This window comes from Carassius auratus, chromosome 1 (genome assembly GCF_003368295.1).
Source record: "Carassius auratus strain Wakin chromosome 1, ASM336829v1, whole genome shotgun sequence".
Classification (NCBI taxonomy): Eukaryota; Metazoa; Chordata; class Actinopteri; order Cypriniformes; family Cyprinidae; genus Carassius; species Carassius auratus.
In genome coordinates, this window is record NC_039243.1 from 5,144,089 (window position 1) to 5,402,905 (window position 258,817).

At 36.0% G+C, this 258,817-nt stretch overlaps 1 protein-coding gene across 1 annotated transcript; it reads left to right on the top strand.

Annotated features, from left to right (window-relative positions):
* Positions 1-10,085: 10,085 nt before the first annotated feature.
* On the top strand, positions 10,086-203,562 carry sorcs3a (sortilin related VPS10 domain containing receptor 3a). Its single transcript, XM_026201873.1, has 27 exons — positions 10,086-10,925; positions 85,327-85,394; positions 103,526-103,625; positions 109,513-109,671; positions 142,592-142,665; positions 144,025-144,089; positions 145,852-145,970; positions 150,365-150,454; positions 151,522-151,701; positions 154,811-154,957; positions 158,405-158,507; positions 160,234-160,310; positions 160,711-160,802; positions 165,553-165,660; positions 166,422-166,539; positions 166,620-166,753; positions 173,875-173,988; positions 175,078-175,249; positions 179,639-179,825; positions 187,911-188,044; positions 188,383-188,506; positions 189,598-189,710; positions 195,864-195,998; positions 197,034-197,133; positions 200,368-200,473; positions 201,613-201,767; positions 202,335-203,562. The coding sequence occupies exons 1-27, from the start codon at positions 10,233-10,235 to the stop codon at positions 202,391-202,393; spliced, it is 3,726 nt and encodes a 1,241-aa protein (XP_026057658.1). The 5' UTR covers positions 10,086-10,232; the 3' UTR covers positions 202,394-203,562.
* Positions 203,563-258,817: the final 55,255 nt, after the last annotated feature.

The window sequence follows — 258,817 nt, forward strand, 5'->3', positions numbered from 1 at the left end:
AAAAGCGTCTTCTAAATGATTAAATGTAAATGTAAATTTAAATATGAGATTTAGGTTGAGATGTGAACAACTTCTCAGCCTCATTCAAATGCATGACATTTTATCATGAAATGCCTTTTTGTTTTGTGAAATACTTTCTATACACTTTCAGTAGCCATGTTAGGCACATTGCCTTTAGCAAACTGAAAACTGATCGATGTTTAATTAAGACATCAGGAAAGGCTGAATTAATGTACCCTACGCTCAGTAAAAACTAAACTTTTCTCTGAATACATACTTAATCAATGAAATCTGTAACTTTGCTGTACATTGAGGTGCATCTTGGGTTCTGTGAAGTGTGTCTCCTCCCCATGATAAATATAATGGGTGCTGTTTTCCCCCTCTGCGGGTTTATTTCCGCAGTTTCTGTTTATTAAGTGAGCGGTTTGCATGAAGTTTAAATGCTGGTACAGAATAGCTCATCCAGATTCAGAGAGGTTGATCAAATAAGTTCCACATTACATTGAGAGGGCCCGAGGGGGAAGTTAGGGGATATCCTTTTCTCAGTGTGTATTCCCCAGATTGCTACTAGCAAATAAGTCTGTTAGCATCACAGTAATGCTGAGTCACACAGCAAAGAATCCAGCCAGAATTAGGAAATAACATTTTCCCCTTTTCATGTTGCTGCGTAATCATAATGCCAATCTGATTTTTTTTTTATGAGATTTTAATGAGCACTGGCATTGAATCGCAGCTGTAGTGCGACTATTACTGTTATCACTTACACTGATGTTATACAGTATGTTGACCTCAGATGTGTTCGCAAACACTACCACAAGGGCTAGAAAGGCAAACTCATGTTAAAACAAACAAAGCCATTAAATGAAATGACAAAACACCTCTGTGACATTGATGGAAATTGCTTTTCAGTGCAAATCTATTTAATTCATGAGCTGCTGATTCTGAGAACCCAGGAAATCATGACCTTCTTTTAAGAGCTTAAGGGGAAAAAAATCTTAATATGTACAACATCACTCTACCAGTCAATGCAATCGGTGGGTATTCCATCAGATAATATTATTTTCGCCTCAAGGATTTTGTAATAAAGGCGTACTATCTTTCTAACTAGTGAATCACCCCTTCGGTTAAGTAAGGTGTACTTGGTTTCCAGTGCAAAATGCCCTACAGACACCCTAAAGATTGCCTCAAAATATTATTTTCCTAAATTCTGGTTTTCCTCATACTGCGAATGTGAGAAAAAGGGCATTTTATAAGCAACAGAAGAAACTCACGAGAGAGTCGGATATGTCAGGACCGAAACTCTTCTTTCAAACGCATAGGGAAATTAAGACAGGGACTCAAAACAACCCACACAACCTCGCCAGAGGGGAAAAAGCATCCTCCGAATCCACAAAGTAATGAAATAACTTTCCAAACAGAGGAAAGAAGCTTGGGACAAAGCTGTGGTTAGGAGTTATATTGCTGATTTAAGAATGGTTACATGGTTACCTTGTGATCATTAAAGTTGGGATTGTGTTAGAAAGACGTCTGGTCGAAGATTAGAGCAAAGTGACTTCTGCCTGGGCTTTTAAAGCGCATTTGGACATTTAGACCCTTTCCCCATTTAAAGCCTACTTAACTGAAAATGAGAGACGTTCTCTGTCAAGGTTGGTCTGGCAGTGCTCAATAATGCCTTGATTGAACTGTCGATTCCATTAACAAGCAATTGGGCAGTTGTAGATTTGTATTGATGGCTCAACTCTATAAGTGAGGAAGGTTTCAGAAATGCATTAGATTGAAGGATAACGTTGCAACAAATCAGGTCTTTTTTAATATTTTATAATCTAAGATTTATTTTGATAAGCAGACGTCAGAAAGGTAGCATCAGAAAACTAACAATGTAAGGAAATGTTGATTATAAAAATAATGTGCAATGATGACTCATAGGTAAATAAGAACACAGAACAATATTTGCAAAATAATTGTGTTAAAAGTGATTTTATGGACTGTAAAATTTTACTAAGACCCTTATATTAATACATAAATACATCAGGTATATTGAATGTATCAAAGTTTTCATAAAAATATTAAGCAGTACAACAGTAACAAAATATCCCTTGAACATAAATCTGAATATTATAATTAATTCTGAAGGATCATGTTACCCTGATGACTGGAGTAATGGCTGCTGAAAATTTAAATAAATTACAATGTACAGTATATTTAAATAGAAAAATGAAGTTCTTAATGCATCCATAACATCAAAATGTCAGTCATGTTTGTTGCTATCCCTTATTCTCTTTCTAGAAATCCTCCACAAGTCTAAGCTTTTATTTAGGTCTTGTTTACTCCTTTTTGTAATTTTCCCCCTCTTGGTTGGGATGTTTTTTTTTTAAGAACAGTCTCCAATTTGTTATTATTTTTCTTCAGCTGTGTTCTGATCAGAGCTCAATCAGCATGTTTTCTAACTGAATTAAAATGGTGCTTCTTTTGAAAAATGTTGTAGAGAGGGTCAAAATATGTAATGTCAAAATAATAATAATAATAAAACAATAAAAAAAAACAAAAAAACAGTTAGTTGGTAATTATAGAAAAGTCTGTTGCAGTAAGTCAAAACTTAATTTATACAATGAGTTATGATTTTGTATCAAAACTTTATTTGTTTTCTTTTGTTTGTACTAAAATAAGTAAAATGGCAAACACTGATTATTATATTATTATTATTTTTTTTATTTTTTTGGAGGATGAGGGTACATCATGCAACCTGTTCATTTTGGCAACTACCACATTCTGCTGGCACTGCGAGGGTGAATTTGTGCCAAAGTACCTTAGAGTTTGATGGACAAATGGCCTTGACAACAGAAGATATGTAAGGTGTTTCCCTGAGAATCCTATTATTTAGTAAAGTATCAGATGCATTTTATGTTTTACATTTAGCTTTTCTCCTTTTTTTGTATAGAGTTGTGATGCAGATAATGACTGGCCAGCTGGGTTAAAAAAAAAAGAAGAAGAAAAACAAAGTGAACCTAGCATCTCATCAGTTCAAAAAGGGCAGTTTCAACAAACCACTCATTAGTCCTTAAGATTTCAGTTTATACAACTGAGAATAATAACGGCATGCATATTTTATGTATTCAGCAGAACAGTGCCCTCTTATCTAATTGAAAATGTTCAATCCATAAACCACACCGTAAATGAAGTTGGCGCAAATCATTGGTAAAAAAAAATATCTGCGAAGAGCACGAGGAATCCATTGAGAATTTATTAGCAGCTTTTAAGCTTTGCCTTGTCTAGATGCAAGATGTTTTACAGTTAAATTGGGAAGGAATGAGTGAGATAAAAATGCATGAGCACGCATCATTTATGTAGAGGTTGTTTGGTTGTACGTGGTGCATGAATTTGTGAGATAGTGGGCAGTCTGGTAAAGCACAACATCTTTTCAGCCTTTGATGTACAACATGTTAAATATCTGTAAGAACGTAACAAACAGAACTCATATAAATATATACCAGAACATTCAACCTAGTCACTTGAGGAGAATCCATTAGCTTAGACCCATCCTATACAGTACAATGTGTAGTGGCATTAAATCTATGCACGACTTGGGACTATAAATGTAAAAAGTTTTGCATAAAATTAACCAAGGGCACAGAAGGTGGAAGAATGAGCTTCTCACATCACTGCTTAATAAAAATCTGAAGATTCGTGAAATAAATTAAGGAATCTAGGCTAAGAAGGACCAAGGTGTTTTATTCTTCTTTAGAGCATCTTGGCCTTTAAAGTTCTGATTAGATTGTCATACAAACCTCATGAAAACAACAGCTCCAAATGCCACAGTCCAATAAACTGAAGATAAATTCATCAGCGTTATAAGATGAGATCAGAAGCAATTCTACCTTATCTTAGAAATACTTGTAAAATTCTGTTAACCTGATGATCTAAAACTAACTTCCAGTGAATCTTTTAAGCTTTTGCTGCTCTAAGCATACAGTATAGCGTTCCTGTAAATCAAATATGTCAAAGCTGCCACTGCTAATACATAATGTGACTAAAAATGAGAACGACTAACAGTGCTAATGCACAATTATACAATGAGAATCCTACCTTAATGGATTTGTTACTACACTTAAATGAATCTTTAAAACAGCTTTAGGTGACATAATACACACTCTGCCTGCTTACTGAGTAGAAACAAGACCAGCTGAATGTCCTGAAGAAGCCTGGATTGTCGTTTGGAGTAGGGATGGGCATGATTAATCGACGATCGATAATTGATCGTTAAGAATTTCTTCGATCATGTTAATTTGTTATCGATTAATCTAAAGCATTTTTTATCTAATGCAGGTTGCGTTACGTAGTGCGAGTCTTGAAGCAAAAATATTTAAATATTTTACCACCAGGGTGCAATATTTGACACCCTACTTGGTTATCTGTGATCTTCCGTTTTTATTTCAAATGAATCATCATGAATATGTCACGGCGAAGTGTGGCGTGGCCGTGGGACCATTTTGATTTAAAAAGCGAACTAGTTAACTGCAAACATTGCGATGCCGTGTATAAGTACAACACGGCCACGACTCAAATGATGTACCTGTGCATCCCGGCAACGTCAGTTCCCTCAGAGCGGGTGTTTTCGGCGGCTGGACTGACGGTCACCATGGTTGCGGTCGCGTCTGACACCAGATCATGTCAACATGCTTATACGGTATTTCTCAACAAAAATCCGTAGGCTCGTGCAGGTTCCGCTGCTTTAGAGCACTGCATATGCACGCGGAGGATATATGTTAGGTTTGCCTGAACGTATAATTTAACTGTCTGCCACAAGTTATTCTTGTAATAAAGGTCTCACCGAGGAAAAACACGCTGTATTTTTGTATTTATTGCATTTTTTTTTATTATAAAAATGTAATAATTAATTATATTATAAAAATATTAATGATTAATCGATAGTCGATCGTTAATTCTCCCGACGATCGACTAAGAAAATTTATTCGAATGCCCATCCCTAGTTTGGAGACAGGTAAGGCATTATTTTCAGGGAATGATCCAACCTAGTGGAGGAAATTATTGATCAGTCTGAGCACAGTATATTTAAAAAATGGGACCTTTACAGCTTGTAATCATGATGAAAACTGTTGTGTTCAAAAACAATGATTTCTTGTGTGAGCTGCTATTTTACTGGAGGAATCAACCACATGTTCAAGCCATCAATAGCATGGGCTGTAAATCTTTTATATTGAGAACTCTAGATCACGCGAAAAGGTCAGTAGTGAGGGGTTTACAGATCTTGTGTTTAAGAAGAAACCTAGCAGTCAGCAAAAATAAATGTACCATTTCCTGATGAATGTACATTTGTTGCATTGCACATTTATTCCCTGAAATACATTGTTTGTCATTGTTTTTCCTACCTTTCAAATTTTGTACATTCAAAAAAAAAAAAAAAAAAAAAAAAGGAAAAGAAAATAGATTCGAAATATGCCCTCTTAATCCTTTTAGATTAAAATCTTATCTACTTAATTTTAAGATCTGTATTAATCAGCTTTCCAAAACCTGCCTGGAAGTACTCTGCTTCCTCAGTCCAGCTGTAATTTGCAGGATAATGTAACCAGTAGGGGTTAGTGCCGAGACAGTGGGAGAGGGCAAAAAAATCCATCTTCCTTATAATTTGAGCGCATGTGTATCATATGCTAAGCGCTTATCAATACAATTTCCTCTGGTCCACCCCAGGCTGCAGAAGAGCAGAGAAAAGTACTACAGTTTAGACTTTTTACAGACTGGCCATGCCAAATCATAGCAATTTATTGCATTTAATGGATTTTTAGAATAACAAAAATGCTTTGTTTATGAAATAATTCTTTTTTATTAATCAGTTTCACCCTTTAGAACACCCTATAAAGGGGAATTGAGTCCATTTTAGCAAACCTCTGGGGCCATTTTAGTAATTGTAAACTATGCACTTGCACATTTCTGGTTTTCTAACATAGATGAGACTTTTCATTTGATACTTTTAACTTCATCTAAATAACGTAACTCTCTTAAAAACTTTTTAGATTTGGTTTGCAGTTTCTATTATTCAGAAGAGTTTTCAGATCTCAACTGTGTGTGTAGGTGGTATCTGGTTCTACTATACTTGCAGTATTTAGTCTCCACAGTAAAGGCAAAACCTGACCCTAACACATCATTACCCTTGTGAAAAAGAAGTACACTTTTATAAAGTGTACTTATTGCAGAAATAATATGCTTTAAAATAACATTTTAAAATAATCACATACGGGCAAATTAAATGCTATTTTCGACGCTTGAATGTATTTAATTTGTAATTACCTTCAAATGTATCACATTTCAAAGACATATTAAATGCAATTAGTTGAACTTTTGAGTGATTTTTAACACTTAAGTGGGACTTTTTAGTACACCTTTATGTGTACTTTCAGAATTTCTTCTAGTGTCTTTAAAATATGGTTATAGTGCACTACTCATGCACTTTCAAGAAATTAATGTTAACTAAAATCTACTTTAATGTCAGTTAATAATACACTTAAACGTGAATTAAATGTAATGTTTTCGACCACCTGCATGTAATTTGTAATAGATTTCAAATATATTACAGTTTAAAATTACGTTAAATGCATTTAGCTGAACTTCTGAGTGATATTTTTGAATCACTTAAGTGGGACTTTGGTACATTTTATATATACTTTGAAATATGGTAAATGTTTACTTCTGAATAAGCAATTAATGTGAACTAAAATATGCTTCAATGTAATTTCAATGTATTAATTGCCTAGTTACAATCAACACAAACACAAAATGGAAAACCCTCTACATTTATTGACAAAACAATCTCTAAACAAATACATGAAAACACTTTTTTTTATGATGCACAAGAAAACCCCGACTATACACAGTTGCAGCTCTTTAATTCACTTATAAGAAAGAGTTTGGAGAACAATACAAAATCACTTTCATACAAAAGTACCTAATCTTGTCATTAATTCTGTATGATGTGTAAATCTGTTTCCTCATTGGGGATCGAACATATAGGATTACTAACACACACAAAATTAATAATAAAAATAATTAAATCAAAATTGTACAACAAATGAGACCTTATTGTAAAACATTACCAAACTGTGTTAATGGTACCCACAGTTTCACAGACAAGGCTTAAGACCAGCTCCAGACTAAAATGTAATTCTATAATAATGCTTTGGCAATACTGTGCAAGTCATGCCAATAAAGCTCATTTGAATTTAATTGAATGTGATTCTGAGCTGTTGCACTGACTGATCTTTAAAAATACCAGTACCTTTGTTTTATCTCAAGATGCACACCAGTAATGTTTTTTTCTAAGGCATTTTACTGAAAATTACTTAAATGTCCTAATTGAACTATGGCCTAATCTAGGCTTAGTCTAAGCCCTGTATATGAAACCATGCCATAAAGGTTTCTTCTAAAATCATGCACATAAGGTTTCTTCTAAAATCTTACTCCAGCATTAGAGAATGCAAGTTTGAATACTGGGAGAGGTTCCTGATCACACCATCTTCACTGACACATGGCTTAAAAATAGATAACATTTTAACAAACATTTTAACATTTTTATACATGTAACATTTAATATTTTAGCACTTTTACATTTAATAACTTAACAGCTCGCTATTCAAATGCAAAAAATAAATAAAATAATAATAATAATAAAAATAAATAAAAATAAATTTACATTACAAGATTGGATCTTTGAATTTTGTTCAATAGCATTATTTTGAAAATATTATATTTTCAACAGTCAAATTTCATGGTCCACGCACACGATACATTCCAATATCAGAATGCTGTGACGAGTGGGGCGGGCCAAGAGCCATGGGAACTGGGCGAGGCCGATGGAGTAATTGGAAATGAGCGACACCTGCTTGACCCACCGGTCTCGAGTCCCACGGAGGAGATGGAAGGATATAAAGCAGGAGCAATGACAGCTTTATTTACAAAATAAATACAAAACAGCGCGGCAGCCCCTCACGGACGACTCAAAACTCACAAACAAAATCAAAACTCAAAATAAAACCCAGGCCTGGTCCTCTCTCGTCCGTCACTGTCGTCATTCCTGATTTATATCCTTCCATCTCCTCCGTGTGAATCGAGACCAGTGGGTCGAGCATATGTAGCTCATTTCCAATTAATGCAATTAATTGTTTAAGTGACTTAGAACAAAATAATGATATTGAAAGTATTCTGTACACAGATGTACAGTACAATACTATTACATGCAAATACAGTATAAAAGACACTGTATGTCAAATAATATGTCAAAAATCAAACTTCATAGAATTTTTAGAGAGAAAGAGCTAGTGATGAAAATTTCAACAAAAATTTTATTGGAGTATAGCTACTGAATAAGAAAGTGTATTTAAGTTTAGAAGAAATATGCATTTCAAGTGCATTAATGCACATAGTATATATTATATTAAAAATTGATAGCCTGAATGCACTGTAAGTCGCTTTGGATAAAAGCGTCTGCTATATGCATAAACTTAAATTTATTTAAATTGTGCTTTAGTATACTGATAAATATATCAAAATAAGTGTACTTATTCAAAACAATAAAATCATAATTATGCCAAATGAATGTTTAAATAATACTTTATTAGACATTATTATAAAGTGCATTTAAAAAAAGTGCACTTAAGTATGTTAAGACCTATTGTCATTAAATTGTACTCTCTTTAAATACACTTAAGTGTCATTTAATTTAAATTATACTATATTATCTGTAAATGCACTTTTAAAAAAAAGTATACTTTTAATAATTGGATTGCACAAAAAGTACAATTTTACTGCAATTAAACACACTTCTTTTTCACAAGGGAAAGCAGCATGTGATCACCTAAAACTCCTCCCGTCTCTGCTAAAGAAAGGCCAGCCCATGTTCGCTGATGTGTGAGGATGTGCTTATCCTTGCTAGGCTCTTGCAGTTTTGTCCCTGTCAACATAGAGCGCCTTGTCTGCTCACAGCATCCTCGCACACGACAGGAGAATAAATGCCACTGCTGCGCGCGTGCACGTGCCAAACCTACAAGATCTGCCCCGTCTTACAAGAAGAAACAACACATTTTCTGGAATGACGTGCTTTTTCTTGTTATTGGGTAAAACAAAAATAAAATGGAGTACGATATGAAATTAGGCATCCAGTCAGTTTATGTAGTTTTGAGCAACTGAAGCACCATGAGCTGTTTAAACAGTCATCTTAAAGGAACAGTTCACCTTAAAAATTCTGATTCTGTCGTCATTTACCGTCATGTCGCTCCAAATCCTCATACGATGCAAACTCACCATAAAAGTAGCCTACAATAAAGGTAGTCTAAATGGATGTGGTGGGGCAGGCTAAGTGTCAAGTCTTCTGAAGTTAAACATTATTATTATAAGAGAATAATTGACTTACATCCTTTCACTTTAGTGAGGTGTTATCGGCTGCAACTGAATCACTGAATTAGAGAGACGAATTTGAGAACCGGATCAGTTGACATGAACTTCCGGTCGGTAAACTGCATCAACAGATTGAATTAAAAGGTCCACTTCAGGCAAACGGCTCGTGAGACATAATCGCTATATCTTCATACGTCGTTTGGAGTTTGCACTACATTAATGCTGCATTTATGTGTTTACCTTTCTTCGTTTTTGAGGATTGACATCTTCAATTACCATACATTGTAAATACATGGAGAGTTGATACATTCCCATAGGCTTTATGATATAACGTGTAGGCTACATTATTAGTATTATTGCAATTTGTGTTATAATAATATTTATGTATTTGTGTAGGCCTATGTATAAAATATGCATATTTAGGGATACATCAGAAATGAGAAGAGGTAATTTAGCCCTGGCGGATTTATTTGTGCATAAACAGTAAAATGGTTTTACAGCGTATATAGGAATTAATTTTAATGCAATATGTTACTGCTAAAAAAATTAAATACAAGACTTTCAACCGTAATACGCACGATGTCGTTATGCCCAACTCGCGCGCTCTTTCTCTCTCTCTCTCCCTCTCTCTCTCCCTAGACGCAGCAGCGGCTCAGATTAGATTCAGAACCTCCCCTATGTGCTGCCTTACTCCATCATCACATCCCTGAACGTGAGCAGTGTAGCTGAGGAGCACTTCTTTAAAACCCGACACTTCTGTGGAGTTGCTTCCCCTGCGCGTCTGAGAGTCGGAGGAAGGGGAGAAGCATTCCCCAGAATCTCTTTTAACGATGGAGACCCGTCTGGTTGTATTCCCTGGCGCTCACTTTACTCTTTCTACCTGGCTAATTCTTTCCTTCTTGTGTGTTTTTCCAAATATAAAGGCAGAAATAAGTTGCGCGCCATGTATGTCGCCAATGCAAATGAATTACGCAGGGGATGAGCATCTGCGTGACCCGCCTGATTCTGGGAAATATCCGAGACAGGATCAAAAGAAACCCAAGCTGATCACAGTTCTTTACCCGAATGTTGGAGTACCCACTGAATTAGAGGTGGATGGTTTTCCAGGGATCGCGCCGAAACTGATAAGAAACGCAGAGGGGATACACTCACGTGCGCCTTTGGAGAACTTCACAGAGTCCGCTTTAGATGAAGAATTGTTTTCGGATGAATATGTGAAAAGTGAATCCGAATTGGAATCCGAGGACGTCGCATTCGGGAGAGCCAAAAGAAGCGTGCCTGAGTTTCTGGAGAGCGCGCGGAGCGCTGATGCTCGCTCGGAGGAGCAGAGAAAATCCTCCGGTCTGCGGATGGATGGACAGAGTAAACGCGCCGAAGTTCGCTGGAACAAGGATGATGAGCATGATGGCAGAGAATCGGATTCCAGACCAGACGAACCCAAACTGACCAGCAGCACTTTTGCTCTGGCTGGAGACTCCGCACACAACCACGCAGTCGTGTACTGGACTGGAAAAAACAGCAGTGTAAGTCCGCAACATCCTCTGCTTCTTTGCAGTAATATAAAATATAATATTTAGCTATCTAGACCATGCTGAATTTGTTTAGTTTTCAGGTTTCTCGTCAATTTCAGTTGTTGTCACTATGAAGGCGTGCACATGTTTTGAATCCATAGGGTTTATAATGAGCATTTCAACCCAAGCTGTCCTGAAATGATGGCGCTTTAAACAACTCTGGTCAAAATACCATCTTAAACCATTCTAAGCTGGCTACCAGGCTGGTTTTACAGGGGTTTTGGCACTTTTCAGCTTGGGAAGAATCTCTTAAACCAGCTTAGACCAGCAAACCAGCTTAGTCTTTCGAGTAGAGATGATCTAAATGTTTACAGAAAACACCTGTTCAGAGTGATAAGCACCTGTTTGTCAAAGAGATCAAGCACAGGACCTCTAGCAGTGAGCTGGAATGTACTTCATAATGTTACTAAGATTACATTCAGTTAGCAATTCACATTTGGAAGTTTATTTCTGCTGCCTTAGTTAAATCGACTAGAGGCAAAGTCTCCAAATATGCTTTTAATGCAATATCTTTCTGCATTGTTTGTATATTTTTTTGATGAAATAATTTGCTTGTAGAGCAGGTTGTTGGGTAGAGCCTCATGGATCTGCAGTGCTGTCTGTGGTTTGGGATTGAAGATTTTTTGGATTGGCAAGATAGGAGACGTTATGATACGTAGCTTCTCAATAATTCAGGGATCCATCTAGTCGATTTGCACAGACCAGATCAGGCCAAAAAAAACTTAAATATATAACCTTGTTCTTACATGATAAAGTTAAACCTACTGAGGACTTGGGTTTAGGCAAGTCTGCAGAGGATTGCCTTGATGTTTGGATTTTGTTACAGACAGGTGGTGTTTGATGAGATATGTGTGTGTGAGTGAGATATGAGTGTGAGAGAGGAGAATGAAAGGCAAGAGTTTCAATCCATTTTTCATATTTAAGCAATTCTGTGTTGCTGTGTATGTCTGTGCTTATATATTATATTATATTGTATTATATTATATTATATTATATTATATTATATTATATTATATTATATTATATTATATTATATTTCAGATATTAGTCAGAGTGCTGTTAAAATGCAAGGCATGATGTTTAAGCAACCTAAGGTGTAAGCTGGCATTAAAACAGGACCATAGTAACAATAATCTGTTGTACAATAGCAGGTTGAATGTTTCATTCATACGATGAACAGTATGATGACTAAATGAAGGCAGGTCTTTCCATATGATTTTTGGGTTGGGTGTTATTATTAACATACAAGGTGTTAAAGGAGATGCCAAAAAGGAATCAGCATGAGGAGTCAGTCTTGAGGAATGTTTTCTTGACTTAATTTAAATGTAGGATTTGGATATAGCATATAGCATTATTAGAACTTAAAAAAAAAAAAAAAATCAATACCTTATATTTAAAAATGTATAATAATTTCATACAAGATAGTGTTTTCAGTAACATATGTATGAAGTCTGCAGCCACTGTTAGTTCACTCTTTGGAAAACTGATGGTAGACCAGGGGTTCTGGCAGAATTGTCCCAGAGCAGTGATTGGAAGCAACAGGCTGTGGGGCATGAGGTGAAGTTATATGATTAAACTCATCCTTATCTAATAATCCACCTCATAATCAATCAAAACAGATTGTCCAGTATTTTCAGGCCCTGTCTGGATGTATAACATCTAGCTTTATTAACATGTTTAGTAGCTGTCAGTGAAACAGCCACAGCAATTTTAGGCAAGGGTTACTGCCCACCAGGTCCCGCCCCTCATCCCTGCAGCTGTATATCTCCTATAATTGTCTTCCAGACCGAGGCAGCCATTTTGAAAGATTTTGTCCTGTTTCCCTGCTTGCATGCCTGCTGGAGAGCTTTGCCTTCATTGGCTGGAGGTTTTATGAGAGATGGATGAAGATTGCGAGGACAGAGTGTGCGATTTGATTTTTATTTTTTACCTAGCAATGTTTCCTAACAATGGAATTATGTATGCAAAACTTTTTGTGCAGTATTTGCCGCTGTCTGTTCTCAATCACTGCTGTCATGTAAGATATGCATTACCATGTTTCTCAGGAGGCACTGTGGTACATTTCCAGTAAAAAGTTTGGACATGCATGACTGAATTTGCTTGGCATTATAGTAAACTTTTGATCTATAGATTAATGCTTAGAAAATACTGAAATAAATAAATAAATAAATATATGTATAAATGTTAAATATGTATTCATTTATTATTATTATTATTATTTGTAAATATTTCTATATTCATGTATTTCTTCTTAGTATTTATTTTATTTTTTTAATTGTGACATTGAACTGTCCCCAGCATACATGCAAATTTCTGTTTCAGAAGTATCCAAAGATGCACTTCATGAAGTCGGCTGAGAGAATCCAAAAGCTAAAATATAAAATTTAACAACTTTTGGTTACACAATTATCATAGCTACTATGACTTTTAGTTCTAAAATTTGGGAAGTGGTAATAAAGAATAGAAGTTTGTCCAAATTGTTGATAATGTATGTTTATCACCATTTTGAGAGATATTTTAGCCTCAAAAGAAGTACTGACTCTAGGTGGAGAAGAAGATCCACTCCACTGGAGCTTATCACTGTTGTTTTGAGGTTTAAGATGAGTGTGATTTATTTATTGTATGATTCACGTATCCCATAATTCTTTTGATGTCATGCATTCAAAAGGAAAATAAAGCATCCGATTTGCATAAGATTCAAGTTGTAAGCCTGGCACGCATCAATGACTTCTGATGTAGTCCTGCTTCACTGAGATTGGGTCATTCTTATAGACCCAGTTGTCATATGCTCCAAGGATGTCTTAGAAACACCTCACTGAAGGTCTAAGTATAAAATACAAGCAGTAAATGAGCTCTGTCAAATCTGTTTCCATGAAGTGGTGTGCTGTTTCTTTTGCGCTTTCATGCGATTAATTTAACATGGTGGTCAACTGCATGACTTTTGGCATTGGTTAGCTGGTTTAAAACAGGACGTTTCAAACTGTTATCCAGTTTAGTGCTTAGCTATGTTTCTGCATTTATCACTATGTCTAGTCAGAATTTATTTAGGACCACCTGGTCATTTTTACATCCAAATGGCTTCATCAGTTTGAAGGACAGTGGAGGTTCTCTGATATGTAACCTTGGGGAATTGCTTCTCTCCTGGTGTGAATCTCGATTGCTGTGTGAATTGGGAAAACAGCGTTGTGAGTTGTTGATGACTGTTCTAGTTTCGCATCTAAGGCCTCCTTCACTCCTCTGTCAAACCATCTGTTCTCCTTGTCTTTATATAACAGAATATCTGCTCCAGAAGTCCTGCCTGGAAGTATTTGCCCTCCTGTGTTGAACGATATTGGCTCATAAAGGAGTTATTTACGTTATCGAGGTGCATCCTTCAAGTTTCTGTCTTAGTTTGTTGGGAGGCTTCAAATGTACTAGGGTTGTGTTTGCTAGCTGGGCTGTTTACAAAAGATTAAGTTTGTGATATGAAAGTTTACAAAGCACAGTAAATTTGATTTCTCAAACTGCACCTTCTTAAAAGTTGAAATGTCACCACTAGTGACAAAAGAGAAGTCATGTACCTCTTTGATGAAGACCTGACTAGGCCTTCCATAAAATTTGCTCAATCATTGGCATGAGTTTTGTTTGTTTAGAAGATTATATATTTTGAATTGAGTTGTCTTTTTTTTTCTTTACCTAAGAAATTAAATTAAAATAAAATGTATGCATTTAGCAGACGCTTTTATCCAAAGCGACTTACAGTGCATTCAGGCAAATTAATTTAGAAATGACTTTTAATGCATATTGTACAATTCAATTAAATTGTTTTAAGAGGTTTAAACTATATATATATAGTTGCATACGGTTAGAATGTGGCCCATACTTACTCTAAATTACCGTTTAAAAAATAAAGCAATTAATACTTCTATTCAGCAAGGATGCATTAAACTGATTAAAAGTGACTGTGAAGACATTTATAATACAAAAGATTTCTGTTTCACATAAATGCTGTTTTTTTTAACTTTCTATTCTTCAAAGGTGACAAAATATGAAGCAGCAAAACTGTTTTCAGCTTTGATAATAATAAAAAAAATTTTTTTTGAGTATCAAATCAGCATATCAGAATGATTTCTGAAGGATAATGTGACACTGAAGACTGAAGTAACGATGCCAAAAATGATGCTTTGCCAGTAAAAAAATTAAATACATTTTAAAATATATTAAAACAGAATACAATTCTTTTAAATGATAATAATATTTCACAATATTACAGTTTTTACTGTAATAAATTTAATAAAATGCAGCCTTGGAGAGAATAAGGTATTTCTTTCAAAAGCATAAAAATAACAACTTTTTAATGGTAGTGCATATATTTGTTTGTATTATGTAATATTAATACATATGTTGATAAAGATGTCTAGATGCTTTGCTACCATTTTTTTTTTTTTTTTTTTACTGTACATTAAACTTTTGAAAATAAAAAATAAAAACAAATAAAAAATAAAATGCAGCATTGGAGAGTATAAGATATTACTTTCAAAAGCGTAAAAAACAACAACAACTGAAAGGTTGTGTATATTGGATCGTATTTATAAAGACGCTTTTTAGTGGTTTGTTTCTGAGAAACTTGACACTTTTTAAGAATGCTTCAATATTTTAAGCACTCTAGCTAGCCAAACACATTTAGTCACCAATAACTCAAGAACAGCAAGATAAATCTTCTACAACCTTGCACACTCCTGAACATGATATAGTGCCACTAATGCACTGTAAAACTCTTCGTTTATTTAGTGTGGATGCTAATTACTATTAAAGGAGGCTATGTAACGTCATAAATAATTTAGCTATCCTAATGAAGTATGTCCCCCAGCCGCCAATTAGTGTTTACACATTTGTTTTCCGGCCCTTTTTTATGCAGCTGAGGTCTTCCTGGTGAGAGCCGGCGGTACAGTCAGGGGATTTATTTCTAGGACTGACTTTGGAGACCAAGTCTTGGCTGACTTTCCATGATTTATGAAAAAAATCATGCTCCACGACCTAAAAGTAGTAGACTAAAAGAAGTAAAAGTAGACTAATTTTGAGGATACACAATGAAAATACTGTTAGTGGGAAATGTAATGGTGAAGTGCACTGTTGATTTCACAAATTATAAAAAGTTTCTTCTTCACATTTAAATATACTCAAAGCTGTTAAAAATGGCTGATGCAACTGAAATGCATTATTATGTCCAAACTCTAAGTGTCACTTTCCTTTGTAATCTGAACTGCAAAAATTTCCTTTTATTTACCTCTCCATTTGTATGGCATTTATATCCCAAATATTCAGCACTTCAAGCTTTGTGTGTCACATACCACATCAACATATCAGACACATCCTCATTCATCACAAAAAGCATCATCAGCTGGATCAGAATCGCACAGAGACGGCTTACAAGTCACCTAAATGTAGCCATTATCTCCGTTGTTTGGGTGCAGTGGAGGCATAGTGGAAGGACTGGGCCCGCAAGAGACGAGAACATTCCGGCATAATCATACACTTGGCCGCTGAACCAGAGCAGGCAACAAGGGTGTCTTGGCATCTATCTGTCCCCCTATGTTAATTACCCTGATATAACAGAGTGTCAGATGTGATTTGGTTTCATCTCTGTTGCGTTAAACACTTTGTTCCCCAGCGGAGTTCTCAGTAGTCTCTCTCTCTCTCTCTCTCAAACAGACTGGCAGTGTGATAGTCTATGCTCCATGGTAGATAAAAAAAACGACTATGATATTAAATACATATCTCTTTGAAATCGCTTTAAAATGTGGTGCTATGAGATACATACAGTATAGAAGGAAATGGTGCTCTCTGGAAGATGTGTTATAATGCAAGGAGCTCTGTTACATTTTGATCTAAGCATCTAGGGGATAAATTAGGCTGCACAACCCAGAATAGTGTTTTGAAGTAACTATATTTTAATTATAATTATATATATATATATATATATATATATATATATATATATATATATATATATATATATATATATATATATATATGTATATATATATAATTTTATTTATAAGTATAAAGTTAGGAAAATACTGTATGTCTCTCTTTGTGTTTTATTATTTTATTACTATTAATTAATTATTTTTGTTTGAGCCTTTCTGTCATGTCTGCACATATACAGTATATATACATACTGTACATACGGTACATACACACACAGTATTTATAAATGTATTTTAATGTTGTTATGTATGTTATGTATTTAATATTTTATTCTGTGTGCATGTGATGTTTTCTTGTAGGCTATCGGTCGTGTCACAAAGATGGAAAAATCCCAGAATAAGACAAGATTTGGATAAAGTGTATAAATGCAGGTCAGATACATATCTCATTTAGAAACATTTGAAAGTTTAGCAAAAACATTCAATCTTACAATTGCATACTTTCAAATGGCATAACAACAAGATCTTATCAGCGTCAGATGCATGTTAAAGAAATAGGAATTGATTGAGAATGTAAATGTGGCCAAAGAGTTCGTCCAGACCGGGGTCGTGTGGCCGAGATCATGTGACCTCTCTCAGGGAGAGTATACTGTATGTGTGCCCTGAAAGTGTCTCTCCCAAATACTTTAATCAGGGGAAAAGATGGATGAATAAGACATGACCGTAGACTGTGTAATTCATAGTCAGCTCGAGAGAATCACTGTGAGTGTGTGTTTGTTTCATGTTCATTTGCAGCTTCTCTTGATGAAGACTAATGCTGACAGATTCCTCCCTAGAACCAGCGGTCTATCCGCACACTGTCTAATTAAAACTAATTTGCTAGCTTATCTTCACTGGCCAAAATCAAAATATGCTACATTAACATTATTACTGTTTTTGACAGCTTTGTTGACTCTCTGGCAAGTTTCATTCTTTGCTGGCCCAAAACACTGCACACAAAACATGTTGAGTGTACGGTTTCTCTTATTCAGAAGGATTATGTGTATCGTTTGCTGATGTGATAGTTTGTTGGACCTGGCCAATGTTTTCTTTGTATACATAGAGAGAAAAAAGGAGATGCTTTGCCAAGAAATATCGAATTCTGCCTTTAAATAAATTATAGTCAAACAAAGGTGCTTTAGCTAGTGCAACATTTATTGCACTGTATTTTACTCTCTACAAAACAAGTGCCATTTGTTGCCCATTACATATGTAAATATAATTTTTGATGGACAATGAATAGGCATTGCCTACTTTTACATTTGCATAACATTTCAGTGTTACAGTCAACTAAGTATTTCGCTTATTGCTCACCAAGGTTGTATTTATTTGAACAAAATTATCAGGTTGTTTAAAATGTATTTGTGTGATGACATTTCTCGATATCATTAATGTTGAAAACAGTTGTGCTGCTTCATATTCTTGTGGAACACATGATACTTTTTTCAGGACTCTTTGATGAATGGAAAGTAAAAAAAAAAAAAAAAAAAAAAAAACAAATATATATATATATATATATATATATATATATATATATATATATATATATATATATATATATATATATATATATAAAATATATAAAAACCTAATACCCAAACCTTTGATTGCGAGTGTAGAATATTTATAAAAATATATTTTATATATCTAAATTAGTCTTCACATATATAATTTAGCGTGAGATGCAAAAGTTTATCAAATTGTAAAAGGCTCTTGTTTAATAGAATGACTTGCTTGATCTTCGCAAAAAAACACGGCAAGGTTAAGTGTGAAGCATAAAAATGTTTTTCTGTCAATATTCCATCGGTTTGAACTGCGTTTTAACATTTAATGGTTTTGTAACGGATTTGGAAGTCCTAATGGAGACTGAATGAGGATCTGAATAGAAAATGTAAATTAATTTTTAAAGGCTCTTGTTCTTTAAAAGTCTCTGTATATGTGAGCTTAGGTTTCTGCAGATGCCAGTGGAAATAGGCTGAGTTTGAGAGTTCAGCAGAGCAGAATCTTGTGGCAGGTTCAGGCAGTTATCTGTGGCAGAGATCTGTGTACTGCAGTGTGGTCTTTCTGTATTTTGTGAAATGCATTTGGTAAAGATTCTAGAACTGTGTCAAAAGATTGCTGAGTGGTGCTATCACTATGGCAACACTGGCCTCAGCAGATTTTGCAACCAAAAATCAATATCTCTTAATTAATTTCATTGTCTTTGACCTATACTTTACACTCAATTAACTTGTCTATATGCTTATATTTAGTCTCTGTGTTTAGTCTTACTAATAAAGACCAGTAGATGTTACAGTACTCCCACAACTTTTATCCAACATTTTTATGCAGAATGTAAATATAAACCACATCTGCTTTGCTCTAGGTCTTCACTATGCAACAAAAAAATCCTCATGATAGCATCAACACGAAAATTAATATGCTGAATAACCTTTCATACCTATATTAAAGGGGTCATATGATGCAATTTAAAGTAGCAAAGACTAAAGTCACAAATCAAAAGAGATATTCTTATAAAATGTAAGACTTGTCCATGCCCTCCTAAAACGGCTCATTCTAACACGCCCCCACATATCTATGTCACAATGTGGGAAGATTTGCATAACACTGCCCAAATGTTCATACAAAGAAAGAAGGTGTAACTTTTATTCTCTCTGTTTCCGCCGCCACCATGTCGTGGAGACACTGTTTTTCGTTGTGAAAGCAAAGCAACTATGTTTGGCCTTCCAAAAGAGGACACAACTAGAAATCAGTGGTTAAGTTGTATTCACAACACTGTTGTATTCAACCCAAATATTCAGATGTGTGCAGCACATTTTACAGAGGACGAGGGCTGTTTCCTTTGAGAGTAGTCTACAATGCCAGTCTGTTTCTATAAAGTGTGGCAGTTGCAACTTTGGAAGGACAATCTAATGCTTCTGACTCTCATTCTGTAAGTACAAAGTACATTTATATATTTAAAGAATTTGCCACTAATGATTTAAACGCGAGTTTTGAGCAGTGTAGAGTAGCATTTGTTGTATGTCGGGTCTCTGATCACAAATGCAGACATGGTTTTATGTTTACGTGGTGTGATACACAACACAGAGTGTAAAAACACATAAGTCATTATAATCAGTAATTTTGTCCCCACTGGATGCAACAAATGCCTAGTTTATATTGGGTTGTACTGTTTATGTTTGTCACACTGGGATACAGCATCACAGTATGGTAAGGCAGCGTTTCCCAATCCCAGTCCTATTATCACATATGATGCTTGTTCTATTCGACCGTAAGTGCCTTGTGAAATGGACATCAACGCATATTCCACCATGATTCCAGTTCAAAACGAGAGTATATGTTCCATTCAAACTCTCCCCTCCCCCTCTCCCCCACACCTGCACCTCAAATCTGTGAAGTCGAGGTGTGCCAGGTCTTCAGGAAGCAGAAAAGAAAAAAAAGAAAATACCAGGCCCTATGCTGACCAGCTTGCCCCCATCTTCACACAGATCTTCAACAGATCACTGGAGCTGAGCGAAGTCCCTTCATGCTTCAAACGAAGAAACCCAAAATTACAGGACTAAATGACTACAGGCCTGTGGCTCTAATGTCTGTGGTCATGAAGTCTTGTGAAAAACTGGTGGTGGCCACCTGAAGGACATTACTGGACCCTTGCTGGATCCTCTTCAGTTTGCCTATGGAGCAAACAGGTCTGTGGACGATGCAGTAAACATGGGACTGCATTAAGTCTACTAACTCAGCTCTCCGTGCCCACCTCTGTCTGTCAGTGGATCAACAGCTTCCTGACAGACAGGCAGCAGCTAGTGAGGCTGAAAAAACTCACATCCAGCACTCGTACGATCAGCACTGGGGCTCCTCAGGGCAGTGTACCTAGAAGGGCATAATACCTCAAATTTAAAATCAACGGCAGGCGGCAGATCCTTTTCTTATTTGGCGCCTAAACTCTGGAATAACCTACCTAAAATTGTTTGGGTGGCAGAGACACTCTTGCAGTTTAAATCTAGATTAAAGACCAATCTCTTTAAACTGGCTTACACATAACACACTAATATGCTTCTAATTTACAAATCCGTTAAAGGATTTTTAGGCTGCAATAATTAGGTAAACTGGAACCGGGAACACTTCCCATAACTCCCGATGGATTTGCTACATCGTTAGAAGAATGGCATCTACACTAATATTAGTCTGTTTCTCTCTTATTCCTGAGGTCACCGTAGCCACCAGATCCAGTCTGAATGCAGTTCATGCACATAGCTCTCTTCTAACTTCTGGTTGTATGAATCAGTTGTATTAACAAAGAGAGACATACAAAATATATTAAATATATATGCGGGGATTGGGAACCGCTATTTTAAGAGGCGTTACATTTCCGTCACACGCTTGAGGCATTCAGCCAAAGACATCGCACTGGTTAGCTGGCTAATCAGAGCACATCTTTCTTTTCATGATGATGAGCCTTGTAAAAATCAACACGTTTCAGGAAGGCAGGGCATAGAGGAGAAATGATAATTTACATTATGTGGAAAATAATGTGTTTTTTTTTAACCTTAAACCACATACAGTAAACACATTGCATTACACCAAATACACCAAATAATGTTCTTTTTAGCTACGTCATATGACCCCTTTAATGTTGATCCTTTTGAAACAGGAAGTCGGGGTGAGATACTTAAAGGCTTTTTAACAAACTTTAGTTTATACCACAGCCTGGAAAAGCAACAACTGTAAACCTTTGGAGGCTTTGGATATTGGTCAGGGTGTGGATAACAGCAGGGTTCATCTGAATGATTTTGGCTTGAATAGAATAGCAACTGTACAGAATTTAATGATGTTGATACAGTATCTGTTATACAAGGGGTAGTTCACCTTAAGTTGATGGTGCCCATTGACTTGCATAGCATTTTTTGGAAGTCAATGGGGACCAGCAACTGAAGGTTAACTATTAATTCAAAGCCAAAGTGTCCATATTTTGCAGCGTAGAACTTGATAAGACTGAATACATCTGAGGTTAAGGTCACTGAAGCTTAGTGAATTAAACAGTTAGATAAGTGGCAGGTGGGAGTTAAAATTAAGGTTGGAGAGTGCATTGCAATTTTAGAGAACATTTAATTGGCCACAAAATCTACTAAAATTATCGAATCAGTATTTTCATTATTTTTTTCCAGGAAGAAAATAATATATATATATATATATATATATATATATATATATATATATATATATATATATATATATATATATATATATATATATATATATATATATATTTATTTTGGAGGACACTAGCATACTGATGGCCTCAAAGCTAACAGATCTGATCTAAAAGCAGTATATATTTAATGTCATGGGCTTCCAAAATGTTAACATGAAAGCTAAATTTTAACTTTAAATGACACATTTATTGGTAAACATCATTCTAAAGGAGAAACTAATGCTTATAATAATTTTTCACCAGAATATAACTTTCTCACCCCTTTCCCTCCAACAAGACAATTTTCACAATCCAAGCATTTAATGGTCTAAATATATATTGGCCAGTGTTCTGTAATTTTTTTTTGGTAAATTATCAGCATGATTTAATTTAAGATTTTATTTTTATTTTAGAATGTGTTAGAACTTGACTTTTAAAATCAACAGCAGTGAGAACACCAGCTTCCATTCTCCTCAATCTTCATTAGTTTATGGTCTCTGTTTAACAGTTCTGTCTAATAAATTATTAGAAAGAAATGTTAAATTGTTTTGAAAGAACTGTGTGTGAATTAAATGGTGCATAATGTCCTTTCGTGTTCATTGTCTGCTCATTTGGCTTATTTTTCTTTGCTTTGCGGGCATTATTTCAACATCCTGCCCAGTAACAGTACCAGCCAGGTCTTCATCTAAACTGTTTTTAAAAAATGTTTTGCATGCACACAGATGGATAAGTAAATCAGGTGCTTGTTCACAGTGTGAGCGTTTCTCCCGGTGAACAACGGCACCTCGCCGACACATTGTGTGACTCACAGATCCCAATCAACCTGATATAAATAATAAACAAGAGAGTCAGGGCTTACTATATGTAGTTATTGCCCATCTCTCAGAGTTCGATAAAGCAGGGAGGAAATTGCTTTCAGCCCTTATTACTTGTCTGACTGTCCATGTGCACCTGGAAGTTTCCAATCTCATTTAAACTCTCAAGACTCCAAATCCAAAGAAGAGAGACAGAAAGACAGCGATACAGCGAGAGAGTGTGGAAGAGGAATACATAGATGAATGAAAAAGGTGCCAAAACAAAGATGGAAGTGAAAGATAGCAAGAACAAGGGAGAAGAAATAACTTGTGTTTGCCTCGGCTCTCAAAGGGCCAAGGATAGCAACACACAAGCCTGTTTAGACACATGTGTAGCTGTGCTTGATTGTTCTGCCAGTTTAACACAGTCACTGAAAAGCACTATAATTGTGCACCATGGTTGTTGCTATGACGATCCCGAGCATGTTTGCCAAAGGGAATGCTGTGAAAGAGTGAATTAAAAGTGTCTGATTCTTATTTACTGTGCTCTGTCCAAAACACGTTGCATCTATCTATCTATCTATCTATCTATCTATCTATCTATCTATCTATCTATCTATCTATCTATCTATCTATCTATCTATCTATCTATCTATCTATCTATCTATCTATCTACATATATATCCAATCGATCCAAATGAATGTCTGTTTCTCGATGGCTGTCGTACGCTGTAATATTCCCTGGTTGGCTAACACACTTTTTGTCTCTTTAACATCACCCTGCTAGTCTCAGTTCTCTACACCCAGTCATTTGAGTTCAGTCGTTCTCAGAATGTCATTAAAAGTTCATAAAAAGCATTTAAAATACATTTGATATGTGCCCAATCCTTTGAATCCCTCCTGCCAGCTTCCATGGGTGTCATCTTGTCTAAATGAGACGGCTACTGTGGCCTGACGTGAGGTTCGCAGATCTTATAGTATCTAACAATCTCGCCACAGCAGGGCAGATCAATCTGAGGGAACTTGGCACTTCAGACATTGTTCAGTAGTGAACACGATTTCAAGTTAAAAGGTTGATGAAAAGTGGTTCATTAAAACACATACTGACCCATTTGCATTTCTGATGCATGCTTGGAACCGCCGCGATTTTAATTCTCTTAAGAGCATGTTTTATTTGAGCCTTACTTCACTGTTAGCCTGTCAAGGACAAGATTAATTATTATTATTAATTTTTTTTTGGGCTGTGACTAAATTATATGATACATTCTGTTTTATACTTTACTGATTTCTTATAACCCATGACATTTTTCTGTAAGTACAAAAGGAGATAGTGACAGCAGAAATCCAAGCTGACTTTTTTCTCCATTCAGTGGAAATCAATATTGATTTTTGTAGTCTTAATTTCAGTTCATTATTTCCTCAAAGAAATATACCACATGCCTCACAGTACCTAAGACAAATTGACTACTTGTATGTCCTCTTTGGAGCTTGACAGGTTCTGGTCTAGTTTTTGTTTATGGAAAAGAGCATCTCAAAATAATATATAATAATTATATGTGTTATACAGGTGTTACATCTGTCAGTATTTTGTTGAACCAGCTTTTAGACTGTCGGTTTATGTCTCTCTCCCATGTAAGCCACATTTCTTTCTTTTTTTTTTCAAACCTGTAAAACATTATTCTGTGGAAAACAGGACAATGTTTGTAACTAAGAGTTTTGGTTACTATTGACTTCCATTGAATTGTTACTACTTTTATGTTTCACAGAAGAAAATCATACAGATTTGGAACAACATAAGAGCAAGTTTGATGAATACATATTCACAAGTGTGTATTATCATGGTTAGAGGTCAATTAATATTTACTGCTTATGTGAGGGGTATAGCAGGATCTGACCTATTCTGGCTCAGATTTAATATATTTTAATATGAATACATAGATGGCCCATCTTATTAGCATACAATGGAAGAGTGCAAGTATGCAAATAGCCGGCTTTATGAATCTTTTAAAGTGCATAATTTTCCGCTTTTCTAGTTTAAAGTTCATTTTACCGCTTATTATTCAGTGCTGAGTATACTGCCTTTAATTCTGGAAACCATTAAATTAGTAATTTTTCACCCTCCCTTCTCATTCATTTTAATTTGAGCATATTACAGAACAATAGGCCATTTTTGCCGTTCGCAGTATAGGTGACTTCATTTAGGAAACATATGATACTGAGCATATTTACATAATATCTGCAGTCACAATGGTAACTGTACATAAACAACTGCTTGCTTTGCTAGTAATAGGTTGTACCTTCAATAGATTTTTACAATGAATTGTAAAAATGATTTACCCACCCTTGTATATACTTTTCTATATAGGAACATAAAAGGAACATAAAACTGCTTTTTTACATAAATTGTATATGTGTGTTGGTTATAGTTATGTCTAGGGAACTAAGTGAACCTGGACTTCCCTAGACCTTAATACCTTGCTTTGTGTGAGTGTAAAAATAAGTCTGTGGTTCACTTTTGAACAGGGGTTGAGTCTGAGTTGAGCAGAAACTAAGCTTCTCTGTATCTCCATCGGTGGAGAATTCATCTTATTTGAGCGTGACTGGCACAAGAGGTCAGATCTGTTTTTTTTTTTTCTGAATGGGCATTTGTGTGTGTCTCTGTGTTGTGTACACGCCAATGAGCCAAAAGATGACCTCTTGAGCTTTTGTGGCTCATTGTTGTGCACATAACATAGACACACAGATACACACAGGCGGTTCTTAATTTCCAACCTCTCACACATACACAACTTCATTTTATTTACAATTACATATATTTTTCTTCATTTTATTTACATATATATATATATATATATATATATATATATATATATATATATATATATATATATATATATATATATATATATTAAAGGGGTCATATGATGCGATTACAATTTTTTCCTTTCTATTTAGAGTGTAACAAGCTCTTGGTGCATAAAGAAGATCTGTACAGTCGCAGAGACTAAAGTCTCAAATCCAAAGATGTATTCTTTATAAAAGTTAACAGTCAACCACTCCCCCCTAAAACAGATCATTCGAACACATTCTAACGTTCTAACATCTCTACGTCACTATGTGGGAAGATTTGCATAAAGCCGCCAAAATTTTGTTGTTTGTTTGTATGTTAAGGGGCGTAACATTTCCATCACACGCTTGAGAGATTTGGCCAATCACAACACACTGGATAGCTGGCCAATCAGAGCACATCTTGCTTTTCATTATATGGAAAATAATGTGTTTTTTTTTTACCTTCAACCACATAAACACATTGCATTACACCAAATACACCAAATAATGTTATTTTTAGCAGCATCATATGACCCCTTTAGAGAAATTTATATTTGTATTCATTAATAATGCATTAAATTGATCAAAATTGACAGTGAACATATTTATAATGTTACAAAAGATTTCTGTTTAAAATAAATGCTGTTATGTTAAACTTTCTATTCATTAAATGATCAAGAAAAAAAAGTGCATTACTCTTTCCACACAAAAAAAATATGAAGCTGCAATTTTTTTCGACATTGATTAAGAAATGTTTCTTGAACAGCTTTGCCATCACAGAAATAGAAAACTGTTCTCGTAAAATGTAATAATGTTATATGATATTACTGTATTTTTTATCAAACAAATACAGATTTGGTATGCATAAGAGATTATTCAAAACAAATCGTATGGACCTCTAAAAAATTTTTTGGGTTTGTTTGCCGACAGTTCGACTAAAAGAAGCCAATACTTAATTTTGTAGAGTTAATTGAATATTTAAAATAAAAATGAATATAAGTTAATTCTGATGAGATGGTTTCTGTGTACAGTACTGTATATAAAAAAGCTCCTTTAGACAGAATCAAAATCAATATATATTCAGATCTATGATCTATGACATTCAGCTAAATTTCCTTGATTTTGTGACTTTTACTTATTCTCATATTATTTGCCTAACAGTCCTCACATTCGCATAGAGCGACATAACAAGTTGTTGCTCACAGTGCGCTTGTTAAAACTACGATGGGAAAGGGAGTTGTTATTATTTCTTGACCTATTCAGAATGCTTCCCGCGGCCTGTGCTCTCACAAACACACTCGTTTGGCCTTCCTGGGAGTATTTGTGTGTGTGTGTGTGGTAGCCACAGACACATCCTGAGGCATACGCTTACATGCTCGCTAGGGGGAGTGTGCAGCTTGGAGCTGAACAGGCAGACGCATTGTGCGGCGTCTGTGTTCTCATATCTCAATAAGAGTTGGGATGGTCTTTTTTTTTTTGCAGGTGTCCCATTTTCTACACCTGCTGAGCTGTTAAAATGGCTCCTTTTGTGATGGCGTCGCTCTGGCTGCTTTTCTCTTACATGCTCCTGAGACCAGTTTTCAAGTAAAAAGTCAGTCAGTGCTGGTGGAGTGAAAGTTTGAGTTCTGTGCTTTCAGAAGAAGAAAGACATTAAGCTGAGCTGAGCTCCCCATAATCACAAGGTTTATAGGAAATGGAAAGAGAAAGAAACAGCATGTGGTAAGACTCAGAATGCAGACAACTACTACAGATTTAGTCTGGTTCAAAGCTTTCACGTGTATCGCCACATGCACCAGAAACGGCAACAAAACAATAAGCACAGCATAGCATTCTGGGAGCGAATGGCAATTTTGGCTCTTTACAGGTGATGCTCATGGCTTGAGGTTCTTTTGTTGTCTTCAGTTGTTACATTTATAATATGCTTCATTAGAGTTTGTCGTACAAATTTTGACGTCACCACATTTTACCAAAGCAGCCATGTTTCATGTCAGCCAGTCAAGATGAGTGACTCAACAAAATATCCAACCTAGACGAGACAGCGAGACATTTGCTTCAGAATTGTCAGTTCTTCTGTGTCACTGTCAGCGTGGATGCAACAAATGCAATATTCATGAGCTTCCTCATCATTTGAAGAGTCCTGAGTTGTCAGCATGGGCTCAAAGGCCACTGGGCTGTTTGATCCCCTTCCCTCCCACGGCGTGGGATATGACAGACTTAAGGGCTGGAGAAAGGCAGGTTAACCAGTTCCTTACTTTCAGACTGGTATCACTCTGTTTTGAGAGGTCTATCCCAGCTGAAAAAAATTAGCTTAAAGTAAGGTTGAATTTCTATGGTCAGTACTGGGATACTGCACTAACCTGGGATACTATCCCATGTTGGGGCCTAGAAATTAAAACTAAAACACAACATGTGTTGGTGTCCAGTAAATTTGGTCTTTTGAACGGCAATTTACTGTAAAATAATTGTAATTTTAAAGACCCACTGTGGTGGAAAATTAAGTTTTTAAAGGGGTAGTTCACCCAAAAATGAAAATGTTTTGTTTATCTGCTTCCCCCAAGGGCATCCAAGATGTAGGTGACTTTTTTCCTTCTGTAGAACACAAACAAAGATTTTTAACTCAAATCGTCCTGAGAACATTCTCAACAGCCAGAACGTGACATGTCTTCTTCTTGAACGCCAGATCGCAGACTTACAGTATAAGTGCATTACCACCACCTATCTCTTAAATATAACATTGACACTATCTGCAATCTCAATAAGGAGTGTCAATGGCTCATTTTAGATATAGGTGGCAGTAATGCACTTATAAAATTTCACTGAATAGAGGTAAAAAAAAAACTATATAAATACTGTTCAATTACCTGTACACACCAATCATTTCGTGTCTTTACTCATCAATGTATCATCATCTTCGCAGGGTTTAATTTGATCTTGTGTATGTTTTTATTGACTCGTGATTCCCATTCACATCCATTATATTACTGATAGACTACAATGATTTGAGTTAAAAATCTTTGTTTGTGTTCTACTGAAGAAACAAAATCACCTGCATTTTGGATACCCTGGGGCATCGGTTCTCAATTCCAGTCCTCGCGCCCCACTGCTCTGCATATTTTGCACGGTTCTCTTTGTTAACACACCTGATTCAGATAATCAGCTCATTAGAAATTAACTCCGTGCATGAACTGTGTTCCAATTGTTCATTGCTCCCTGCTCCCTGAGCAGGGGAAATTTGTTGAAGTTTACCTCACGTCGAAGCATTAATTCACTTATTTGTGCTGTGCAGCATCTTTAAACATGGACGAGTGTGACATCATATACCTCTGTAAATCAATATAATTTAAATTCATGTCTTGCACACTTCAATGCACTTTGATTGGAACATATAGCTACGTTCGCTTCAAACTGGAATCATGGCTGAATATCCTGTGATGTCCACTTCGCAGGGTACTTATTTTCGAATAGAACAAATGTCTGAAGCGCTAAGAGAAACGTTCAGCATGTGCAGAGCAGTGGGGCGCGAGGACTGCAATTGAGAACCACTGCCCTGGGGGAAAGCATCATTTTTGGGTGAACTAACCCTTTAACATTATTTACATGTCTATCGTGTTTTTAATATGCTTAAATACAGACCATGAACAGATTCATCAGTCAACACCATTTCTGGAAAATGTACCATAGACAGTCTCAAATGTGGTTTGAAACAGCCCCATTTCCTACCATCACAAACATGTAAACAATCCTGTCAACTTGTGAGGTGGGGATTTTCATATTGTAAGCTAATGTTCAAAGTGTTTCTACCTAGAAACGTAGATTTTTATAAGGTAGCTGTCTGAAATGGCAAACAAGAACATGGATCGTGTAACCTTCGCTAAATATTAATTGATATTGTCAAAGCCAAGCCAAAGGCTAAAGGTTTCAATTGCTGTTACGTGTCCAGTCTTGTAGAGAGCAATGCATAACAGTTGACAACACTGTTTAATTTTCTCTAAAACTTCTGAATCGGTTTCTTGTTTAAACCTAAAGTATATGGCTGCACAAGTTCAATACTGACAATTGGGCAAGCATTCTTTTTCCCCAAGTGGGAAAATAACACTACGAAGACCACATCCTACCCGAAGGAGAGATAACATGTGGAGATACATCCTATATACTCAAAGGGAGTACTACATTGGGAGGGTTTCTGTGGTGGACTGCATAAAGGGAGAACTACCAAGCGCAGAAACAAGCGACAGACTGACTGTCTGTCTAGGGGAAACACTGAATCCTATTCGGAATAGAGCAGTAAACTAATACACATATGGGGCTGCCAAAGGGAGCCACAATATAAGGAGCACTAATATGTTATTAGAGTTCACTCGAGGTTAACTTACTCATAATGGATTCTTATAGCAAGTTCCTCTGCTAAACTCAGCCATGTAAGAGAGTGCTTGAGTGATGGACAGGGTTCATAAGAAGGAACTGAACTGGACTCATTAAGCGCACATTATCTTCTCAGACAGGGGAAAGTGCTAAATACAAGCTCTACACCCTACCAGCCAACTGAGTTCAAGATCTAGTGTTTAAAACTCTGGATGAAACTAGTTCCATTTGCAAAACGAAGCATCTGGCAGATGCATCAGGTGTAGCCCAACCTGCAGGTCTACAAATGTCCGTTAATGAGGCACGATTTGCAAAAGATGACAAAGCAGCAATGTGTGTGCCCTCACTCCCAGTGGGCATGGTAAGCCTCCACCCTGATAGGTTGTAAGGATCACATCCACAATCCAGTGGGAGATCCTTCGTTTGGAGACAGTATTTCCCTTTTGGTTTCACAAACTAGTCCTATAAAACAAAGGTTCTGAGTGAAAAATGTTGGAGGATTTCGATATGAGGAAAGAAGAGAATAAATTTTTTGCCCAGCCATACTTGTTTCTATACCGACTATGAACTCTGCGAGATGGATGAGGCTTCAGCGGCAGCAGCACAAACTATAAATGAAGTTCATGTAGTTTCCCTGTGCTGTAAACAAAACGTGGTTCTCGCGAGAATGCCTTTATTAACACCCCAGAGTCATGTGGTGTAGTTTTATGATGGATGGATGCTGTTTTTTAGGCTTCAAATACAGGGGCACCATTCACTGCCATTATACAGCTTGGAAAAGCCAGGACAATTTTAAATATAACTGCGATTGTGTTCGTCTGAAAGAGGAATGTCTAGGATGTAAATCATGGGCTAATTTAAATTTTTGGGAGAACAATCCCTTTAATTAATTTGTAATTTTTTACATTACAATAATGGGACAAATATTTATATTATGTATTATGTATACATATATTTTTTAGTTTAGATTACCGGTAGTTTACCTAAATCTAAATGAGTTTAGTTTAGTTTTCAGGGGTAAATATTACCTGGACATGTTTTAATGAGACTGACCTGGTATTGCTGATCAAACATCAAACTATTGACTGCAGCCTAAAAAAAGAAAAAGTGTTGTTAGCAATATTTGGTTGCAGCAACTCAAGGACAAACAGATATCTTCCAAAATCTCCTGTAACATCAGCCCAATGCACAGATCTGCTGGCTGATAATGTGATCTGTTTCTGAAAGGAAATGAGTAGCTGTGCCAGGCCCGATGAACATATGGAGATTTTGCAAATACACAGGAGCATTGGAGCTATCATTTCCAGCATCGATGCACACTGGTGGCATGGGAAAGCTAAATCAGCCAGCCAGAAACGCTCATATCTTGCATACTGTACTGCACTCGTGTGAGTCTGCATTTACATGTTAACGCATACCGATACAGTCAAAGTGTGTTCAGCATGCATGCAACTACAGAAGTGACCACTCACATAGACTTACCTCCCTCTCCTTCTGTCTCTCATGCTTCTGTGTTTGTTCCAGCATAGATAAGAAGTTTGTTTTTGCCTCTAGATGAAAATCAGGTGTAAAATCAATATTTTTATCCAGCTAATCTGTGTGGTGCCCCTCACCAACTTTTCCTTTGCACTATCTGCACATCCGATCTATCTACAATTTACACATACAAGGCATGACAGATTTTACAAATTCATTTTTTTTTCTCGTTAGTTGGAATACTTCACCCTTGTCCTATGGTGTATGCCAGGAAAGATAGTCTCCGTTCCTCTTTTCTGGCTGTCCAGGTCACATTTCATCCCATATATATATAAAATAAGAATAATTTGGAAAGACAAGAGAATAAAGCCCATTAGAAATGATTTCACCCAAATTCTCATTTTCATAATGCATAGAGACATTTTAAGAGTAAATTCTCCCCAAAAATGATGATTCACATTAGTTTCCTATTACTTTCCAATTACTTTTAATAGAATATAAATAAATAAAATCTGCATCAATGCAGCATTGATGCCAGTACAACAAACCATGACCAAATTTAAATAATATCATTATTTTGTGCTTTACTTCAAGGATTGTTAATGTCACATTGCAAAAAAATCATAGTGCTCCCGAAACATACTTCTTTTTCTTTAAGCAAAATATAATATCAAATTTCAGTTTTTTATTTTGTGGTGAAATATGACCCAGATATATTCTTTACAGGATTCATAAGGCTCCATAAGAGAGTAGAGTGTCATGTCTGAGGATTTGTGAAGGATATAGTGTAAGTTCTGAAATCTCAGCAATGCGGATCACTCAGATGGCACAATATAGACTATAAGGTCAGAGTGTTAAGTTGTGCTCTGCATGCTGATAAAGGGTCGGCTCTCCTAAACAAATCCTCTAGTCTGCCGTAATATCGCTGCCTGCTTTTCCCCTTTTTTTAATTATATATATATATATATATATATATATATATATATATATATATATATATATATATATATATATATATATATATAACTTTTTTGAATTGTATTCCCTTTTGGTTTTATAACTCACACCCTTGCACATAATTATATATATTCACTTCGCATTATGAGCCTGATTGCTAAGCAGAACAAATCTGACAAAGCCTTAGCACAAACCTTCACCATGAAAACGTCTCGGTTACGTCTGTAACCTCGGTTCCCCGAGAAGGGAACGAGACGATGCGTCGATAACGCTTTGGGAACGCATTCTGCGTGAGTGCGTCTGAAGCATCCATGTCAACTAGTCCAATGGCGAGAGTGAGCGTCAGGAGTGACGTCACGACCAGGAATTGATAAAAACCCCAACCGGAGCAACCGGTGTTAGCTTCGACAGTGCCGAAGCAAGTCGATCACAGGAACGAAGGAAGTATGGCAGGGAGACGCATCGTCTCGTTCCCTTCTCGGGGAACCGAGGTTACAGACGTAACCGAGACGTTCCCCATCGAGGGAGAGACGATGCGTCGATAACGCTTTGGGAACGAGAATACCCAAACCGCCATATTACAAGTGCCTGAGTGTCAGACAGAAAACCCAACGCCTCTAGAATTAAAAACCTGAGACCCGGGAGTAGCGTCCAGGTCTAGGCTATAAAACCTGACGAATGTGAGTGGCGAGGACCAGCCTGCCGCATCACAAACATCCTGAAGAGAGGCCCCAGATAATAAGGCTCTAGAGGCCACCATACTCCTAGTAGAATGAGCTCTGACCCCCAAAGGGCACGGTAGGTCAGAAGACTCATAGGCAAGAAGGATAGCCCCAACTATCCACTTACTAAGTGTCTGTTTAGTGGCAGGAAGACCTATCTTAGGTGACCCGAAACAAACAAACAGCTGATCGGATTTCCGAAAAGAAGAAGTCCGATGAACATAAGTGTCCAATGCTCGCACCGGGCACAAGAGGTTAGACTTTTCCTGGTCCGATGATGCAAACGGGGGAGGACAGAAAGCCTGCAGAACAATAGGTCTCGGAACAACGGTCGGTACCTTAGGGACGTATCCCTGCTTCGGGTAGAGAAATGCTTTGACCATCCCAGGTGCAAATTCAAGGCAGGTGGGAGAAACCGAGAGAGCCTGAAGGTCTCCGACTCTTTTAAGGGACGAAATAGCAAGGAGAAAAGTAGTCTTAAATGAAAGAAACTTCTCAGAGACCGAATCTAGGGGTTCAAACGGAGCCCTAGAAAGGCCTTCTAAAACTATAGCCAGGTCCCAGGCCGGCACTCTAGAACGAGTTGCAGGTCTCAGCCTCAAGGTGCCACGAAGGAAACGAGAGATAAGAGGGTCTCGACCCAGAGATGCACCACCCACTGGGGCATGGAAAGCCGAGATGGCCGCCACGTAAACTTTTAAGGTGGATGGACATAGACCAGAAGCGAAGCGGTCTTGTAAAAACTCAAGAACTGAGCCAACAGAGCAGTGGACGGGGTCACACTGATGTTGGTAACACCAAGAAGAAAAAAACATTCCATTTGAGTCTATAAAGTTTCCTCGTAGCTGGAGCTCTGGAGCTAAGAATGGTCTCCACAACCTCAGTTGAGAGACCACTCTCTAAGAGTTGCGCCCCCTCAGAGGCCACACCCAAAGCTTCCAAATCTCTGGCCGGGGGTGAAATATAGTGCCCCCGGCCTGAGATAGAAGGTCTCTTCTGATCGGGATCTCCAAGGGAGAACCGTCGAGGAGATGAATCAGGTCCGCAAACCAGATTCGACTCGGCCAGCGTGGAGCTACGAGAAGTAGACTTACTCCGTCCTGGCGGACTCTCTCCAGAACTCCTGGGAGCAGAGCAACAGGGGGAAAGGCGTACAGACGTAGCCTCGGCCACGTCTGTACCATAGCGTCCAACCCCAGGGGGGCTGGATGAGTAAGGGAGAACCATAGTGGACAGTGCGTCGTGTACTGAGAAGCAAGATATGGAAGTACGCATCTTTTAGGTCTATTGTGACGAACCAGTCCTCGGATCTGATTTGAGTCACGATCTGTTTGAGTGTCAGCATCTTGAATTTTAATTTCTGAACTGTACGATTCAACAGACGAAGATCTAAAATGGGACGCAGCCCTCCATCCTTTTTTGGAACAATGAAATAACGGCTGTAAAAACCCGATGCCCTGTCGGGAGGATACACCTGCTCTATAGCATTTTTCGCTAAAAGAGATTTCACTTCTTGCTCCATGACCAGAGCCTGCTCGGGATGCACTACTGTGAGCAACACCCCGTTGTAGCGTGGGGGACGAGAACCGAACTGGATTCTGTAACCCTTCTCTACTATCTGCAGGACCCATTCAGATATATTCGGCAGACTTTTCCATTCTGTCAGACATTCTACTAAGGGAACCAGCCTCTCGAGGCTGGCCTCTGGTGTAATTTGAACAGCTAGTTCGGGGACCTGAAGCCGAAGCGCAGGAACCACCCGAGCTAACTGCTCTTGGACCCCCTCTCAGAGGGAGCGAGCCTGACGCAGCGTCTGGGAGACACAGCGCCAGAGACCTGCTGGAGACCGCTGCGCCCCGAGGCACCAAGGGTGGCGGGGTTGGCAGGACGGCCCCGTGAGAGCACCGAGACCGGACGGGCACCGTATACTGAGGTGTACACTGCACCGTCTCGATTGGGGCTGCCCTCACAGGTCTGACCCATTTGGCGTCAGGACCTTTTCTTCTGAGCCGAAGCTTTCTTAGCGAGAAGAACGGTCCTCAGATCCGGCTTCTGCTTAGATTGCTTTGGCTGTGAGTGCTGGCTCGGTCCCCGTGATTTTTGAGGAGGAGCGCGAGACGCAACACTCTCTTTTTGAAAAACACGATATGAGGAGCATGATGGCTGGGGCTGCCTTGCACGCCCAGCAGCATCAGGATTAGAACGGCGAGGGAGAAAACTTTTAAAAGCTTCAGATTGCTTTTTATTTTCTTGAAATCTTTCAACCACTTCATTCACAGCATCACCAAACAGACCTTCATGAGAAATGGGAGCGTCTAAAAGAAAAGATCTATCTTTATCTTTAATATCTGAAAGATTAAGCCAAAGGTGTCTTTCTGTAGAAACCAAAGCAGCCATAGATCTACCAATAGCACGTGCTGTTTCTTTAGTCGCCCTGAGAGATAAATCCGTAGCCCGACGAAGTTCGCGAATTTCGTCACGGCTGACTCCCTCGCTGTTATCTAACTCCCCCAGCAGCTCAGCCTGATAAGCCTGAAGCAAAGCCATCGAGTGAAGGCAAGCTCCAGCCTGACCTGCTGCTGTGTAAGCTTTACCCACTAAATTAGATGTGATCTTTAAAGGCTTCGTGGGCAAAGTCGGGTTCTTAATAGATGACGCTGAACCAGGGGAAAGATAGCTCGCGAGCGTCTGCTCCGCCCGGGGCATCGCCTCATAACCATTTTCTTTCAGCCCTTTTATATCAGAATAAATGCGCACTTGAGGGCTGAAAAGACGTGATGAATATGGCTTATTCCACGATCTAGACAGCTCACTGTGAAGATCAGGGAAAAAAGGGAGACCCCGTGATGTAGGCGATGTTTTAGAAGACAGAAAACGCTCGTCTAATTTGCTTTTAGGACGAGCGCTCTGTTTATCAGATGGCCAAGATATATGTAATTTATCTACAGCTCGTGTTAATACATCAACCAACTCCTCATATGCTGGGGAAAGAGATGGGGAATCCTCTTCCCCCCTGATTGTGTCACCTTCACTGCCCGTTACATCTAACTCCTCGGAGCTAGAGCAACGAAGCAATGGGCTCTCCCCCCGGGCGGAAGAAGCTGCGGGGCGGGCTTCCGACACCGGAGTTTGAGCTATGGATCTCCCAGGTAAGGGAGGAGAAAGAGCCCTCGGACCCGTCTCCAACCCCGCTGAGAGATCCATTTGCGAACCCCAGGAATGCATTCTCCGATCTGCCTCGGCAGAAGCGGGTCCTGCACCCTGAGGAGCGCGAGGCTCGCCGCTCTTCTCATCAAAGAGTGACAAGCGGGAGCGGAGCATGCGAAGCGAAAGCTTCTCACAATGCGGGCAATCAGTCTCCTCAAAGGCTGATAACGCATGCTCCACTCCCAAACAAACTACACAAAGCTCGTGTGTATCCCCACCCATTAAATAACGCAGGCAGGGAGAAGCACACGGTTTGAATAGTTGCTTAGCCATAGTATATAAACTTTGCACAAGACAACAGTAAATATGACAGACAGGTTTGACACAGATCGCTTGCTGAGGCACAGAAAGCTAACACCGGTTGCTCCGGTTGGGGTTTTTATCAATTCCTGGTCGTGACGTCACTCCTGACGCTCACTCTCGCCATTGGACTAGTTGACATGGATGCTTCAGACGCACTCACGCAGAATGCGTTCCCAAAGCGTTATCGACGCATCGTCTCTCCCTCGATGGGGAACCAGGTTTTGTTTTATTGAATCGTAATTAGCCCTATTGTAAATCCATTTTCTGGTGTGCATATCACTTCAAAACTTAAGCTTTACTGAAGCCAAAATATAGACTCAGTGGGTTTCAAAGTGCAAAATGACATTTTGCAGAAATAGCATATTCAATTAGATCCAGTTTTAATTGACTGTATAGTCAAAAGTAGTTTCAACAGGTGGTTTGTGGGAAGGGAGTGGTTATGTCAGATGAACAGGAAAGTTGTTTCAGAGGCAGAATAAGTTAGATTATAAAAACATTTGTTCACACTTTATTTTAAGGTCCAGTTCTCACTATTAACAAATCATGAACTATGACTTTTGCCTGAGCAAACTCCTAATTTGCTGCTTCTCAATAGTTAGTATGGTAGTTGTTAAGTTTAGGTTTTGGGTAGCATTAGCAATGTACAATATGGTTATGCAGAATATGTATACTAATAAACAACCAAAAGGCCATAATAGACATTCTAATAAGCAACTAGTTAATAGTGAGAATTTGTCTCTATACTAAAGTGTTACCAAAATTTCTTTGGAATCGCATGCACCAATTATTAAGATAGGAAACGTCTATCAAGAAAGTAAAGGGCAACAATCTGGTTTTATGCTAACTTTAAATCTCTTGTTCAGAAAATTAGATTGTTCCACTTCTGTCTGTGACCTTGAGAAGGAACATCTTGTCTTCTGTCCTCCATCACTGAAAGGATCAAATGCTCATAGACCGCACTAAAGCGCTTGGCTACACTCGACAGGTTCTAGCGCTCAGATATGCAATGTCTCATCCTTCAATCATTTTTAGGATTTTTCCTGCTCAGTTTATAACCCCACCTGGAATACTTGGCACTCTTGCAAACTTTATCAAATATATTTTTTAATATTTTATGTCTCAATCAGGACTTTATGATTACAAGCATGATTCCGTCTTTTGCTTCATTTAAGTGAGCAAAGATGGTCCGATGAACCGTTTAAGCCTTTAGACATGTTTTCATTAAGACTAAAATGAGAATCCAAATAACTCATTTAATTCAGATTTTGGGCTTAAATTTAAAATTAGACCGACATTGTGAGTCAGCAGAATAATGTGAATACATTAAATTCTATTGCACATTTCAAAGTGCAGCCCTGTGGCAAAATTCTCTCTCTCTGTCTTTCTCTCCCGTCAATCCAGATCTGGTCCCTTAGAGAGATATGCACACATCGATTATAATGCTGCATTAAAAGTCAGTCATGCCATACGCACCCTCTTAGAGACCTGCCGGTCATTCCCAAATCCTCCTCAGGCACTGATCCAATCTGAATTAGGCAGAATGGGGAAAAAGTTCATTGAAATGGGTCATAGAAGGAAAGCTTTTCCTCATGAGTGAGAACAGAGCGCAGGGCGATAGGGAAGATTCTAGGAAATGTAGAATGGGCTGAAGACACACAAGAGAAAAAGCCAGGCTGGACAAGGAAGGTGAGGGGCATTAAATGGGAAAAGCAAAGAAGGTTACCTATATACAGTATACACGTTACCTATAAAAACCCTGGTTGGAAAGCATTTAATGTATTGTTGATCAACATCTCACTCCACATGAATGAGATGTTGATCAACAATACATTATATGCTTTCCAACCGGGGTTTTTATAGGTAAGGTGTATATATGTATATATATATATATATATATATATATATATAGCAAAAATATTTTTTTTGTGTGTGTAGGGCTGGGCAAGTTAACATGTTGTTATCGCGTTAACGCAGTAAGTGATTAATGCAGATAACTATTTTTATCGCGCATTAATGCCGTTTTTTATTATTATGGACGTCAGTTGCTCACTGGCTCTGAACACACATACAGACAAATCATGGGTCACAGGAGGGGATGCTCCCGATCAAATTATTTAGGCTAAGCATCAGCATTCACAAACCACAGAAAAGAATGAGCTTGTAATCACGACTTGTAATCGTGCCGGTCTCTAATAGGAAGGTGCCTGTTATAATGTTATGATCGAGGCTCTGTGCTCAGACTCAGAGCATACCTTGTTTTTCTATATCAAACTATAAAACATTTTTTATAAAAAACGTTAATGTCCTGGCAGTGACAAATAGCTTGTTTTATATTTAATTTAATTACAGTACATTAATGTTATAATTTAAGATTTACAATAAATATCTGCTACTATGTAGAAGGAATACTGTTGTAAAAAAGCATCTTATTTGTTTGAAGTGTTTAAAATGAAACCAGCGTTATTGCACTTTTGTTTTAGTACATTTAAATAAAAAAGTGCACAATACTCTACTTTTGAATGCATTATTAGTTTTGTGCATAACAATGTGATTTATTGCGATTAATCTAAGACAGTGTTGCGATTTATTGCAATTTAATCGTTGCCCAACACTAATATATACACACACAAATCTGGGACTTTTTGTCACAGGCTAGTTGCAATGATAAAACATACAAAGAGATGATTTTCAAGTGTACCAACAAGCACATTCTTAATAAATCAGAAATTCTTCAAATGCACTTTCATTGTTAAAATTGCGACTGCTTTGAAATGGAATCTTTGGTTTGTCTCTGTAGGTTGTATTCTCTTATCTGAAGTGTTCAGCTCTTTAACATGGTAGGTTTCTTTGCTCTGCTTCTGATAGCCCGGCATTAGCTCTGTGAACGTGATCAAGCAGATAGCTGCAAGATCCTCGCGGCTGGGCCGTGTTAGCAAGGCTTTGATGCAATGCTTATCTGTTGAGTCTTGGGGGTTATTGTGGGTGATATAAAGGCCAGGGTGTCCCTGGAGAGATGAGGAAGATGAAACTGTGAAGTATCTCCACCTCTCTAGCTGAAGGTCATGTGATTTTTCAAAAAGAGAGCACACAAATATCAAACCGAGTAAAGAAGCATAAATGGCTGTTGTTGCTGTTCAAGTGTCTGCGCTCGTGTTCATTTCTTCATTTTAAAGATCATTGATTAGTGAAAATCTCTTTAGTGAAATTGAATATAACGAGCCCTTGAGCTTGCTGATTTGTTCCACATGGATTTTAATTTAAACATCAGTAGACCTTCTAGCACTTTGAAATCCAAACATATGAGACTAAATCTAATTTAAAACTGGACGGCAAAGTTTTAGGAATTTTAAACATTTAAAAACAATACAAATGTGCAAAAAATAAAAATAAAAATAATAATAATTGTATATTTAATCAATAAAAATGTTTTATTACAGTGGAGGTCACAAGAACCATTGAAACAACACTGTTTATATGGTTCACAGCACTTTTCTTTTGAATAATCTTCCCTGGTGGCATTTCTCATAACAGCAAGTTTTAAACTCATTATGAAGAGATTTTGGGAGAAATTAACAATGAAAGTGTATTAGAAATGTGTGCTCATAAATGTGAGTTCTTGTTAATGGAGGACATATTGCTGGAGACAACTGTAATGACTCTGTTATGTCTTTTTGTGAAGTCATTGTTTTTCAAATTCCTTTAATCATTTTTGTTGTTTTAAGCTCTTAATTAAATGTAGACATACCAGACTATTTGAAGGCAAGAAAATGTGTCTTACATATTGCAATGTGAAGGATTGCCATTAGTTGTATACTTCAGATGCAATCTGATATATCAGTAAACTATGTTAGGCTTATTTAAATGCAGTTGCGTAGGCTTGAGAAAGGGATTCAACAACATTATTTCACAGTTGGACATCTGCACATGATTTCCCTTTTATACTTTGAAAAGCATAATGGATGTCATTGTTTTATAATGTATAATGTTGATTCAAACGGTTTTGGGTTTAAATAACAGTGATGCTGGGATGCTTCATCATCTCCTCTTAAAAAACATCTGGCCACTATAGAAGTGTTCAGTGACTTTCTAGTCGTAGCACTGACAACGTTTTATTTTAATTGGATTTTTTTTTTTCTGCTGTGGTTCTGAACATTGCTAATGGGGTAACATAATCAGAGATTATTTTTCTTTTCTTTTTCTTTTTTCTCTTATCTGAATATATTTAATCAGGATATAGTCTAAATGCTGAGAAAGAAACCACTAAATCTACTCAGTTCTGCATATATTTAAGTCGTAAAACAAGTAAATGCCAGTGTTGCAACAAAATGATTATGTTTTAGATGTTTACTGTTCAAAAGTTTGGGATCTGTAAGATTTTTAAAATGTTTTTGAAAGAAGTCTCTTTTAATTACCCAGGCTGCATTTATTCATTTTTAAAATACAGTTAAAGCAGTATTATTTTGAAAAAGTCTTGCTATTTAAAATGTATTCATTCATTCATTCCTGTCACGACAAAGCTGAATTTTCAGCAGCCATTTCTTCAAGTCTTCAGTGTCGCATGATCCTTCATAAATCTATTTAATTGGCTGATTTGGAATAGAAAGAAAAATTTCTTGAATTAATTTTTGTGGAAGCTGGAAAACTTTTTTTCAGGATCCTTTGATGAATAGAAAGTTGAAATGAACAACATTTATTGGAAATAGATGTTGTTACATTCTACTGTAAATGCTGTAGTGCAGTATTAATTCAGTATTAATCACTCTCTGTTTTGAATTTCACCCAAACAAACAAAGCATTCATTTAGCATGACATTCATTTAGATGCTTTAAAATTAATAATAATATAATCATGTTTTTTTATTTTTTATTTTATTTTTTTATACTGAATTTGATGAAACACGTTTAGCATTAAATCTGAAGCATAAGCTACACTGAAGATTAATTTCACTTTTAGTCCACATTGGTCCACTTCAGAGAATTTAACACCATTAAGCAAACCCTGTATTAAGTCAGCATGAACATAAAGCATAAGAATGCATGCGGGTCTGCAAAATTTTCATATATATATATATATATATATATATATATATATATATATATATTACAACTCATATTTTACAGAACGTTCTGAACACAGCACGCTTGGCACTCCGAGGGCATGTTGGTTATGCTTGATTTATCCTTTGTTATGTTGCCCAAACAAGATGTACTCTCCAGTGGGAGGGTTCTCAGAGACAGGATGTGCTCCTCAGGGGTTGGATTCTAATGAGACCTAAATAAATATATCAGCACATCATTAATTGCACCAGATACCCCACAGAGATGAATCCCGCCTCCGCGGCACCATCATCCTCTTTTCTCGCTGTGCTATGATTCATTTAGCTCGAGATTCACCAGTAGGGTATGCACTGCAGGTTCTGGAAATTGTGTTTTGTGTTTGATGATTTTTTTTTTTTCTTTCATAACAAAGGTGGCAATCAAATACTACTTTATTCCTGTGTGTGAGTGAGAGACAGGCATCAGTCAGCAAGATATGTTGATGTAATGCATTTCAAGTGTGACTATATAATATAAGAAGAAACATTCTAGCTAATATTTCTCTTAGGAATGGAGTGAGTAATGCATACGGAATGCAAAAATGAATAAGTGTAATAATTCACCATAATATCTGGATATGAACAATCGAGGTGTCAGATTTCATGAACATTATTGAACGCTGAAAATGATCTTCCAGAGTTGAATACAGATGGTTTCAGTGCGTATTATGTGTCAGTACCGTAGTTAAGTATTCATTGTGCATATTGTGAACTCCTCAAAAGTGGAAAGCGTAGGTATGAACAACATAAGACAAAGCGTGAAGCCCCAGGTCAAACTAATCAGTGATCTCGACGCCTAGACATTCCCTCTTTCTATTAGCGGGCAAAAGAGGCCAATTAGTATTCCTAGCTTGGCACAGGACAAGGCTGGGAACACTTGGCACTGGATCTGACCGAGTGTCTAAAGTCTTTCATTTTAGGCCCATCCTCAGACCAACTGTGGGAAGCTCAGTGGGAGGATCAATACACAGGCAGCATCAAGCATTTTCAATTTCGGCATATGTAACTTTCAACTCATGTATCAAAAGCAAAAGCTTCTTATGCACAAACTCTGATATTTAAATATATTTAGTATTCTTAAACATTGTGTCTTTGCGAGATACTGGGGAGGCCAAAGTTCGGCAAGGTGATAATTGTGTCCCCCTAGTTTGCGCTCATGGAGGATCAGGTTAAGGAGGCAGTAAAACTTGCTCGATGGTTTTGTTTTCACAGCTTTCCTGTGTTTACAGCGGCTGAGCTTGCACATAACACACCTCATAACCAAACATTATGTGATTGGCTTACGGGTAACCAATGATTTTAAACTTCAGACAAGCACCCCCCCCCCCCACCCGGGAAGGTACAAGTAGACAAACAAAGCAAAGTGGAAGATTTTGGTATTACCAGGCTAACTTTTCCTTATATTATGAACTGATTATATAGAAATCTTCAATTTTAAACCTTTGCTTTAAACATTCTTATTTGAAAAGCTTTCATTACTTATGTTTGGGGTCTCAGAAATCTCGGATAAAACATGAATAAATGCAATTCATTTTCATTTGCGATTTAATACAGGTGTGCTGCAAAGCCAGCAGCAACATTTTTTGTATCTACGGTGAATAAAATGGGAAAAAAGTACTCATGCATCCAATGTTTACTTTGATTTATTTTATGCTGCTGTTTTTAAAGTATGTATTTGCTATCCTGAATAATGACGGTTGTTTCTAAAAACACTAGGGACTGCAAACAAAATAATTCTCAACAAAACATGATTGTTTTTCAGTTTATTCACTGCATTTTTGTTCATGCTTTATGTAAATTCTCACGATTCAAATACGCCACTTCGCTTTTCACATATCCCTGTTAGCATATGCTGCGATTTTTGGAATCTCATACTCCTCTGGATGGAATTTAAAGAGAAAAGTTAATTTTTCAAGTTAATTAAAATGATAATTGTAAGGACATCCAATAGATGTCGAAGATGAGGGGGAAAAAGGATTAGGAAAAAAGTGTTTTGAGACTACCTGCAAGTTATTGGTCATTAACTTTGGCTCTCCAAAGACTGCTGGGCTGCATCGATATAGGTTAATATCGCTTATGGTTTCAACAGGACCTTATGTGCAGGGCCGCTAGCTGTGGCGCTAATGTATTGACTACATTATACTCACAGCCCACAGAAAGGAATGAGCGAGAGCTACAAAGTAAACGCAAGTGAAACTGAGCGCTTTTGAAGTTGTTGATGAAAGAAGGAAACACAGCGGACATAATGGTGAAAGAAAACCAGCATTTTTTCTCTTTCAAATCATCCACCCACATGCCATGTTTCTCATCTAGGCTGCTTACTCTCTACCCTGGATAGTATTGTACAGTTTAGTTTCATTTCTGTGTCATCTTATGTCATATATATATATACAGTATAAGGTGTGCCGTTTTATTAATGTCATTGGCTGCTAAATGACCAGATTTGCAGGTGTACTGAAATCATGTTAGCATCACTTTGGTTAGGGTTGCTAATAAAGCTTAAAGCATATGTGTGAGGGGTTATTCCATAAATGTGTGTCTGCTGGTCACTGAACCAGTCATAAAATTATTTAATAACATCATTTTATAATAAGGCAAACCATTTCTATTTTAATTACCTCATATAATTACCTCTGAGCCGAAGTATAGCAGAAAACCAGTCACAGTCTAAAGCAAATGTCTCGTTCATTTACGACATAGAGAGTTGACTCTGAGCATTTTATATTCATAGTTATTAGGAAATGGTTGTTGCCAAAGAAACTTTAAGGAGAAACTCATGAGAAAACAAAGCTATTGTAGGAGGTGTTGATTTTGTTCGAATTTGTGTAAAAACAAACTTTTTGGAAAAAAGTATTGAATGAATGTCCGAAACCTGAGTGTCAGTGGGGCATTAGTCTCACGTAGCCAGATCTTAAGACTGACGGCTAAAGGTCTGGAATCCATGGCTGCTGTCTTTGGCCAACGCCTGCCTATAAGGCCGTTTGACTGACATGTCATAAACCAATCACAGTTTGTTTCATTCAGCGGCATGTTTCAGGTCGCTACAATAATAGTCCGGTGTGAAAAACTCTTGTACATATTTTAAGGATTCTTTGCTGCGAACTTTAAATATTTTACATACTTTTGAGAATCCAGCATTTAGCTGATCCTGACAGTTGTAAATACGATGGTTTTCTTCTTTCGTGAGGGGGGTTTGATGACACATTAAAAAATGTGACACACACGTCTCCCGGAAATCCTGTTTAATTAAACCAATCCAGTGACGACTTTGAAACTCCAGAAGTGTTTCCTCTTTTGTGTGCCGTATGCATCAGACATTCAGCCAAATGTCTGTGGGCGTGACGTCTGAGGCTGAGACTAAGGTTGTGCATAAACAAATCATATGAATTAATTAAATTGTACAAACCATTTTGAACTATTTGCAAATAATATTTTAAAATATGCACAAATGCATGTAACAAAATGTTTCTTGTCTCATCACATTCAGTTAGGAATTACATGAATCATGTAAATGATGCCATTGTTTTCAATTCAAAATGGGCATATTTGCGGTTAGCATCAACGGATATTACTATCGGTCATTTACAATTATTATCGGTGTTATTATCAGTAATTTTGTCTATGCACTGGACATTGTATATGTATTGTATATGTTTATGCTTTTTAAGTCCTTTTTTTTTTTTTTTTACTTTTAAGTGTATTTTGCTAAATTTATTAGGTGACTGTATATTTTGCATAGGTAATAATCAAAATTTATCTTACCTGGTCCACCATTGTACATTTATCAATGAACTGAGCTTGTTGTAGTTCATTCCAGAATAGTGTGTGGAGGATATGTGAAGCTGCCTTTAAGCAGAGTGAGACATCTTTTACTAATTACATTTCTTACCTTTTGGAGCTAATTTTTGATGCTAGTCTGAATATAACTAGTGCTAGCTCTACTCACGGGTGTTCCTGTTGTTTCTACGGCTGAGAAGTAAACAGTGAGAGGTTGCTCAAGCTCTTCATTTGAAAACAAGGGGGGCAAGGTGTCCAGATGAGATTGATCGTCGAGGCCAGACGGGGGTGGACTTGTTTGATGAAGTATTGAATGTAATACGTGACTGGGGTGACCACAGGATTTTGATTCCAATGTAGAAGTCTGAGTTGAGATCAACCTAAGAAACATCATATTTGTTTATTTTCACCAAAGTACAAAGACGGATATAGTGGTTGACATTTTATTTTGATCTTCTACACACAGATTTGACCACCAGTTTGTATGGTTGGGTTATAGGAAATCCTAAAAGATGGGAAGATTGAATTGTGAAAATGTATCCAAAAGATGTAATGAAATGCTAAACTAGAGATCAACAGTTCTGCTACATGCTGATACCTTCTACAAGACCCCCAGAACACTCCTTAGACTTTAAAATGCAGCGTAAATAGATCTTCTTCCAATTCCACCTCATAAAAAATACATTTGCAACCATCCTGGCTTTCCTACATCAATTTCAGTATAAATGAATAAATATATGAGGTAGAAAAGTCTTTATTTGCACCATACACACAGTATTTAGGCAGTAAAGTGTTTTTTGCAGAGATTGGAGTGAACGTGTGCTACTCAGTTCTGCCTGGTGAACATAATTTTGCTCTTCATCTTCCTTGTCAGCCTCGTCCTCCTCCCAAGGCATGTCTGAGAGGACTTCCAGTAGCCTTTGCACAGCAATATTATCCTGAATGACAGTCACAATTTACAGTTACTCAGACATGGCAAACTGCAATCCATCAGATGATTTATTACGGTTCCTCAAACAAAACCTCTACCTTCCTCCACAGTGTCCCAGTGGCTGTCATTTTAGCCCGTCCGTGTTCCTTTCATGGCTCCGTTGAACATCTTTTTTCAGGGTAATAAAGCATAAAGAAGGACTCAGGGTCATGATAGGTTTAAATTAATAACTTAACGTTAAAGAAAGCTTGTTTTCGCTATGAGATATTTTGATTTATTTTTAAATGTAATTGTGACTGTGTATCTCATAAGTTAAGAATAAGATATAATTCCCCTTAACCCTCTTTCTAGCCTCTCTCTTATTAAAATGTGAATCATAGCTGCAGGATGTGCTGAATGCAGGTTAAAAGCATTCAGTAATCTCTTGAGTTTCCTTTTTCTTTGGCCCTCAACGAGTGTCAGATCATAGTCTGCTGGTAGCGTCAAAACTTTCAGAGCCTCGTCTCTCTGAAGTCCAAATGTTAGAGAAGCAGAATCAGTGGTGGCATTTAAATAGGCTAAACCTAAATATTTAACCAATCTGGAGCTTTGTAAGATCGCCTCTGACAAGACCCCTCATTAAATAACAAACTGAAACTTTGACAATGCCAAAGTAGGTCTTGTCTTACTCTGGATTTAAATTCTGCAGCTTGTTTCATTTAGTGTGTTTCAGAGCTAGTGGTTTCATGAGACCTCATCCCTTGAAAAGAAAACCTATTAGCAGTTGTGCTTACTGATTCTGAAGCACAGTGTTGATAAAAGACTATTGTTAAATGTGACTTTGCTCTAAGCAAGCTCTCCAGTGGGAACTGCAATGTTCATGCATTCCAATTACAGTTTTCTTGACACTAAAAGAAGCGTTGAGATTGAATGGGAGTATTTAGTCAACTTAAGTGGTTCTTTTCAAACTTTCCTCTGTCAGATCATTTATTTCTGGATTGTTTTAAGCTATCCATATACATTCACCGTTAGTAAACATTTTCCTCTTGCAAAACATCACTAAAGATGCAAGCTTGTACCTCAGCCCTTAAAATCTGGCACCTACATTGTCACAGAAAACTTTCAAAGACACTTTTTGCAGGCTGACTGCAGTCAAGAGAAACTGATCGCAAAGTCATGTTCCAACAACACCCATCAAATATAGACGAAAAGTGAGAGACAAGTGGGGGAGCTGGTTTTTGTGTTCTACCAATTCTCACATAAGACTTCGGATACACTCTGTCAAAAGTGTTGAGAGTTTCAGAGCTCTGCGTGCACAAATTTCTGAGCGCTGCTGGTTAATTGGTAGTTCAGATAAGGTCTACCCCACATAGCGAGTACCACTCAACAGCTGGAGCTTTCAGGGGATAGAGAGGGATTTGGGCTTTTGTTTTATCTTTTTTTACCAGCCTTAGTTTTGTGGGTCAATTTGAACTCTGTGATTGAGGGTGACTGATAGGCCATAATCAGTCAGCGGGGAGTAAAAACTACTTTATAAAATAGATTTTCAATTAGCGATCAGATGGACTTTTTCAAATGTCATTGTAAAAAAACGATATATATATATATATATATATATACATATAGTAGGAGTAGGACTCAAAATAGTGATTATGTGCTTAAACTCAAGAAAATGTTGTTTGTTTTTTGATAATTATAACTGACAACTAAAGAAAATCCCAAATTCAGTATCTCAGAAAATTTGAATATTGTGAAAAGATTCAATATTGAAGACACCTGGTGCCACAATCTAATCAGCTAATTAACTCAAAACACCTGCAAAGCCTTTAAATGGTCTCTCAGTCTAGTTCTGTAGGCTACACAATCATGGGGAAGACTGCTGACTTGACAGTTTTCTAAAAGACGACCATTGACACCTTGCACAAGGAGGGCAAGACACAAAAGTCATTGGAAAAGAGGCTAGCTGTTCACCGAGCTCTTTGTCCAAGTACATTAATAGGGAGACAAAGGGAAGGAAAAGATGTGGTAGAAAAAAAACAAAACCCATTCAAAAATGTGTGGGAGATTCACAAAGAGTGGATTGCAGCTGGAGTCAGTGCTTCAAGAACCACTACACACAGACGTATGCAAGACATGGGTTTCAGCTGTCGCATTCCTTGTGTCAAGCCACTCTTAAAAAACACACAGCGTCTAAAGACTAAAAGGACTGGACTGCTGCTGCTGACCAACTTTATGGAGATGCAGATTTCATTTTCCAACAGGACTTGGCACCTGCACACAGTGCCAAAGCTACCAGTACCTGGTTTAAGGACCATGTTATCACTGTTTTTAATTGACCAGCAAACTCGCCTGACCTTAACCCCATAGGAAATCGATGGGGTATTGTGAAGAGGAAGATGCGATATGCCAGACCCAACCAGAAGTCCACTATCAGAGCAACCTGGGCTCTCATAACACCTGAGCAGTGCCACAGACTGATCGACTCCATGCCACACCGCATTACTGCAGTAATTCAGGGAAAAGGAGCCCCAACTAAGTATTGAGTGCTGTACCTGCTCATACTTTTCATTTTTATACTTTTTATTTGGCCAAGATTACTAAAAATCCTTTCTTTGTATTGGTCTTAAGTTATATTATAATTTTCTGAAATACTGATTTTGGGATTTTCCTTAGTTGTCAGTTATAATCATCAAAATTGAAAGAAATGAACATTTGAAATATATCAGTCTGTGTGTAATGAATGAATATAATATACAAGTTTCACTTTTTGAATGGAAAGTGTGAAATAAATCAACTTTTTGATGACATTCTAATTATATGACCAGCACCTGTATATGCTTTTGAGATTCTTTTTTTTTTATTGATTTTGAGACTGATGTTGAAATTGAGATTTATACATCACATGAAAACTGAATAAATAAGCTTTCCATTGATGTGTAGTTTATTTATGATCAGAAAATATTTGGCTGAGAAACAACTATTTGAAAATCTGAAATCTGCAGGTGCAAAAAATCTAAATACTGAGAAAATCGCCTTTAAAGTTGTCCAAATGAATTCTTAGCAATGCATATTACTACTCAAAAATTAAGTTTTTATATATTTACAAAATATCTTCATGGAACATGGTCTTTACTTAATATCCTAATTTTGGCATAATCGAAAAATCTATAATTTTGACCCATGTGTTTTTGGCCATTGTTAAAAAATATACCCCAGCGACTTAAGACTGATTTTGTGGTCCAGGATCACTGGGGTATATATATCAGGAATCAGGTATCAGGTACAAGTTACATTTTATAATATATTCAAATAGATATACTTACTGAAAACAGTGCTAAAAAAGTATGAGATAGCAATTTGTGGAAAGTGCTACACACCTGTGAGCACACACCAGTTGAATTTAATTAATTTATTCAGTAAGAATTTTAATTTGTTGCTTATTGTATTTGTAATTTGATTGTGTAAGAATCTGTGGAACATCTTTGAGGTTTTACTGTCTCAAACTTTGTATCCTGTGTAGCTTGGCTTCAAAAGACATTCAAATCAAACTGTTTGTGGGTGGGTTGGTATTTTTAGCCATGTGTCATACCCAATTCTTTAGGCCTGATCTACTTCAGAGAAAGACACTAAGAAAGCAAAAACCATTACTTACTTTAACAGGTGATATGTGGATATAACGTAAATATAAGTATTGAAACAGATGAGTTCACTAGTCTTGTTAATGGTTAAAGGCTCTCCACCGTCAGACCAGTGCATCAGTCTCAATACAATACTGCTGCTGTTGCTGTATTAAAAATAGCTCATTTTGTGTAATTCATCTTTAAACTAAAATATGTGACTATTGAGGTCATTTGGTTGTGTCAGATATTGCATTTCTGTGTGCATTAAGTACTCTTATTTGTATGAACACCTGAGGGTGTATAAAGCAGCTCTAAGCCTGGGTTTCAGAACAGATTCTTTTATCCCCTTTAGCTATTACATGGATAATTTACCCCAAAACACGAGACCATGTGCCATGCTTCATTTTACTGACACTTGCCCTTGGAGTGAACCTACAAAAAATGTAAAAAAACTGATCAACTCACTGCACAGGAAGCCTCAGCGGTGCCGGTTGAGTGCTGGTGGTACCAATTTTTTCTGTGATTAACTGCTGTAATATATGTCTCAACCTAGAAGATTACTAAATCTATTTAGATTTAGATTTAAAGCTCCAGGTTTTTTTGTGTGTGTTGTTGTGGGAGGATAACTAAAGGTATTTTCATATAAGGTTTTGCCACCAAAATTTGTTTAAAAATAAAATACATTAATTAATAAAAAAATATGTTTATATAAGTAAATATAATTAAATATTGGAAAGAAGTCCCCTATACTAACCAATTCTGAATTTATTTTGATTAAAAAAAAAAAAAAAAAAAAAAAAAGTAAATACAGTAGTATTTATATATTTTTTAATTATTTAATTATTATGTTTCAAGTATGTAATCCCAATATTATAGTAATGTAACTCCAGTATTCAGTGTCACATGATCCTTTAGAAATCATTGTAATAGGCAGATTTTCTGCACAAGAAGCAATTCTTATTATTATCAGTGTTGAAAACAGTTGTGTTGCTTGTATGCATTTATGTGGAACTGTGCTCATTATTCAGAGAGTGACTATGTATTTAACGTAAATGTTTCGGTTTAATGCATTGTACCAGATTTAGACAATAGCTAAGATTCATCCACATTTCCTTGGCAGGTCGCCATTTAAAAATCTTAATGTTGCATTGAATTTGTATGTTTTACTTCTAAGTAAACATAATATACAAATATATTATTTTAATAATTGCTGTACCATTTCAATTTTGCATGCAAATTAGTGTTTTAGAATAAACAAAGACTGGTGACTTAAAAAGCACAGTCAGTGTTGACAATCATGGCCAAACTCTTAGCAAAAATGTGTAAAGTGCATTCTGGCTTAAATGACAGTTTATGTACCAATCTGTCATGGCTTTTACCCAAACACTTACTGGGGTCACTTCATACAATCTGACAAGGAACATTTCTGTCCAAAAAGGAAGCACAGTATGCACTCTGCCTTGGTTTCTGTCTCAAATGGCATTGCCACATAGTATCCACAGTCTGTTTACTCACCATCTGATTTTGCAACAAAAGAACATATGAAAATAGAAAACTGTTGACACTTTTGTAGCGTTTTATCATTCTTCTAAGACTAACACAATAACTATTAATTTACCTCATAAATGCTTGAGGAAGCAACTAATCTAAGATTTACTTTGCCAGGGTTGTGGCTTCAGCTTGCTAAGCATTACTTGACAGTATTTGCCCTTTCAAATCACCTGGGATTCATTCTTGTTTTTTAAAACTCTTTCAAAACCTTTTTCTCTTTTGAACTGCCCACAACCCTAATTGTAAAATCACAATAAATACAAATAAAAATAGGGAAGATTTGAAATCAGAAGGAACAAGTACTCATAGTGCTGTTCCACAAGGCTTATACTACTACCCATGTAGAGCAGTCTAATGGCGCTGTGACAAATTATGCTAATTATCATGGCGCTTCAACCCAATGCATTAAGATACTTGATTAGTGGTGAGTGAACTTTATGTTCCTTTTCCGCTTGCAATAATGCGCCAATCGAGTCAGGCGCCACAGTGAATCCACTGCATGTCCCTGCGATCATTAGTGGCTAGCAGCTCATGCTAATTGAGTTTACTTAAATGGGCTACCTTATCAAATATGTATTCACTGAAAGTAAGAACACAAGGTGCTTTGACACAATGATAGTGAAGGCTATCATTATGTATGCATATATATTTTCCATTGATATTAGATGAGTAATGAAAGGAGGTAGTTTATTTTCAATGTCCCTTGCCAGTCTATCATTTTTTTTATGGTTAGCATTACAAATGCAAAGTCACATTCATAATTCCATTTTGTTCTAATCATCATAACTTTAATTAGGAACTCTTTGAAAATGAATGGTTGTGAGTGTCAGTTGGCGTAGATAAGAGTTGTGTCAGCTGACATGGCAGTTTTCAGTGATCCAGAAATGTGAAAGTTATTAAAAAAGGCACTTTTAATAAGATTTAGTTTATTTTGAATTGTGACTCAACAGGGAACTCAATTATAAAGACGCATATAATGATCCTAAATGTAAATGTGCCACAGGAAAATGTCCTTATAAAACATCGGTATCCACAAAAAGGTTTCTAAATGCATTCCTCTTTATAAATCACAGTTCATCTTAAATTCAAGTACAATGTATACAAGCACATCAACCTAAAACAATGCATATAAATATCTCTTTATGTTTCAGAAGTAGTGCAACATTTCATCATCAATGAACAAAATACGCTCTCTGAAGAGAGGTAGTCATGGTTCGGTCTTGCGTCAGTAGCTAAATATTATTATTATTATTATTATTATTATTTTCAGGAAATCAGTCATATAAATGAATTATTTTAATTATGAAATTTTCACAAAGTACTTAAAATACTTTTTCAACTATCTGAACCTTCCTGGACAACATGGCGATACTGGTCTGCCGGCTACACCAGCACCAAACCAATAGTGACCTTTATAAACCAGTCTTCACCAGCATGAAAAATGAATGCTGTTGTTGTTTCATTCAAACACATGGAGGATAAAATGGCTAAATGCTTGTGCAAATATCTCATGTGAGATTTGTTTTATGGGTTGTTGTATGTTTTTATACACCATCTTTCTTAGCATTAGGGATATATACAGTTTTTAAAAACCACAATGTTCATGGCTGTTTGTTTTTAAGTACATCCATTTCTAAAGCCATCTGTGTTTTGTGTCAGTGGAAAACTCCCTGAGCGTTCTCTAATGAGCCAGGAATAATAAAAATGTTCCTGTAACATTTCCGTTTTTAAGTGGCCGGAATTTTTCCCTTTCAAAATATCCTCATTTTTATCTAGAATTTATTGCTAGTGGTGTATTTCTATTAAATAAGCTTTGACTTGTGTAAAAAAAAAGCTGTTTAATGCAGTGTTTAAAGGATAGATTTACTATTACTTTTTCAACAATGGCAAAGAAAACGTCTAAATGACATCTGCAATTGTTTGACTGTAAGATAACAGATGCTAATCGGAAATTAATCTGATTTGCAGTGGATGTTTTCAGATTATGCTGTGAAAAGGAGACATTTTCACGTTTTGATAATAAGTGATAATTTTATTTATCAGTATTTCAACATTCAACACACTCTCAAAGTCACATAAAGCATTCCTTAATGAGTTTTTCTAAATCGGATTTACATTTTAGCTGGTGTTAAATTTAATTTAAATGAGCCCTTGCACTAATTTTTTAGAATATAACAATTATGCATCATGTAGCAAGAAAGTGTTTCCATAGAAAACACCGTTTGTGGACTCCTTATCTACTTTGTACAAGCAGGACCTGAAGTGCATTTAAGCATGAAAAGGCATTAGGTTTCGTAGCACTGTGTAAAGTGTTCTTTTCATGTAATGGATTTATTACTTTTCTCTTCAGATCCAAGCCAGAGGCTGTGTTTAGTAACTTCATTAAAATAGGATACAAATGTATGCCTTTATAATTTCTGCTTCATTTAAGTCTGAGAATATGTTACTTGCACAACCTTAAGTGATCTGGCTTTATAACATGCAGTAAATACCAAATGTATTTCATGAAAAGAATGTGGAAAATCACCATGGATTTGTTCAGATGTTTGCCTAAAATTTGATTCGCCTCCTCAAAATTTCAACCTGTGTTTTATTCAGAGGTGGGACATTCAATCAAACCATATTTAATCTGCAGCTTTTAAATCAGAGCAGGAAGCAGTGTATAAAGTAGGCTATATATATACAATGAAAGTCAATGGGGTCCAAAACAATATTAAATCCCTCTGACTTTATTAGAATCCTTTTTCATAAAATCTTGTTTTCTGTTCCACAAGGTTTAGAACAACATGGGGGTGAGTAAATGAAGACAGAATTGGGGTTGAATATGGGATTTTCATTTTGCTATGTGTTATAATGAGTCAAGATTGGACACTGAAAAGTGTTGCTTTTATTGAGTGGTCACTGTGGCTGCCATGATTGGTAGAAACTGACATCAAAAATCAATGTGCTCCAGACATGCAATCTATTTTGTCAATAGCTTTTTGTTCCCCCGCTTCTGATATATTGCATGATATACACTGACATAATGTGTAGCTGGAATTTTGGTTTATTAAGAAATGAACAAACTAAAGAAGCAAACTCACAAATAAATTTTGTGTTCACTAATGACTTCTTTATTTTGGAGAGTTGAGGTTGAGTGACATTCTCAAACATTGGTAAGGTCTCCCACCATCAGTACCCGAATCCAGGTGCTTTACCTTTGAAGAAATGTACAGTGTAATGCTGACCCTTCCATCTGCTCAGAGTGGCAGTTTCCAAAGCTTTTCCTCACATTCCTGGCATGGAGTGGAGGAAACTGGTTACAGAAAGCCAGCTTGGAGCTCTAAATCCAAGGCATTGCAGTTTGCAGATGAACAGTTTCATGGATTTTCTCCCAGGAATACAAAATCAAAGGATATAGGAAAAACGTTTGGAATTACCTGGAATGCACACCATGCAATAGACTCTAATTCTGTTGATCTTGTTAAGTTTCAGAAAGCATAAATGTAGCTTCTGTTTTAATGCACATAAATCTTGATATGCTATGAATCAAATTAAAGCACATTAACATTGCATGATTTTTTAAGCTTGAGAGAGCATTGAGATGTTTAACTTTATGCACTTTGAAAAAGATTTACTAAAATTTAACTGTCTAGCTATGAACTACAGTGGCTTCAAAATGTATGTGAATACTTAAGTCATATTTTAAATGTATCAATGTTATGACAATATATTGAAGAATGTAAAAAAGTGAAAGCAAATTTACATACATATCCTGACATTTTTTGTTGAACCTGGGAGTCAAATGTTATTTCTAAGATAGCTTCTAGCTTTATTTGTTTGCAGATTCCACTTCTTTTGACATTTTTCTTAATTATGTATTTAAGTAAATGACACTGTACTGTACGTTGGAGTAAAACACAATTCAAACAATGTGGGTTGATGAGTAAAAACAAAAATGTTGGACAAACCACCATCAGGCTTAGAATGTTATAAAGCTATAAACTGTTAATTCGTTCAGTATACTAGTATACTGAGGCTCAGAGGAGGGAACAATGTCTGATTGACAGGCTAGAGTTAGGACCATCTGTGGCTAGCCTGTGGTAAGTAAAAGTCATATCGGTAGGTGGAGGAGAGATAGATGTGGAGATGTAACATTGAGTGTGTGTATTGAGTGAAAGATATAGGGTCCCAAACATAGCCCTGAGGTATGCCAGCACTGAGAGGTTAATGAGGATGGAAATCCTGCTCGTTTAGGCCCAGTGAAACTCATCAGTGGAAGAATAATTGTAGGGTTGGGGGTGGAATATAGAGGTGGGGGGTGGAGAGAGTTGAGGAAATGCACACTTGGGAGATTTACATAATCATTGCTATCCATCTAACAGTGTTTACATTTTCTGAATCTGCATTTTTAGCATAGGAAAGACTTGTAGCTTTAATTAATCTATGAAGAAAAAAAATCCTGTTCACCATGAAAGTATTAGAAACAATTATCAACATATTAGAAGCTCATTTACAGCCTATGGTCAGATGTTGTCTTCATCATCTCTCTCTGCAGGCTTTCTATAATGTGCTTTGCCAGAAAATATGCGACCAAATTAATCCGACGTCAAATGGTATTAATCTCCTTTTGGCCCATGCTCTGAAAAATTTCAATATTTCACATATACATACACACATACCCCTTCATGCCTTCACTGTACTGTGTGTGTTTATATAAGTATTTTTCTTGCTTTCCAGAAAATCTAAAAATTGTTCACTGTAAATCAAGTCCCTTTATGTTATTAAAATTGCATAGAATCATAAACACAAAAACAAAACACCAAGGTAACACTTCACTAAAGTAATGCAATGAACATTAACTAAATTACAAAAATTGTATCACAAACACCCTAATAAAAATTACTGATAAAAATTTGAAGAAACAGAATGATTTATATAAAATATAACCATATAAAGTTGTGGACACACACATGTCAGGAGATGGATAAATAAAAAAGTATTTATCAATGTCTAGAAGCACATTGAAGTCTATTATTAATAAATGAAGGTATTTGTTACAACACAGACACTCCATGGATCAGGACGGCGCTCCAAACTGGATGAAATAGCTAGGAAGAAACTGATCAAGGCAAGGCAAGGCAAAGCAAGTTTATTTATATAGCACATTTTGTACACAGTGGTCATTCAAACTGCTTAGCATTATAAGAAAGTAAAGTAATACAAAAATAAAAACAAGCAATTTTAAAACTTTGGAAATGATTTAAAAATGGACTTATTTAAAATTATTTTAAAACATAAAGGCTGCAATATAAATAAAAAATATTTTACATAAATTACAGTGAATACGTAAAATACATTGCAATCGGTTCGGACATCACACAGTTCTTATTCAATAAATGCACAGCTAAACAGATGAGTTTTGAGTCTAGATTTAAATGTGACTGATGTTTTAGCACATCTGATCTCTTCTGGAAGCTGATTCCAACTGCGTGCGGCATAGTAACTAAAGATGGACTCCCCTTGTTTTGTGTAAACCCTTGGTAGTGAATAAGAGAGGCGACCAAGAGGTCTACAGCGACTCTGAAGCAATTTATGATATTGTGCAGGAGTTTATGACAAGAGTGGTCATTGTGTGCATATGACAGTAATATCACTGGGCTGGAAGAAGAAAGCAAATCCTCTAGAAAGACATGCGGTCACAACTGAGCTTTGCCAAAACACATCTTGAAGTTTCTGAGGCAGATAAGACTAAAATGTAATTAATTGGCCTTAACACCAAACAATATGTCTGGCGGAAATCCAATACAACTCATCATCCAAATAACAGCATTCTTACAGTAAAAAAATGGAGGTATTGGGGGTGTTTCTCTTAAGCAGGGACCTGGAGCAATTGTCAGGATAGAAGGAAAAAATGGATGGGGCATGAGGAAAATCTGCTTCCCTCTGCCAGAAGGTTGTCAATGGGAAGAAGGTTTACCCTTCCAACATGAAAGTGACCCAAAGCACACAGCAAAACTGAGCACACAGTGATTGAAGGAGAAAAAGGTGAATGTCCTTGCATGTCCAAGTCAGAGCCAAGAGTGAAACCCCATTGAAAATCCGAGGAATGATTGAGCAGTTCTGCAAAGAGGAGTCAGCGAAGTCTAGATGTGCAAAGTTAGTAGAGACAGAGACATATCCTGACAGATTAAAGGATGTGATTAAACTAAAAGGTTGTTCAACAAAATACTGACACATGTAACGTGTGTAACACATGTATACCATGCTGGTGTTATATCTTTAAAAAGTAAATATTTGGATTAAAAAAAAAAAAAGCTTCATTTTAAGAATTTCCTGCACCATAGGAAAAAAACAAATATCAGAGACATGATCGCTTACACACAAAAAAGTCCTTCACTTCAGGCAGACCTTAGATGGTCCTTGTTTACGGTTGCCTAAATCTAGCTGTTAATGAGTGGCTGAAGTGAAGTATGATAATACAGGGCCAGTTCAGCCAAAGGAAACATTCAAACTTTGTCTTGAGTTTGTCTGCAACGGTTTACATTCAGTCATTTATGTTAGTCCAGAATATCTTGTTTTGAGTGCAGAACTCTGGAAGGAAGGTTTTCATGCCCTCTAAAGAGACTGAACTGCTCTGATATGAGACTTTTTTTTACTGGTGGATGGCAAAGGCAAGTTGCTCGCCCCTGTTTTAATGAAACATCCTTGTTTTAATGAGCTGCATAAGTACACATTGTTTATTTGTCCTTCATTTGACTTTAAGAGGAGTAAACTAGATTCCTTTCTTTCACATTAATGCTTTACATTAGTGGTTCTCAACTGGTGGGTCATGTTACAAATGAGTCATAGGTCTGTTTTGATAAGGCTGTGGACAACAGGCAAACACACAAATGCAAATGATAAAATGCACTATATTATAGTGTTTCAAAAACAAATTGAATTGGCTCATCATACCATTTGTTGTTAATGTCAAAACCTTATGTCCATGCACACATTTGATATGTCATCTATCACTTGATAGAATCTAAGCATATTAAGCTGATGATGATCCTTTTAAAACCATGAACAAAATTACTCAGGGACTTCATGAAATACACGTTCACTTAAAGTGACGTCTGTGCCAATATATATATATATATATATATATATATATATATATATATATATATATATATATATATATATATATATATATATATATATATATATATATATATATATATATATGTATATGTATATATATATATGTATATATATATATGTATATATATATATATATATATATATATATATATATATATGTATATATATATATTGGTAGGACAACATATATATATATATATATATATATATATATATATATATAGTGCACTAATTTATTGGCTGCCAGATGTATCTAAATTCAAGGAACATTCAGAAACCAAGTGCTCAAAGTATACAGAAGCAAATTCAGCTGAGTGCTACTGATTTACATAATCTTATCTACCTAAATGAAGGTGAAACAAAACAGTGCAAGGAATGAAATATGTGGGAGATATGTATTCTAGCTGCAAGTTTTATCAGAAACAGGTTCTACGGTTAGTGCCATCATTTAGTTTGTACAAGTAAAGACAATGCCAAAGTCAACACCGTTCGTGAATTAGGTGATCTGATGCAAATTACATTTTCTGGTCGAAACAAAGGCCTGTTTGCAACACAAAAGATCTGTGTTTGAATAAAACAAAAAAAACTATTATGGATTAACTGTAGCGTAACTAATCCCAGTTAGCTCCCGGGACTAGTGCACGGAGAGCATTGCAGCCGACTTTGGTGTGTTTCAATAGAGGTGAAACGATGCTTGTCTGCATGCGTGCCGTATCCCCCAGTTGGGACTTTGAATTAAGTGCCATTTAAAACTTTGTCCTACGACTTACAGTAATCTTTCTAGGCTTCAGTGCAGTTATGGAACGCAGGCCTTCTGAAATATCATGACAGTGCAAACAAAAATGTTCTCAGTGTGTCTGTTCATAATTTAATGGTCAGAACTCGCTGACATTTACAGCGTTGATGGTAAACAATTTATCAGAGATCCTTTCCTTTAATGTAGCTGTTTTTTGGTTATGTTCAACATGAAGTTAAATGTGAAATCATTATTCAATTTTTTTATCCCTTATAGTTAACTTATTGTGAATGATTTTTGACTTATATACTGTGTTGTATATAGTTTGCAGCCTGAAATGTAGACAGACACGTGTTTTATCCAGCTGTTTATTTTATTTATACAATATTTGTTTGTTTTGATAATCTTTAATCATTGCTTTTCTGTTGATGTAATTATGGCCACAATTAGAAGGGTCAGTGGTTATCTGAGTCTTAACCTAGACCTCTGTGAATGTAAATGGGCCATCATTTGATTAAATATGCATTATGATACACCTTAGAATACATACTGCATTCTTACATCTTTGGGGGATAATTTTTTTTAGCAAGAAAATCATTAAATGTTACTGGAAATAACATTAAAAAAGGTTCAACTGACATTATTCTCAGCCTCAGTCATGCCAAAGTTTATACAACTGTATATACTTTAAAACTACAGTAAGAAAGTATTTTTTTTCAGCTTTTTGTATTACATTTGCTAATTACAGTTTTATTTCTTTGATTCGCTGTTTTATTTTAAAAGTGTGTTTAGATGTAAGTAGGCTATTAAAATGCATACTCAGATTTTCCAAATAATGTGGTGTTCATGGGATTGTGTGTTAAGAAATTAATTTAGCAGGAACCGTTTAATCTCCAGAAGCCCCATCTGTAGTTGCAGCCACTCTTCCGGATTACCTGAATGTGAACCCATAAAATAATATTAACCAATAATACCATAGCCTACTTCTAAAATCCAATCAAATCCCAGTGGATGAAATCAAATCCTGGCCTACATTATTTTACTCAATATTCTAGTACATCAGGTTATGGAAGTTCACTTTTTATATCCAAGGAATGTGTTTGCATGGGAAAAAAATGTCTTTTTTTTAACCTTGTGAATTTGGGACAACCCTTTTTCTCAGTAGTGTATTCATGCAACAAAGACATCACTTTTCACAAATAAAGACACTGATAAACAAGTATTGGGAAAAAAAAAGTAGCTCAGGCGATCATTGCATTTGCTAAATAAATTGTTTTTGGGAGGGAGAGCGAAAGAGCCATCTTAATTCTTAATTTGTTGGTGCAAAATGCTGCTTTCACTGCATTGCCTGCTAGGAATCTGTGAAATGAAGACAAATGCAGATCTGTATTCATTTACTTGTCTGCGACATATGGTGTACCCTGCACAGGTGAGCAGAAAGCCAGGAAAGCCAACCGTGGATGATGGATTGGGTTAGGTTACGTAAAGCAAGAGAGCAAATAAACAAGGCACAAACAAACAAGCCAAACGTGGAGGAAGATATTTATTTTCTCATTAAATATGGAGCCCTATTGGAGAAGTGAAGGAGGTGTTGTGAAAATCAGGGTCAGGATTTCAGCTGAGGCAGCTTTGAATGATCTTTCCTGCAGGCTGGATTCCTTGGCTGGACGAAAGGTTAGAGTCAATGGTCCTGGCCTTGGTTCTGTTTTCCCTCGCTCATCTAGGTAAACTGAAGTCCAATGAAAAGTGCATGAGTGGAGGGAGATTGACTAAACATCCCTACGGTGATCTGATGGCACAAGCCAACTTAATACTTTGCTTTCTGTGAGCAGAAATTTCATTGCAGAGTCTTGTGAAGGTGAGAAAACTGCTTTAGTGGCGGAAGAAAAAAGAAAAACTGAAGAAAATCGATGTAGTATCACTTGTATTAGTGAATATAATTAAACATTTTTAAACAGTTTTTGTTTTGTGAACGAACAAAATCAATATCGCAACTTGTAAAAATTTCACACTTCAGTGCAAATGATATTTTAATGCCACTTTGCCATATCAATAAATAAATAATGATCATTTCTATTCAACCAAAGACATGAAGACAGAAGATTGAATTGCTGTAACACTGATTACATAATTGCATATTAGTTTGTAGATATCCAAGTGTGTGTGTGTGTGTTTGGAATAGCTATAAAGAATTCCTCCCTCTGGCAGACTATGGCATTAATAAAACATTAAGGAAATCTGCTGGAGTGCTGATGAGATGGTGTTGTTAATGAGAATCAATTCATAAACCCATACATGCCATACATTCCAGTATCGTTCATTCTTTCAGTTAATGAAGGATCACTCTAGTAAGCATGCATCGGAACGTGCCACTTTTGTTCCAAACTGCTCATGTTATCAATCAATTGTGTCTTCCTTTAAACATTTCAGTTGTGTGTGTGTGTGTGTGTGTGTGTGTGTGTGTGAGAGAGAGAGAGAGAGAGAGAGAGAGAGAAAGAGAGAGAGAGAGAGAGAGAGAGAGAGAGAGAAAGAGAGAGAGAGAGAGATTGGATGGAATGTATGAAAGAAATATCAATGAAGAAGTTTCAGCTTTATTTTTATTTTTATTTTTTAATGGTTTAATGACATTTTTCTTAATTTTTTTTTTCTATTTATTTAATGGTTGTCAGTTTTGTTTGGTTGTTTAATTTAAATTTTATTAGTTAATTATTATTATTTTTTTTAACATTTAAATAATCTTTACATTTTTAAATATTTTAAGCTTAATTATAAGATCACACATTTGAATGGTTTGACTGGGGCTCAGTGGTGAATCTTGCTTTCTCTCAAGAGCAATAATAGAGCAGTTTTTAATATTATTATTATTATTATTATTATTAGTAGTAGTAGTAGTAGTACAAATGTTCTTTGCTAACTGTGTGTACACAATGCCACATTAAATTACCTCTATCGACTGCAGGCCTCATGGTGTTTAGAAGATGAAGATTATAATGGTTAAATTGAGGATAAATAAAAGAATATGGATGGCCATGCTCTCTCTCTCTCTCTCTCTCTCTCTCTCTCTCTCTCTCTCTCTCTCTCTCTCACACATTGACTGAACCCTGACCAGGTAAAGAAATCCTGACTTCATCAATCTAAATAAGCAAGGCTCTCAGGACTGTTTTATTTATCATAACTTTCTGTGTACCTCCATGTAAGGCCAAAATCAAACGTTGACCTTTATATACACAGCGAATGCACAATGGAGGGTTCGAATGAGACCAGTTACCAAACACTGGGCTAATAATGAGGCTGCAAGCAGTTTATAGACTGATAGCTGATAAGAAAGAGAAAACCAATCACCAAAGGACATCATTTGACCGCTAAGGTTTGGAAATTCACACAGTAGGACACAAACCTCTATAGCCCAGGGACTTACAGTAATGAAGAGTTGGATTTGATTGGCACATATAAACTACAGGGGAATGTACAGAGCTATATGTACCACAGAGGTGAAATGTATGCCTGCTGTGCAGACAGATCTAAACCCAATGCCTGCAATATGTCTTGTTTTTCTGCCTGCTGTTACTCGGTCAAATGTTCTAGCCTTTCAACGTAAAGCTTCTTTGACCACTATGGACACAGTAGACATGGACATTAGGGCTGTTTTACAATATTATATATAACTTGAAGAAGAGCACATTTTAGTTAGGTTAGAATCTATTTAATTTAATTTTTTGTTAGGTACAAATACAAATAAATTCTGACTGCACCTCCCTTGTTTGTTTCATTGCTTGTTGTTTGTATTGACGTTTTCCGTGATCATCTTTGATTAGTTCTTAAACATGACAACCCAGTTATGATTTCTGGCACCTAATAAAAAAGGCTAGTTGTAGCCAAAACGTATTTCTCAAATTAATTTGAGTCATGAGTTTAGTTTAATATTATTTAAACAGGCCTTTCAGACCAGTGTTATTTTTTTACACAGGTTTGTGTAGTATAGTTTTGTCTTTTAAAGAAAGTATGTCACATTTTGGCAGTATTTTATCAAATAGTATTCATTCATTTGAGTCAGTCATTCAGAAATTTAATATATTGAAGCAGCTCAAGTGAGTTAATCCCCAAAAGGATTGACTATGATTGGATTATTTGAAACAATCTAGACTTTTCTTCTTCAGAAATAAGTACATTGGTAATCTCTCTCTCTCTCTGTATCTTAATTGACGCAAAAAAAAAAAAAAAAAAAAGTATTTATTTTGTTAGGATTAGCGCTGCCTTAGTGTTTTATTATAGTTATTTATATTTGGAGCTTGAAAGACATGGACAATGGTGGTGATTCAGTTTGTGATCCTACTGTGTATAAACAATTATGCATTTCATAACAAATACAGAGGCGACACACACGCTAAGTAGCAGTGTAGTTTCTTTTATACTTGCTTGCTATCAGCTGACGCAGAGAAGGGTAATGCAGAGTAAAACAGACGGGAATATCAAGAGCGGCTGGCAGCATGCCATGCGACATCAAATAAATTACACTCTTGTTTCCTTAAGTGAGCCAACACAGTGGGCCCCCGTGGAACAGGAACCCATTTGAACCTGACATAGTATGTGAAGTGGGCAGAAAACTGATATGATGCAGCTCCCACACTCATCCTCACTTAGCGCTTGTGCTCGGCTTCCCTGTCTTCTGATGATGTGGCTCACCACTCCGTAACGGCGGCCAGGACACACAAAGTGCTAAAAACAGACGTGCTTTAAGAGTGCCCCAGGCGCGAGCGTCCCAGATGTAGTCTGCATCTTTTATCAAAAATGAGCATCACAAAACTGCTGCATCTGCTCATTTGCGAAAAGCACACTGTCCACTTTTTAGTTTCTCTAATACTGCTGCGCTCTGCACATTAGCCCCGTAAACAATGTTTCACCCAACAAACTTGCACAGACATGACAAAGAGCGACTGAGGACAGAACAGGAGGTGTGCGGATGGATCCGAGGGGAGCTTTAGTACTGCACCACAACAGCTGGAACGGAATGGGCCTCCCTCACAAACAGAATGTCCTGAAAGACTCGCCCTGTTCAATTATGCAGGAGACCGGCCATGTGCAAACTGAGCTCCCAGTAACTAAAGGGAAAGTTAACTGAGCGAAATGGGAGAATGCAAGGAAAATAAGAGAATGCAGACAGTGGCTCTGTCCTAAACCTAGTGAGCTGTCTGCATAGGCAGTGTTTTAAAAAAGGCCATTCACACTACTGGAGAATTTCAGTGACCAATAGAAATCATTTTCTAGAAGAAGAAGAATTTTGCAATATACACCGAAAAGAAGTCAATTTCAGTGAATATTGTACATTTCCGGCAACATAAGCGCAATTTCATTAGTTTTTTAAGATTAGGCAAACGAGGCTGACATTTTGCAGAAATTGTTCAAAAGTATGGGTTTATTAAGATTTTTTATATAAGTAAATTTAAATAATCGTAATGCTTTTATTCAGCAATGACACATTTAATTGACCGAAAGTGATGGTTAAGAAAAAAAAGTAGCATGATTTCTACAAACATATTAAGCAACATCACTGTTTTCAACATTAACAATGAGAAAAAAAAAGTTATTAAGGAGCAAATCAGTATATTAGAATGATTTCTGAAGGAACATGTGACACTGAAGACTGGACTAATTATATAATTATACTAAAATGTCAATCAAATAAATGCAGCCTTGATAAGCATAAGAGACTAAACCCCAAAACTACTAAACCCAAATTTATATATGGTAGTAGCCTGTATTTTCCTCTATCATCATCGAAAAAAAAGAAAAAAAAGGAAGAATAAAAACATTCCAGAGAAAGAAGATAGATGTTTGCTTGCTACCTTTTCCATGCCTCCTAAAATGAAGCACTAATGATGTCTCACACTTTTGTTGACCTTCTCTTTCTCTACATAAACACGAAAAGACACAAAGAAAATTTGATTCTGTCTAATATTCTTAAATGTCACTGGTTCCCTCTAACTCCCACACTTTTTCACCTTTCCCAAAACGATGCAGCGCCGCTGGAGTCCCAGTGTGTCAATGACAACAACAACTCTGCCCCCGAATACACTTCTGGACTCCGCACTAAACCCAAACTTTTAAATGGAAGTGTATATTTTTCTCCATATAAATGTTAAATGCCATTTGACTTAATAGAGTAGTTTTTGATTGGGCAAAGAAATATTTTGTGGTGTGTGCCGCTAATAGTAGTGTGCAACCAAGATTCAAGATCATTGTGAACAAGCTTAAATGTATGCATTTGGCAGATATTATCCATAAATCAGCTAAATGTCACTGATTCCCTCTACCTCCCGCACTGTTTCAACCTTCCCCAAAAGGCTGCAGCGCCGCTGGAGTCACATTGTGCCAACGACAACAACAACTCTGCCCCTGAATTCCCTCGCAGCAACCGTCAGAGGCCGTTTGGAACTTCTCTTTGGAGTCTCAGGCTTGACTGAAAGAGAATTAGATGTAATTTGATGGGCTGGTGGGCTGTGAATATTCCCGAGGCGAGGACAGCTGTCTTGCCTAGAGAACAATTGTGATGGATGGCAGGAGTAACCACAGAGACATATGGAAATTCCAAAGCATGCAGAGATGTAACACTGTGGATGTAATCTCTATCCCACATGCGCACACACCGCTATGCTCTGTTTGGTTTTCATTCAGCCCAAAGCAGTGGGAAGGGAGACGAGGTAAAGACTCTTTCCCCCGAAAATCTTAACATGGCCAAGTTATCACAGATTATGAATGTAGACGAATTGGCTGACTGTATCCTTCACCGAGCGTGTGTGCGAGTGCAGATTTACTCCGAACAGACTGGAACATCCCACAATGACACAAATTACCTCCGACACTTGTCCCGGTTTGTGTTTATACAGGCTGTATCCTCGGAGCCATCACAGGGCGCTGACAGAGACTGCGGTTATGGGGAGATAGACGGTTGGACAGCTTCTTTGGAGCAGGGAGCAGTTTCTCCTGCACAGTTCACCATATTTCCCCACCTTTCTGACTCAGCGGAAGTGCTGGAGGCTAGCCATTCATGAACATTGATCTGGCGTCAGCCTCGGGGGAAACGGAGACAGGGAGAGACAGAGGAAATGACAAATAGATGCAGACCAACCCTGAGAGAAGCAGCAGGGAAAGATAAAGAAATGAAGGAGTGACGCTAGGAGTGTGTACGTGTCCGTTGTCATTTACTCATCCTTTTGTCGTTCCAAACCTGTGCCACTTTCTTCTGTGGAAGATAAAATGTTGTATTAATTTTAAATTGTCCATTCAATAAAGTGAATAGGGGTCCCCACTAAACATACAAGTAGATACAATTTCATTAGACAAAACAATAATATAGATTTTCTTCAAAATATATATATTGCACTGTTCCAAAGCTACCTTGCTACACCCTGCCTTGGCATCCTAACCAGAATGGATAATCTAGGTTTACTGGAAATACTTGCCTGTGGAGACTTCAAAATGAAATGTCCAGTGAGTGGCACAAAAAGTGCATTCAGTTTTATCAGTTTATCAGTTTAAAAAAATATTATTATTATGCTGGTTGTTGCACTTATCGTGGCAGTTTGGAAATGTAATTATGTTTGAAAATGTAGTACCACCTGCACTAAACCCTACCCTGAGCCTAACAGAATGTGTTAACAAAAGCTAACATCAGATAAAGCATTTGCTGATGCAACCATTCTATTATATCTTGCTTTTACAAGTTTTTAAGGTGTTTTTATTTTATTTATTTTTTTTACAGTGAATCGTTTTTCACAGTACACAACTGAGCAGTAAGTGCTGTACGAGGTCTGCTACAGAGCAAGTTTACTATGCCAGGGAAGTCTTATGTGTGGGTACTGGTTATGAAAAGAAAAGAGAAGAAAAGAAAAGATAATTCCAGGGATTCACATGAAAATACGTTTTCATTAACAGATGAACTGCTCTCTTAATCATAATAAGTTTGAAATTATTATTATTATTATTTTAAATAAATGTTTATATCAATGTTTGATTTGCATGGTTTTTTCACTGAGCTTGTTGCAGTGCATGGTGTGATTGTTTTCATATTGGGAACACTGCTATGATGGCTAACATTTTAGAGTATTTTTCAAAAACTTTTGTTTTTTTCAGTAAATTCTTCAGAATATTTTGATTTTACAGTGTAAATACAATTGTACATTTTAATGCATTTTTAAACACTCTGCTTATTAGAGGAGAAAATTCACATAACTATCACATAACTATAATATAACTATAAAAAAAAAAATCACATAACTATAATATAACTGGCTCAAAATGCAATAATCCGGGTCTCACATAAAGCCTGGACCCCCCCAGGGCTGCGGGGGTGTCCGTTATATCTAACTTGGAAATATTTTCTCAATACTTCTAAGTTAGGTGTTATTTAGGTCTGTTCAAGACTGCCTGAGGTCAAATGTAATTTTGCAGAGTGTGGTGATATAGAAAAATATTTAGTTTTACAGTGACTCTAAGGAGTTATGCCATCCTGTGTTTTTAGGACTCATGTTTTCTAAAGGCAAGCTGCAATTTTTTTTATTTTAATAAGTAGTCTAATAACATTTGAAAACAGCATCCAGTCTGGTCTTTAATAATTTAAATCAGTTCAGATCTAAGTGTTTGGCTACTAGTTTTAAGTATTTCATTACAGAAAAGGACAGAAATTGTTCACTTATTCTATTGTGTACTTTAACGCAGCACAAACGGTTAGAATTAAATAAAATATTTACTGCTGTACTATTTTAATATTTGTTTGTGATTTGCATTACCTGTAGCCTCAAGACATTTGCTTGTGTAATATTTCTTAAATGATTTTTTTTTTTTTCAGACATGGTCTTTAAATAAAGATAATCATTAAATGGGTGCATAAGAGGGCAGATGTGTTAAGGGAATGTTCAGAACATTAATTAGATTCCCGGAAACATTTCTTTGTAATATACACAAGAAAAATGGAAAACCTAGTCAAGTACAAGTAAACCAATTTTACATTTGGCATATTAATTGAGATGCATGGCCACTGCACACATCATCTGCTCATGTACCCATGGTCCCTCTCTCTGTCTCCATCATGTTTGCAATACGTCCACCCCACTATTTGTTTATTCCATGCTTCACTAGATAAATTTAATTGACTGATTTAATTTACATCCCCAGTTTTTTTTCTTCTTCTTCTTCTTACAACCGAAAGATGAATAGAAAAATCTAACTATGCAAAACTGGATTCTCAATGAGGATGGATCATGCAACATATTCTGTTTTTATTATAAGCAATGGTCAGTCAAGTGGCACTAACTGTTTTGCCCTCTTTTATGCCTAAAGCGGTGTCAAAAATGACTTCTTGGTCCTTCCACAGAGAAATCTGTGGCCATTATCATTTTCATCAGTAATGATCAACATGATCTCATTTGTATTTGCAGGTATTCATACCAAAAGTGTGAGGCTAATTCTAGCATTTTAATATATTTTGATAGATGCTGAACTGTGCAATAGCAATCTATTTACAGCAACTCCATAACACAACTATTTATGAGGTTCATAGAATATTTAACATTAATTAAATGTTTAATGCCACATTTATTGATGAGCACAACTGCAATGGATTTCACTGCTTTTAATATTCCAGAATCTCAATTCTGTTTATAAATATATTTTCCCTTAAAAAGTCTTTCATTGAATAAAGTTTCTCGATCATTTAAACATGAATGAGAATTCTGCTTTGAAATAGTGTCCCTAGTATTTTTAACTTTCTATGTCTCTTAAACTGTACATATGTATTTATATTTCAATCATTGTTAATAATTGATATTATTTTTTATTGTCTATACCTGTGAAGACAAATGATACCCAGACTGAAATGACAGATCAGGGCATAGTTTTCATGACCTGCCTGGAAAAAAATACCTAAAAATTACAGGAAGTAATTTGTATTCTGTCTTAATATGTGCAATATGCTCTTAGTCAGAGAGCACCATGAACAAAAAAAAAATCACTATTTAAACTCATCTTTTATTCACCGTATAACCAAGCGGCAGTTTGCAGACATTTCCTCCACAATAAAACAATAGGGGTTCAACACATCATCCAGGGATGTGCAGAGACTGTCACAAATCTGTGCCAAAGTTTTCCTATTATGCCATAGATATGGAAATTTACTTTGTACTCTTATTTCCTCCCATTAAGCGTGATGAAATGCTGATAAGAAAGAATCTCAACAGCTCCAAGCCACTTTCATAAATGACTGGGTTTATGGCATAAACTCAGTTTGTTTATGCTTTGTGTTTATACTTTTGGTCTGATATCGAATGGACAAAATCTACAGGCAGACATGAACAAAGAAACTCTGGGAGGATAGAAATAGAAAGAACATGTTGTTTACTTCTCTCTTGATAACAAGCTTTTGGGAGCCCATGATACATCTGCACATCTTATACATACTCTATATAATTCTCATCCTTCTTCACAATCCCTGATGGCGTTATTAATAAAAACAAATGCACACAGAACTAGAATTAGAACAGAACTGGAAGTGCAGAATGAGCACACACAAACATCCGACATAAGAGATTCTTGCGATAACATAAGAGCTTTAATGGGTGTTTTTGCTATTTTCAGAAGATTTCCACAAAATAGGCAATATCGTTCAAAGTTTTGGGGTCAATGAGGAACTATTTAGTTCAGAAAGAAATACCTTTATTGACAAACAAAAATAAATAAAAAAATAACTTTAAGGACATTTATGGTGTTGCAAAATAGTCTTCTATTCTTTTTTACTCGCTTTTCATCACATAATCCTTAAAAAATGTATCAGAGTTTCCTGAAAAATATTAAGCAGCACAACTGTTTTCAACATTGTTCATAATAAATGTTTTGTGAGCAGCAAATCATAGGGTGGCCATATGCGCCATTCATACGGGACACGTCACGGACAGGATTTTAATAATGGCTAAAATATAATATAATTTAATAGTTTTGGCTATTTGCAATGTGCAGGTTGATTGTTGTGTAACATTCTGGTGTTCTTGTTCTTTGCTGAAAAAAATAAATAATGAAACAATGCATTAAATCAAATAGATTATGGAAAAAAAAAGGATGGGAAGGTGAGTGCAGAATAAGAAAGAGAATTTGTACAAAACAGTTTACTTGAAGGCCTTTCTAAAAGCTTGTCGCTGTTCTGTGAAAAACGTGTCATTTGTGTTGCCTAAAGGCATTAGGAATTCATGAGATGCATTGACTGTGTTCAGGATATTGACAGACAAAATAAATGTGAAACATGATACCGATCTGGGAATTTGTGCATGCTTGTTTAGTGTCTGCTTAACTTCTTCAAAGTGAATACGGTATCAAGGAGAAACTTGATTAAGCTTAAGTTCTGGCTAATAAGTTTTAATGGTTGTAATATATTGATGTAATATAAACTGCTTTCTTTTTCATTTCCCCTCAAAACTTTAGAAATAAATTACTGCAAAGAATCCGAGAGTTCCAGAGAAGATGCTGTATTTTTTTTCCGACTAGTATTGGTACAAATTAGTATTTTAACACATGGTATGTCTGTGTGTGTGTGGATGTCTCTCCTGGTTTCTTTTGTATTTTAATTATATTGATTTTAATTCTTTAATAAATTATTCAGTTATATAATTCACAAAACTATAATTTTTTAGGCATCTATCCAACTTCTTTTCTTGAAATTAACTTTTGCCCACACTTGACAATGACAACAGAATTGAGAAAATGTAAATGTTTCTTACAGACTAAATTTCGACTATTAATTAACAAGAGGAATGGCTAGCCGCACACTGATCCACTCAAGACTGGAAGTCTACAAAAAATATTTTACTTTTCAAATTGCATCGTGCAAAAAAGTGCAAAGTGCATGTTGGTTAAAAAACAGAATGGACACCAGCAAAAGTTTCAGCGCATTGCTATTTTCAGTGCTTGATTACTATTTAATTAAGAAATAGTACGTTTTTTTTTTTTTTTTTTTTTTTTGTGTGTGTGTGTGTATAATGCCAAGTTAGAGTTCTGGAGTAACAACTATTAAAAGAAAAGTAAACTTTTGTCTTCCCACCTCAGCATAAAATTTTTCATTTTTTAACGTTTTATCCTCAGACTAACATTGGTTTTCTTTTTCTTCCCTATCTAGCACAACTTCGTTTAACTATTTAGATTTGTCTACAAAACTAATTTCAAGCCTTTGGATCAATAAATGTTTAGGTCAAATGGTGTTTTAATATGATAAGAAACATGTTGTGCCCCAACTTTTCACTAACAGTGAAATTTCACTAGTAGAGTCATTTTTTCTTGATTTATTCATATCTGAATCATTTTTGTATTTTATATTCCATTATATTATGATGTGATTCTTAAAAAAAAAAAAAAAATGTTTCTGGACAACTATCTAGACATGAACCTGCTTTTGCTCCTGTCACTGAACTGGTGACACAAAAGAATAAAAACCACTAACTTGAGAGGTAATGTCTTCCTACACCACATTACTGCCTTTCCTTTGGCACAAAGCACTTAACCCCATGACTCCAGGTGGACCGACCCTTCAATTACAGCATTGTAAGTCTCTTTAGATAAAAACACACCCTCTGATAGATGATTATGGTCATTTATGTATCTGCCAGATGGACCATGTTGAATGTTCAGTTAAAATATGCAGAGAGGTTGGTCTCCTGGATGATGGCTTTTGTTTTTCGCCACCCACACAAGCACATGAGTGTTCTTGTGGTAAACAGCCACCTGATAATGTGTGCACTTGAGAGCTACAGAAAAAAGGCCAGTGCCAAACTGCATCCCCACTGAACTCTCTCTCACTCTCTCTTGCCTCCCTGAACTCATTTCCACCTTCCTCTTAAATTCAAGTGTTCTTATTAACATGCACAATTGAATTGTAAAACATTAGCTCTGTTGGTCAAATTTAAACTAAGGACCAATCTACTTTGATGTTTTTTCCCCTTCTAAGCCTTTGACCTTTCCAGTTCTAATTGGTTTTAACAAAATCACCCAAAGGAACATTGTATTCTAAATGGATTAGTAGCCCTTTGCTAAGTTGTTTTATGTGAGCCTTGATTTTCACACTGATTTCTTTCTCTCTTTTTTTCCTCATCATTACTTTGCAGGGAGCTTTATCGCAATGTTTAATTTTTTAATGACAGCTATTTGAGCCTAGTCTCATGAACGTGCGTATAAATAGTACACCAAAGAAAAATGAATACTCATGGTATTGCTATTCAAAAATGGAGTTTGGCGTGAATATGATATGCATGTGTTTGGCGTGCATATAATACACAATTTTGGCATGCATATGATACGAAATTTGTTGGCATGCATATAATACGCAGGTTTTGTGTACATATGATACGCATCTACCCCACAACCCTAAACATACCCATGGTGCACGGCAAAGTACATTTTTGTGTATCAATACCACAAATGTTATTTTTATTTGGCGTACTGTTATACGCACTTTCATGAGATCCAGTTTTCTATTTGCTTGAACATGTTGCATATAGATTTTGTATGGATGGTCATAGAAATCAAATCTGATTTCACAGTATGAGTAAGATTAAATCAAGGGCATCACTATATATATATATATATATATATATATATATATATATATATATATATATATATATATATATATATATATATATATTGATGTATATGTATTCATAAATGCAATGAGATGCATAATTCTTTTATAAGATACTTATATAAATAGTTTCTCGGTCATCAACCCATAGTACCTATTGGATATGTTGTTCACCTTTCTTCTTATTTAATGTTCTCTGCTTCTGTGGTTGAGTATGAGGGGTAAATTTTAGTGCACTGGAGCTGACGCAGTGACTCATAAGTACGGATCTTGCAAGGGCTCTCTGTGCATGTCAGACTGAATAACTGTAGACCAGACATGGTGAACCTGTTTTTTGTACATTTGCTCTGAGGAGAGAGGAATTTTTAGGAAGACTAACATCATGTGAAGAGCTGAGTCATTGCGTTTTACATTTGTTCCTCCCACATGGACAATTTCAGTCTTTCTTTTTCCACTTTTACTTGTTTTTCTCTTTTTAGTAGAGGTTGATCTGTTATAATCCACTGAGGACTGTATTTTTTTCCTGAAAGATGTTCTATTAATTTTTTATAAATATTGTAGACTTAATAAAATTAGACAAAAATCTTATTTATGGTCTACATGGTCTACTGCCCCAGGAGCCTCTGGAAAAGTTTCTGAGGTGCCAGAGCACCAAATCACTGATTGGGATCCTGAGACTGTGCTAGTATAAGCCAATCGTCTAGATAGTGGATTAAAAACACACCTGTGGAGCTCTTTTAAAGAAATATGCTCTTTTAGTTCTGAGGCAATTCACTTGGCTCTGGAACGACCACCGCTGAAGTGCCGTCTCTCCAACACAGGAAGCTTCTGTGAGCATCCTGAACTCATAGTGGACACACAGTTGAGCAGAACGATACTGTCACTCGGCTCCGAATTGAAAAGCTGGTATGCACTGTACCTGCTGCCAGCTGAATTAAATAATTGCATGCCAGTGTGCATATTGGCTCCCTTAGTTTACACTCGAAGTATACTAGTCTATCGGAGTGATATCCCAATTTGTCGGTCAGCGACGTGACGTTGAGAGTGACCGACTGAAAGGGAACCATACATTTTATTCCATAAATGTTAATGATGTCTGCCATTTTATTTATTTACTTATTTGCTTACTGACTTACTAACTAGTGCTAACCGTCCAGAGTTTTTGCATTTAGATCAAGTAATACAAGTAAATGCAAGCATTAGTCATAGATTCTGGAAGAACATCGTCATTTAGCTCTCACATCACGCTGTCCTTGTCAGTTGGACCTTTGCTAACTTGCAGTGCATCGGCCATCAAGTAATATCCCATAATCCTCAAGGAATCACTGCCTGATGGATGACAACAAACAGTCTCTGTGGTAACACCTACTGGGCAGAAGTCATATCTCACAGCTGTAAAACAGACAACATATTCCCTTTCTAATTTCATCTTATTGATGTCTGGATGTATTAGTTACTTGTCTCCATTTCTCAAACGTCTAGATGTTTTTAACCCACTCTCTTCCACTAAGGTGAAAGTGTTTCCCATTAGCTCGATGTGAAAAAAGAGAGACATAATTAAGACAGGAGGAAGTATCAAGGCGTTAATCAAGAAGACATGCCGTGTGTGTGTGTGTGTGTGTGTGTGTGTGTGTGTGTGTGTTTTATTTGCGTGCAGACGTTTGTGTGTGTGATCTATGTATGCATGTGTGACTCAGAATAAAAACATATAAAAATCAATGACACATGGAAAACCTTAAGCGATGCCTTCTTTCTTTGGGGAAATGGAGATAATTGCTTGAAAGATAAGAAAGATGATAAGGTCATGTAAGAGTTAAACTAATTTGAGTTTAATAATCGTAGTGTTATCAATTCAAAGCTACTGTTTCCTCCACAACTATAGTCACAACATTTTTTTTCCAGCTGTCATTAAATTCATATTTCTTCAATCACAAACTTAAGTACCGTGTGCAATATTGTCACGGCAGTTGAGGAAGATGAGGCAAGTCAGATCTAAATGCAGCATTACACTTTATTTAATAATGAAAACAAAGAGAATAATACTGTGGCATGAATTTGTCAGCTTCGTTAACACAAAGATAACACTGAAAAAACAGGGCATTTAAACACATGATGATGATGATGATGAATGTACTGTAACTCTAAGTACACAGTGTAATCAGAATCCATAGAATGTGAGCAAAGGAAGCCAAAACAAAAGAAAACCAGATCCAACCAGCTAGAATTCCATAAAAACTAATGGTATGTTTACATGATAGCAATTTAATTAAAAACTGACAAATTTTACCTTTGTATTTTTGAAAGGTTTAACATACCTATGACGATGTTGTCGAAATGGTCCCCATTCACACAGATCCGTGAAAATGGATAAAAATGCTGTATCATGCATGCCAGTCCAGTGGATGCCGATGTGTACTTTGTGAAAAACTATCGTTCTTTTTTTTTTTTTACTTGTCTTTTGGAGCATCAGTAAGTGTTTGAACCTTTCAGCCGCATATAAACTTTTGAACGGTCACAAAAAAAGAAAAAAAAGAAAAAAGAAGCCAAATACACACATTTTGTATAACCCTTTGTGTATGATACTGCATATAATTTTAAATCTAGGAATTCTCAATGAATAAGTGATCAACCTAAGATAGCATTACTGAGTCTACAGCAAGAAAAAACTTATTTTAGAAAGAAAAATCACCTTTAAAATTACTTTGTTGCACAGCACATGTCCCTAGAAATGGACTCTTGGCTTCTGTTTTGATTTCTTGGCAGTGGCGATCCAGAGCTGGTGAGGAGAGAGAGAGAGAGAGAGAGAGAGAGAGGATGAGGGTTTACACAAAAGGGTTCTAACTTTTTTCTCACACTAAGGGCCTGCTGTCCGTATTCCAGGCAGTCAAAAAATATTTGATTCACTCGACTTGCTCGAGAGGCGGACAGGGAGACGCAGATGCACCCTGGGAAAGGGGAAGTGTGTATAAGTGAGAAGAAACACTACTCTGTGCATTTTTTGCAGTTTATTTTTATTTTTTCCTTTTTGCAAGGAGACATCAAGAGGCTTGTAGGTTTGTGAACACAATAGATCTGCACTAAAGCGTTATGCTACATCTTTTATTTTTCTCTAAGGAAAGGCTCAAAGCAGCCATGTCAGGTTTTTGTTACCGAGTATTAAAAAACTCCTTCGTGTTGATCATATCTAAAGTGACAGTTTTCCACAGTGAAGTTTACATAGTTCTACTGACCATAACATTTTCTGTTTACTTTACTTTCTTATGCTCACATCCAAATGCATTTAAATATTATCGTTTCCTATGCAAAAAAAATGGATGCCTGATGGTTGTCAGCTAGTTTTAAAGAGCAAAAAAAAATTTGTGGGGGCCTTGTTGCCATGGTAATATGCTCCTTAAGGAACTGAAGAGGGAAATGAGTGGTGTCAGCAATGCTTTTTACTATAAATCTGTATTACACACACACACAGACACACACACACACACACACACACACACACACACACACACACACACACACACACACACACACACACACACACACACACACATATATATATATATATATATATATATATATATATATATATATATATATATATATATGCCGGATAATGGATTAAAAGTGAAGACGTGCATAAGCATCGGGACCACTTTAGGGTGAAGATGTTTAGAAAAAAGAAACCCTGACTCTAGATGTATGACTTCTTCATTATCATCCCCAAGGCTCCGATAGGAATAGATTTCAAAGAAAAAAGCATTTGAAAAAAATGAAAGAGAACATTATTATTCAATAAAGTATTTATTTTACAACTTATTTCTATCACCCATGTCATCAGTGTTGAGGAGTGACTAATTAAGAGTATTACTAACTAAAATGCATTAGCATAACTGTGTTCAGACTACACGCTGCAATTTATATTTAACATTTAAAATAACAAGCTTTTTTTTTTTTTTTGTATCAAGCAACATGTAGCGACATAATTCTGTTTTATATTAAGAATTGGGATTTGGGAAAGTTACATTTATACATTTTCCAGACGCTATTTATCCAAAATGTTTTATGTTGCATTATTGCATCCATGGCATATTTTATCAGACAATTCTGTCCCTGAAAATCAAACAAGTGGCCTTGGCCTTTTTTTCTTGAATAGCTTCAGTGTAGAAAGCTGCTTCAACAAATTCCATTAGATCAGTTTAGCATTTCTCTCTTTTCTCATTTCTCTGGATTTCAACAGATTAAAAGTCTAAAATTGCTTCTACTGTAGCTACATTGACAGCTGTGCCGAAGTCCATATTTTAAAGATCTGCTTAATTAACATTTCTGCAGATAAGCTCTCCCTGTTCCACTCTAATGAGCATTCTTCACACTTACATTGATTTTAATTTAGTAATACCCTGAGCTACGGATATAGGTCCTCTATCAGTTGTGACACTTTTTTTGGTGATCTAGGAACATCTGTGTGGTTTCTCTTAAAGTGAATGAAAACAGGATCTTAGCAATGACAAAAGCAACCGGCTGAACATTTTTTCCCCCAGAATGCAGTGTGATGACACATGGCAGTGAACTGCTGTAGCTTAATTAGACTATGATAGGAGCCCTCTAGTCAAACTGTCACAGGGCAGCAAACTCAGATTTCTGTTTTAGCCTGGCCTGTTGCTCTGATTAGCGGCTAATTAATAACTGTGTGGAGATAATGCTTAGTTAGTCGAGGATGTGGTTTTTGTTTTGCAGAAATTGTTACTTTTATAATTTAAAGCATAATTTTTTTTTTATTACTTTTGCATTTTAAAAAGTGTGTATTTTAGGTCAGATCTGGGATCACAATCAGGATAATTAGAGATTAGAATATTTAAGGGGTTTGTATCTTTTTATTTGTATTTTATTTACAATTTTCATTACAAATGAAAAAAAAAAAACAGGAAAAAAGAATAAAAGAAAAGCATTTTTGAGCTCTAGTTCTGTCTTATTTGGTCTTATCTCTTCTCCAACTGTGTTTTGTATAATTGCAGTCTATATATATATATATTCTTCCTGGAGATATCTTGACTCATTTTAAATAGATCCTAGTATGTATGTTTCGTTTTAAGGTTGTGTGGAGTGACACAAGCTCGCAAGAATTTGATTTCTCGCTGAGTTATGAGCCAGCAAATGCCATAAATTACCCTGAGAGATAGATTATATGTGTGTGAGAGAGAGACAGCATAGGTTATTCCATGTTCATTTTAATGGGAAATCCTCCTCATATTGTGTTTACAGCCATACTGACATAACTATACTATGTTATGAATAGCAATCTCGCATCACTGCATGTCATATGGCACTGTATGGATTTTTCTGGATTGCAGGAGGTGTAAACGGTTGTGGAGAGGGATGGTCAGAATGGTTGTGGGGGTTTCAAATCTACAATAAACTCATTCAGGTCTTCAGCAAGTTGTTGATTCACCTTCAGTGCTGTGTCTTGTAGTTTGTGAGTTTCAGACTCACAGACTTGTAGTTTCAGACCTTTCCACACTGAAGCTGAGTCATGGGAAGTAAACGGATCTTCTAACATTTTAGCGTAGCTCCTTTTAGCCACTCTAATCTCCTTGTTCAGTGTGTCCCTGGCCTGCTTTTACAAGACTCTGTTCCCATTTCTGTAGGCATCCTCTTTGGCCTGACAAAGATTTCTGAGTTTTGCTGTAAACCATGGCTTATCATTGTTTAATGTTAAATAAGTCCTGGTTGGAATGCATACATCCTCACAGAGACTAATATAGGATGTTATGGTCTCTGAGAGTAGCTTCAAAACACTCAAATTAGTGAGACTGAAAATAGTCTTTTAAAACCCACAATCTGTTTCATTGGTCCATCTTTTTACAGTCTTTACTACAGGTTTAGCAGATTTAAGTTTTTGCCTTTAGGTTGGTATAAGATGAACAAGGCAGTGATCAGAGAGCCCCAAAGCTGCCTTTGGGACGGAGTGCTATGCATCTTTTATTACTGTGTAATATTGATCTAGTATATTACTGCCTCTACTGGGACATGTAACATGCTGTCTGTATTTTGGCAGTTGATGGGAAAGATTTGCTTTATTAAAGTCCTGGAGAACGAATAAAACAGAATCCAGGTGTTTTTGCTCTATCTTTTGATCTGATCAGCAAGTTTTTGCAAAGCCAGACGTCTCCTGAAGCACGTAAGACACATACTGGTTGACTGAACACACACCATTCAAAATACTGACACCCACCATTTTTAAAAAACTGTGTGATACACATACAGTACTTACTCCACAAACATGGAAAACAGTGAAAACTATGAACCAACGCCAAAATCCAGGCTTTTCACTATCCTCCATCCTCCAGTTGTTGATATTGTTGAACGGCGTGCTTAAATGGTATCGCTGCTGGCTTATGTTACTTGAACTTCAGAGTTCCTACAGGCAGTGCAAATGCAACAAGGAAAATGGCTATTGGGGAAAATGTACTTGTCCGGGGACCGTCTTGGTGACTAGTTCCTGTAACTGAGTTCCTATCTGAGTTCCTAACCGGTTTGAAAGTAACTAGATAAATAAATCAAGTCAAGTAAACTTTATTTATATAGTGCTTTAAACCAAATACATTGCGTCAAACTGAACAAAGCAACCACTGCTGTTATTTCCTGAAAGTTTGATTTTGTGTTTGTGGGCTAACCATGTGCATATGTCCTCTACTCCTGTTGCAACATCTAAATCAAAATTGTTGACGTATAAAGGCTAATGCTATGCACCAATCCATAGGGAGCAATTCAGTCCCCACCTGCTATTATATTTTGACATGATGTGGCACCGAAACATGAAGTCTGCCCTCTGCTGCAGAGGCAGACACAATCTGTTCAACGCCCGCTGTGTCTTGTGAACATTGTAAAAATATCAGCCAAAAGGCAGTGATGACATTTTCAAAAACTTGTCTGTTAGACATTATTAACTGCAGGTGCGTTTGTTAAAAAAAAAAAAAAAAAACTCTTGCGTTGATCATAAAATGCATCTTGGCTATGCTTTCTGACTTCACTGGCTAATTTAATTCAACAGATTCATAAACAGGCCTCACACTCTCCTGCTTAAAATGAAATACTTAATTTATGGCCACACGGGTCAGCATGTAGTTGACCCTGCAGTAGCCTCTGGCTAACAGGAGATAAAAGAATTCAAGATGCTTCAAAAGAGATGCAGGGAGAGTTTGAGAGAGACGGAGGCATTTTTCTAAAGAAGTCAATAGTGCCTTCATTAGTAGTGGGGCAAACCACATCACTAAGAAATGAAGTTTGACACTTCAAATTGGTCTTTGTGGACATGGAGCATTTAGTTATGCTAATAATATTTCTGTTTGTCGCAGTTGCTTTAATTAAAGTCCAATTGATGATAATCCAAGTCATGGATAATTGACATTTCTTTCATTAATTGCAGGTCAATTGGGGTTTTGTGGAGAGCATCACTAAATGAGTAGTGTCTACTTGCGTCATCTTTTTACTAATACACACAGTAACCATGTGACAAGTAAAATTAATTAACTGAGGGGTGGGTTTCCTGAATGTGACTCTGAGACTCAGGAATCCATGCCAGCAGTCTAAAAGCTAAATGGATTATGGCTGAATATATATATATATATATAATGATATATTTAATGATGCTGTATCGGATATATACTGTGTGTGTATATATATATATATATATATATATATATATATATATATATATATATATATATATATATATATATATATATATATATATATACACACACAGTATATATCCGATACAACATCATTAAATTTCATTGTGATCAATCCAATGAAGTTAACTAGTGATGTTTCCTAAATTAATGATTCATTTATTGTGTCTGCCATGTGACAAATGAATGAATAAAGTCTTGGGAGATAAAGTAAGAATTTATATTCCTCATATATTTGGCTGCACTATAAGGATTTCCTAATTGGGAATATGATCAAAATTACATAGGTGAATTTGTTTGGGTAATTTGGCTGTTGAAAACATTTAACAAGACTTTAATTAACAAATTGACTCGAAGAGAAATTGTTCATTTTGAAGAAAGAGATTGAACGAGAGAGTCAGTAAAAATATAAAATTTTACCATCACTAAAGTTAACAATAATTTATGATTAAAAACACACAAAATGTTTATTTTGTAAAGAGAACAGCATAGTATAATGTCCAAAAAAAAAAATAATAATAAAAAAATATATATATATATATGTTAATCTCCTAAAAGACGCCACATATTTGATCAACTCAGATTTGCTTCCATTCGCGATCTTTTTCACTGGAGCAACCAACTTTCTAAAAAGTGACAATTCTTTAACCAAAGCCTCATCTTTAGTAAAAGGTGGGATATATTGGACAGAGTAACTTTTTTCACCGGGGTCGAAAGAGGAAGCACAGGTGTAAAAAGGCCACAAATTACAACTCCTCTTACTGCCACATCATTGGCATTTTCTACAGTGTTCAAAAAACAAACAACTGCATTACTCATGCTTGACGCTGCTAAAATGCTCTTATGTCCAACAACCTCTCTGATAGCCAAGATACAATCTTCCATGCTTGCAGCGGCCACCACTTTAACTCCATGGCGCCGCGTTAATGGACCGAACAAGTCAACACAACAACATGTTCAGTTTCAAATTCAGATTTGAAACATTTATGACCTTGTACTCATATTTGATTGTTTTGCAGTGTTTTATTGTATATTATGCACCATTCATCAGAGGTAGATCTGTGCTGTATTTGTCAGCAAAAGTTCTGCTGATCAAATGGAAAATACAAAGCAGAATGCCATCAAGAGGTTGGAGCCTCCACATTGTGTTTGTGTAAAATGCAACTGCAGCTGAGTCGTCTGTGCTTTTACAAAATAAAGAAAAGAAGCCCAAAGGGACAACAAGAAATCGTTCTGTGTGTCTGTCTCACACCCCTAAATTCAATTCTTTTTTCTTTTTTTTTATCAATTCAAGTCTTACATTATATTGCTAATGGCAAACATCTATTTTTATGCTTCTTCTTATGGTTTATATTGCAGTGTCTGCATATCTTCTACTCTCTCCAAGACTTTTGAAGTGCTTCTTTCTCGATTTCTAGATCAAGTCCATATTTTCAGAGGATTTTTTTCTTGTTAGATTGTTTAATGTTAATCTATATTAAAATGGTCTTGGGGTCTCTGAACAGTCCTCAAGAGTTAATAGGGAGTAAAAGGGTTCAGAGGTTGTGATTCTTTGCTAACAAAGTTGGGCAAGACCTCCAAATTTCTTCCCATAATTTGTTTCTCTTCTTATTTAGGTGACTTGCATCTCTGTGGTGGACTGATCTTTCTTGGTTTCAACAATCTGTTCTCCAAATTTAGAGTGAAGGTCATGAGCTAAACACCATTTTTACCCAGTTATCAATATCTATGTCTGTCTGCTAGGTGGCACAGCTGGCCTTGGCTTTTGCTGAAGCCATTTGGTTGTACAGTAGTCTCGTTTTATGAATAAAAAGGGTTTGAAAAGGGCATAAGCTACTTTTTCCCCCTCTCATACATTTTTTTTTTTTCATGGCTCATGACTTTTATCAGCTGAAACAGACACAGAGTAGCCGCTACTACCAACATGACTCAAAGTGACAGCTTATTTGTTGCTCGGCTTCAGGGAAGAGGGCTGTTTTACACTAGGCAAAGCTATCAAAGGAAAACAAATATGAATATGCAAATGAAACCCATCATCTCAAACCTACCTAGACCTGTACAAGAAACTCATGAGCATCTGACAGAAGGAAATGGCCGCAATTATGTAAAATGTCAACGTGAGGGCTAATGTGTTGCAATGGTGACTTATAATCATAGCTGCCCTCTGTCAGTTGCTGTCTTCCGCCTTGTGTTTGTTAAGCAAATGTAAAAACTGAGCCCTTTATTAATTATATAACCATCTTTGATGCAGCCTATATATTTCTTTTGATTTCAAAGGTAATTAAGTCATGGTGAGTCAATCTCCAATTTTTGAGAGTGTATTGACTGTGCTAAACTAATTCTGGAAGTCATTTTAGAGATGTGATTATTGTCTTAAGATCACTATTTTTTCTATAATTCCGTGTATGCAGGAAATGACTGATTTGGTTACTCGGTAGAATAAAGGGATAAAATCTTCAATAAAATGCTCAGTAAGAACAACAACTTTAAGCACATCTTCCACATGAAGATGATTTACTTCACATTAAAGCAAATGTTAAACAAAAAATAATAATTATGTCGTTATTTACTCATCCTCAAGTTGTTCCAAACCTGAGTTTCTTTCTTCTGTTGAACACACACAAAAAATACTAATTTGAACAATCTTGGTAACCAAACAGTTGCTGATATAGTTACTGACTTCCAAAGTACACTTGATATATTTTCAACATGAATATATATATATATATATATATATATATATATATATATATATATATATATATATATATATATATATATATATATATATATATAAATATATATATATATATGTATATATATATATATATATATATATATTAATCAGTATCATTTAATCAGCTTAATTAATTAATTAATTAATTAATTAACATATAAGAACAAAATACAAGTAAAAAACAAAATATATATTTATATATATACATTTTTTAATTAAGTATAAAATAGTAAAATAAGCATGAATTAAAATATTGTTTTGACTAAAGCATGATGCCATTCAAAATTATTTGTGATATAAACCATATATAGTTTTAGTATTCAAAACGTTTGAATGCAGTGATTTTTTGTAATAGTCATTTGATAACTATAACAACAGTGATAAAGATATTATAAAATAATAATAATAATGTTCTAAATTATAACAATATACTATAACAATAAACTGTAACAACAACAGCTAAGGAATGAGAATCATTGGTTAGAACAATTTTTTTTCTAGCTGAAATCTCTGACAGTCAATCGATTTTCAGAACAGCAGTGCACACTTATAATAAACAGAATGGCATTGTCAGATTGTGTTCTGATATAGTTATCATTATAGTTTATAATTATTACTCATGGTGTGAATGGGTCTTTAGATCTAAATTAGCCTAGGCACTGGTATATGAATGCGTATTTGATAGATTAAGAGGGTGACACATCTTACCCCACTCTCCCTTACAGTACCACCATAAAGTGCAGGAAAAAAACTAAGAGAAAGCTTTTATTCATTTGTCAAGGTGTTTCAAAGGGTCATCATTGTGAATGTGTGATGTGCATGCATGCATGAGTGTCTGACGTTCTGTATGGCTAGTTCAGCAGCTCCCGCTGTCTTCTCACTGACACCCGAGGCTAAGAGCTCTCACAGATCATAGAGCCCAAGGTCAGAGTTGAGAACTATCAAACTCAATCCCACCTGGCTTACAGCCTCGAAGGCCAATTGAGTCTCGCTTGTTGACACAAAAGAGAAGTAAACACAACATCACGGGGGTCGGGAAGACAAACAATTGAAGGACTATTGGAAAATGAGCATAGCTAGCCACCAGCCCTTAGGCGCCACTGGCTTCAAAACAGCTTTAAAGAAGTTTTCTAAACTTTACTGAAGAGTAGATGTTAAACTTAGTACTTTAGCATTGTTAAATTAAAATAAAACCCCCAACTTGGCAATGCATTGATGTAAACATGGTTAGGTTATCATGTGTAAATGTAAACATAGAGGGCTAACATTAGTTATACAATATTCAATCAGAAGGTTTACATGCAGTGTAAACAATCTAATATACTTTCTGCTGTTTAATATTGCTAATATTGATTAAACAACAGTCAATCAAATGACAATATAAAATGAGAAAAACACCAATTTGTTTATTTCTGTCAATATACGGTGGGGCAATTTATATATTTATTTTTTAAGCTCTTGAAGATCATGAGATCTCATAAAGTGCATTTGGAGCTCTAGCACTGTTATTGCTAACTTGAATTATTTGCTACTGTACCTGTCCTGGAAATTTCTCCTTGAAAAATGAATTCTCATGTATCTGGTCTTTTTTTTTTGCCTAGAAAAAGAAGCTGTCTGCAATTCTGCAATGAATATAAATGTGATGGAGTGGAATAAGAGAAATACATAGGTCAGATATATAGATTTATTTGATTTTTGATTTTCTTTTCACAGGTGATTCTGATTCTCACCAAGCTGTATGATTTTCACCTTGGCAGTGTAACGGAAACCACTTTATGGAGGTGAGCTAAAAGCTACCATCTCTTCCGCTCTCTCCCACATCTTTCCTCCCATCTCAGTGCTTTTCCCATTCTCCATTACACTCTCAGGAAAAGCTGTGTTGCTTGATTTTGCCATCTCAACCAAGACACACATCAGCAAGAATTCACAATGTATTAAACAGTATTAATGGCATATTCACATTTTTTTTAATTTTTGTATTTATAGACACATTTTAATGTGGACATCTTATCTATTTTTTTTTCTTCAGTTATATATGGCCTGTTTCTTAACTGTCTCCATATTTAAAGTGGGCGGGGGTAATGGAAAGTTTTGACCAAACCATAAAAGTCCTTTACAGTCTTAACTCAATTTATTTTGTCATCTTTTGTAATTCTTATTTCCTCTGTTAAATTCTCTTTTACCAGTGTTTTTGGATGCTTTTTTGCGATTGAGAGCGATAGGAGCAGCTTTATCTTTCACATGGTCAACTGAACACTTCAATTTGGACAGAGAGAAGCTTTGTATTGCTGTGCTTAAGTCTGACAATTTGCTATGACGTCTGATTTGAGATGACAAGTGCAGTGCTCTTTTGATGAGCTGCTATAGGGCAGAAGGGTTTCAAGGTTAATGGGTTTTCTGAGAACTCACCGAATGATTTTCCTAGTAAAGGATGCGTCTTATTCTATATGCAATATAAGAACAGGCTATGACAGCTCTATATTATTCCTTAATCATTGTGCAATTAAGCAATTACTGTGCAATTCGTAAAATTCAAAAAGATAAGTAAATTATACTGTATATAATTCATATTCAGTTTTAACTCAGTTTTAAAGAATGTGAGATTTCACACTACAGTACATTGTCCATTTCTCATTAATAACACTAAAATAGAAATATGTAATTTTATTTAATTATTTTATTTCATTTCTCACATGCATGTGATTTGAAATGATAAAATGGAGAGAAGATATTAGCTAGAGAAAAAAAAAAGAGTAGTTAAACACAATAGCCTTTCCACTTTTAATCAACGGTACCTCAAATGCTAACACATACTATACCCGACTGTCATGATGAAGACTGGATTCTCACACTGTTCTGTTGTCTAGGCTGCTAAACCCTTCGGCTCTGTGCAGCCTCGATTTTAATACATCACAATGACTGCTCCCACAGCAATGAAAGTATGTATTGACAAAATGATGGCTTGCTAATACTTACTTTTCCACAAATCAGGCCTCTGGGGAGTTCTTTGCTCATTTACACAAGCTAACAACAAGCACAATCCTGACACTAACTGCTATTTTCCTTCTGCGTCTGCATTTAGCTTTGGTCACTGATGGTGTTTCATGGTATAATATACTTCAGGGCCCACACATCTTCATTCTTAATTGAGATCAAAGTTCAATTAAGATGGAGCTGGATTTGGAAGGAGCAATTGGTGAAGTTTAGTTCCGCTAGCAGAAAACTAGACAGCTGTTGACTTTTTGAGAAAGGTCAGGGCACGAGCATTGCTCTGAGAAACGGCGTGTCAGTTTTAATGAACAGCATGACCTTAAACAATGGAGCAGGATCAGTCATTTTTCCAGATAATATTCAAAGTGAATGAACCCCTCTGAGTGTAGATGTGAAGGAAATATCAGTGCCAGTAATAGAACTGACATACTTGTTTTGCTCAAAGCACTGTGTCTCTTTCTCTCGCAAACATCCTGGGTACTCGGAGGAGGAGGAAACACCTAATACCTTATTTATAATTCATTAGCAACAATTTGATGCAAAACGGAACTCTTAAGTTCTGAAACGTTGTTGCACTTTAATACAATAGGAGTTATTTAAAAGGTGCAGTATGTATGAAATGAGTCCTGTAGTCAAAATTGTAAATACTGGAAAGAGTTTTTCCTACCGCCACTTCCTCCTCAGACTCAACGCTCATGGGGGTTGCCAGTTTGAGGACACGCAACAGGAACAAACGCAATTGTCAATTGAAGGCAATAAGCCTTATACCGTAAGTTGATACATTTATTTATCCATGTTTTATTTTGCTTCTGGTCATATAGATTTTTAGATGGATGTCAAGGTTTTTTTTAGGTCATTGAATTTGTGATCTCTGACCCAGTTCATTTGCTGGCTTCAAAGGCTGCAATACAATGTGTTTTCCGGCAACTGGCAACCCAGAGTGTCCTATTGGGTAAATTGACAGTGGGCAGAATCACACAGACTTTAACAAAAAACAGACATTCTGATACGAAAAGCAAAGTTTTCTGGTGAATATTGGGAATTTAGCATGTTTCCTAAATAGCTGCGAAATTGTTATATTATTTTTATGCTTAGAACTAAACTAAACTAAACTGAATTAAACATACAGCTCCTTTAAAGATAAATAATGATAACGGTTTTTATAAGCACCAATCAGGCTTTTTTTCTGGTAGAAATGACTATATTTTTAAGATAATGTGTGTTTAAGATATAGTGATTGCTTTTCAAGTATTTGCATCAGTATTTGCACTGTTTATTTTGCACTGATAGTAAATAGAATTCAGCGATAATTCTATTCAAACATGACATGATCTGATGTACCTGCTCTAAAACGGCATATAGTTAATTCAGGACCACCAACCTCCATTGCTTGTTTCCATCTGACATTGCTGCCTTGGGGGTTCAAGAGTAACCGCTGACAAACTTTCAAAGTGCATCATTTTGGCTGCGGCAGGTCCTATATAGAGTTGATATTTCACAGGTCAGTGCGTGCAACACCAGTCAGATCTTTGAGAACAGGACTTACCTGATGTCCCTGACCTTTTAAAGAAGTCAAAGCTTAACTCTCACCTAGAAGAAAAACAAGAACTTTGCCGGCGTTAATTTTCCCCAAGGATTCTCTTTGTGCCATCTCTTATTAGTGGACGACAAATGTCCATCTTACATATTTGTGGCTTTATAGAATTGACATATGCTTGATTTTTCAATGCAGTCTGATCAGTCAAGACAGGCATTTATTTTGCAGTGTGCTGCAGAAGTATTTTAAACTCTTCTGACCTTAAAATAAATATCTGAAATCTTGACTTTTACAACTATTTAGAATTCCCTTTGAATAGTATTTGTACAGTATGTATGTCTTTATATCATTATTCATCAATAAAATAATAATTATTATTATCTCTTGTTGCTATATATTTGACCATACCTCATAAACCTCATTAATGTAATTCCCTATTAAATATATACAGTATAAGATTTATGAAAATTCTACAGTCTCCCGCTTCACCCCCTCTCAGTGCTTTCTGACGACAATCATAAATCACTAACCATGATTATTCAGAAGGTCATTTGCCACACTTTATTTTATTTATTTATTTATTTTTTATTGATATTCTTACCTTTTTAATTACACTCTGGTGGGACTTCCCCTTATATCCTGAAGCCAGCTCTAATTTAGAGTCTGTCATAATAATAAATTGAGAATATCATAACAGCCATCAGAATGGGCTCACTAGACTGGATTTGAGAGCGGTTTTCTAGTTTCCGAAACAGCCTCAGAGGTACTTGTTATGTTTGCTGTAATCAAATTAAAATCCCATCAGCACACCAGATGTGTCAGAAATGGGAGTTGGACCGTTCCCTGTCCTGCTTTAGTGGCCCCAAGGGTCTTTCATTCTAAGGAAAATAGACTAAACAGAAGGATAGCGTCATATACTTGACAAATAATCTCTGTCAGTATAAAGACTGTAGGTATAAAGGTCTCATTTTCCTTTTATCATTGCCCCAATTATTTATTATAATGACATATTGTGCTTGTCTCCAGATATTATTTGTTGATTTGAGTGTTCAATTGATGAGGAATCTTTTTTTCTTCTTCTTTTTTTTTTGTTTCAAGTATGTCAGGAAGATAAGCAACTGACTTATTAGCACTGGCTGCTATGCAGAACAGTTTGTTTAGACAAATATAGACCAGAACCATTAGAAAAAAGGAAAGCATGCACGGTTGCCATGGTTTGAAACCTTTGAGCTGCACATGCTCTTGCAGAACATTAAAAAGTATAATTAGTTTCTATTCATCTAGTAACAATTTTGTTGATCCTCTTGTGTATATTTACCTGGACTGAAAGGAAATGTAATTGTATGAAGTGCTGCAGAAGAGTAGCACAATGCTTTAGACTTTGGTTTTTGTTTCTGCGTAAATTAACTGGTGTCATGGCACTCAAAAGGACATCTTGTTTTCAGTTGGCCACACATACTGATAATAACTTTGGAGTTAGTACTTTGGAATTAGAACAAACCCATAATTACAATGTTGAATTACTACTAAAACATTTTCAGCACTGTTCATCTTTGTTATTAGTAGGGTGTTCGTGGACGTTATTAGGTGCTTACTGGCACAAGTCAAAAGAGCCCAGAGTCTTTATGTCTGTCTGTCTGTCTGTTTTGTTTTGTTTGTTTGTTTATTTGCTTGCTTGTTATGTTGTAATGTTGTTGTTTGACTGTTTGTTTTGATTTTGTTTGACTGTCTGTTTGTTTTGTTTTTGGGGTTTATTTTATTATTATTATTATTTTTTGGGGGGGGGGGGTTGTTTGATTTAGATTTGTCTGACACTTGTGTCATCTGATAGGTCAAACTCTCCTCAACAAGTTGTATAGTTTGAAGTATTGATCAAGTATTGCACAATGAAGTTTAAAAGTTTGGAGTTTTTTCAAGATGCCAAGTCCTAGAATGAACTACGCTTAATGTAATCTCTACTCCCTTAATTTGGCTTGCACTTAAACTAATTAATGAAACCAGATTAACAAATTGATCGTTTTAAAGTAATTAAAGTTAATAAGTAAAATAATGAACATCTAATGCATAAAGGTAATGGAACATTTTACAACAAATTGCACAACCAAAACAAACTTAAATGGTTGCAAACCTTAAATAGAACCACTTAACTAATGTCTTTCTTAAAAACAACTCAATGTTTTAAAACTTTGACAGTGGGTTTGCACATCTTAACAATGGAGAGGAAACTTTCCAAAAGAGTTTGGAGCAATAATTCTTTCCACAGTTATAAGTTAAGGCAGATTGAATCTAAAGCTTCTAACTGGGGGAAAAAGAAGCAGATATCTGGTGAAAGTACAAAAAAAAAAAATGAAGGGATGCAAAATAAAGTTTGTTGCACTTGGAGGGGGGTTCTTTTGCAGAGCTCTGCCTTTCCAACACCAACCAGACTCTCGACTCCTTTGAAACACAATAGCAAGTTTTAAGGAGGATGTGAAAGTGAATGAACATACTATTAAACACATCCCTTGAAAATAGAAGAAATGCAAGGAGAAAGGAGGGAGAGAAAATGAAAGTCCTATTATTGTAGTCTACCCTTTTATTCTACCTCCGAAAACTAGGCGTGAGGAAAGGAACCATGAAGATCAACCCTTTTTTTCTTACTCTTCTTCTTTTTCTCTCATCTACAGTAATGAAAACTTGTTTTCCATTAGCAGGGCTTGGCATCGTTTCTTGTTGTCAAATTGTTCTTGTGAATACTGTATGCATGTGTTGAGGTATAATAAAATAAAATGAAGTGAGAAACAGGCTGGAGAGGATTTAGAAGGAACCATCACTGCTTTCCTAAGTTCTGTTCAAGGGCAGAGAATTCTAAAGAGAATATTGGAGAATTATACATGGAAGATTTTGATTTTGATTTATTTATTTCCATCTCTCTAGAAGGGGAGGGGGTATCAGTAAGATTTTTTATTGTTTTTATAAGAAGCATCTTATGAATCAGTAACATTTATTTTAAAATAAATATATATTTTAAATGTCTATACCATTTACCATTTAATGCACCTTAATAATATGGATATTTCTATTTATATATTTTTTTTCTTCAAAGTGTTTAACCAGTATTTAAAATGTTGTACTTCATTTTCCCCTTCCATCACCATTCCAGTAACCATTACTGTTATAATTTGATTGACAGAAGTTAGACTCTCAGAATTGGGGCAGAAGTGTCATGTTAAAATCTAAATTCAAAATGTTCTTAATTAATGTAATAGAAAAGGCTATATATTACAATGATTTCTGAACGATTATGAGATGTTGAAGACTGGAGTATTGGCTGCTGAAATTTCAGTTTTGCCATCAGTTATTACTGCTTTTAATGTATTTTTGATCAAACAAATGGAGCCTTGGTGAGCAAAAGAAACTTATTTCAAAACATTAAAATAATCTTATATATTCTAAACTGGAAGTTTATGTAAAGTCAACCAGTCATAATCCAAGGCCGTAAAACACTTGCAGTTTAGCCTTATATGAAAGCGTTCTCTTGTTCCTTTCTGCTTTTCATTCTCATGCCCCACTTTCTCGATATAAAGTCAGAAACAAGCTTTTACACTTTCACAGACCTGAATTCTCATGACCTGAAGATGTCACCTTATATCAGTCCTGCTGTCCTGAGAGGATATTTCTATGTCATTGGTGACGGACATATCCCTCTTCTCTCTGTATTCAGATCCACTCTCTATGCTGTACTTTAAAAGTTGGCTAGAAAACAGATGCCTTAAACCAGAATTGAATTGCACAAAAGACAGGGAGCTCATTGTGTCTGTCTTCCCGGCTCCATGTCTTGGATGTTGACATGCCGGAGATGATCCTGAATTGACCACAGTCTGATCCCCATTTAGTTCCTTAGCTAGCATCTGCATATGTGTGCAACCAATGTTTGTCCTTCCGGCTGCAACCAGAGAACGTCTCAGTCCTCATGCAAGAGTAATGGTGCTTTTATTTTAAAGATTCATTTCTGAGCATAAAAGCTTTCTTGAAGATCATTGAGAGCAAAGGAGGGTCTACAGAGGATTTCTGCATGCTTGACAAGATGAGCATTTGAGGAAGATATTTTGTTGTAGTCTTGCTGTTGTTGTGTGTGTCCGTGTCTTTTTGCCTTTTTATTTATTTATTTGAATCAACCAAAACTGACTTGTTTAAATTGGCTTTTAAAGATGTGTCCTCTGTAGTACCAAATTAATGATCGCTTGATGGTTTTATATTTATTTTATTTGTATTTATTTATATATATATATATATATATATATATATATATATATAGAGAGAGAGAGAGAGAGAGAGAGAGAGAGAGAGAGAGAGAGAGAGAGAGAGAGAGGAAATCACATGGAAATGACACACACCTGATATACTTTAACTTATACTACCACATTTCAACCTCCACAACTCCCACCTCTCCCACTATGTTTCATTTCTTCTGAGATAGTTTAACTATGTTGATCAGTTCTTCAATGCAGGTTTTATGCTTTTTTGATGTTTATATTTTTTATGCATTGCTTTCAAATAATACATTACTTTGCCTATTGCACATTTGTATCTGTATTGCTGAACAGATTAGGTGAACTTGTGTGTTCAATTTCACTTTCAAATATTATTTCGCTATTAAATAAGCAGCAATACATTTTTATGTATGCTGACCTACCTAAAAATCAAAACAATGCTCAGTCAATGCAGAATAATAATTTCAATAATAATACAGACTCAAAATCATACCAACATAATAGCTTCAATGCTGTATCGATTTTTGTTTCTTCACGAATCTCAGCATCAGACAGCAGAACTGACCAGGCAAACTCTAATTTGATTGGCTGTTATTACCTAGCTTCCAGAATATGGGCAAAATAAAGGATTTTATTTTTTTTTTCATCAGCCGTTCAGGAAAGTCATGTGACCAGGTACCAGGATGAAGAACAAATTTTATCAGGATAGTGGCAACAAATCTTTAAGATAAGAGTTTGGTTTGAAGACATAGCATTAAGTAGGAAACTAGCTATTCAGAAGCAGAATTGTATATTCACTGTGTCCATTTTATTTACCCATTTTGGATAACCATTACACTAAATTGCATTAAAAAATTCAACAAGCTGTGCTTGGTCATGCCTTTCTTTTCCTGACTAAATAGGTGTTCTCTGTAAGGCATTTTGACCTTAAAGTTAAAAAACTGTCCGACACCTTTGAACTATACATAGTGTGGTGTTAATTTTAGGCAGCACAGGACTGTTATTATGCAACCAGTGTGATCTTTGCCCTTAATGCGCATTTCATTATTTCCAAATAATACTTAATTATTTTTTTACAGACTCTAGGGTTTATTTCTGCTTATAGTGAATAATAGAGGGAGAATGTACTTTCCAACCCACTTTTGTGCTTCTTTTTTCAGTTTTAAATGTATTATTTTGGTCCCTGTGTTTCAGTGTTTTGTTTTTGGAGCTCTCTGACCTTCAAGTTCAGAGAGAGAGCTTCGCTTCAACATTCATGCTAGACATCCTCTCTGTAACACCCGCAAATACACATCGGCAGGGGAACTGCCGTTTTAGCAATCTTCACGTCATTGTTTTTCCTCTTCTCCCCATCTCTGTCCTGAAGGATGTGTCTCATTTCTTGAGGTCACCTTTAGAGCATGACAGAACCTATTTGCAGATTGCGGGCCATCTATAAATGTAAATAGTCATGTTCTATTATTTATCTCCTTTCTGTTCCGACCCATATCGCCTCTACCGTACTCTCCTTTTCTGCATTTAGCTTCTCCTTGTCGTCTGTCAGGAAACCCCTCCACCGCTTTCATCTCATTCTCTCTCTCTCAGTCTATTTTTCCCAACCACAATTCTCCTCAACACCTGCAGATATCCACCATGGTCCCTTAATGTGGCAATTCTCCAAAGTCATTTTCAATTATGCTTCAATGAGCTCTGTTATTAGAGGAGAGACGCTGCCACTGACAGTCTGCCTGAGGCCTGAACTGTGTGAGCGTGTGTGTGTGTGATTGTCTTTGGTGTGTGTCTGAGAGGAAATTGAAAGGTGTGTATACCTGTGCCAGATTGAAAGCGTCTTTGTATGTGTGAGGATATACGTTTGTCTTTGTCACACTTTTGCCAGGAAATTGCTTAAGGCGTCATCCCACTAGCCAACTCGCTTTCGGATGAGGGTGTCACACCTACCGACTATTTTTTTTTGGGTGACACACTAAACAACCTGCCTATGACATTTCTTTCCGATCCACTGTCACGGATTGCCAAAATAAGTGCAGGAGTACAGCGCAAACAATTGTAACAGACTGAATTAGGACTCAATTCATGGAGTGACTTCAGCTTTTGTGTGTGGCTTCAGTGAGAAAGTTTTATATGTTTAACACTGATGTTTCCGTGAACAATACCAAATAAACATATTAACACACAATACTAAACTCATGCAATTAAACGATACAAAATGTATGTTTGTATGTGTTCTATAATGTACAAGACTGATAGCAAGAGTAATATGAAATGTATAAAGCAATCAAATGTGAATTTGGAAATGTGCTAACTGTTAGCCAACATAAATACATATATATTTTTAGAATTACTAAATTATTAAGCGATAATCATTGTAGCCAATCACAGACTGTTGCGCACGAGAACAAAATGGCCAACAGCAGTTGTCTACAGTTTTAATTTAATTAATGATTTTTATTAGTTTCAGTTTTCAACCTTACACAGCACTGATTTGGTAATTTACATACTAACGAAGTCTTTTTACATTAAATTTACTAATATTTTATAGTCTTGATGTAGGTAGAAGTATTGGTTTGAATGCTCCAGAATTAAACACAATGAAAGCATATACGAAAGCTCTCTTCTTACTGAGATGAGCTCGCTAATGGAATCCAGATTATGAAAATTTTATTTGCTGCCTTTTCCTCGGACACCCTGGTAGCGAACACATCCGTCATGTCTCCACCCTCCTGTTTCACTCTCTCTCCTCGTCTCGTCTGTGGTGTGTGGGCTTTAGCAGAATGGATTTTCATAGTCATCATAAAACTTTCAGTCATGCATCTGGGTGTGAAGTCAAGTCTGGTTTAGCTCTGATGGAACCGCGGCGATACAACAATAGGATTTAAAATTAACAAAGGCTGCCGTGTTACTCCGGTGCAATATTCCATACTGACAGTGTGGTGCTAAAAGTCATTACCAGAGTTTTAAAAAATAACATGCACAAATTGTGAGATAATAACTGTTGGGATCTATACAGAGACGCTCTGTGCAAGAGTGTTCAGGAGGCTTTTAGTTGTTATAACACAACACGTTCTAGCTGTCAGATGGCATCATGTGTCTCAAGAGTTTCAGCAAACCTTCATGTCTTTTTTCCCATCACTGTTATTCTCCTTTAATATTCATCTGCACCTGGTGGCATCATCAAATAACAGCAGCATGTTTTTTAACCAGTCCTTTTGAACAAACTAGGGTGGCGCTTACTAGGGCTGTGCAATTAAACCAATTTCTAATCGAGATTACAATTCTGGATGCCACAATTATGTCATCGTTCAGTGTCCACTTTTGTTGTTTTGCATGCTTAGGTTTTTTTTTTTTTCTTTTTTTTTTTTCTACAGGTTTTCTTAAGGGTTTTTACATGTTTTAATTTTAGTCTTAGTATAACATTATAATACCATATATATATATATATATATATATATATATATATATATATATATATATATATATATATATATATATATATATATATATATATATTATTATTATTATTATTATTATTATTATTATTATTATCTAAAGAAGAGTCCAGTCCAATGTTTAGTTCATATTTGAGTCATAATACTATAGAAAGCAATATAAGTTTTCCAATAAAAGTCTTTTCAGCTTATTTTCATCTAAAATATCACATGTGGTTGCTTCAAACAATGGTATAAACATAATTCAATGTAAATTGTGATTATATGATGTGCAATACATGCAATTACAAGTTCAAGGGAACAATCAACGATTATGGTTTTTGTCATTATTGTGCAGCCCTAGTGCTTACTATACTTGATCGTTCCCTGCCACTTTTACAGAGTTGTGTTCTGGGTGGTTTCTAGGTAGTTTCTTACTGGCATAAGTCAACAGAGCTCACCCCCAGGTCTCAGTGAAATCTTTGTCCTTCTGGGTCTAGTACTTACTTTTAATAAAAGTCTAAGGGCTTTTTCTGCCTTTTGGAGAATTCTAGGTAAAAATAGTCCCAGCATGCTGCACAGTTTTAGGTTTTATTCCAAATAGTGCTGGAATTTGTAAGAAATTCATGTTTTTATTAAAGGGATAGTTCACCCAAAAATGCAAATTCTGTTATTAATTATTGACCCTCATGTTGTTTAAATCTGAGAGGTTTCTGAAACTCCATTGACAGCCTAAGTAATTTTCAATTTGAAGACCCAGAAAGGTAGTGAAATATCACGGAAGTAGTCCATGTTACTTCAGTGATTCAACATACATTTTAGATGGATGAATGAAAGTCTTAGGCGATTGCAACAACATGAGGGTGAGTGATTAATGGCTGAATCTTCTTCTTTTTTTTTTTCTTTGGTAGCCTATCCCTTTACTTCTTTTATTCAGCAAGCACACATACAATTTAATAAAACTGAGAGTAAGACAGATTTTTTTTTCTACTATTCATCTTAAGAATCCTGGCAAAATAAAGAAAGAAAGAAAGAAAGAAAGAAAGAAAGAAAGAAAGAAAGAAAGAAAGAAAGAAACAAACAAACAAACAAACAAACAAACAAAACGGTTTTCACAAAAATACAAAGCAACATAAGTGTTTTCTAAATTTATAAATGACTGGAGTAATGGCTGCTGAAAATAACACTTTGAATTGCATAAATAAATACCATTTGAAAAAAAAATATTAACATATTATTATTATTATAAATAATAAACAGGTGGTTGTGGTTGTCCACTGCATGTTTCTGTTTGAATCCTCCCTGTCTTCCTGTCTTGTCTCTCTGCCCAAAAGCACCACACACAGGTATCTGTCAGTGCAGACACTTGATTTACATCAGCATCTGCAGCCTGGAGTCAGATTAACCTCCACCTCATGCACAAACCTCCTTCAGCAGTGATTTCAAACCGCACAAATGGCTTAATATAATAAGAACAGGATGTTAAAGCCGGCAGTGATCAGTATTCCCTGCGTTTCACCAATGTTCAGCTCACTTTCCACCTTTGTAGCCACACATCCAAACAATAGCCTATAATGTGTTTTGCTGTCCTCCAGGCACACTCCAGGCCCAAGGGATGCTAAAGAGAGAGTGCTTCAGGTCTTTCTACAGTCTCACGTTACTGGCATAAGTTCAGATAGAAAAAAAAAAAAAAAAAAAAAACGTTTCCATTCCAAAAAAAAAAAATTCAGTCACTCTGGGGCATGTAAGTCAAGTGATTGATCCAACAAGTTTCTTACCCTTTCTTCCTTTAATTTTTCACCGCTGTCTACACCTTTATTCATTTATTTCCCCTCTGTGTTGTTGTCCGGTGTTATCGGAGCAAACACGGACACTATCTGCTGGTCAGTGGCCAGCTGACATCAGTGAAGTAGACCTTTGTGTGTGCTCTCAGGAACAGATCAGGAATCGTTTCCGTTTTTCGGGTGCAATCACACAAGTCTAAACAACATCTGTGGGGGTTCGTCTTGATGAGCAGTGGTGGTCCGTGAGGGAATTTTCTGGAGCAGCAGATGTGTAAATTAATATTGATCAAATCCATACACCCTACATTGGAAGTAACAACGCTGCACTTTCAGATCTTTCATTATTTCACTAATTGGAATCTAGACCTGGCAACAGTGAGAAGAATTAAATGCATCCTTGCTGAATAAAAAAAATAAACATTTATTTAAAAGAAAGTCTTACCCCAGCCTTATATATAAATTAATATAATTATATAATATGTAATACCATAATAGCCAAATACATATTTTAGAAATTAACTGGGTAAAATAGAGGCAAAATAAAGTTGTCTGTCAATTGCTGCAAACAACACACACTTTCAGTGTAAGCAACAAATAATTATTTTATTATTATTTTTTAATGCTGTGTCCTACTAAGACCGTGCAACAAAAATGATAATAGTACATTTACCATCAAATCTGTAATGTAGTTTGTGTTGAAATTTATGCTGAGATGTCAATATAATTTCTCTGTAATCTGAATTAGAAACTATGGTCCAAACTACAGTATGATCATTATAAACATTTTAAATGCTTCTTCATTAATGCAAATGTATTCATAGCATTGTAGTGCAGTCGTTGAATTATTTTGAAATTCGTCCATAATCTGGCTTCCATCAATATTTTAGCTAAATTTGAAATTCTCCACCCATTCATTTATTTATTTTTGCTTTTTCTGCACTAGTTCTGTTAACCATGAGCAGGCTTGGTGCACTGCACTGAGGTCTCATCACTGATATCAATTAGTTATTTATAGAAAAGAGACAAATCTAATTTCTTCTCCCTTTTCGCCCATTTAGACGCAGGTAATACATGATTTAAAAAAAAATTGCATATCCTTTCTCGTCAATTTACACATCAGAGGTATGTCGGGTAGCTCTGGATTTCATGGTGTTTTCACAGACTTAGGGCCTAACAAAATTCACTTCTATGTGTTATATGCATTAGAGTTATACATATTAGTAAGGGATTGATTAAAACAACATTTAACGTTTTCAATTCCATTATTCTGTTTATTGTGAATTAATTTGTGGTGAGGTGGGGGTTTGTTTTTGAAGTTCGCTGCGTTCATTGTTTTTTGCCATCCCTGGGGCCTGGTGCATGTCTCCATATTGTTCTGCTTTACTGCCTCACCATCTGGCTTCTCTTCACAGACAATTCTTAACGTGATACCTGGCCATCAGTACTCTCATTTTCATGTTCTCTCCATGTCTTTGTCCCCCTCTACCGCGTATTTCCTCCATTCACTGAAGTTTGTGTTTAGTTGAGTTTCATGTTGGCGTGCAGCTCTGGATTCAGGGACTAAACCCATTTTCACAGAAACAAAGATGGCACATGGTCAAATGCTGGAAATCACAACTTGGCATTGGGTGTCTCCACATTATAGAACACAAACAGGTTTTTTGTCCATATTTCTCAGATATGCCTTAGGTGCTTTCCAATCTTCAACGTGAAAATGGAAGACAAGGTACAGTGATACCATATGAGACGCAAAATGTGCCTTCCAGCCATTGCCTGTGCTTCACTAAATTGCGCCCGTCCCAATGGCTTTTCGTGTAAAACATTCACACGTGCCACCGCAGAACAAAGTCTCTTTTTATTTTCCAACCTTAAATTCTCTCTGGGATTTGATGCAGTCCGTGGCATTCATTTCTCTCCTGGAAAGGACCATGCTGTGTTTTTAGACTGTGGTAATCTTCCTCCTGCTTCTGGCATATTCTTTTTTTTTTTAAGTCTCTGACTTGTTTTTTGATGTTCGGTTATTCTTAATGGTTTTCTTAAGTCCCAAACACAATTCTCTAAACTCGTGAGCAGGTGTATAAACATAATTATACAGCTATCTCGACAGAGCTCTTCAGGTGGGAAATAAATAATTGAATAACATGACAAACCACATCTTTTTTAACTGGGTGCAAGAAAAACATTATAAGAACAGATGCTCAACTATAATTGCGGAGCGTTTTCTCTAGCAGGATTGAGTTGATCCCCGTTGATTTCGGCTGGAATATCTTGTCACAAGGGTATAAAGAATGATATACAAGTGCAGGAAACCGTCACACCACTTAAAGCAGGTTACGCTTAACGGCTCACACCTTCATAATTCAACTCCTGTATCGTCTGACATCATAAAAATAATGATATCCCTAACATGTACATTATGAACATTATTCTTTTAAAATGTCATGATATTATATGAGCCACCTCAGTCTTCTTAAATTAGAGGCTTCTGATAAAATGAGATACTATGAGCTAATTTCCTACTGTGGTATATGGAAGTGATCATATACTCTATGATTTTTGTTAACTTCTCACTTCACCTTTCCCTCACGGTAATATCTAGGAGAAGTCTCTTTACTGTGAATAATCCTTGTGCCTTTATTTTGTTGCCACTCCAGAATAAAACAGTGTATAGGGAAGGTTGCATTGCAATTTTACTGTAATCCATTACTGCCCTATTGGTGTGGGGACCCGTTCCTGGGAAGAGGCAAAATGGAATTGAACGATGGAAAAAGGGAATCCTCCATGGTCCCTTACATTTGATTGAATCTGTTTTGGAAGGGGTGTGTGGGATGTGCCTCTGTCTGTGTTTCTGAGACTGTCACTTTGGTATGGAGTCAGTGATGGTGTTGAAAACACTATGGTCTTGCACTATTGCTGTTAACAGCAAGCTAACGCGATGGAGAAGTATTAGAGCGTCGGGGAGGATTGTGTTGATTAACAGATCATTTCTCCTACTAAATTATTCAGACTTGAAGAGCTGGGCCTATTCACTTGCTTTTGCTTTGGTAATATTTTACATGCAAGTCATCGATAGAGCATACATTATTTACTACAGTATGTGTTGGCCCTCAAAGAAATTTGAATGTTTTTCTTGCGGGGCTGTCATGTCTGATATTTTTCAACTTTAACTTGTAGTAAGTATTTGTTTAAAGTAGTAAAAAAAAAAAAAAAAAAAAAAAGCATTTGTACATGACATATTAGAGGCCAAATTCTATTAGAGGAAAATATGAGATCATCACGGTGTTGGCGGAAGTTTGCTAACTCATTTTGCATGGCGAATTTTCTGCATAGCTCCGCATCCAAACATGCACGAGTTCAGGGCGATTCATGCAGAACATGCCCATCTGTGCCGCCGTTTGTGTGAAACAGAAGCAGTTTAATGTGAAGTCAAAACTCCATCAGGTGCTTTTTGGAAAAAAAAATAATAATGTTTGCATAGTTTGTCCAAGTGATCTTATTTGAAGTACGTTTTATTTTTATTGTATAAAACAGAATAAGAATTCTGTGGCGAGTGGGGCGGGGCCGAGAGGCGTGGGAACGAGGAGTGAGGCCAGGTGTAGTGATTGGAGATGAGCTACACCTGCGCCCCACCGCCGGTATCGATTCCCACGTAGGAGATGGAAGGATATAAAACTGGAGCAACTACAGTGAAGGACAAGAGAGGACCAGGCCTGGGGCATTATTTTATGTTTTGGTTTTTATTTGCACGCACCAGTCCTCCGCGAGGGGCTGGTGCGCTGTTTTGTATTTATTTTTGAATATTAAAGTGTTTTGATTGTGCGCCGGTTCCCGCCTCCTTCTTCCCAATGTATATGGCGTTTCAATATCGTTACAAATTCATTTAGATATTAATTATACACTATTTGCTTACAGTTCTCTTGTGTTTGATGCAAAATACAGCCAATAGTTTAAGACTGGTTTAAGTTTGTACTTAAAGAAATTACTAATTCATCAACTCATTCATCACAAGACTTGTACTGGCAAATTACTTCTTCCCACCAGTGATTCCTGATGTTTTTAGAGGACAATTACTCCTCATCACTCCCCTGTCGTTTCAAAGAATAGTACAACGGCGAACACGACATAAAAGCCTTTTCCGTTTGGGAAGGTGCGCTTACAGTCAGAGGAGCCAGGCGAAAGTAAAAATCCCGCTTTACTTTGTTTGTTGTCATCGTCTAAATAAAGCTGCGAGTGGGGCTTGAGGGAGTGACGTTGCCGGCGTCTGCGAACTGCGACCTGATGCAGCCCTTGAAGTGAGATAGAGGAAACAGGAATTCTGCTAAATAATAAGAACGCGACTAAATGAGACAAAATGACGTTATGACATTTTGTTTCGTCTCGTTTTGGTCAACGAAAATGAAAATACATTTTAGCATATTTTTTTATTTTGTAAACCACATTTAGTCTTGTTTTATTCGATAATTCGATATTTATTTTATTCAATAATATTGCATTATATACATTTGATTATAGTCATCGTCACATGACCAGCATTTACGTTGCGTCTCTTCTCGTTTTTGATGCGTAATAACGCTTTGTTGACGATGATATTTAGTCATAATTTTTGTTGAAGAAAGCGACACTACATGTACATGTAATAGTAAATAACATTATCCTCCCACAAAGAGGCTGAATAAAAGAGAGAAATAGGTGTGCATGACATGGGCCACAGGCTTATTTTACTCATCTGAAATAGGCAATGCTTAGGAGAAAAAGTGAGATGGAAGCAAAAGTAGAGATGGCAGGAATAGCAAGACAGAGTAGGCAAGATAAAACAAAGGGTTGGAGGGGAGTGCGAGTTCAAGAAAAGGAAATCTCAAAGTGATGTGGGTCCTTCAAAAACTCTCCATTAAGCTCTCAACCCATAAAAAGCTCAGGTACAGGAAATTGATTTTGTAGAGTTGACAGAAGAACTGTGGGTCTCTTTCCTGAGTTTTTCTATGTATTTATTTATTTGTTTATTTATTTGTATTTATTTTATTCAGATGATTAGGTTTGGTTTGGTTTTTGTTTTAGAGATGCCCCAAACCCCTCCCCCTATATTGCAATTTGAAAATTACAAGCAGCTTGTTTATTTTATATAGTATAAACATAAAGACATCTGTATGTGTTTACAGGAGCATTATGTAACTTTGGTCTCTTTATCGCCATCTGTGGTTGTAAGATTAAATTATAAGTTGATTAATGGATATATCCTGCTAATGCTTCTAATAACTATATTTAAAATACAGGTAAGACGCCTATAAAAAATCATACGAAAAATGTATGTCAGTTAATACAGTAGATATGTGTCCTGTTTTGTGTTTATTTATTGGGAGTGTTTTGTTGTTGTTGTTTTGTATTTAAGGAAGAGTATTAAAAAATCTCTCAGCACCTCTGATGTAACTGTTTATTAGCAGCTCCTGCTAGAGAGCATTCCTTGTACTTAAATACTTTCATACTTCTTACATCAGTTAGAAATGTAGGTAGAGTTCATTCAGTCTCTTATCTTTGTTAGGAACATATCCATGCCGTCTACACTGCAAGACTGTAAATATCATTACCCTTTCTAAACAAATCAGTGTACTCTCTGGATCAGTTGTCACTGTTATGCCCAGGGGTTGCAGGATGATGTTAGATTTGCTATCTGTAGAACAAGGCAGAATTGCTCAGCATATGCTCAGCAGACTGTATTTGTCTTAGGGAGCTTTTCTGCTCATCGCTGAGGATCAGGGAAATATAAATAGCCAGGAAAAAAAAAAAAAACTCCTTCGAATCATTTTGCTGGGGAATGTACTCGTCCAGGTCATGAATGGAGCATGTCTATCCACACACATGCACACACAGACAAGAAACGAAATGCATTCTGAATACCGTATTAATAAATATTGCTTCTGTTTGCAGATCAACCGATTATGGCAGCACTTATGAGAGGCTGAATGATAAAGTGGGATTCAAGACGGTTTTGAGTTACCTCTATGTCTGCCCTACCAACAAGAGAAAGGTAAGATGCCTACAGCTTCTTATTCTCTGTTTTCTTTCCTTTAAACCACTCCATGTTCCCCTAATTCAAATAAAGCCAGTTATTCTGAATGATTTCTTTATTTTTCTTTATTTATATAAATTGTATTTCCAAGTATTGTCCAAAATAATGATGTCCAATTTACTTGTTAATTTGATAATAACGAACATATTGCTCACTCACATATTGCTGCATACATTTGATCAAAATACTGTACAATCAGATTACATTTTAAAATAACTGCTATCCATTGCATATTTATGAAGATGAATTGTCAGGAGCCATTAGTCCAATCTTTCAGGATTCTTCAGGATTCTTTTTATCCCAAAATAACCACAGCATTATACTACTCCTTCAAGCAACTTTCCTCCCCGTCTGCCCTCAGACTGTTTATTGGTCCCATTAGTACAATTTCCTATAAGAGCAGATGCATGGTCACCTTTGAAAAGCTCTAAATTAGGGAGGGATGCTTATTTTAACCGGTTAAGCGGTTAACCGACTGTGAGAGTTTTGACCGATTAACACAATCAGTTAAATGGTTTAAAAATTATTTTAATTATTTATTTATTTATTAACTTATATTAATTTATATAAAAATACATATATTTAAAAAGGTTGGATGCATGGTTAAAATACGCTACGCGTATACAATTTTTGTTTTGTTTTTTAGACATAGGCCAAATGCTGACGCAAAAGGTTTACAAACATTATAATAAACACTATAAACATAGCTAGGCTGTTTTAGTTTCCCTCACTCCACAACAAAGCCTTTCAATTAACAGTATTTAGTAAAGAACAAGAATTAAAAATATAAGAAGCTATAGCAATATAAACGGCAAGCCAAAACAAATTAATTTAGGCTAAAACTAAACTGAAACCAACACTGAGTCTCTCATTTAACACAAAATCAAATGTTTCCGTATTCACAATGTATTTGAATGCCAATTTATTATTTATTATGTAGCCTACTTCACTGGTGTTCCAATATCCGCGTAAAACAAAATGTTTAGCATAACATCATGGCATATTCAATATATTCAAAGTATTGGTCTATTTATTAATTATCACACACCTGCGATGCTCCTGCGATATATATACATATATATACAATATATATATATATATACTGTTTCTAATGTAATTCCATTCTAATTTAAAATAATCTTTTTGGTTAACGTTTAATAATCGGTTAATGAGTGTCGGTTAGGAAAAAAAATAACTGAAATGGACCTCCCTACTCTAGATGTTTGTTTACCGCTGCTTTTGTAAGCTGTAAGGTCACAATGGAGTCGTTTAGTGCACAACGTGCATCATCTGAAGATATTGTTGTTCTATAGCTACTCTACTGGATTAATGTGTTGGCTTCTTTCCCTGACTATGTGGGCAAACACAATCCCATTCAGGAGAAAAAGACTGACTCTGGCAGATCCCATGGCTATTTTCAAATAGGGCTAAGTTTAGGCCTAACCTTTAGCACAACACTTTTCCATTTGAGAGATGGGCATGACATTTCCACAGCCCTGCCTGAGCTCTTAAATGGGAGCTTGCCAATAATCCAAAGTGCTTTGCGTGCGGCTCTTTTAGCACTCTCGACAGAGACGAGATTACACGCTGATGCGAAGATCGCCGACAGATGAGCCTGTTTATATTTCCACCACTCTATTTGTTATAAAACGCAGTTGATCGCCCATAACATGATTAATTTGAGACTGTGTGTCCTTTTCCTGCTGTTTACAATGCTCGCCCGATGCTGACGCCAATCTCATTCAGTGGCGGGAGGCTACGTGTGGGCTGTTAACTGTGCGTTGCATGTAGATTAGCTTGCGGGATGCTAGACTTCTGGGTGCCGGTAGATAACATCCCTCAACCCTATTGATTGTGCTTCGCAACTCTCCTCACTCCTTTATTCAGCTGAGAAACATTTGTTCACAGTTGTCATGTTCTGGTGGCTTGAAAACGTAATTATCTGCTAATGCTTAATCAGTATCTGTCTGACCTCAGATTTGCGGTTTCCCAGCTTTACAGCCCAGTCATGACCTATGGGCCACATTTACACCTGATATTAACACGGACAGCTCTAAATTTGAGTGTAAATGGGGTCTGTTTTGTGATGTGGCTCATTCTGTTGCATCCGAACAACATACTAAATAATAAGCAGTGATGCAAGCCAGTCTGTGTGTTATTTTAGCACATCCGTAGACTTATTTGTCTGTCTAAATACTGTGAATGATTAATGAAATAGTCAGAAGGTTACAGCTCTACAGAACATGCCATAAATGTAGCAAACTTTTGCATTTTTTGAACTTTCTAACTCGTTCATTACAATCAATCCAATATCCACAAGTTAGATCAGTAAAGCCCCTTTCACACTGCCATTCCGGCAAATACAGGGGTAAAGTGTTCCTGTAATTGTTCCCTGGTCGCTAGATTTGGCACTTTCACACTGCCAGTGATGACCCGGTATATGTGCATGCTTTCACACACAACCCTTGAAGATCCCTTAACGACACGTGACATCAGCGCGTGACGTGTAATGTACGAGTCAACAATGCTAGGCACGTTATACTTTAACTGAAGCAAGCAAACGATCTCGGCGTCAGCGCGGAAAGTGAGGAACTAACTGATCTCTGCTTCATTGCAGTTTGCACATATGTTTTTGTCGCGAATGTTGATCTTCCTTCAAAACAGCCGGTAAAAGAGTTGCGCGATAACACGCGTCATCACTTCGATACGGAATTAGATCTGGCTTTTGTTCACACAGCGCTCGTTCCGGATCGATTACCACAATGTTACTATGTCCCCGACCCGGGTTCAATTCGGTAATCAATTCCGGGACTTGGTTGCTTTCACACAGAAGGTGACCAGGCAATGTTACGGGAATATTGCGGGTCTGACGTGCAGTGTGAAAGGGGCTTAAGGGGTGAAGATCTCCACCCCTTAATTTATTATCCAGGGTAAAATGGGAATTGCTAGCATAAGCATCTAACTCTTATCTCTATAATAAGTGTTAAGAGTAAAATCAGTCCAGTATTACATACAGTCTTATAAAAAATATTCCATAAAGAACTTTTAAAATCCATCTGTTTGTAATTTACTGGATTAAGGATAAGGGTTAAGTAAAAACTATTAAGAAGAACTATTTAATCTGTTTCTACCTGTTAAAATAAATAATTTATGCAATTTTAAGTTATTTCTAGGTCTAGAAATTGTGCTTTCAATATTACCTCATATATTTATGTTTTCCATGACTGTAGGAATTCCCGTTCTTCAATGAAGACATTTTTGTCCATTGTTAGATGTTAGTTTAATGATGCTATGGCATGACATGACATATGTCAAAATGTATGTAAGCTAAGATTTTAAAAAAGAGCTTTAAAAATATTATGTTTAGGCTAACATTTTGTCTCACCAGGGGCTTAGCCATCATTTCAGAAGTGGCAAATAAAATAATTGTGTGTATTATTATAAATGCTATTTTTATTATTTTTACAAGAAATTATTTTCTTATATATTACTTTTGAATTTGCTATAAGAACAATAAATAAACTGCTGGACAATAACCAATAATTTGTAATCTATATTTTTTTCATAATGTAAATTTGATTAAAAAAAAATTGTACACTACAAACAATTTAAATTTTCTGCACAAAATAAGGTAGAAAATAAAGTCTGTACTGTAATAAATAAAATAAAATAATTTCTGTACTGTAATAAATGTCAATAAGCACCGCATAATTGATACATTTTTTTTTCAATTTATTGTCTTAACGTTTCAGTTCATCTTTTTTTTTATGAAATAAAATTTAATAGTATCAAACTTTTCCTCTCCATTGGTAAATTATGTCTGTTCACTACAGCAACGAATGCTACTTTCTTTCATGCATCTAGTTATCAGATAAACCTTGCACTCTTATTTCAAGGTTGTTGTTAATGCTATTTGGTTATTTGATCAGTTTCCTTCATACATTCTGTTCAACAACATAGTTAAAACACATTTATTACACATTAATGTAGCACAAGCACAATCCTGTGACAGTCACAGGATGTTAGCGCAGCGGGTGAAGGAGAGATGCGATGCATGAACACTGTTCAAGGTCTCCATTAAATCATGCTTGTAGTAATTTAATGTGTATATATTTAGAAAGCACTGAATCGCTATATAAATTGCAATTCATTTGATTCTTAGCATTTTAAATTGATTACTGTCTGAAATCAGCAATTCATGATTCAAAAATCATGTTTCAAGATCGATGCATGTGCATTGTCAGGATTTGTAATTGATGCATTGATAAAATGAGTGAATCATACACCCCTAATATATATATATATATATATATATATATATATATATATATATATATATATATATATATATATATATATACACACACACACACACACACACACACACACACATACACACAACAAGTTTATGGCTTTGTTTGAAAAACACCACTTTTGGTTCCTTTCTTTTTAAGAGTGTTAGGTTCTAGAAATGTGCAAATTATTTAAATAAAACTTCAACAAGGGTCTGATAGTGAAAAATAATTTCCCTTTGATAACAAATGCTGTTATCCAACGCACTATTACAGAAAATGATTACACCTCAAAATCTATGAATTGCATCTGACAAGCCCAGAGACACCAGCAGACACAAGGGGACTCTTTCAATCTTCTTATAGCGATAATGAACAGTAAAAATTGGGAAAGCCCAGGCCAGCAAAATCCTGTCTGCGATTCGCTGGCTGTTTATTGTTGCTTAATGAAAAACAATTTATCTAAATCACCGCCCCAGAGGATTCATAGTTAAAGCTTGTGGAGAGAGGGGTGGGATTTTTGTCAGTGACAAATGCACCACTGTTTTTCCAATTCAAATCCAGTTGAGGGAAGAAAACAGCCATTTAGTGTGGATGGAGGCGAGAGAAAGAGCGAGAAGATAGAGGTGAGGTGGTTTCAAGCTTATGTTTGCTTACTAAATATTCTCATGTCTAGATGTCAACCATAACTGTGCACACTTAAATTAATATGCCCTGGAATGCTTTAGAGCCTATTTGGTTTCATTGAAAGATCGAAGACACATCAACATATCTTTTCAAGCAGTAAAAATCCATAATGAAAATGTGTGCAACTGTTCTTAGCACTGTAATAATCTTCAAATGACAGAGCACACAGTGCCTGGCTTTCAGGTGCGAGCCCATTTAACGAGCAGGCATACATACTTCCCCTTTCAATGAGATCAGATGCAACCGCCCAGTCAAACATGAGCACAAAAAGAAACACTTTCCATAATGCAACGCATTCAGTACCAGAATAGTTTTGCATTTGTGTTTTAATTAGCATCCACAGACTTTCCTCTGAGCATACATATAACCAGAACCAATTTAAGAGGAGTTTGGAAGCTAAGCCAAAGTCAGCGCTAATGTGGAACTACTGTAGTTAGCTCACGCTCATTATTATTCCATTTAGAATGGAAGTAATGGTCAACCTTGACCTAGTATGAGCTTCAGTTGGTGGTGTAAAGCCTAGGAATATTTCACTTTAAAAAAATTAATTACACGAAAAAAATAATAATAATACGAGTGATTTTTATTGTTTGTGTGAAAAGTTTTTTTTTTTTTTTTATGTTGTTGACTGAGCTAAGGTACAGGGTGCCAGATAGCAAGTTCACTAAGAAATTAAAATACCTAAAATGTTACAGCTAATAATTATAGTTTCCCCCAACAATAAAAACTACAGATCCCTGATTGTTTAAAGGTTCACTGAATTCATATTTACAAATGTTTTAATAGACTATTATTTTATAATAGACTATTATTTTATATGTCAGACCTTACAGGGTTAACCTTTGTGCCTTTCTATCTTTTGTTAGATAATGGTGCTGACTGACCCAGAGTTTGAAAGCAGTGTTCTCATCAGCTCAGATGAAGGTGCCAGTTATCAGAAGTACCGCTTGAACTTCTTCGTCTTAAGTCTTCTTTTCCATCACACACAAGAGGACTGGGCTTTGGCTTACAGTCACGATCAAAAGGTAAGCTTGGCAGTGTAAAAAAAAAAAAAAAAGGCAACAGTGGTAAATATCACAACTGACCAAATTCACTTAATGAACATTCCTGGTCTTATTGATGATGATTCATCAGTTCATGTAATTCCAAATATAAACGTTCCAAAACAGGGTTTTCACAGCAATGCAGTAGATAGAAGAAGATAGAAGAAAAATGTTCTAATCTTTCTTAATGTGTGTATATATATATATATATATATATATATATATATATATATATATATATATATATAAATATATATATATATACGTATATATATATATACGTATATATATATACGTATATACATATATATATATGTGTGTGTGTGTGTCTGTGTGTATGTGTGTGTGTGTGCGCGCGCGTGTGGGTGTGTGAAATAACCATTAAGACACTGTTTTATCAAATAAACATTTAGAATGGCTTTATTTTGGTATTTAATCAATTTCTCCTATTAATTCTCTAAAAAATAATATCTGGCTCTACCATTTTTTCTCACTGAATAGCGATTAGAGAGTGAACAGTAAGTGAACAGTGACTGGAGTTTTGTGCTTCTTTAAACTACATGGCTGGTTTATATAAGGCTGAATATTTTTAGGCATGATATTTAGTTGGCAACGGTGACTGTTTATTAATTTAATTAATTAATTTAGTATTCTTGAATGTTTCTCAAATGAAATACATTCTGTGGAATGCTGAAAATGTAATAATCATTTACCAAGGACAAACCCGGCCATGAGAAAGAAAGATAAAGAGAGCAAAAATACATACTTTTAACTTTTAACTTTTAAAGGTTCCTTTCATTTGGCAGTGATTCATATTCATAGTCCGCCCATAAAGAAAACCCAATAAAGAGTGTGTGAAGTGTATATAAATATATACATGTATCAAAAGCATATATCATTGTCCACACTTTTAATCTGTCTTTTGTTGAAATATGAATTATAGGAATTTATGTTGTTTATAGTTTCTGAATGTACAGTACGTCTATATATATTTACAATACTGCTAGAAAACATTAAATTAACCAAAAGTTATAAATAAAGACAATTATAATGTTACGACAACATGCATTAGTGGCTACAAAATATTTCTATATAATAAGAAAAATGCTTTTCATTTGACATATTTATATGTACATCAAGGTATCCTGAAAAAAGTAGTTTTATAAAACTATTAAGCAGCACAAATGTTTTCAACATTGATGATTCTTGAGCAGCAAATTAGCATATTAGAATGATTTCTGAAGGATCATGTGAGACTGAATTAATGATGCTGAAAATTCAGCTTTGATCGCATGAATAAACTACATTTTAAAACAGTTGTTTCAAATTGTGGTGACATTTCAATATTACCGTATTTATGATCAAATGTCAATGTTGAGCATTCTTTCAAAAACATTAACAAATCTGAAACATTCGGTTAATGTTCTAGGCATGGGTGTAAAAAGACAAATCATGCTGTTCTTGACGAATCAGCCACTGGTTCTTTTCACTTCTGTCTCTAAACTTTTAGAGGTGAAACATTGAACATCTCAGTCAATAGTCTCTGCACTTTCCATAATGATGTTATCCAGAGCCATACTGAAATGTGCATGGAGACAGTAATGCTTACTCGTTCAAAACATGACACACATTAATGCTGTGGTGACATTGCACTAGTGTCTCATTTTCTGAATCGAAAAGGGGTGGCTGACACTGTGTCCAGACTCATCACAGGCAGAGCAGAGCTGTGGATTAGGTCAACACCTGAAGCATTGTCTAATAGAGAGGTGTCAGGCAGGTCAGGTCCACTCGTTGATGATTCATTAAAAGCAGATGGTGGTTTAGGCCCAGCTCTCTCCCTTTCCTCAGAAGAACACCAGCTCAGGCTTCTTACGTAAAGGGGCCTCTGGGAATCTGACAAAAGAAATAGCAATTGATCCCTGCCCACCCTCTCAGTATGTTTAACTGAGGTTTCATTGACCAGCAAACGTCCACAAAAGCCATTCAGTGTCTTTAAAGAAACGGATAGCTGGATCTAAACGGCTGGCTTTATGCAACAGTAAGGAAGCAATATGATCTTTTTCTAATAAGGTGTGTGTGTGTGTGTGTGTGTGCACTTGGATGGGTTAAATGCAGAGCACAAATACAGAGTATGTCATGCCACTTCACTTTACCTAAAGTACACCAAACAAAGCCTCACTAAATTTGATGCACTTAGTCTGCTTTGATTAAAGGAAATATTTATAATGGAAGTGAATGGGTCCACATTTTTTAAGATTAAAAGTGCCAAAAATGTAAAATTAACCCATAAATTACTTACCCTCGATTCACCCTTTGTAGTGAATTGATGCATTTTTTGTAAGAAAAAAATATCCATATTCAAAATATGCCAATAGCCAGTGACTTCCATTGCAAGAAAAAATAAAAATAAATACCATGCAAGTCAATGGCTACTGTCAAATGTTAACAGCTTTGGTTGCCAACATTCTTTAAAATATCTTCTTTTGTTTTCAACACAAGAAAGAAACTCTTGAAAGGTTTGAAGGGTGAATAAATGATAATTGGAGGGTGAAAGAATTAACATTTTATGGTGAACTATGAACTAGGTGCATTTTGTTTACATCTCATGCTACACTATTGAAACATTAATGGATTAGCCCCATTTACATTGACAAAAGGACAACAACAAGATTATTATTATTATTATTATTATTATTATTATTATTATTATTATTATTATTATTATTATTATTTAATCAACATTATGCCACAAGTGTAAATTGAGCTGGTTGAAGATGGAATTTATTTATTTATTATTTTTAAACAATGATTTACTATTTAATTTTAAGACTCACTTAAAGCACTGTTGAAACATCTGTTTCAGCTATCTCACATAATCTTTATTAAGAAAAAACAAACTCTTAAAAAGCTTTTTGAGAGGCTTCTGACCTTGGTAGGCTACAAACAAAAGTTTTTAAATTAATTTCACATTTGTCCAAATTCATTATAGGTTTCTTGTTAAAAACAATTCATGAATAAATCTATCTAGTACTGTGGTCTTAACCAGACAGAATGTTTTAGTCATTTGCTGGAACCATGGAGTCAAGGTTTTACTGGTTATATAGCAAGCATTTTTCTCCTTTGTCTTTTACAAACTATCTAACCCAAACTGTTGTCTGCGTACCCTAACAAACTAACATTTTTACTAGAAATATTTATAAAAGCAAATATTTCAGTGTCATATTAGATATTGCTATTTTGTTTCTGGAGGGCCCTTAAAAGTGTTTTTTTCTGCTGCCTTTGACGTCAAAACTCAAAATAGCTGTTAATAAAGTGCTTGAGAGCTGTTTATGTTCTTGTGGTGCCATGAGTCCACCAGAGCGTTCCTTACCTGGAACATATGTTTGGTGTGCAAATCTTCCAGCTTTGGGTGTGTCTGGAAGAGCCCAGCACTGATTCACCAGTAGCATAGAGTTGAGAATAGAATTCAGCTGCTAAATTATGCATAGCAGATGGTTGGGAGATGACAAAACTTTCATTATCCTTCAGGCACAACACTGGCTTGTGCTGTCTAATCCTCCATTTTAAATGGAAGAGAAATGTATCATCAATGTCTCTACTAAGAAATTTAGCTGTTGTGTCTTCTTGTTGCAGGAGTTGCCTAAACAAATGACAAAATAAATTACACCCACATTCTATCATACCAGCATTTTACTCTCAAATAACAGACATGTCAGTCTCAAAGTTCGCTATAGCGTCAGATTTATCGTGCCTGTTAAATGAGATTAAAAAGAATTCATTTCAGCTTCAGTGTCCTTGGATCACTGCAATTTTCATATACTTGTTTGTTTTGTCATGCTGTTTATATCACATTTTTAATGTTGTTCTTATAGGCTGTTTTATGCACCCACACTACAAAAGGAATGTACTGACATATTTTATAAGACGAAACGTCTTTAATTGATATTACCCAACATTTCTGCCATATGTATGTACATAAACTGACAGTCACCAATGATAAGATCCTACTAAATATTGTAGAAATGTAATTTGTTAATTTGTTTTGCACTGCTTTGCAGTGATTTATATCATAAAAGGTGCTATACAAATAAACTTGAATTGAATTGAATTGAATTGAATTGAATTGAAATGTGCAATTTGACATTCTCTCTAATCTGACAAATGATAATGACACATTATATTTTACAATGTTCCAATTGTTTGTTGTATTTTTAAACAAATAAAAGTGAGCATAAGCGACTATATATATATATATATATATATATATATATATATATATATATATATATATATATATATATATATATATATGTATATATATGTATATATATAGTATATATATATATGTGTGTGTGTGTGTGTGTGTGTGTGTGTGTTTAGGAGTACACACCTATAACCATATCAGGCAGGTGATATATCATAAAAACTCAAGTATTGTGTTTGTTATCATTCAGCAGAATGACATTTGATGGGAGACTTTCTCTCCACCAGTGACCTCTTATATCTTACTTTTATCTTTAACGTTTGACAATAAAATACTGAATCTGCTCTCAGTGTTAAGAATTTTTAATAAAAATATTTGGATTAGATCCATTTATGGAATCCTCCAAAATGAATACAGCACCAGAGAGATGCTGTGATGTTCCAGGATAAAAGCGGATTTCTTATGAGAGCTTGTTGCTTTGTTTCATCAAGAAAAGCATTAATCTGTTCAGCTAGGGGCATGTCATTGTGAGCTACTTTTGGAAAGTCTGACATATCAGATAAACATTCTGGTTTACCACCGTGATTCACTTGAAACATCTTTTGTGTCTTGTCTTATGGAATCTAAATCAAACACCTGCCTTCCAAAAGAAAGAGCATGTTACATTGTCAGATATTTGTATCCTGTTATATAATTTTTTTCAGAATATTTTTTTAGAGATGTTAAAGAAGAATGCACTAAAAGAAAGTATGCCCTTAAAAAGTTGTTTTTGCTAAAAACACCCACTCCAAGCATGGCCCTTTCTGAAATAAAGAGATAGATAGGGAAAATAGTAGGCCTAAGCATGTGAAAAAGAGTGTGAAAGAATTTGTGCATATTGAGCAATTTATGTAACTGGCTGTTTTCCGAATGGAATATTACTTACAGTGCAGTATGTACCGTTCACTGCACTGCATATCAAGAGTGAGTAATCTTGTTCGTGATGAGTGCTAATATTCAGAATAAAACAAAAAGGTATACGTTTAATAAAACAAGAATAAACAAGAAGTTAATATCGACAGACTTACTTTTTAGACACAACATTGCCAGTTACTTTGTCAGCTTTTTGCTCTGCCAACAAAAATCATTCCAAACAAAGTGGACTTTCTGAACAAATCGATTGAGTGAATGATTCATTGGCTCACTTATATTTGTTGTTACTTCTCACTTGTTTTGAACCTGAAAAGTGTGCCAGAACAATTTTTTTTAAATTAATGACTCATGTAGACAGAAACTTTTTGACCCCCCCCCCCCCCCCCACAGAAAAAAATAATAACTAACCACACTCACTGAAACTACAGTACTATACACACTTAACACTGATACTGTTGAGTATCAGAACTAACCATTGTATAACTGTAAATAATACACCCATTATATTTGAATGAAAATAATATTTGATCATTCTGAAATCAGTATACATTGTGAAAATAGCACGAGTAGTGTGCCATTCCAAACAAGGTCTTATTTTTGTATGTGTGTTCCGGCAACATATATGTGTGTCTGTGACCTTTTTGCTCCCAGAGTACTCAGCATCAGTCTCTGTGGACATATAAAACACATCAACCATATTCAAACCCCAGTCACATCGTCAGTCCTGTAGTTCTCCAGCTCTCTGACCTCTCCCCTGGGGTGGCTGCCTCGTGAGGCGGCTCGTAAAAGCCTGTGGATAACTCCTCAGGTGCTCCCTGACCTCCCGCATCATTCACAAAGCTGGAAATACCTCCCCAGAGAGAGAGAGAGAGAGAGAGAGAGAGAGAGTTGACAGAGGAAAACAGATTGAGAGATTGAGCAAGACGATCGCGGGGAGGGAGGAATGGAAACATAGGAATTCATGCCATGCTTTCCAGAAAGATACAGGGAGAATTTGAAGAGACACAGCTGGAGTGATACTGTATATGTCCTGGGTGTGATTATGATCTCAGTGGGGATTGTTAAGTATTTTAGGCCAAATGTGAATTTTAAAATTATGTATTCACAAAATAATTACACTATGTAAAACAGAGTGTTTACATATATGGGGGATTTCAAAGTACATTAAATATTGCATTTTGTAATTAAAATAATGCATGTAGTCATGACTTCATGAGAGTTGTTTATTTATTTTTTTAGGTATTTTAGGCCTTTTTTAAATTTGGTTTCACAAAATACCTATGCTATTTAAATCTGAGTATTAAAATATCTATATTTAAGTACATTCAATTATTATGTTCTATTATGTTATGGTATTATTTAATTAAAGTAACGCATATAATCTTGACTTCCATATTTTTTAGGTCTTTGTTTTAAAACCAAATAAAATAAAAAGTATTTAAATTATGTCATTATTTTAAACGATTGTTTAACAAAACAACTATTCTATTGAAAACATTATATTTAATACAAAAATATAATTAACATTAAATTATTACATTTTGTAATTAATTGTACTATTATTCTAAAGTACATTTGGGGCAGACATGGCCTAATGGTTAGAGAGTTAGAATTGTAATACAAAGGTCATGGGTTCAAGTCTCTGGGTTGTCGGTGGGGGGAGTAAATGATCAGCGCTCTCTTCCACCTTCAATAACACAGCTGCCTAACAACACCCCTTAGCTGTCATAAATTCACTGTAAACCATGGCTTATTGCTTTATACTACTACTACTAATAATAACATAAATTACAATAATTACATTTACATAATGTGTGATTAAAATAATACATAAATAATTACAAAACATGAATAATAATTATTATTATTACACTACAATGTTCCACCCTAAAAAAATACAAAATAAATAAATGAAATAAACAAATACAAATTTCCATGAATGAATGAATGAATGAATGCATTATGCTGCCTTAATATTTTGAGGCTTATCCGCCGCTTTCTTACAGTTTAGAAAAAAAGTTAAAATCTATTATTTTAAAATAAATCTATATAACCATGATCTACCTTTTCTTAAAATGCATATTTACCCATTCAGTGTCCCATATTTCCAGTCAGTGCTCTGTATACAGGTCAGGTTTTATCTAGAGCAAGTTTTCACCGTTTGTCTACGTTCTCTTATTTATGCCGCTTTCATCCTTTCAGCTTTAGTTCTGAGATGAGCTTTGGTCTCTACCGCATTCCAAGTCCTAGATTCACATCGAAGGGCAGCTTACAACAGCACTTTATATGCTGTCAGTCTGACAGTGCAGGGTAAAGGTCTATAGTAGCTCAGACAGATCTTTAAAGAGCCAAGCCTGCACAACAGTGAAGAAACACAGAACGCTGTTAAGTGAAACGGGGCTCTGGATCGTACGGTTCTCTGGGGATTTTCCCAGCCCCCTTAATTGACTGGCCAACAGTGAATCAGCAAATAATGTGAAATATCTGACAAGGACTCAATGCCAGCGCAGTTAGCTGGCATGACATGAGAGAGTCTCAACTATTCATTGGTAGACAAACAGAGCTTTCCCTACAATGCACTTCAAAGCGACAGAAGAATAACATGTCTTGCGATGCATTGACTGTTATACAACAGTACAAGTACAACAGCTCCTCTTTGGATATCTCCCCATGGGGTGCATATTTAAAAATGAATGTACTCATCTTTGAGTCAATTAGCATAACTTCCAGCCATCACCCCCCCCCCCAAAAAAAAAGAACTCGGTCATTCAAATGATATGTTAATTTAATGTTACATCAGGCTGACCTTCACCAGTGTGCACTTGCATCAGTGTGATTTTTAGATTAGTTTTTCTTCCTTTGATTTTGCTTCCTTTCATAGGTCACATGTTTTTGTATTAGTTTTTTTTAGGTGTGGGGGGGGGGGGGTTACGCTAATCGATTTAGAACAGATGGGTGAGTCATTGTATTACAACCCATCAGTTGAGGACTACTGGTTTAAAAGAAAGTCTTACATGTTCACTTTTTTTAATATATCTTTTAAACAGGAATACTTCATTTGATTGACAATATCATCGTAAGTAGTATTAGCTTGCTGCATATAAGCAGCACCTGTCAAGTCCTGATGTTGTGTAGGCCAGTAAACAACACTGCATACCCATCCGCCAAGGCATTCAGCCATGTACTGTATATAGAACTATTAAAGTTTTCCTTTTCAAACTGTGACATACGCATAACATCTCCTGCTGAACCAGTCCATGATTATCAGAGAAAGATGACTTTTGCTTTTAGTGGGAACATTAGCTAGCAAGTTGTTACACAGGCGGAAACACTAATGCCATGGCCTTTTCACTGCGGGAGAATAAAACAGCGTGTGAGAGGCGCCACAGATCAATCGCTGTGACAAGTTCGCCCTTAATGGCTGTACAGATTACAGATGATTGACACTAGCATAACCACTCATCACACTTTAATTACAGGGCCTAGGATGGCATCACATCCACTGAGAGAGCTGTTGGAGGGCATGTTTCAATACATACTTATGTGTCTGTTGTAAGAAATTGTGATACCGCACACACTCAATTTCTAGACCTATACAGCTCATAAAATATTGGAGAGGTGTCAGGAAGTCCAGAGAGAATTTATACATTTATAATGTTACGTTTTTATTTTTAATCCTTCATGAATTGGTGAATCAGCAAACTTTAAAATAATCATTGTTTTAATACACTGTTAAAAAAGTGGCAAATAAGCATAGAAAAACAATATTCACATGAAACCACTTTACTTTAGAATTTTCAGTTTAATTCAATGTGTAACTTATGGAATGTGGTTTCCACCTCATGTATATATATATTCTGTTTATATCTAACGGTTCTTGGTTTTCTCAAAATATTACTATATAAGTTGGAATTGTGAGAAAAAATTGTGATATATATATATATATATATATAATTTATGTCAATGCCAAACCTTTTGGCCATGACTGTAGAATAAACTGCACACTGATAATAAAGACAACAGCAGTCACTGAGGCATACGATATTAGTTGCTGTGGCAAAGCTGTGCTTGTATTAACTAATAAGCAACAGATATAAATAAACTTGAGAAGATGTTACATCTGCGAAGTTTTCCAGATTGTTTTTTTCTTCCGTGCTTGCCGTGGAGGATGCAGATGAAAAAGACAGGCAGATGAGAATGTACGCCTGTTGAATCTCTGAAGAATGCAGCCGCACATCTGCAACTCAATTGCACCTTGAAATAAAGGAAGCATGGCTACCATTAAAGTTATATTAGGGTTCCCTATGAAGTGATTTGCTTTATGGAAAAAAATCTAATAAAAATGCCAAGAGACAGATGGAACAACACTTTGGTTGGACTGAGAAATCATATGCTTGTGTTTTGAGCTTAGCAGATGGTGCATTGTGGTTAAAATGCAGCAAAAACGAAAGGCGTTAGAAGCTGCAGTAGAAACACTGATAAACAAATGGGTTCTTTAGCGATTTGAAATCAATGAAGCTCTTTGGTATAATGTGTATTTGGAGTGTGTGATTACTGCACTTGTTAAATTTCATGGAAAATCTGCTATTTATTTTGTGTCTGGTTTCATATTTAAATTGCATCCCGTAAAACCGTTCATGGTTGCTCGGATTCAGGAGAATTTTGCAGTGTGCACGCTATAACATTAGGCTAATGCAACACTTGTAAGATTTTATGAAGTAATTGTGTGTAATTTAGGGTGACATGATTGGGGTTTAAAATGGTAAGTTATAATTTATTAAGAAAAATATCTGTGCTTTATTCAGCTCCTTCATACATTATCTACTTGCAGTGAGGCTTGTTTTCAAATAAAAGCATATTTCAGATGAAGACTGGCGATCCTTGCCCTTGTTAGATAATTTTCAGCCTTCCGAGAATTCATATCTCCAGTGGGCACGTTGCTTTTTCATCTGTGCACTGACCTTTTGTTTTTATTATTATTATTATTTTTACCTGACCAGTTCTCTTAAAGATGCGAGCTGTCAATTAGCTTATGTCATCTTAGATAATAACTGCTGGAAGGTATGCGTGTTAGGCAGAGAGAGAGTGAGGGAGAGTGTGTGTGAGAGAGAGAGAGGGAGACAGAGAGACAGAGAGACAGAGAGAACGAGATTGGAGAACATGCTGTGAGGCATATTAAAAAGTACAAAAAGTAAAGGTAGATGAAAACATTCAGACAGGACTGTTTAACGTGTTTTTGAATGCAATAATGAAATCAGTAAGAACTCCTTCAGGTTCTAATTGATTCGCTGCTGCCTTTTAATAGTTAAGAGCCTTTTTGAAACTGATCTGAAAATACTAATACCCCCAAAATCAATTTAAACATAGATTCTAATTTCATGTACTGTGATCCCTCTTATACCCACGCTAATGGTTTCTGAAAAGGTGGTCAAAGTGAAATGTTTTGCTAATATTCCTCTTATATTTTTCTATTTGTTTACATGTGTTTTCAAATTCATCCAATTTTTCTTTATTATTATTATTATTATTATTATTATTATTATTATTATTATTATTATTATTATTATTATTATTATTATTATTATTATTATTTTCCTGTGGCTGCAATATATTGTCTTTCATTATTTTGCAGAATTTATTAATCAATTAAGATGTTATGAAGTAATTGCATTTATTTAGTGTGCCATAATTGTATTATATTTTTTTTAAGATAACATCAGTGCATGATTAATCTTACTCAAATCCACTGCAGTGCTTATTTTTTTTTAAATGAAGTGTATCTCTGATGAAGATTGGCCTTGCTTTCGTGTCTTTGTTCCTGCTATTATGGTTTACTAAAATCTTTTTTTCAGTGCACTATATCATTGTCCCTAATTTTGCACAAACGCTATTGGATAAATTAGGCTTTCACAAATGGGTGTCTCTATCATTTTTCCCACTTTAATTGGCTTAATTGATTACAGGTCTAGTTATAGTTGAATATAGTTTCATCAGAAATTCTTACTAAGGAGACAAAATTGTCAGCAAAGAGCATCATTGAACATGATAGGCCTAAATGTTTTGAAAATGTTTTTGGATATTAAATAACCAGTGAGTATGAATTATTTTTATTTATTATTTTTTTTTTTTTGTGGGAAAGTTCCCATATATTTGAGTGCCTATTTAAACATGGCTAAAAATCATCTAATTCAGCTGCTTACTTAGTAATGCAGTTTTCTTAAATTTAACACCATATCATATATTCCTTTTTGCTAGGCATAGGGTGGGACATATTAAGCCCACAGTGACAGTCTTTTGGTGCGGTGTTGCTCAAATGCTTCACCTCTGCTCTGTCACGCTTTCTGTATTATTCCTATTGTGCCTACATTTCTGAACCTGTCATCACAGTTTGCCATCAAAGACCACACGGGCTGTAGACAAGACTGACATTTACTTGCACAAACAGGAGCAGCTTGGTGTCACCACACTGTAGAGACGACAAAATGAAGACTCCCAAAGTGTAAAACAAATACCTCTTAATGTGCACACCTTTACAGCAGTACACATGTATTGTCCATGGTTTTAAAGTAGCTCAATTGTTAGAGCACTGCGCTATCAAGTGCAAGGTTGTGCGGTTCGATTCCCCGGGAACATATGATATGTAAAAATTGATAGCCTGAATGCACTGTAAGTCGCTTTGGATAAATGCATAAATTTTATTGAACTAAAAGGGATAGCTCACCCAAAAATGAAAATGCTGTCCTCATTTACTCACCCTCGTGACATTCCAAACCTATTTGATTTTTTTTCTTCTTCTTCTTCCTGTTCAACACAAAAAAAGAAGTTTTAAGAATGTTAGTAACCAAAGTGTTTCGGCTGACTTCCATTAAATGCACAAAAATATAATGGTCAATGCGAACCAAAAATGCTTGGTTCATTTTGGGGTAGACTATCCTTTTTACTCTCTAAAAACTCTCTGTACTGCTGCTTTAATTATTGTTCCACCATAAGCATGTAGATGGATGGCATAAGAGTTCAATCAGTGGATGTTAAGTAGAATTTTATAACTCACAAACTCTAGATGAAATAATATGAATGTACAGTATTGCAGCAATGTTGCATCAATGTTTTCTAGAGGTTTTGTTTATGATATCATTTAAAATGGATAAAAGGGAAATATTTTTCTTCATTAGAAACATTGACATGCATGTATGTCTGGCTAAGGCCACCCAAGCAAATTATGGTTAAAGGTATCGCTTTACTTAAAGGTCACTTCCTTAAGGGTTAGTGAGAATCCATCGCAGTGCTTGCTCAGCATCTGGGAACCATCCAGCAGCAAGGTACACACTTCAACCATGAGAAGTCTTTTAAGAAGTGGAGTGGAAAGGCTTGTTGCAGCTAAGAAACCGTTCTTGCAGAAAGCCAGCTAGCTGAGGATATTACAGTAGCTATGCCAAAGTCCATGAAGCGCAGATTGGCAACCAATGACAGAAAGTCGTGTAAAGGACAAATCTGAACATTTCTGATTCAAAAAGACAGCATTATGACAAAAAGAAGAGTTTTTGAGATGCGTGTCGATCTCTGCAGTCTTCTGTGACGCATATGGCATATTTATATTGGTTTGGGAATGCAGCAGAAGTCAAAAACAAGGAATTTTGTCATGCCTTGCTGTTCCTTGAAAGTGTTTTGTTTTGGGCAAAGTGACTGATGGCAAAAGCTTCATTTTTCAACAACATTACAATCTCCAACACTACAATCTTGTCATATGTTATAATACTACAATCGTATTATATATTTTAATTAAGACCTACTTTGAGTGAATGTTACCAGCCACGCAATACCTTATCCCCAGTATTACTAAAACCGTGTGGGATTGATTTGATAAGGAAACAAATTAAGTAAAAAAAAAAAAAAAAAAATCCTGAGAAAGAATAGAAAGAATCCTGCAAGAAACATAGAGTATTTTGTTTTAGTGTTGCTTTCCAAGGGAAGTCTAAAGAATGGGGTCAGTAAAGAAATCTAAAATATGAATAAATAAATATTGACCCCACACTTTTGAAAGCTAGTTTATTTATTATTAATATCAATGAGGGTTTCTGCAGGTTTTAATAAGATATTAATTCACCATTCTGCAAATTAAGGCCTTAAAAAGTCTTGAATCAGAGCAGAAAATCGTAAATTAATAAAGTTATGATGTTAAATGTTCCAGTACAGATATCTAAACATCCCTACATGAAGATTTAATTATTTCAGATACAAACTGAGGATAAGAAAACTTAAGCAAGTTAGTCTAACACAAGAATTGATTATGACATTTGGGAATAAAAACGTGTTTTCCTGATGAATTAAGTAGATTTTTCTGAGCCCACTGGCAGATATTTGTTAAGTTTAATTCTAAACAGTATCTCATAAAACCCTCTTACTGTACATCCTGTCATTTTGTTTCTCAAGTAAATTTTAAATTGTAAAATCTTTAGACATTCGCACTGGGGGGGGGGGGGGGGGGTGAATTAAAATACCATTTTTGAGACCATAGAGGCATATTGTTCCTTTTTTTTTTACCATTTCTTGTTCTTAAAAAGGTCTTTGAAAGTCTTGTTGTTGGCTTGTTTGATTTTTTATTTTTTTGAAAAACAAAATTGGGTAACACTTTAGAATAAGGTTCCATTAGTTAATGTTAGTTAACTACTTTCGTTAACATGAACTAAGCAAGAACAATCCTTCTACAGCATTTATACGTCTTAGTTCATGTTAATTTCAACATTTACTAATGCATTATTTAAATCAAAAGTTGTGCTTGTTAACATTAGTTAATGCACTGTGAATTACCATGAACTAACAATGAATAACTGTATTTTCATTAACTAACATTAACGAAGATGAATAAATACAGTAATAAATGTATTATTCATTGTTTGTTCATGTTAATTAATACATTAACTAACATTAACTAATGGAACCTTATTCTAAAGTGTTACCCAAAATTGATTTACAAAATAATGTTCTAAAGTTTATTATGTAGCATGTATGAAGTGGTGGTCTTGTCTATGATTTATAATGTGAACACTAGTTTGCCATTGCATGAATGCAATACAGTACAACCAGCTTTGACTGAAAAATTTGAATACCATCGAATAATGCATTTCTAGTTGCTGCTTTTCAGAAATTGCAGCTCACATTCTCAGCATCTCTTGCTACAGTGGTAAAGAGCTGCCGTTAGTACTCGTGGGAGTACAGTGGTTCTGAACCAAATGATACTATGTGACAAGAGACCTGCAGAGACGAAGGGAAGGGGAGCTTGAGTTCAGACCAAGTACTGTATGAAAACACCCTACACTACGGTAAAAGAGAAAGAGTTATCAAAGACCTGTACATTACACACAAGTGTGGCATCCATGACAGCGCATCATCATTAACTAATTGGGCAGAGAAATGAAAAGGCCATCTGTGTAAAACCATGCCACGGTCAGAGAAGGAGGGGAGGATCTAGATTCACAAGATTTATAGTTACATTGTGCAGTGCTGCCAGCCAGCTGTGTGTGATTTTGTCCATCTCCTCGTCTACATTTCCACTCCCTGCTATTCCACTGATGACTGTAACTCACCACCAGCTTCATTAATTCGGAATGCACCGCATGTGAGTGTTTCAAACTGAAACCTATTTGCTGGCTGGCAATAAGCTATGGGGAAAATGAGCAAGCTCTTTTTATTCCCTCAGAAATAGTAGGATCTTTGGGGAAAGTGTTGATTATGTAACGGGAACACAATGTGGTCTTTGTTAAGTTTTCATCGACTTTCACTACAAATGATTTCGGTGCTCTCAATTCCAACAAACACTCAGCTGTTGGTTGCAAAGTTGTACTATTGCTTTTATCACAACATTCCATGAAGACAGCACAGTAATGAGGCATATTAGATGTGAGAAATAACTGAAAAGTTTTTCCTTTGCATTTTTGTCAAGTTTTGAGATGACAACACATGGACAACATAGTCCCTCACATATACCTATAAACCAAACACATAATTAACATGTGCATTATGTCTTAGTTTTCACAAATTTGCATCATAATGGTATCATTTTCAAAACCACACACTTAGAAATCATGTTTTCAAAAGTTTGCATTTCCAGGCCCCCAAAATCCAATTGTCTACTAAATGAATGGCCAAAATGCATAAAATGTTTTTTTATTTTTATTTTTATTTTTTATTTTTTTAATGTTGTCCAAATATCTCCTGAATGTAATATTTTGCACAGGTTTTTGTTTAGAGATAGAGAATGGTAATATCATTAACTTGATATAAAAGCAATGAGATATGAGATTGCCTCATTTATATTGTGAAACCAAAATGTGCGTGTATGTGTTTATTATATTAGTAAAAATAAGCCTTATTTCATGTGGACCTAGCAGGGTTTGATTGGAACTAGTTGGTGACATCCCACCCAGGCATGTAATTTCCGAAATCCGAAAATCCTAAGTGTATTCAGTGGTTTGGTTTGTATGGATTTGCTGATCATTGCTGGATGTTTTTTCCAGACTGGTATTTTCGCAAGATCGCATTGGACAGATGCTGCTACACCTGTGTGTGCTTGACATGACAAATGCCCATAGGATTATAGGTATTAGCTTTCAGAGGGAGTGGGTGCGAAATGGAATGTTTGGTTGTAAAAATTGATGTTTCGTAAGTTATTATGAGCTGTAGGTGAGGATTAGTTTAAGCAGATAGATGCTGCTTGTTGGTATGTGACACAGATACAGTGGTGATTTACATACTGCTTTGCTATTCAAGCATCACATTTACAGACCGTGATTGGTTTTTCCCGAAGCTCTACCTGGAAAGTAAATTAATTATGCATTTGTCAGGTTTAGCAACATGTGAGGCAACAAAACAAAACAGAACAAAAAAAAAAAAAAGCCTTGTTTTTGTACTGTCTCCCTCATGACTTTACCCTCATTCAAATGCTGGAGATTGAATTTGCTGTTGTGGCTTGCCTTCAGAAGCACGTTTGCTAACGTCAAAAATGCTTGCAAAAATTCGAGCCGTTTTCTAAGTTGTTTACCCTAAGGGATCAATTAACTGATTGTGAGTCTAGCACTCTTATACTCCTAAATATGCAAACATTCTTTGACTGTTAAAGAATGTTTAGCAACTAATGATGCAAATGTACGCTGTTAATTATTTTGCACGCAATCGTAACTTTTGCAAAGCTAGCTTGGATGCTACAGGGGCATCATTGGAAAATGAAGAATGTGGGAGAAGTGCAAAAGATGAAACACTAGACACAACATCTTTTTTTAGTGCAGTTTGTGTTGTTGCAGCAGCAGCAAAAAAAAAAACAATTGCATTTTGGAATTAGTAGCAGCACAAGGCATTAATAGTAATAATAACGTGAACTGTTTCTCAGTGGATGACTCCTCGGTTCTGGAGAAACTGAGCGAGAGATTAACGGCTGTAATATGCACCATGTCTAAATGAAGTAGATGGATTTGTGTCTCTTAATGCTAAGCGCTTAGGATCATGTAATTTAAGCTTAGAACACCACTTTTTATTCATCATTGCTTTGATTAGTAATGCAGAATGACTTTGCAAGGAAGATCTGGCATGTAGCTCTAAATGTGCCCTTTTAGAGGATTACATTGTGTAAAACAGCAGACAAGCATAAGTCTTCAACCTTACTGTGTAATTGCATGTGTGATGTCCGTTCACAATTGTGTAGCAACAGGTTTTAATTCCATCTGGTTGCTAATAGATGTGTAACATTATATATATATAGCAATGACTTTTACTATTGTTATTTAAAAACAACAACAACAACAACAACATTTCAAATAAGGCTGTTCTTTTGAAATTTATATTCATCAAAGAATCCTGAAAAAAATGGTACCACTGAGCACAAAGCATATTGCATATTTTTTTGAGAGAAAAAAAAAAACTAAACAAATCTAAACATTTGAAGTAGTGCATCACAGTTTCTACAAAAATATTAGCAAAAATTGGTTTCAACAGTAATAATAAGAATTAATGAGGAGTAATAAAAAGAAATGTCTCTTTAATACCGAATCAGCACAATCGAATGTTTTTTGAAGGAACATGTGACACTGAAGACTGGAATAATGTAGCTGAAAATTCAGTTTTGCAATCACAGAAATAAGTTGCATTTTTAAAACATATTATAGCAGAAAAAAAAGTATTTAAAAATGTAATAATTTTTCACAATATTACAAGTTTTTACTGTAATTTTGACCAAATAAATGTAGCCATGGTGACCATAGAAGACTTATTTTGATTTTTTTTTTTTTACAATTTTAACAACTAATTTTGGGACCTATATGATTTTTTTGGGACCTAAGTGATTTACATTAGAATAACATTTTATGAGGTAACAATTTTATAAAAGCAATAAGGAACCTGAGGCTGTGCAGTATTTTGAATATATTCATGACAGATGGGTCACTGTGTGTCGTGCTTAAAGGCCTTCACAATATATGATGGCCTCTCGTACCTCATGGATCATGATGTAAACATGAGCAACCTTCATATACATGTGCATGCGCTCCATCAGCTCTGTGTGGGATCTTGTCTCAGTCTATGTACTGTATGTCTCTACGTGACTTCTCTTTTGAGTGTGTGAGCAAGCCGAGTGTGTGTTTGTGTGCACCTTTACCTCAGTTTAAGTCAGTTGTTTCAGTGCTGTTAAGAGCTGCATTTCTCAGCTCACTGCTCATCCAGATGGCGCATATCTTTAGCCGGATTCCCGCCTGTCACCTCGCTGTGTCTAACCTCCCTCTTCATGTCTCGCGTGAATGCCTCCTGACGGAGCCTCCCAGGCGTTCTGAACTTCCCTTAATGTGGAAAACCCAATTCCATTGCCAAGCCAAGAGGCCGTTCAACTTCTCAGAATATTCATGGGGGCTAATAGTTTTGCATGTCTTTTGTATTTGTTTTACATAGTAATGGCGGAATAGTTAATCATGGCACTTGAGCTGGGAACATGTTTGGAATAATATATATTTTTAAGAAGTCTCTAATGTTCACCAATGCTGCATTTATTTGACCAAAATACAGTAAAACAGTACTATTATGAAATATTAACATTTAAAAGACATTGTTTCGTATTTGAATATATTTAAAAATGGAATTCATTCCTGTAATACAAAGCTGAATTTTCAGCATCACTACCTCAGTCTTCAGAGTCACATGATCATTCAAAAATCATTTTTAATTGGTATCAGTTATTATTGCCTCTCAGGCATTAATAATGTTACTTATTATTACTTAGTCTCTCTCTTATTATACTCAGTCAGGCCCCTCTCAGTCACTGGGCCCTGTCCTTCTTTTCATCCTGGTTGCTACACCCCTGCCTGTAGACTGTATTACTGTGATGAATTTTGCAAATATTTTATATATAATGGATAAATGCATATGTCATAGTACTAATTTAGAAACTTTACAATTTAATCAATCGGGCACAAAAATAACACACTTCATCTTTAAATTACTATTAAATAACTTTGTATATTAAGTATGTATGTGTTTATTTACTTTTGCTTCCATAATAAGCCAAGGTTATGCACACTTTTAAAAAAAAATATTTTTTTATTTATTTATTTTAATCCACAAGCATCTATTAATGAAGAAGCAGTTTTCAGCAGTAGTACTTTTTTAATGTTATGTTGTTCTTCTGTGTTTCCCTGTGGTTACCTCATTTGCTTTGGAGGGCACGGTGCTGTGCCAGACAGGATTCTGGAGGACTGTGCCTTTGATAAAGTGCCCATAATAACCAAATCAATTTATTAATTTCCATGGGCTGACTGGCTCATTGGGCAGATAATATCATCCCATCAACTGTTGCCCCACTGCGATGCACAGATGCTCTCTGATCTTACCTGACGCTGTCTGAACCGGGTTTGATATGATGGTCAAAGCAAACTCAAAAAGACTCCATGGGGGAAATAAATAAATAAATAAATAAATAATACTGAGTAATCACATGCCATTGGAAGCTAGCCTGACTTTGATGAAACAAATTACACTTTACATGAAAATATTTTTATTCTGTGCCATTTCAACCCAGAATTAACTACTCAAAAAGTTAATTAATGATAAAGGATATAGTGACTTAGAGGAAACGTCTTCAACTACAGTTGTATGTCCCGGGGCTTGATTATTATTAAAACAACGTTTAATGCCATTTGTTTTTGCTACATTTAAAATATCTTAATTAGTAATGTTAACATTAGTTAACAATGAAAAAGTAACAATGGAACAATATTAACAATACTTAAAATAATAATAATAAAATAATAATTATAATAACAAAAATGTATCTGGTAATAATAATGAATTAACCATGGGTTATCCTCATGTCTTTCGTGTGTTGGCTGTCAGCCAGTTTTCAGTTATGGGCAAGTAGCTGTAATTCTGCGTGGGGATTGACCATGTGTTGTTGCAGCATTTCCTTGGTTTGAATGCACGTCCAGGGGTTTCCAAAGATCTTAATTGAAGCCTAACGAACATCAACTAATTGACTGCACCTCTGCTCTGCTCTGTTTTGTTAGTTTTGTCTGGAATTCATCTGGGTACGTCAGTTATATTGTTTTGTGTGGATTTAAGTCGGAGGGGTTGGCCATGGTACCTACTGTTGTGTTCAGTTCTTCATTTTTCACAAGAGTGTGTGTGTCATGGGTATTGACTGTGGGGTAGAAATCTGAGGGGTCTTCACTGGCCACCTGCCTCTTTATTTCGTTATCTTATTGTATTTTATTTGTATGTTACAGGTAAAGACTTGTGATGTATTGAGATCTTGTGTGAAGTGTTGTATGGTTTTTATGAACTGAATGGTAGTAAAGTGATTTTTGTTATATATGAACAATAACATTTATAAGTATATAAGGTATAACATATTGTAAGCTTTATCTAACGTCAAGTTTACTTTCAAAGTCCACAGGGAAGAAGCTGTGTAGTTGAAAACAGCCTTTATGAATGCAGCCATACTGCAGTTTTGGCAAACTTGAGTGAAGGTTTAGAGGAATGAACAGTTATTGGCCTGGGTGTCAAAGATAACCCCAACCACAAACAACAGTGATACATGATTTGCACATATTTCACCATGCTACCTTCTGCCTATGTCTCAGGATCATGATCATTGAGCATGCTCTTAGCTAGAAAGGGAAATGAGGAAAGAAAGGATTAGTGCAGCTATTGCCATCTCAAGCTATCTCCACAGGACGCCAGATGATTTAGAGTGCTGTATATAAGTGCATCAGGAATTTATAGCTAACTCAATTAACCGGTATAAAAGTGAATTATGAAAATGGCCAGACACAGGAACAATAACACTTGGTTGCTCATTTCCATAATTTCATAACCTACTCATTCTGACTCATTCTCCTTCTCTGCAGGGCAGGTCAACACTTCACTGGAGTAGGCGAAAATTCTCTGAAAGTATTTAAGAGGTGTTTATATGCATGTGAACACTCGTCTGATAATTTTTTAATAGATTAATTAAACCATCAGAGGAATGGTTTGAGATAAATATAAGTTATAGGTGAAGTGTGTCACTTCAGAGCCTCTAGAGTTTTGGTACTGGAACTCAGACTGTTTTCCAATTATTCAAATTAATAAATTCAGTGAACGTCAGAGAAGTAACATATCTACTCATTGTAATCTATGGAGAAATATCTGTATTTGGACTCCCAAAATAAATGTCTGTGCATAAAAAAAAAAAAAAAAAAAAAAAAAAAACCTCTCTAAATTACCTGCATCTTTGAACTTAGCTCAGCTAGTTGTTACTTTTGGATTTAGTCAATCTGAGTCCCTTGAAATTCACACATGAGAAAGCTAAATGTGTCCTCCTGCCGCTAATTTGAGTCATAAATTGGGCTAATCTTGCCATCTGCCTTGCTAGCATAAACATTTCGTGCTTGACAGATCATTTAAACACTGTAGAGATCTCTAAGATTCTGAACGCCTAGCTTCTGGAGACCAATCTGTTAGTGCTGAAATTCTCTGAACTATCCTGGCACCGTAACACTTACTTATTCTTAACGTGTTAATATTCATTAACACATTTGACCAGTCGTTCATTTGTCTGATACAATTTTTTATGTATTAATTACATAGGCTATCAGCACACAGATGTGAATAATTCATAACATACTGCCACCTAGATGTATTACATTTTTCTCTAACTTTTATTTGTAATTAGTTATATGACTCATAAATAGCAAATGTCATATTGGCAAAATCTAGTTGAAAAAGTCTTAATACTCACTAACCTTCACATCCGGTCAGCATATCACAAGTAAAAATAAAATAAAATAAAATAAATAGAATCGCAAAAGGTTTTTTTAAAAATAAACTTTCATATGAGAAATAGCATTTCATCAATGATAAAGGGACTACCAATGAAAATGAACCTTTAGGCTAAATTGGGTTCATTTAAATTCATGAATGTTGATTAATGTACATTGTCCCTTTCTGAAATAAATAAATAAATTGTATTTAAATTTGAAACTAACACTTCTGCATGAGTGTTTCCAAAGCAATGGCTGAAGGAGTGAAGGGAAATTTGACATCTTTCTCTCTTCTGACCAACTTAATCAGTCGCTCCGTAATTTTTTTCTGTCTTTTGTAAAGTCATAGAAATGCTATTTTGGATTTTTTAAAATGTATTTTGCCATTGGAGCCAATGAGGACGTAAACATTTAATTTGTTGTATTTTTTGTTCACCACCATTGAAGTACACCCAACCATGACGACTTATCCTTGTGAGAATGCCGCAAATGTCCATTAATCATGCAGCCCTAATTTGAATACTGAGAAGATAGATCCGATCAGTTGTCTGGATACAGACATGGACAAATGTAAACGTGTTGTGTTTTGATAGGGTGATGCCTTGTGTAAACAGGGCTTCCATTGGTGAGTATAGTATTTATTTCTTATGTAAGTTAACTTGAGCTAAATAAAACCTAAGCAGTTGAATCACTTTTGCCTGTTATTTATTTTACAAACTGCAGCCGTTTGTTTCACGTGTCTCTAAAACATACCCAGATTAATTGCCTTCTTATTTCCTGTCTTTTTCTGGCATGGCTCATCCTTACCCTCCTCCTTCAGCAAACCATGCCTGATATTCCCTCTTCTGTCACGATAGGTATTGGGGAAAAACACAAAGAGAGGGTAGATCCAAATGCAGGTAAGGGTTTTATTTAAACAGAGGGGTAAATACAAAATAAACAGTCATGAGAGACAAATCAAACAAAAAGGGAACCGGATGAAACGGGGGACTCGGAAGAACGGAAAGGTAGAGGAAGTCTGGTGGGACGAGAGAATGAGACACATAGGGTAAGACAAAGCAAGACTGATGGACCTGAAACACAATGACATAAGACAAGGACTCCGTAACATAGACTAAGACAGACTGGGTATTTATACACAGAAGGATAATTGGGAAACAGGAGACAGGTGGGGTGAACAATCAATCACGTAACAAGGAGGAAGGTGACCATATAAGGGAACAGGAAGTGATCTGGGACAGACACCGTGAGAAGGAGGACATCTAGTGGAACCCCGGGGAACAACAACCCAGACACTGTGACAGTACCCCCCCTCTACGGAGCGGCTACCAGACGCTTAAAGACAAAACATGACACAGAGACCAGGAGGGAGGCGGACAGGTGGAGGCTCAGGGGGAGGGACGGAGGGCCAGAAAAGGAACACAAGGGGAACAAACACCAGAAATGATACATAAAACCGGGAGACCAGGAGGGAGGAGGACCGGAGGAGGTACAGGGGGAGGGACGGAGGGCCAGACTAAACTAAAGAGAACAGACAGAAACAGAACTCAAAAAACACAAAACATAAGTCCATGAAGGACATGTTGAGGCGTCCACTAGGACGGAGCAGATGACCACCACAGCCGTGTGGTCAAGGCCAGAGCCCTCCAGGGCGGAGCGGAAGACCACCACGTCTCTGTGGTCGAGGCCGGAGTCCACCAGGTCGGAGCAGAAGACCACCACGTCCTCATGGTCATCACCAGAGTCCCCCAGGGTGGAGCGGACGACCACCACGTCCTCGTGGTCACCGCCAGAGTCCCCCAGGGCGGAGCGGATGACCACCACGTCCTCGTGGTCACCGCCAGAGTCTCCCAGGGCGGAGCCGAAGACCACCACGGCCTTGTGGTCACCGCCTCGGGAACTGTAACGGACACCGCCTCGGGAACAACATCGGGCACCGCCTCGGGAACAGCATCGGGCACCGCCTCGGGAACAGCATCGGGCACCGCCTCGGGAACAGCATCGGGCACCGCCTCGGGAACTGCATCGGGCTCCGCCTCGGGAACTGCATCGGGCACCGCCTCGGGAACTGCATCGAGCACCGCCTCGGGAACTGCATCGAGCACCGCCTCGGGAACTGCATCGGGCTCCGCCTCGGAAACAGCATCGGGCACCGCCTCGGGAACTGCATCGGGAACTGCATCGGGCTTCGCCTCGGGAACTGCATCGGGCACCGCCTCGGGAACTGCATCGGGCACCGCCTCGGAAACAGCATCGGGCACCGCCTCGGGAACTGCATCGGGCACCGCCTCGGGAACTGCATCGGGCACCGCCTCGGGAACTGCATCGAGCACCGCCTCGGGAACTGCATCGAGCACCGCCTCGGGAACTGCATCGGGCTCCGCCTCGGGAACTGCATAGGGCACCGCCTCGGAAACAGCATCGGGCACCGCCTCGGGAACCGCCTCGGGAACCGCATCGGGCTCCGCCTCGGGAACTGCATCGGGCACCGCCTCGGAAACAGCATCGGGCACCGCCTCGGGAACTGCATCGGGCTCCGCCTCGGGAACTGCATCGGGCTCCGCCTCGGGAACTGCATCGGGCACCGCCTCGGAAACAGCATCGGGCACCGCCTCGGGAACAGCATCGGGCATCACCTCGGGAACGACCTCGGCCTCGGGAACAGCATCGGGCACCGCCTCGGGAACTGCATCGGGCTCCGCCTCGGGAACAGCATCGGGCTCCGCCTCGGGAACAGCATCGGGCTCCGCCTCGGGAACAGCATCGGGCACCGCCTCGGAAACTGCATCGGGCACCGCCTCGGGAACTGCATCGAGCACCGCCTCGGAAACTGCATCGGGCACCGCCTCGGAAACTGCATCGAGCACCGCCTCGGGAACTGCATCGAGCACCGCCTCGGGAACTGCATCGGGCTCCGCCTCGGGAACTGCATAGGGCACCGCCTCGGAAACAGCATCGGGCACCGCCTCGGGAACTGCATCGGGAACTGCATCGGGCTTCGCCTCGGGAACTGCATCGGGCTTCGCCTCGGGAACTGCATCGGGCTCCGCCTCGGGAACTGCCTCGGCCTCGGCCTCGGGAACAGCATCGGGCACCGCCTCGGGAACTGCATCGGGCACCGCCTCGGGAACTGCATCGGGCACCGCCTCGGGAACTGCATCGGGCACCGCCTCGGAAACTGCATCGGGCACCGCCTCGGGAACTGCATCGAGCACCGCCTCGGGAACTGCATTGAGCACCGCCTCGGGAACTGCATCGGGCTCCGCCTCGGGAACTGCATAGGGCACCGCCTCGGAAACAGCATCGGGCACCGCCTCGGGAACTGCATCGGGAACTGCATCGGGCTTCGCCTCGGGAACCGCCTCGGGAACTGCATCGGGCTCCGCCTCGGGAACTGCATCGGGCACCGCCTCGGAAACAGCATCGGGCACCGCCTCGGGAACTGCATCGGGCTCCGCCTCGGGAACTGCATCGGGCTCCGCCTCGGGAACTGCATCGGGCACCGCCTCGGAAACAGCATCGGGCACCGCCTCGGGAACAGCATCGGGCACCGCCTCGGGAACGACCTCGGCCTCGGGAACAGCATCGGGCACCGCCTCGGGAACTGCATCGGGCTCCGCCTCGGGAACAGCATCGGGCACCGCCTCGGGAACTGCATCGGGCACCGCCTCGGAAACTGCATCGGGCACCGCCTCGGGAACTGCATCGAGCACCGCCTCGGGAACTGCATCGAGCACCGCCTCGGGAACTGCATAGGGCACCGCCTCGGAAACAGCATCGGGCACCGCCTCGGGAACTGCATCGGGAACTGCATCGGGCTTCGCCTCGGGAACCGCCTCGGGAACTGCATCGGGCTCCGCCTCGGGAACTGCATCGGGCACCGCCTCGGGAACAGCATCGGGCACCGCCTCGGGAACTGCATCGGGCTCCGCCTCGGGAACTGCATCGGGCTCCGCCTCGGAAACAGCATCGGGCACCGCCTCGGGAACAGCATCGGGCACCGCCTCGGGAACAGCATCGGGCACCGCCTCGGGAACTGCATCGGGCTTCGCCTCGGGAACTGCATCGGGCACCACCTCGGGAACGACCTCGGCCTCGGGAACAGCATCGGGCACCGCCTCGGGAACAGCATCGGGCTCCGCCTCGGGAACAGCATCGGGCTCCGCCTCGGGAACAGCATCGGGCACCGCCTCGGGAACTGCATCGGGCACCGCCTCGGAAACTGCATCGGGCACCGCCTCGGGAACTGCATCGAGCACCGCCTCGGAAACTGCATCGGGCACCGCCTCGGAAACTGCATCGAGCACCGCCTCGGGAACTGCGTCGAGCACCGCCTCGGGAACTGCATCGGGCACCGCCTCGGAAACAGCATCGGGCACCGCCTCGGGAACTGCATCGGGCACCGCCTCGGGAACTGCATCGGGCTCCGCCTCGGGAACTGCATCGGGCACCGCCTCGGGAACTGCATCGGGCACCGCCTCGGGAACAGCCTCGGGCACCGCCTCGGGAACTGCCTCGGGCTCCGCCTCGGGAACAGCAGCTGCCTGTCTCCTCCTCCGCCCTCTACGATGGGGAGTCGGTGGCGTTGAGTCGGCCATCTTGTGCTGTGGTGCTGGGCTGGCGGCCATCTTGGGCTGTGACGCTAGGTTGGCGGCCATCTTGGGCTGTGGGGCTGGGCTGGTGGCCATCTTGGGTTGTGGGGCTGGGTTGGCGGCCATCCTGTGCTGTGGGGTTGGGCTGGCGCCCATCTTGTGCTGTGGGGCTGAGCTGGCAGCCTTGTCTGGACACTCTGGTGTGGTTGTTGCATCCCACTGGGCACGATGGTGCAGGTAATTGGTAAACCCCCAAAAGTCCAGTATCTCTAACCCCTTCATCTCCCATGAAGGTAAAGGATCATCCAGGCAATTATTAAATAAATCCTTTAGTGCTGCATCATTGTAACCTAGCCCGACTGCCATAGTCCAAAACAATTGCGCCAGGCCACCCACCTCACTTCCCTCTTGATGAAGGGTGATTAAGTTCTGGTATCTCCCCCTCCGTTCCTCCATGGTGGCTGGGGAACCGATTCGAAATCCCACACCGCTGGATCTAGGCATGACGGAGTCCTTCTGTCACGATAGGTATTGGGGAAAAACACAAAGAGAGGGTAGATCCAAATGCAGGTAAGGGTTTTATTTAAACAGAGGGGTAAATACAAAATAAACAGTCATGAGAGACAAATCAAACAAAAAGGGAACCGGATGAAACGGGGGACTCGGAAGAACGGAAAGGTAGAGGAAGTCTGGTGGGACGAGAGAATGAGACACATAGGGTAAGACAAAGCAAGACTGATGGACCTGAAACACAATGACATAAGACAAGGACTCCGTAACATAGACTAAGACAGACTGGGTATTTATACACAGAAGGATAATTGGGAAACAGGAGACAGGTGGGGTGAACAATCAATCACGTAACAAGGAGGAAGGTGACCATATAAGGGAACAGGAAGTGATCTGGGACAGACACCGTGAGAAGGAGGACATCTAGTGGAACCCCGGGGAACAACAACCCAGACACTGTGACATCTTCTCTCCATCACAATTTAATGGAAATGATCCAAGTGTTCAGGGCGTTATGCAAATACGTGCTATAGATTTTCTTTTTCATTATAAGTACATTATTAAAATCAGCTCTCCTCTCCCTGTTCCCCTCACCTCCTATTAGAAGGCCCCAGAGTCTCTCTGTTGGCAGTCAGTGACTGTCAGCAGTGGGTCCTTGCTGCAGCTAGTGATTTATTGATGTAAGTGGGAAGCTATGAAGCCGACTTTGTGACAGCTCCGAGCTTTTAAAATTGAGTGTGTCATCCGGCTGATGAATGACTACAGGTTGAGTTCACCCAGCAGCACAATATGTCAACGTCCACGCTTATGAAGGACCCAGTGGTCCATAGGCACTTACATCGACAAGGGATACATACAAGCCTCACCTACTGTATCCGGTCTGTCCCATGTTTTTGGACAGGCTGTGTAAAATGTGAAAGACCTGGCAAAATTTGAGATTTTCAGTAGTACTAATTCAACAGAGGAACACTATCAATGTTATAGTTTCCACTGCCACTTTGATTTTGCCAATTCATTAAGGCTAGATTTATTTTGAAGGCATTGATTTTTATAGTTTAACTTACTAACCAGCTTAGACTTGCATTGGTAACTCATCAGTGGACTTTCCATATTCCATATTTATGCATTCCAAAAGCACCTCTTACCAGTTTGCATGTTCAATAAGCCCGTCTACAATTTTTGTTCAGACCAATGCAAAAATCCACCCACATAATACAGTAATCAACATATCTGTGTTCCTGTAGCTCAATTGGTAGAGCACTGGGTTATCAACCGCAAGGTTGAGGGTTCGATTCCCTGGGAACACATGATATAAAAAATTGATAGCCTGAATGCACTGCATCAGCTAAATGCATAAATTTAATTAAATTATTTTTTTTATTTAATCTGACTCATCCCTTTTCTTAAAATAAAAATAAAAAGTTTAAAGTCTTTAAAGCTAATCTACTGTATCTATCCATCCATCCATCCTTCATATGACTGACTGTACATTAACAATTCTGAATAGTTCAAAATAAAGGCAAACAGGCTTTTTTGAAGTAATCATTAATATAGCTTTTTCTTTGACAGAAATGCTCACAGGAGCATTAGTTTCTGTATCCTGTCCTCCATTAGCTATCAATAATCACGATGAATCTTAGTTGAAATAGAGCAGAGCTTGACTGGGTCGGTGCCTTCTCACTGTTGGACTAGAATAACAACGCTCTATTCCCGGCAGGGGGGCGATCAACGGTGGCATCAATCAGTGTAATAGGAACACGACAAGCTTGCAGATACACAATTAGAGCAGTGGAAATTAGGCCATGTGTTTAGTAACATGTAGGGGTCATGCTGGCATGTAGCCGGTTGGTGGGATGTGTAGAGTCAGTATGGGGTCTTTCTGTACTTCTTTGGCACTATGTTCAATATGTTTAGCGTTATGCTTCTGGTAATGCATGGAAAACATGACACTGTGGGTCATAGGATCGGTTCTCCTACTTCCCACTCACTTCGACACATTCAACTGGAAGTTTTTTTTAGTACTATTTTTGTTTGTTAGTGCATTTTTGCCTGTTTTATTAGGGCAGCGAGAAATGGAGGGGGCAGGAAACTGTGGAATATATTTTTATTATTAATATGTATTATATATATATAAGTCTATGATTCATTTATATGATTAAGTAATTTGAGAGTTTAAACTTTAATATATTTTTTATGTTTTTATTAAAATTAGAATTTCAGTATTTGGTATGTGCTTTTGTCATGTTTATCGGGGTTTGTTTTATAATTATTGCTATTTATGACTTATTTATTTTTGTTTTAGTTTTAATTCAGTTTCAGTTTTTGTTTATTTCAGGTTACTAATGTTAGTGTTTAAGCTTGGCAACATTTATAAATTGCATTTTTTTCTTCTTCTAAATGCATATTTGATTTAATTTCAGTTTAATTTCAATTAACATATTTCTCGAATAGTTTTAGTTATAAACAGCAATAAAAACCCTGCTTAGTGATGTGCCTTGGCTCCTGCTGTAGTTTATTTCCGTTTGTATAACACTATATTGCAAATACCGTATTTTTCGGACTATAAGTCGCACCTAATTCGCATCAGTCCAAAAATACGTCATGACGAGGGGAAAAAAAACATATATAAGTCGCACTGGACTATAAGTCGCATTTATGTATAACCAAGAACCAAGAGAAAACATTACCGTCTACAGCCGTGAGAGGGCGCTATATGTTTTCAGTGGTAGGCTACAGGAGCACTGAGCAGCATAGCTCTGGGTGTGTGCTCACAGTGTGTGTGTGTGTGTTCACTGCTGTGTGTGTGCACTTCGGATGGGTTAAATGCAGAGCACAAATTCTGAGTATGGGTCACCATACTTGGCTGAATGTCACTTCACTTTCACTTTCATAGAGCGCCCTCTGGCGGCTGGAGACGGTAATGTTTTCTCTTGTTTCGTTTCAAATTAATTTTGATAAATAAGTCGAACCTGACTATAAGTCGCAGGACCAGCCAAACTATGAAAAAAGTGTGACTTATAGTCCGGAAAATACGGTATATAGAAGCAAAGGCTCACTTTAGGAATAATATTTAATTAAACTGAACTGAAATATCAGCTGTCTGTGTTTGGATTCTTGTTGTACATGAACCTTTTGAACTCTGTGTATTTCTGGGTTTGATTCAGTGATTGGAGGCAGTCTTCTCAGAAACAGTCTTTTAGATCTCATCAAAAGCACCAGTCCTGGTATTGAGCATCTGTGTGGTGCTTCCAGCTCCTGTCAGTAAACAGCTTGTGATGGTAACTCTCTTTGTGCTGTCTTGATGTAATGTTCTGTGACTTGTCAAGACGTACAATGCAATCTTCAGATGTTTTCTTACTCTTGTCTGTTCATTTAAAAATTTGAACAACTACATCTATGTCTCTTTAGAAATAAAGGATGACTACTCCAGAACACACTTGACACTTTGTATTTGTATTTATTTTATTTTTTGTAGCGAATTACACAATGTCTCGGAATATAGAAAAACGATCCCTTCAGGGTTTCCCTAACTTTTCTGAACCAAGGACATATTTCATAAGTTCATAACTGTTCACAGGACCCAATCTCACTTTTCAGAGCTGAATGGTTTGGCTCAATGCTTCATTCAAAATATCTATGGAGGGAATGAATGGGAAACCCAGACAGCAGAACATTTTAATCTGCTTCTGCTGTATTCATACAGCTTGGACATTCTCCAGAAACTCTAGCTATTTGAGACAGACTGCTTGGATCTATTGAACCCAGTTTGAAATCTGCCATTCTAATGGCTCTAGAAAGCTCTTGAGATTGAAGGTATAGTCCATGGACTGAGATCCATGTACTGACTAGAGCACAGTGGAGCAGAAATCTCCCAATGAATTCTCTTCGGACCTGAATGGACTCACCTGATCCATTAGAATTCCACTGAGATTCATCTTGCAGCTTCAAGTCAAGTCCAAATGATTCCATTTAGACACATTTTAATGTGTGTTGTGTTTCATGCACTGCTAGCTCCAGGTGACTGCTGAACCTCGAATGATCTATGCTTTAAACTTCTGCCAGTTGTCTTTCCTTGTTTCTTTCTGTTGCATGCCTCTGGTCTGACACATCTCAGAGTTTGAGCTATTATAATGCATAACAGAAATTTGGAAGGATAGTGTTTTGATAAATACAATTTGTCTGATTTATTTTCTGAATGCATCTCAAAGGAAATATTTCAGTGACTTTGACTTTGTGATATATACACACACACACACACACACACACACACACACACACACACACACACACACACACACACACACACACACACACATATATATATATATATATATATATATATATATATATATATATATATATATATATATATATATATATATATATATATACTGTATATATATATATTTAATTTGTCACTTTTGGTCAATGCAATATATCCTTGGAGATAAAAAATCTGAATTCCTTTCAATAATAATAATAATAATAATAATAATAATAATAATAATAATAATAAAACGTTTTAACAGAAGTATATTAATTATTTTGGCAAATATTTGGCACATATATTTACAGTATATACAGTATATACAGTAGGGGTGTAACGGTTCACAAAATTCACGGTTCGGTTCGATACGATACACTGATGTCACGGTTCGGTTCGGTTCGGTTCGATACGTTTTAGATACAGCAAAATGTAAAAACATCTCAACTTTTCAGAATGCCGCAAGCGCACCGCGGGTCATGTGACAAGAACTAACCAATCAGCTTCATCCTTTCCCGTAACAACGTTGAGAGCTCAGCCAAGATGAAGGATCAGCTGATCATAGTTGTATATGGATTGCAATTTTGAAATAAATTTAGTAGCAGAGCTACTGCAAGCGATTTTTAGAGCTGCAAATCCATTTATCCTTCGCTGAAATTTCCGCGTCTCATGGAGAGAGCACGTCATTGTTGCTTAGCAAAGACAGACGCCTCATGAGCGCTTCTGCCCGAGCGCTTTGGAAAGGAGGAGAAAGACGCGCTTAGCGTTTTCCATGCGTTTTTAGGCACGATATGTAAACGGCCCCTAAGGCGCTCGCTCACTCAGCACGCGCTGAAGGCTCGTTGCAAAATGTCGAATGCCTTTAACAGACCAGAAATATAAGATCCTAAAATAACCAACAGGTCTGGTGTTTGGGTTGGATTCCCTGTAAGCTATAGTTTCTAAATGCTGCAGGGATAGTTTGCTGCGTGCATGTTTCTCCTTTTTTTCGTCTTTTCCCAGATAGTACTGACGCATATATCCCAGATATTCCCGCTGGTGTTTTTTTTTTTTTTTTTATTCCCGCTGGTGTACCCTGTCATGTTGCAGATGCGACATACCGTTGTTTTTTTATCCACCACTCTCTTGCCATCACCATTATAGCTTAAAGGGAATCCAAAGTGCACCCAAACACCAGACCTGTTGGTTATTGGAGGATCTTCTCATTTCTAGTCTGTTAAACGCATTGGCTATTTTGCAACGAGCCTTCAGCGCGTACTGAGTGAGCGAGCGCCTGCTGAGTAGCCTAACATAAACATATAAGATGGTGTTTTTTTCTTCTTCGGGAGTGTCAGGGGCGTTGCCTGTTACGTTGTTTGGGTTATTGGGCTACCTTGTTGAACGCATATCATTATATTTCTCTCTCTCTCTCTCTTTTTTTTTTTTCCAAATATAATTAATTACTCCAACGAACCGTTCGGTATACATAATGCGTACCGCGTACCGAACCGAAAGCGTCGTACCAAACGGTTCAATACGAATACGCGTATCGTTACACCCCTAATATACAGATATAGTACATTTTATTATATACTTTTACATTAATTCTTTCTCTCCCTTTAATTGTTTTATTTTACAAAATATATTTTAAACCACAATAAAATATTAAAATAATAATAATAATAATAATAATAATAATAATAATAATAATAATAATAATAATATTAATAATAATAATAATAATAATAATAATAATAATACACAAATATATTCCTTATGATGTGATCCCTTTCACCAAGTTTATGTGCAATGGGTTTTATTTCCCAACACTATTAAAATGGCATATATTTATTTTCCATTGTGTTCAATTACCTAGAAAAGCCCAACCGTAACCAAACCGAGTTCTCTTTAACCCATGACAACTGATTTCAAGTTTGTGCTTTTTTGCTCAGTACTTTGAAAAGCACACAATAACTGTATAATGAAAACAAATTACAATGACAATTCAGTTGCATTAAGAGAAAACGCTCTTGAATGAAATGAGAAAAATTTGTCTCTAAATGGTTACATGGCTTTAACTTAACAGAGCAAATGATTGCAGATTTTAATGATTGCCACTTTCTTTTTTTTTTCTTTTTCTCTCTTTCTCTCTCTTTTTTTCTCTCAGTTGTATAGCTCATTTGACTTTGGCCGAAAGTGGCAGCTAGTTCACGAGCGAGTGACTCCAAACCGCTTCTACTGGTAGGTGGTAGAGTCACAGTCACACCTCATCTCCATTTCTCACACGATGTCACTAACTTACAATGTTATGGGCAAACAGGCAGAGTTTAGTCGAGTGCTGGGTGACATGATAATGTGGAAAATATAGATATATAAGATATATGGACGCATTCATGATATGTGGAAAGAGTGAGTTGAAAAGATGGATAATTCAACCATATCCATCTTCTCAGTTGCTCAAATTGGTCTAAAACCTTTGTTGCACAACTCCACTCTATTCAGTATCAAGACAATGAAAGAAAGGGAGAAAATAAGCATAGCAGAGGAAGATGGAAAGAAAAAAGAGGCATAACGATGGCTGAGGAGAGCAAAAGAGAATGGAATTGTCCATGGTGCTGCTAGATTTTACTTATATTTTTATTATTGAGAAAAAGTTTACACAAAAAGAAATGGATAGTACCTTTGAACAACAACAAAAATAAATTCAAACTGATCCAAACCCACATGAGATCTAGACTCCAGTATAGGGCCATCTGGTCAAATTGTGACTTTTTTTTTAGGGGCTGCACAATTTGACAATAATAATAATAATAATAATAATAATAATAATAATAATAATAATAATAATAATAATAATAATAATAATAATCATCATCATCATCATCATAATAATCATCATAATTCTATACTTTAATTTAGCTTTTATTTTATAATGCAGCAGGAACAGTACTATTTTACATGAAGTGGTTTATTTTATTTTTATTATTTATTTATTTTATTTATATATATATTTTTTAATGCAGATTTATACAGTGAAATTTACATCATTTTTTCAGTCAACACTGTCAATTGCAAGAAGAGTATTAATGCAAGGATTACGAGATACATTGACATTCTTTTTCAATGCATTCTTACCATAGTGGTCAAATCCCACAGGAAGTAGCTAAGACTATGTGTAACTTAGTTCTGAACACTGAAGGATGTTTTAGACTGAGCTTTTATCCGAAGTTTGCCTTCAATGTGAGAATGAATCACAGAAAACGGGTACACTGGTACAGCCTATTTGAGCTATAAAAGACACTGTCTAGTTAATGGTAGGGTTGTTTAAGGGCTGGTGCGTCACACACTCATGTTCCCAACAGGTGTCATCAATCTTATTTCTCCTTCACTGTCACCATCATGCACAAATATACACCTAATACATGGGTTTTAGACACACTTCTGTTACCTGCTGCAAATTGTACTTTGATTCTGTTCCCCATCATGTGGCTTTTTTTTTTACTTTGTTGGCTGAAATGGACCTTCAGTAAGACATCTGTTATGGATTTTTCATCTCTGTGATAAAAATGCTTTCTCCTTGCTCTGGTGTGTCTAATGCAGGTCAGTAACCAGTCTGGACAAGGAGTTAGATCTGGTGCACATGGAGGCCCACACTCCTGATGGCCGTGAGTTGCTTCTCTCTGTCTTTGTCTCTATTCTTCAACATTGTCCTGCAGTGTAGTAGTATAATTTTAATTCATACCAATGACTCAAATCTTTTGATGTAGAATGATTAAAAAAAGATGCGTCACTGACCCTCAGGTCATGGATGTAGCCCTTATTTTATTTAATTTATTTTAATTTATTTTGTTTTGTTTTGTTATTACATTTCAGACTGCAAATATTGTTTAAATCTCTCAAAATTGATTTAAATCTACGGTAACACTTTAGAATAAGGTTCCATTAGTTAATGTTAGTTAACTACTTTCGTTAACATGAACTAAGCAAGAACAATCCTTCTACAGCATTTATAAGTCTTAGTTCATGTTAATTTCAACATGTACTAATGCATTATCCAAATCAAAAGTTGTGCTTGTTAACAATAGTTAATGCACTGTGAATTACCATGAACTAACAATGAATAACTGTATTTTCATTAACTAACATTAACAAGATGAATAAATACAGTAATAAATATATTATTCATTGTTTGTTCATGTTAATTAATACATTAACTAACATTAAATAATGGAACCTTATTATAAAGTGTTACCAAATTTACTCATCAAAAGAACATCAAAGTCGATATTATATTATATTATATTATATTATATTATATTATATTATATTATATTATATTATATTATATTATATTATATTATATTATAGAAAGTTTAAGCATATATATGTGTAAATAAATCATTGAAAACAGAAAACTTTCCAAAAATTTTAAATGATTTGATAAGAGTAATTTTATTATTTCCTCAACAGATTTGTTTGATAAAGTTCTGGCAGATTATTGCTTATGCCTCTCTCACTCTGATTCATTTGAGAAAAGAAAGAGCCGTCTGATTTTTACTCCTTCTTTACTCGTACACTTTGTCTGAAACAATATGTCCGAGTACTTTTACATGAATGCCTTTAGCAGACGCTTTTATCCAAAGCATCTTATAGTGCATTCAGGTTATAGTCTTTTTTTTTTTTTTTTTTTCAGTATGTGTGTTCCCTGACATTTGAACCCACGGCTTTTTGCGCTGCTAGCACAATGCTCTACCCCTGAGCCACAGGAACACACATACTGGTAAAAGAAACTCTATTTTCATTCAATGTTGTTCAGACTGAAAACATTGACTGGCTCAGTGAAGATGTACATTCCTGTAGTTTGCTCATTCATTCAAAGAAATTCTCCTTCACAGTGCACACTAAGGTTATTTCAAATTCTCTTTTTCCCCACCTTCCTTTCACATCCCATCTACTAATCTACCGTACACTACTCCTTCAGTTCTGATGCTAGAGGAGAAAAAGAGATGAGATGAGAGCCCATGAGCTTGGGGATGGATTCTGAGGCTGAGGATAAAGCCAGTCCTGCAGGCAGCTAGACAGTATTACCGTAATGATAAGCACACCATCTGATAGCAGATTAATATAGGACCTGGACTCTCTCCGCCTTGCTTTCTCTCACTCCACCGATAGCAATAGTTAACAATAACTCAATAGTTCATAGCAACCAAGCTTCCAAAAACCAACATTGGGTGACATGAGGATGAACAAATAATGGCAGAAGTTTCAGTTATTTTTCCATTTGATATTAGATACATGATTCTGAATCTTCCACCTAATGTTCCTTGAGAAATTCAGAGGAGCATTCAGAGGTTACTGAACTCCATGCCCCCAGAAACAGAATCTGATTAACAGCTAGAATCCTCTTTCTGTCTTTCCTTACAACAGATTGTCAGTATGTGACATGCAGAGCTCAAGCCTGCTCGGAATCCAGTAGGACATATCCATTTTCTGGTTATATTGAGACCAACTCACTCGTGGTTCAAGATGAATATGTGTTTGTTCAGGTAAGGACCAGAGATCACTTACTTTAATATATTAATTATATATCAAATATTTAAAATATGAAATAATATTTTAAAAAAATCATATACTGTATTTTATCTGCTTCTCCTTTTACGTATGTACAGCGTATTACTGGACAAATATGTCCCCTAAAATCCAGAAGCCCTTTTTTTTATAGTTTGCTACAAAAATCTTTTTATTGTTCTAGTCTCTCTTTTCTTCATATGCAGTGTATTACTGTTTAATCCATTTACTATTGTAAATGTTGCCCAAACTGCAAGTCTGGACGTCAGAAAAAAGCCTTTAAGCCTTTTTATGCATTTATTTTTTTTTTTTGCCAGAGAATTACGTTTGGAAGGTAATCAGTGCTGGAATTATTGTTTTAATAAAGAGCATCTTCTGAAATCCTTTAGAGCAAAGAAGCAATTATTTTTGGATAATAAAATGACATCCACAATTAATATAAAGTTAAGTTTGGCTCAAATTAAAAAAAAAGTACAATGATAACAGTGTAGCCCTTTGCCATTAGTCTCTGAGATGAGGACTTCCTAGAACACCTGATCTGTTGGTGTTTCTCAGTTTGTTCCCACTGTGAAATGCTCTGTCATTCCCATTGCTCCTCATTTATAAATTATGAAATGTGGAACACAGTGTGATATAGTACATATAGACTATAAAAAGTGGGATCTAAAATTTGGCATATACAGTACTTGATGAAAATATCTAATTATACTGAAGCCCTCTGTCTTCAGATGCTGCTCATTTGCAAGAAGTTGAACTCTGCTCACCTTTGTCACATCGGCAACGCTTTGCACCGCTCATATCACCTCAAATTTCCAAATCTCATTGAAAATGAATGACTTCTGCTTGCTTTGGGTTGCAGATCACTCTCAGTGTGAATATACCTTAAAGAATTAGTTCACCCACAAACCATAATGTTTCCATAATGTTCAGGCTAAGTTTGTGTGCTTAAATATGTACTGTATGTGTTAATGTGTCATTTTTGACTCCCTAGTGGATCATAAGAATAATCTTAAACTCAAGGGACAAAGTGAAATGGTAATGGCCTACATTTCCAATTCCAATCCAGGGCAGTTTTTGAATATATTAATTTCCGTCTTCGTGAAAACAGTTGTCTTCGAAACAGTACATATTAGGGTGGGAACTATACCTATAGAATACAAATAATTCCATCCGAAGTCATGGCCAAAACTTCAGACTGGGAATGATAAATTACTGGATTTCCCAGGCAACAGAAAAGTTCCTCACATTGATGGCAAGTTTCAAAATATTTACTCACCATACCCTCTTGGAAGCCTAACTGCAGTGCAGATAACAAGTCCTGCAAATAAGAAGTGGACGTTCAACCCCAATGTTTTGTCATGCCACATCATAGTCCAAAGAATGTGAAACAGAAAAATCGATAATCCCAATTTCTTTCGAAGTTCAACTGCTCCTGGAAACCATCGATCCTGGCTGCTCCTTCTTTCTGTTGCACGCAGAGCGGCTTTATGGAAACACGTTGGGCATGCTGTTTGTTTAGAACTTTCCCTAGACCACCGCTCTCATTCTTTGCCTCTCTCTCCTCATTTATTGAATGCACATAACCCGCTAAGAAACATAACTTTTTCTGTCATATAATCACGGAGCTGTCATATTTCCATGTTCAAATCAGAATCATGTTTGGTGTATATATGCCCTCTAATTGAAATTATGAAAAGAGGAATTGAACGTGTCTGCTACTTTCACAGACACCTTTTGTGCTGCAGAATAATCATTTATTTCATTCTCCATTCCTCCGTGTGAAGCTGTAGATGTGACAAGCTCCTGACACTTCCTTAACAACCAGTGTGTGTTTGCTATAAGCGCTATCATTAGCACAAACAATCCCCCTCGGAGCTAGGTGGGAGCGGGCGCGTTGCTTGCGAGAATCAAAGATTTCTCTTGACAGAGAATAATGAGGATATTGATTGTCCTACAAGATATTTACCGCTCTCCACTCTTGAACTGGAAAGGGCATCGGCAAAACGTGACCAGGCAGTATCCTCCAAATCATAGTGAGGAGATTCTTTGAAACAGGTCGTTCCAGATATAACCTGCTAGCTCCGTTACTGAACTTCAGATTCCCTCTGAATTTACAGCATTGTGTAATGTGCTGGAAAAGATAGTTAGTTAATTACTCAGATTCTTGTTGAGTGTGCTAGGCCTCAGTGTTGCCAAGTCTGCGGTTTTACTGTGGAATTGGTTTACCTTTGCCACTGTTTTTTTTTTTTTTAGTCCACAGGTTAAAGTGATCTCTCCCCCACCACTCCAACGCTATTTCACTATTCCCCCCAGAACGCAATTTCGAAAGAATAAACCATCAACAGAAGGGAATACAGCAGAGTTTTGGGATAGTTTTACATAGCAGTTAGTTTGGTTTTGTTTGGCAGACCTGACAATCCTGTTATGTTAAAATGCACAACCCTTCATGTTGGGATAGTTTAATCTATGTCCAGTTATTCCCATAAAGGTCCAGTGTCCTGTAGAGTTTACCTCTAACCGGATCCAACACATTTATTTTTATTTTTTTTTGGGGGGGGGGGGGGGGGGTTCTAGTGAGTCTCAATACCTTGATTAGCTGGTTCAGGTGTATTTATTGTACTTGGGGTTGGAGTTAAGGGTTATTTCACCCAAAAATGAAAATTATGTCATTAATAACTCACCCTTATACTGTTCCAAACATGTAAGACCTCCTTTTATCTTCAGAACACAGTTTAAGATATTTTAGATTTAGTCTGAGAGCTCTCAGTCCCTCCATTGAAACTGTGTGTACGGTATACTGTCCATGTCCAGAAAGGTAAGAAAAACATCATCAAAGTAGTCCATGTGACATCAGAGGGTCCGTTGGAATTTTTTTAAGCATTGAAAATTCATTTTGGTTCAGAAATGTCAAAAACGACAACTTTATTCAGCATTGTCTTCTCTTCCGTGTCTGTTGTGAGAGAGAGTTCAAATCAAAGCAGTCTGGATTTCCGGTTCATGAACGAATCATTCAGTTCACCAAATCAAACTGAATAATTTTAAATGGTTCGCATCTCTAATACGCATTAATCCACAAATGACTTAAGCTGTTCACTTTTTTAATGTGGCTGACACTCCCTCTGAGTTCAAACAAACCAATATCCCGGTCAGTCAGTCTATTGTTCGTTATCTGGCTTGGCTCGGTGTTCATCTTCAGTTCTCTCTTCACAGCAGTTCAGTCAGTGTACTGTTTGAGTGCATGCATTACTCCGGGATATTGGTTTATTTAAACTCTGCTAGACTGTAGCCCTCCAGGAACAGGTTTGGACATCCCTGTTTTAACCCAACATGTTTACCCAGTTCTTAGTTGCCAGCACTGTTGGGTAGTTATTTTAAAAAAAGTAATTAGTTATAGTTACTCACTACTTGTTCCAAAAAGTAACTGAGTTAGTAACTGAATTACTCTATAATAAAAGTAACTCGTTACCAGAGGAAGTAACTATTTGCGTTACTGTAAAAAAAACAAAACCAAAAAAAACAGACAGGTGTTCGTACATAACTTTCAATATTTATTGCACGTCAACAGACAGCAAGAGTTTTATCCTGCACAAAAGTATTATCTTTGTAAGAAAAGTGTTTTTGGCCACTAGCTTTGTAGATGTGTGTCACACATTACATGTACACATTACATGCACGTTCTTGCCTTTGACCACAATGAATTTAAAGTAGTGCTTATATCTACACCTTGAAAATGCCAACTTTTCATCGGATTGCTCCTGACTCACCATTTCTGCTGCTGCTGCGACTGTTGCGTGTGTGTGTGTGTGTGTGTTTGGCGCCGCTGGCCCTGCCACGTGTGCAGGCATGTGTGTAAAAACACTGGCTCTGATTGGCTACCATGAAACACATGACTCTGCCTTAGCCAATCATAATCGCTTATCTCATTATTAACCCACCTCCTCACTCGCTGTGTGAGCCAGGGGTGCGTTCAGATTACATAGTTTATTAAATCAATGCATAGTAACGCACCGCATTTAGCGTTCAGTAACGTTAACGGCGTTGTAACGACGGGAAAACTAATTAGTTAGATTACCCCATTACTGAAAAAATAACGTCGTTACCTAACGCCGTTCCTTTAAAACGCCGTTATTCCAAACACTGGTTGCCAGCTACATTTAACAAAGCCAACATTAATATTTACATGTCAATATACACCATTAGTGTTGTATAAAATTACTCATAGCATGATGAAGTTTTTGGTAATAACTCTAAACTCTAATAACCTCTAAACTTTTCTTCAAAGTACAAGGACAAATTTATAGTTGCTGTCAGTAGATTTCCCAGTGTTTTTTTTAATATCTGAAATATGTGCTATTTTGTCTTTTCCATGCAGGTGACGACTACTGGCAGAGCAAGCTACTATGTATCCTATCAAAGAGAACCTTTTGTACGCATTAAAATCCCCAAATACTCCCTGCCCAAGGTAAGAGACTACTTAAAAAAATTGGGTCACACTTTATTTTAAGGTCCAGTTCTCACTATTAACTAACTATTAACTACGACTTTTCCTCAGTATCCTCCTAATTACTGCTTATTAATAGTTAATAATGTATAGTAGTAGTAGTTAAGTTAATGCACTGGGTAATTAAGTTTGTATAATATGGTCCTGTAGAATGTGCTTTTTAAGTAGTATTAAACAGCCAATATGTTAGTAATATGCTTGTTGATAAGCAACTAGTTAATAGTGAGAATTGGTCCCTTTACTAAAGTGTTACCAGAATGAATTATCCAGATAAGACAAATAAAATATTTGTATTTATTATAAGACAGCTAGATTCGGAAGAAAGCTTGAGAAGAGGAGAAAGGCACAGTTCAGCAGCTTTCTGTAAGATGTGATGCTCTCAGCAGTCATGATGTTAGTGGCTTTGGCACTTCATTCCACCAGAGAGGAACAGAGAGGGTGAAGGTTTTGGAGATTGACTGTTTCAGTAGTCGTCCTGAAGCCAGTGTCAAAGCCTTGATTTTGGTACAGCTAGGAACTAGTCGAGTGAGAGCAGGAGGAGTGTGACCAAATTCTCTTTGGCTAATTGAAAACCAGACATGCTGCCACATTCTGGATCATCTGCTGAGGCATAGTCGTGCTGGTTTGAAGGCCCTCCAGTATTGTTGTCTTTCTTTCTTTCTTTCTTTTTTATAGCAAGGGGTTTATTTTGATTGTTTATTTTAAAAATCTATTTTAATATACTTTTTTTTTTAATGATTTCATATTCATTACCTATTCATCAACCCCCTAGCTACTTTGCTAACCCTAGTGGTTTTGTACTGACACCTACTGGGGTGGATGAATGGTCAAAGGCTAGTAGTTACCAATGCCAAGCCCATTTCTGCACATTTTTCAATAATTGAAGTACAAAATCTTTTCAGTTTTCTTGCTTGGGTCAGTTGAGCATATATAAGAGTATATATATAATCATGCCCACTGAGAACTAGCAGGTGTCCTTGATAATGACTTGTGCTTTCTTTCTTGCTTTTGTTTTTTATGTTTTCTAGGACATGCATATCGTGAGCACAGATCAAGGTCAGGTTTTCACCGCTGTCCAGGAGTGGAACCAGAACGATACCTACAACCTGTACATATCTGACACGCGTGGGGTATACTTCACCTTGGCCCTGGAAAACGTCAGGACCAGCCGTGGCCTTGGAGGCAACAGCATGATCGACCTTTACGAGGCATAACTTCATCACTAACTTGTTAACAAGCTAACAATAGCCTTCAAGGCTTCATGCTAGATGCTCATTACTCCTCAGACTGCATTAGAATTCATGTCAGACGCTACTTCTCGCCCAGGCACTCAAGCATAGCCCACATTATCTTAAGGCTCTGGGGAATTAGCAAGAGTAAATGAATGATCACATTCAAGACAAAGAGATGAATTGAGTTGTAGTTAAATGTTGTCCAGATTGCTGATTCAATGGGAACTGCTCTTGTTTTGTGTATGACTCCTTCTATAAAGGGATTATATCACAAGGGATACATTTTCCCTTGATCTTTTAAGATAAAAGAGTTAATTGTATCATGCAGAGATTCCATAACTTATTTCCCTCTAGAAAAATGTAGCTCAAGTTTAGATTTGTTTTGGAGCATGATAACCGGTTTCTAGCTGGGCTTAAGCTTGGTTAAGAAAAACTGGTACTTGAGAAAAGAGCAATAATAATAATAATAATAATATTATTATTATTAGGTCTATTCAATAATTGTAAGTTATTATTATTATAATAATTTTTTATTATTATTATTATTTTTAGGTCAAAAGAAGCTTGGGAGTTTTTATTATAGGCACAAACACCAGTCTCTAGGATTTATTGGAGACTTTTTCCTGGAGAATCTCCTATGAGAGAAATAACTCTTATAAAAGCCAATAAAAGAAAATAATATACGAATAATTATAACCGCCACAATACATATCAGAAGCAACATAATAAAAGCACAGCAATACGTACATATATCAACATAATAAAAATGTGCCGGTGTTCATGTATTGAACCTGTGTTTAAGTGCCAGTGGACATTTCTATTTGAAACTGTTGCGAACATGCAATAAGGTACATAAAAACGGTGTTGAATAAAAAGTACGTATTTATATGAGACCAGGATGATTATAAAGTATACTTATTAATTTTCTGTATAATCACTACTCTGTCTATCACAGTCAATACTATTTTGTGAGGATAAATCCCCACAGGAAACCTTAAGTATCGGAAGTATCAATATCTCAAGATCGATCCACCTGTCTGTGCCCAGAACTCTTACAATGCCTGTAGTTTTTCTGTAAGAATAGATTTGCCAATTGAGTTCGAGGAAATCATTCCTCCTTCACGACAGTAAGACATTACCATCAGAATATGGTCTTTCTAAGCATATACTATAACATATTGCTTTAAAATTAGCAGCCTATACCAAGCACAAAAAAATACAGGGGAATGAAACATTGCTTCCCTTGTCCAGGCAGCTAAAAATAGTCTCCATTAGTGAGTGCAAGCAAGTATGGTTTCATTAATACATTGGTTATGATGCATCTCCACTCTTCTGTGCCAAGGCTGGCTCATAGCACGATCACCATGCCAATACTGAATCAGCAGTCCATCCATATCTTTAATAGATTGCAGCAGCCTTCATTAATGCTCACTGATAACTGGCTTTTTTCACTGAAGCTCCAGTTGTAGCCTAAGATGCGGCTTGTGACTGGACGTTTGTCATATTTATCTGGCTACTGATCAGCGAGAAGTGGGGTTGTTTTACTTTTATATATTTTTATAACAGCAATGATCGATAATGCATATTGTGGTTCTGGCACTCTGTGCGCACACTTCTTTGGTATTGGCATCAGCGGTGTGCTGTGTGCAAAGGGCACACACTGCTTACCTTGGCTACACTAGTGTTTAAATATAAACTACCATTTGAAAGTTTATAGTTAGTTTTTTTTTTTTTTTACTATAATACTTTTATTTAGGAAGGATTTTTATTTTTTATTTACTCACAAGAGAGAGTACATACTTTGACATTACAAAAATTGTATGTCCAACAGTGTTGTTTGAACTTTCTATTCATTAAAAAAAAAAAAAAAAAAATCCACTAAAATATTAAGCAGCACAACTACTTTTTTGTTTGATAATAATATGAATAATAAGAGCTTTTCAGCTTTAAAAGCAGAGGAATAAATTAAATTTTTAACATATATTAAAATAGAAAAAACTTATTGTACATGTAATAATATTATACAATTAAGATATTTACAAATAAGATATTTACAACTATCTGCACACATTTTGAATGGCAGCGTATGGACACAAAAGGTTTATGGACAGTTAATTATATATGAATGTTTTAAATTACATATCAGACTAATAATGTATGCAAATTATTATTAATATTTATATTAATATTAATTTATTTTAATAGACATTTTTATTTTTACCAACTGGTCTAAAGGTTTATTATAAGTGGATGTAGAAAGTCAATTTCCAAAAATGTTCTTTCCTCCCTGTTGAAAACTCTGGTCACCAGCATATGATTCCCTCCAAATGGCTTCTTAAATAGTTTAAACAGCAATACCTTCTTGGTCATTTTGCTCTTGTTTTATATTTTACAGAAGTAATTCAGGGTAAAAATCTTTGCATTGTTTGCTCAGATGCTCTTTTGATTGTTTGCTCAGTGCTGAACACATAATCCTAAAGAATTCATTGGAAACACGAATGAGCATCTGATATACTCTCTCACGTATGACCCGATTTGCAGAGCATGCTGAATGTGAACTGCTCTAACACAACCAATACATCCTTCTTCTTCTGGGAGAACATTGGAATGGAGAGATGGAAGCTAAAGGATAATAAATAATTACCGCTGTGATTGACACGTCTGGCCAGCGGAGGAGGGGACCTCATTAGTTGTGTCCATCCAATGCAGCTCCGTCACTGTGACACTGTCAAATGCAGTCCCTATTAGTGCCACTTACAGTCTCGGACCCTGCCTTAGAGCATGCTTCGCTAACGGGGCACGATTTAAAACGGGTTGCTAGCACCACTGTCATGATTCAATATTGCTAAGTTTGGGCTTGTTTTAAGCTGAGGATGAGCAGCCTGGCACTGGGTTCGATGCTTGTCAGTTGGAGTAATACCTTGAAATTGTCTAGAGCATGTCAGCTAGCTTTGACTATCACGGAGTGGGCGCTAGTGTCTGCATAATTAAGAGACTTTAGTAGATGACAGTCCAAAGCACTTTAACGGTGAATGTAGATGTTCATGTTCATATATGGAGCCTATTTCTTCCCCCTTGTTCCCAGGTAGCAGGGATTGAAGGTATGCTCCTCGCTAACAGGAAGGTGGAGAACCAGGTGAAGACGTACATTACTTATAACAAGGGCAGAGACTGGAGGCTTTTGCAGGCGCCCCCTACTGACCTGGCAGGAAATCCCATTCATTGTGTGCTGGTAAGAAATGAGAGTGAGAAACAAAAAGGCATGTTTTGGATTTTATTTTATTTCATTTCATTTTTTTATTTGTTTAATTTTTTGTGAGTAAACTTTTCTTTAGTTCGGTCAGTTATGTTAATCATTACTAAAGTACAATTATTTTATTTTATTATAAAAAACATTTTTTTTTATTTATTACTTAACATATTTTTTGAATAGGTAAACTATTGATTAATTATTGGAATAGGAATAAAATAGAAATAGTGATTGAACTATTCATTTAACTTGGTCTGTCTGTTTGTTATTCTTGTTAAACATAAGTAAAATAACAGCATTTTTATGAATTCTTTTTTTTTTTTTATGGGCCGTTTTGTTTTTTGTGGGAATACAATGAAACATAAACTGCCTATGAACTGTCTAATTCTTTCAAGGTAATATTCCTTCTCCAATGGATTTGATTAAAGGCAACAGACTAGTCAGTGCAAAATCAGAAATTATATTAGATCTACTCAAATAATAACTTTTTTATATTATTTGTAAATGGGAGGTTGTTTCCGGGTATTGATATGCATAGGTACTCATTATTATTTAGCAGCTGTATCATGTTTAGATACAAAAAAAACAAAAAAACAATCAAAGCCAAAGACAAATACACAAAAAGATCCAGCAGACTGAAGAGGCTTGAATCTGTGTTGACTGTAGTAGTTCTCTGCTTTGACACTGTCATTAGCCTCCTATAATCCTTACAATTACTACTCTAAATCCTGTTGCCTTTGCCGTCCATGTAATAATGACAAGCCATCCATTGAAGGGATGAAAATCACAATTTGCGGTGCATGGACAGCAAATATAATTCTTGTTTTGTTATGTTGGAGGCCCCAGGAGAGTTGCTTCTCTGCTTTAAAGTCAAATCCCTGTCTTTTTCCGGCAATGACTGTAAAAGGCAATTAATGTTTAAGGCAAGGGTAGCGGTCTTGAGAGAGGGCACTCCAAACATGATTATATAGCCTTATTTGGCCCTTTGTGTGTGTGTGTGTGTGTGTGTGTGTGTGTGTGGAAACCACAGTCGATATCTTATTATTATTAATTTGAGCTCTTCAAGCTGTTATCTTTATTGTATTGGATAAATGAGTTCATGATAACCACTATAGCACACAGTAATAAAACATCACACCTGCCCTTTATCACAAAACCAAACACACACTTCTACAAGTCATGGCTTGAGGCTGTCTACATTTGAAAACATTGAAGCTACATGTTATTTCTGAAAATTTACGAACACAGTTCACTCATCTGGAAGCTTGAGGCTACAATTCAGCAACTGTGAACATGTAATCAAATCCGGCTTTATTTGGAAATGTAAAAAAAAAAAAAAAAAGGATAATTTTAACTCTGCACCAATAGTATTATAAATGTATCGTGCACTATCCTTCAAAAGTTTGGTTAAGGATTTGTTAAATGTTTTTGAAAGAAGTCTCTGAAGCTTAATGCATTTATTTATTTATTATAAAAATACAGTAAGAAGAGTAATATTGTGAAATGTTGATAGCTGCTTTCTATTTGAATCTATTTTAAAATTTTCTTCTGTGATGCAAAGCTGAATTTTCAGCATCATCACTCCAGTCTTCAGTGTCACATGAATCTTCATAAATCATCCTAATATGCTGATTTTCTGCTCAAAAACATAGAAATGTTGAAAAAAGTTATTATATATTATTTATAGTTATTAATATATATATATATATATATATATATATATATATATATATATATATATATATATATATATATATATATATATGGAAACGGATATATATTATTGATATCATGATTGTTTGATTAACAGAAAGTTCAAAACAACAGCATTTATTTGAATTCGATTTTTTTTTTCAATTGTTTAGAACGTCTTTACTGTTGATAAAGTTTTGATAAATTTAATGAATATTTGTTTTCATTCACTCAATGCAAAATCAATCAATCTATCAATAAAAAAACAAACAAGGTAGCAAACAAGATGGCCCCAAACTTTTGAATGGCACGGTTACTACAATTGCACTTACATTATAGAAATAAAAGTGCCAGTGTAGGCCAGTGTAGGCTTTTTACTCAGTCAAAACACATTAAATAGCTACTTTGTTTATTTTCCGATTCTGACAAATAAAGTAGACAGATTTGCATTTCATTTTGAACTATCACAGAATTCTCCTTATTGAGTGAACAACTGCTATTACTATTAAATGGTTATACCTCGCGACAAAAACTGAAAGAGAGCATCTGTCAATTGAAGGCAAAAAATAGTTGATATGTTATGTGATGATAAAAAATAAATAGAACAGGTGTGATACTGTCACAAAGACGAACCCCGTGAGTCCCTCTGCTGGCCAGCGGAGGGCACCCTCACCTGAATACTGACACACGCATCCATTCATTCACTTACACTGATAACACTAAACTTCCCAATAGCCCCGTCCTTGGACTCTGATCACCTGCACAGGTGATCGTCATCAAGACTGTGTATTTAAGCTGGACTTCCACCACAGTTCAAACGCGAAGTCTTGATTTGCTGTGTCTGTCATTTCTGAGCGTTATTACCCGTGTTTGATTTCCTGTTACCGATTCTGCCTGTTATTTCTACGTACCTTTGCTGCCTGCCTACCGACCCCTTGCTTGTTACTGGATTATTGATTCTCTGTTCTTCCTACGCTGTTGAGATTGCTGGTTCCGACCACTGCCTTCACGACCACGAGTCTTCACAATAAAGCCTGCATTATGGATCCCATGTCGTGTTCTGGATCATTACAGATACTCTATGTTGATAATCGTGCATCTACAGAACACATTAAAGCAATGTTTATTCTATGTCATTTTGTTTCCAGACAACTTCTTAGTTGTAAGTCGAACACCTGCTAAGCTAAGATTACTACTGGCATTTAGTTTTATGTCGTATCATTTGGCCTTTATTGTCTAAAATAAGACATTTCGGGTTGGAGTACTCTACATCTGAATTTTAAAGAAACAGAATAATTCCCACAACAGGTATAATGTCATAAATTATGTTTGTGTTGTCTTGATAAGCATACCATCTCATGCAGCATTGTCTTCCATCATCCTTTAATTTGATTGGCTGAGTTTGTTTTCTAGATTTATCGTCTTGATTTTCGTGAGCTCTGTTATTTTGTTTACACGCAGATCTCCGACCACAAGATTAACTGTATCTGGTATGCAATAGATCACATAGTATTATCCATGTTTCATGACACTGAATAATGGGAGTTGTTTCTGTACTATGAATTGTGTAATATTAAGCATAAAGTCGACTACGTTATGGCCAACACAGCAGAACTCGTCCGCTTATTGTCTTAGACTTTCTCATGCCTGCGGGATCACATCGGCTTGTTTTGATTGACAGCTACATTATAGCTTTGTTGTGGCTAATGGAGGATGTGTCACTTTCTCTCTGCTCAGCCGTTTTGCTCGCTGCATCTACAACTGCAGATGTCAGAGAACCCGTACCTCTCAGGCTCCATCTCCACTAAGAGCTCAGCGCCGGGAGTCATCGTGGCTACAGGTAAATTAAAAACCTGAGCGCCGTGTGGGACTGTCATGTCCGGCTGCTGTTTGGTGTGTTGGCATGTTTGTAAGAAACGTATACATTGCTTGTTACGTCAGGCTGGTCACTAAGGATGCTTTCAATCCAGAGCTTTTGTTGCGGACCCTTGGAGGTTTGGTTGCAATCAGCGTTTGGTCTGTTTAGTAGGTATGGAAGTGGATTTTGGCACCAATTGAAAATGTAATTTGGAGAACGACTCAGCTTGTTAAAAGGCAAATAACTCTAAATCACAAATACCAAGAACTTTTGAATAGTTCACTTGAAAATGTAAATTTACTCACCCTCATGTCTTCCCAAACCAGTATGACTTTCTGTCTTCTCTGGGACATTAAATAAGCTTTTTACGAGAAATGCGGAATGGAAGTCAATGGTGAACAAAACTATTTGGTTACCAACATACTACAGAATACCTGCTTTTGTGTTCGGAAGAAAAAAATGAATTTTTGTAATGACACGGTGGTAAATGATTAAATAATTTTCATTTTTAGGTGAACAACCTGTAATGTAGGCATATAGTTTGCATATTTCACCTCTCCTGGTCAGTTGTATAAAAAGATCCCAGACTTTTGAACGACAGAATATCCGGAGTTTTTTTTTTTTACTATATTATTATCATTATATAAAAGGGATTTTGAGTTGTAATATGGCCATGTGCTCCACCTAATATGTCCCTTTTTCTGGACAGATAATGTAAAAAAGTATACTCCGTATTTATGAATGTTGAAAAAATAAAAAGTTTTGAAATAGCCCCATGTTTTAAATATAAGGACGTTCTTTGAACATGAACAGCTCTCTCATTTCAGTTTCACAGTGGGTTTGCTGTTAAAGTTGTCACTTGAAGGTAATAGACTAATTTCTCACGAGCAACTCAAGGGCATACAATCACTCCCCCTCAGTTCATTGTGACAGCCTTAGAACAAAGCAACAGCACACAGCCGAGGCGACTGTGGGTGGGTTCATGCTAGTCATGATGTTTGTGTGCGTAGGTGTAAAACAACACAACTCAACTACAGTACACAAGAGTAGAACTGCAAACATGTAGCACTCATACCTAATCTTTCTCTTGTTCTCTCTTCTGTAATTCAGAGTCGATAGAGGAAAAGGTATTGCTCAGAAGTTTCTCTTTTAAAACTTCCAAGTAACTTTGACATACAATCAGACAATTGTTGACAGAGAGTAAATGTATGGAAATATAAAACGAGTATGGTAGCACAGCTCAGATCATTTGGTCTTGGATGAGCAATTTGATGAGAATTGTTTGAGTGCATACTGTGGCACTTGATTTTTAATTTCAGACTTTTGTGTCTTGGCAATTGTGAACACAGTGTGAGACATTATGGATAACTTTTCTTCTTTTTCTTTTTTCAAAATCTCCACTGACGTTTGGAAATAAGCTGTTTATTTTTTATTTTTTTGTCTAACATGATTATGTGTCCGGATTGTGGGCTCGTGAACATACCAGTCAGAACTGAGTGTGTTTGTATGAATGTTGTGATATTAAGCTTATATGAGCATGAATTGAGCAAATATTGAGCCATGCTGTCTGACCTCAATTACAAATTACAAAAGCTGCTTATTCAAATACAGATTTGTTGATTTATGAATTTGGAATGTACAATGCTGTTGTTCTACATTGTTTCATTATTTAACACAAATATTTCTTTGGATTTGGTTTGTTTTCCAGGAAATATTGGCTCTGAGCTGTCTTACAATAATGTGGCGATGTTCATTTCATCAGATGCAGGCAATAACTGGAGACAGGTATGGTTGGTTTACATTGGTTCATTCTTCCCATTTAGCCACTTGTTAGCAACAATGTAAATTCACGGTTGGTTTTTAATTGTGTATTGAGCTTGTGTTAAACACGAACCTTATTTCAGGCACTATACCACAAAAACATTTACAAACAAAAACAAAAACATATTGGACGATTGAACCGGAAGTGCTAAAATGCTAACTATGGCTGGGGTTTTGACCTAAAAAAATACTCAATCTCTGCAGTACTCCATTGCACAACAAGAAAGCTTAAACCAGAGTAAAAAACTAGAAAAACTATTATGACTGTGAGAAAAGTACACAAATTTGTATACAAAAGTTTCTTTTTGAGCCTATTTGTGCAATAAGATGAAAATAACCCCATGTTGTTCTTCCCATGATACAGATCTTTGAGGAAGAGCACAACGTGTGGTTTTTGGACAAAGGTGGAGCTTTGGTTGCCGTGAAGCAGCCCACTGTGCCCACTAGACATCTTTGGTAGGTGAAAATAAGCTTGCTTCTGCCAGGTTTATTCATGCTGGTTTGGTGAAATTTCTGCTTCAGTTACTTTGGTTGGAAATCCATCTGTCTTACAGGGTCGGTTCTGTGCTATTAAGATCATTGAGGGAAAAAAAAACGAATAAAAATTAAATCGTTGGTTTGGTGTAGATCGAACATGCTTCCCACAAGAACAAACATTGCAGGACACGAAAGCTGCCAAATAACAGATTGGAATAAGTTTTTACGTGGTGCACCATGGGAAGTGTTCCATATTAAAGCTTCCCACTTATCCTCCCCGAGTTCACTCATTGGTTCCTTCTTCAAATTGGCCCTCCCTGGTCTTGCTTCAGTGATGTTTAATCCTCCAGAGACTTAAATCTTTTTTTCTCTTATCGCTCGAAGCGTTTGGCTTTAGTTTTAGGCCCACTGAAGTGTGGCACCTTCATTTTTTTAGTTCTCTTAAACAACTCAACCGAGACAGTAAGTGGAGTCACAACTGTGGAGGGCAGTTGTGTAATTTCCTGCTAGCATGACTTCAGATAACAGCCTTGACTGTAGAGTATGTTCACTTAATGGATACGTGTCAACACTTCCTCCGACTGTTGCTTTTAGCAGACCAGAGACAACTTGGAAGCAGCAGCATTGTGCATCGTTGCAACATTGCCACACATTCTCCCCTACTATTTGCACCTATGACATGATGTTGATAAAGTGTCATGGCCAGACTTTCAGGAAGAAAGTTCTCCAGCTTTTACTTGCTTCTGTTCCCTCCAACATTTAAAGACATTAAGATCTTGAAACATGGCTATTTTCTATTTGTTTTTTCTGGTTTCAACTCACTTTTCAGACTGGGTTTGATGTGTATCTTATTCCCTCTTAAAAACTGAGACAGATTGTTCAAGTCAGTGTATCTCACAGCCTTACACTCTTATTTGTGATGGCACTCCCCCGCCCCCATATACTGTATATGTATATGCAAATTAATTTCCTGCCAGCAGGAGGCACTTTAAGAGCGGCAGAGAGAGGTTTCTCCGGTAACGGCTGTAAAGCAGCACTGAGCTCACAAATGCTGATTTATCAGGCATTACATGCAAGATTAAATGAAAATTACAAAAAATAACAGAAAGCTGTCTAAATACAATCGGTTACCTTCTGAAAAACAGTAATATAGAAACACTCACTTGTTTTTGATTTTGAAATGTGGAGTGTTCATGTTTATTCAATGAAGTCAAAGCCTTTCTATTTCTGGTGGTCAGTTAATCAATGTATGGGAAACCATGCAAGTTGTAATATTATTATTATTATTTATGATTTATTTAAATGTTACATTTCCATTATTTAAGAACCCCCTGAAGTTTTTTCATGAACCCTAGTTTGGGAAATCTTGATGTCATGTAATGTTTAATGCACTTCTTGTTGTTAATCACAATAAATTAAATGCATTTTCTTTCTCTTTGCATTTTTATATTAATAATTCAATTCAATTCACGTTTACAAATCATTGCAAAGCAACTTTACAGAAAATTATGTTTCTACAATATTTAGTAGTAGATTAACAGTGGTGACTGTCAGTTTATGTGCATTTGACAGATATTCTCAGAAAAATTAATACATGTCGAAGTAAACCAGATGATGATCAATATTAACAGCAATTATTATATGATGCAATCACACTTGTAGCAATATTTGTTAGTTCTGTATGTTCCAGGGTTAGCATCATCTGGGGTCCTCTGATGGTCAGCATCATCTCTTCTCAGGTGTTCTGGATCCAGACTGGAGCTTGTGTAAATCCTAGGGACGTAAATCCCGTAGCAAAACAGAGAAACAAATAGAGACATAATTAGCATAGCTGCTGTTCCTACCAAGTAAAATTTATTAGTTTAATAACCCAAGCTAAAGAATAATAATGCACATTTGATCAGATACAACTGTAGTACAAGATTATCAGAGGCATTATTCGAATGCTGGACGAAAGAGATTTTAATCTAGATTTAAACAGAGAGAGTGTGTCTGAACCCCGAACATTATCAGGAAGGCTGTTCCAGAGTTTGGGAGCCAAATGCAAAAAAAGCTCTACCTCCTGTAGTGGACTTTGCTTTCCTAGATACTACAAAAAGTTTAGCATTTTGTGATCTTATAAGGCTAGTTAGGTACGCAGGAGCTAAACCATTTAGGACCTTATAGGTAAGCAGTGTTGGGTAAGTTACTCAAAAAAAGTAATCCACTACAAATTACTAATTACTGCTCTAAAATTGTAATTTGATTACATTACTGATTACTGCATGTAAAAAGTAATCAGATTACTAATTACTTTACTTTCAAGTTACTTTGAAAACCTATTAAACATACAAGGAAAAGAACTACAAACAAAGTGAAACTCAGTTCTTTCCGTAATTTAATATTGACTGAAAAATATTAGAGAAATATGAAAACAGCAACTTGAATTAAAAATGCAATGCATTTCTATAACTTAACATTCTTAACATAAACTTGCCTAACAATGAAAACTGTAGTCTTTTTAAATGTATCTACAGTATGTCTTAACTACATATGGGCTGTCATTCCAAGGAAGCTTCTATTATTACAAGTCCAGATGTCTGCGGTTGTGGAGACATATTCCAAACGATCGAATGTTTTTTTTTTAAGAACATACTCCATATCCGCATAGGGCTGTCACTTTTCGTTCGAAAATCGATTGCACAATCGATCGGACCAACCAAAAAACGTTTCGAAAATGAAAATAGGGAATCGATTTTGAAATAATTATCGATTTATTTAAAAATAATTAAACAATTACAAAAATATAGATGTAAAAAACTTGTGTTATGGCTTACTTTATATCATGTTACGCTGGCTCGGGCTTGCGCTCCAGTTTGTGATGTAAATGAACGTGATGTGTTTCGATTAGCGCGAGAAAGATGTGAAATGGATGCTGAGTAGATGCAACGGGGCTTGCCTCTGGCGAAAATACGTTTTGGTTGCACCAGCAACTAAAGCAAAGTTCTGAGGTTTGGAAAAGTTTTGACCATGTTTATAATGAGAATAATGAGTGAATAATGACGCACCATCAGTGAGCGCAGGAACACACTGAAGACATCTACAGTGGATTCAATCATTTTCCTCCACAAAAACATGTAGACCTAGCCTAATCTCTGTGAGTAAAGGTTTTTCAAATGATAACTATATATTCATTAAGGCTTAAATGCATAATGTGGACTGAGTATTTACGCTAATGTTGGCATTATTCTATTATTAAATGTCAGCTGATATGTGGAGAAGCAAACCCGGCGGAGCCTTTATCCTAATTTCGTTATTGCCAAATACCCATCTTAATTAAAAATGTATCTTAATTTAATCTGTTAAAAAAGACTCGTTTTTATTGGTGCGTTTTTTTTTTATTTATAGGCTAAATGAGTCTATGTCTATTTAGAGTGCTGAGATGTTACGATGTTACAGAGGATTTATTTTATTTCTTTATTCCAACTTCCAAGTGGCCTAGTCTACGTTAGTTATGAATAAATTATGTTAAAACATGTATAAATGACTCATTGTTGACAAAAGGCAAAAGAGCTTTGTGTGTATGCGCATATCTGAATGTCGGGCTGCGCTGCACACGGGTTCGGGCTTTTAAAAAGCTATCAATCAAATTGGAATACTTCTCGGGCTCGGGCCGAAACCTGTCGAGCTCGGGTCCTGTCGGGCCTAACTTTTAAGGCCAGATTAAAGCTCTAATGCCAATAAATAAGAAATATTGCTGACTTGTGCGTTTCCAAGCGCTCTATGTGGCGTTGAAAAAAAAGGAAACGTCTTTTTTTTTTAGACATGGAAAATCGATTTTACAATCAATTCAATGAACACTTATGTCTTAAAAATCGAAAAAGCTTTTTACACAAAAGTGACAGCCCTCCATCCGCATAGCATTTATCTAGATACCTTGCAAATGTCTTTCGGTCCTGCAAGGGTACAGAGCTGTCCGTCACTATCATCGTAAGCAATTCTCTAAATGACTGCGATTCCACAGTCGACAAGGCCAGCATTTACTCCACCACATACGCTGCTACAGCTCTCTTCACCTGTCCAGAAGTTACCTTCCCTCCCGATCTTGAACAAAAATCTCCGTCGATTTTAACAGCACGAGTTCTCCGGTAATTCATTAAAGCGCATGCTCAATAACTGACGCAGCCGCCCCAAAACGTGATTAGAAATGCATTTTAATTTATTTACTTTAATATTTTTTTCTAACCAATACATTTGTAACGCAAGTAACGTAATTTTATTGACATCAGTAACTGTAATCAAATTACATTTATTTTAAATGTAATGAGTTACATTACTGCGTTATCACGAAAAGTAATTAGAATACAGTAACGCGTTACTTTGTAACGCGTTATACCCAACTCTGTAGGTAAGTAATGATAATTTGTAACTTATATGGAACTTAATAGGTAGACAGTGCAGAGATTGTAAAATTGATGTAATGTGATCATATTTTCATGACCACAATACTACAATATCATATTTAAACCAATGTGGTTAATGAATTAAGTCAAAAGTAATCTAAAAGTTATACAAAAAATAGTCTGACTATATTACATTATAGATTACATTACTAACTACAATTTGTGTCATGAAATTTGAAATCAGTCATGGAATACAAATGATCAAACCAGCACTGCCCGCACAATATTCTTTTTCTTTTTGTTGTTGTTGTAGTTTTGTCATTGACACATCTCAATATCTTCTGCAGGATCAGCTTTGATGAGGGTCGTCAGTGGACGCGTCACAGTTTCTCAGCCATGCCGCTGTTTGTGGATGGTGTTCTGGTGGAGGCAGGTGCAGAAAATCAGATCATGACGTAAGTCTATAGAAGTTTATTTTCGACTATCATCTTTCTCCCACACAAGTACACTGTCTGTGCATCCTCATTTTGACATATTTTATTACAGGAGAATAGATTCATCTGAGCTCTGAAAAATGTCTTGTTCAAGAGATACACTCATGAGGAAAGGTTAATTAACCAGACTCTTAAGCTAATGTTGTTAGTCTCAGTAAAGCAACAACATTTCTCATTATGTCTCAGTCATGGTATATAGTAAACGGTCATGTTGTACTTTTTAATTATTACTTTAAATCCACATTAATGCATAAGACAGGACACATATTAACAGATGTATTGTTAATAAACTAAACTGTATGCTAACAGTGGGATCTGCAGAGCAGTAGGTGCTACACACAGACAAAAACAGCTCAAGTTTTTACAGTATAAAAATCATTACATCTATGGAATTTCCCAATCAAACATGGAAACCCAACATGTGTGTGTGTGTGTTATCCAATTTGGTCAAGAACCTATACTATGTCAGAGTTCATTTTTAAAAGAATGAGCTACATAGAGCATTGGATTGTTCTCTCTAAATTCAAATAATATTACTAACACCATATTGTCAATTTATAGGAGAGATCAATTTCAGACATAGCTGATGAAGTAACCCAGGATTGCTCAGCCTGCCCTCTGGAGATGTACCTTTTTGCAAAGTTTAATTCCAACGCATACATGTCTGGACCAGCTAATGAAGGTGGAGTATGAGAATTAAACATTTCTTTGTCATTTGGCAGGTTTTTCGGACACTTCAGTCATCGTTCTGAATGGCAGCTTATTAAAATTGACTACAAGGCCATATACACCAGAAGGTGCACAGAGGGAGACTACCAAACTTGGCACCTGCATAACCAGGTGAAATAAAACAACAAGCGCAAACACAATTTCTGAATTTGTATTATAGGTTGCAACTCAGTTAGATGTTATTTTCTTAGGGTGAGCCATGTATAATGGGTCAAAAGCAGATATACATGAAACGTCGTCCCGGAAACTACTGCATGGTGGGATGGGACAACTCCAGGATCTTGTCTGCAGAACCCTGCATCTGCAGAGCACACGACTTTGAATGGTGAGTCAAGATCACACTTAACCAAATTAATCTAGCTTGAGATTCTGATCCAACCAATCTATCAGTGTTTTCCTACAGGTGTATTTTTTCTTGTGCTTCTGAAAGAATTGTCTTAAACGGTTTCATTTATTTTAGAAAGACTGTGTTATTAATTTGATTTGACTCCAATTAAATAAGGTCTCAAATGTAAACTGAGTCTAATTATATGCTGATCATCATTTTAGATGTGATCCTATTTTAGATATTTTATTATTATTACGGATATTCTTATACATTCGCTTCGCTGGTCACAATCTCACAAGCTGACTAGTCTGAACATACAGTAATCAGAGGTTGCAACCAAGGCTGTAGCCAGCTATGAGGTCACCGAGGTCCAGACCTCGGTACATTTTTCACGTTCGAAAATAAAATTCGTTCTCTGATTTGCTGCTAGACTCCTCATATGAATGTCTGAATGTATAATTCATCATGTTTAGCGTCCGTGGTATGAAAATACTGCGAGACACTTCCGAAAGTGAACAAGTCTTCAGAGAGTAGTGAGTAAGAGCGCGAGATCCAGCTATTATAAACATTTTTTTACTTGTTTTTCCATTATATTTAACACTTTAGAAAGCTTATAAAGTAGGAAGTTGCGGTTTAGGGTCAGCGATAACTTTATCTTATCTAATTTCTAAAATATTTGAAATAATTTCATTTTTTTTAATTTTTTTATTTATAGGTTATTGCTTATTTTAATAGCAACATCTGGCAACATTGCATTGCCTGCATCAGTCAGGCAGTAATCAAATAAGGCAGCGGCTATTTACACTAAATGCAAATAGCAGCATTTTTTGTGATATGCTATTTACACTAAGTGAAAATATCTATAGATTTTATTTATACTATGTTAAAATAGCAGGATTTTCTGCTATTTATACTACTTACTGCAAATAGTGGCAATTATCTGCACCTCTGTATTGTAGTACATTATAAAATAGTATGCAATAATAACTTATTGAGTCTAATTTAATGGATGCCACCTTATTGGGACTACACCTACCCTTAACTTTTTGATTATTTACTTATTTACTAGCTATTTACAGAAAATAAATGCTTTTCTGATGTGATATGAAATTTGAGTAAAAAAAAATTGTCCAAGAGGCAGATTCGAACCCGGGTCGGTCAGGTCAAAATATGTTTGACACACACTGACAGTCAGGTGTTGTCTTTTGTAATCTTGACTATCTGAAAATAACCCGTTTTGTGGGCAATATATACTGTATGTTTTCATGAATGATAAACAGCTGATAAAAATATTCACTCCATAAATATAGTATTAACAAACTTTGATGCAATTAATATGATTTAAAAATGAGCATCCCTCCAAAATTAGCTACATCTCTGTCTCTTTTCAGGTGTTAGTGTATATAATTAGCTGTATTTATAGGGGTTATTATAGAACAATTCTATAATAAGGGGGTTGTTATAGAAACCCCCTGGACCTCAGTAATTTTCAAAGCCTGGCTACTCCATGGTTAAAACTAATGCCATTACGTTTGGCTGCAAAATGCTTGCTCATAACAAAATATTATAGCCTTAACTTTTATTAAAGAAGGACGTATTAAAATGATCCAAAGTGAGAGTAAAGACATGTTACAAAAGATTAATATTTCAAATGTTTCTTGAGCAGTAAATAAGCATATTAGAATGATTTCTAAAGGATCGTGACACTGAGACTGGGAAAAATGATGCTGAAAATTCAGCTTTGCAATCAAAGAATAATTAAATATTTAAAATACAATAAAATAGAAAATTATTATTTTAAATTGTAATAATATATTGAAATATATTCATTTTTACTGTATTTTTGAATAAATAAATGCAGCTTTGGTGAGCCTAAGAGACATATGCTTATAAAATTTTCTCGGCCTCAAACTTTTGGTATAATACTTTTATTTTATCAGTGTGAACCAGTTCACAAATGCTTTATAAACAACATCAGATAATCATTTGGTGAGTCAATATATCAAACTGTTCAATCCGAGCAAGACGTCAAACTCCTGCAAACATAAAGTGTGGTCTAGATTTTCTTGTGCTATGATGTGCCGTTTTGTGCCCTAGTCTTTTTTTAGGTGGGATCACAGATATTTTATAAATCTCCAAACTCTCTGTGTTCTGTTCACTGGCGATCCAGGAGCTGTTTTCAAAGATCTCAGAATAGATAAAGTGTTTCTACACCAGCGCACTGGTTAACCCCCTCTGTAGGGTCAGTGTAGGTGGGAAAGGTGCCTTATTGAGGATCAAGATGCATGATTCAGACAGTCGCTGGACTTCAAAGCTTTTAAAGGTCACAGGGCTGAGAGAGAAAGAGAAGATCGAGCTTCTTTATCATAATAGTCTGTTGTTGTCTGTTTGGAGGTTCTTTTAAAATATATATAAATACCTTGGGATCTACAACATTTATCACATTCGCAGACCAAGTGTTTAATCTTCTTTCAGCAATGCACAGTGTATCCTTACTTTGTGTTTAATACGTTCTTCTGTTCTGTTTGGTCTTGTTTTGCAGGAAAAAGTAAAGATAAAAATCTCAACATGCTTTCAGATATGTGTTCATTTGTATTCTCTATATGCAAGCAATCCCCAGGATATTTCTTGAGTTTTATTGGGGCTTGCATGTACCTAGTAAGTTTGATTCTAATTATTAGGGATGCACCGAAATTTCGGCCACCGAAAATTTTCGGCCGAAAATGGTCTTTTCGGTTTTCGGCCGATAGACTTTTATCACCGAAACAACACGGTCGAAATGTTGTGATGACGCAAACAGAAACCGCGACCTGCACGTGCACCTGCATAAGGCAGACAACGAGCTCCACGCGACATTCACTTAAAAACAGTGAGAAAATTCTCTCTCTTCGTATTCCTTTATTAGCAGCACTAAAACGTCTCCTAACAAAGAGATTAAGACGGACCACGAAGTAAAAACAAAGAAAAGTAGTCTTATAGAGTCTGTTAGCACACGTCTCATTGAGATCTTTTCGGATCCTCTGCACTTCATCGCGAATGTGCTTGATCCGCGTTATAAAGACCATTACTTGGATGCGGAAATAAGGCAGCGCGCACGAGAAATGATCCAGGCCGCGCTGTATGCGGAGAACCCGCGTGGAGACGGAGAAGCGCCAAGCGCAGGAGACTGATCAGAGCGCAGAAAAAAGACTGGTCTCTGCACCAGATGAGTGGCATGCACCATCGTTGTCTGATATGTTCAGTGGAATTCTGCAAGAAAGTGCCTCAAATAATAATAATACGTTGGCTATTTTGTTCTTAGGCTACTATATATATACACACACACACACACACACACACACACACATACATACATAATATCAGATTGTAGCCGTATTTATGCTAGATTTCTGCTTTAATTTGATAAAAATGTTTATTTATGCCCTGGCCCTATTTAAATACACTCTCTCAAATATTTCTCAAATGTCAGGCAGATGACAAGCTCAACTGCTCAACAGCTAGATGGTTATCTGTCTGAAGTCCCCGTCCCCAGAAGTGATAACAGTCTTGCCAACTGGAGAAGTAATGCACTTTCTAGTCCTACATAGAACAATTTCAAGTGCACTTCACCTAAATGCACTTTGTTTTTATGAGAGAACTGTTCATTTTAAAACCTTTCTGCAGGCCAGTAGCACTGTACATTATTATTAAATATACACATGAGTGGGATACATTTTTAGTTTGAACTTTATTTTATACTGTGCATTGTTGCAATGTGCTTAATAAATATTTGCAAATCATTTTTAATTGTGTATTTTTATGTTTTTTTTAAATAAGTTATGTAATTGTAATTATCTTTGAAACTTTAATATTAATTTATGCAATTGCAATGTCTTAATTTTAGTAAAGTTAGTACACGGTCATAGCAATAAATGCAATGGTACTAATAATTGGCATAATTTCTTTCGGTGTTTCGGTTTTCGGCCTTGGTTTTCTCTTTTTCGGTTTTCGGTTTCGGCAAAGAATTTTCATTTCGGTGCATCCCTACTAATTATGTATTTTTTTCATTAACAATTGTTTGTGCAAAATATCAAAGGAAAGGATCCCTTGCTAGGACCCTCCTAAAATATGAAAAAAGCTGCATTTTGTCATAAAAATAAAAATAAAAAAAATTAACAAATAAATAAATAAATAATAATAATAATAATAAGTAATATGTAATAAGTACAGGTGCATCTCAATAAATTAGAATGTTGTTGAAAAATATGGACAGGTGCATCTCAATAAATTAGGTTGTTTTGTTTTGTTTGTTTTTTTATGGAATTTTGTGTTGTTGGCACTTGTAGTAGTTTGGATGATACAGACATAGCAAATTTTACCCAGTTCTCTTTTTATCTTAAATTACCAAACACAACCAAGCTGCAGAACTTTTTTTTCTCCCATTGATTTGTTTCTGAATGAGAAAAACTTTAGCAGTTTAATTTAAGTCCACTAGCTTATGTGATATTTTCTAAAATTCATTGTCCAGATCCGTTCAGGCCACTTTCACATTTTTCATCCTGTATTTGTAAGATAGGAAAATGCTTGAAAAACAAGACAACTTTTGCTGAATTTGTTGTGAAATCACAGAACTTTTAATTTGTTTTGAAGATGCAAAATAAACTAGTGACATGATGTGCAAAGTAATTACTCTGTGAATATGTTGTCTCTTTCCATTAGATCTGACACAGAGAGCTCATCTAATAATTGTTTATTGGTTTAGGTTGTGGTTAGAATTTAATATATGTCTTCTAGCTGCAGATATAAAATATGTGATACTGACAGAAGAACAAAATAACATTTGTAATACATTTGTTGCAAGGATATCTGCAATTACTGTAGGAATTCTTCATTTCCTCACCTTTAATAATAACTGCAGAATATACAGTGTCAACAGTTAAGAGGCCTTTTTAAACATGAACTTGTACATATTTTTACACTATATTTATATATGGGAGAACCACAGTGGACAGTGAGTCATCTCTCGAGACGTGAATAGATCCACTTCCACTGGGCTGAACCTCTGACATATTGACTCCACCACCTCGGATGGAGTCTTCATTCCCCGGGCCTCAGCCCCTGCCTCGACAGGATGTCTGCTCCCTGTTTCTGATTCTCTGGGATGTATGTTGCTCTGAGAGACAACAATTTCCCCTGGGACCACTGGAGGATCTGATGTGCCATTCTGCATAGAGGGCGAGACCTCAGACCCCCTTGATTGTTTATATATGCCACCACCAACATATTGTCCATCCTCACAAGGACATTATGACCCAGTTCAGTTTATATGCCAGGAGGAATGATGGTCCGGCACCCCAGCCTGCGAGAATATCTTTGGTTTTTTTTTTTTTTTTTTTTTTTACTGAAAGTGCTGCTCCTCTCTGCGCTCGCTGAACAGAACAGATGCAGAGAGAGAGGCTCGCGCTCGGAAAGAGAGACCTCACACTCGTGCGGCAGCACCAGAGAGAATCTCAGAGACTAAATAATGATTGCCCAAAAAGTCACTAGATTTGTCGGCAAGTCAGCAAATAAGCAAGTCCACTGCCCAGCGGACCTGCTTCAACCCTCTCGCAAGTGTTGATATGCTATTACTCGCGAGGTGTAACCAATCAGATAACGACGTGGGCGGGACATTGAGCAAGTCTGCAGGGTGGTGAATACAGAGACGCTGAGTGGCAGCTTTATCAGAGGGGGGGGGGGGGGGATAAAAATAATTAAACAGAGGCAGGGACCATTGACCAGAAAGGGGGAAATCCTACGCATCAGTGGATCTCCGGCAGGGTTCAACCGAAAATGATTCTCGATGTGCGAACGCGAATGCTGCCTGGCTGCAAACATGTGGGGCGGACAGTGCAGGGCACCTTGATCGCTCCCCCACGGGACGGGCCGCCCACAGAGGACCTAGGCTGGCTAGGATCTCTTTGTTGAAGCATTCTTCGCCTGCAGGACAGCCCTCAGGTCACCCAACTTAGGCTGAGGCTTTGTTTTCCCATGAACTTACTGACAAGTCTTCTGTCCCCATATTGTGAGAAATTGGAAGTACAGAAGCATTGTGTACCAATGTGTGTACATGATGTTACTGTAGTTCTAGACTAAATCTGAATGTGCATTAATTCATCCCACTTGAAAAAAAAAAAAAAGATTTAGTATTAATCAAAATGAATTAAATTCTAACAATTGTTACAATTTTTACTGCTAAAGAGTGTTGAACCTTCCTCTACTCTACAGAAGTTAATGTACTTTTCCTTCAGCCTGAGGTTTATTCATTAAACGTTTTGGTGTGAAAGGGCTTTTACATTTGAGCTTCTTATATTAAAACAATCAAGCCCCGCTCATATTGAAATAGTAATGTGAAATGAATGCATTACTTTCCATAAAAAGTAACTAAGTAATGTAATTAGTTACTTTTTTAAGGGAGTAACGCAATATTGTAATGCATTACTTTTAAAAGTAACTTTCCCCAACAATGTTCAAAAGTCATAGGAAAATAAGGCCTTTGACGCCACTGAACAGTTTAAACATCCGAGTGCTGGATGGGAACTGCTCATAATTAAAAACTCAAATGTGTGGTGCCAAAATGGACCATGTGGTCTGCTGGGTTATGTTGTGGATCAGTAATTAATTGATAAATCAAAGTCACTAGTGATATATGAACAGACATTAACTTCAGCAGGTTCCAGGGCTTCTGGGAGAAGAGCGAATTGAAAGATGTTAAGGACATACATTGATGCCTGCAGCTCTCACAGCAGAAAAGACATTTGTCATCCCATAATTAATACATCTCAATAGCTTCAATTGTCTCAAGGGCATAACAGAGGGACATGCTTGAATATAAGATGTGGCGCAATGCATGAATGAAAAGATCTAGAGGCAGTTAAGAGAATGTTTTACAGGATAGGAATCACGGAACGACATCAGAAAATGTCAAAAACCAGATCTGAAGTTATGACCTTGAATGAAACCGGTCAAACATACCTGAAGTGAATTTATGTTTATAACAATGGATTGATAACTCAAACGAGACAAAATTAAAGAAATTATAATTTATGTGAGATTATGTATATATAGATTTTTTTCTTCTTGTTTGTTTTGTTTTATAGTGATTATGGTTTTGAGAGAAGAGGGATTGGAAACTGTCTGCCTGCATTTTGGTTCAACCCTTCTACATTGTCTCGAAGCTGTAGCCAAGGACAAAACTACCTCAACAGCACTGGGTAAGCTGTATTTATATACAAATATACAGACTCTTCTTATTTCATCATGGTGGGATTTTACTCCTCTTGTGTCTACATTTATTCACTGATGGCTAAATCTGACCTGCAAACATATTTACATAGCAATTTAAATCTTGTATGAGACATATTTCATTTTCACTGTAAAGTTTTAGTATATATATATATATATATATATATATATTGTATTTTAGTACACCAAGTTAAACTAAATTAAAATAAGTTTGTCTTACTCTTAAGTTTATATAATAAACCCCGCTATTTTGTAAGTACAGTACATATAATATATATATATATATATATATATATATATATATATATATATATATATATATATATATATATATATATATAAACAATAGCTAACTTAGAGTATATTCCATGTCCAAGTAGTCATATTTTTTCTGTGATCACTGGGATAAAGTGAAAAGGATTATTTTTTTTTTTTTGTAAAGCAATTTCAATCAGACTAGCACTAAACCAATCTTGTTTTAGGAAAGTGGTTATTTTTAATTTGGCGAGCCATGATTTAAACTGTGCTGATGAGCAGGCACAAGCCATATTGACGTGAGCAGGTTTTTAAACTTTCTGGAGATTGTGGTGTCCGTCTTTACGACAACTTTCTAGACAGACAATCCATACAAAGAGACCTAGCTGGACAGATAACACTGTGTAATGGAAAGACTTCATTTAAACCTAATTTAAAACCAACTTCAGACAGAAAGCATATCCATTCTGAGCAAGAGTGCGAAATTACAGAGAAGGAAAAAGACAGAGAAAGAATGTGATTATCATTTTCAGAGATTGTGTCAGAGCTGCCACATGAATTCTGGCCAAAACAAATGCATCCTACAAAAAAAAAAAAAAAAAAAAAAAAAAATTACTGGGGCTGCTCAGAATGGATCTATCAGGTTTGTTGTATTAAAATGAATAAAAACAATGACCCATAAGTATTCAGAAACTTAGTCACAATGTATCACCGAGTTAGATCATGTCAAACCATCAAATCATTCATCTCAAAAGAGAGAACCATTTCAAACTATTTTTTTTTTATTTCATTGTGTGTTTCAGGTATCGTAAAGTGGTTGCGAATAACTGCACGAAAGGAGTGAAGGAGATGTACACAGCCAGGAAACAGCAGTGTCCGTACCGCCCCCCAAGAGGTTTAGTTCTGACGACCCGTGACGATAAACTCACAGCCAACATGGGCAGCAATGTGACCTTCCTGGTGCGGCTCGAGGAGGTGAGATCATGATGTTGGTCTTCTGAATCTGATGAACTCAGCTAATGGAAAATGATAGTCACATTATCAGATTCATTGATCTGATCATTTAAAATCCTGCATGGCCAGAAGCTGTAATTATCAGCCTGGTATTGAGTCAAGACCTAAATTATAATTATTATTAAATTGATGTGCCTCCAGGTGAGCAGGTTATTAATGGTCAGATATCAGGATGTCCATGTTGCAGATTAAATTATTATTTCAGCTAGTTGTTAGTGGCAAAAATTAGTATTTTATTTTTAGCTCGTATAAAAGTTAAAATGACAGTGTTATGCAGTTTTTTATATACCTATACCTATGTATTTGTCGACTGAGCGATGTGCAGAAATAGATTTTTTGTGCAATTCATACACAACATTTTTTGTAAATAAAGTAATAATTATTATTATTTATTATTAAATATAATAAAGTTATCATTAGACACAGACTTTGGCATTAATAACAAAATATATCAGAGTCATATCCATTTTAAGGCAAGACACCCAAGTAAATAGTTACTAATATGTAATAATAGATAATAGATCAAAAATACTAATCACCATTTTTGCCTGATTAGATTAAGAAGGGCAAACATGTTTGAATTCCAAGTTTTCTGAATGCAAATGATGCATCATTTTATCAAATGTACACTAATCTAAAGAAATTGTAACATCGGCTATAGGCTATAGTGCAAAATTATTTAATTTTGTAGACATATTAGGAAATTTAGATGAATTTATTTGTTTGCATTTAACATTGTTTTTTTTATTCGCTATTCTCATCTATGTCATAACAGATCTGCAGCCTATTTTAGATTGCAAATAACCATTTGAAAAGCACTGATATGGACAAAGTATTCATTGGATTTGTAGTTGAAAATCCATGTACTCTAGACAGTAATGGTAGCATTCAATTATGAACGCGATATTGCGTTACTTGTCCGTCTTAGTGTTTTATTAATGCCGTTTATGTTTTTTGTTAATACAGCACATAGCACTAGTCAACTAAATGAATGTAACAAGTAAGGGAAATATCATTATGGAATTTCTGTGGTCTAATGTGATAATGTTGTTCATGTTATTCTTCATGACGAAATTAAATTTTATTGCTGTAATTAATTTATAGCATTAAAGAGCAGGTCATATGGGTTTTTGAAAAATCTCTTTTGGAGTTTATAATGTTGCTATCCTTAAATGGAAACAATCTGCAAAGCTGTTAATCAAAAAAGTGCATTAATATATATATATATATATATATATATATATATATATATATATAAGACAGATATACTGTCTTTCAAAAGAGAGAGTCAACTCAGAGTCGCCTTAATGAGTCATCATATTTTCGAATCCTTTCCCTGTTACCGGTATACGTCACTAGGTAACACATTTGCATAACCCCGCCTGCCCATGAAATACGAACAGAGTCTGACCTGCCCACAATCACTTCTGCTATTAGTGTGCTTACGTTGATCATGGCTTTTATCTTAGTTGGCTTCTATTCTTAATTTGGACTAACAAGTTCGATTGATAAGGTTGTGTACATTTTCAATTGAGAGCTAAAAAAAGTTTCTGTGCTAATATGTGATGTATACCTAGTGCAGCTTTAGGTTTCCAGGTAAAGCACATTACTGTCTTTAGGTTGGGACACAATAAGCAGACTAGAAGAACTAGCGGCGATTAGCGTTCGCTAAACTGAACATCCAATCAGAGCTCTCTCTCTCGCCGATGGCCCTGACAAGATCCTGTTGAATTAGTTTTGAGAGCGATGTATGATGAATATATTTTTAGTCCAGTGTGCCTGTATATAAGATTAGTATTGACCAAGTGCAGAGGTTGTCATACAGTATGTGGATCAACTTACTATATTGTGTATTTTCATCTGTTTCCGTATGAAAAATAACTTTCATTTTGATTCAATGGATTTATTCTATTTTGAGAAGAAAAAAAAAAGTATCATGGATTTATTGCATTTTGGGGATTTTATTTTTAATAATAAAGCATTTTAACATAACATTTTATAATACATCTTTGAAAATCAAAACCTGGATTAAAATGTTTTATGTTATTGAAATATTGTAAATTATATATATATAAATTTCAGTAGTAATTTAAATACTAATTTAATTGCTCTCAAACGTTAAAATGTAGAGCTTCATTACTCAAAAATGCATAATTTCCTCCCTCCGAATCAGAATTTAAGTCAGAAAATATGAAGAAAGGCCAAATAGCAATCCACAGATATTTGGGCTTATAAGCCTTGCATATCTTCTGACAGATGAACTGCCACTGGTGCAACGCCTGAAACATCTGCCCCAAAACCAATCATTGCTTTAAAAACATCAAAAACAGAGAAAAGAAAGAAGAGGATCAGGAAGTTGAGATGAAATCGAGTCCATGCCTTGAATCATCACAAAACCCTGTCCTTCAGGCTCTACATCTGCCTATGGGCACAAGAGAAGAGTTCTGTGTGTGTGTGTGTGTGTGTGTGTGTGTGTGTGTGTGTGTGTGTGTGTGTGTGTGATTGTGTGCGCGAAATTCCCAAATCCGTGCTTATGCATCCACAAATCCTCCTCCTTTCTCTCTTTCTGCCATTAGCACATTGTAGCCTAATGCTATTGGGATATTAATTTGTAACACTGCATTAGCAGCACATGAAGGGGGGTGTTTATGCCCTGCATAATGACAAATCCAAAGCTGGTTTAGTTCTGTCTGTTTCCTTTTAGGCACTGCTGACTGTGAAAAGTGGTCCGCCTCTGTGCGTTTCTGTGCAAGCATGTGCACCGGGTTGCTTTTAAGATATTTCACACCACTTTGTGCAAAAAAAAAATCATAACTACACTGTGGGAGGAGGAAGGAAGAGTTGACTGACAGGTGGAACAGTTTGTATAATGATGGTCAGGTCACAATTTGTGGTGAGCTCATGAGGTCCTTTTTGAGGGAAGTCAGTTAACACAGTTTAGCTGCTGGCATTTTGGAAATGCCCCCCATCAATATCCCCCCAGGGAACTAATTCATTGCATGAATGAATGAATGAATAAAGATTTTCATTAGCATTTTTGTATCGGTTTGTCCTGTAAAAACACCAACACATGATTAATAAAACTTAAACTTATTAGAATACAATAATACAAAACATTTCAAAAGAGTGCTTCTATGTTTTCCAACCTAAAAACCTTGACTTCAAAAAAAAAAAAAGAAAAAAAAAAATTAAAAAACCTGTGTTGCACCTTAAAGGCATTAAATATTAAGGTCCATTTGAAGAAATAGCCCGGCTCTGACCCTCATGAATATAAATAGATGGAATTCTTAGCCCATCACTCTCTCTCTTTCTCTCTCTCTCTCTCTCTCACTCTCTTTTACTAGCTCTCACTCTCTTAATGAAAGGAATAAGCCCTCATTTTCTCATCTCATCATACTGTAATGTGACAACTCTGCTGTGGTGAGATGCCTAGGGAGAAACACTTTACCTGGAATGAGCGTGTGTGAGCATGTGTGTGTGTGTGTGTGTGTGTGGGAGAGAGAGAAAGAAATCACGAGAGAATATGTGAGACCATGTGTGCATTGAACTTCAATGAAAAGCTATTCCCCAGTAGGCTTGTAATATGTATCCGGCTTGCACCATACCATCTGTACCGAGTGAAGCCTTTTCATCAGCACAGCTCGGAGCAGAGGACACCAAATTATGGAAAGATTCTACAATGTCAAAATGACCTGTGTGGGTGTAAATAGTCACATATAGAGCTAACTGGTCTGAAAGTCTGGTCCACCAACAACAGCTCACTTCGACCCGAAAAAAAAAAAAAAAAACACCTTCTGACCATTGTGTAAAGTAACCACTCATGGTTAAACTGAAATAAATACATAAATATTTATGAAGTTTTAAGCTTACAAAAAGGGCAGAATACTTTAGAGCAGACTCACTCAGGGCCATATGATTCATATTTACTGTTATATTCCCCATGCAATATTGTATCACATCAACAGCAATTATGATTGCGGTGGATTGCAATTGACTGGAGTGAATAAGCCAAACCAACACACAATAGAGTATAATATTAAATATAAAAAGAAATATGACGGGTTCACACAGGAAGTGGAAATATATTCTGAGAGGTAATTCAGTTGACTTTTTTCTCTGTAAATAAGCAGCTCTTGTATCTGATTTCACATATGAAGCAGAGTTACGGCAGGAATGAACTCATGGGCTGAAAACAATGCTTTGTTTCTGAAAACAGATGGGACGATGTCTGTGTACGCAGAATGGTGATGCTACTGTACCTGCAGCTGTTTTTGGTCGTAGCTACCAGACTCGGTGGTTAGGAAAGTGTGCTAAAGCGTTGTTGTAATCTTGACTCTGCATTGTTTTTAGGGCGACTCTATGAGGACAAACATTCAGCTGGATTTTGGAGACGGTACGGCTGTGTCCTACTCCAACCTGAGCTGGACGCAGGAGGGCATCAGACACGTGTACCACAGTGCTGGGATCTTTAGAGTAACAGCGCAGGCGGAGAACAACCTCGGGTTCGACACCTCATCCCTCTACCTGCATGTGACATGTAGGTTTCACACATACAAATGATTTACTACTTCAGTGTTTATTTTTAGTCTACATGAAGTTGAGAAGTTATTTCAGGTGCATTATAATACATTCTCCAGTTTGCTGAGGTACCAAAAGTTATCATTTTTATGAGGTAACATTATAATATAATATTGTTATATTTTTTTTTCTTAATTTTAGTAAAATTATCTAAACATCTTTGATTAATTTATATGTGTATTGCGCTGTAAAATGTAATAATGTCAGAGTGTTATAAAATATATTTTGAAGTAGGTTTATTTTTCCTAATTCATTAGTTGGTTACAATTTATTTCAAGGTGTCTTTGTTATTGTGTGATTATACAATATTAATTAACTACATTTACTTACTGTATGTTTAGGGTTAGGATTTGGGTTTGGCTTAGGGTTATGCTTAATTAATTGTTTTTATAATAGTAAGTACATTTACATGTTTAACAAGGACACCTCTTAAGCACAAATGCTATTTTGGGGATTTCCGTTTTTCATTTTCCTACCTAATTTTGAATGCCTGCCTATACTAATGCTACAGTGTAAGCTCAGAAAGTTTGGTATAATTTCAAAGGAAACCCTTTGAAATTACATAAAACACTGTTGAAATTGATAAAAATGACAATATATGCTGTCTGTGTTATAATAAATAGGGAAAAAAACAAGGCGCTTTTTTATTTTATTTGTGTAAACTGAAGTTTGAAATGGTATAACTCAGGCATTGAAGGGGCTGGCAACTTCAGACCAATTGCTTGTGATTCTTCCAACTGTCAGCTATTAGAGGAAAACAGAAATTTCTTTCTATCCTAATCTATGCAAAAGTTATTCTATTCCAACTGAAGGAAGGAATAATACCATTTTTGTATACAATTTTTGTCTAAATAAGTATGAAGTCATCTTTTGCACACTTGCAGTATGGAATAATGTGATCTCTGTATATTATTTGACAGAAAACACTCAGAAGTTACATAAAAAGCTGCTGTTTGTGACAAATAGTATTATTTATGTTGTTTCACATATGATGAACCATCTCAATACAATGTGCTTTTTTTGTGTGTGGGTTTTCTGAACAGTCTTTGAAAGAGAATTGTCATATTACACAATAGCTACATGCATAAAATTATACAAAATATCAGGTCTATCACAATCTAAAATAGAATCCACAATCTCCAGATTCATATCGTTTCATTTATGTCTATTCTGCATCGTGTAGAGATTGGGAGACCTCGCCGTCTCTTTCATATTTCATATTTTGATTTTTTATCAGCGTGTATTTTGGTTTCGGTTTCTATATAGCGTAAACAAGCTCCCCGAAGCTTTTGCGCGAACTTCGGAGCGTCAACAAACTAATTTATGTTTATTCCCCCAGTACTGTACGGATTACTGTACATTCACTGAGATGCGGTCGAACACTGCACAGTTATGAAAATAAACATATTAGCTTATTGCTAGCGAAGCTTCCAAGCCTCAGAATAAAGAATCAAATGTATGAAAGCGAGTAGCACGCGTATAGGCTTACCAGATGCGCGTCCTGACCTCTCCACGGCGAAGGTGGCCACCCAGAACTTGTTTTATGAATATTATGCATTATAAATCCGGAGCGTCGGCCATTAGTAGTTTTTTCCTCGCCTGTCCTTTGTTTAGAAGCAGCCAAAGACTCAGTTTCCCAGACACCACAGCGCGTCAGACAAGCGGAAACGAGTGGGCAGTCGCTGTCCAGTTCCAGCACCCCCGCGGTGCTGAATTCACACCTTCGATTGGAGGGAACGACTTGTGAATGACAGCAATTAGGACAAATAGCGCTTCACAAAAGAGGTCAGACGTCTATAGCAGAAGAAAGGCATTTAGACCCATCTATATGAGTTAGAGATCTTGTCAATCATACAGCTCTTGGAGCTCTTTTGCGCACTTGTACAAAACGCTTTATATCTCAGCAATGGAAGCACGCAGAAACGTAAAAATGGTCTTGTTTGAAAGAAGAGATTCTAATCTAAAAGATTATATCGAGTATATAGGTATGCGTGGCTGTTTGCGGCTGACTGAAGCGGTGCAAAATGTATAAATAATAAGGTGAGAAATTTTACATCGCGATTCTGTTGAAGATCATTCGATCTGTGATTGTCACACAATAAAATGATCTACATCATCAGATTCCTGAGAATGAGAGCTTTCTTGTGATATATGACTTGACTGTTTTGTGAAAAATATTTTAAATACACATTCTTACGAAAACGTATTCGCAATCGTTAGATGGAAATTTATGGGGGGGGGAAATATATTTCTTAGCTTAATTTGACTACTTTATGTATCATAAAACCCCAATTAATGGTATTCTTTGTAAAGAAAACACTCTAAGCTTTCAAATGAACCCATTTTTGGGCAAATGCCATATAAGGAAGGATATGCAAATGAGACACAAACATGTGGCATGCTATTTTCGGACCCGGTACCGGGTCTGCAGAGTTTAAGAGTTAAAATAAAGTGTTACCCATTAGTCAATTAGTTCAAGCTAAAACTTAAATGTTGGTAGATATGTGAAAAATAATTTATTACATAAAGGTATGAGTATAAGAAAAGTTTTTATTATGTAAATTATACACTTTAAAAGAATTTACTAAAGTGTGAATTCGGCACCTGGTCGAGAAATGTCACGCCCTTTACCATAGCCGCCTGCCAGCTTCAGTTTAAATAATGCGTCAAAATCTAATTAATTTGAGCGCGATTTAAACCCGGATGATTGTAACCACTCTTAACTTGTTTGCCTTGGGAACACTAGCACATCTCCAACATGGTTTTTTACCTACTTAAAGGGATAGTTCACCCAAAAATGAAAATTATGTCATTAATGACTCACCCTCATGTCGTTCCAAACCCGTAAGACCTCCGTTCATCTTTGGAACACAGTTTAAGATATTTTTTATTTAGTCCGAAAGCTTTCAGTCCCTCCATTGAAAGTGTGCGTACGCTATACTGTCCATGGTTATAAAGATAATAAAAACATCTTCAATGTAGTCCATGTGACATCATAGGGTCAGTTAGAATTTGAAGCATTGAAAATACATTTTGCCAAAAATAACTAAAACAACTTTATTCAACATTGTCTTCTCTTCCGTGTCTGTTGTTTGAGAGGTCAAAACACTGCAGTTTAGGCATGCTGTTCATCTTGAAAAAGAACTATCTTGATACAGCTTCATTTAAAAACTACAGGCCTATTTCTAAGTTGCCCTTTCTTTCTAAAATTTTAGAAAAGGTTGTTGCTAATCAGCTAAATAATGTTTTGGATTCTCATAATATCTTTGATACGTTTCAGTCTGGTTTTCGTAAAAATCATTCAACTGAGACTGCCCTCCTTAGGGTTTCAAATGATATTTTGATGGCTGCTGATGGGGGTAAATGCTCTGTGCTGGTTCTATTAGATCTTAGTGCAGCGTTTGATACCATGGATCACTGCACTATGATTGATAGACTGAAAACAACTGTGGGCATTACTGGATCAACTCTGGATTGGTTTTCCTCCTGTCTTTCAGACAGGAGTTTCTCTGAGTCCGTAGGAACATATATGTCAGACTCTGCTCCTTTGTCCTGTGGTGTGCCCCAAGGTTCTGTGCTTGGCCCTCTGCTGTTCAGCCTGTATATACATCCTCTTGGGAAGATTATTGGTAGTTTTGGAATAATATCATACCATTGTTATGCTGATGATATTCAATTATATTTATCTTTTAGCCCTGATAGGTTGGACAAACTGTCCTTGTTGCACAATTGCTTAGCCTCCATTAACAATTGGATGGCAGATAACTTTCTGCAACTAAATCCAGACAAAACTGAGGTGCTGATTTTTGCACCAGATAACAATATTCCTAAGATTTGGCATGCAATTGGGGCTCTATCATCCTTGGATTGTAATGTTGTGCAAAATTTGGGTGTCATTTTTAATAAATCTATATGTTCTTGCAGTCATGTTAAATCTGAGGTCCGTTCCTGTTTTTTCCATCTCAGGAACATCGCTAAGATTAGATCTGTGGTTTCTAAAAAAGAGATGGAGATGCTTATTCAGACTTTTATTTCTTCTCGTCTTCACTTTTGCAATGTACTGTACACTTGTTTAAACTCCCTTCCATTAGCCTTGAGAGCGCTGGACTCAGTGGAAGCTTTTAAAAACGCCTTAAGACGCATCTTTTTAGAGAACCATTCAATTAGCAATATGGTTTTGTATGTTTTTGTGTATATTAGTATGTTATGTGCATGAGTATATCTGTTAAGTGTATTTTAATTAATTTTGTGAAGCACTTTGTGACTTTTTTGTCTGTGAAAAGTGCTATAGAAATAAAGCTTACTTACTTTATAATCTAGAGATTGTAAAAAGGATGTAGGCCTACAGTACGCACACTGTCAAGTCAATTGCCAGTATATTAGAGACCTGATCCCGCGATCCCTGACGCAACATCAGCACAGGAGAAGATGCATGAGTGCTGGTGCGAGAGGGTAGACACTCGTGTGTATGGGATGCAGGAGAATAAAATGATTCATGATTAATGTAACTAATCCCTAATTGATTATTAACTAATTGCTGCCACTGGAGACATTGCTTGTGTTAGGTTTATATACCAGCACGTTTCTGACAGCCTGATCTCACAGCAATTTGTACATATTTAAGAGGTGGATAATTTGTATGAATTTGTACGACCTCATTTGTACAAATTCATATGATTTGTGCTAAATCGTACCTATTTTAAGAATTGCACAATTCGTATGAATTTGAACGAATGACCTACACCTAACCCCGCCACTAAATATAGCCGTCACTGGGGTCAAAATCGTATGAGTAAGGTCATATGTATTTGTATGAATTAGCCACCTCGTAAATTACGTACAAATTGGTCGTGAGATAGTGTTGTTTCTGAACCATCCCAGAAGTGGCTTTTGTCAAAACAGCATTAATTATATGAATTTCCTTAATATATATATATATATATATATATATATATATATATATATATATATATATATATATATATATATATATATATATATATATATATATATATTAGGGGTGTAACGATACGCGTATTCGTATTGAACCGTTCGGTACGAGGCTTTCGGTTCGGTACGCGGTACGCATTATGTACCGAACGGTTCGTTGGACTAATTAATTAAATTTGGAAAATAAAAAAGGTGTGTGAAATATAATTTTATGCGTTCAACAAGGTAGCCCAATAACCCAAACGACGTAACAGGCAACGCCCCTGACACCCCCGAAGAAGAAAAAAAAAACACACTTATATGTTTATGTTAGGCTACTCAGTCAGGCGCTCGCTCACTCAGTACGCGCTGAAGGCTCGGTACCACGGAGCCCCGCACGTCACCTGTAGGAGAGAAAAAACATCAATCCGTGGCGACGGTTTTGCAATCCGTCCCCTCAGTTTATAAACCGTGCTCATGAATTAATAAACTGTTCACTCGGTTTAACAAATCGTACCCACGGATTAACAAACCGTGCCCACGAATTCCCAATGCGTGTGCTCAGATTGTGTAAACCGTACCCTCGGTTTTTGAATCCGTACCCACGAATTCATAATCCGTGCGCACGCTTTCGCAATCCGTTCCCTCGGATTTGAAAACTGACACGCATTTTACACTTAACAGTGAAACATGCATCTAACTCCGGCAGGTGGGGTGAGGTGGGTGGAGCTTAGTATAATAAAATCACAAAAATAAGTCTTCATGTTAAGAAAGAATTGTACACAAGCATTTCCAAAACTGTCAAAGGTTATTTAAAAATAAAGCAATTCACAAATTATTTTATGACAAACATTTTTACTGTCTTGTACTCATTTATTTAGCCTACAAATTAAAATTATAAAAAATAACTTTATTTTTATTTGTATCATTATTATATATTATTAAACAGGTTATGCATAAGAATCTTTTATCCAAAATAACTTACAAAAGAGGAAAAAATTACTCCAGAGTCAGTCACAATGCCAGGTTTATTGCACAATAATAATCAAGTGCTATTATAGATTATCAGCAATTGAACAAGATTTTAATGCGCATCTTTCTTATTAAATCTTTGTATTCCACCTCGTACTACACTTGATAGAGAATCACTTAAGACACTTTGCTGTAAACCTATTCCACATAATAATATTCAATAAAACTGTATGTTAACACGTAGGAGTTTGCTGCATGAATCCGTGAGTACGGTTTACAAATCCGAGGGAACGGATTGCGAAAGCGTGCGCACGGATTATGAATTCGTGGGTACGGATTTAAAAACCGAGGGTACGGTTTACAAAATCTGAGTGCACGGATTGGAAATTCGTGGGCACGATTTGTTAAATCGAGTGAACAGTTTATGAATTCGTGAGTACGGTTTATAAACTGAGGGGACGGATTGCAAAACCGTCGCCACGGATTGATTTTTTTTCTCCTACAGGTGACGTCCCGGGCTCCGTATACGGACATCACCGCAGCGAATGGTGCATTTACGTTATAGCCGCGGATATGAGACCTTACTCTGTAGTGGAAAACGCAGGTTTTAAGAACATGCTTAATGTAATTGAGCCCCATTACAATATTCCTTCACGAGCCCATTTCAGCCAGACCGTAATTCCTGCTTTGTTCCAAAAAACATAAGCCCAAATAGAGAACCAACTGAGTAAAAACACACTCAATATAAAGAGTTATAGAGTTCAATATAAAAAGAGTTACATCTTTGTATTTGTTCATAACTACTACAACAATATTACATTTAATTTGTAAAAAAAATTTATAAGGAGCTATTTTTGTTTTATACAGTATGCTGCTAAGAAAACACCATAGAAGATGGGTAAAGAATAGCTCCATCATTGTTCAATGTAAAAACAAAAAAACAAAAAAAAAAAACACATACTTTGTTAGTTTTAATAAATAAAACATTTAAATAAAAATCAAGGAAATTTATCTGCCAATTTTTTCTTTTTGCTGTATCTAAAACGTACCGAACCGTACCGAACCGAACCGTGACATCAGTGTATCGAACCGAACCGAACCGTGAATTTTGTGAACCGTTACACCCCTAATATATATATGTTTAGCCACACAGGCAATAAAGTGGTTTGCAAACTTTGAATAAACATTTCTTAAACATAAACTGTGCACAATACTTTAGGTAGGTGACTTTCATAGTTGCTCTGCCAAAATCTGCATGTGTCCATCAACTCCACAGGTCTGTTAGACTGCAGTGCTTATTTACTGCTTTTAGCTTCACTTTTCACAAACAAACAGGGGGTGGGCACTTGTGATCAGATGAGAGCAATTAGGTCCACATTTTATTTCCTGATGTGTATTAAATACTGAAGCAGAATTTTTTAATAAAATAAACATCGGTTGGACTATTTAAATAAACAAAGATTTGCACAACAATGTGAAAGATGAATAAAAATATGATGACACAAATGATAGTAAGGACCAATTTGAATGATCTTATTCATTTGGTCAGTTGATAATGTTCATGTCTTTGTGCACACTTGCCAAGTATGGGTCACAATGGTCGACTAGGTGTCCAAATAGTTTATATTCTTTCTATGCTTTTTTTATTGTTGTTTGTTTTATTGCTAACGGACCGGTTCAGTTAGCGTGTTGTTCTTTTGGTGTTATACTGTTAGCCCATTAAAAGTCTCTTGGAAATTATAGTTTTTAAAAAAGTAATGTATCCACTCAACTATGCACATGCTGACTGACCTCTTGGTTCCCTTCCGTTCTTTTTTTTTGAGCGTCCCACTGCAAGTGTTGCATTTTTCAAATGTTGTGCCAAGTAAAAAAAAATACTCAAACTTTTAAAAACAGGTCTCAAGACCCCTGTGTTTTGTTTCCATTCCTTTGCTTTCCATCTAGCTGTGTTTGAACTGCGTCCAATCAGGGTAAGGTGAAGCCGAAACCAGCTTAATTATACAGGACCAAATAGTCAACTAGTTATTCATCCCACAGGCTAGTTGATTTTGCTAAATATTTATTTTTTGCACACCCCTTGCCCTGTTTGACGTTCTTGTATTGTCTATGTGTGTGTGTGTGTGTGTGGGTGTGTGTGTTTCAGGCCCTGTAGAGCATATTCAGCTGCTGGCTCCATATGTGGTCATTAAGAATAAGGAGGTGAACTTGACGGCAGTGGTCTGGCCTTCTCATTTCAGAACGCTCACCTATTTCTGGTGGCTGGGGAACAACACGGAGGTACGACCAGCTCTTAATTACAGATTTTCTCCCTCGCTTTGTTGGGCAAAGGACTCATAGACATGTTACGGTAGAAGATAAATAGAACAGGAGCAATGAACCGTTAATAATGTAGTTCTTGTTCTTGTCTTTTTTGTGGTATTTACAGTATATGTGTTCTGTAGTTTATGCTTGTTTGCCCTGAAACATCAATAAAGCTGTTGGTGCTATTCATTTTAAAAGAGTTTCCTTTTAAGGAAGTCATTGAGCTTACAAACAACAAAAATGTGATTTTCTGTCTGTCACTGGATATCGTTTTGATTGTTTTTGTTTTGTATCCACTGCATTTGTGGTGCTAGCCCATAATTACGTTGGACAGCAGTGTTTCCCACACGTTCGGCACTGAGGGCATGATCACCGTCACTGTTCAGATCTCGTCAGGAGACTCTATACTACAGGACACCAGAAGCATCACCATACAAGGTGAGTGAGAATGTTCAGACAGATATGACTGTAGTATTGATGACAGGTTCTGCACTTTAGATTGATATATATATATATATATATATATATATATATATATATATATATATATATATATATATATATATATATATATATATTCTATGGTCACATAAAAACTAAAGACAAACAAAATAAACCAAGGAAATAACTTGCACGCTTGATAAATACTCATTTACATTTACCAAGTATTTGAGCCATTTTAAATAGTATGTGCGCGTGTGTGTGTGTGTGTGTGTGAGAGAGTGTGTGTGTGTGTGCGTGTGTGAGTGTGTGTGGCCAGATAGATGGACAGATCCATCTATATGTTTATAGATACAGATATGTGTGTGTGTGTAGCCAGATAGATCGATAGATGTGTGTGTTTCTTTTTAAAATTGGTTATTTCTAATCCAGTTTTTATTTTGTGGAAAAATGTTGGAAATATGATTTAATCTTGTATATTTGTGAACATTTTGTGTATCTGTAAAAATAAGCGTAAGATTTTAAATGTCATTTTCATTACCATCCTTGTGACAACAGAATTCAGAATTTCACACAATACTCGATTTGTTATGTGACAGAAATATGGATGATTTTCTGACAACAAAAAAAAAAGGAAAGAAAAGAAAAAATACAAATTTCTCCTGTGATGCATGCATGAACATTTTTAACATTGTTAATATGGAGGAAATTGATTAATGAATGATATACGCTGCATATAAAGGCTTATGTTTCAAGTTACTTTTTCCTCTACGGTAATCTACTGTATATGTATGAATAACCTTAACCTTGATGAAATGTATTATTGCAGCTTTCAGAGCATTCGGAATTACAGGAAATTGTCTCTTGACACTGCAAGCTAGTCATCAAAACTCCCTTCTGGCAACTGCCAAATAGACTGTAATCATTTTTGTGATCAGCGCTAACCTTTCCATACCTGTCAGTAATGATAACTCTGCTCCAGCTAGACTAAATCATCTGGAACAAATCACAGAAGATAGAAGGTTTTGGGCAACTTATGAGAGAAAGAATTAAGGGTCTGTCTCTGCTTCTCTCTTCCTCTGTGACAGAATTCTTCAAATCGCTTCTTTTATCTTTCTCTCCGAATCTGGACGAGGCCAACCCTGACATCCCGGAGTGGAGACAGGATGTGGGTCGGGTAATTAAGAAGGCTGTTCTCCAAGTGAGTGGGAATTTATTCTATCCATCTTGTCACTCGCTGTCTTTTCCTGGCTCGTCTCTGTAGCCTTTAGAGATCCTGGTCAAATATCTCCGGTTGTCTTCATCCTATCCTTTGTCCTTGTCTCTTACACTTTGCTTCTGTATTTTGTTCACTGAAAAAGAGATTAATTACTAAATAAATCCAAGGACAATAGGTAAAAATTATTTTAAAAAAGATTTTTAAAAAATACAGTTGCTGATAATTGAAAAATCCAAAAAATACATGGACGTAAAATATATATTAGAGATAAATTAAATAAATTGTTTAATATATAGATATAAGTATTTATTGTATCATACACATTTGAAATAACTACTTAAATCAAATATAGTATTATATTATTTAGATTATAACTTTATTTACATCAAAGAAAGGAGTCTGTCTAGTAAAAACACAATTTAAAAAATAATTTTATTTTCTTACCCATTGGCAAATTGATTTTTCATATTCTCTTATAACAAAAAAACAACAACAACAACAAAAAATGGTGTCATTCTTGAAAAATAATCTTTGCTTAAATTTAAAATAATTATATATTAAATGTATTATTTTAATATTTAGATTAGTTTTTAAAGATTTAGATTTTATTTAGATTAAAGCTTCTGTTATATCATAGAAAGCTATTTTTTATATATATATATATATATATATATATATATATATATATTACTTCATTTGCAGATATATTTTGACTATATTTTCTTTGATGAATGGTTAACAAATAAAAGTATAAAAACACTAAGTAAAATAATAAGTAAAAAAAAAAATCTAATTATAAAAATATCTGAATATGGCAATTTTTTATTATTATATATATATAGGACACAGATAACTAATTTAAAAAAAAATGACATTTGTGTAATTTTTCTTTTGTCTCTCAGGAGGAATCAATCTCCTTAACACTAAGGGAAGAATTCCCTTACCAGTTAGAAAACTTTTGTCACATTGCATCCCAAAAACCTGTACCGTATTTGCTAACCACCCACAATCCATTTAACTGGGTGATAAATCCACTGAAATAGCACTGCTCTGTATTTAAATTATGTCATTGTCTTTCATTTCAGCACAAACACATGATGTCCTTTATATGTAAATGAGGCTATTTAGGCTTATTCTAGATATCACAACTCTGCGCCTATTTTCCTCGTACAATTAACATCACAATATTACTGCCCGCAGAAGGCAGGCTGTAAATTAAACTTCATTTTAAATAGATGATCTTGGCAACTGTTAGAACAGGGCATATTTCCAGAAGTGACATGTAGATGAGAACATTTTGAAGAGCCAATTCAGATCACAGTCTGGATCACGGTGGTGGAGTGATGAAGTAGTAAAGTGTATCTAGTACTCACCTAGCTCTCAGAAATGACTTACAAGGTCACAGTCATGTGTGATTTTGTGGGCAGCATTAATCAATCTGCATAATTCCTAGTGAATCGCTGGCCATTAAACTGCACTCAGTGGGAGTAACTCATTCTCTTCCTGGGAGGTGTCTGGGTGATCATGTAGGCCTGCAGGAGTGTGTGTGTGTGTGTCTGTGGGTGTGTGTACAGGTTCTTCTACACTGGTGGGGACTTAAACCTGAATACACACCAACTCATGGGGACTTGTGTCACCATGGGGACCTACATTGAGGGTGTAGGGTTGGTGTAGGGCGATAAAGAATACAGTGTGTTTGATGGCCAACTGTGCCAGTGGTTCTCAGTTGTGTACAGAGCTGACAGAGAAATTGAAGTTACCACTGGTTGATGCGTTGACATTGCATTATCTCGATGCCCATACACATGTACCTGAGCTGTCAGTCCAGCCCTGGGATCATCGCAGCTCAACATCAAATGTCCTTCAAAGTAGAACTGTATCCCAGTACTTTCAATAGGCTCCGCATATGTGATACAATAGAGCAGGACAGGTTTGGAATGTTCAGAGATGAAATAAAACGGTTCTTGATAGTTGAAGTGGCCAGAAAGGTTTTATTCTAATTAGTTTTTAATTAAGATAGAATTGAATCGGTTTATGCCCAGATAATTGCACAATAATCGTTTGAACTATTATGCTAAAGTTTTAGGTTAATAAGATTTCAATCTTTTGAAAGGTTTCTTATGATCCACTATGCTGCATTTGTTTACATTAATTGAGTAAATAAAAAAATGCATACAGTCTATGCTGATTTTGTAAAAAAAAAAAAAAAAAAAAAAACCTGACATAAAAGTTGTGCTGCTTAACATTTTTGTGATAACCACAATACATTTTTTTTTTCAGAAATGTAAAATTAGAAAAGTCTTTGTCACTTTTGATAATTTTAATTGCTGAATAAAAGTATAAGTTTCTTTGTTAAAAAAATAACAATAAAATACAAAATAAATAACCTTATTGTTGAAAACACACGTGCTTCTTAATATTTCTTAAATAATAATAATGAAAAAAAAGAACTTATTTGAAAAATGAAACACTCTTTTATTATATTAGAAAAGTCTTAACTATCATTTTTGGTCTATTTAATGCATCCTCTAAATAAAAGTAGAAATGTATTTAAAAATAAATAATAAATAAACACTTATCCCAAACTTTTAAATTGTACTGTATACCTTTTATGGTAAAACTTTACAATAATGTCCATCAGTTAATGTTAGGTAATGTATTAACTAACCTAAACAAACAATGAACAATGCATTTATTACTGTATTTATTAATCTTAATATATATATATATATATATATATATATATATATATATATATATATATATATATATATATATATATATATATATATATATATATATATATTGTAAAGTATAACCACAGTGCTCAAAACCCCTCCGACAGATCAACAGAAGAGCCCAGCTGAGACCAGAAAACCAGCTTAGTCTGGTTTAAAGTGACTTTTCAGCTTCCTGTTACATTATGAAATCTGTGCTCATCCAGCCAGCCATATTCTCATTTTCAGACATAAAGCACAAAAATACAGTAATCCCTAAATATCACAATTCAATCTAAACTCCCTTTTTTCCAGAACAGAGCATTAGAATCTGCCTGAGAACAAAGTCACACCAGCTATTCACAAAGAGGCTACTGATCTCACATCTGCTCGTAAAGTGCACAGACACCTCTGTCTCATACACACGCTCTTTCTCTCTCATTATCTGCAGTCTGGCTTCCTAGCCTGAGATTCCCTGGCTTTACCCAGAATTTGCCAGATGTAAAACTGCCCTCTTCCAACTTTCCCCCCTCTTTGTTTCATCATCAAGTTCAAAGCCTAATGACTTAATATTAAGCTCTCTTTGTAAAGAGACTCACTTTCCCCTTTTCCCTTCATTTATCCTCTCGCATTTAAACCACATCCCGTAGTGCCCTAGAGGAAGCTGATACACTTTATCCATACTGCTGTTGATAAACAGCTCAGTGTATTAAAAAGAGATGGGAGCGTGAGGCTCATACATAATCAAAGTCAAGGTCCATTTAAGATGGCTGTTTGAAGCACCGGGCAGGAGAGGTGAGCGGAGGCGGCTGTCTGTTCTGGTGCACCGGGGCGATAGCAGTATAACAGCCTGAGGAGATGAGAATAGAGGGTTTCAGTAGCAGGGGTTAAAGGCAGAGCCAGTGCCTCCGAGTCAGCACAGGACTTGAATCATAAACACTCGGATACTGAAAGAAGCACCAATGATAAGTTTTGTTTATTAATTTAGGTATTTTTTATCTCTTTTATAGATGGGTATAAAAGGGAAAGAATAGGAAATAGAGAAGGGAATGGGATCAGGAAATGACCCAAGTACTGTATGACTGACATTGCACTAAAGATCATGATGAATACATGTCAAATATTTCTTATATCTTGTATTGACCACTGTTATGATTTTTGCATTGCATTGCACTTAATTGCTTCAAAACTTTATTTGTTGTAATTCATTGTATGCAAAATAATTTATTTTTAAGCACACAAAAGGGATCAGATGTCTGTGCATGTATGTATAGTTTAGGGTCAGTAATATTGTTTTAAAAGAAATCAATACTTTATTCTGCAAGGATTGATCGGGTGACATTGAAGACTGTCACTTGTTACAGAACATTCTATTTGTAATTAATAGTGTTCTATTCATAATTCATTAAATACAATTTCTATTCACCATAATCCTTTCATAAAAATATTAAGCAGCACAACAGGTTTCATCATTGATAGTAATAAGAAATGTTTCTTGGGCAGCAAATCAGTCAGGATATTAGTTTGATTTCTAAAGGATCGTGTGACACTGAAGACTTTATTTATGACAAAGGAGTAATGATACTGAAAATTCTGCTTTGTCATCATAGAAATAAAATTACATTTTTAAAATCTTACAATAGAAAACTTATTTGTAATAACTGTAATTCACCCTTCACCACGAGTTTGATTGACAGGTGATCTGACCAATCATAATGCAAAATTTGTCTTAACAATTTTTTTGCCATTTTGTCCGACAAACGGGAGATTAACGTCAATGGACGTGAACTTGTGAAAATGTTGTTTCATTTTCAATGGACGTCTTTCAGCAGTTAAAACAAAATACCTTCTGATGTTCATTCATATTTATTTTGTGATATAATTAGTAAACAGAAAGATATGAGCATGTGCATAAGAGAACACATTTTTTAAATCTTACCGACCCCAAACTTTTAAACATTGGTATATATGTGTATATCATATTGAATAAATGATGTCTGGATGTGGTGAGAATGTACATTCAGTTCCTCCAGTAACAGGAAGATACTTTCATCTTCAAACTCCAGTCTATATACAGAGGTGAGTGTGTCTTCCTGTTACTGGAGGAACAGAATTTACCTTCACATCACATCCAGACATATTTACCTAATATGTGGACTCTCAGCCTGACCAGAGTGCACTTATAGACACATTCTCCAGCAAAAACCCAGCCCATGCTGTGAAAATGTTTTGCTTAGTAATAATTATCAGTAAATTGTTCATCTGTGAGTTTGGTTAATGAATAGTCGCTTTAAAGATGAAAATCATGGATATGTTTATAGCACTATACATCTGAATGAAAAATACTGGGAAATGTCATAATTCTTTTTTTTTTTTTAAAGTTGGATTGTTTGAATTTGTCTGTAAAGCTTAGTTTGCATTCTAGCAGAGTGTCAATAATATTCACAGACAAGCACTTAAATTGGAAAAGATGAACTACAATGACAGAAAACACAACAGATATCTAAACAACCTCTTTAATAACAACTTTGTCCTCTGCTATAATGGATTACTGCATCTGTGCCTTTTAAAGTTATTCTGCAAGTTCTTCTGGGAAGGGAATGTTTTGACATGAAGCAATTTAATTACAACAATGACTCTTAAGCTATTAGCAGGGTGTAATTAAGAGAATTGCAACATTATACCTCTCTTTTGCTGTCTAATTGTCTTTTTTGACCGTAATTCGCCAGCAGACGGAGTGTGTGTTGAATCTGGTGTGTTGAGATAGAAATAAAGGCTGGGGTTCGGAGATGTGCATTAATCATTAGGAATATCAGTAGCAGTTGCACATAGGCTGAATCCTTCAATGAGCCCCAGGGCTTTTATTTCTCCAATATTGCAGCGGTGAGTACAGACGTAGACTCGGGGTATTGATTCCTAAGACTGCTTCAGCTCTGGCCGCATTGCTCCATATAAATTATGCTTAGGCTGTCTATTCCTGAGCTATTGTCTTATAACCATTCGAGCCCTGCATGGTAGTACCAAATAAAACAAAGATTATTTACCCGAGAATGGATAATTTCCTCTTTATGAGGGAAATGTCCTTTGGTGAGTATCTCTAGGAGAATATATGGTGGGCTTCCCTTTATTGGCTTTGAGGCAAGCCCATAATGTCTAGACCTTTGGGCTTTGTAGTGGCTCTTTGACTAAGATATTGATTAAGGTTTTTAGGGATTCAGTGTGTGTATAACCACTTGCACTCACACGCTTGTGTCTAATAATAACTTGGCCAGGATTCATTCTGTATATATCAAATCTGATTTACTGGAAGCCATCAGCCTCATTTAAAATGAATTTAACCCTCGTAAATGCAGGAGACGGTAACACATAAATCATTGAGCCTTATGTAATTAGTACCGTTTTGTCCTGCGCCCCCCAGGTTGCTGACATTCCAGAAGAGCAGCTGCTGGTGGCCGTGTTTCCAGGCATTCCGACTGGCGCCGAACTCTTCCTGCTTCCTCCTCCTAGGAACCAATCGGATGGCAGGAAACAGACCGAGGAGGATCTGGAGCAGGTTAGATGTGAGATCTGATGCAGATTTTATGGTTTCTCATTAATGGTCAAGGTTGAAATGCGCTTGAGAATGATGGACCTTTATCAGAATAAAAGAGCAGCTTCTACCCGGGGCTACAATGAAAGTAATTGTCAGTGCAAAAGGAGACGATGTGTCAAAAATTGTTTGACATTTCTACCTATTACCTTATTTTTTCTTTAACCTTAAAGGCATTATTATTTCTGTGATAATAGCAGAAAGACCCGTGTCTAATTAGGCTTACATGACAAGGATGTGTCAAAACAAGGGTCTTTTACAGTAGGGACTTGAAATTCTTACATTTTATGAGGGTGAAATGTTTAATAGTTGTACCATATGCGCCGTTCATACGGGACACATCCCAGCCAGGATTTTAACATTGCCTAAAATATCCAGGTGTTGGCTATTTGCACTGTGCAGGTTGATCGTTGTGTAAAATTCATGAGAGCTAACGGCAGAGCAAACGGCTCCTTATGCTTTCGAATCGCTTTCACGTGTTTGTTCGTTCATTTAATTTGAATCATTGTGGCGCACTTTGTTTTTTTTGTTTTTTTGGGGATTTGTGCACAGCGACGCTTCAGGTCAATTGAACGAACAAACATGGGCGCATATTTGCATCGCTTTGATCGTTCCCTCTAGATCTCACCTTCTCACATGCAGCCCCACGATTGGTCGATTTTGTACAATACCTGCATGTTATTGGTCAAACTGCTCTGGATGTTTTAGGCATTATTAAAATCCTGTCCGGGACGCGTCCCAAATGAACGGCGCATATGGTCACCCTAGCATGTCATATGCTACCAAACATCCAGCACGTTTTTGCTACAGTATGGACATATATGATACCTGAAATTGTGACCTGTTTTGTTTAATATAAATATTAGTACTTCATTACATTTAATTTTAGCCACATTAGAACATCTTAGCAACATGCATAGTGATATGCAAAAACTACATATCATGTTTGTGAACACTACTTATATTTTCTTCAGGCAATGTATGTGGTTTTCTTTCTAGATCTCAGAAATCCTGGTTAATGCACTGACTCAGGTCTCTGTGGAGTTCGAGTTGAAACCTGGCTCCCGGGTCATCGTTTACATCACGCAATTAACTTTAGGTAACAAAACTTTCTGCTACATACTGTATGTAGCTATTCTGAAATGATTTAGTTGACATTGCTACTGTTCAACTGTTTATATTTGATGACATTACATAGTGGTATTTCAGTTGATCTCCCTCTCTAGCCTCTGTTGGGTGCCATACACTGTTTCCTCGATTCTTCTGCGTAATTACATTGATTGCTTTCCTGAGACCAGAAGCTTGTCAGCACTATATATTGTTGAAAGATTGGGCTTTTATGCTCCACCAATGATGCTGAAAGCCTTATGGAAGATAATTGGATAATTGCTTTCCAGCAATCATGGCTTGCAAGATCTCTTCTCTTTTGAATGAGAGAGGGAAAAAAAAACGGTCTCCACTAGAATTGGGTTTTCTGGTCTATTGTTTTGATTTGGCCATATGTAAAAAAAAAAAAAAAAAAAGTTGTGTTGTTTCGTAGAGTAAATAGTCTACAAAAAAGTTTGTGCATTATAAGTCTGATTGGGAATCAATAACCAGTTTATAAGTCAATGCACAATCAACAAACCATCAAAATAATAATAAATATAAAATAAATAAATCACAAAACTTTTCTTTTTTCTTATATTAAAGAAATCAATACTTTTATGCAGTCATAGTGCATTAAATTGATCAAAATTGACAGTAAAGACACTTACAATGTTACAAATGATGTCTATTTTAAATACACATAAATTATATATATATATATATATATATATATATATATATATATATATATATATATATATATTAGTGCTGTCAATCGATTAAAAAAAATTAACTAATTAATCGCACAATTTTTTTTAAATTAATCGCGATTAATCGCGATTAATCGCAATTAAAAGACTGAAACTTTTTGGATATGTAAATGTAAAATGTAAATAATTAATGTAAACTCAAGACAAAGAAACTATTTAAATTCAAAATATGATTGTTTATTGGAATTTTTGTTTAACTTGTAACACAGATTTTCTCATGTAAACAACATACCTGCAATAAACCATCAATATCCTCCAAATTAACTGTTGGCTTGAAAGCCATATTTATTACAGAAATAAAAACACAGGCATGTAAGTACCATTTGAATTCCAAAACAATCAATGCCAATAAAAAACAAAAATGATTTCCATGTTGAATTCTAAGTGGACTGCAAAAAAATTCCAAAGTATAGTCATTGCCAGTGCTTTAAGTGGGCCGGTATGCACCTGTACTCAGTACCGCCACTTCCAAATATAGCTCTCGAGCGTACCGCCACCTCTCCGTGCGCCCAGAGCGCCCTTCACAATGCAAGCTTCCTAATTCATCCCACCCAGAGCAGAAACTATTACCCATTCACCCTTAAGTTATACAAGTGAATAGCGCATGTGTCGCTTTTCCCACTGTTAAGTGTCAACAACTCAACGTGGCCGGAGAAGGTGTGTGAAACTCGTTGTGAGTTATACTAAAGCAAAATCTTGAGTATTTATTGTCTGATAAACATTAAAAACTGTCTGCGGAGGTTGAGTCGTCCTGCAGCCCCCGCTGGCTGTTCATTGGCTGCAGCATCTTTTTTCTAAGTTCTAAAAAAATACCGTAGACGGCAAGGCACAAATTTAGATATTCATTTATCTAATTAATCTATAGCCTATGCACAAAGACAATATGATCTTTTTGTCCCCTTTTTGTTTTAAAGCTTGATGAAGAGAGAGAGCGCAAGTTGCTGCAGCTGAGGAGGACAGTGATGCACGCGTACAGGAGTGATTGACAGTTCGCAGCACTGTGTACAAAAAATACTCCGCTACACAATTATTTCGTTATTTTCATTTAAGCTTATTAACGTTAGCGTTACAGAAAGGTCTGATTTACGCACTGTTACAGTCATTGTTTTTTTTTTTTTTTTTAAACAATGACATTTGAGTTCATGATTTTAATGTTGCTGTTTCTTGTGGCAGACTAAATGAAGAGTAATGTTTCTTGTGGCAGACTGAAGAGTAATCCGGCAGAGTTTTATACTGAAACTTTCCGTCTAAAAGTCCTTCCTTGGTCTTATCCATATTTCTTTGCACGTTGAACACACATAGGCCACAACTGGAAATAAAAAAAAAAAACTGCAACCGCGTTAATTGCGTTATTTTTTTTTAACGCGTTAAATATTTCAAATTAATCGAATGCGTTAACGCGCTAATTTTGACAGCACTAATATATATATATATATATATATATATATATATATATATATATATATATATATATATATATATATATATATATATATATATTCTTTTTTAAGGAGCACAACTTTTCAACATTGATAATAAGAGCATCATGTCAGCATATTAGAATGGTTCTGAAGAGTCATGTGACACTGAAGAGTGCAGTAACGATGCTGGAAATTAAGCTTTGTAATCACACATATTAAATATGTTTTTTTTTTATGTTTTTAAATATATAAACAATATTTTTCAGTTTGAGTCAATCTAACGACTCCCTCATTGAGTCAGAGTTGATTTTCTCACTGAACTTTCAGTAATGATCATCATTGTTGTTCACATGATAATTTTAACACAAATTAAGTGTTTTGACTATGTTATAAGAACTAAATGACTCATTCAGAAGCCAAATGAAGTGGAATCCGTTTCTGGAGCTGAACTGGTAGAAACTGGTGGCTGAAAGAGTCATTTGTTTGATGCCAGTGGAATACACATACTGATGAATAAATAATTTCAATTGGAAACCAAAATATCTTGAAAATATGTCCTGTGTGCTTTTACCAAATTCACTCTGAATTCACTCTAATTTGTTTACCAACATGTACTACATTTATATAATCTGGCTCCTGTAACATTGTCTGCCATAACTTGGTAATGGTCACTAATTAATTGCAGTGATAATAGCATCTACTACTAGAGAGCAAACTCTCTTACTGTTATATGATTCATGGTCTGTGCTAGTACCCATTCACTCTCACAGAGAAACATTGGCCACCTCCTTGGCCAGTTTCTTGGTTTTTGTGAGCCAAAGTTCTGGAAAGCGTTCAGGATTCGTTCGGAAAGGTCAGAGGATCCATGTTGTTTTTCAACAACAGGCCAACAATTGGCAGAAATCCCTGGGAAAGCTGAAGGGTATTTGTGGAAATTATGTCACAGAAGATTTGCTATAATGATTCGAGTTCAGTTGTTCTTTAATTCGCTCATGATAAAAGGTCTTAGATTTGCACCAAATGTCTTAACACTTGTGTTTGTCTTTGTCACAGCTCCACTGGTTGACTCCATCCCGAGACACAGCAGTTCTGCTATGCTGATGCTTCTGTCTGTGGTGTTTTTGGGTTTAGCTGTATTTCTTATCTACAAATTTAAGAGGTACATACATGCAAAAAATTTTTTTTTACATCACTTATTCTTTTTTTTTACCAGGACACGAGCCATTGAACTTAATTTATTTTCATGCACACCATAGTTCTTGTTTCTATAAGATAAAATATAAAGTAAGATTTTGATGGGAAGGAATCAGGAGCAACTTTCCTTTGTACATAGGATATTTCGAGAGTGCTATTTTTACTCATACTCAAGTTGTAAAATGTAGTTATTAGTTTGGATATGGTAGAAAAATAAATAAAAATAAAAATCAGTTTCCTGAAAGTGCCGGAAATTATCAATGAATTGTTTAATATGCAGCCATGGTTCCTCTGCTGGAAATCTGTTTTGTAGCTCTTTGAATAATTTATTTGGTCTCAAAATAATTCAAATGGAAAAGGCTTGTATTGAAATGTTGAAACAATCATTAATAATGGATATAATTTTTCTCCTCCCCAAGTCATTTTCTACAAGGAAGTGTAGTTATGGAAATGTTACACTTGGAAAAACAAAGCAATTAGCTCGCAAAATTAATAGCAATTTGAAAGCAGAAAAAAAGCAAAACGGAGACACTTATTCTAATTCCTAAAATTATAAAATGAGCTTTTGAAAATAGCAAACACATTACACTGGGGTCAGTGTTTTGGAAAAGTACACAATGAAATTTGGGGGAATTACAAAAACACCTCTCTAATTCCTTTCAGGTTATCCTGCAGTGTTATCAAGACAAGTGGCGAATGCATTTTGCTTCTTGGTACCTCTGATTGCCTGGGCAGTGTTAAATTAAATTCTATTAAATATAATCAGCAATTATCACTATTATCATTATTTCAGGAAAACAATAAAGGATTGTGATTGCAGTCATATGATATTGAATACCTTCTTTTATTGCAGATTAACCAGTTTCCATGTGCACAGCCCTCACCTTGTGCTGTCATGCATATTATGTCAATTTGCCACTGAAATAGGCACAGATTTTTTTCATATTTGTCTTTTTTGGTAATTGGATTTGAGATTTTTTTTATTTCTGCTCACGCAAAATGATCACAAATGTGCAGTTTGGTGCCACCAGTGGCCAAATAAATTACTCTACACATTTGAAAAAGAACGCAGATTGATTTTCCCAACAAAAACTTGTTCTGCAGAAAAATCCCCTGGATTAACATCTACGCGGAGGTGAACCATGAGAAAGAGCAGGAGATGATCAGTACGGTGGGCCAGAATGACGCCACACCAAAAATCAGTGAGTTCTCCACCCAGAAAGAACTGATGGAGAAAGAGCTGGAGGCCCGTGCCAAACGTGAGTGAGATGTTTAGAAAAGTAATAATGACAATAATAATAAAATAATTTGTGCAAGATAAAACTTGTTTTGTTTTAAGCTTAAAATTCAGTATTTTTTTTAAATAAAGTAAAAAAAAAAAAAAAAGTATAATTCTCGCTTGCCTTCACCAGGATAAATGTTTAATGACTCTTATCACAAAAAAAAAATAAAATAAACATTCTAGTTTGTTTATTTATAGTTGAGTAATGTATAGTTGGGCGTATAATCAAGCATTTAAAAATAACACAAAATGGCATTCACTATGGATTTACTTCTATAATGTTATGCATTTCAAAGGAAAACAATATGTTCAACTAGAAGTCATGTTAAGACTTGATTTAATCCAATGAGATTTCATTCAGTGCTAAAAGTAGAAGATAAGTTGTTTCATAAAGTTATTTAGATTAAATGCAAGGTTATTTCATATTTTTTCCTCTGAATAATCTTCCAGGGACATGTGTTAAGAAAATACATACAGTCAGTTTTGTTTCGTTGAAGTTAAATTTTGAAAGCTAAGGTGTCATTTCTGTGTTTTCAACAAGTAGGCGGTGTGATCAACACCTGTGAAAGCACAAGGGAGATCCCGAACTGCACGAGTGTCTGAAAACTTCAGGAAAGAAGCTGGAGGCATATTGTAATAATGTGTACAGAGGTATCACAATTTTAAAGGTTGACAGTTTTCCTTTTTTGCTCTTTTTGTAATTTCAAAACACTGTCATTGTTAATAGTTTTCTAAGGAGTTCGGATGTGCATGGGTGTCTTGTTTGTTATGATCTGTGTGGGATATAAGGATCGACTTAAACTGTACAAGTTGCTGAAAACATTTTTTGGTTGAGAAATGAGGAAAATTTGCCAACATTTGAAATTCCAAAAGTTTTGTTCTGAATATTACAGAGCAATGAGCATAGTGGAAAATTGGGAGGAAAGCCACTACATCGGGTTTTCCCAGTGCATTTCCTTTGAATGTTATTGAATTTGTTAGCCTGGGTCAGATGGGTTTTTCCAGATTGACATTGTGGGGGAAAAAAGTGACTTTTAGTATCAAACAATTGTGATTTTTTTGGGGTCAGAACTTATTTATGCCAAGTTGGTTTAACTGTTCAAACTAATTTTTCACACATTGTGAAGAGTACATTTAGTGTCTATATTCATTTTGGGGTTTTTAATCTCTTCAGTAGGTCATGTCATTTTTATATTTGTTATAACTGAGGGAACAAAATTGCAGCTGAAGCATGCAAACAAGCCAACAATGTTTATATACCCCTCTATATTACAGCTTTGCCTTCATGTGAGCAATTCTACACTGCGATCTTCTAAATTGGTGGTTTTTGAAACATTTCAACTTTTAATTACACATTTCTCTTGCCTATCTAGCCTTCACATAAAGGTGAAGAGATGTGGACTCAAATGTGAACTTTTCAGTCCAGATGTGAGATTCCTTTCCAAAAGCACTGTGATAAAATGTCAATTTGGAGGCAAGCTTTTTGTACAGTACCTCTACAAAGCAGGAATATAACTATTAAGAATCACGTCTCTATAGCAAAGCTTTTTTTTGGAGCTCAAATTTAGTTAAAAGTCCATGAAATATCAAACGTTGAGAATGTTTTGTGGAATAAATCTCTTGATATACAACCATAGACACAAAAGAGCTTGATATTTTTCTGGAAAATGTTATAAATCTAACATGCCTTCAGATAAATGTAATTTCTTGTAAGCTCCTCATATATACTGTCCATGTGTATTCCACAAGTTTTTTTTTTTTTTTTTTTTTTTTACATTTAGCTTGTTCTTTTGAAAATTTTCTAGATAAATGGCTTAAAGAATCATTTTGCTTTTTAAGTGAATGCCTTACAAATAAGAATGCCTTTTCAATAATGTGTCTCATGATAGCTGGCCTCGCTCAAATGTTAACACAGCCATGATTTAGATAATATTATTATTATTTTATTTTTAAAAAAAAATTTACATGCATTTTTAATGTGTCTCATCTCCCAGGCATTGGGAAAAAACACATTGAATTGTACAATATTATCAATAGGTCTGAAGTTTTAATTTATTTGTATATACAGCAAGTGTGTTTCATTTCATGATCTTATACTGTAAATATAATAGTGAAGACTGGACTTCACTGGACACAGTCTGATATTCATTTCAGAAAGAGGGTGTTACGAATCCAAACAGTGAATCATTGATGTGCTGTAGATACGCCAGTGCTGTAAATAGTTTATTATTATTATTATTGTTGTTATTATTATTATTAATTCATTTTACAAACACACACACATACACACAAAGTAAATACGTATTGCATATGCTTCAATGTTGCCATTTTGGATTTTGACCTCAGATTTAAAGTTGAATCTATAGGGACCAGTGTTTCAGTATATCGTCAGACATTTTGTATAGGAGTTGATCGCCTGTGTCACACAAAATGAATCTAATTCATGAATAATAAGTGGGTGGTTTCTTAGATCCCATTGTAAATGTGTAGCAATATATCAGAATATAAGTGACTTTGGCCAAAATAACTCTCCAAACAATTAATAACTGTTCTACTCAATCAGTGATATATTACAGTACAAACCGAAACATTGTGCTTCTTCATTTTCATGTAAAAAATGTTTTATGAGCAGTGTTGGGGGTAACGCATTACAAGTAACCGTAATACGAGTTACGTAATCAGATTACTTTTGTCAAGTAACTAGTAAAGCAACACAATACTTTTTAATTTACAAGAGAATATCTGAGTTACTTTTTCAAATAAGTAACGCTATTTACTTGTTTTCCCAATTTATTGATTGACATCTCTCCTTTTCCCATGTTGAGAGAAATCTTAGGTATATTTACAGTTCACAGACGTAAATTTACTTTCCCTTCAGCCCGAGGTGTATTCATTTCACTTTTGGTGTGAAAAGGCTTTTATATTTGCCAAAAACTGATTTTTTGTATTTTAAAAACAAACAAGAAAGCCCTGTCCAGATTTAAAAAGTAACGCAAAAGTAACGTAATGCATTACTTTCCATAAAAAGTAACTAAGTAACATAGTTAGTAACTTTTTTATGGAGTAACGCAATGTTGTAATGGACTACTTTTAAAAGAAACTTTCCCCAACAATGTTGAGTACAAAGTTCTATTCAAAAAATATTTTATTTTTATTTTTTTTCGTGAGAGACAGAATAATCAGATGTAATAGTATTAAAAATTAAAAAGTAAATTATTATACTAAAAAATATGAACAAGTATAAAACATATGTTAATGTGTGAAATCATTTTTTATTTTTAAAATTTTAATTAGTGGATGCACCGTACGTTTATACTATATTTTTGAGCTGTCTTAAACATAACCTTTGTTCTGGAATTATCTCCGTAGGCAGCATTTCTGTGTCTGTCATAAAATAGGGCTCCTCCATAAAGACACTCAACTCATAGGTGATTAAAATTGAGTTATTTATTGCACATTTTTTAATTTTACAATATACCAATGGTTATAACATTGTTTACAGAAGCTGTGTCATTTAGGTATATTTACAGTTCAGAAGTGTCATGAATGTATTTACAGTGCAATAAGAATTGCATGAATAATGATTTGAGATTAATGGGTTATAAATGGGCATTAATGGGTTTAAAAATCAGAGCTCTATGATGCCTTAAAATGCTGCCTACCTAGCGAGGTTTTGGAACAAATTATATATTATTCATAATATCTCAAATCTATATTATTCATACTATCTCAAATCTGTTCTGTTCAAAGCATCCAGGAAAGAAAATGTGTCACCCCAACCCCCAACCCAAAAAAAAGCAGCACAACTCTTTTTTACACTGATCATATTAAGAAATGTTAAGTACGCATCAAATCAGCGTATTACAATGATTTCTGAAGGATCATGTGACACTGAAGACTGGAGTAATGATGCTGAAAATTTAGCTTTGATATCACAGGAATAAATGACATTTTAAAATAACTTATACTAATATTATAAGATTTGGTGAGCATCAGAGACTTCTTTTAGCTTCTTTTTAACAATAAAAAGACCTACTGACTCCAAACTGTAGAGTATGTGCAAATTCAAGTCTACAGATCTAGGCCAACTTTGCATACCCTTTAAGGAAGTAAACTTGGCATTTCTTTTGTTTTCAGCTTTTTGAATAACTCTAGCCTCTGAAAACAGCTTTGCATTTGAAAGCCTGAGCATAGTCTCTACAGATGCATACAGGCGTGTGGTTTATGCTTTACACATATGCTTATCCTCCATAAAAGAACTTAAAATGGGCTACAGGGACTTGTTTAATGCACGATGTCTGCACAGTCTAAAGCCATGTGACATGAAACAGTGTTTTACCCTTAATCTCGACTTCTCAGAGGCTGTACAGTTTGCTGAAGTCAGCATGCAATTACGCATATGCCCTGAGCTGAGGGAACGGGGGAAAGCTGGTACTTTACCATCCTGTCGCATATTCTCTTGAGGTTAGCTTAGTGTCCCTCTTTCACCACAGTTGTTGTCTCACTCTAATAGTAACAATTATTATTTCTTTATTATTATTATTTTTTAGGGCCGGGACTCGATTAAAAAAATTAATCTAATTAATTAGAGGCTTTGTAATTAATTAATTGAAATTAATCGCATTTTAATCGCATAAAAATATTTGACCTGAGAACAGTGAGAAGTAATTTTTTTTCACATGGATTTATAGTATACCATTGAATAATGACTGAATACATAAGCTTAAGCAACAAAATATTGTTTATTTTTGTTCAACCAAGTCTAGCAGACCAGTGCAATTTTTGCCATTAAGTGTAGCAATAGCATATTTAGAAACAATTTAGAAATAGTACATTTCAGAAATCCAGGAAGCTTATAGGTGCTGGAACCTTCTGTAAAGAGTTTTTTAAGTAAAACACAATACTGCCAATGGGCTAGTTGCATATCTCGGCCATCTTGGATTTCCGGTCTTGCGAGTGTGTGCGTAGATATTTCCGGTTGTGCTTAAAGTCAGTGCAGAGAACTGGAGAAGTCAAAATATTACCTTCTATATGTTTACAGGATTTATAATATCACTTCATATGCAAATAAGATATACACTGCTATTATCACTATACTACAAATGTTAACTGAGCCAGTGGATTTGAAACTTGTCTATGTTTGGGTCTGGTGAATGAATTAAATACACTAATGTTCACTACTGTTCACGAGATGAAAGTTGAACTCATGGTGTGTATACACCGCTATATAATGTATTTTATCTTACCAAATATGTAAATGTACAAATTACTTATTTCTCGAAAATGTTTGCATTATTATTATTTTTTTTATATATATATTAAATATTTACCTTGTGAGACGTGGGCTGCGATTTATCTTCGGAAGTATCCATTTCTCAATTGTACATATACATCAGTCTGTTTCATCGTTATTTTCACAACATATTTTATCATTTTACACAGTAAAAAATACGTGACTAATTTTTATATCTGTTTAATCTGATAATTAATGCAAAACAATAACAATATATACATGGCTGCTCATAGACAGATAATGATTTATGATGCAGATCTTTCACAAACAAATACACAGATAAAAATGCACATGAATGCAAACAGCGATCTTTTATTTAAGGCAAACCTACCATAATTATATTATGTTTAATTGTACAGGTAGTTATAAATTATGTTATCAAATAAAGTTAATAAAACATGCTTTATCAGAAATCTCTGTGCGTCTGACAGTCAGAAACATTTATCTTACATAACAGAACAAAACCAGCTCTTCGAAAATGAAAAGTATTGCATATTTGAGAGGTTTGTGTTTGAAAGAAGAAATCCCTGTGGACTGATTAACCTGACTTGACGCTGATCCGCATAATCAACAGAAGAATAACGCAATCTCCGAGTTGTATCTTGATGAATTTCCCCACAGAGGTACGCAAAATATAGGGAGGATGTTTCCCCATGTTTTTGATATACCACTATCCGCTGTTAAATTTGAAAAACATTAATTATATACATCTAGCCAAGTTTCGTATGCAAGTTTCCCTTACAGTCAATGCGAGCATCGCAAGACCGGAAATAAGTACGCACACACTCGCGTCGCTGAAGCTCACCGGCACCATCTTGTGCACCTAGCCCATTACATTCAGAACATTGGAAACACTGACTATTAGAAAACATCTCTCTGTTGCTTCAGAGGCCATAACATACTAAGTCCAACTCTCAATAACCTTGGCCAAAACAATAAAGAGTTCAACATAAACTGTTGCACCAACAAAATAATAAATAGTTCAACATAAAGTCCACGCTAGCTGCTATATGTTTTGCGTTGAGGTGATACTTGAGGCTCGATGTGCTGCAGTGATATGCGAAGCGAACGCTAGTTGGTGCTTCAGTATAATCGGTCCGCCGAAAAACAAATCCAGTGAGAAACGTTCCGCGGTGCAAAAATAAGTTATTAAAAATGCGGGAAATTTTTTTCTGTAATTAATTAATCTTAGTTAACGCGTTATTTTTTGTGTAATTAATTAATCTCAATTAACGCGTTAAAGTGTCCCGGCCCTATTTTTTTTTTTTTTTTTTTTTTACTCATGTCCCCAACTCACCTAAATCTAACAATGTGTCCTAGTTCACTTCACCTATTAAAATTTACAAGCAGCAAGGTGTTTTGTTGTCCTCTTGGGTTCTGATGCACCCACACTCAAAAAAGGCTAACAATTAAAGGTATAATTCACCTAAAAATGTAAATTATGTCATTTAAGGGTGACTGTGTCTTACTCACCCTCAAAGCATCCTAGGTGTATGTGACTTTCTTCTTATAGACAAATTCAATCAGAGTTATATTAAAAATTGTCCTGGCCCCTCCGATCCTTTCAATGGGGGGAGTGGGTGTTGGTTGTCAACAGTTCAGAAGATGTTAAATAAAGAGAACACATCCATGATAAAACGTCCCTCACACAGCCCCAGTGGGTGAATAAAGTCATCATTTTAGCAAACCCTGCATTTTTTTAGATAAATATCCATATTTCAAACGTAATAAATACTTTTTTCTCACTTCGCTGACTGTGCTATACGGAAGACGTTCAGGCAGATGACGTAGGATGGATGCGTCATACCCGTGCCTCTGAGAAAGTTCCCTTACTTTAGTAAAGGAAAACCAGTCTCTTCTTGGCTTATATCGAAATCCTTCGTCATTTTTCTTTACAAATCCTTGTTTCTAATTCTAAGCTTTTTGCTTTGTTTTGTCTCTGCATTCGTCACTTATCCTGCAATGTCAATGTCTTACGTCATCCACCGGAACGGCTTCCACATATGACAGTCAGTGAAAGTGAGAAAAAAAAGTGTTTATTACGCTTGAACCTTCCTTGTTTACAAGCAGAGGAATGCTCACGCATGCTTCGTGGAGCTCTCGTGAATGCCGACAGAGACTGACCCGGAAGAGAAGAAATCATTGAACAAAGTTTTTATTTTTGTTTTCTTTGCGTTTAAAAGTATGTTTGCAGCTTCATAATATTAAGATGTAACCACTGATGACACATGGACTATTTTAACATTCCTACCTGTCTGGGCCTGGGAACATTTCAGTTGCATTGACAACAGCTCCACAGCTGTATGTCAAACAGGAAAAGGTTCCTATAGGCTGTGATTTTGTCGCACATGCAGCATTTTCACCTTCAGTGTAAAAGTTCTGGTTAGTCTGGAGAGCTGAGCACTTGTTCTAACCTGCCAACTAAGGTTAATGAGAATCTCTTTGTAATGTAGAAAAGCATTTGCTGACATTAAACAACTATCTCTGTTCTTTAAGCTTATTTATTGAGTGCCATTGTGTGTTAATGAGCCCTCTCTCCCTCATTCAGTGGAGCTGTATGATATCCATCAGGTTTTATTGGCTCCACTGACACTCTCTTTGTAAAACAAATCATGACTTTGTAACAATAACAACACTATAAGCATTAAAGCAAAATGAAGCTGGTTGAAACGAGACTCGCCATATGATTTATGAGTGATAGAAAACCAGAAATGTTTTGACTAGCAAATAATTGTAAAACTTATTTCCTGTCGCACAAATGCATCTACAGCTGCATGACTCATGGTTATTGTTACATCTTTATTTCAATATTTCTATGGAAAACTACTGTCATTTTGGAATTGTTTCAAATAAATGTATTTTTGTACATCAGATATGGATTCCCGTCTGTTATATTTTGGGATTCACACTACATGTTCACAGTACAGTTGTGGATCCTGAGTTTCTAATGATATGTTGTTGTCATTAGTGTCTTTGGGCAAAATGTGCACAGCTGGTGTGAGCTGGGGGCAAATTGAGCTGCTACACAAGGAAAACTTCAGGCGACAAATTGTAATGCCATCACTGGCCTCTCAAGTCTTTCTATAAACAGAGGCACAAAGGTGCTTTGGGTTTTTGGAGCCATGCGACTGCGTGACATGTTTGCTGGCTAGATCTGTGAAAGGGTGAAATGGCTTTGAATTTGCTTAGTCCTTTCTGAAAATGACTGAAAATCAGTGTCTGGTACAGCAGCGAATCAGGGAACAGATTCAATGTGTTTGGTCTGATTCACTCATCTAAACAAACAGACACACACACACACACACACACACACAAAAGCTGTCCTTCACCAACTGACTGGGGAATTGTAATTGTGGAATGACAAGTGGATGTCTACACTCTGATACAGTGTAAATGATAGTTGCTATTTATAAGGGAATCTATATTTAGCCCAAGGCTGTGTTCCCATGTAGCTCTGCAGACACATAAATACATAAATTCTCCCAGTGGCGGAGGATTTGAATTCAGTAATCAAACTTTGATTTATGAAAGATACTCCCACTGGTGTTGCTTTAATTATCACTAGCTAGAGCTTTTTAGTTTAGAGCTTTAAACATATGGGAAACAAACACAGAAACAAACACATTCATCAAAGCTGCATATTTTCCATCTTTTCGGCCAGAGGTGTTTCTTGAAATACAGCAGCAGTTTGTGTGATTCAACTTTTTAGTTTTACTCTGTATAAAAAAAAAAAATAAAAATAAAAATACAAAAAATCAAAGCTGTAAAATTAAAGAAGTACGTTTTACAATAAACTATTATTTCAGTTTTTCAAACTTCTAAATTTCACATTTAATTAAAATTGTTACTTGCTATCTCAGTGATTTTGTAATGTGTTTGTATATATATATATATATATATATATATATATATATATATATATATATATACTATTTTGGTACTTTAAGCGGGTACTTTTTTCAAAAGGTTAAAATGTTTCATGTAACATTTATATTTTATTTCAAATACTGAAAATTATTTACAGTTAGTTTAGTTTTAGGTCACATATATATGTCTCCCCATATATTTTGTCTAGGATCAATGACAAAACACAAGTGCTGTCATTATTTATCACTTCATTGAATATTTACAATTTTGTTGAAAACATGTTTAAAACATACAATTTGGGTTGCACGAGACAAACCTCAACAGATGATTACTGCCAGAAATTCACACTCTTCATGTTCACACAAACATGGCATCAGCTGAAGTCCACCTCAACAGGAAGTAAGTTGAATCTATGTGGGTGTATGTTGGATTTCCTATCCGCATTTGCTCTGTTGCTTACTATTTTTCTCGTTCCAGGAATGAAATGATTGGGGCATGGCTTTCCACAGATCTTGGTAATAGTCAGGGAATTTGGCAGCATTGTCATTGAACATTGTTATTTCAGAACTCGACCCAAGAGATAGCTCTTGCCAGGTTAAGAAAGTACTCTGTCTATCTCAGTTAATAGGGCATCCCTCTGTTAAAGTTTATTTCATTATTTTATATTTTTGAAGGCGGGGGTACAGGGTACAACTGGCTGACAGTACATGGAATAGACATGCTAGATGGCAAGTTAGCATAAATACAGTCGATTTTTCTCTATCTGCGGAGGAAGACAGTCAGACCGAGGCCTCATTACACCATAGGTTAGATTAATCTCTCAATCTGTCCTTCCTTCTTTCACCTATCCACATACTCATTCTCTCTCTTTCTCTGTCCCATACAGTCACACAATAGCTTTCCGCCTTTCATATCCAATATACTCCTCCATCTGTCCCTCTCGCCCCTTCGGTCTCTCTTTTCTCCCTCTTTCCCCTCTCAGTCTATTATTCGCTCACCTTGAACCTTGAGAGAAAACACTCAAGATCTCATGAATTTGTGTGGTGTCTTTGTGAAACGCTTGATGATCATGTGAGGGGCTTTCTGTGACATAGCTTAAAGAAGCCATGACATCACATCCGAAGATTTTGTGGCTTTTATTTAATGGCCATTAGCTTTGAAGCCAGTGTGTAATATTGTTAGTGTTGTTGAGGCATTATTTTGTAATCATTGTGTATTTTATTATTATTATTTGTTTGTGTGTGTGTGAAATTGTCTTTTTGAGTTTAGAAATATATTTATTCAAAATAAAATAAAATAAAATGTTTTGTAATCATTATTTATATGCTTTGTGTTTTTTTTTTTTTTTTCTTCATGGAATACATAAGTAAATTTATATTTGTGGTTTTATGTATTGTTTTGACATTGTTGTGTGTTTTTATTTATTAATTATTTTTTATCATAAGAGTACATTATTATTATTATTATTATTGTTATTATTATTATTATTATTATTATTATTAAATCATTATTTGTATTTATTTTAACTATATCCATTTTTAAATAAACATCTCAAAAAACAAAACACAAAATTGTTTTCTTTCGTAAATAAATCAGAAAGTAAATGATATGCTATCAGATCACATCGTAATATCTTTCCTAACACTTGAGGAACTATGTGCAAAGGTTAGTGCATATTTATTTGAAGTTGAGACTTCTTTGCCAAAAATCCAGATGCATTTTTTTATATGATCTAAACACTAATGAGGTAAAATTATATTTTTGCTGGTTCCCAAGAGATTATAAATAGCTTGATACATCGCACAGTGTTTGGATCTTATAAAATGTGTTGGGTGTTTATCAGAAATATATGATTAAAGCATGTAAATGTCATATTTCCAATCATCTCTGCCACAGGTCAGGAAGCGGGGATGGTGGTGGTGGTGGGGGGGTTCATACATTTATTTATGACTATATACTTGCTTGTCTACAGAGCAGATGGAAGTGTTAAATATTCAACATATGCCCAACATGAAAATTAATGTAAATCTTTTTGATCAGTTACCACCATCAGCCAACGATGATTTATCAGCCAACAAATTACATATTTATCATTATTGTTTACCTTCAGGTAAAGTAGTGGAAAGTCAGGAGTTATCGTCACACATTAGTTTAAGAATTTGCAAATGCAGAAATGCTTATTTCGTGGAAGCATTTCACAAGCCCATACACATACTTGAATGAAAATGGACCTAGTCTCACCTAAGGCCTAGTTTCACTCACATGAATACTTCTCTAGATTCAGTGTTAATTAACACAGAGTGACAGGTGACCAAAAGGGTCTTAGTTTATATGATGAATGTCCATTATTCTTATAAGTTCATATTCAATATCATAAGTGGGGTTCTTGGAAAGCATTGAATATCTCATTGATGTTTCATCTTATGACACATGACCTTGGCAGATGGCCTTTGAAAGTAATATTCAGCAGACTGTAGGAGGCACATCGATGATTCCAGATAAGAAAATGTTCTTCTGATGTACAGATTATAACATCATCCCATTGATTTTAATTTAGATATAAAGAATAAATATTAACAATGATAGGAGCAATCATGTGTGAAGAATTAGGAAATTGAAGTATATTATCAGCCACTATTACTGAATTTTGTGTGTCTCATAGCTCTCCTTAAATATCAGACGGCTTACATAATATTGATCCAATGTTATTAATAATTCAATTTTGGCTTTCTTAAATGATCCAAATTATCAAAAATGACTTGACTATTCCATGCAACAGTTCACATGCTTCAGAAGACATATGGCTGTGTCACTCCTTGCTAGAATAAATATGATGGTGACCCATATATGTCAATAATGCTCCAAAATGTTCAGCGCATGTAGTCAGACACCAGTAATGAGACATTTAAGTCAGGAAAAGTGTTGTGAGTTCACAGGGTTTTTTTGGAATTCCATGAGAGTTCTAAAACTTTTTGATGAAGTTGGATCCCCAAATGATTCCAGACATCATCTCTCCCTTCACTTTCCATTCCAGATAGTACAACAGACGTAAGAAATCTGTCTGAAGTTATTGTATTCTCTGAGAATACAATCCCAAACCACCTTGATCTTAATAGACTGTTAATCCTTCGGGCATTAAAGGTTCTTGTTCTAGAACCGATAATAAGAAAACGATAACATCTCTTACATAGTGGATACATTAAAAACGACTTTTTAGAAGTATTTTGAACTTGTCAGTCCTATTGAACTGCATTTTCAATTACATGAAAGTGATGTTTTAGTGAAAATGTTCCTCTTTGCATTTATATTCACATTATACATGGAGAATAAAGGAGAAACAGTTATTCATGGTATGTGGAAAGTAATGTTATTTTTTTAAACCACATATTCACCTTTCATTATAACCTGTAATTATGTCCCCACTGGATGCAACAAATGCCTCATTAATAATGGGTTTTAATGTTTTTGTCTTGTCGCACGTGTTTTCTGACTGGGACATGGCATGACAGTATGGTAAAGGACATAACATTTCTGTCACAGGATTGAGGCAATCGGCCAGTCACAACGCACTGGACAGCTGGCCAATCAGAGCACACCTTCCCCAAACGATGAGGTTTGTAAAAATCAACACGTTTTAGAAAGGAAGTGCATATAGGAGAAACAATAATGTACAGTATGTGGAAAATAAAGTGTTTTATGAACATTGATGAACCCCAAAACACATTGCATTACACCAAATACACAAAATAATGTTATTTTTAGCAACATCATATGATCCATTTAAATTAGTGGTGGGCAGAGCGAGGCTTCATGAAACACTGAAACAGTCGAAGAAAATGTGCACTCTTCGAAACAATTCGGCACCCATCTCTACACTGACAACTAGTGGTCATTTTCAAGTATTGCTCTGAACAGCATTGACAATAAAGGAGTTAAGCGAACTGATGAACTATAACATATATGTTGTGCTTGTCATTCCTCCATGTGGGTAGGGGGAGTGGTTAGTGTACATGATTGGCATATTTTCAGAACCTGTCACTTTAGGCTTGAATCCCAGATGAAGCATGAATATAAATACTAAATATTTGAAAGTTGTGTTTCTATTGTTCTGTTTTTGTAATATGTTGTAACATCCCTCTGACAACTGAATGAACTCTTTGTGAATATGTTATTTTGGTCTTGAATAAATTAACATTAATAAAAGACATGAAGCCACAACTTCTTTTTTTTTTTTTTTTTTTTTTTTTTTTTGCATATAAATATATTTATTTAAATGTATTAATTGTTTTTCTGCATTAAAGGTGCTGTAGGGAACTTTTGTAAAAAAAAAAATATTTTTTACATATTTGTTAAACCTGTCATTATGTCCTGACAGTAGAATATGAGACAGATAATCTGTAAAAAATCAAGCTCCTCTGGCTCCTCCCAATGGTCCTATTCCCATTTGCAGAAACTCCATCGCTCCCGGTAAAAAACAACCAATCAGAGCTGCGGTCCGTAACTTTGTTTGTGTTCAAAATGTAAAAAAATGTACATAATAAGCGAGTACACCATAAATCCATTTTCCAAACCGTGTTTTTAGCTTGTCCTGAATCACTAGGGTGCACCTATAATAAGTGTTTATATTCTGACTATTTTAGATTGCTTCGGGGGTACCGCGGCGGAGTAACCCAGTACCTTTGTGATTCTTCATAGACATGAACAGAGAGAAGTAGTTCCGGCTACGATGTTCTTCCGCAAGACGCAAGCAGTTCTGTTTATTAACCGCTAGAGCGTCAAAAGTTCCCTACCGCAGCTTTAACTCCACTTTTATACTTTGTGGGAGTTAGGTTAAAGGGGTCATATGACATTGCTAAAAATAAGATATTTTTTAAATTATTTTGTGTATTTGTTGTAATGAAATGTGTTTATGCGGTTAAAGGTAAAAAAAACAACAACAAATATTAATAATAAACCTTTCCACATACCGTACATTAATGTATCTCCTCTATTCTCCGCCTTTCTGAAACATGGCAATTTTTGCTAAGCTCATCATTCTGAAAATCGAAATGTATGCTAATTGGCCAGCTATCCAGTGCGTTGTGATTGGCAAAATGCCTCAAGTGTGTGACGGAAATGTTATGCCCAATACCATACTGTGATTCCGTGTTCCCTGCGCAACGAGGCAAAACCAATAAAACCCATTAGAAAGTAGGCCTTTTTTGCATCCAGTGGGGACATAATTACTGATTATAATGACTTATACTGTCTTTTTACGCATTGCGTTACATCACGTCGTGTAAACATAAAACCATGTCTGCATTTGTGATCAAAGGAAAGCCAAAAACAAGTGCTACTCTATACTACTTAAAACTCACATTTGAATCGTCAGTGGCAAATTCTTTACATTTGAAAACTTACTTACAGACTGTGAGTCAGAACAGCTGGCATTGTAAGCTAATGTTACTCTGCCAGCTTCAAGAAACAGTCTGTACGCTGCACACATTTGAATATTTGGGTTGAACTGTTCTTGAAAAGTGTTGTAAATACAACCTAAGCACTGATTTCTAGTTGTGTCATCTTTTAGAAGGCCAAACTAAGTAGTTTTGCTTTCACAATGAAACACAGAGTCTCCATGACATGGTGGCAGTAGCAACAATACTACAACCAGAATAAAAGTTACACCTTCTTTCTTTTGTGTCAACATTTCGCTGGTGTTATGCAAATCTTCCCACACAGTGAGGTACCCCTCCATTGGAGCAGCTTTATCAGTTAATAGGTGCCGGTCAAACGCTTTCTCAAAAGCTTGCTTCTTTTACACTCTGAAGTACGATTCCTTATGCTAAGACTTTTGCACCCACATAAGTCAAGAAATGATCACCCTCTGATGGCTGGACTAAAAGTAGCTGCAGGTACTTATTTATTTTTTTATTTTTTCACAGCGGCCTACCAGCCATCAGAATGTGTTACCAGCTTCAAAAAGAAAACAATGCAGAAGTCGTAATTTGAGGTTGGGAATTGATGATGGCAATATCACGAGGCCAGTTTAATGCCTCATCTGAAGGATGCTCCTTTTTAGAGTCTAAAATCTGCATCATTGTACTAGGACGTCTGCACCCATTCAAGCCAGTATCAGCCCTGCTGCCTGGACTAAACCTAGCTACAGCAGCAGCAAGCTACATTTTCAAAAAGAGTCTCCCACCGATGCACTGACCAGGCTTTGGCCTGCTTAGCTTTAGTGAGGGACCAGACTGCAGCAGCTACATTTGTATAAAAAAGCTACTCTAATAGAGGGGTAGCGCTTCCTGACAACCTCAATACAGCTATCAGGATGCACTACCTGCTTAAACAATCAGGTCAAATTCATTATTATGGTGGGGAACTAATGACAACAGGATGTCACGAGGCCAGTTTAATACCTCATCTGAAGGACACTCTTTTTTAAAAAGTGTGGTTTAACTTTTATCCAAATGTTGCCACTTTTTATAGTCGGAAGTGGAAATCGTTAAACTATGAAAATTACACCCACACATGTCAGGGAATGAGCACCCCCCGCTGACCAGAATAAAACTAAATCCAGCATTAAACTATATTTTATCAAAGGGTCTACCATCCACAGAGTAGCCAGACTCTAGCCTGCTTAGCTTTAGTGACGAATCAAACTCGGGCAAATTCATGCAACAGAATCTGCTCTAATACAGAGCTACCATTTCCTGACAACCTCGATACAAGTTTAACAAAGACAAATTTGTAATTTGAGGTGGGGAGTTGATGACAACAGAATGTCTGGAGGCCAGTTTAAAAGACTGACTCAAACATTTGTCACAGAATTTTCACCTCACCTTGCAGAAGTGTTTACCTCAACGTCAACGAGTCTAAGCGCTGGGGCTCGAGTCTGTCATTTTGACGACTCTTTGATCTGAGCGTAGCTGCACATTTTAATACTTGATGCACCATTAGATGAGGATGTGAAGGTGAATCTAACATCTGAAATTAAAAACAGCCTCAGAATATTACCTCAATAATGCATTTAATACCCTGATTTATCCAGCTGTAATGGAATATTTTGCCATGGGCTAACTGTCTTGGCCGCTTTAATATCTTATGCCTCCAAAATATGCTGAGCTGTATTGGAAACACTGCTGCTCATTCCATTACTCATGAATAACAGTTGTGGCTATATGCATACATTACTTTGTAAAAGGCAGTCCCTGCATTAGAAACGATTATTTAAAGTTTTCCACGATAAATCCTCAGTAACTGACATTGAATTTCAATGTACCGGTTTTTCTGAAATTAATAATCATAAAATAAAATAAAAACTCTTTCTAGTGTTGCACCTGCTGAATTTATTCAACAGAAAATCAGAGGAAAACCACATTTGGTTTTCTCTGATTGCTTAAGTTCCCCTGTGTTACAGAACCAAACGAGCCAAGTCTCCTGAATCTAAGATTTGACATTCGGCGGTGCGAGAAAGTCACTGAACTTGAATCGCATTTGCATCTTTCTCATGATCGATCAGATTTAAGAAACAAGATGATTGCTCAAAGTCCCCTTACAGGTTTTTAGGCCATATATCTTTAGAATTAAAGGTAATCCTAAACATACAAAAAAAAAAAAAAAAAAAATGTTTAATGTACAAGAACCTCCACAGAAGCATGAGTTTAGGATTACTCATGCTTCTGTGGAGGCTTGTACATTAAAAGTTTTTTTGTATGACAAGAAATTAATTTGCATAAATAAAAAACAATGAGCTCATAGCAGATACACAATTTTTTGGAATAATTTGAGTGAATAGGGATGAAAGACGGGGATCATGAAATAACTATCTATGTTAATGTCTAGTTTAGATGTTATAGTTTGAATTAGCTATAGACTGAAGCTAAATAATTACACCTGTGCAAAAGATTCATTCTGTAACTTATAAATGAGGGAAATGAACTGAGTTTGGTACAAGTGAAGTCAAATAAAGGTCAGTCATAAATCTGAATTCAGAATTACTTTTAAATGAATTTGAAATGACGTTGCAAACAGGAAGCATAATTGTAAATCAAATTTGAATGCAACAAAGTAGAACTAAATCGAAATGAACATGAGAAAATGAAATGCATTTAGTCTAAAAAATAAAGCTTATTTTTTGGCTTGCATGATTCCATTAAGAAACTTTAACCTTTCTATTCCACAGAAGGTTCTTAATAGTGGAAAAAAGTTTGTTAAATTTAGAAAATGTTCTTCACAATGTGTTGGTGTGTGTCTACTGTGGAGATGCAATGACATTTACTGAACTCATGGACACTAGATCTCTCTGGAGGCATCTCTCATCAGTTGTCCAGCCAGCATACTGCACATGTTTCTGTGGGATAACACACACTTCATCTCAGTTTCTGTTGATAGAGGATGTTATTTATGGACAGAAGCTGATATAAAAGAACAGGCAATTACAATTTAAAAGGATAAGGCCCAATCTGGCCAAAATCAAATATCAATGCAAAGGTCAATTAAGTTTGATTTTCCTCTTGCATTCCATACAAAATGACTCCGTACGGACAGAAGAATTAATTAGTGGAGCTTCGCAGATGGAGGCGTGTGTCCCAATCGACTGACCAGAAAGACTGGCCATAAAAAAAGTCTCTTTTGTGAACATTATCAGCTCCACAGGAGAAAACATTTGGCACCTTATTCCCTTATGCAGGAACACTGAACGTTTGATTCCATTCAATATCCCGGCACAGCCGAACAGTGGCCTGTAAATGTCAATATCCCCTGTAGGCTCCTGTGTTTGTGGTCAACAATCTGTCCTGCTGGTTCGGAACAAAATACAGAAAAGCAAATAAACAAAACGGGGGGAAATGAAACTTTTCAAAAATCGAAAGCCACTATGAAACAGAGAAAGAGAAAAAAAAAATACACATAAACCAGTATTGCCGAAACTTTATTAGCTCTGTTTTTGCAGCGAGTGTACACATCACACATCTGGATGAGAGATCTGAATTGTGTGTAAACCCTGGAGTGCCTTGCTGGATGTGGCTCCAGGACAAAGTAAGGGATAATCACAGTCATTTGGACATCAACACAAAATAAACTCTGACAGGTTAATGAAGACGCTGGAGCAAAGCAGAGTAGCCACTTATTACACAGTCACTTAGCAAATAATAAATACTACATATGAAGTGTTGATTGGAGCTGAAATAATGTTATCTTATATATAAATTAGCTTAAAGCTTCCAGTAAAACAGTATGTCTAGCAGCCTTGACAAATATTGCTGCATGTGTGTGTGTGTGTGTGTGTTTGTGTTTGTAAATCAAATCATTGCTCAAATAGAAAAATTGCCTATAAAAAGTTAGGAATAATTAAAATGTTTAAAGGTTTTTGAAACGGTCACCAATGCAGCATTTATTTGACCAGAAATACTGTAAATAAAAAAAATAAAAAACGTAATATTGTGAAATTAAATAACTGTATTCTATTTAAATATATTTTTAAATGTATCTTATTCTTGCGATGACAAAGCTGAATTTTCAGCATCATTACTCCAGTCTTCAGTGTCACATGATTCTTCAGAAATCATTCAAGCTGATTTACTGTTCAAGAAACATTTATTATCAAAGATAGAGCAAGAAAGAGAGAGATATTCACTTCCATGACTATTTTACTTTTTCTAAGGACGTAATAAATATTATTTAGCCACAATATGGCATGCTGCAATATATAAAGCTGCATGTGGGTAGAACAGTTTGCCCTTTGTGGAATGGTATGACATGTGTGTATACAGTTGTGTACACACACGTTTGGTATAAGCCTCAGAAAGCCACAGATGAGAGCTAGGATGGGACAGATCCCAGCTGTCAGAACCAATGTTTCAAACACAAGGGAACACATTACATTTTAACAGTTGGAGTAAAAGAAGTGAATATTTCATCATCTTCTTCACTATTGCATTTTCTCCCTTTGTCATAGACCGGAAGAAAAAGCTGTCAGCACCAACCCGATCTCACGGCAATTCGTAAATTTTTCACAATGTGGCTTATTCGTACTACCACACTCGTACAAATTCATACAATTGTTGCCAAATCGTACGTATTTTATGAGTTGCACAATTCGTATGATTTTGTATGAATGACCTACACCTAACCCCGCCCCTAAACCTAACCGTCACCGGGGTCGTATAAAATCGTACAAGTGAGGTCGTACAAAATCGTACGAGTGAGGTCGTACAAATTCGTACGAATAAGCCACCTCGTAAAATGCGTACGAATTGGTCAGCACACATAAAAAAAATAAATAAAAAAAAAACATGAAATACTAAGAACAATTAGAGTATTGTATTAAAGCGAAGCCGAAAGCAAGCTATGCACTGAAGAAGCACAATTGTTCTTTTGTTTTTTAGGAAGTACTGTATTTGTAATATGCAAACTGAAAAATATGCATGTAAAAATTAAATAATAAATAAATAAAGTAAAGGATCACTTAACCTTATTTTCTTAAAAAATGCCTTTAGGTACTTTTCACCCCTTGTAGTCTCGTTATTAAACAATGTGTTTAATTCCTCAAGTAGTGTTTTGTCGCACAACCTATTGTATTTCTTTGATATGGCCTGTAAGGCAGGATAGCCTGATTTATACCTGTTAAATCACAAGGATATAAATAACACCGCCAAAATGCAGTATTTTCCCTGCCCACTTTAATGTGTCCTCACTATAACCCGAGTGCAAACCCTCCTCCTGCGACCCTGAGAGCTGAATCATTACATGACAAGCCACTGCACGTGCAATTTGGGAAAATACTCCAAAACTGAAAGACTCTCATGCTTGAAATGTCTAAATACATTATAAATTGTTAATTAATTTAGTGTTGAGTGAAAGTGTTGAGTGAAAGTTAGTGTTGAGTGTCTCAAAAAACGTATCATATGTTAGTTTAGTAGTGGTTAAAAATTTGAGCTGGCAAACTCTGGAGAACGTGATCTATGAACTGAAGAGCTCCTTAAATCCCACATCACCATTGTGCCCTTGAGCGAAGTGCTTAATTTTAGGTTTGCCCAAAGGGGACCGTCTCCAGTAGTAAGCATACTACGTATAAGCCGCTTCGGATGAAAAGTATTTGCCAAGTAATGCCTGTCATTTTGAACATTTTCAACACAAGCGCCCTTGGAGAGATAAAGAGATCAGTGCTTCTCGACTGTTCAATGTTTGATGCAATCTAAACATCTAGTCCCATGACTGGCCATTTTGGAGGTCTTTGAATAAACCAGACCAAAGAAGCATATGCAATATTTATTTTGAAATTACATCTTAAAATACATCTAGGTCTAGATCAAGGCCTTGTTTAAGAAATATCACACAAGCAAAAGTGTTGATGTTCCCTAATATCACCACATGGACCAATTCATAAAGACACGCATTAAGAAAGTGGCTGTATCCAAAAATCAAACTGGTTAATCTTCACCATGTTTGCCTGTAAACATTTGTTTGGATTGGTCTGTTGCAGTGCACTAAAATGCTTTTTTTATAAGATGAGTCGCAGGCAATGTTGCAAGATTGTAGGATTCAGTTTATGGCACTTCTCATTCATTTCTGTATGAATCACAAACAGCGGCTCTGTCTGAAATCACCCCCTGCACCCTCGTTCACTATTCCCTCCCTTATGAAACAAAAATATATTGCAGTATATTGGAAAATATCATGTCATATATTAGGCATATATTCTTACATATATTTATTTTTTCCAATATATTGCAATATATTGAAAGCGGCAATCATTTGTATATTTTGCAGTATATTATATAATATATGTGTCATCAATATATTATTAAATGTATTAAAATATCTAAAATATTAGAAATAAAAAGGGAAAATAATGTATTACAATATATCACAATATATTTTAAGAAATATATTGGTAAATATATTTTCCTTTCGTAAGGGCTACATTAATCCACTAATATGTAACTGAGTGAGTGTACAGAAAGCGAGTGAATATATGTACTTCATTTGGTCAAGCATCAAGCCTCAATTACGTTGAAAGTAGTTTTTAAAAAAGAATCTGCCAAAAATGTGAATGCAAATAAATGTCACTTTTATGTTTTTCATTTGCTCCAGTTTTAACGCTCTCTTTAGCATGCAAAATAGAATTGCGGTGCATGACCATGCATTTCATTTAGTTCTGTTATATCTGATCAAATAAGTAAATACTGTTCTTTAGCTTGGGTTAAACAAATTAATTTTACTTGGTTGGAAAATAGCTATGCTAATTATGTCTCTATTTGTTTCTCTGTTTTTCCCACGGGATTGATTACGCCTTTAATAGATTTTTCCATACATTTCTATATACATAAACTGACAGATACCACTGATAAGCGACTACTAAAAATATTGTAGAAACTCAATTTTCAGTAAAGTCACTTTGCAACGATTTGTATTGTAAAAAGTACTATACAAATAAACTTGAATTGAACTGAAATTCTAAGCACTTCACGGGGGTAGTGATACTAGCCAGTCCTCTGAGGCCATCATCATGTCCCATCCAGCACAGCACATCTGCATCTGTCTCTATAAAATGAGGAGCCGAAAGTGATGTCTCTGATCACCTGGTGTGTGCGCTGCAGTGCCCATAAATAGAGTAGTAAATGTAATTAAAGCGTAGAGGGAGCGCAGGTGCCCATGGTTTGGTGAGCGTGTGTGTGCTCACAGGTCTCACCCATATGTCTTCACACAGATGTGTCCTCTGTAGACTCTCTGATATGAGTGTTCCACAGAGACCTGTACTCCAGCTGGGGAGAGGTGTTGGCAAGTTTGTGTGTGAGGATGCTTTCAGCGTCACAAGCTGATTGATTATTAATCCTGCAAAGTAGCTGCAGTAAACTGTTTACTTATTTATTTCCATATTCCTTTCCAACTCATTTGGGTTCACAGACATGGTTTTCTGTCAATTACCAAACTGTTTTCCCTTTTCTTTCGTCTTCTTATTTTTGTAACTGAACTGATTGCAGTTCAGAGAATATTCAAAAGTAGCATTCCCAAAACGAAAATTTTTGTGTAACGTTATGGGATATATATTAACATATTTGTATTAGCTGGGTACCTGAATGAAATACATAACAAAAATAAAAGTATTTAATTGTGTGAGCACTTCATGTACAAGGAAGCATGATTGTAAACTTCTGCAAAGATGTTGCATCAGTCCTCATTGGTACTGAAAGATACGGGTGCACATAAGATCATCTGCACTTCTTGCCTTTCCCTGTATCTTTTAAGTTCTCCTGTTTCCAAAGGTGTTGTGAATAAACCTCAGGGAAGCATCACGACAGCTGTTGTGACATAAACAGGCATCCCAGCATGCTCAGGTAATGAGAATGCAGGCTGTGTCCCGTTCTCTCTCTCAGACACACTAAAGCTCTTTGCGATCAGTCTGTGACATGAAGCGTGGACAAAGTCCTGGAAGACTGCTGGTACTCTCAACTCCACTGTCTACACCTGCTGTGGAGTGTTTTTCTTACACTATACCTTACCATCAAAACGAATAAGATCTCTGAATCAACTCACATTACAAAAGTGTAGGTTTTTTGTCAAATATGCATTAAGTTTAGGGAAAATTAATCAGTAAAATGCATATATGCATTTATTGAGCAATCCTGGAAAATAAAAATGATCACAAACTGATCTGTTCCACAAAGTGTTAAGCACATGTTTTATATTGATAATAATAACAAATTATTTTTTTCATTATGTGACACTGAAGACACTGAAGTAATGATGCTGAAAATTCTCAGGACAAAACATTACATTTTAAAGCTGACACATTATGCCCTTTTTTACATTATGTAATATAAGTCTCTGGTGTCCCCAAAATGTGTCTGTAAAGTTTCAGCTCCAAATACCACACAGGTAATTTATTATATAATTTTGAATGCCTATTTTGAGATATATTTCAGAACCGCAGCCACAGAACCGGAAGTGAGGGGCGGAGTTATTGACAATGAAAGAGCACTGTGAGTAGTCTATAATGTTTTTGCTATAATATGTTTAATAATTATCTTATATGTTACTTTAAGCATTTATCAGCTAAGTACTTAATATGTGCTTGGCTTTATTATCTTATATTGAAGCTTGAATTTGTTGTCATACATAGAATATAACTTTTTCTGTGGATGTTTCGATTAATTTTCATACGCATGATATAAATGGGCCTTGCGGTGAAGTTTTGAAGACATTTATCATTTATTAAAATAAATAGTTTGCTTTAATATACTCTGTTATATGCATTGTTTGTGTGTTAATATTGCATCATAGTTTAGTTATTTTTGATCCCATTTGTCATCACTGAGATAACTGTGTGTGGCTTCATCTCTTGTAGAGATGTGATTATTTGTGATTATTTAAATAAATATTAAATAATAATATTTAGTTAAATAAGGAACAAGGAAGGTTTTTGTACCATTCACAGGGAGAATATTCTTAGTTTTGGTTATTTTCCAGTACATCTTGGGAGCACCCTTTGATTTTACATTTGTAAGTAGTTATCAGTTAAAGTAACTGACCTTATGATGTTGTAACAGTTGATATTTAAAGATCTCTCTTTGTGTATTGCAGTGTGACATTCCAATCATACGGAGATGGTGGATTTTAATCCTAGTGGAGAACTTTGGGGTCTTCTCTGAAAGGTACTGGATATTTCCTCCAGCCTACCATTACATTTGCACCCCTTCTGACCAATTTGAAATTAAAGGACACGTTTTGTGCCTGTCTCTTTAAATGCAAATGAGCTGCTGCCCCTGCCCCCTTTTCCAGAATAGAGATTCTACAGCTCAGACCTGCTAAAAACATCTGTTTTGGTTCTGATTATGATGTTTATCGAGCTGAAATCATGCGTTTTAAACCCTATTATTTTAAATAGAGTTTTCTGAGCGTCTGCAAAATCAAAATAACCGAACCATGGCTGGAAGCTTACAAATAAAGCAGCGGTAATATTATAATGAGATCCCTTTGTCACGTCACCAAGGGAGCGAAATCAGATGCGCTAGTTTTCTCTTGCAGAATCTTGCAGAAAAAGCCTTAGCAAAACAAAGTTACTGGGTTAAACTCTTTCACGTTTCCTTGGTTGGTAGATGAACCAGGGACCTGATTATTGCACTTAAAACTTGGAAAAGTCAGATTTTCATGATATGTCACCTTTAAAATCTAATAAAATAGAATCATTTATTTATAAATTACAATAATAAATCATAATGTCCTTGTTTTATTTTATTTTATTATTTTTTTTATTATTATTTTTTTTTTACTGTTTCTGACCAATATACACACAAGAAGATATTTTGACATTTTTTGTAACTAAACAGTTTGCTGTAGGTATTGACTTTCATAATATGGAGAGAGAGAGAGAGAGAGAGAGAGAGAGAGAGAGAGAGAGAGAGAGAGATAACTTATGTAAGTCAGTGATCACCATCAAATGTTTGGTTACCAACATTCTTCAGAATATCATCTTTTGTGTTCAACAGTAGAAAGAAATGCATACAGCTTTGGAACCAATTGAGGATGAATAAATGAAGGCAGAAATTTCATTCTTTATATTTTGTTTCTGTTAAACACAAAATAAGATATTTTTGAACTAATATTGTATGCACCAGTTGGGTCCAATACACACACACACACACACACACATATTCATTAAAAAACTTATTTGTGGTCCACAGAAGAAGAAAAAACCATACAGGTTTCTTAAGGGTGAGTAAATGCGAAGACTAATAATTTTTTGCTAAATTCCTTTAATGTCTGTATAATAAAATCTGCATATGTAAGACTGGGGACCCCTTTCAGTTTTCCCCCAGTGTATTCAGCATCGTTACCCCAAATATGCACTTCTTAAATCACAGCATTTGGTTTTAATTTGAATTTCATTAGGCTTTAATGTCGCATATTTCTTTATAGCACAAATTTTCCATCATAGGTCCCTTTAGACATATTTTTACACAATGCTCCTCCACAATTCCATCGATTTATTCTCTGAGTTTCCTCGGCATGAGGAGTGTTGTGTCCGGCTGACCATGATTTTGTCTTCATTGTGAATGCAGGCAGGAAGTACAGATGCATGAATTCCCCGCACTTGAGGATGAGTCCCGCAGAGCATCTGTTATGAGATTATAAATGAGGCAGACAGTGCCACAAGGACAGAGGAACTACTGATGGACTTTTGATCAAACCAGTCAACACCACCACACGGAGGCGTCTGCTGTCCGAGTGGAGAGAGACAGATAGTAGCAAAAAATCAAAAGGCTTATTTTAATGATTTCCAAGCACAAGATTTGCTATTTTATCTGATTACAGCTTCCAATTTCTCCTATTCATATGTTTATCTCAGTTAGTTTGTGCTAGTATTCATCATATCAAACGTCAAAGAAACAAAGTAACAAATAAGGTAGCAACAATAATTTTCTGAATAGTTATTGAATTAATCTAAAAACCTATGAGGTTTGTACGATTTTTAATGACCAAGGCTGTATTAATTTGCTTTACAAATTACAGTAATGTTTCTGTTTTATCACTGTTGAAAACTTTTTTTGTTTCACAGATCAGAGGGATCTTTTCTTCTTTTCTATTGATCAGATAGGAAACAGATAACAGCTCATATATACATGTACATGTAAACATGTTGTCCAACCTACAGTATGTCAGGAAAAAAATAAATAAAATAGGCACATAAATATTTGGTTTGTAAATAAGAAATCTGGAATAATTATTGAAGTGAATCTGTTTTTGATGGGGTGGCACATGGGTTTTTTGAAGATTATGCTTTGGCGCGTTTTATTTGTTACCAACAACACAATTAGTCAGATCCCTAGCCAAACAGTTGATCAAACGGCAGACTCAAGTATGTAACAAAACTTTGGTTTTTGTTTGTTTGTTTATTTATTCATTTATTAATTTAGGAAGTGCTTTGTATTGTTAACATAAGTCCAACTTGGTTTCTTATATGTGTAATATATACAGTATACAGTATATACAGTACAATATATACAATATTTTTTTTTGAGTCTATGCAGTATATCCTACAAAGTTTTGCTTCATACCGATTTTGCCGTGTCTCCAATTCTCATTGTATTACATCTGCAACACACAAGCTCAGAAATAGCTTTTAAATGAGTGTTGGGGTCTTTGTTACCTCTGCTTCTGCCTCCGCACAGTCAGCAGTCGCTGAAGGTTCACTCTAATATGTGATCGGCAGCAATTACACATGTCTCTTCTGATGCAGAGCTAATGGGACTGGATGAGACCAAGTCCAGCTCCTCTGCTTGATCGAAAATCAATTTCACTTTTACAGCCCTACATAAATTCAAATACAGAGAGCCAGGACTGCTGAGAAGATACTCAAGCATAATGTCATTGGCGAGAACCATGAAATATGCTGTTAGACACCTCTGGAGCAGGCTGTATTTATTATTTTAACTGAAAATTTAGGCATAAAACATAAACTGAGGAAATACAAGGATGACTCCAATATATAAAAGTGGACTGGACGCTCCAGAACAATGGATTCACTTTACACTGGTGCCTATGCAATTCTGTGTGGCATATTAAAATGTCTTATATGAATCATTAGCTGTCATTTAGTATGATTCATTAACCCTGCATACCCGCAAATAAATCTATTTGGGGACATTTCTCATTCATTTGTTAAGTTCACCCTTTAAATTCACTGTAAATTAGTCAAATTTTTAAGTAACTCTCGATGAAAATGACTTAGTGGATCATTGAATCATTCATTCAAGCAATTCGTAAAGAGCACTGATTAATTCAGGAATCATTTTTTCAAGCAATTCGTTCAAAACATCGATTCGTTTAAAAACGCCTAACGAGAGGTTTGGAAAGAAACAAGAACTGATTCTGCTCTGAAGTTGATTGGAAGTGTTATTGCTGGCTAAACAAATAAAGTAACTGGTCTGTTTTGTCTAAAAAAGTAAGTAACTGATTTATTGGTCAATACTGATCTGAATATCAAGCGTTTGTTTACTTTCAGTGGAGTCATGCAGTCTCTTACTCTATGTTTAATAACTGATCTTAGTAAGCCAAAACTCATTACTACATGTGACCTAAATGACTGGAGACAAAGTATAACTGGAAATTCATGTTAAGGATTGCTCAACAAGTAAAACATTTTCTAAAAGAAGAACTCACACGGGGCATTAGAATTCATATCTTTGAATACAAAATGTATTATTAGTCACTGCCTTTACTTCTGCCGAATCTTAAATGGTCCAACAATTGATTTTTCCTTTTTTTCCTTTTTTATTTTTTTTACACCAGCACTATCTGATGAGGATTTTAAAAGCGGCAGATTGGGGACCAGCCTTGTGATAAATGCCACATTTAATGCCTAGCGGGAAAAAAATGATGGACAGTGATAATTTCACTTCTGTAATGTTTGACCTGCTTGCAGTGCTGCATGGTGGAGTGATGGATGTTTTCTGCATCCATCAGCCCAGTTATAGAGGTAGTAATGAGGAACGGCTGAAATACTACAGAGACGCCAGGGTTCACGGGCTCGGCTTCCTGAGACTTCCAAAGTGTAGCTTTTTATGACTTTACAAAACACAAGAGATGTGCTACAAAATGCAGATTTAAAAAAGTGGTGAATTGCCAATGAGTTGCACAAGCAGTTTTGTCTTGGGGGGTTGCCGGAGGGAATAGCTAATTACACTGCTAATAAATGGCAAGCTTTATTTTTCACAGGCAGCTGGTCAGCCGGCTCATTAAGGAGTGTTAATAAATGGGCCAGCAGTTCCTTTAGTAAGAAAAGTATCTTTAGTTAATGATTCTTGCTCAATAAATGTTTGGGAATTAAAGTCATAAACTCTTTTTTTCTCTCTTTATTTATTGTCTTTTAATTCAACAAAACAACATCAAACAAACAAAATAGGAAAGGGGGAAGCAACAGACACGTCAATAATTTTACAATCTGAAATAAATTAAATCATGAACTCTTTGTACATACTCTACTGTATATTCACTTTTCACAATCAGAAGAATAGATCTATATTGCGTAATACAATGCATTTAAGTAGCCTTTGTTTTCCGGTGGTGATGTGAAGAACAAGCTCTTCAAAAAAAATTTCCGATGTTTACAGGTGCGACACTACATAAAATATTCTTTTAATTTAGATTTTCATGATTTGCCTCAGGATCATGAAATGTATGATCTTTTGGGTCAACCTCCTATGGACAAACATTTGGTGACACGGTATGTTTCTTTGTTTGTTTCTCATTTTGCATTGTCTTCAGACCCCCTCAAAGTGGCATGGGAAAATGATACAGGAATTAATATCTCCAACGACATTTGGGAAGAGGGACTGAAATAAATCCATACCTGCTCTATTAATTCTAGATTACAAGTTATACGGTTTAAAGTATTGCATAGGTTACGCTATACCAAAACTAAACTCAATAAATTTTACTCTTCAATTTCCCCATTATGTGATAGATGTAAGAGCTCAGAGGGCACACATGCTCATTCTTTTTGGTTTTGAGATTTCTGAGTTTTGGAAGAATATATTTCGGTGGAATTCAAATGTTTTTGGAGAAGATATTAGTCCAGATCTTGAATTAGTTTTGTTTGGATGTTCTGACCCGGTGGGGTGGTTTTGTAGTTTTTTTTTTTTTTTTTTTTTTTTATGTGTGTGTGTGTGTGTAAAGTATATATATTTTTGTATACATTTTGTGAGACTTATTTGTTTTATGTTCATATAAAAACTGTTATAAATAAATTATATATATATATATATATATATATACAGTATTGTTCAAAATAATAGCAGTACAATGTGACTAACCAGAATAATCAAGGTTTTTAGTATATTTTTTATTGCTACGTGGCAAACAAGTTACCAGTAGGTTCAGTAGATTGTCAGAAAACAAACAAGACCCAGCATTCATGATATGCACGCTCTTAAGGCTGTGCACTTGGGCAATTAGTTGAAAGGGGTGTGTTCAAAAAAATAGCAGTGTCTACCTTTGACTGTACAAACTCAAAACTATTTTGTACAAACATTTTTTTTTTTTCTGGGATTTAGCAATCCTGTGAATCACTAAACTAATATTTAGTTGTATGACCACAGTTTTTTTAAAACTGCTTGACATCTGTGTGGCATGGAGTCAACCAACTTGTGGCACCTCTCAGCTGTTATTCCACTCCATGATTCTTTAACAACATTCCACAATTCATTCACATTTCTTGGTTTTGCTTCAGAAACAGCATTTTTGATATCACCCCACAAGTTCTCAATTGGATTAAGGTCTGGAGATTGGGCTGGCCACTCCATAACATTAATTTTGTTGGTTTGGAACCAAGACTTTGCCCGTTTACTAGTGTGTTTTGGGTCATTGTCTTGTTGAAACAACCATTTCAAGGGCATGTCCTCTTCAGCATAGGGCAACATGACCTCTTCAAGTATTTTAACATATGCAAACTGATCCATGATCCCTGGTATGCGATAAATAGGCCCAATACCATAGTAGGAGAAACATGCCCATATCATGATGCTTGCACCTCCATGCTTCACTGTCTTCACTGTGTACTGTGGCTTGAATTCAGAGTTTGGGGGTCGTCTCACAAACTGCCTGTGGCCCTTGGACCCAAAAAGAACAATTTTACTCTCATCAGTCCACAAAATGTTCCTCCATTTCTCTTTAGGCCAGTTGATGTGTTCTTTGGCAAATTGTAACCTCTTCTGCACATGCCTTTTTTTTAACAGAGGGACTTTGCGGGGGATTCTTGAAAATAGATTAGCTTCACACAGACGTCTTCTAACTGTCACAGTACTTACAGGTAACTCCAGACTGTCTTTGATCATCCTGGAGGTGATCATTGGCTGAGCCTTTGCCATTCTGGTTATTCTTCTATCCATTTTGATGGTTGTCTTCCGTTTTCTTCCACGTCTCTCTGGTTTTGCTCTCCATTTTAAGGCATTGGAGATCATTTTAGCTGAACAGCCTATCATTTTTTGCACCTCTTTATAGGTTTTCCCCTCTCTAATCAACTTTTTAATCAAAGTACGCTGTTCTTCTGAACAATGTCTTGAACGACCCATTTTCCTCAGCTTTCAAATGCATGTTCAACAAGTGTTGGCTTCATCCTTAAATAGGGGCCACCTGATTCACACCTGTTTCTTCACAAAATTGATGACCTCAGTGATTGAATGCCACACTGCTATTTTTTTGAACACACCCCTTTCAACTAATTCAACTAATTGCCCAATTGCACAGCCTTAAGAGCGTGCATATCATGAATGCTGGGTCTCATTTGTTTTCTGAGAATCTACTGAACCTACTGGTAACTTGTTTGCCACGTAGCAATAAAAAAATATACGAAAAACCTTGATTATTCTGGTTAGTCACATTGTACTGATATTATTTTGAACAATACTGTATATATATATATAATGTTTTTTTTTAGTTATTATTATTATTTATTTTTAGCACCTAATCAGCACATTATAATAATTTCTGTAAACTGGATTAATGATGATGAAAATTCAGCTTTACAGTCACAGGAATAAATTACACTTTTAAATATATTCACATAGAAAACAATTATTTGACATTGTAATAGCATTTCACAGTATTGCTATTTTTACTGTATTTTTGATTAAATAAATACAGCCTTCTGAAGATAATACTCCAAAACGTAAAAAAAAAAAAAAAAAAAAAAATCTTACTGACCCCAAACCTTTGACTTTTGTCTGTGATATAAAAATATTTGTCCACAGAATTAAATATTCTAACTGAAAGTTAAACTCTCAATTCAAAATGATGACTAAAAGTATTGTATTGTTTAATTCTAAATGCTAACATTGAAGCTTTTAATATTTTAAGTCACAATCTGAATTTGCAGCTGGTGTCCTGTAGTTCTAACAGGTTACACCCCTGTCTGATATATCTTAAGTGCAATGCTTCTGTCAATGCTAACACCTCACTTAGCTTACTTAGCCGTTGTTGCTGTGGAGGCTTACATTTGTGTTTATGCTGGAAAACTGAGAGGTCTCTCTTGTTCATTGTTTCCCCCCTCTTTTTCTTTTTGCTGATGTGAAACAGGTCTTTCTGGCATTCCTCTTACAACGTTAATTAATACTCCTGCTTGTGATGGATCGCTCCCGCTTTAGCCCATTCATCACTTCCTGTATGAGGCTACGACTCAAAGTTAGCTTGCTCCAGCTCTGTTCCTTCTCTCCGATCTGACAAACACTTTCATATTTTCTGTGATTTCGCTGTAAGATCATGAACAGAGAGAGCTCCTCCAAAGCTCCTCCAGTCAAATGTGTTAGTTAGCATTATACAGATTAATCTTGAGCATTAGCGTTCATTCATCACAGCTTGTCGAGACATAGCAGGCTTTTGAGATGCCATAAATCAGCACTGGGTTTTTCCTGTTGCTTAATGTTTTGACTCTGCTTCTACATTGCAGCCACTGAGAAAACAACTCTGCGTTATTGTAAAAGTGACAAATATGTTAGCAACATTGGATTTACTGTTTCTAAAACCCATCAAGTGTCTGTCCATCTCTTGGGCTTTTTATATGTGGCTCTTTAAACTCTACAATGTTGCCTTTAACCTTCGGCAAAATGAAGCCCGGCACTTTAATTACAGGCCAGGAAAGGCTCCGCTAATGATTAGCTGTTAGCACTGACACCCTAATATAGATCTTTCTAGAAGGTAATGCATTGGCTCGCTTGGTTTGTAGAGACCTTCACCTGCCAAGTGAAAACAGACCTAACGTAAATTAATATGCAGAGACGGCAGTCACTGCAGGCTCTCGCGCTAGTGTGGATAACAGGGGTGTGTCACCATTGCGCTTCAAGATGAAATGTTTTATTGATGTTTTTATTGGGGATGATTTAGGGGCCGCTGGGGGGCCGAGGAGCTGTAATATTACAGTTTGAAAGAAGAAAACGATACAAGGATGTTGATGCAGAGAGAATGTGATAGAATTCATAGTTTCAAGGGATGGCTTCGAGATTATGGTTTAAAAAAAAAAAGGAACTAATATTATTTGAATTGGATCAAGCTGCAACAGAAATAAATTATAAAACATTAAAATATACATTTGAAAACTCATTTTATGGAAATAAAAATGGAAATACAATTATTAAAAACAATTAATTTAAAAAATGAAAAAAAGACACAAAGTTATGCTTTTAATTAATATGAAAATCTAAACTATAAAAACTAGTCATTCTGTGAATTGGGAAATTTCTTTGTCAAATCTGAAAAAAAAATTCTGAAAATTCCCTGGCTAAAATTTTGGAATTTGTCAGTTTTTTTTTTTTTTTTTTTTTTTTTTTTTTTTTTTGCTGAAGAAAGAGAAACATGAATAGTAATGAAAGCCAATATATTAAATGTCATGGATGTATATTTTTACTGAGGATCAACTGTTTGGTGACTTTAGCATCATGCTATTTTTACACTGAGATAGGTGGGTTTATTAGTTAGATCTGTTGACTTTAGCAATCTTTGTTACATTGTGTGCCACTGGTGACCAATGGGGGAAAAGCACTTTTCAAGGTTTTTTTTTTCGCCAAAGTTTGCATGCCTGTAACTCAGGAAGTTTTAAAGACATCTTAATGCCCTTTTAGATTTTAGGTCTTAAGAAACTGAGTAGGTGTCTAAAGTGGAGGACGCTCACACTTTCTCTTACCTCAGATGCCTTGTTCACACATTCATGCAGCCGACTGAAGTCTTGATTTTTCAGTTCCACTGCCTCGGTTCACACATTCAAGCAGCCGTTCAGCATCAAGATCTGGAGCTCTCATAAAGTGAGTCTGGCATCCCACCATCTCATTAAATCCCTCGAAGGCCCTAATAGCACCTGACGTCTTTAACATATCTTAAAAAAGGTGTGACACATACCAGTGTAAATGAGCCATCTGAACAGTACAGGACGGTAGTCATATTTTGAACTCTGATGTTGTTTCATAATTGATGAATAAAATATATATTCAAGTTTTGTCCTTGTAAATAGGATATTTTCTACACTTTTGCAGTGTTTTTCATTTTTCATGTTTCATCTGCTAAATGGATGTAATAAAATGTTATTTTACAAGATTACGTTCACCCTCTTTCGGACGCTGTTAAACAATCTTGAGTTACCCGTACCAGAACGCAAACTCTTTAGTTTAGCGACTTATTAATTTAGCTTCTGTTAGCGACATTTCTGAAATGTGATGGCAAAGACTGCAGTCTGTAGACTAAAGTCTTGATTTGTCTATTCTGAAATCATATTATCTAATAAATCTGTAATTGAGTCAATTAACCAATAAACAAAGCCTTTATAAAAAAAATTAAATAAAAAAATCTCGTTGCTAGCATGTGTTGCTGTTTTGTGTCTTTTACAAGAATAGAAACACTCTTAACGTATTCCAACTGCCAATTCCTAAAGATAATAAATGTTTATATCAGTATAAGTGTTTCTAAAAATTTACAAATGAGGAATAGTTTCAACTTTACATTACTGCAAAAACATGAACAAATAATAATAATTATATATAAAAAATTTGTATAAAGATGTGTTAGTAAATTGCAAGTGTGTCACCTAAAGACTTTGGCTATGGATGATAAGGTTATTAAGTCATGTGTAGACAATAATAGTGTGTGAAGTACTTACAATTGCTAACATTTTTACAACACTTGTAAATGTTAAAAAAATTCAATAAATCATATTTTAATTCAGTTCAAACAACCAGTTTAATGACATTTGTTAGCATTCACTTCCACATTTATGTTAGTGGCTGATAATCAATGTATAGCATCAGTTAAAATCTGAAAAAAAAGCAGGATTAATAACATTTTTAAGCATTATTATTTAAATTAACTAATGATCTTTTAGTCATTTTTTATATAAACTGCTTAAATTTGCATTTCTTCTCACCTGTTCTCTTTTAACCCCAATTAAGGAAATGTTGAACAGTTGGAAAACTGTTAATCAACCAGTGTGTTTGATTTCTCAATATTTTGGCAGTGATATAAACAATATGCTTGGCAAAACAAAATAATTCGAGTTGAAGTGAGCGAGTCCCATCTGGTGTTTGCAGTGAGCTGCTCTTCTTCACAGAGGTTTAAAGCTGTATGCTAACGCTGCTCAAAGACGGGCTCTATGCTAAGCTTCAAACCCTAGAACAGACACTGAAAAAAATATATATAAAAGAGCCTAGGCTATGTACAGCTCATTTTTTCATCATCATCCTTTGCAGCTTTCATATTGCTGCTGCACCTTTGGAGGCCTTCCATGGTATTGGATTGATTTCTCTTTGAGACAGATAATTACTCTCTCCGTTTGGCAAAGGAAATGTGTAAATAGCTTTGCGAGTCCCACCCCAGAGACAATGTGTCTTTCCATCTGCCAGAACTCAAGGGTAACAGCTAACAAAATTTAACACATTACAAGCTATTATACAACCCTGCTTCCCTAGCTAACATCTATCGTCTTAAAAAAATAATAAGTGAAAGTACAGAGTATGGAGTTGAGATTCACAGTGGGTGTTGGATTACAGTTATGATATAAATAACAAACACAATCACTGGTTTTAATGAGAACATGGTTCTTAATGAGCACTTGCTTTTATCATTAATTGTTTGCTGTGAACATTAGGGTGTCGGTGTGTGAGGAAAAGGACAGTTGCTTCAGGCGGGTCTGTAGCTCTCTGAATGAGTTCTGTTGATGCCTCTGTTTCTACGTACTTGCTTGTGTGTGTGTGGGTGCGTGTGTGAAAGAGTGTTTTTGTTTGGTGTTTGTGTGTGTGTGTGTGTGGGTCATGAATCTAGAAAGATGCTGTCTCTTTGATAACACTTTATGCAATATGGATTTTACGCAGTCCCTGGCGGTCAAAGATTCTATTATACTTTGGTGCTAGATTCTTGCTTTACTAATGAGCATCCATTAAATAAGTATTTTTACCAGACAGGTGGTTTGAATGGCCATCCAATCTGGATTTTAACTGATCTGCCAGCTGATGTCCATTTCTGACTTGATGTAAAGTGCCCAAACCCTCCTAAAATCAACCAAACAGACATGAGTAACGTTTGGATAGTTTAAGTTTTTTTCCTCCAGCTTTTAGACTTTGCAGGGAAACTGACTTGGCCAACATTCCTGGAAGTCTTGTCAGTCATGACTGATTGTTTGAGAGTGCTTAGATCTGGAATGGGCTCTAAGACAGCGCTTGCAAAATGTAAAAATCTAAAATATATATAAAATATATATATATGGATAGGAGTCGAAACATAAATCAAAACATTGTCAAAACACAAATATCATAAAATATCAGTAAAGGAACTTTATTTAACTATTTACAGGGTATCTTCAGGGTTTAAGGCTTTTTTGTGACCTTTTTAAAGACCTGCACAAATAAAATGAATATCATATGAGCGGGCTTAATGGTTTACAGTTCAGATAGAGGTTTACGAAGATATGTAGAAAAATTTTTGGTATCCGAACAGTTGATGAGCACCATTGACTTCCAAAGTAGGAAAAAAAAAAATACTGTGGAAGTTAATGGTGCTCATCAACTGTTTTGGATACCAACATTTTTCTAAATATCTTTGTTTGTGTTCAACAGAGGAAAGAAACATACAGGTTTGGAAAAGTGGAGGGTTAGTAAATGATGACAGAATTTTTTTTTTTTTTTTCTTGAAGTGAACTACTCCTTTAACAAGCAAATGGATGAAGTGACCCTTAAGATTTAAAGGCATCTTGTGCCACCCACCCCAAAAAAAAAGAGAGACGAGTAAATGAGGCAGATTTATTTATTAGTTTATTTGTTTGTTTGTTTGTTTGTTTGTTGTTGTTGTTGTTGGATAACAGATCACATTCATGATCATTATGCTCTCCTAAATCTGAAAGGTTCAGTTTTTTTCTGTTCAGTTTGATTCTGCTTCTGTCAATGGTTTCTGCTGAGTTTCTTACTTTATGGACAAGAATAATTTATCAGTCGGCTATCTGTTTGTTTATATTTAGCAAAAAAATAAAAAAATAAACTGTAGCTCATGTGTTCTTTCCCAAGAAGAGTTTCTCTAGAAAATAAAATAAATAAATAAATAAAATAATAATCCAGAGCACAGGAGTTGTTCTGTCCTGTTAAAGCATTTGCTTTGTAAGTTCAAACCTTCTGTTCACACATCAGCATATATGCAGTGCCATCTACTGCACGAGTCAGTGAACTGCAGACCCAGCACCAGCACCAGATGAAAACTTCTGGAATAAAAACATTCATTCACCTTCAAAAACCTTCATACATTCATTCATTACACAGTGTTTGCACTGCTACTTTTGTAATAAATGTCCTTGTTTAATTCTGCGTAATTCATCAGGTAATCTTGAAGAAATTATATTCATAGTCTTTCCTCAGAATGTAATAACTTGCTCTGCATCTGAAACAACGTACCTTTTCAGTCAACATGGCACCAATTAGGTATGTAATTTTAAAAAATCCCCAAAAAAAAGAAAAAAAAAGGATTTGTTTATTTATTCACATTTTTGCATAATATACTGAACTCATTTGGAAAGTAAAATTCTATTCCAAACCTCTATGAATTTCTTTCTTGTGTGGAAAAAGCTATATAACTTCATTAGTGTTCCACAAAGAAGGAAACAGTTTTGAAATGACATAGGTGTAACCCCTCTTTCTCGGGTCCTCATTAGAGAGTGAGGTTACCCTGCACAACACCTACTCGTTGGCCTCTGTTACACTCACCCCACATCACTCTCATGCGGGTCACGGCACCAATGTAATAGGCTCCATTTGCCTGCTCAGAGTTGGTCTCGAACTTGCGTCTTCAGCGTGGCAGGCGGACGCACTTACAAGGAGGCTAAATAACTGCAGCCACTAGCGTTGGTCTTTTGATATCAGGGCAGTGAGGTTTACCTGCACAGCACCTACTCGCTGGCCTCTGTTACACTCACCCCCCATCACTCTCATGCGGGTCACGGCACCAATGTAATAGGCCCCATTTGCCTGCTCAGAGTGGGTCTTGAACTTGGTTCTTCAGCGTGGGAGGCGGACACACTAACAAGGAGGCTAAATGACTGGTCTTTTGAGACCAGGGGAGTGAGGTTTACCTGCACAGCACCTACTCGCTGGCCTCTGTTACACTCACCACCCTAAACCTCACTCCTATGCAGGTCGCGGGACCAATGTAACAGGCTATGTAATTCTTCTTCTGAATTCCTCAGGCTACATCAGGTTGGTTAAGGATCGATCGTGAACTGCAATTTTTAAATCGTTCCAGCAATGCTCAGTAAGACAGATATCTGAGTTTTTGGCAGGGCCACTTGAGACGATTAACCTTTTTTGCTTTGAAGTCACTCCATTGTGGCTTTTACTGTATGTTTCAGGTGCTATGGGAAGATGAAGTGTCTTTAAAGTGCCAGCGTTCTTGCTGATTGCAGCACTTTATCCTGTGAGATATTTCTGGAGTTAGCTCGATCCATTTTTTCTTCTCCCTATATGAGTTTTCCACTGAAAAGCATCCCCTCCAAAAGAGTTATGCTTCCTCCTCTATTCTTCACTGTTAGAAGGATGATATTCTCAGGGTGATGTGCATCATTCGGATTGCACTAAACATAGCGCTTACCACTCAGGCCAAGAAAGTTCAATTTTAGAATCATAGGATCCTTCCTCAGTCTCTCGTATGCCTTAAGGCGATGCCCAGATGAGATTTTAGAGGAGTTATTTTTTTTCTACAAACGCTTTCTTTTCCCCATCCCTCCACAACTATATTTTTATGAACTGTGTGTACTGTTGTTGTAAATACATAGGGAAGAATATACCAAAATAATGTATTGTTTTGGAACATGCTGTCTGCATAGTTTTAGCAACAAATCGCTAAAGAATTTAAGCAAATTAGATAATGGCGCAAACATCCTCCCGAAATATGTGCTAAAAAAAAAAAAAAAATCTAAAGCACAGCATTGCTAAGCAAATTTCTCTTTTAAATAAAATTCTGTTTACCACCTGCTTTCTTTGGATGCCAATAGTGCATTTTTGTACATTTTCTGCATTTTATAATAAGCTTTATTTGCATGGCAAAGAAGCATGATTAAGCTGAAAGGAATGACTGACTTAAATGCTCACTGTGCCAGACCAGCACATTTTACACCTGCATGAAGTGGATTTCTGTTGGTTAGTAAAAGAGGCGCAGGGCTTTGTGTTGAAATTCTTGTAAATTCGGTCCACTTCTTGTAAGACTGTTTAGAGTTACAGAGCTTCTATGTAATCTTAATTTCTATATCTCTTCTTACATATGATCTGTTTTAGAAGACTCCCTGGGCATATTCACTTCATATTCCTAGTCATCTTTCCTTTTTAAGTTAGATAAAAGTGTGCTTCCTGTCAAAATGTATTCACCACTGATTTTTTTTTTTCTCTGTCATATTCTTGGCTTGAACCTTGCATCAGATCTTGACAGAGTATTGTTGAATGTTTATGACCAATAACAACCATTATGAAGGTGCTATTTTAGACACAGGTAATGATAAGAAAATAAATATTAATATGAATATAGATGAGCATGGCTATGAAGCAATCCTTCAAATCCAAGAGGTGCAATTTACTTTTTTTTAGATGATTAATAAACCTGTATTGCAACATTTCCTGTTTTATTGGAAAAAAAAAATACTTGGAACAGAAATGATAATATTAAGGTTGGACATTAAAAAAAAAAATCATTAATTCATTTATTTATAATTGACTGTATTATTCTATACTTTAAACATTTGAAAGTTTTCAGTCAGTAGATCTTTAATGTAAAGTGTCTTATGTTTACCATTGCTGCATTTAATTTAAAAAAATACAGTAAAATAATAACAATTATTTATTATTATAATACTATAACACAGAAATTTTATTATTAGAGTAATAAATAGTATTGTTACAATTTAAAATAACTATTTTCTGTTTGAATATATTTTAAAATGTTATTCCTATAATGATAAACATTAGTTTTACTCCAGTCTTTAGTATCAAAAGAAACATTCCTTGTTATTCTTATTACATTTCTTAAACATTTTTTTTCTTCCAGACTTTTTTAATAAATAGAAAAATAAATAAAAAAAGCCTTCATTTGAAAGAAATATCTTATAAATTAAAGAAACATTTAAAAATTATAAATGGTCTTAACCATTTTAAAATTTGTATGTGTCTTTTCTGAATGAAAATATTAAATCTAACTGAACCCAACATTTTAAGGAGAGTCCACATCAAAGTTCCATGTACTATAAAAAAAGGTTTGTCATGTAATTCCCATAGCCTATCTAAAAAAACCTTCATAATCTCATTTGTTTGCTTGGATAACCAAACAAATTAATGGAATAGGCTTCCCGAACACTTTACCCACTTTCCATTGGACAAACAAATAGCCCTGCCCCAAACTCAAGCTATTATTTAAGCAAATGGTGAAAAAGCCTCAAACACAACTTCCGAACGACTTATTCAGTTGTCTGTGCATGTACACGTCATTCTCCTTTATATCTTTTGTCAGAAACAGCACTATTTTGCCAGTATAAGACTATAGGACAGCACTAGAATTCTTAGCATTTCTGTCCTCGTGTATATTTCTGGCAGGTTAAGCTAAGAAATTGATGTATGCTTTGACAATAATTGTTATTTAAGCAAAGGAAAACATATGTATCTGTAAGACAGGCTGAGGGGAGACTGAAGATATCACTGCACATCACTTACCACTTTTTTCTTCTGTAGAATGGTCATGTGTGTGAAAGCTGAACGTCTCCCAGTGGTCCCACATCTCCCCCTGTGGACTGGTGGTACTGCAGCTGATGCTCAGGGGAGGAAGTTAAGGTAAGTTTGTGGCAAACTATCATACATCATATTTAGGCATATGATGCAATCACAGCGGTTTTAAGAGGCATGCATTATGCAACTCCTCTGTATAATCTATCCCTTGATATTTTAAATAAGTACAAATGATAGATTCATTATGCATTTATGAAATAAATCATTCTCCAATGTCCCCACTGAGCAAAATGAATAACAGAATCTGGTACGAGTGTTTACATTCACACAGCTGTGATTAATGGCTTTGATTAGAGCTAAATCATTGCAAGGCATGCAGTCATTTAGCCTATATATTTGCTAACTGATATTTTATATCTTAAAAATGTCATTTGGCAAATCAACCTAATGAGGATGACGGGGTCAAAGGGTTCATTACTTATTAATTCCATTAAGAGTGCAATTCTTACATTCTGGTTTATAATGGTGTAGAAGCAGGTGCTATTCATTAAAATTATTTATTTATAAAATATGTTAATATTAAGCCTTGGGCAGTGATTGGAAAGCATCTCTAAATTGCATATTTTGTTATATATGCTGTAATAGTATATATGCAGTAAAGTGACTCATGAAATTAACTATTTGTTTCACTATTGGGTAAGTGTACATAATGTAAAAGTTCATGTACAACTTAAAGAAAAAAAGTGTTTTTTAGTCTGCGTGTGATCAAGCTTTCTCTGCTGGTCTGTTATGATATGGAATGCTGGGTTTTCACTATTTGATAAATTCTAAGAGAATAACTTTAAGCCATGCCCATTTTTTTCTAGTTGAATGCCCTGTTTCACTGTGAAGCATTACTATTACTGAAGTAAAATGGGATATGAACATGTTTTTTTTTTTTTTCTGTAGGCGTCTCCCAGTATGCTACTGATAAAATAGGCAAAATAATTAAAGGATAAAGTTAATTACTGCAGTCATGATGTTAGTGAAGTGTATGGCGATTACACTCCAGTGGAGCGAGGTTTTAATGACCCTTTCTGCCACAGTGGGTGTTTCATTGTGCAAAAACAAAGAACGAGTTTGATCAATACATGGAAACATTTTAGTTTGCATAGAAATTATTCAGTTCTACACAGAGGTGGATGAAGACCTGAAAGTCACACTTAAGTATTATAAGTACAGATATCTATAAATAAGTATAAATACAGATATACACAGTTCGAGCAGCAGTTTTAACTCTTTCTTTAATTTTGTATCTTTGGGTAAGTATAAGAGGCGCTTTATTACTAAGGCTGTTTATTATTACTGTTACTAGTATTTTCAGGGTTGGATCTAAACTCTGCAGGACAATGGCACTCCAGAACTAACGTTGCCTATCCCTAATATAAAACATATAAAAACAGGCCTAGTTGAAAAGTGAAAATAAAACCACCCAATGGCAGTCAACTGATTCTTTCAAACGGCTGATTCATTCAGGAATTAACCATTTGATTTAGGGATGGTCCGAATACAATTATTTCAGCTTTGAAACTTCGGTAGTAATCAACACCGAATATTGGAAGCTCCGGAGGGAGGGGCTGAACATATTCTTCTCTCCAATAAAGGCAGGAGACTTTGAGTGTCTGTGTGTCTGTCTGTCTGTTTGCATTTATATTCTGTCGAGAACTGTTCATCCAATCAACTTCACGCATGGCAGGTGTGTTGCTGCGGACTCAAGGGAGTACAGTGTTGCATTTTGGTGTCATTTCTGATTAAAGGAGGATAAAAACAGCTCATTTTTGTTTTGTTTTGTTTTTTACACCAACAATATACTATAGGCATACTACTTGGCACAATTTAGGCCCCTTAGTGCCAATTGGGTATCGTTTAAATGCAGAGATGTATAGTAACGAAGTAGAACTACTTCACTACTGTACTTAAGTACTAAAAGGCGGTATCTGTACTTTCCTAGAGTATTATTTTTTTCTCCTACTTCCACTTTTACTTCGGTACATATTTTCGCTGAGTTTAATACTTTTACTCCGATATTTTTTTTATGTGCTGCACTCGTTACAATTATAATAATGTTACGAATCATTCTATTACAAACCACTGCCAGAACTGTAGATGGCAGGTTTGATGAAGCTGGCACATCATTGAGCGAATCAAGCGAGACTGCGCGTGCAGACCATAGACGGTGCTGACTGAACTGCTGTGAAGAGAGAGATGAACACCGAGCCGAGCCAGATAATGACTCGTTCACGAGTCAAGAACCGGTTGCATCGGTTTTCGGATGACCAGTAACGTTAGTTCTTTCTGACAGTTCGATTCAATAAACCAGTTGAAGAAAACAGTTCACCGATTCTTTTGCGCTCGATGCAATGGCGTCATTGGCGTTGACTGCACATGGGCTCATAACATTAACACAGAATCAGTTCAGAATCAATCACGAAAAGAATCAGTTCGGTTCCAGACGCTCTGTGTGTCGGGTTGCTTCACGCTGAATCACACATGCGCAGTATCATCAGCTCCTCGGTTCACGAATCGGACGCGTCTGACAGAAACTGTTCTTGACTCGTTAACGAGTCATTATCTGGCTCGGCTCGGTGTTCATCTTCAGTTCTCTCTTCACAGCAGTTCAGTCAGTGTACTGTTTGAGTCGATGAATTACTCCGGGATATTGGTTTGTTTTAACTCAGAGGGAGTGTCAGACACATTAAACAAGTTAACAGCTTAATTCATCTGTGAATTAATGCGTATTGGAGACACGATCTGTTTAAAACGATTCAGTTCGATTTGGTGGACTGTTTCAAAAAGATCCGGTTACATCGAATGATTCGTTCGCGAACCAGATATCACAAACTGCTTTGTTTTTAACTGTCTTACAACAGACACGGAAGAGAAGACAATGCTGAATAAAGTCGTAGTTTTTGCTATTTTTGGACCAAAATGTATTTTCAAAAAAATTCTAAATGACCCTCTGATGTCTTACGGGTTTGAAACAACATGAGGGTAAGTTATTAATGACATCATTTTGCAAATTGGGCTAACTAACCCTAGTAACTGTTTTTTTGTTTACAAGAAGTTACAGTCAAAGGAATTGTGATTGTCCTTTAGGTTAATCATTTGAAATAGTAAAAACAATATGTTCAAACTTTTGACTATTTTCTTTAATAGCTACATAACACAATACTTCTACTTTTACTTTCAGTACTTGAGTAGTAAATTTTAAAATAGACTACTTGCAATACTTAAGTACAAAAAATGTTGAATACTTTAGTACTTATACTTAAGTGTGGTGCTTAAAGAGCACTTTTACTTCTACTCAAGTCACTTTTTTGATAGAGCACTTGTACTTTTACTCAAGTATGGTTCTCTAGTACTTTATACATCTCTGTTTAAATGCCACGGCCTACCCGAACATTGTTTCTGACCATGTCCATCCCTTTTTGACCACCATGTACCCATCCTCTGATGGCTACTACCAGCAGGATAATGGACCATGTCACAAAGCTCGAATCATTTCAAATTGGTTTCTTGAACATGACAATGAGTTCACTGTACTAAAATGGCCCCCACAGTCACCAGATCTCAACCCAATAGAGGATCTTTGGGATGTGGTGGAACGGGAGCTTCGTGCCCTGGATGTGCATCCCACAAATCTCCATCAACTGCAAGATGCTATCCTATCAATATGGCCAACATTTCTAAAGAATGTTTTCAGCACCTTGTTGAATCAATGCCATGTAGAATTAAGGGTCAAACATAGTGTTAGTATGATGTTCCTAATAATCCTTTAGGTGATATAAACTATATTAAATTATGTAAATAATAAACTATATTAAATTATGTAAATAAAGAATAAAACTTAGAATGCCTTAAATTTAGATGATCTAAAAAAATCAATACTAAATCAATAGTGTATTTATGCACTCTCTGTGTGTTTTTATTATATAGCCTACTGGATAATGTCAGATCGCACATCATTAAAATAACTTATATCATCGCAGACGATATAATGTATTTCACATACCCCAGCCTCGAATTGAGTGGAAAATGTAATAATTTGAAGTTCTGCGAGCACTTTTTGCCAGTGAGCAAATGTGTTTTTAGGAGTCTAACTTACAAGCACCAGACCAGATTTGTCAAACCTGCTTTCTTGCTGTGTTTGTTTTTTTCCGACTTTATTTACATTTATTCATTTATCTGACACTTTTATCCAAAGCGACTTACAATTGCTATATATGTCAGAGGTCGCATGCCTCTGGAGCAACTAGGGGTTAAGTGTCTCGCCCAGGGACACATTGGTGAAAATATATATTTTAATTAGGAAATGTAGTGGCTTAAATGTGAAAGTTGACAGAAATATAAAAACTTAAGTAAAGTACTGATTTTCCCAAAAAATACTTAAGTATTATTCCTGAAGTATTGTTGCATTACACCATTGGTTCTCCACCTTTGGGTTTTATTCAAAACTGCACAGGTAAAATAACGAGTAATTACTCGTTTACATATGCATCATATGGAGGTTGCTTATTTTATAGTTCCACTGAGCATGGTGATCAATCAGGACAAACACAGGGTTACATTAATTTTAAATAAATAATACCTTTTATGGGAGAGTGTCCCACAAGGCTCAGTTCCCTGACTGCATGTAGTTCAGCTGTTTCGTTCTCATTAAAATATAGTTATCCTTCTGCTCTGCTGCATAAGCAGATCAATCACTGATGATGGGAACATGCTCATGAAATCACTGTCAACAGATCACCGTCATCTTTCCAGTGGAGTTAAGAACAAGGGCATTGCGATAAAGTCTCCAGAAGTGAAAGCGCACCTCTGAACCTCATAATCAAACACAGCTTTCCTGAATGCCAATTACCAACAGACCATGCAAATCAGTCTGTGGAAGAGAGTGACTTTCCATTTGCTGGCCTGTGTTAACCTCTGTGAATACAATCTGTCCCCAGGGAGAGATGAGAAGTTAATGAAGTGAATTGCTGGATAAGTAGTGAAGCTTTGTATTGTTCACTCTCTCTCTCTCTTTCTCTCTCTCTTTCTCTCTCTCTCTTTCGCTCTCTCACACACATACACATTCTTTGATGTCATGGTATAACTATGGTAACTCACAGTGTGGACATTGCAGAGGTTATTAATTTAGCCTTGATTTTCTGAAAGTACAAATTAACATTAGTATTGTATGTAATGTTATATACTGTTATAATAATAATATTATATATTTCCAGTCCTTTATTTTAGATGTGAAAATTTGCCATAACATCCCGTGCGAATTCATGAAAATGCTTTTTTAAAAGCTGTCCACTGTAGTGACTACTATGCGTGACAGGGTTAATTATGTCATTCTGGTGTAGTGGACTGGTATCAAACGCAGCTGCTGCCATTTTGCTGTGATTGTGTTGTACGCTGTAATGAATTATTAGAGAACTAACAAACTGGTAATGTTTGCCAGTCTAAATATTTTTATTGCCTTAATTATTTTTGTGGTAAAATGTTGTGTAATAAGTGGTTTGACTGCACCGTTTCACTTAAAAGTCCATCTTAAATTTGCCGCTTGCTTGCAACTGGTGTCTTCACAGATGCTTTGCGTTCAATTATTTCAACTCAAATAAATATTTTGTGTATAATTATTTACTTATGTGGCAAGTACTGTGTAATAAGTGGGATAAGGTACATCCAGCCAGTTGTTCACTCAGGGTTCCTGATTTCCCTGTCAGGGTTTATTCTGAAAGAACAACCAGCTGGATGAACCCTACATGATCCCTTACACACACACACACACACTACACGTACACATGAACGCTCTTTTCAAACAGAAGCTTAATGCACATGATATCTGTCACAGCACATGATGACTACTAAAAAATATAAATTATATATAACTTTATTTCAAATAAAGGGAAAATTAAAAGTGGGTTTAATCCAAGCAGCTCTAAAAGATCTTAGAATAGTTCTGCATCTTTCTGAAGGCGCTCAGCCTCTGTTTGCGGTGTTGCCACATGTTAATAAAAAATAAAAAATAAAAAAACTTTGGTGTACGGTCTCTGGAAAAATCAACAGTGATTGATCAGCCTTTATTTATGTACAGTATTGTAGACGTTATTACCTAGGCGAAGCAAAATTTGCTGAAATATAGGCTAAAGTAAGATTGCCTGCATAGTTGACCATCAAAAGCCTGTCAAAGTTGAATTCATTACTATAGTAACAGTAAAACTGTCATGTCTTTATAATGAGGAAACAACTTCGTTATGTCGAGATAACGAGAAAATTAAGTCGTTTTAACGAGAAAACAAGAAGGAAAAAAAATATAATGCATGCCGCTTAGAACTTCCGCAGAGGAGAAGCTCGCAGGCAATCTTTTACTGTCTATGAGGCTATCGGGGGGACGTTGGAGGCATAAAGTCAAGGGAGAAGCCCATAGGGTGTCCATAAAAGAAACGGGACAAAATTATTCAACAACATCTTCAAGATTCAGTGGGTGATTCAGATTTCTCTTGGCACAGCGATTAGAAGTCTTAAAGGTTGTTCACGTGACATCTACGTCATCAAGCTCAGTTTGAGTCTGCGCAGTACGCCCGACCCCCAGGAAGAACTTGCTTCTAATTGACTTCACTTGTCTCTGTTGAATCCAATGGGGTCGCTGTGTCCATTTCTTTTACTGTCTATGCTTAGCAACTATTAATGTATATGTACTATAATTGTACGAAGTTCCGGTTCAAGCTCCGCCTACTTCCGGTTTTATCCGAATACAGATACGAATAATTTTGTGATTGTTACAGATACAAATACAGATACAAATACTGACTTCGCTGCACAACCCTAATAATAATAATAATAATAATATATATATATATATATATATATATATATATATATATATATATATATATATATATATATATATATATATATATATATATATACACACACACATTATATTGTATATTAAACTATTGCGGTAAAAAGGCTGTAGTTATTGTATTAAGAACCTGGATATATGAGATATATAGCAAGTAGGCCTAATTCAGTAAAATTTATAATAATTATACTATACTTTTTTACCTCAACAAGACACAATAATTTTTTTCTGTTTCACAGTATTTTTCTGTTGGTGAGACAAACATGGAGATATTGGTAGTTCAGGACTTACCAATGATAATAAAAGCACGGTTTGCAATATTATTGGGAAACCCAGCTTGACAGATTTGTGTCTTGTATATAGAGGCACAATCATACTGTCCCGTGAAGCCATTCAAATCAAGCAGTAAAATGTCCTAACAGGAGATCTGACACAAAACACCTGATTTTGCATTCATCACATGAGTGATGCTCTTTGTGTACACTGTTCCTGTTAATTCCTTCATATGTATTATATATTGTTTGGATTTTAACAGGTGTATGAAATGAATTACTAAGGCAGTTTCTCCTTTTGGTGTGTGTGTTTGTTCTTCTCTCTTGCTCCCGCTGGTCTTTTTTTTCAAAGGTGATTAAATGTGGTGAGTCTGCTAGCGGCTCGCCGAGGTGCCAGCGGTGGACACTGTTCGCCGTAGGCACACGTGTCACCAGTGGAAGATTGAGTTTAATGTCCTTGGAGTAACTACAGTACAAACCCACAGGGAGCAGATTGATCTGGTTATTATCCTGGAGGAGACAGGTCTCTGATGAATTTTCATTTGTACACAAGAGGTACGCTGGTGCCTTATACTTTATCATGAGGGCGTGATTCTTTTTTATGGAGAAAATCTAAATGTTTCATTAGGCTTGAATTAGCTGTTTGCCCTTGACTGCAATTGCATAACAGGCGCGCCCAAACACATTCATACTTACAGTTCCCTGGGCGTCGTTGGAAGTTACCTTGAGATGTCAGCAGAGCCGGGGCCCTGGAAGCATTGATTGCGTCTTAATCTGCAGTCTAATGTGCCTTCCAGTGACCTCCCTCACTTTGTTTCTCTAGCTGCGCTCTCACAATTCATCGCTAATGACTGCACATTTCTCCTCTTTTATAACAATTGTTTTTCTCTGGAAGTGGACAGAAGTCATTTTATCGGTTTCACCAGAACAGTACCTTTTTTATATATGCCACTTGTATATTGTTACAAAATAATATAAAACATAATAATAATCTGTTTCTTATAAATGCTGTTCTTCTGAACTTTCTATTCATGCTGTATCACAATTTACACAAAAACATTAAGTAGGACTGTTTTAAACATTACAATAATTGTGGATCCTGAAAATTTTGCTTTGAATCACCGGAATAATTAGCATTTTATAGAATGTTGAAATAGAAACCAATTGTTTTAAAATGTAATATATTACGCATTGATATTTTTATTGTATTTTTGACCAACTAAAAGCCACCTTGGTGAGCATAAGATACCTCTTTCAAGAGGAATAAAAAACACCAAAATGCAAAAAAAAAAAAAAGTATTATATATATATATATATATATATATATATATATATATATATATATATATATATATATATATATATATATATATCAACCCATTCTCACTCCAAAGGCGTCAAAAACCGAAGCATGGTCAAGCGCCCCTAGCGTCACTTTTATGACGCCAAATGTGCCTCTCGGCGTCGAATATCGAAGCACTACGACATTCATTGCTTTCAATGGGAAACTTTTGGCGTCAGAATTCGACACGAGGACATGAGATGTTTATCGCTATGAAATCACGTTCAAGAAGTCTCATTCAGAACACATCGCGATACTTGCTATCAGTTCCACAGTTTGGGTGAGTAGTCGTATATACGCTCTTTTAATGCCTTTTATAAAATGTATTCTGTCTTATTTATTAATCAAATTAGTGCCATATGTTTAATCGCTGTATTATATCGGTCATCCGCGGCTGTCTTTGAGTTTCATTGCGTTTAAATAAATGAACACAGCTGCTAATTAGTCTGATTAAACTCTATCTGTCACGTGACGTGCCATAGACCTTCGATCCTTTTTATATTATTATTAATTTCAGGATTAATGATGTAAGTTGTATTTGTAGTAAAATCATGGTAATCACGACACTTACAATAGTAATAAATGAAATGTGAAGTTAAAACACAGTAAACAGGACATTAGTAACTGTAACTGTAGTTTTACTATGGTATATTAATAATCAATACAACAATACAATAATCACCAAACCAGCTATGTTTGTATCACTGTAATGTTAGTGTTTTTATGTGCTTTTATATGACAGATATCACAGTAATCATATGTTCTGTACCATGCTTTTAATACCTTTTAATGTAAATCCAAAAAAAAAAAAAAAAATGCAATTAAAAATAAATAATAAAACATGTATTTTTCCATCTTGCAGTTCTTTCATATCAGTTTATATATATATATATATATATATATATATATATATATATATATATATATATATATATATATATATTATATCTAAATATTTTGCTCACAGATCATTATTAACATTCTGTATATAATTCAATTTTATTTACTCTCCCCTTTTTATTATTTTTATTTTTATTTTTAGCTGAAAAGACATAAAGGCAGTCAGCCCAGTGTTGTTTCTGGAGAGGGATTCCTTCAGAAATGGAGAAGACAGAAAGCTGCGGAGGCAGATATATGCAGCAGTAAGTCTGTGATAGTTTGTCTCTTTTATCAAACATTCCTGCTGTTAAAATTTGTACAGCATTTGTTGTTTCTTAAACTGTTGCACTGTCCAAATACCCACACTTGCCATCTTTGCACTTGACCACTTGATTACTTATTTGAAGTCTTTCCTGTATTTGGCCTAGTGTTCGAGTGAGCATGATGACCACAAGTGTGTGTCGAACTTTTCATGACCTGATGACTGTGTTTCCCAATCCTGATCCTGGAGAACCCCAGCACTGCACGGTTTTGGTGTCTCTCTTATCTGCCTTGGAGTCTTCACTGATGAGCTGAATCAGGTGTGTTTGATCAGGGAGACATCTCAAATGTGCAGTGTTGGGGTTCTCCAGGACCAGGATTGGGAGCCACTGCCTTATGGGACACTTATGTGTTTACAGAGATTTTTAATATCTAATTATCAATATTTCACATACTGTACATTGGACAGCTTCCCATGACCTCTTGTGAGATCTCGGCAAAAAGTCTGACGATTTATTCCAAAACATGATGCATGATGGGATACACTAAGCTTTGTATAGCGCTCCGGAGCAGTATTGGAGAGGTTTAGTGTGTTAAGGACGCTGTGCTTTGGCATTATTAAGACCGGGGACAGTCTCGTTCACACACTGTCACGTACACACACTCTCAAGTGGCCAAGACTGCAAGTGTGGGTATCTGGACAGGGTCAAAGTCTTAAAAATGATCCCTAAACACATCACAGTCTTAATAATCCAGTTTAACACTTGTATGATATTGTACAAGCCCCAGGACAGCCTCATCTGACACTATCAAAAGAATTCATATGACTATAGCTTGCTATTAATTACTTGCTTTCAATAATGGATGCATTTAACTTTTAATTATACAGCATCTTTTCTTTCTGTCTTACGGGATTTTTTGCAGATAATCCTAATGCTGTTCTTCTTTTTCAGGTCTAAAATATCAAGCTCAACAACTCACTCAAGAGCCAACCCTCACAAACCTTCCTAAAAACTAAAAGAGCTATTACTGAGTCTCAGCGAATCTTGCCATGATCAGCTCTTCCCAGGTACATTTGTTTAGAATATTTTTTTTAATCAACATTTACTCCTCAAATGCTCTGGTCTGAATCTTACTTTAAATTAACTTAATTATGTTTAATGAGCAATATTATTTGCACACAGAGTAAGTAGAGATTATCTTGTTTCACAGAAGAGAAGGAAGACCAAGGAAATGATTTGCTCAGGATGAGGAATGAAGATGGCCATCTTGTGCTCAAACAAACAGAAGTCCTCTGGTATGTGTGTGTTGAAGCAATGCTGTGTTATACAACATTTTATGATGATCTCTCACAGAACTGGTCATGTCAGCCTTGATTTCTTTTTTTACTATTACAATTACAGCATGTTAGCAAAGTGTGACTGGACATTTTTAATATTATGGTTTTAAAAACACACCACCTGTTTTAAAAGTAGACAAGTATCATGAAATTGGTTTAGTTGATATAAACACCAATGTACATTATTTCATTGTTTTCTAAATGTTATGTTATAAATTGTGAATTGATAGTGTATTGGTTTGAAGCCAGGCCTTACACTGCACAGACTAAAACACATTTGTGAGAGAAGTCAGGAACTTTGGAGAAAGATTCTAGAGGAAGAAAACACATTTACTGCAACAATAGATGAATTCTAGAGTCTCTGAGAACTACACACGCTAATGCTGTCTCATGAGCAAGACCTTTGCCTCTGTAACTTTTTCTTAATTCTTTAATTTTTATTGCAGTATTTTAATTTGTACAGATGATCTCATCAGCCAAATGAGGGGTTTTGACCAAGTGATGCTCTTGAAAGGAGTGAAAGAAGAGGATGTGCTAAATTCTCTTCAGAGAAAAAGCTTCTCAAAAGGTCTTAAAACAGCTTGAAGAATGGTAAGTGTACAGTACTACAAGGGTCATAGTTGCTCACACTGCTAAAATCACACAGAACATAAGCTGAGCTCTCTGTCCATTAAACAACTTCATCTGGATTGTTTGTTTCATTTTGACCAGGTCTGGGATCTTAGGACTGAGAGATCCTCTGGCTGAGGACAAGCTACACCACATCAGTGCTGGATATCAGCCACAAACTGTTTCCAGACACGAGAGAAGAAGAACACGATGGGGAGATGAAACCAGTTTAGATGTGATGATGGGAATCATTATTTTCTGGAACAGTATCTCATGTCTTATATGTATCACATGATCTGTATCACAGTTGACTGGATGGGACTGTGTGACTTTTAAGGACATTTCATCACTCATTTGTGTGAACTGATTTATATATGAGGTTAATGTATTTTTGATGATAATTATTTTCATTGAATCTTATTTGTCTTGATGCTACTTTATCAACTTTATAGTCTATGCTTCAATAAAATGAAAATGGTGAATATTGTGTTCTGAAGATTCTTGTTAAATACATAATTTTACTAGGTAGGCTGATATGTGTTTATTTTAGACTTGGAAAAACTACATATTAATTATTGGGATTATTTTTTATTTAAGACATAAACATTTTTGATCGGATTAATAACATCTGGGACATCAGTACACCAGAAAGTAATTTTTTTATATTTTAGTAACAAATATGCACATTTTTTAGTGAAATAAAGGGAGTTACGAGATTAACTATTCTGCATTACAAGATGGTGCCATGGGCTTTATTGTTACAAACACTTGAGGGATAACTGAGAATGTAGCAGGAATGATCAACGTGGATCTTGTACTGCATTAAAACCAAGAGCACACACATGATGTCCAGCACCTGAGGAGCAAGATACGGGGGTGAGGAGGACATTTTTACACTGATTTTTGCTAAATAGTTATATATATATATATATATATATATATATATATATATATATATATATATATATATATATATATATATATATATATATATAAATATTCTTAGCACTGCATGAATTTGTCCTTGTGTAATAGTGAAGTATCACAATGTGTATACATTGTCCTTGATTACTGCTTTACAGGTGGGGAATAGATAAAGGCAAGTTGTTGCAGGTTCATCCATTATATTTCTTGCCATATACTTCAAAAATCAAATAAATAATCTATTATTTTCATTATTAAATCATTTCTTTCTAATTTTTCAATGTTTCATCAGATGGCCTCACAATGTCCTGTCAAAAGGTATAATAGCAATGATGTAAGAATTAGAAAACAGAGGACTGTGAAAACTGTCAGATATAAATGTGACTCAGCTCAGTTTGTTGTCCATGATGAGTAGAATACATATATGTAGGTTTTACTGCCCTTCTACCCCCAGGGGCCCAGTAGCACCCCCCGGAAGAGCCCAAAACTGTACATTTCAAATGGCTGTAAATCAGAGTCCAATTAACATATCAAAGAGAAAATGGGCAGGATTATTACTTATGCTATGCTGATAAAATAATGTTGAGCTCAGTTTTCAGAAATAAATGGAAAGCTGACATAAAGGCATTTTATATATTGCTCACTGTAAAATACCACATTTCAGCCTGCCTCTCAAATATATCATAGAGGTTTGCACAATAAACATATTTAGATATCCAGTTTTCCTTAAAATAAATAATTTATTTCGTTTCGTTAATAAAAAGTTTTAAACTACATTACCCACAAGCCTCCGTCGTTCTATCTATGCAAAGGCAACACTAGGGGGCTGTTTTTTGTAGTTCATTGAAGTTATGCTTAGGGTTAGGATTAGGATCTCGCTAAAGATGTCATTTTTGTCAAGATAGCAACACTTCATTGTTGACTTAATATATTACTAATGTGATGATAGCAGCAAAACATACTTTTTTACATGATGCGCTGTTTAATATGGGTTAAAAGATAGTCCAACCACAGACTGTCCTGAAAATCCATAGCCAATGACATCAAAGCTGAGCAGCAGCGACACACTTCCTTATCCATGTATGACCGACGTCTTTCGTTTTTCGGCTGAAGGGATAGATTCGGTTAACAATAGATTAAGCTTGCTACTTATTAGATTCGGTTTTATTAACGTCTTCACCTTCCTCCGTTGTTCAGCTTGACAAACATTGGGCAATATTGATGTGCACATGCCCAGCAGTCGCAGTTGTATCCAACAGACAGATTCCTCTATAATAAATATAAGACACATTTTTAAGATTTATATATATATTTTTTTTGACCAAAGACAAATATATTTACTAATCAAATGACGTGCTTCTAAACTTTACATTGTATATTACATTGTGTTTTAAAGTTAAAATTGTTCACATTTGTGTTTCTGTGATTTACCATTCTCTACCATTTGAACTCTAGGAATAAAAACTGAAATTATAAATGAATGAATGAATGAACAAATAAATACATAAAGCATAATAAACATGCATATTTTTGTAAGGATCTTCCATTATTTATTTATATGTCAAACTCATTTAAAGACAACATGCCCAAATTACTACACTGCATCCTCTGTCACCAAGCTCGTTTTTGCCACCATAAAGAATAAAAAGGCAGTTATGTTGTAAACATTAACTATTTTCAGTATGCAAATGAAAATGCTTTTATTAAAAAACAAAACAGTAAATACAGTATGTCTTTCAGAGAACACTGGAAAAAGTGTTGTGACCAAAATGTTATACAACACAATGTAAATGTTTCAAACTCACAAAAAAACACCATGAAGACATGCATGTCAAGTGTGCAATATATTTTTAATATGGAGCGCTATTTTTAACTATTGTTTTCATCACTGGTTCTGTAATGTATTCATTATGAGCTTATAATTAAAACAAAGTTACATCTTCTGCAAAAATCAAACCACTGCAAAGTCTAATCACTGATCCAGGGACCATTTCTGTGTGTGTGGGTGATAAAGAGTAAACGAGGTGAGTCCTTGTGCATGATGGAGCTACAGCGTTATCCTCAAACAATCCTGTAAGACAGAAAGGAAGAAAATATTAAATTACATTCAACTTATACATTACACTGTGTTTTGTTTAGACCATAAAAGCAGCCTCTGTAAAAACTTGAGAGTGTGTGTACGTGACAGTGTGTGAACGAGACTGTCCACGGTCTTAATAATGCCAAAGCACAGCGTCCTTAACACACACTAAACCTCTCCAATACTGCTCCGGAGCGCTATACAAAGCTTAGTGTATCCCATCATGCATCATGTTTTGGAATAAATCGTCAGACTTTTTGCCGAGATCTCACAAGAGGTCATGGGAAGCTGTCCAATGTACAGTATGTGAAATATTGATAATTAGTTATTAAAAATCTCTGTAAACACATAAGTGTCCCATAAGGCAGTGGCTCCCAATCCTGGTCCTGGAGAACCCCAACACTGCACATTTGAGATGTCTCCCTGATCAAACACACCTGATTCAGCTCATCAGTGAAGACTCCAAGGCAGATAAGAGAGACACCAAAACCGTGCAGTGCTGGGGTTCTCCAGGATCAGGATTGGGAAACACAGTCATCAGGTCATGAAAAGTTCGACACACACTTGTGGTTATCATGCTCACTCGAACACTAGGCCAAATACAGGAAAGACTTCAAATAAGTAATCAAGTGGTCAAGTGCAAAGATGGCAAGTGTGGGTATTTGGACAGTGCAACAGTTTAAGAAACAACAAATGCTGTACAAATTTTAACAGCAGGAATGTTTGATAAAAGAGACAAACTATCACAGACTTACTGCTGCATATATCTGCCTCCGCAGCTTTCTGTCTTCTCCATTTCTGAAGGAATCCATCTCCAGAAACAACACTGGGCTGACTGCCTTTATGTCTTTTCAGCTAAAAATAAAAATAAAAATAATAAAAAGGGGAGAGTAAATAAAATTGAATTATATACAGAATGTTAATAATGATCTGTGAGCAAAATATTTAGATATATATATATATATATATATATATATATATATATATATATATATATATATATATAAACTGATATGAAAGAACTGCAAGATGGAAAAATACATGTTTTATTATTTATTTTTAATTGCATTTTTTTTTTTTTTTGGATTTACATTAAAAGGTATTAAAAGCATGGTACAGAACATATGATTACTGTGATATCTGTCATATAAAAGCACATAAAAACACTAACATTACAGTGATACAAACATAGCTGGTTTGGTGATTATTGTATTGTTGTATTGATTATTAATATACCATAGTAAAACTACAGTTACAGTTACTAATGTCCTGTTTACTGTGTTTTAACTTCACATTTCATTTATTACTATTGTAAGTGTCGTGATTACCATGATTTTACTACAAATACAACTTACATCATTAATCCTGAAATTAATAATAATATAAAAAGGATCGAAGGTCTATGGCACGTCACGTGACAGATAGAGTTTAATCAGACTAATTAGCAGCTGTGTTCATTTATTTAAACGCAATGAAACTCAAAGACAGCCGCGGATGACCGATATAATACAGCGATTAAACATATGGCACTAATTTGATTAATAAATAAGACAGAATACATTTTATAAAAGGCATTAAAAGAGCGTATATACGACTACTCACCCAAACTGTGGAACTGATAGCAAGTATCGCGATGTGTTCTGAATGAGACTTCTTGAACGTGATTTCATAGCGATAAACATCTCATGTCCTCGTGTCGAATTCTGACGCCAAAAGTTTCCCATTGAAAGCAATGAATGTCGTAGTGCTTCGATATTCGACGCCGAGAGGCACAATTGGCGTCATAAAAGTGACGCTAGGGGCGCTTGACCATGCTTCGGTTTTTGACGCCTTTGGAGTGAGAATGGGTTGATATATATATATATATATATATATATATATATATATATATATATAATTGTTTCGGTGTTTGGACCATTATATTAGTAATTTGTACTATTACAATAACTATTGTCAAAATCGTTAAACAAAAATTACAATTATATTCACATTAAAAAGCCTTTATTAAAAGCCTATAAATTAAATAAAACCAACACCATTTTGATCAATACTTTATTTTATTTTTTTATCTATGATTGAAAGGTTACTTCAGCAAATTACATAATGTTTTTACAAATACTGTAAGAAAATCAAAACACAATAACAGGGACTGGTTTCATTTAATAAATACGATCGCACCAAGCAGAAACAATTCCACATAAGCACAGAGTTGAGGTCAAAGAAAGATAAAAAATAAAGAAACAAAACATTACACACCTACAAGTTTTTATGTATTTATATATATATATTTATATATTTATAAAATCTTTACAGTAATAAAACTTGTCTTCTACAAAAATAATCTTCCTTACTTTTAAGAGAGAAGTGGCAGGCTGCCACAGTTTGTCCATTCAAAGCTCATAAAGTGTCTTGTTTTGTAGCCAGTGGTTTAACAAAAGCTCTGTCTTCAGTCTAAACATACAACTCAACTTAATAATTCAAATGTATTTCTCTCCAGCCGCCTGGTTTGAAGTAATGTCATTTCAGGTCTGAATGTTCAGACATTGATTTCTGTAGAAACAATTTAAT

Coding starts and splice junctions, on each gene's coding strand:
- sorcs3a (XM_026201873.1), top strand. CDS start 10,233: ATGGAGACCCGTCTGGTTGTATTCCCTGGCGCTCACTTTACTCTTTCT. Junction 166,540..166,619: donor CTTGGCACCTGCATAACCAG/GTGAAATAAAAC, acceptor TTATTTTCTTAG/GGTGAGCCATGTATAATGGG. Junction 173,989..175,077: donor AACTACCTCAACAGCACTGG/GTAAGCTGTATT, acceptor TGTGTGTTTCAG/GTATCGTAAAGTGGTTGCGA.